Consider the following 257,526-nt stretch of genomic DNA (forward strand, 5'->3'; position numbering starts at 1 on the left):
TACGCGGTGCACATGTCACATCCCTTCACTCTTGGCACGATACGATACTGTTGCTGATGATGGTGATGATTATTATTGGCACCCCCTTTGATTCAGGACGGTGACAAATGGTCACCTAGACCTAGTTAGCCAGGTCCAGCTACATCCAACATGGAATGGCGACATGTAATTGCTACATTCAACTGGTGGAATACAACCTGGTGGAATATAGCGCAACTGCAATGCGAAGTTTGCACGCATTAACGCAACACGGCGCGCATGTCACATCACGTGACAAGTGGCATGATTCCATGCTGATTATGCTGCTGATGATGATGATTAATTGGCATCCACTTTGAAACGGGGCGGTGACAGTCACCTAGCCTGCTTGATCTAATCAGGTATGCTGTGCGTGTTTTTCATTCTAGCATTTTTGTATACATCTCCATAATCTTCATTTTCTTCTTCAAGACAATTCATCAATTTATTGGCCAATCACTCGTAGTGGGTAGGATCCACATGCTTGATATGAAACAAATGTGGCGTGCCACCTGGTGTAATAATATGAAATTGGAATGCGAAGTGCGCACGTATCGACGCTGCGCGGCGTGCATCTCACATCACGTCACAAGCAGCACAATACGTTGCTCATGATGATGATTATTATGATGATTTGCTGGCATCGCCCTTGAAACGGGGCGGTGACAAACAGTCACCTAGCCTGCTTGATTTAATCAGGTATGCCATACATGTTTTTCATTGCAGCTTTTTTTGTACATATCCTTATTCGTCTTCTTCTTAATCTTAAGCTTCTCCTTAATCTCAGCACGTTAAAGAACCCCAGGCGGTCCAAATTTCCGGAGTCTCCCACTACGGCGTGCCTCATAATCAGATCGTGGTTTCGGCACCTAAAACCCCATAATTTTCTCCTTAATCTTAATATTCTTCTCCGAAAGCTGCGACGGACACAGGCGGCGGCGGATAACATCGGCAACCGAAACGGCTATATATTGGAATCAGCCCATAGCAGCTTACGCTGGAAAATTGGCATCAGGAAAGGACAAGATGCTCCACTAAAAACGGCGGAGAAGCGGGGTAATAAAATAGCCGTGATCCCGTACAAGCCCATACTATTCCACCGGCTGAAATGGATCGGACAGCGAGCTGGCGTTTGGGTGGCGTTGCCTGCATCTTTCAAATCAGGGAGCGTTGCGAAACTAACTAGTCCCATGAAAATACATTCCGCCGTATGTAATGAGAAACACCGGGAAATATGTGTGCATGTGCGCGAGGTGTTTTTTACAGGATATCTGTATCAAGGCTGTTTCACATGCTGCAACTCGAGCGATAAAAATCGGTGCCGTCGCATGCGTCGCAATGCTATTTTTTAGAGACCTCATTTCACATGATTTCGATTTCAACAATGCGGCTGGAGTGACTCCCAGTGTTGCATGCTGCCACGTTTTGTGGCATACGCTGCCTAATTTTTCAAATGTAATGAAAAAAAACCTGCGCTTTATAATCTTACTGATTTGTCTTTAATAGAAGCAAGAATAAGCGTGTTTTGTAACTTCAAAACGTCCTAAATTTGATTTGGAGTGCGCCACAGTGGTTCCTGAAGTTCAGTACGAGGAGACGTGGTAGCCGAAGCAGCTGTCCGCAGCTGTTTCAACGCTGTGTGTTGCCTCATGTGCGTCCTTGTCGTTCTGTCGGCGCTACAAGAAGGTGGACCTATCAGCCAGCCCATACAGCTCTCCTCACCGCACATACAGTACTCGGAATTCGGCTGCAACGATGTCGTCGTGCCCGTCGCGGTGGTTTAGCAGCGACGGTGTAGCGCTGCTAAGCACGAGGTCTCGGGATCAAATCCCGGCCGTGGCGGCCGCATTTCGATGGGGGCGAAATGCAAGAAATCCCGTGTCCCGTGCATTGGGGCCACTTTAAAGATCCGCTGGTGGTCAAACTTATTCTGGAGTCCCCTGCTACGGCATGCCTCATAATCTGATCGGGGTTTTGCACGTAAAACACCAGAATTCGATTAAATTACATTCAAAGCAGTCAAGTCAGCGTATTGAGACCCTCGCGCCACCCGTGCTTAGCGTCAGCTTCTGAAGAAATTATGTATGTATGTATCGCCCGTCATTTCCCACAAGTGGTTCCTGATCCTTGCCATATTCTTCCACAAGATGGTGACGGCACCACCAACCCGAAAGTTCACGTTTGCTCCTGAAGGAAGCCGCAAATTACCGGTGTGTGATTGCAGAACGTGCGATGGAACTTGTGCGGTGAACTTCAAACCTTAGCGCTAGCCCAGTTCGTCCATCGCGGCGCGCGTTTGCTGTCATTATTCATGGAAGTCCTCTCTGAATATTTAGAAAGCCGTAAAAGCCGACACCACAAATTTTTATGGAACTGAAGTCACTTGCGTATCATATATAGCATTCAAACAGACATGGGCGTCGTCTACTTTCTCATCCTGTGTCTCGCGTTGTTACTATATCCGTGAATGTGTGCCGCGAAGCTTAAGTTTATATGCTGCAGTACGTAGTGCGGTGGCGTAGCCCCACGGCGAACATGACATACGTTGTTAGGAGTATATACGTTTGTTTAAGAAGCCGGCAGATCCCACGCCCTGTGGAAATCGATGTAATGCGAAGCAGTGCGTGGGGAGCCTAACAAGTTAATGAAACGATCATGAGGACACCAAGACGTAGGCGGCTCTTTGATGACCTACATGACACGCATGTCACGATATCCATGTCATGAGTCCTCAGGAGTGTCCCTTTAGATATACCTAGGAGACCTAAGGCGAAAGCCTTAGTCATGCTCATGACTATGACTGCGACCATCAACCTTTAGCCTTTTCCTTCACTTAGTACCCACGTCCCAACCCACCTCAGTGGCTTTTGAGAGTTAATGTTTTTTCGCTGAGTTATTGCCATTTTGGCTCAGTCATGGTCATGACTATGACTTCTACCTCATCCTTTAGTGTTTCCTTCAGTTAGTACCCCCGTCAGAATCAATTTAGGTGCCTTTTGAATGTTACTCTTTTTCACTGAGTCATTGTCATTTTTGTTGAGTCATGCTCATGACAATAATTTCTACCATCATCAGTTAGTGTTCCCTTCACTTAGTGCCCACGTCTAAACCCATTCCAGTGATTTTTGAGCGTTAATCTTTTTTCGCTGAGTCATTGTCATTTTTGCTGAGTCATGCTGATGACTCTGGCTTATACCAGCATTCTTTAGTGTTTCCTTCACTTAGCACCCACGTCCGAGCCCATTTTGATGGCTTTTCAGTGTTAAATCTTTTTCGATTGGTCATTGTCATGACATACATGACACGCATGTCACGACATGTATGTCATTGCCTACGACTTATGTTCGTCATACACTCCTGTCATACTATGCCAATTTTGCTGCCTACCAAGTTAACGAAACGATCATGAGAGCACCAAGACGTCGGCGGCTGTTTCATGACCTACATGACACGCATGTCAAGACATTCATGTCATGACATATCATTTATGTTTGTGATATGGGCGTCTTGCGCTGGAGTTTGAGGTATAGTAGCGGCGCCCGGTGGCGGCGAGAGAAGTTATATCTGGGTAGTACCAGCTTGGGTAGTATTGAGCCCTGGCTGTGGCGAAGAACGCTTCTAGCCCCAGTTTTGCGTTGATTCGCACTTGTTTCGGCCCTGTTGCGAGTGCGAAAGGACTCGTCACTTCTCAGAGACCACGCCGACCATGCTGAGAGCTGGCCGCAGCCTAGTTTAACGAAAACGGACTCTCCGTGTGTCGTGGGACGTAATGCTGGAAGCAGAAGGAATCGGCGACGCTGATCCAGAGAGACCTAGCTTAGCCGCGAAAAACCGTCACCGTCGTTACTGCTGCGTCGTGAGCTGCCACGAGCATGAAGGCCTGAATCCCAACATCAGATTCTACCGTTTTCCTTCAAGGTCTCACGAAGCAGAGTGTCGGGCGCGCTGGATTAATTCATTACCCCACTATCAGCAGCACAGGTTTGAGAGTTAAATGTGTTCATCCTTGACCTTAAGCCAGCACGTTGAGGCAGCGCAGAAAGGCAGTATATATTTATTACAGCACATCGATGTTCGAACACTGTCATTAAAAGCTACATCAAGCGAGCAGTGCACGAGCTCGCGCTGCAGCGCGGTTCGCACGTAGTAGGTTACTGCGAGCTCATATGCATTGCATCAGTTATTTATCAGTTGCTAAAGGGACAGATGGCCGCTACTACAGCGCAGGCGTGACTACTTGTTTAGCGGCACGCAGTCAACAAATAGTGCAGGAGGGCCCGCCGTTTTGCGGCATGCTGAAGGAGCGCTGCCGTCACGGCGTGTACCGTCGTGCGCTCGAGCAGTTCCGTACACATGATGTCTGCTTATCGCTGCTGTGTTTTCATTTATAGCAAGCATTTCCTCGCGTTTGTGCGCCTGAATCTAGCAGAATGCAAACTTTACCTGAAGTTCAACTTCGCACGTGCGTGACTCGCTTCACTTGCGATTGACACTGCGCTAAAACTTCGCCGCTTATTTCTTGAACGGCGTACACGTATTCGGCGTTGCATAATTTCTTGCCTTTACGCAGCGTGCCACCCATGGAAAAATCTTCGGCGCCCGATATTCGCTGCAAGCCGTGGTACAACACAACCGAAAATGGCGGGTCCATATTGTAAACGTGCTTTCCGAAGCAGACGACCGAGCTTGGCACTACCCAGTTTCGGATTGAGGGCGCATTTTAGTACCATTTTGTCAGCGCCCCCTGGGCAACGCAGAAGCCCCATACTCTTGTCATAGTGTACCAATTTTGGTACATACCCAGTTAACGAAACGACCATTAGAGCACAAAGACGTAGGTGGCTATATATATATATATATATATATATATATATATATATATATATATATATATATATATACCGTCTAAATAGCAAATATTCGCCAAGAAATGCTTCGCATTTAATAACAAAACAGACCGCTAGAATGTGGTATTCGTATTGGCAAGCGTAAAGTCGGAAGCTATAGGAAGTATCGGCCAATCTCGCTGACATGCGTGTGCTTCTACCTGCTTCAGCACATTATCTTTAAGTGGAGTTGAAAACGCCAGATTACCAAAAATCTATGCAATTGATCTTATGGTTCCTTCATAGGAAATAAAAGCCAGCATCCCAATCTGTTTAGCTAGTCATATACTTAACCAGCATAACGTCAATCTTAGAGCATGCTAGGAGTCATTTCAAACTACACTAATCGACCAAAATAAGAAAGTGCAAGGAAATTCTCAAAGTACAATCTAATCTGGTATGCCCAAACGGATTGTTTTAGCAAAATTTTATGCCTGCTTGAATTGCCTGGATGAATCGAGCGGCCAAGACAGGGGAGTCCGATTCGTTTTCTTGCTGTTGAAAAGCTGCTCGAATGTCATTAGCATACTACAGATCAGGTCCGTAGCCTGATCTGGGCCCCCACCCCCCGCTATATTGATAGGCTGGGGGGGGGGGGGGGGGGGGGTTGTTCTCCAGCAGAGCTCCCGACACCCCGCTGCACAAAGACACTTGTCAACAGCTGCTCACCATGTGCAAGACTGAGTAGATCTTTCTGTGCCCATGTCGTACGGCGTTGAGTACATCGGCCGAACGTCTTTTTATTTGTGGTTCTGAGTACCGCTGTTTTATTTTTATTAATGAAATCTATTGAGACGAATCGTCCGTTTAAAAATATAGTATTAGGAAGATTCATTGCAAAAATAAAAATGTTACACTATGTGCAATATCGTATTTAAGAAGTCACATAATTGACATACTGCGATTTTCACCGACAAGAAGTACTGAAAAATAGGTGTTTTCCTCGAATAGCAAGTGCTGACCTTCAGCAAGTGCCCCCCCCCCCCCCCCGGAAAAAAGTTCCTGGCTACGGGCCTGATACATATGGTTCTGTGGGAATGTGTGAAGCATTGAACATTTCTCTAAGGTTTTATATGAGCTTTCGTCATGAAGCCGAGGTTTCGACGGAAGCCCGTCTGGTTGGGAGGCATCCTGACGAAGATAAAAAGAAGGACACCAACCACTGAAAGAATACAAGAAAGGCGTTGCGGCGCTCCCCACGGGAGCCTTGTTCACATTGAAATCAAGGACGTGAGATACAATGTTCATATGGCTTTAAAATATAACGTAAGCAGCGCGTGTAGATGAAGGGGGGGGGGGGGTCCGTCATTCCGGTTGAGGGTGCTATCTGTCGTTTGGATTAGGAGGGATTCCAAGTGGTGTCTTCAAGTCAAATTTCTTTCTTTTGTTAATATATTAGCCTTACATCGATCAATCCTGTGGCCCAAGTGACCTGCATGTTCTGACGAAGCTGTTTTGATGCGCTTTTTTGTTCTTTACATCGTTGATATGCTGCTCCAACCTCTGTTCCAAATTGCCGGCCTCGCCTTTATCTAAGCGCCGATTGTTCTAGGAAAGAACGAATAGCGGGTCATTTTTTAAAAATTGTGGCACTAGCCATTTGGGTCATGCTCACCGCGTGTTGTTCGTTCTGTGCTGAGCTGAAGGTATACATCACTGTTCATTCTGGTTAGGCTGTGTGGCCGCCAGTTCGTTCGGGCTCTTCGTTTACGCAGCCATCGTCTCTGGTTACAGCATAACTTTCTTTCGCATACAGTTTGCCATTAAAATTTCTAGAGGGAACTTTGCCGCTGTGATCGTTAAGCTAACGTGCATTTGATAGGCAGTTCATTGATTTAGCTAATCTTCGGGCTTATGGCTTCAGATTATATTGTTGCTTTATCTATTACGCTTTATTTGCTTTTCTTAGTGTCAATTTTCAAACAAGACATTTATATAAACGCACTAAGGCAACCTAACTCTGCCTACATGCATAATCATTGGGAATTGTTGCATACATAAAACATTGTATTGCAGAATATAACGAATTATCAAACCGTAAAGTCGTTTAGGGACGTATTTTAGGAAAACTGACGGGCTAACTTTCATTCCCTTGCTGACTGAACCACCGTGTCTGCAGTTCCTGCCAGTATTATATCGCCTAACACCACTGCAATTATTTTTGCGGGAAACTATGGTTTGACGTCGATATCTTCTCGTGTACATCGCGGCGTTAACGTGTTGCTTGCAGCGTTGGTGTAGGTACAATGCGGCGCGATCTTCCTTCGCGGGCGCTGCATGCGAAACGACGAAAAAGTGAAATGAAAAAAAGAATTGAAAGAAACGCGAAGGCACTCCATGGCACTTCGTGGTAGACTTGCATCCCAGCCTTGACTTGCACGTCGTGCTTTGATTTTAACGACGGTGCGGTCAAGGCACATCAATTGCTGCAGAAAACTGCACATATTTTTCTTTGTTTGTTTGGCTGTCTGATTGTTTCTTCATTCATTCGTTCGTTTGTTTGTTTGCTTGTTTCTTTCTTTTCTTTCTTTCTTTCTTTCTTTCTTTCTTTGTGCTCTTAGCGTTGCCCAGGAGTAGCCAGGTGTTCTTCATGTAGCATTGGAGTTCTCTCAGTTTTCCACTATTGTCGGAGCATTGTTCTAAAAACCTAAATAGTAAAGTCATGAAGAAGAAAGGGTAACGCTTGCTGCACAAAAAAAAGAACAAAGCATTTACTCTTTTCGAGCTCTGTTAGTGATGGCGGAGTAAAAGATAGCAGAATCCGCAGCGGCCGCGTTTTGAGGGACGCGAAATGCAAGAACGCTTGTTGCAAAAACACAAATGAAGTTAGGAAATTTGCAGGTGCAAGTTGGAATCATCTAGCGCAAGACAGGGGTAATTGGAGATCGCAGGGGGAGGCATTCGTCCTGCAGTGTACATAAATATAGGCTGATGATGATGATGATACCCGCTGGGGTGGCTCAGTCAGCTAAGGCGTTGCGCTGCTGAGCACGAGGTCGCGGGATCGAATCCCGGCCCCGGCGGCCGAATTTCGATGGAGGCGAAATGCAAAAACGCCCTTGTGCTTGCGTTGTAGTGCACGTTAAAGAACCCAAGGTGGTCAAAATTAATCCGGAGCCCTCCACTACGGCGTGCCTCATAATCAGAACTGGTTTTGGCACGTAAAACCCCAGAAAGAAGAAGACGAAGAAGATGAGGATGATGATATGCTGAATGCCAATGGCAGATCTGGAGAGCTTCCGGATCAGTAGTTTCTGCTCTTAATGGAGCAACTCTGTTCCAGTGGCAGATCGGCAGCACGGATTGTTTGTTCCCGTGGCAGATCGAGAGCGGGTGCCGATGCGAGATCGCCCCGGGGAGCAGTCTAGACCATTTCGCCGAAATCGGCGGATTCGACCAGAAGCCGGCGTGACGTATTTCATCCAACAACCATTGGCTGGATAGTCTGTGTAGCGGACGGCGTAAAGACGGCAGAGCAGACGATGCCAGACAGCACGAGCCGCTTAGATAGGAAACCCAGCGTGGATGCTTAGTGGTTTTGTTGTTGCGCTGCTAAGCCCGACGACGCGGGACCAAATCCCGGTCGCGGCGGCCGCATTTAGATTTGGGCGAAATGCAAAACCGCTCGTGTACCGTGCATTCGGTGCACGAACCACAGGTGGTCAAAATTATTCCGGAGTCTCCCACTACGGCGTGCCCCATTCTCCATACAAACGACTGCAACTTGGCTTTGGCACGTGAACTCCAGGATTTAATTTTTAATAGCTTTTAGGTAATCGCAGATTTTCTCAGAGTTTATGCAGCGAAATAATTGAAGTTCCGCACGCAAACGTGCAACATAAGTGGTGCAGAAACCTTTGTCGTTCGTAAATACAGGAAAGTGTCACTTCGGTGCGAGCAATGCCAGTACTCCCGCATGTGGCTGACTGTGCCCCGCTTCCTCTGGTTGTAGCGGGAATGTTCTAAACACGTATTGTGAGCGCGTGCTCTCCGTGGGAGGAAGGCGCTCTGTGGCGTCACTCACAATCAGATCATCCTTTCGGCACGTCAAACCACATAGTTTATTTTCTTATTCTTGATTATAGCAGAGCAGCTGCTTCATCGCGTGCGCAAATGCACTCCCCATCAAGTGCATTGGCTTCACAATCCTGTCAGAGTAAACATGCTCTGCAGGGAAACCACCCGAAACGCGATTGATTCCATCAGTTAAACAGTGCACGATATTGAACGCCTTCTTTGATTTTCTCGTGTTTCGGCTACGCCATTCTTGGGTGACGGGGCGTGCGCCACTAGGTATGTGCTCATTCTGGGCTAGGCTCCCAGAATAGGGGAATGAGGACGCCTCTCCAAAGCTGCATTTACATATTAAAGATGTTTATTCTCTCTCTCCCAGAATAGACACGTGTTACTGCTGCACAAGGGCCCTATATGATGTGTTTACATAAGAACAACATCTTCTTGGGCGAGTTGGTGTTTGCTTAGCATGATCTTTGCAGCGCAAAAACTCAAAAAAAAGATAACATGGACAAGAGGACAAGATGTAGAGCTCTTGTCCTTCTAACTGTTATGTTTTCTTTTTTCGATTTTTTGCGCTGCAAAGATCATGCTAAGCAAATGTGTCTACATATATTTGTCGTGCCTCCCTCTGTACGTTCTGCCGTCCTCGCCATTCCCACCTCGACAAACGTCGCTGCGTATACGCCTCACAGAGTGCATTGGCAGGGACTGCTGATGGCACTTCGGCATAGATTGTGAACGGTGTAAAAAAGCATTCATCATCATCATCATCAGCCTATATTTAAGTCCACTGCAGGACGAAGGCCTCTCCCTTCGATCTTCAATTACCCCTGTCTTGCGCTAGCGTATTACAACTTGCGCCTGCAAAGTTCCTAACATCATCGTCCCATCTGGTTTTCTGCCGACCTCGACTGCGCTTCCCTTCTCTTGGTATCCATTCTGTAACCCTAATGGTCCACCGGTTATCCATCCTACGCATTACATGGCCTGCCCAGCTCCATTTGTTCCGCTAAATGTCAACTAGAAAATCGGCTATCCCCGTTTGTTCTCTGATCCACACCGCTCTCTTCCTGTCTCTTAACGTTACTCTAAGATTTTTCGTTCCATCGTTCTTTGTGCAGTCCTTAACTTGTTCTCGAGCTTCTTTGTTAACCTCCAAGTTTCTGCCCCATATGAAGAGCCTTGCATTACGTTAAAGTTGAGACCTGTGTGGTGTCACACTGCATGACATTGCACATTGTGTAAAACAAACATAAATACAATTGTACGCGTCGAATTTAGTAAGTTCAGTAGCATTATTTAATCGTTTCATGCGCGTTCTATCTGCAGACTTGTTTTGTAAAGCGAAACTGAATTTAGGCAAACAATCTTGCCATATGGTTGGTAGCGCGAGATGTTTTAGTGCTGACGCAGCCACCACGAGGAGCATGAACTCGGATCAGGTAAGGCACTGCCCCTTAACGACTTCACTATCAAAGCATAGTAAATTCGCAGGTCGCGTCAATGTCTCAAAAGTTAGGCGAAATGCATTGATTGCCTTGAGACATTTTTGTCGCCTCAGTGAACGGTGGGCCGCCTTTACGACGTGCTCAGAAGTTCCGCAGTAAGGAAGGGCGCACGGGGAGTCGACGTGGCCATAAGGAGGTCTTCGTCGTGATGGCCTCGACTTCGGCGCTGGCCCAATTTAGCTGTTGACTTACCCAGCCACTAGGGCAGCCCGTGGCGGGGTCAAAATATTGACGTCTTTCTCTCTCCGGGACCACCCGTGACGTGCGTCCCGGGAAAAGCCCCCCGCTTAGATCGCGCTCCGATACAAGAGCAGACGGTGGCGCAACCGCACGGGTGGGCGCTCCCCACTCGGCCGTTGCCGCAACGCACACTTCTGCAAGTGTGATCGAGAGAAAGAGAGGGACAATGTGCGTACGTCTGCGACGCCCTACATCTCTTCTTGTCAAAACGTTGGCTTTGCGTTGAAGCAACCCTTGTCCGTCCAATGTTAATCCATGTTCTCATTCGTATCTGTGGCTTCTTCGTGATGTTTAGAGGTGTGAGCGCGTGCGGAAGCTTGTGCTTCCCCTGGCTCGGTCTCGGCCGGATAACCTACGACAAGCCGCGAACGTTCACTACCACTACCAGTATGTTTACTGGTGCCGGTCGGTAACAGTCAAAACAAGTGCCTATGTTTTCTCATTGACAATTAAGCGTTGGTCATTCGGCTGTGTCATGGCAAGCCAGAAGAGCGCACATCGCGCGCGCCGGTTACCTGGCTGGAAAGCGCATGTCCGGTGCACGCTATGGGCGGAATCGAGGACGCATGCCCCATAGGAAACCACGCAAAATTGCCGGGCGACGGGCCGCTCGAGGCACTTTGCGTGTATTCGCGGGCTTCTTTCATGCTCGGAAAAACACTTTTATGCAGCACGTATTGAGCAGCAGAAATCCGTATCGGGAGTTTTTCATGTTGCTCTGCAATTCTCTCACTGACACTTTTCATCTAATTACGTTTGAAAAGTTGAATGTAAAAAATAATCCCAGTATCTCCAAGCGACGGCAACAACATTACATTGGTTCTGTCCCGCTACGTGGTATTTGCATATTTTTAAATTTTCACTAAAGTTATGTGGGACACCTTGTACACCTCATATAAGTGGTGCGAGCAGGCAACATGTAATCAAAGTTTTCAGGCGTGTTTTCCTCACACTACCCGCCGTGGTGGCTTAGCGGCTATTTTGTTGCGCTGCTAAGCAAAAGTTCGCGGGATGAAATCCCTGCCGCGGCGGCCGCATTTGCACGGGGGCGAAATGCAATAGGGCCCATGGCCCGTGAATTGGGGACCTGTTAAAGGTCTCCTGGTGGTCAAAATTCTTCCGGAGTCTCCCACTATGGCGTGCCTCATAATCGAATCGTGGTTTTGGCACGTAAAACGACAGAATTCGATTGCCACACACCACACCACTTATTTCGCCGGCTGGTTGCAACAATGCACAATAATTTGTAAGGGTACACTGCAGACCCCTAGGATACATGAGCACACCTATGTTTTAACGCGATAGCGTTCAGGGCCCCTGTCGCAGAAAATCCGGCGTCGCGTCGGTGTCGGCGTGTGCTCGCCGGCGTCGGTGGCGGAAATAATCATCCCGAACCACACCGACCGGGCATGCCCTTCGCAATGCATTAGGGAACAAAATTTAATTTCTCAAAGTAATATCCGTAAAAAAAATCGTAAATTACGACTTAACCACAACCTACAGACGTGATAGCGCCGGATTGTAATTTGAATATACGAAAAAAAAAAGCCTGATAAGCAGCCAGGGATCTTTGGATGCTATCGCGTTCCACTCTCAAAGGCGATTTTATGCCAGAAATCAGCCTAAACCATCCCAATTTTATTCTAATGATGATCCTGATTGTAATAGCAGATTGGAGCCCATGCACAAAGCATTTGTTTTCTAATTAGATTAGCTTAGTGCCTGCAAGCACCATCACCAACCAATATACTGCTGCTAGTCCGCTCAAACGGCGCGCTGTTATCGCCTTTGTCTCCTCTATACTCGCGGACAACTTTCTGTGACAATGACAGGAAATCTACGGGCGCGTGGCTGCTGCTCATGTGTTACCGCGCCAAGTAGTCCGGCAGCGTTTGACAGTGCTTTTGGTTGCTCGGAACAGACGCTGAATCGACGCAGCTTTCGTGCGACGGTTTCACGTTTGCTCGGACGCGGAAGGGAAAAGCCGCAAAATAAGCAAACTTTTACACTCAGTTGTGTGTTCTGTCTTATTTTCCTGTTGCTAATACGGTGTTTCTGTTTTCTCTTCCCATGGCTAAACAAACCTGTATTTAAGCGAAGGACTCTTTTCAGAAGCGCTCTCACTTGTGCGCGCTTTGCCTCCGTAGCTTTCCCTTCATTGCCACAGAAAGTTGTCCGCGAGTAATTATAGTAGAACTGAGGTACGTAACTTCAGCGATACTTCTTTCACTTTTGGAAATAGGTTGATCACATGCCTTTACTGGCTGCAGTCGCAACATAATATTTCATAATATTTTGTCATAATAGTTGTCATAATTAGTCATAATGTTTTGGTAGCTAAAAGTTCTGGGCACGTTCGTTTAAAAGACGGGGGTGAGGAAAGGCATGCTGCACGCGCGCTGACTACGTCACGCAAAGACGTTCGCACAGGCCGATCACCCTCAGGAACTGCAAAAGTGGCACGCTGCCTTGTCAAGCGGGCGACTATCTACAAGAACTGTATCGGAAAACTCTATAGGTGAAACACCAGCCTCTCCTCCCCAACAAAGCAACACAGCAGCTTTCGTGGTCGAGGGAATGGAATTCATACAGCTGCAAACAAAAAAGCAAACAGAAAAGTGGACAATACGTAACACAATGTCGGGATCTCCTTTCGTGATCGTCTGTAGTTTTTCACTAGTTAAAAAAAATTATGGGGTTTTACGTGCCAAAACCACGATCTGAATATGAGACACGCCGTAGCGGGGGACTCCGAAAATTTGGACCTCCTGGGGTTCTTTAGGTGCACGTTAAAGCTCATAATCAGATCGTGGTTTTGGCACGTAAAACCCCATAATTTTTAAATACGCTAGAACGTTTTAGGATATTTCCAAAACTCCCGCACAAATGCTTGCTTTGTTCATGTTCCTTTTTTCCACCTTTAATCTTCCCGCAAGTTATACATTTCTATTAAACGGTGACGAACATTCTTTCCGTGACTAAGTCACCGCAGCGTCATACTTGGACGTTGTGCAATGTGACGCAAAGCCTTTTTGCTGAGCTGCTGCCAGGAGTAAATGGAGCAAGTGATGAAAATCCAAATAGCGGGAAAATCTGACTATCTTGAGGTATCGGCTTGTCTTACTAAACCTGATATGCAATGCAACACACGTAAACAAGATATCAGGCACATTCCTGCCTCGCGAACGCAGTACGGTGACCAAATTACCCGCTACAGATTGCCATTTCATTAATCCAGTATTGTATTTTTAGAGCGCAGCGCCTGTTCCTGCGGCGAGCGTCGGCGTAACCGAGCGAACGAGCACAGCGAAAGATGAAAGCGAACGCGGAGCGCAGCGGGGGATGAAAGACGCGAGAAGGAAAGTGGAGGAGGAGGGTATGGCGAAAGGGTGACGAGACGAAAAGCGTAGGGAGGCGACGAGGGCTACGAGATGGCGCCACGGTAGCGCACGTCGTCTGGGAGGTCTGTCGGCGGCGGCGGCGGCTGTGAATCGTGCCCACGCGTCACCCACGCGCTGGCTCTCGTGATCTCCAGATTAGCGGGGCAGTCGCGCCACACCTCGCTCCGTTCGCAACGTGCCGCACGAGACAGCCTGTCAACCCCAGCCATTATATCGCGAAATGAAAAACACGTATAGAGCTGCGCTCAAATTTCGCATTAGGGAGTAGATCGTAATCGTCGGTGAATTTTTTTTGCTTGTCCTTTTTTCTGAAATGACACACATGCTTTGTGCTGCTCGGTCATTGTAAAAATGCTATCACCATGTCGCTAATCTGAATATTTTTTTTCTTCAGGAGGTATGGGCCCCGTCAAGCCTATTTTGTGTTTTTTTTTTGTTTGTACTCCTGCAAACTGTATCTTTATGTTACTGTTTCCAAATAAACTTTTTCAGTTTGTTGTTGTCGACGTCGATAAATGTAGAGCCCCTGCACGCGTTTGTTCCATCCCGAAGAAAGCTACTGTCGTGAGCATCATGAAAGACAGCAAGCAAGCGCATGGTGGACGAGAGTGGCGATGCGACCTCGTTGGCTGTTCGTCTTGAAACAACAGAGTTGTAGCTAGCTTGGACAGGGAACGAAGACGCCACGAGACGGAACATAAATAATACGCACGCAGCGCTACTATCAACACCAGTCTGTATTTTCCCCGCTAGATCTGGCTCGTTTCAGGCCTGGTGGACAACCTCAATATTTATGAATGGCGACGTGCTGTGGCTAAAACGCTAAAATGGATACTAGGGGAGAGAGCGGTGCTGGCTGCCGGCAACTACTGCAGTCTAGTCGTTCTATTGAGCGTGGAGATTAATTTTACGCTATCTTGCCATTCATGGATCAAAAATGCACTGTGACGTTCCCCGCAGCCAAGTAAAGTGATTCGTTCAACGAAAGCTTACATCGCTATTCCCCGCGAGATCCGTAGCTTCGGTTGCCATCTAATGAGCTCATAGATGGCATACTGAAGTGGCATTTGTACTCCACTCAAACAAAAATTGGAGAATAAACTGAACAGAGTGTTTCTGGGCATGGGATACTTAAAAGTCCCTTCCATCCACGCGCCACCTCCGCTAGGTTAAAGTTCGGCGAAAACATGTATGGAGGGGCTTTACGGGCGCTAAGATACGAGAGTGCGACGCTATTCTCCCAGTTTACTTCCACTTTTTGGTGATTGTGCATTGTGTGCACCGCGCGAGGCTATCTGCTACACAAGCGCGTGTTTTACTTCGTAAACAATTAACATCACAAATGAAGCCAAGTGACTCATGAACGTGATGGCCTGCGTACGTCTGTGCCAAAAACGAGATATTTTATACAGATCTTAGCGTCGTTTACTGAGGTGTTTTCGATATCTATTCACACCTAGGGGGCTCCATACAAAGATAGCTAACTTTACACTCTTTATCAAGGCCGTCCGTAAGGTAGATAGGTGTAATTGATGCCGATATCTGCCTCCTACCATATCATGCTATAGCACGTGACCCGCAAAGACACACTGAACGTTCATTTTTTCGCCACTCACGAACTTTGCATCGCAATCTTAGATGGCCTAAAGTTCGTGAGCCTTTCGCACTGTGCCTAAATATGTCATGTGATACGATTGACTTTGGTACGCATGCATCAGCATCGATATAACCAAGTATTGCATAATCGTTCGCTACACTCCTTCACGACGCTTTCATTCATCATTGCGAATATACATGGTGTCCCTGCTAACTTTAGCCAAGGTTTAAAATTAAATTATGGGGTTTTACGTCCCAAAACCACGATCTGATTATAAGGTACGCCGTAGTGGGGGACTCCGGAAATTTGTACCACCTGGGGTTCTTTAACGTGCACCTAAATCCAAGTACACGGGTGTTTTCGCATTTCGCCCCTATCGAAATGCGGCCGCCGTGGCCGGGATTCGATCCCGCGACCTCTTGCTCAGCAGCCCAACACCATAGCCACTGAGCAACCACGGCGGGTTAGCCAAGGTTTAAAAATATGCCCAAGCACGGTAGGGGGACGCGACTGTTGGTGATTGTATGGAACAAGTTGAGATATTTTTGTATTCTGCCTAATTGCATAATTAGTCAAGATTATCTAGGCAAATTCGCAAGTATGAACTTAAAAAAAATCAATGAGAAAGTTGCTTTTGTAAACATGTAATTCAGCAGCTTGTAACTTCATACTTCCTACGTAATCTTTTTTCTGCGTCCTAAAGAAAGCCCGCGAAATATGAGAAAAAAAGCACGTGAGTTCTAGCGCACCGCTATCACAGTGCTCTCAAGAATTCTGCGCATAAACGATGAGTGCATTTAGCCTGGTTTACACTCTAAACATTTTTACACCTTTATGGGTGTATCAAGGGTGTTCTGTTGTCCCATGGCTAACGCCCTCACGTTTAAGGGGAAAGATCAAATTGTTGGTGGGAACCAATAATGGGATCTTGCTTGCCGATCGTTTCTTGCAAGTAAAAATGATGACAGTTGTGACAGGCGAAATAACAAGTGCATTAAATAAAGTTTCAAACCATGCCTGATGACTTAGTCATTTATAAAAAACAGAAGTATGCTGACCAAAAAATTGAGACGCGCACGAATAGACTACAATCTTTCTTTTCTAAACGTTGAACATGACATGCGTGATTTGCTGTGGTCTCGACTAAGCACGCTCTTACACCGCCGCAAGTTTCACGCCGCACCCTCTAAACTACAAGACAATGGCCAAGAATTATCTGGAAACGATTTAGCTGATGCATTTAACACTTTCTTTTGTAAGACTAGCACAAGCAGTGGCTTACATGATGCCTTAGAATACATGAATACACCGAACAGTGACGCGATATTTCTGCAACCCGCAACAGCTCAGGAAAGAATATCTGTGATAGAGAGCCTAAAAAACAGTACATGCCATGATATCGATGACCTCCAGGTGCAGCCTGTGAAACACGTCGCTGGTATGATAGCGTCAGGTCTTGCCAACATTTTTAATACGTGCATAACGACAGCAGTTTTTCCGACGAAAATGCAGATAGCAAAGGTAACTGTAATATATAAAAAAGGCAACCGAAACGATTTGGTCAACTATAGGCCGGTGTCAATACTACATGTGATCTCGAAAGCTTTCTAAAAACTTTTGTACTTGCGTTTATCCAAGTTCATTGAAAAGTACCAACTGCTTACTTCACAACAATTTGACTTCCATAAAAACAAATCAGCTGAACTGGCACTTCTTGCACAGAGAGAACTTTTACTTGAACATTTTGAAAAAAAGTCTATAGCACTTGGTGTATTTGTCGATTTTTCAAAGGCTTTTGACTTAGTGGATCACGGGATTTTGTTGCAAAAATTACATCACTATGGGATTCGCGGAAAGACTTAACCATTGATACGGTCGTATTTATCACAGAGAAAGCAAGTGGTTACAGCTAGTTAATACATGTTCTGCAGTTAAATCTATCCCAACTGGTGTACCACAAGGTAGCATACTTGGACCTCTCCTCTTTAATCTGTACCTTAATGATATTATAAATACAAACCCTGAAGTAAAATTTATTATTTATGCAGATGATGCTACTATCTTCTTCTCAGGGAAAAATATTTCGGAAATAATATCCGCATGTAACGAAACCTTGAATGCGCTGGGAAAATGGCCAGCATCAAACTCCATGCGTATAAATGAAAAGAAAACTAAGGCAATAATTTTTCGGCCAATAAACAAAATAATTCCACCACACCAACCCATAGTACTGACCTCCCGTAATATAGATATTGTAGAGAGTTTCCAATGTCTTGGCGTAGTTTTTTCTTGTCATATGTCTTGGGACGATCATATAAACTATCTAACCACGAAGTTAGCTCCAATCACTGGCATAGTGGGCCGATAAAGATATCAACTATGAGCACGAACTAAATTGCTTCTTTATAACACGCTTTTTTATTCTCACCTCAACTACTGCCAACTAGTATGGGGAACCTCAGCTCCCTCTAGCTTGCAACGCATTCATCTTTGACAGAAAAAATACATTCGTCATATTTATAACGAACCATACCGATCCCACGCAGTTCAACTTTTTCTCAATCAGTATGCACAACATGTATAAATACAGACTGAGCGTGAAGTTCAAAACTGAGATAAGAGAAAACCGCAGAAGTCTACAAATTCTTGCACATTTGTAAAATAAATTGCCATGCTACCCAACTAGATATGCAGAAAGCTGGTTAGTTCATACTCCTCGTCTTAATACCGGACAACAGCGTTTATCTCACACATTACCCTGTCTTTTGAACGCCTACAAATTAGATGGACTTGATTTATTTTCTGCTTCTTATTGGAATCTCGGCAGTATGTACAGTGCTTAATTTTGCACACTTCCTTTCGCTGTGATTTCGTGTTGTTCCGTGGTTTTTATTGTTAATAGAATCTGTTTTTGTTCAAGACACCATCATTGCCCTGTTTGTTACATTTCACTTACTGTGCCAATTTTGTGTATGCTTTTATGAGTTGATATACTGCTTCTGCCAAAATAAACAAATCAGGGGCTGTGGGCTGGTCAAGCTGCACGTGAGCAGCTTTTTTCCCTCCGTCCTCCCATCTAATATGTATGATGGCAAATAAACCTATTATTAATTATTAATTATCTCAGTCAAATTCTCCTGTCGGATATTTCTGTGCGCCCAAGGCTGTCAGAATGATTACACAGTTTTCAACTACGTCTTTTGTGATCGCACGTCCAGTTAGGGTTCCGTTGTTGTCCTCTATAAATGTTTAAGGCCCTAATGGTAGGGGTGTTAAACATGGGACAAGCAAACACCCTTAAGGGTGTAAATATTTTTAGAGTGTACTGATTGGTCTGATTATTGTTATTATCCACATCAGTTGCTTAAGAAGAGAGGGAAAAGTTTAATGATACGAAATGCAGAGACGTCGACCTGAGGTACATTCCTCTAGCCACTGGCTTAAATCGCACGTACTGACTGCGTAGCTGCCTGCGTGCTTTTTAAGCGGCAGTACACCAGGCTAAATGCGTTGTTCGTTTATACGCCGCACATTTGAGAGCCCTGGAATCGTGGCACGCAAGCGACCATGTCACGTGCTTTTTTTTTCACCAGGATTTGTTTAGGCCGCAAAAAAAAATATTACGTAACAAGTAGGTAGAAGCTCCTGAACTAGATGTTCACTAGAGCGCTCTACAACTTCTAACTAGGAAGTTTTTCCCTAAGGGAATTTGAATAAACTTGCGAATTTGAATAATCAATTTGACTAATTATACAGTTAAACGGAACACAAAAATAGTGCGACCTGCTCTTACAACTGCCAACAACGTGCAGTTAGTTGCGTCCTTCTAGAGTTTATTCGCATATTTTTACGCTTTGGCTAAACTTAGCTGGACAGTGCTCTCGCAAACCTATAGGGATATCTGATGCTACGGTATACTTTTGCAGAAAAAAAGGTAAAATAAAGTGATATGCGGAGCATTCTGAAGAGCGAGTGCCCTTGTAGCAGGAGGGGAATAAGGTGGCGAAAGATTCCAAAAAGGGGCCGCCCCCACACGTTCGTCCTTGCGCTGCGCTAACCTTCCAGTTTACCGCCGATCTTATCTGCTGTGCTACCCGAAGGTGGCCTCCGATCCTGCACGAGGCGCGATATTCCCGTGCTGCGCGAAGGCCGTTGTCACGAAACTGAGCGACACCGACGACTCTGCCTTTAAGCACCGCCAGAACACCGGGGCCCGCGCGTCAGACCAGAGCTCGAGCAGCGAGGCGTCCGCTGTCTTCCCGGACGTCCTCCGGCTCCAGAGGCGCCTGCGCTGAAAGGAAGCCCCGAAGGCCGTGCGCCCCGTAGCCGAGGGAGGGAGCGGACACCGCGCCGCAACTCAGGAGCCGGGCTTCGCCGAGACGAAAGAAACAAAGCAAAAAAAGAGAACTGCGCTTCAGGAAGCAAGCTCCCTCGCCGCCGCTCAGCCCGGAGGGGCCCGGCCAGTCCGAAAGGGAGCCCAGGGTACCGTTCCGATCCTCCGGCCATTTTTAGCGCCGTGCCGCTTTCTTCTCGACTCCCTCGCCTTACCCCCCACGCCGCCGCCTCTCCAGCAGCCAAACTCACGGGCGACCCTCGGTTTCGCGCGTTCGGGGCAGCGTGTGCAAAAAGTCAGCTGACGGCGCCCGCCCGTGGCTCGAGCCCCGCGCCCGGCTCGCCGCCGCGGGGTCCGTCAGTCGTCGACCCTGCCTGGGAACCGCGAGCGAACTCCGCTCGACCCTCCGCTTGTGCGCCCGCTACCTCCTCGGCCAGACGAGGGCCGCCCTCTCCCGAGAAACACGGAGAGCTGCTCGCGGGACGGACCAGTGCCGCAGCCGAAGGTACACGTCGAAGAACGACGCCGCAGCGGAGTCGTCTTACAAACGTTGCATCCTAGTTTCGCCACGACGCCTCCCGCCTCGTCTCACCTGTAGCGCCTCGGAGGTCTGGCTCAGCGGAGCCCACGCATGCGGTGCTTGTCTGCCGCTATGCTGGCAGACGGCTCAGCGCACCACTGCGCACGAAGGCGTTCCCCCGAAGAGCGGACCGAGATCTTTCGCTAACCCTCACAGGGTGACTTCGCCACGGCCGAGTCGTTTTGTGGTTACCCATCGCACGTCGTTGTGCGAATGTGTCACTCGCCAAATCGTTTCCGTAAGGTGGACGTCGAGTCGAGGAATTGTTGTCAACAAGCAGTGTGATTTCCATGGGAAGCGTCGTTTCATTGACAATCCCTTTATTCGACTCGCAGGGAAATCTTCATCCAGTGTTGTCAGATCACGAAGTACAAGCCAAAACCCAGTGTTTGCAAAGTTAAGCCCCTTGGCTATTGGATCATCCTGAAACGAGCTCCTCACTGCGCAGCACAACAAAGTCACTTGCGGGTTACATTTGACGCGGAAAAAAGCGCGCACGTCTTGATCGCCTTAAACTCCACGTGGCCTCCTGTCACATCCAGGACGTTGTAGGAGCTGTGTGCCCGTCCTCGTCCAAGAAACCGGTGTTCTTCTGGGTCGATCAAGTTGCTCGAGCAAAGAAAGTGATTCCACGGAGCGCGTCGACGCCATCTGGCCAAGTGCGTTCGTTATCCGGCCTCGTGGCTACTCCGTGTGTGGCTACTCCGTGGGTGCGGCGCCGCCAGTGCCCAGCCCTGCCCGTGCGGCCGTCGGAGGCGCCCTGGCGCTCCAGGCATGCCCAGTGCCTGAGCCCGGGCCAACAGCAGGATTTGCCCGCCGCATCACAGACGCAGGACAGAATGAAGCTGTAAGTGACAGCGTCGTCTTTTTTCTTTTTTCCTCGATATACTACCGTGTAGATGCGGTTCGTATTGTGGGGAGTTACCTATCGTGTCATTGAGTACAGCGCCCTTTGAAGTGCTTAACGTAAAAGACATGGCATTCCGGCTCGAGCAAATTGAGCCCGTGCCTGTGAAATATTCTAGCCGTCAGCCCGACCACCCCCTCAGTTCCCCAATTGTGGTCGCCACCTTGAGCTGAGTTCTTTTCCTTTCCTCACTTGCTGTATTCATCTCGGCGAGCTCGCAGGCAGAGCTCCAAACAAGCTTACCTACCAACCATGCTTAATAAGCTGCTGCCATGGAACGAATCATACCTAGCACACGATTTCAGGCGTGACTGATGTCAATATCTTCTTTCCAGTAGCGCACCCAGGATATCTGCCAGGGGGGGGGGGGGGGGGGGGGGGGTTGACAGTTTGCCAATACCATCTAAACAGCACTAATTTCGATTTCTTTACGGGAAATTGTCAAAAAAATGCGCTTTTGAGTGTGCAGACGATTGCGCATCTGACATCTCAGTTGCAGTACTCAAATGTGTAAGGAAAGAAAAGGGGCTAAACAAAAGGGGAGGTTAAATCAGCCTCAGGGGGGGTTTACAACCCCCGAATCTCCCCCCCCCCCCCCCCCCCCGTCGGTGCCGCCACTGCTTCTTTCTTTCTCCAAATTTAAATATGCGCTGCGCACAGTGCTCTCGCCCGGATTATGAACTGTCCGTATTGTGAAGAATATTTTGCAGGGTTCAAGCTTCACAGATGCGATTCACTCACCCGACTCCAGTCGCAACATATTATTACGTAGCAAGATACTGCCATGATGCAAAAAAAAAACCTAACAGCCTACTTAGGGCATGCAGTTTCCTACTAAAGTTACTAGAGTGAACTCTGGCGCCGCGATCATCCAGCTTCCTTGAAAATGCTGGTTATTACATGGGTTTGTCTGATCTTCGTACTTGTGACTTCAGACGATCTTGTGACTTTATTTACTACGCTTTTCCTTCCTTTATTGGCCTAAATTTCGCAACAGTTCTATTTTTTTTAAACGCAGTCGACAAACTGACCATCCGCACATGCACAATTACAGTGAATCGTGGCGTTTATAGACCAATATCTTGTTTTAAAAAGTGTGCAAGGTCACAAAGCCGTTTAAATCCAGAAGGAGGAAGCTTAGGCAAATTCATGTACTAACCATCATCTCATGCTAACTGAGCGGCCACGATTGTAGCCAGTACGAGAGTTCCCTCTCGATAATTTTCTAGGAAACACTATGGTACGGCAGCCATAAATTGCGGTTTGTAGAAATCTGTGCCTGTTTTTTTCCATCGTCGCATCGGCTTTGCCTAAACTATCGAGACCCAGCTGCAGGTGGTGTTTTATTTGAACGCTCGAATCGCATTCATAATTCGGAATTCCTCAGCGCTGTATTTCCATGCCAATGTAGGGATACAATCTTCACACATTGGTGTGCGTAGCGAATAGCTTTACCGAAGCTCCTTTCAGTGTTATTCGAGATAAATACACACAGAGGATTTTGTTATTATTTCGAATAATATTAAAGTCAACTCCGGACTAATCCTGTGACGGTAAAACTCACGAGGGTAGATGAACCATCAACGCCATGTCGAAACTACGAGATATTCTGTCTTGAGTCACAGGGTTATTCTAAAATTACTAGATGGAAAGTAGCGCATACGCCAACAGAGAAACAGCTCGAAAACAAGCTTGGCATCGTCTACTGACAGTCACGTTGCCCCAGTCTACGCAATTTGATGCCTCTATTTGCGCCATTTCACGTTCTTTTGACGTGCTTGACGGTGTCATATAACAATGTAGCCCTTTAGAAGAACTGCACACATTGCGGGCGTTTTTCTGGTAGTTTATTCTTTGATAACGAGCGCAGCAATACACGGAAAACATCATCATCATCATAGATCTAACCCTTAAAGACCCCTGTCGACGTATATAAGCGAGGAGGGGGGGGGGGGGGGGGTACAACATCAGTAAACACTATGGTCACAAACGTACAACGAGAAAGAAATAACCAAACAACTTGGTAGATATGTCTGAAATCTTTGAGCGAAGTGACAAGTGACAACTCAAATTTACACAAGAAAAGCTATACATCGAGTTATAGCAATGCGGTTATCTATAATAATTTATCGTGAACTGTACGGACGGCACTGTTGAGTGTTAGACAAGTTGGAATTAGAATGGGTGATCCTTTGTTTTGTTGTTAGCTGTCTCTCTCACCTATTAGTGCATTCTTTTGCACCAATTTGCAAAGCTAATAATGATTTTTGCATCTCGAAAAATGAGAGACAGCTGATTTTATTAGTTAATATTTAATAAAGTAATAATGGAAGTACAAAATACATTGCGAAAGCAATTTCCGCAACGCTGCGTGGCTTTCCAACGCCCAGCGTTGCTCCCAAGTCATTGTAAATAAACACTCACAGAGCTCAACAAAGCTCGATTCATGTTGTCACTCCTTTGAACTGAAGTATATAAGCAACCTGTTCCCTAAAATTCGTCAAGGAAGATTTGCGAACAAAATCAGTGGGCTGCATAGAAGCGCTTGGTGAGCAGGTCCCTCTGTTTGTTCAAGCTCGGTAGGGGGCCTCGATTGCAGGTCCCGCTCTCAGCGCTGTTGCTTCCTCCGCTCTTCCTGCAGGCGACGATGCGAAAACATACCAGAGGCGAATTTCCGTAAAGCAGGTTACACACACTGTGTAGTGATGAAATAACGCCTGCCGCAAGAAGTGTAGCACCGTTAAGCCTGCAAACTCTAGCAGACTTATACCGCGGCGGGAGGAATGTGTAGCTTTGTCTGTCTCAAAGCTTCGTGGGATGCCGTGGGCAGCACTAGGCGACCCAGTACTAACTATGCGAGCACTATTTCGATAGTCGCTTTGCTTGACATCCACTCTTGACAAGTCGACTACTGAACAAGATATGTTTTGAGAAGGATGAATAGATTGGAAATTTGAGTAGAGTGCTATACGTTCATACTGGACACGAAAGAGTGCTAACAAAGACAAAGAGGAAGAAATTAAAATAGGTTCACACACGGTGTGTGAACACACCTTAATTTCTTCGTCCTTGTCAGTGTTAGCGCTGTTTCTGTCAAGTATGAGTGAGAACGATGAAATTTATGATGCATATAGGATGGGGTTAATCAGGTGATATCATCGAGAGATATTGAGTAAGTACGCGTAGATTTGGGGAGACGCATAGACCATATTGTTAAAGTAGTAAAATAGATGCTAAGGTAAGCGCTGTTTATGGTGGAAGAGGTGTCATTTAGCGTGGCAGGTCGTGTGACGACATCACTAGGTTAGCGGTTCTATATACACGATAAACTTGGCTGACGCCAATAAGCGAGACGAATGAGAAGATCCGAGGGAGATGATTTTACGCTAGCGCTTGACAACAATAAGAAAAACAAGTCGGTGAACCCATAAAAAAAGCGTAGGGGAAACTGATTATGTTTGACTGACATGTAGGAATAAATATTGTGCAGAAACCGCCGCGCATGAGGTCAGTGTAAAGCGAACAGCCCGAAGGAACGAACAAACGTGTGAAAGCACGAAAGAACGAACTAACGAAAGCACAAACCGAATAACGGATGAGTGAGCGAACGTTTTCCTTTCTGATTCCGACCACTAACCATCGACCACCGATCAATCACGAAAGAGGCAAAGGAAGCTATTCGCTTTACTGACCGGGAAATAAAAGTGGCCGAAAAGACAACCTGCCGCACACTGGGAGCCGAACTCACACCTCCCGCTTTAAGCGCGCTTTTTTTTTTAAGTAAGCAACCGCGGCGGCCCTCCTACGTCCACTTTCTTGAGTATTTGTGTGTTACAAGAATAGTCTTTGAAGTGTTAGTGAGCGCCGCTCAAGGTCATGACGACGGATGTGGAACATTCTTTTAACTGCAGAAGGGTATGCATTTGGGCTGGTTGTCCATGATTACGAGCAGAAGACAGCGCTAAACGCCAAGACTAAGAGAAGGACAAAGACAACAGCACTGTGTGTGCAGGCGTCACACATAGTACGCGAGCTTAGGAGCAGGAAAGAGGCTAATAAACCTTCGCGTGCTACCTCGTGGCCTCAAGACTGCCAAAGCCGAGGCTCTCGCTATGATTTATCTGGCCTCATTCTCTATTTTCTTTATATAGGCGCTAAGAGAGAGAGACAAACTTTATTCAGCACAGCCCTACTTGTCCATGGTTCCTCTGGGGTCATGAGGGGTTTTAAAATCAAGCAGCTAAAGCTTGACTCGTAATCCACTGCTGCGCACTCCAGCGCACTGCGGGTTCTTCGATGCAGCTACGACATTACACAACGATTACTTCAACACAACGTTATTGTTGGTGGCGTCAGTGAGCGGCTGAATGAGCCTGAACGTAGTAAACAAATAAACGAAGCCGCCTCCATTCACGAAGCAACGACACTTGCATGATTTCTCCTTATCGCTTACTGTCCTTTTCTATTTGGTAGGGAAGCTCACTCCGCAGTGTCATGAAATGAAATCAGAAATACGCGATTAACTAAATATTTGGAGTTACCTAAATAAGCTGAGTAACTAAAAACGTGATATCATAAGAAGCCAACAAAAATGACACCTACTTACTAATTCAATTAATGAAAATGATAAATTAACAGAAATTAAACTGGAGGAAAAACAAATGTCCGCAGGTGGGGAACGAACCCACGTCTTCGCATTACGCGTGCGATGCTCTCACCATTGAGCTACCGCGGAGCCGTTTTCCCATCCACTCTCTGGGGTATATATGTTTTACAACTGGAACTCACCCTGGGAAGGTTAGCCAGCGCCACCACTCACAAACCTAGGGGCGGATGTGGAACATCCTGCGGCAGAAATTTTAGCTTCGCAGTGAATTTCTATTGTATGCCGGGGTAGTTTGCCGTCAAACTACTTTTCCGTTCGCTCTTTTTTTTTTTTTTTTGAAGCTGTTCGTACTAGCAGTGTAAACCGCCCCTAAAATATTTTGCTCTTGTTCGTAAAGGTACTACTGTTTGTGTACAGTGCTAGTAAGTGAAATAACCACTCCCTAGAAACGGATTTGCATTGCCTGTTTTGAAGGGTCGGGGAGGGTACCAGGGGGGATAGCAAATAAAATGCGTCACAACAGAGTCTGCATTGTTGCTTCATGGCGAGAAATCTAAGTCTGTGTTCATTCTCGCGAGGGCTTGGGACGTTGCGTGTCCGTGGACGTTTCGAGGCTCATTTGCGTTGTAATGGATTTTGTGAGCTATGGCCAAGTCTTGCCGCGCCCAGCACCAGAGAGCCTATAGATGCAGTGGATGCCCGTCAATTTTGTTGGGGTGGGGAGCGGGGTTCAACGAAGGAAGCACAGCACAGCAGTGCCTTTCACTGATTACTCTCTTCGCTGCAGTGGTATTTGCGCCCATTGACGTAGCTTGCAGTGTGTGTGTGTGTGTGTGGGGGGGGGGGGGGGGTTCGTTCGTTCGTGCGTTCGTGTGTGCGTGTGTGCATGCGTGTGTGTGTGTGGGGGGGGGGGTGTTCGTTCGTTCGTTCCTTCCTTCGTGCGTGCATGCGTGCGTGCGTGCGTGCGTGCGTGTGTGTGTGTGTGTGTGTGTGTGTGTGTGTGTGTGTGTGTGTGTGTGTGTGTGTGTGTGTGTGTGTGTGTGTGTGTGTGTGTGTGTGTGTGTGTGTGTGTGTGTGTGTGTGTGTGTGTGTGTGTGTGTGTGTGTGTGTGTGTGTGTGTGTGTGTGTGTGTGTGTGTGTGTGTGTGTGTGTGTGTGTGTGTGTGTGTGTGTGTGTGTTTAGTTCACGCTTCCTTAGTCGTCCCAAATTGCCACCCTGCTGAAAAAACTATATTCCTGCAAGCCAGCAAAAAACAAAAAAGAGAGTGTATCTTCGAGGAAAACAATCACTTGTTCCAAGAAGAACAAGAACAGCTTCAAGAACGTACCTGTACAGTCCGTGTTACGACACACGGAGCAATCACGCTGCGGGAGCGCATCTCGGCCGGACAGGGCCGCAGCAGCAAACAGTTAGAGTTCGCGTGTTGTTTTTCACCGGAAGAAAGGCTGGTCGGTGACCCGGTGCTTTGTTTGCCAGCCCGTCTGAGCATTTTGTCGGCAACACCTTACTCACGCTTTCAGGTTCGAAGGAGGTGCTCCGAGAAGAGAGAGAATCCAGATTTACCCTATGTTTACGCTTCGGTCGCAGCCCGCCTTTTCACGGGACAAACATTTTCAAGTTCTAATATTGTTTTTATACAATTTCAGCAGAGGAATGTTAACAAAAATTGTTTTGCTCGCTTTTTTATTTTCCCTCTTGAAAATATAACTTGACAATGCTTTTAAATTGTGTGATGAGAAATCCTGGGTGCCGACCGAATGTCGCAAGTAGGCAGTTGTTTCAAGTACGGTATCAATTATTCGCTTATAACCTTGCGGCAGCCGGAAAGGTACCGTTAAACTCTTCCATTCATGTGTTCTGTCTGTAATGATGCTCTCATTGCAGGTCATGTAGTTACTCATTAAAAATACTAATAGAAGACGATGAATGAGGATGAAGGCGTGCTTGCCACTAATGGCATCCCTGTTTCACTTGTCAAACTTTCGGCGCACGAGGAGTCTGTTGCCTTCCGTGCGTGCAACAGCTAAATTTCAATTTAGTGTTCAACCCAACGAGCGGGGGCAGGATTAAGCAAACCAAAGAAGTAACCAGCCAGAAGCAACAAGACTGCACAAAAAGGCGGCGAGTACAAGCAACAGATAGGTAATCTGTCAGAAATTACGTCGATGCAACTGCAAGAGAATGTACGGCTTTTCTACGCACCCTACGCGTTCCATCGCATGCAACACCGGAATCGAGAACAAAACTCGATTAGAGAATGCAATTCGGGCCATTCTACAACAATGTGCAAGAGATAAAAATAATGTGTCAGGGATGCAAACTTGTCGCACTTGCACGCCAGAGTAAATGTTTCTTGCCGCGAAAAGTGGCAACATTTTGCGTAGACTTGTGGAAATGTCGATACTGTACTGTACAATGCATTAAAACGAAAACCAAACAGGTGCAACGCGTAGAAATAACCAGAAACTTCGTATTTATAAGGGCGTGCTTTTGTAAATAACTGTCGCGGTTTCTCCACTTACCAAGTCGGAGCGCCTAAATCGAAGCAGGAACCTTAAGCGAGCTAAATCCTGATTTTTTTACGTCTTGTCTGGTCATCCAGCAATATTCCTCAGCGTGTCGCCATCTCCGACTCGGAAAACAGCGCTTTTTGCATGGTGCTTCGCTCGAGGGGGAACACTCCAAAAAATTCGTGTTCCTTGCATGGCTCACATTCAGGCTCACTAATTGAACTCGCTGTCTGTGCAGCACTCACTGGTATATAGATTGCCGTGGGATACGAGACGGTTCACGCCAGTAACCTACGCGATAGTAAAGGTGAGCTCCAACATAAAGACACTGTCGGTGTCACGTCGTCACAGTCATTCATTGCTCATCCGGGTATAGTGTAGACCAGTAATGAATATAGTGCAGCGTGATGAGGGTTGGGGAGGCAGGTAATCTACGCAAACGTAGACTTGAACGCCAGCACAAACACCGTTTAGTCGTTACGTCGTCGCAGTCATGCTGTTAACACATCGCACAACATTCCGGTGATCTTACTGCAGGAAATATAGATACTAGGACTAGTGCAACCAGAAATGTAAGATTCTTCAAAGAGCTTGTACACCTAATGATTATCATTAAGAGATAAAGTCATCCTTGTATTCAGTTCATGCACGCGACGGCTGAAGATTTATTGCGTCCTGTTCATCGCGACCTTTCCCAACAGACGGGTCCTTGACCTGAAACTGACCTTGCTGTACAACATGCATTCTTCTTGGTTTTGAATACGTATACACGTGTGCAACATGTAATAACATGGTTTGCCTAATTTATCTTATACCTCATTCAGTGATGTAAAAGAAGACAAAGTAGTATTTATTGTGTCAAGTACCGCTAATTTTAACACTATTATTCCTTTTTTTTTTACTTAGGCACTTCCGTTGTGTTGTTCGGCCTCCTTCGCTGATCTCACATTAGCACTACGTGCTTAGGTGTGGCAGTGAATGTGTATTGCCTTTGAAGAGCAATAAAAATATTATTGGTATTAGTATTTAATTATTATTATTATTATTATTATTATTATTAGTAGTAGTAGTAGTAGTAGTAGTAGTAGTAGTAGTAGTAGTAGTAGTAGTAGTAGTAGTAAATATCGTACCTATATTGAAAAATATTTACCTGGACACTGCAACTCGCCCTCTTAAGGTGCAAAGTTATGTTGGTTTTATAGAGCGTATAAATCTGCTATTGTTCTTATGTCTGTGCATTTTTAGAGAGCACTGCAATATGTACGATGCTTAGAGAATGTACCCGAGCGTATATCACTGTGTTCATGGATCAAGATGCTTGTACGCAAGAACTTCTGCTGCATAGCATATGGTTACGTAATGAACATTCATCTTTAAACAGCTGAGACTGAACGCTGGACTTATCGGTGGACGTGTTTGTCCCTCCTTCCAGTCGTCCTGCTGAACATCTCTCTTACATTCCGGCGTTCCAAAATCACTGCGCGTTATGGCCGCCATTACCTGTTCTCGCGGGCAGCAGCGGTGAGCTGAACCGTACTTGCGCACGTTCGGCCAGGCGCTTGCCAAAGACTGCCGTTTCCCAACAATTCGTGAAAAAGCAAGCGAAAGTGTTCTCGTCGGGGCATTCTTAGGGCTTACCATGTTTTGAGAGCGACAACGCAAGAAGGAGGCGGAGGAAAGACGTGATCTTGCGAAGCGTGAATGACGACGCCGGCGTCCAGCCATGCAGGTGTCGACAGAGGCTCCCCCGTCGCTCATTTGACAGAAACAAATGGCGGCAGTCGCTTTTTAGCATGGGCCCTGCAACGCTTCTAAAAGCCCGAGTGTTCGTTCACCTTTCTAAGAGGGCGCGTCGTCGTGTTCGTTTCTTTTTTGCACTTTCGGCCTTCTCTGCTTTCTGCGCCGATTCTGGGCCGCTAAACATAGGCGCCTGCGGAGGCATCCGAGGTTCTGCTCTTCGTTTCCGATATAAGAATTCCGGAGACAAACTTGGAACGGCAAGCATGGCCAAGCGGCAACCGTTCTCTTGTAGTGCGAAAATTCTGCAGTCGTGTGTGGCCAGACGGCGTGCCTCGACTTCAACGAATTAAAAGGAAACGTTGCGAAGAAGCCAACTTCGATTTCTCTATGAAATGCACGTGACAAAAAATCCTGTCACTTGACAAGCGTTTAACCTATTTGAATGAAATTTGCTGCATTCAGTACACAACGCGAAATTGTGCCAAACGCTTGATGCAGAAGGTTGACTTAATGGCTGAAAGCTTTTTGTAGAAATTGTAGCCATTCTGCCCATCGAAAGAAAATTCTGGCACGAAGCTTACAACTACCTAACTCTTCTTATACAGCTGTCTGGTTTCTGTAAACTGAGTAATGGCGCTTTATGAATTCCTTTACAGCTCTCCTGAGGTACAACATTCCGAAATCAGCCGCGTTCTTTTAACAGTAATGGTAGATACACTTCCTATCGGCACATGCTTTTTTAGCCCTTCCTACCTGCATTCATCGCGTCACCTTCGTCATAATCGTGTTCTCCAAGAAACTGTGTGATGTCGAAATTCGTCATATTCGGCGCACAACAGGCACCAGGCAGAAGACAGACACGACAGCAATGATTGTCCCAAATTGTCTCGTCGCTTGACCGGCGCCAATGTGCACGAGAATTCGCAAACCAGTGGAAGCGAAACAACAAGGCATAAAACATGATGGCATGCCTTCTTTTACATGCAGCGCACATCAACCTCTTTTTTACATAGAATTCTGCAGACGTATCACTAATGCACCTGTTTTCTATTTTCTTGATGAAGTATGCCTCTAATTCTTCTCCTCCCACGAAATTCCTGCTTGCTTAGTATTGTGAAATGTCTTAGCCTTGTCTCATACATCTGCAAGATTCAGTGCTGTTGGGGGACATTCAAGTATGGCCGAGTAAACTGTTCACGTTGACAAATGCAGCTCAGTCCGTAATACTGCATGCTTGTCCATTCTTCATGGCAATCCGAAACGCCCTCCTTAAGCAAACCAACAAATTTGCAAAAGACTACTGCCAGGCCAATAACGAAATGCTCTTAGATCTCCTTTGGTTTCTGTGTGATGAGCTCCCGGATGATTCCGTTTCTGTCTGGAAAAAGTTTAAGGCTTGTGTTCATTACTGTATTCATAGTTAGGAACCCAAAAGCGCTTTCGAACTAACAAAAGCAATCCGTGGATGACTAGAGATATCATTCACCTCCATCGCAGATTAAAACGTGCAAAAAGGTAAGGTTCCCAATGGTAGTCTAGCGGCTTTAAAAACAAAACTCGCGTCAAAATTGCCCGATGCTAAGGCTACCTATTTTTCACATTCTCTGTCAAATTTTTTATAGAATAACGCTGATAAATTCTGGCGCTACCTAAATGATCTTGACAAAAAGTTGAGCAGAATTCGGTTAATGGCCACGTATTAGCCGACGGAATCGCAATGGCAAGCCAGTTTAATTTCTACTGTCACTCCATCTTTTCACCAGATCAGCATACCATCTGCATACCACATTCAGCTCTTGTTTTCCAACTCTTTCTGGAGTTTTTATAAGCTACGAAACCGTACTTAATAGGATGCTTAACCTGAAAAGTAAAAAGTTTAGTTGGTCCAGATGAAATTTCAAATGTATTTCGGCGCTGCTATGCTGAACCAATAGCACATATCCTAAAGCACCTGTTCAGATTATCGTTTACTGAAGGCTTTATTCCAAATGATTGGCTGCTATCTCATGTAGTTCCCATGTTTAAAAATGTGATCGACTGAATGCTTCTAAGTACCGGCCAATTTCATTATCATCTGTCTCCAAGCTTATGGAACATTTGGTTTCTAATTACATTGTATCACTTCTAAAAGTAAAGTTATTTCGCACTTCCAACACGGCTTTAGAAAACGTTTCTCTACCACCGCCCAACTAGTTGCAACCATTCATGAATTGGCATTTTATAAAGCCGAACAAATTAATGTCGCATTTTTAGATTTCAGTAAAGCATTTGATGGTGTTTTCACAGCAAACTTGTACTCAAACTGCAGAATATTGGCCTTCCTCTAACTCTTGTCGAATGGATTCATTCTTACCTCTCAAGCCGATTTCAGTTTGCTCAAGTGTAGGGCTGCTCATCTGGGCTCCTCGAGGTACTGTTCCTCATCTATATCGGTGATATTATCACAACAATCGGCTCATCATCAGTAGGCATCAGGTTATTTGAGACGACTGCATTCTCTTTAAAACTGTCACTTCCCTGAGAGATCAAGAATGCTTACAGACTAGACTTAACGCTGTTCTAGAGTGGTGCCAGGTCTGGTCGATGAAATTAAACGACATAAAATCTGTTTTTCTGGAGGTGGCTAGAAAGAAAATACTCTCATTTGATTAGAAACATAACGAGCGCTTACTAAACCAAGTTAGTGGGTATAAATGTTTAGGGTTTACTGACACTAACAATCTATCATGATCCAGTCACACTAATTAAATTTGTGCGTCCGCTTCGAGAAAACTTAGGTTTCCTAAGTTTTCCTAATACTTCCACAAACGTCGCAGACATAACTTGAAAACAACGAAAGTTGTGCAATATATCAGTCTACGTGCTATGCACCACGATTCACAGCACGTGCTCAGAGATCTCTAGGGCTCGGGCCCGGCACCGCATTTACAACATATACAGCCTGTATCTCGTATAATCAAAGTTTGTGCAGATGACCCCCACATCCATTTCATGAAGCCGAAGCATCGTAGCGCCTGCCCTAAACAACATCATACGCTTTTTTAAGTATTGCCAACCTGAACAAGAAAGTCCATTTGAAATCGTTAACATAAAAATGCACATGCAGGAGTAGGAGACAAGTTGTGTTAGGCGTGGGCTCGAACCACCATACGAGTGGGACACAATTCCGCCATGCCACGGATGCGAACACGCGGCGGTGACGTGCGGAGACGCTCAGATGTCTTTCTGGTGTGGTCGCGTGACTGAGTTCAGTTGTTCCTCCAAAGTCGTGTACCGTTTGCGATATTCGGGCCTCAAATAACGTGGTGCATGAGCCAGTAAAATCCATTTTGCAGTAGTCTGCTGATGCAGTGCTCGCATGAATATCGTTTGTCAACACGCGGCTCCAGCAGTTGAACTGCGTTTGGCACGGTTGAGTCTATTCTCTTTCTCGATGTCGCGCAATGGTCGCTTCAACGCACTTTTTGTATCCCTGTGCAATATATTAAGCATGGTTTTGCATCTTCTCTGCCTTTTGGTTTGAAGCCTGTAATGCCCAACACATGTAAGGTGCTCTCTGTCAGCAGTAAACGCACTCGTAACATTAACTTCTCTTACCATGATAACTAGTACTGCTGCCACCAGTGCTTTTATGGTTAAACAGGCCATGTACCACCCCTCGGGCTTGGTGAAAAAACAGTCCGCAGATAGCATACGCTGCTGTCAACATCTCAGCATATTTTTGCAGTCGTGCGCGCCTCGTGGAGCTTGCAAGCGGAGCGCGAAGTCACCTTTCTCTTAACCGCTCTCTTTTCAACAGAAGCCGGCTCCTCACTCTTTTCTGGACGCTTTACTTCGTAGTATAGCAGATTCCCATATGCGGCTACTATTGGCCAATAGCTGACATCAATCAAGGAGTGTGTTTGGACCAGTGCGTTTCTTCCTACTGTTACTGTGAATATGTAATGACGAAATTTAATAAACAGGCTGAAGTAAGCTAAAATCTGTTTCTGAATTTTGATAATAATTATGTACTTCCGGAAGAAGCCGACTATCGTCTGCTCACGCTCGGCCGCGTCCGCCCGCGTAGAAATTAAACTTTGGCCACCCTGATTATCGGTGTCGAAGCCGTCGGGTCTCGCTAATTTCGACTAGTTTTGAACACTCAACTATACTTGAACCACGCGAAACTTAAGGTCAGACCACACGCACGCTTGCCAGCGCGCGCCGACTCCTGGCCGCTCCTGGTTAGAGGCCTCATTGGCAGACTTCGCTTCGTATTGAGGTATTGACAGCGCTTCAAAATGCTTGGGTTGAATGTGGCTGCTATCCGTCGGTCAAGCTGGTGCAGGACAAAGCCGGTCCGCAACACGTAGCACGGCCAGATTAGAGCGTATGAGTGCGAGCGCGCACTCAAGCCCTGTCATGCACAAAGCAAACGCTGCGCATGCGCACTACAATTGCATGCAGCTGCGGTCTGCTACATAGTGTGGATACCGCGGGCGTCGACGGTGCCGCGACGAGTCCGCTGACTGAGCGCACTGCGGCTCGCCGAGGACAACCGCGTTTGGTGTGTCGTAGGCACCAAAATCGAAAGTAGTGGTGTCTACTTGAGCACCCAAGAAATTTGAACGGCGCGCCACGGTGATGTTTAATAGGTGGTCCGCCTATTAGCAGGCCCGCTCCGCCGTAGCTTTCGCAGTCCATGTCATTGAAAAAGGAGCAGAAGCACCGCGGAGGGGACGTTTGATTGCCAATAACTCCGCTTCTGCTGAAGGCACTGGAGTACTTTTTGCGGCAAACGAGGAATAAGGATTATAAACAGGGATAAGGTGCCTCAGAAAGGCTGGCCAACGTTTCGATAGGAGGACCTATCTTCGTCAAAGGCGGCCTCGTCATCCTCGGCAAACAACCTTCCAGGCAAACGGCTACCTCACGCCAACAAAAGGGAGCTCGAATCTACAAATAGCAGACGTGGCTGAAGGCTCCCCAAAATTAAATCAGTCTAATGTTGTAGATATTTCAAAAACATTAAGTAGGGAAGAAATAGACGTACTTAGCAAGGGCCTAAACTTTTGTCCCACGAACAACACAATAAATGAATTTGAGCTTCACAAGGATCTTTCGGAATTTTCCCGACGAATGCGGATAAGACATTTTTTCGCCGACAACAACGCACCAGACACCGGGACGACCCCACTTAGAGCCCAATCTACTTGGACTCCTGAACCAGAACAAGCCATAGAACTCGACCTATACCTCAAAACTGTTACTAAAGAAATTATAAGCCAATCCAAGACAGCTAAGCGACCTAAAAACATAACTTCATCAGAGAATCGTATCATTTCAAATCTTAGTTGCCGGAACGACATTGTCATTAAGGAAGCAGATAAGGGTGGAAGTATAGTTATTTGGCCGATAGATAAGTACAAGCACGAGGCTTACAGACAGCTAAACAACCCTGAACATTACCGTAAGCTAGACAATGATCCGACGTTACCATACACACTGAAAATTACCAACAGGCTGAAATCACTTTTGGATGATGAATTGATAACGCCGTCAGAATTCAAATTTCTTAAACCAAGCAACAAAGCTGCAGGACGCTTCTACCTCCTTCCGAAAATTCATAAAATTCCACCCACTGAACTTCACACCGCTAATATCCCAGGGCGTCCGATAGTATCGAACAACAACACCCCGACAGAAAGCCTCTCCACATTTCTTAACCACTTCCTTGGTGACTTTCCGAAAACACTTGCGTCATTTGTACAAGATACCCCCCATCTACTCAGAATTATAGAGGACATTAATACAAAAGGCACACTACCGCAAAACATAATTCTCGCAACACTAGACGTCACGGCCCTGTACACCAACATTCCAATCCCTGATGGTTTAAACTCGATAAAAGAAACGCTGTCCAAACACAATGCACAACACTCTATTGAAGTATACTTGTCTCTTCTTGAACTAGTTCTGACATATAATTACTTCGAATTTGAGGAAAATTACTATCTACAAATACATGGGACAAGTATGGGCACACCTTTTGCACCAACCTACGCCAACATATTTATGGGTACTCTAGAAATGGATTTCCTATCTCGTTGCACGCACAAGCCCCACACATACCTACGATACATAGACGATATATTCATAATATGGGAACATGGTCAGGAAAGTTTAGATAAATTTGTAACTTTCCTAAATTCTTTTCACACAACAATAAAATTCACATCGGAATCTTCAAATGAGCGCATAAACTTTCTGGACACAACAATATATATTGATAATGGGACACTAAAGACAACGCTGTATAGAAAACCTTTTGATAAACAACAGTACCTAGACTATACAAGCCACCATCCCAGACATTGCAAACAAGGTATCTTTAAAGGCCAAGCCACACGACTTCGTCGCATTTGCGTTGAAAACCATGACTACATAGACAGACTCGATCACCTTAAGGAAACCCTATCAAGCAGGAACTACCCGAACACTGCCCTTCAGAAAGCCTACACCGCTGCAACCAAGCTTGATCGAGCCAAGGTCCTCAAACCCCGCCCTAAGATCACAAGGACAACAACGCCTCTTCTTACTACTAAATTCTCAAACGCACTCCCCAACGTGAACAATATCCTCAGGAAATACCACCCAATTCTCACCAGCAACCAGAAACTTAATAAGATCTTTCCCGACCCGCCCAGAGTAGCCTACAGACGGAACAGTAATTTCAAGGACATTCTTGTACACGCCAAACTAAGGACAAAGACGAAGCCAACATCCGGTCCCTGTGGCCGCTCCAGGTGTTCCACATGCAAACATATTCAGTCTACTACTACAGTAAAAAGTACAGCGTCAGATTACATTCACAAGGTAACTGCGAATTTCACCTGCACGTCAAGCAACGTAGTCTACTGTCTAGAATGTGCCACTTGTAACAAGCAATACATAGGTGAGACTGGACAAGAAATGCACACGAGACTCAACGGCCATCGCGCAGATACAAAACACAATTTACCTAAAGCAGTAGCCAGCCACTTCAATGAGCATGGCCATATATTTGATGAAGCAAGACTCTATATACTACAAACAAATTTTCGTTCACCTCGCGAGAGAAAATATACAGAATCATACCTCATACACAAGTTTAAATGCCTGCACCCCACGGGGATGAATTTATCGCGTGGCAACTTAGAATCGCTAAAAGCAGTAACATAAACCTTAAATTGTTATACCATTAACAAAGGCGCAAAACAAGTTAAACCTCCAGCTAATCTCGATGCTCAACCTCACCTATTCTTCCATTTCCAGTTCTTCACTGCATTTCCCCTACCACTCAATTTATTATCCTCCTCCATGCTTTTACTCATTGATAAACCATACGAACGCTTTTCCAGGTACACCTGTCCCCTCAGTGTTCATGTTTCAAGTTATATTTCTTCCGCTGTCACTCACCTGTGCCGTTTTTTTTTTCCCTCAACCTCACCTATTCTTCCATTTCCAGTTCTTCCCTGCATCTCCCCTACCACTCAATTGATTATCGTCCTCCATGCTTTTACGCATTGATCAACCATACGAGCGCTTTTCCAGGTACACCTGTCTCCCCCCCAGGTTTAAATTTCTAATTATATTTTTGCTACACTGTCACCCTCCTGCGCCGGCTTTTTTTTTTTTCCTCAAACGCGCGTTTTCTTTTTTTTCTTTTTTTTTCTTCTCCACACGAGATCCACGCCGAGACAGTCCAAAATCCCAGACGCCAGGATACCTTTTTCGGCGCCTTGACCACACTAGGTCTCGCCAATTCTGTATACCGCCGCGACGACGCCTAGGGCGAACTAGTGAGGCTAACGTCCTTTGACGGGCCAAGCTGCTCCCTGTCAACCACAAAATTACCCGATGCCTTGATGCTACGCTACTCAAGTCATGCTTTCAACTCGTATTGTGACCTGCACACTGACCGGCTCTTCAGGGACCCCAAACGCACGCCGACCACGACTCCTCCGAACGCTCACTCGCCTCTCGCTCCCCCAACCCCCTCTGACGGTTTTTTTTTTTTTTTATATATAATTTTTTTGCCACTTTCTCGCTCTCCCGCTCTTGTCCCCTCGTCTTAGAAACCGCGCCTAGCCAGTCAAGCGCCGGCGCTCATTTTCTTTTCAGTCTCTCCCTTTACAGACAGTCACAGCGGACATCGACGTGACGTCACTCCACTAACCCTTTAAAACTAACCCGCCGAGGATGACGAGGCCACCTTTGACGAAGATAGGTCCTCCTATCGAAACGTTGGCCAGCCTTTCTGAGGCACCTTATCCCTGTTTATAATCCTTATTCCTCGTGTGCTACTCCATTAGTCAGCCATCTTTTTTTGGTTTTTGCGGCAAAGTATTTCTGCAGTAGTCTATTTTCACTTCAAATGCATTTCTAGATGTTGGTAAAAAGTGGTTCAGGGCGCCTTGGACTGCAGCGCGCACAATATACGCAGAACAGAGGAGGCAATCGCACTGACACTAAGGACGAGGAAGAGACGAAATAGGAGACAACCGCACTTCGTGCCTTTTGGTCTCGTTCCTCTGCAACTTTGACATTTCGTCTGTCCATCTTTCTTAATGTTTGTGTGATTTACAACATGCCAGAGCAAACCGCTCTGCCTTAAAAAACTGAAGACAAAACGGCAAGAACGCGACAAGCTTCTCTCACTCTATATGGCTGACGATTGCTTACTCTTAGTGTTTCGCAGCCAAGTAGGAAAGTTTAGTGAAACTCAGCATTCAACAGTTTTAACACTTTGGATGTATTCCTACACCGCGAATCGAAGCAGCGCGGAAGAGGAATTTGTGACTAACCACAATAAGAACGATTTGACAGGAAGTGCCAGCAACTTAACGGCTTGGCAGTTATGTTCTCTATGTATTGCATTCTGCAACTTTTAAGCAACCTCTAAGTATACCTCCATAAGTAAACACATCATTATTTCACTTCATCGAGGCACATCGGTGGAGGTCTGCGGAGTTGTTTTACCCTACATAATATTTTTCCCATTCGTCCATACCTATGCACAACTGTGCACACCAACTACCGCGATATGAATTCCAAGACAACACAGTTTCTTTTTCGCATATATGCAGGGCCTCATAGAATTATAAGATGCAGATATCTAATTCGCGCACATGTTTGTTTGATTTCCTGCTGCCAATTCTAACACCAAAGGCTGCCTTCTATTTTGTGTGTGTGTCGGACGACGGCCAGCAAAGTGTTAGGCCGTATAGATGGGAACAGCCGGACCTGGCTGTTTTTTTTTTTAAGGGAGCTTTTCAATCTATCTGCAGATAGAATAGTTTATAAGATATCCTAAATGATCAACGGTTGTAAGTGTCAACATGTAGGGTCAGTTTTGTGACCCGCTATGAGCACCATAGATTCTTCTCAGACTGCAAAGAAAAAAAAAGAAAATAAAAAGAAAGATCTCACCGTACATGACATTAGGTGCTATGAAAATAAAGCGTCCGGATCATTCTTGATTTCTGAGTGTAAGGGCGCATTTCACTTAACGACCTTGCGAATCTTTTTTGATCGACTGAAAAAAAATGTTCAGAAAAATTCCTTTTCATTTCATCTGACAATTGTAACATCAGCACTAGGGCTCCAATGCAGCGGCTGTTAATACGTGATTGTGAAGCGAAGTGGAAGACAAAATTTATGGACAACGCTACAAGATGGGGCGCTGTCCACTAGGGCACGAGCTCTACTGCGCTACGTGTGCTGCGATGTAATACTGCACCATGATACATATTACAGGCCGATGTACCAAACTCTTTAAAGCGCGTTAAGACTTAAACTTTAAGTGGAAAGAAAATTGTGCAGCAATCATCGACGATGATCGACAATGTCTAAGCGAATAGCTGAACTTTTCAAGAAAGTTAATTGCTTCTTTAAAGGAAGGGGGCGCTTGACGACATGCGTACACACCGGGTGTTCAAAATTAACCTTCACTGAATTGTAAAATATTGCCTGTGGCAGGTAGCATAATTCTTATCGTTGAGCTGGGTTATCGAAGAGGCGGCCATCAGTAGCACGAGAAATCGATACACATATTCAACTAATTAACCAAAACTAACTGATGAACTTCTAATGAATTAATTTAAGACACTTATTGCAATTGATGAATTGCATTCTGATAAATATTGTTTCGTCTGTGCACATATACATACAAGGACATGAAGGAAATATGGAGGGAGCAGTCTGACAACTCAAGTCCAGCAATCTGGGACATCGACTACTGCGGTGAAGCCGACCCTGGGGCGATGCGGTTGGCGTAACTCTATGGGCAGCATTTTTTAAAAATCGATTGCTGAGCAATGGCTCGTTTTTTGCGATTTGCACTTTAGGCACTCAATCCCGACAACGTTCTCACGCTATATGTCGAGTGTAGTTAAATTCCGCCGGCTAGATTTTTTTCCTGGGGCACTTTTGTCGACCCATTTAAAATGCATGGGGTGATTTTTAAAACGTCAATTGCAGCACAGTAAAAACTAATCCGCTAATTGCACTCTAGTGGCACATACTGTAGGTCTCGCTATATGTGTAGGTTAAGTTTGGTTTTATTCCGCTGGCTGAATTTTTTTCCTGGGGCGCTTTTGTTTGGCTACTATGCGGCAAAGCATCTCTACAGGGGCAAAAGATTCGTCCGCCGTTGAATTGATGAGAAAGAGCTTGTGGACCGTGCTAAAAATGGACACGAATGTGCAGCTGTGATGCATATTTGCGCCCTGGCGTATTAGGAAAGATGATGGTGTCAGATTCTGCCAGAAGGAGCGGGTTAAATGGCTTTATGGAGTGCCATCGAAGCACTAAGAACGGCTGCCCATGCCCCTTTTTCTCAAGTTTCGGCGCATGGTAAAGTGTTTCATTTCGTATTTAGAAAGATAAGGTATTTAGAAAGATTTACTATTGGGCAAATTTTTGACACAAAAGGACATCGCCAAATAGAGCACTTCTTACTTGTGTTTACTTGTGTTTACTTGACAGTGCAATGTGCCGACAATTCGAGGGCTTGAATATTATCAGTGTAAAAAAAATTGAAAGGGAAAACTTATGATCTATAGAACGCGTGACGGAACGAAATAAAGAGGGAGAGAGAGTCCCCGTGTTACAGAGAAAATCAGCAGCTTCGTCTCGTTTATTAAACGATGCCATTTTAGTTTTAAATGCATAAGCATTTCTATGCCTACCAAATGAGAAATTTGTCCGTACGTCACATAAGACGAATGCAATGGCTCATAACCACGTAAGGCAGAGGCTACCAGCGCTCCGCGAAGTGAAGCAAACAGCGCATACATTCATTGAGGTCACCCATACAATACACAGAACAGCACATGTTTCAATAAAGAACAAGTTCAAAACAAGCATCCGAACAATGAATAAAACATTGCATGCCCCCCTCAGCAATTGTAGTGGTAGTTTTGCAAGAGCTTCGCTGGACATCCAGGTTGATAAGGACCGATAATAGTTGACAACGGTCTGATCGTGTTCGATAAGGTTGATAACGACCGATGAGGGTTGATAAGGGATTATGCTGGTCGAATCAAGTTTCATGACATTTATAATGACACCGGGCTGTGTGGCGATTAGCAAGTGGCACAATGCTTCCGCATACTTACTCAACTCCCAGGGGAGTTTCCGCGTGGTTTCTTTTTTTCAGTTCGGAAGTATAACTAAAATCATGCGTGCCTGTTAAGTGTACGCTAATCTGGCACGTTATACGCCAAGGTAAGGTTGTGAAGGTTTGAGAAAGTGAAGCCAAAACCGCTGAACTACACCGGGTCAATTGTTGTAGGGCCTGCTGTGAGCCACACGATTGCTTAGCTGCGCAAATAGGTAATCGCTTGACAATACTTCACGGAGCCCCGCCTTGTCGGGAATATTTACTCTCGTAAGGTGACTCTTACAATGTCCTCGTAGCGCAAGAAAACACTGGTCTGACAGTCGTTCGGACATGACTAACCTGATTCCGAGCTTTTAAATGCTGACGCACCAAATCGCTTGGAAATACGAAGAAAACATACAATGGGTTTGTTTCTCCACAAACTCGGTCGTACTGTGGGGAAACAAGCTTCAGGTTTATGGCAGCGGTATTTCCGTACACAACTTTTTTTTATTATTATTGTGAAAACAATTAGATGTACACTCCAGGCGCATTTACGCCGACGTCATCCCCGTCACCTTCGCCGTCGCCGCGATGTTCCGTGTGAAGTCCGAGATGCCGTATGTTGCCGGTGCGAATGGAAGCGTGCCAGATTTATCTGAGAAGCCTGGTGGCTTAACCTCGAAGGTTATGAAAAACGGCGCACAACAATGCCTCAAGCAAGCACGTCTCGCTGTGTATTGCGCGTATTACATGGACAAACAGTTGCACGCAGGGTAACGTTTAACATCACCTCACCACTCTCGCATTGCACTAAATGCTGAAGAAATTAAACATTCACTGTTAACATCACCGCGTACTATCGTCAGTCAAAGCAAACAGCAGAGAAAGCTTCGCTTACTCTGCTTCCCACACTGAGTCGGATCCATATAATTTTATTGCGATTGCAAATATATGGACACTCCAGGCACATTTCCGCCGTCATCGTCGACGTGATGTTTCGTATAAAGTCCAAGTGCGATAACATCGTGGCCGCGCGTCGTATGGTGTGGGTAAAGTGAAAGGGTGAGAGGGTGAGCAGAAAATGGTTGCTCAGTCTCGCGTGCGCAAGGGAGGAAGGCGGGGAAAAAGCGCTCCGCCTTCCATCGCGCACAAGGCCGCAGGGAAAGTGGGGGACGCTTTGCTCCCGGGGCGGCTACGTATGACGCGGCTGAGCGCGGCCACGCGGCCCCGATCGAGAAAGCGATCTGCGCTGGGTACAAAGTCTAGGCGGGCCGATGGCTGGGACCCTATAACGTAAAGCTATTCCAATCTGTTTTCCTTCCAATCTCCTGATATCCAATTTACGTACCGCAACGCAAGCATCGGGCGGTGACTCGCAGCGTTGTTTGAGAAGGCTATTGAAACGCTCTCCTATTTTATAGGAGTTCACTGTTGTTTGCTTTCAAAAGGAATAGCATTGCCTAACTTGACATATATTTCTTGCCTGATTTGCTGACCAAGGGCGAGGAGCACGCCGAAGTGGAGGCGGTAAGGTGGGGCCGGGCTAGCGCAGTGAAAGTAGATAACCTGATGAGGAGGATGTTGCCGGCGTCTGCGTTTGTCCTGCTTCTTCGTACTTAGCTTTCGGTGTCTGCTAGAAAATCACGCAGGCGTGCAATGGAAACGTGCCAATGCAGCTAAAACGAATCTTCAGTGAAGAAAATTTGACATAGCGATGTCGTTTACGTACGGAAAGGGCTCGACAACCATATAATGTCACACAAAATTTTTAATATAGGCAAATAAATCCATTCTCCACGGCAGCTCCGACTAGCCAGTGCCAGAGCGATCGGCGGGTACCCACCTTCTATTCATGTCGGAACGCCCGGGGCAGTGTCCGGCTATTAAAAAAAATTAAGTTTTGATCGGCGTAATAATGCATCTTTAATGCGTACACGCCACTTTGACGCAGTGATTTTTCACGGTTTTTGGACGTCAGGTGACAGACAGGCGAAGTGGGCGCAGCCCGAAAACCTTTGACCAATTGCGGATGGCTGATGGTAAAAAGGTATCGAATCGAAAAATAACATTTTTTCTGTTGTTCGTTCTCACATGCATAATTAGTGTGCACACGTCATATAAGAGTGAGTAGCTCTCGCGGTTTTATAACAGCGGAGCGGTTTAAGCCGAGCGTTAGTCCGTAACCTGCGAACAGAAATTGTGGGCCGATCATGGCGGTAGTGCAGAAAGGGTACAAGCGCAATGACACATACCTCTGTGAACTGGCGAAGCTGAGCCTGGTTAAGTCTAGCTAAGCATGGTTGGGACTACTTAAGCTTAGTCTGTCATCGATAGACAATTGATAGTCAGCCAGTAGCTAATCGATAATCGATAAATGATCAATAAATTCCGGAAAATGCTGGGGATGACTTGGTAGTGCTTAGCCTAGCCCAAAAGCCAGGCCAAGCATGGTGCCCATCAGCTCCGCTTTCTCTGTAACATTGCGCCTCCCGTGCAAGCTACGCTAATGTTTTTCCTTTACGTTGCGTGAAAGACAAGTAAAGTTGGGCAATCATGGAGGCCTGATTGCAAAAATAGAATAGAAGCAGTTTGGAATAGCTTTTCGTTAAAGCACCCCTGATGCCTCCGTGTGCGATGTATTCTCGGCGCAATGAGTTCGCGTTGAAGCTAGAAGTAGCACGATGGACAATTCGCTCGCTGTTGCTGCCGCTCTCCCCCACGCCATCGTTTTGACAGCGAGTGTCCGCGCTTATCGAGAGAGATGTGTTCGTGTGTGATTGTGCGCGCGTGACAACGTGCAGGTTAATTTAGTTAGTAAGCGAATGTTTACAGCAGTTTATGCAGCTGATAAAAGGACTAACCTCAGTTTGCACAGCTGTCTAATAAATTTCTGTCGCAATCAGTGATTCGCCTGTCGGGCGAAATTGACCTTATTGTTGATATTATTGTAGTAAATATTATTATTACTTATTACGCTCAAGTCAGGCGCAATACACATACAAGTTTTGAATACAGGCGCAGTTTTGTCTTATTGCGACTGAGTGCCGATATCTTTTTTCGAGCAAATGGGGCACTGCGTGTCGTTTACGAAAAGCAGCTTGGTGTCTGTCACTGCGTCTACGGTGGCATAGAGATGTTGTAAATCCGATTTTTTATTGGATGGCGCAGATCAGCACGCAGAACGAGAATTTCGGGTGGTGGGTCGATTCCTTGTTGGAAAAATGGATATATTCTCTCGCGCAAGCCGTAGCTTTAAAAGTGAATCCAAAGTACAAGTGCCCAAAAATGGTGGTATTAGGTAGTGTGCGCTCTTTCCTGTCTCTTGTTGTTTTCTTCCTGTTTGTTTTGGGCAGCGTCTCAATACATTAAAATAACGTCACTGTCTCGTTCGACGGAAACACCTAAACATTCTTGCAGTAGGTAGAGTCACCTGCGTTCGGCGTTCATAGAAGTAGTCCCCGTCCGAGGTGATCAAAAAGCACAGTGCTACTTCATCTTTCTTTTCCTTTTATTAAACGTGCGACATTTAACGGTAGTGCGCGCAGGCGAGTATTACAAGCTTTGGCGCTGTAGTTGTTTTTTGTTGAAAGTTGCACACGTGGCTCCACCCTCGTGCGGCCGACACATGGACTGTCAGGGTATGGTCATTTATCGGACAATGCCAGGGCTTCTACTTTGATTTCTCGCCAAAGAACTATCCCACCCCCCCCTAGTCAAGTCAGTCAAATACCAGTTACAACCTTACCACAAACAAGACAAATTGGCTTTGTGCTTTTGAAAGCGGATAGTGACAGTCTATCAACTCTCTGTCTTTGGATCTTAGCACTTGGTTTCTTTCTAGCCCATGCTATGCTAGAAAAAAGTCGGCAGAAAATGTTTTTTTTTCTGGTTACAATAAGCATTCTCAATATGAAGTTGTTAAAATTTTCGACAATATTCGTCTTTTTCCGCAATGCGACGTGTGTGGCGGCGCTGTGTAGAGCTTCGGGAAAAAAACGGTCAAATACGATATTCAGCAGCTGATTGATGCACTCTAGTTAAATGCTAAAAGCTTTTTGAGTGGCATGACACCATTTACACATCCTTACGTTGTCATTATCTTGACGCATGAAGAATTTGTGCTCTCCAAATCAATTTTCAATGGTGTAAGTGCTGCATTGATTTGCTTCTTTTATTTAATCTACTAAGCTAGAAAATGCCGCTAGTCAGGCATAATAGAGCACAAAGAAAAGACACAACTGCACGCGGCATGGTCTTATCCTTACAATAAATGCGCTAACGAGACAGATCATGAATCCAACTACAAAATGATATCTCGCACCAAAGGAATGAGGGAAAACTACTAGGACACACTAAGTTCGACAATCGTATTGTTAACAGGTGATTCAAGGGTGACGCAAGGCGACAACTGTTGCATATGACGGCGTGCATACGACTAGACCATAAATAGAATAACATGACTTTAGTGAACTAACAACCAATACGCAGGCCATGCGGTAAGACTTTATTATAGGAACACATTTTCAGCATTGTTCGTACAACTCAACGCTTGAAGCCTGTGTATATTTGTGGCGGTACGTATATGTTTTATTGCTGCTTGGCCCACTTGGTTATTAGGCTGCGTAACACCGTGACTAAATTTCGCCTCATCGCACGCACATTTAAGCCTCCTTGAAAACAGAACTAGGACGATTCAGTCACTGGAACAGCCTTTCATTCATTTATCACACAGTCCCATATTCGCTCGAGGAGGATTATAGCGGGGAGGACGCATACACGCATTAAAACTTTTTTCAAGGTAACATTATAAGAAGTGATACCCAAACCTAACAAGATCTAAAACAGAGAAACAAAGCAGCAGGGGCCGAATTCAGAAAGCTTTTCGATCGTAAGTGCTGCACCACGATTGGCTGACACCTGCTTCTGCGAACAGTTAGCGTGAGAATGTTTTTGTGAATTCGGCCCCAGTATGTAGCATACAGTAGTTACAATGAGCCTAAAAGAAACAGATATTGAAATTAAAGGCGTGTAAAATTGTTATACATTACCAGAAATTTGGGACATCGGCGAACAGCGCTTCTAGCGGCCGCCTCTGAAAACATACGCATTTTCTATGGGAGAGCGTCGTTTTTTTTCAGATAACTAATCATAGAAGCCATCTTTTAAAATATTCCCGTGGAAATAGGCTCTAGGCGCTTAGCCCGAAATCTCATGCAAGTGGTACCATTACTTTAGGCAGAAAACCCGTTCCAAATTGCCGGCGAAGTTTCCGGGTATGGGAGTCTACTTAAAAGCCAAAATTGTGGAGGCCTTTTTGGCCAGTAAAAAGCAATTTGGGATGAACCTATTGCATCGATTGACGCATTCCTGGGGATTTATCAACTTCAATGAATCAGCTTTCAGCTAGTTGCAGCAGCATCTCTTGAAATGACAAAGAAGTCGTTCCAAAATCGCAGTTTTCATAACAAGGTCGCGGAATTTAGTGTGGTTCATACATAAACCTAGTTTTCGCCAACAGCAGCGCTTCGAAGCGGTAACCGATAAAGGGACTTTAGTAGCGGAGCGTGTTGAGCGACCACAGATCAAGATCACTGATACCACGATCGTGAGTTCGCAGGTTCGAAGCCAGCTGCGCCACGCTTCTTCTTATCACTTTGTCGCTGCTTAGTTTGGCGGTTTTCCACCAGATGGCATATTCCGAAATGCAGGTCGTTTGGTTACGGTTCTTTGTTTGGTTTATTTCTACTGTACCAACGTCTTCCTAAAAAAAATAGCTGGCTGGTTTCGAGAACATGCGAACGTGCTTCCAAACATGTTTTGCACTTTAGGTATATTGTATTTTGCAGAATAAACCCAGGTAACGTGTTTTGAAAGTTCATTTCTTTCTTAAGGCGAATATTTATGAAGACATTAATAAGAAGTATTTTGCCTTTTCAGCTATGTCTTGGGAAAGGCGTGTTTGTGCGACTCTTGTGCGGTTTGAAACGTACCACAAAAATAAATAGCGTCCAGTGTGTGCGATTAAAAGACACAGAAGTAGAAAAGTTGGCTGCAGCCCCAGACGTAGCATTTTTACAAAGGAATACAGTTGAAGCTATTTGAATGAGTATATTTGCATTATATCAAAGCAGAATTTTTGCGCATACCTGATCTTCGATGCAAATGAAGGCTGTCCGAATTATTGCACAGGCTTGTTTGCTTCGTACAAACCAGTACCTCGAAACAAACATTCTACCCTCAATATGCAGCGCACGTGTCTTATCATTTGAACCATTCCCATATACTTTCACAAAATTCCAGAAATACTAAAGGTCTTCATATCCTTTTACCCTTTTACCACAACTTACGCAGAGGAGTATTGGAAATTATGCGAAAAGACTCTGGGACGTGTAATGTAGCCTGTCGCGTAAATATAGAGAATGATTTCAATCACAAACCACACCCTTTTTGAGTTATGCCCACAAAGTTGTGCAAGAAGACACTGTTTTCGGCTACAATTACCGAAGTTGCCATATAGCATTCTGCTGTTCTGTTCTTGACTAACTCTATTGCTGAATCAGGTCACAGCACCATGATATAATTACTGGTGCAATTCGTTAGTAATTCTGTGAGAATATTCTCCTACCCTAAATTTAACATGTTTGAGCAATTGAAGAAACTCGAGAAAGGACCGTGAGAGTTTGCAGAAATGTTCCTTTATTAGAATCGTTTATGACCCATATCGGTACGGTCGTTTTGTCATGATCACGCCCGCGTGCACTTAGCACGCTGGCGTGATCATTTTGTCTACTGCCTATAAATAAAATACAAAAGTGTCGTTCTTTGTGCGTGAGTAGCACAATGGCAGCTGAACCTTTCATATGGTCCCACTAAGCCAAACCTTCCATTTTCTGCCATGGTGCCACAGGACATGTCAATTTCAAACTTGATTTTTGCCCTTTCAGTTTCCTAGAAAGCCTAGGGAGGTACACAAGACGAACAGGCGAAGTTTTGAAGTAGTCCTGAGATTTGAGTAAAATTTCATAGGCAATGTTATTATTCTTTATTTGTTTACAAATTATTACACATCGTTGGTGATAATAATGACGTACTACATAGTAGTCTAGTTCTTATACATAATACATCATGTCTGAGATGGCTGTCCTGAAAATTAACCAGGTGTAAGCATTGCATGACGTTGGCTGGAAGGCCATTCATTAAAAAAAGTTGTGCGCAGAATAAAGAAAATACAGGTGTTCAATGGCACAGTCACCATCAAAAGTTTACGCGGCCGAGATTCTGCAAATAAGTTCATTTTCAACGCTGCTACGCCCACAGCCAGTTTTTGCAACACTTTTCTTTACCCTAGACCAGCATACGCTGCAAATCCGAATACCACGATGCGTGCCTCAGGTGTAGAAATATAATATTTTTTCAGCTTCAGGCGTGCGAAAGCTTTGGACGCTTACTATACGTTCTGAAGGCCAGACTGCTTTTTAGCTTATACGTGATGACAAGCGCCGAGCTCTTGATGATGGAATATTGGAGCGTAGAATTGTAGAACTTGTGCAAGGTCAGGTGGCTTCACGACGCAAACCTACCGATAGAAGCTCAGCATGCTTTTTGTTTATTAACACAGATCATAAATCAATAGTCAGAGTAAATTAATGTTACTGTCTGTTTCTGGACAGACTCGAATGTAATGCATACGTAACAACTTGATGAGGGCTAGTTGGTTCATAGTTGAGCGAAGGTATGAAGTAACAGCGCGTAATGAACAAGGACGAGAAAGGAACGAAGACCACAGGACAAGCGCTGACTGCCAACTGAATGTTTATTGATGCATACGTTCTAATGCATACGTTCTATATCTCTGAAGGTTCCATGCTAATTCCATACAGGGCATTCATATTCGAATTTTTGGCCTGTCTTACGCCTACCGAATCTTTAGCAATGACAAGAGGTAGGCAATTGCTTCTTGGGATGTAGCCGAGGCCATGATAGATGTGATTAGCAATGCGGTGTATGTGAGTAGGCTGACTGGGATTATTACATGAAGTACGCCAACAAACCTAGGTTAAGTCACGGTGGAAAAGAGAGCCCTTTATTGTATATATGTTGAAGTCGTGTGAGAGTGTCTCTGCTAAACAGTTATAAGTTTAATAATATCAGGACTGAATAGCCTTCTGTTAAGCTGTTGGTAAAAATACTGTGTACGAAGTTCTATCGTGGTTTAAACTGCAACGTTATCAGCGCTTCCAAAAGAAAGTGACTACAAGTCCATCTTTCTCGGGCGTTTATTTCACCTAGGTACCACCACATGACTCGTGACCTTTATATTTAAAATCTGCCCCGGTGAAGTAAGTTACGTTGCGGAAAAAACTTAATACCCTTTCTAAAGAATGAACCATCACAGCTTCCCGACAAAGCGCGGTACGTTGGCGCAAGTCGTCATGTGTGATCACGATAAGAACGACAGCCCGTCGTTAAAAATGACTTGTCACTCCCCGGTTTTATTTTTTTTTGTCAAGGACGCGACTAACCCGTAGAAGGGTAATCCCGACCTTGGCATGATGCTTGCGACTTTTCTGATTCCGGACGAGCGCGTTCTTTGTGTGTAATTCAGGCGCCTGGCATCGAAAGGCTTACACCTTTAAACAACGAAAGGCTTTCAGTAACTTCGGTAGCTCCACGGATAGCGCGGACAATCAGTCCAATTTCACCAAAAGCGCTCTGAACCAAGACACATATTTGCGATAAAGGCGCTCCTATATTACCCAAAGCGAGAAATGTATCCACAAATTACACCTCATTATCCCGATGTGTTTATGAGCCGCACTCTGCTGACTGTATTCCGTAGTATGACAAAAATATAGTTTGTGCAGTGTCAGTAGCCCAAACGTAAAACAGGAAATTGAATTCATCACAAAGACTGTCACATATCATAAATTGCAAGAAAAAAAATGAAACTGTACTTCATAATACTCGCAATGCAAACTTCGGTGCATGTGATTCATTTCAATTTCCTATCTGTTCCAACCCGCCGTGGTTGCTGAGTGGCTATGGTGTTGGGTTGCTGAGCACGAGGTCGCGGGGTCGAATCCCGGCCCCGGCGGCCGCATTTCGATGGGGGCGAAATGCGAAAACACCCGTGTACTTAGATTTAGGTGCACGGTAAAGAACCCCAGGTGGTCCAAATTATTCCGGAGTCCCTAACTACGGCGTGCCTCCTAATGAGATCGTGGTTTTCGCACGTAAAAGTCAATAACTTAATTTAATTTTTAAAACCTAGATGTTGCTAATCCTAGTGGTTAAGGGGAAATAAGCGTGCACTCTTAGGGCGCGCAGAAACTACGCCGGTTTCTATTGAGGGGAACTTCGCGCCGTGATGCAGCAGACCCCTTCAAGCATTGACAGTGCAGCATGCTGCCGGCCGAAGTATACGGGTGGTGGGGTGCAACTCGGATGTGGCGGGGGCTGCCGTTGCAACGCGAGGATAATTGGATGTGACGGACGTTCGCGCCGAAGATTAACAAGATTGTTGATATTAAAGCGATAGCTGTGCACTATGACGTAGCCAAACATGGCGGGTTTTAACGGTGAATCATGAACGCTATCACAGGGAAGGTTTACTGCAAAGAGTTATATGGCGGGTAGAGGCGCGGTGGGGTTTAAAGAGATAGCTCTGTGGCGGCCATGCGCAAAAAAATTGTACCTTAAGTATCCTTAGGTGATTTGGATGCAAAAGCATTATGACTTCTCTTAGTCATTACCAATAAAGACTTCTTAAGTATTACAACCTGTGTGCGATCCTTCCTTCGCTTTCTTTTCTCCTGCGTTCATTAATCACCAGACCACAACCATTCAGAACTCATCGCCAAGTAGCTACGAGTTGATATGGTGATCCACTTGAATCCACCTTAACTAAATTTAATTAATTTTAATTTAGTTTACTTCACGTTAATTCACTTGAAACCACCTTAAGTCACCCTACTCTAACTTGTAACTTTAATTCACTTCAATGTAATTCACCTTAATTCACAATACCTGCCCATAATTACTACTAATTAACGTTGTCGTACCATTTACTATGTTCTCTATTACTACTGATTTCATTCAAGACGCTGATGACGTCAGATTGACTTTTGATACCACTCGTTGTGGACGACGCCGGCTTTTCTGCCTCATGGCTCATGTAATGCGTTCGCATTAATGACTACTGTAGACGACAACGGTCCGTCTGCACGGCACAGAGTAAACAGCTTTCCCACTTTCATTGCGATTTGCGCAGCCCCGGTGCGCGGCGTCCCGTCATGCTCAGAGATGCTGCAGATAGTTCTTGCGCGGCGATGAGGGCGAGCGTGTATACTGATCGAGTGCACGCGATAGGAGTGAGACCGCTGCTCCGGCCTAAGCGGCCAGAAGTGCTTCCTGACGCCGTGATGGGAACGCGCCTTTGCCGATACGGATGGCACAAGAGCTGAAGCAAGTGGTATACCGGCGTTGTTTCTTCCATGTTCTCTGCTCTGTGCCGAGTAGAACGACTTATATCACTTGTCACGGCGTGACGACGCTCGGCCAACGGCGGTGCCGGTGGCGCGAGGAAAAGAGAGGCCCTGCGTATACAGGGGCACTATCCCTCACCAGTACATGGGAGCCCAAGCCCAGAGTCCACTAAAGTTTGCTTAAGAGATTTAATGGTGGAGATGTGGTTTATGGTAAATGAAAAAAAAATAATAATCACGATAAGTAAGCCCGAGAATGTTGATTCCACTGTCAATCTGTATCAAATCGACAGATTTAACACATGACAACGTTTCTACAATCGCAATGGAACATTCGCATCACTTATGCTAAAACACTGCGTTGGATCTCATGTAAAGCTTTAATTGTTGTTGTACTTCCTCTATATTAATTAATTAATAATAATGCAATAGTAGTAGCAGTAGGGGTAGTAGTAACTGTAGTAGAAGTAGTAATTTTTATCGTTATCTTTGTTTTTACAAGCTCGTGGAAATGGTCAGTGGTTGTTGCTCAGCAAAAACGACAGGCAAGAGTTTACATGGAAGTAGAAGAAACGAAACGGACGCAAGTTTGAAATGGAGACACTGGAGCACCTAAATCAATAAATAGCTATGATTACTTCGCTGTTTCTTGATCGGCTGCTATGGCGCCACGGCTTCTTTTAGCGATGACTGGCCGAAAAGTAATGCAGTTCTGGGAGTGCAACGCTTTAGCGTTAAAAATGTTTATGCTACCTCAATTTTCAACAGATGGAACACGGAATTAAAGGGCGGCAGCACAGGTTGTAGAAGTCATATAAATGTAACGCTCAACAAGCGTGCCAACGACCCCTTACTCCTACCGTTAAGAGTATCAGATGCGTTTTATGAACTCGAAAAGCGAATTCGCCGTCACATGTTGGAAAAAATGAAAACTCGGAAAGCGCCGGTGCGACATGGTCAGCAACATTAGCCACACCCGTATTAAGTACCTAATCATGCTGTGGATTCCCCAGGCTGTGAGACGGCTAAAAAAAAAACATCTTCTTCTTTCTGGGGTTTTACGTGCCAAAACCAGTTCTCATTATAAGGCACGCCGTGGTGGAGGGCTCCGGATTAATTTTGACCACCTGGGGTTCTTTAACGTGCACTACAACGCAAGCAGACGGGCGTTTGCGCATTTCGCCTCCATCTAAATGCGGCCGCCGCAGACACCACGAGAAACAATTGCTTGACTTGTTTGCCCAGCGTAAAATACCGGTAGTTTTCGCTGACTGATTTTAACGACCCGAATCTGAACAGGGGGCAATGGGGGATGCCGTAGTCAAGAGTACGGAATAATCTTGACACACGAAAATACTAAATATGAACATGACTGCCAGTTGGCAGCTGATAGTTTTCTCCAAACATTTTCAGGAAGGGCGCCCGATGTGATCAATCAGCTGGACCAGGGCAGGCAAAGTAAAATACGAGAAAACAGAAGAAAGTTAACAACCTATTATTGAGGCGGTTCTTTTTTGCGGACGACAAGGTCTGGCTCTCCATGGCCATAGGGACAGTGGTCCTATGGATTTAAGCAAGTCCCCCCTGAAAATATTGGTATTTTCAGAGCGCTTCTTCATCTGCGAGCTGATTGTGGAGATACATATCTGAAGAACCATTTGGATGTTGCTCCAGTAATACGTCGCATTTAAGCCCGGATGTACAAAACCAAATTATAGAAATTTGTGGTGAAATTATCAAAGAAAGCCTAGATGCAAAAGTAAATGGTGCAGGCTGCTTCTCCATATTTGCTGACGAAACAACAGATATTGCCGGTATCCAACAGTTTACTGTTTGTGCAAGGTACCTAAACAAGGATCTCGCATTGCGACTGCAGGTTCTATGTAAATGTGTAGAAACGGCTTCAGATTCTAGTCACCCTTCCAGTGACCACTTCAAGCGCAGATAACATATATGTAACCTGAGATTACTAAAAAACTACTTGCGCTCTACGATGTCTGAGGAACACAAGTTAGGCAGGCGCTTATATACGTCCAGAGAGACGTCGGCATGAACGTGTCCGAAGTCACTGACCGCTTCACTAAACTTCCCCGCCGAGTGAAGTTTGTCCTTTAGATAGCGAAGCGGCAAAAATCAATGCAAGTAAAAGTTCTGTTCCTTCAGGTTCATAAACTCGTAATTATGAAAACGTATGACTGTTCATTAGCTTCTAAAACGGCAGAAATTTTCGCCGTTTATTCAAGCAGTTAGCATCATGATCAAAATTATCGTGTGAGAACGAAAATTACGAGGACATCAATAACCAATTTTTACCGACCTTGTTTATTGAAAGCGCGGCCCTCGCGGCGTTTCCCAATAAACACACTCGGATATTGTGTAGTTTAACTTGCCGCATCATCTGTGGCTTTCGTTTGGTCTTTTTCCTTTTTAGCTACCCGCTTTTAGTTCTTTTCTTGAACCGAAGCAATACCCTTCCTTAATTTTGGGTGCAGAAAATTTGTCGCCGCTCTGCAGGCAGTTAAATTACACATTTTAGTACTGACTTCTGCATTATTCCTCTATTATCTACCCATATGGTGCTGTCGCGACCGCCGCATGGCCCAAGTACATATCACGAGTTACTTTCATATATAGCGCAAAAAAGTACGCACAGCACACACGAAGACACGACAGACGCGGACGAGAGCTGCTACCAACAGTTTATTTCAGTCAACAAACCCTCCGATTTATAAGGTGAACAACGTACACCAGTGTCACGCCCCTTTCCCATGTGAGGTGATAAAAGGAAATCTAAAAAAGTTAACAGTACTATCTGCCTCAGGCAACAGAGTTCAAATAGTTCAGTTCCGCAAGGTGCAAAAGAATTGACGCTTCGCTTATACAAATATCTGAGTTCTTGTGGGTGTACAATGCTTCTAGAGCCAATCGAGCCGTGTAGTTTGTTGATTAGCCTAAGTTAGTGGTCTCATAAAATCGTGCCTCGCAACCACACGTAATGATGTGGGCAACCAAATGTGCATACCTGTCCTCTCTTTTCTTAACTTTTAGCGCATGCTCCCTGAGCCGGTCGTTTATGCACCGTTCGGTTTGGCCGATGTACACCTTCCCGCACAACAAGGGGACGGAGTATACCACTCTTGTCGCACACCCCACGAAGCGGCTATCATGGCTGGTTTGGCAACCTCCTTTCCTGTCACCGCAAATTCGAGGGCAGAGCCTGGATAGCTTATTAGGAGTAGTGAAGACCACAGGAATACGATGTCTGTTCGCGACCTTCTTAGGTTGTGCGAGACCTGATGCATATATGGCATGGCTACGGGTCTCGCCATCCATCGCTGGGTCTCAGCCCTTTCCGCTCCAGCTCTGTTCTTTACCCTCTGCAGGATAGACTTGGCCACCGCAACAACAAGCAACTCAGGGAATCTCGCTGCCAATAGGCGACCAATCTGACTCTCAAAGCTATGCTGCATTGAATGCGGGCATGACTTACGGAGCGCAGCATCCAGACATTGTAATGCGATGCCCCTTTTTACTACTTTAGAGTGGACAGAGTCAAAAGGCAGGAGACACTTCTTAAACCGTGGGTGGTAGTCTCAGCAAACCTGGCCTACACTAAATTTTAGCCTGAGATCCAGGAATTGTAACCCCTCAGTTCCAAGCAATTCATGAGTGAAACTCAAACCCTGTCCAGCTTGAATAAAACATCTAAAATACTCCCAGTGGCAGTGAAACCGTCCTCTTTGTTTAAAACAATTAAAAAGTCATCGACGTACCAAAACACTTTGAATACCTTCCCTCCATTAAAGGTCAAATCAAGCGCACTGTCAATATCAGCTAAAAATATGTCGCATAAAATCGAAGCCACGCAAGACCCAATACACACTCCTCTACGTTGCAGAAAAGGCTGCTCGTTAAAAACAATAAATGTTACACCAAGATAAAATTCTAAAAGCGTTAAATTATGAACCGACAAGCAAGCGGAGTTTTGGAAATCGCATTCGCCACTCTGTTCAATGCACTTCCTAACAGCAACTAACAGCTTATCTTGAGGTACTGAATAAAACAAGTCCTCAACGTCGACAGACAAGCCATAATCTATACTCTCGTGTTTCACATATTCAGTGACTTCTTCAGATTTCCTCACGCGGAAAGGATCAACAACCGTGAGTCGCTTAAGGCTCTTCAGTAAAAACTGACTAACATTCTTTTGCCAAGCCCCCCCCCCCCCTTCGCTAACAATGGTTCTGAAAGGGACATCTACCTTATGCGTTTTGGTAGAAAAGAAAACCTTCAGACTGTTCCCCTTACTATTTCTAATAGCACTAGCAAGAGCATTCAATTCCAAGTCCTTAAAAAATTTGATGAACTTCGTCTTAACCCTCACTGCACTTTTTTAAACAGCTGCAAAGTTCTTGTCCACTGCCGCTTGGGATTTTTCATTGAACATGCCTTTGGGCATAACAACAAATCCACCTTCCTTGTCAGCTTCTAGGAGAACCAAACTGTTCTGCCAAACTGAGAGTAACTATGTTAGACCAGCTAGCCCAGCAGGCGGTCCTTCCGGAACATATCACGATTTCTGCGATCATAGTTTTGCTCTTGCCTGGATCGTCTGTCTTTCTATGCGTATACAGCTACTATGTGTGACTGCACAACATGTCTATTTGTCTTGTTTGACGCATTACATACGGTGACGTATGCTTAAATACGTAGATTTATTGGAAACTTATACATATATTTAAACATCTTGTTGCGAGGCTGTGTGCATGCAAACAGTGCATTTTGTTTCCAGTGACACCTTTGTGCCCTTTATAAACTTGTATCTTCGCATTTGTATATTCCATTCTATTTTCGCATTTCTAATATACATCTTGCAGAACTCCTCCTCCTTATATGTACTCACTGTTGCAACTATATTATCGGTGTAATTACAATACACGACCGGTAACAACTGCTCATGCGCAATCTATTTCAACGAAGGACAGGGTCATCGAGGTTTTTTTGCATATGTACAGTCACGAGCAAAAGTTTGTGGACCAAAGGTATGGTATGATGGTGTAGCGCCCACCGACGCCGCAGCGCGGGGCGCTTCGTTCGGCGCTCTCAGCTGGTGCCTTGGCGCCGGCTGTCGAAGGACAAAATAAAAGAAGCGCAGCGCGTGCTCGAGGCGCAAGCTCGGCACGCGCAGTGTCGTTCCAAAAGCCAGCCACGCTGGTCGTCGCAGCCGTTGCTCGGCTCGCCGCCTTCGCCCATCTGATCAGGGACGACGGCACGGCTCGTACGGCCGCCGTCACGTCCCTCCTTCATTGGCGACCCGGGAGAGCGCGCCTTTTCCCGAGCGACACGCTGCCATGGCTCACTGGCCGGAGCACCAGTTCGACCCGCCACTGCCGCCATTCTCGTCCAGCTACGTCGGCGTCAGGTTCGCCCAATTCGAGGCTGCTCTGGAGCTTAACCACATCTAGATTCAGGACTTCAAGTACGCAGTACTCCTTGACGTCCTGCCACTTGCTCTCCAGCTCCACCTCGGCGTTCCATCGCCTGGCCCGCGCCCGTACGACGAAGTGCGGCAGCGCGTGCTCGACTTCTTCGGTGCTGTCTGCCACCCTCTTCCAGAGGTAGACCGCGCGGTGCGCGAGTCATCTCTGCCGGCGCCCTCACCGCCAGCACCAGACACGTCTGCTCCTGCGCCCGTTAGCCACCATCAGGCAAGCCTTCCTCCCTCGACTTGCCCCGATACTATCTCGGCGACCACCCGATGCGCTACCGCACAGTCCCCGGCCTCCGGCTCTCTCCGGGGGTCTCTTTCGTGCGAGTACGCGCACAATGTTGTCGCCGAGGGTATCGTCACGACCATGACACCGGCCACGTCATCGCCTTTCTCGCCCCCAACGATGGCAGGCGATAGTGGAGACATCGCCGACCCAACGCCGGCTACCGTGCCGCACGCCATTGGGTCTGTCTCCAACGCCATCGCTCCTGCAACAACGGCACCCGACCCTTCCACGCGGTCTGCTGAGCCGGTCTTCGAGGCGGCGCACGAGCTCGGTACCGCGCCGATCCCACTGCCTCCGACTCTGCCGGCTACCACCACCGCGGACATGGGTCACGACCTTCAGCGGCCCTCACTGCATCCCACGTCAGGCGTCCTCAACGAACCACTGGACGCTCCTGCAGGCCTTGACCCCCCTTTGCCCGGCCAGCTCGTGGCTCACTCGCGACGTATTCCGTCGCTATGTACCCCGCCAGGCTGCGCCGCGTCCACCTGCACTGCTCGCGTCGTGGTCCGCCCAGCACTTCAACTCCATCGGTCGTGCGCGCACCCTACGCGCCACGTAACGGTGCGGCACGTAATACGCCGCCGACACCGCTCGCGCGGGTACCGCCGGCGTATCATTCGCCTCACAGGCCTCCCCGTTCCTCCTTCAAGACGCATGGGCCGATCACTATATCGTCGGTTGGACGCACCCCTCCCAACAGCGTCCGTTCAGCGAGTCCCTCGACCCTTGCGGAGCTCCCAGTGCCGCCCGCCTGAGTAGTCGCGGCGACCTGATGCCTTCATGTTGACGACCCGGACTGGCCACGGACACTTTTCAACCACGATTCAACTGCCTCGCCATTTCGACGTTCCGTCTGGGCGGGGGGCCCTGTAGCGCCCACCGACGCCGCAGCGCGGGGCGCTTCGTTCGGCGCTCTCAGCTGGTGCCTTGGCGCCGGCTGTCGAAGGACAAAAAAATTGTCACAGTTTCGCCCTAAGAGCGAAGCAATGAATGCGATAGCAACACAGCAATGTCATACGAAGTAAGGTGAGCGGCTTTGGTAGCAATATGAATTGTAGTAAACATGAGCTGATTAAGTAAGCAGGTGTGCTGCGGCGTAAGTAGACCGACATGAAGAGAGACTCGATGACCACGAGGAGGCGCGTGTGAAACGGTGGTGGTGAAACGTGGGCAGCGCGTGCGAAGGGACACACCTGTAGCGCTGCACTGCCGACCCGGGCAGCATTGCATGTGTAGCATGCGTTGGAAAATGTGGCCCGACTATTACTAACTGATTGAACAAGCGTGGCGTGAGCGCGCACAAACAAACATGAATAGATCACACTGAATGACTGCAGACAACGACTGTCAAAACGCTGGCAGCAAGCGCATATATACGCCGCAGCAGCGGGCGAAGGTACGTGCGGTCTATCGCTTCAACGGAAACTGAGCGGCGAATGCACGGCGCATAAAGGTCAGAGCCGTGTGGAGATAAGAGACGGTGCGGACGAGCGACGAGCGCGGTTGTTGGCAGCGTAGAAGTGCGCCCCCCCCCCCCCCCCGCGCTCCCTCCGGCGCTGGCTTCCCGCTTCCTTGCTTGCGCGTGGGTGATTGAGTGCGTTCGCTCTCCGTGATAGCGCGCGTCCCCGCACGCTTCCGCTCGGGCATACGGCGCGCGGCGAAGATTTTATCTATAGGGAACCTCACGGCGACGGCAACGGGGACCGCGATGGCAGAAATCCGGTAGAAGTGTCCATATATAATTGCTATCGCAATAATAAAAGAAGCGCAGCGCGTGCTCGAGGCGCAAGCTCGGAACGCGCAGTGTCGCTCCAAAAGCCAGCCACGCTGGTCGTCGCAGCCGTTGCTCGGCTCGCCGCCTTCGCCCTTCTGATCAGGGACGACGGCACGGCTCGTACAACGGTATGATAAAACTTTATTACGGTCCCTCGGAACGCGCGTCAGCACGTAGCGGGCCGCTCCCACGTCGGTACAGAAAGGCTGAGCCTCTCTGCTGCCACGATTTTATTTTTTTTTCCTATCGCAGCCTGGGCATTCTGGCAGAAATCAAGAGCGCAAGCCTAGGTGCGCGTGTTGGATAAATACAACGTATTAAGCCAATTCGGGGCCGCGTAGCTGCGCTTTAATATATTTAAATTTTTTGCTGATGCCATGGTCTTCCCTATACCACATTACGTGGGAGTGCACGCTACACAACATAGAACACCATGACACGAACACCACGAGGGAGCAATGGGAGGCACTGCTGTCCAGCTCGGCCCTCGACGACCAGCTCAAGCTGATCCAGAGAGCAGAGAAGATGGCAAGAGCCAGCGGAGCCCTGGACTAGGGGCCCCGACCATTAGCGATGCCCCATTGGGGCAAGACAAAACTATATTTGAAATAAAGTTTATCTATCTATCTATCTATCTATCCAAACTTCTGCTCGCGACTCTACGAAAAAGTAAACAAGGTTCGTGAATGACAAAGATTTATCAAAATATTTGTGCTCAACTTGTTCGTTTCATGGCCTTTACGTTTTTCACACCAGCCGTATGCACTGCTTTGCTGGTTTGGAACTGATATAGTTCTAAAGTTCGTGTGATATTTTCATTCCTTATTAAATAGACAAAAAATGCGAAAGCATTGATATCAGTTATTTCTGCCACAATTTTTGGGACATACGAATATATATTCTCTTATGAAAAAATACATATTTTACTTGACAGTGGGTAGCATTCGGTAGTTTGTTTGCAGCCTCTAATATACCATGACATTGGCAATGACAATGCAGTTATTATTGGTGTATTTGATCCCTCGACAAATTCTATAAGGAGGAGGCCGCGCTGCAACGTGAGCCCCCCTCTCCGAACAAAATTTCTGGCTATGCCATTGTGCAGTGAAGCAGGCCTTTGAACACTGACCAGTTACAGATGATTTTCTGCATTTACACCCGTCGCTTACCAAGAGCTTAGCAAAGGTGTTCGGCTGAAATGTACCAAATTTTCTTTACAAAGCCACTAATTTACTTTGTTCACAGGAACCTCCCTGAGAAAACTGACGTCAATCCGAGCATTTGTTGACGTGATTTTACTCTTTGCGGCGTCGGCCATTTTCGTTACGGCGCGGTTTCACCAAGGTCACCGCCAATGGCACCGAAAATATAGCCATGCACCTAAGGCTTTCGCCTTCGAAAAACGGAAATTCCGTGGCAGTGAACATAACTCAGCCAGGCACCTGCACGCAAATGCGCAAATGAACTCGTAAACTGAGGCCAACCAAGATTAAGGGCGTCAATCATGCGACTGCATATCCTGAAACATGCGCCCATCGCCACCATTTAGCACGCTTACATTATTATTTTAGAATCAGCTTTCGGAAATGAAGCGCCAAAATGGCATTTTTGCTTTTTTGATTTGATCGGACAAAAAGTTGGACGAGGAAAAGATGGACGGAAAAGGGCGGCGGGGGTGGGGGGGGGGGGGGGGCGGAGGCCGCTCTTTCAAGATTCTGCATCCACTTTCTCGAAGCAGGGCTGAGCCTCTGAACGCCTATCAATAGCAGCAAAACTGCTGATTCACAGTAGACTAGCTGGCCGCTCGTCTTATACGCACGGCGGTTATCAGATCAGCCATTCCTGATTCGCGCTCGTCCATGCTGACGGTGTCAGCGGTCCTTTTTTTTCTTTGTTTTATTGTTAAAACGTGTGCTCTGTTATCGTCCAGTACACTTCGTGCGTCATCGCGCGAATTTCGAATCTTAAAGGTCCGTACGCCACGTGGTGTAAAAGCTGTGAACTAAAGGCGATGTCCGGAATTGCTGGGGTTGTCCACCGAGAGGGGCACAACGCCTGCCTACTCTTTCAGGAGTAGGGAATAGAGGAAATGAAAATAGGAGGAAATAAAAGAGGAAATTAAGAAATGGCGGAGACAAAGAGAGAACAAAACAAAAACACAAATAATGTCTATAAACGGGAGGCCAAGTCAGTATCCTTCAGAAATGTTAACAGGGCTGGATGGGCCTGGTCACGTCGAGCACTTCGTCGTGGCATTCGTGCTGCATTAAAGCAGTGTTTTGGTCAGAGATGAGCGGTGAAGGCACACGACAGGGGCAAATCATTTTGCAACCTCGCTGCATTGACCCTAAAAAGAGGCGCCAAATTTATACCGTAAAGCGCTTTATTACAGCTGGCGTTAGAACGGTAATGGCAGAGCGTCTGTATGCACGCACTGTTTTTTAGAGGCAAAAGGGAGAGAGACAGTGTGAAGGTATTGAGCGTGCGCACGCATGCTTTTGTGCGTGCGTGTGTCTACGTATCTCTATTTGCGTGCGCGCGAGTGTGTGTATACATGTGTGAGCATACGCGCGCGTGTCTGGTGCATTTAAGACAAACGCGCTGTACAGACGCCGCAAGCAAATCAACAGCACCAAAATGAACGTGGTCGTGGGCAGTAAGTAGAAGAGCAAGCGGGAGGGGGGCTCTATTTCGCAAAAGTTTCGCTCTGGCTTACGCTAAAAATTACAATAGTCTTAGAGTCGTTTCCTGTATTGCTAGAACTACGATTCTGGAAGCGCGTTCTGAAGAAGGTTACATCCACGCGAAAACGGGCAGAGAGTGAGGAGCATGGCGCGGTTCCAACACATCGATCATAGCGACACCAGCCGCGGGGAACTCAAAGGTCGGCGGCACATAATCCGAAAAGAGGAAGCAGTTCTACATGTTTTGGTTGCGAAACACTTCTGCTACATGGTAAGGAAAGGTCTTGGACGGGCGCCACACCAATAAGTTCGTTCCTGCTCGCAAGCGAACGGAAATTTCCAGTTAGATTATTTGCAACTCCCGAATCCGCTACTTGTGCGTGCAACACTGTCCAAATAAACGAAGATGGTATCCATGCAGGTTCACGGCGGCTCTTTCGCTTGGTGCTGTGGTCCCGCTTCTGTTTTGTGGCGTCGAATCGAGGTGTTTCGCGGAAGCCCAAAGGCTCCTTGCTGCCGACCACCTTATTTAGATCAGTTTCAAGTATTTCTGCGACGAAATCGCGCAAATAGTTGCGCTGTGCGAGCAAACGTCTCGCCTGTCCAGCGAGCCGTATCAGACTTTTTAAAAGACAGATAGCATTTCAAGCGAGCCGGAGGTGGGAAAAAAAAGAACTTCTTGTGCGTCGCGAGCTTCTCCGAAAGGCGAAGGCACTTGTTTCACTTGCAAGCATCGTTGCTCCACCGCTACAGTGTCGGCGTATGGCAAGGAACTGCCTAGGTGACGCGAGCGAGTGCGCGAGGCAAGCGCTAGGTGACGGCACGGCCGCCGATTTATTGTTCTGCGGCGATAATATGTTACAACCTGATTCGTTATGCACTGGGTTGTTCACGAAAGTAGTTCACAGGGTAAGCTGAGACAAACCCTGAATGTGATGCAATGTCGCCTCCAAAGCGCCAACTTCCACAGGGAAGAATGTGAAAAACTCGTGCTCTCTTGCACGAGTGCTATGCGATGGGGTGCACGTACGAACCGTCTCAATGTGGGAAGGTGCACGACAAGTGTTTATCATCTCGTGCATTGCATGACCCTGTGGCGTATAATGAGTAGAACAATGAGTGTTTGCGTGGGAGATCCTGCATCAAAGACCCCCATCGGACACGCAATTTTTTTAGTTGCCGAGTAGACGGACGACTCCGTCTACTCGGCAAGTGAATGCACCCTAACGACGTATGGCGTAGAACGCACTTGATGATGATGATGATGATGATGATGATGATGATGATGATTTATTACCATCCCCTTTGAAACGGGGCGGCGACAAATAGTCACCTAGCCTGCTTGATTTAATCAGTATAGGTATACTATACATGTGCTTAATGTAGCATTTTTGTATGCCTGTCATTATTCTTTTTCTTTTTCAAAAATTTACCTTGTACCACTACCTATGATTTTAAGCGATCAGGTCGTATCCGTCTTTTCCCTGCTGTTTTTTTTTTTTCCACCAGTACTCTAATCGTCTCTTGCTGATCTCTACGGCTGATGTGTTGATGTTTCCTTCCACTTTAAACCCAAGCGCTTCTGGGAGTTGCACGTTACCTACGGTTCTCGCTGGGTGGATCCCGTCGCTTTCTATTAGAACGTGCTGAGTGGTCTCTGGATCTTTACTGCGCGTACACATGCCTCAACTAGTTCCGAATATTTGCTCCGGTATGTGAGCTCTGAGCTACACGCGCCATCCGGCGCACGCGAAAGGAGAACACTTATGGCGTCGCGGCAAGACACCTGCTTACAGCACAACTGGCGGCGGCGTGGAGGCTACCCTAACGCCGACAAAAAAAGAAAGAAAGAAATCATGTGGATGTACCTACCTAATGTTTTGCATTAATAACGAGCTAGAGGGAACAAACATGTTATTTCACCATCGTAGGGTGTTGTGTTTGACAGCACCCTCTAGGAGCGAAAGTTCTTGGCTTTTAGAAAGTCATCGAGGCCTGTTTTTGACATACGGCACACAGAGAAGCTTTGAGCCGCGACTAAATATCACGTTAAATACTGAGACTCTGAAGTTACGGCTGGTTCTAAAACTTCAATTCGCTCAGTACGACAAATCGAAACCAATTTACACCCGTAGATTGTACGTCAAGCGACCGTCACTGTCGTAGTAATGAAATTATTTTGTCCTTAATTGCGCAGACGATCGACAGGTATTTCATGTGACAGTTGTTCGCTTTCATCGAAATCAGCTGGTTCACCGGTCTGCACTACTCAAACAGCTAGGCTACCGCAAGTATGCGGTGGGTTAAGACTTATGATTTGGCGCGCACCCTGTAACTATTCTGCAAGCGCAAAATATCTGAAAAAAATGGCTGTGGCTCAACTCAGTTATGCCTGGGTGTGCGTACCGAGAGGTAAGGTTATGCCAAAGTCTTTTGCAAACGTCACACGCAAATCCAAACGGAATGTCTGTAAAGTCCGTTTGGAACATGCGCGTCACGCTTGAACTTTCAGCCAGCCGAATCCAGTGGTCTGTCGCACGGCGAGCCTTCACGTCCTCCAACTGCGTTGTATCGGTGGCTATAGGCGCGGCGCTCTCCGAGCTGCATCACTCTGCCGTCTCTGTTCGATACGCCGAGCACGTTCTTCTTCTGTCCCCGCAGCTCGTTGCCTCCTCCTGGTTTCATTCCGTCGTTGATCCGCCGCCCTGGCACGAGATGCCGAACTAGACGACGAAACATCCACATCTGAATGCCACTCGCCTGGCCGCTTCGTGCTTACGACGCTTCTCGAGGCATGCGGCTCGTTCTTCCTCCGTCTCCTCGGCTCGCTGCCTCCTCGTGGGTTCGTTCAGACGACGAACCCTGGCTCCTTTCAGTCTCTCCGACTCACTTTCCATATTTGCCGACGAATCCCACCGAGCCGCCCCTTCTACATATATGATGCAACGCCGGCTCCTCTGGGGATGCAACGCCAATGCAACACCGGTGGTTGCTAGGCAACGGCTCAGCTCGTGGTTTCACAGGCTCTTCCTCCGACGTCATGCCAGGTGGCGCGGCGAGCGGCGCTGCCAGCTGCGTCGGTTACTTGGCAACGGTTCAACTCGCGGTGCGGCCGCCGACCACAGCAAAACGGCGAGAATACGGCCAATGTAGCTCTCACTACAAAATGACGAGTCGGATTTAGCGCACATCAGATGAGCACTGCTCCCCGTTAGGCTCCGGCGTCCTACGTGATTCTACGCAGAGAGCCTGTGGTGGATTTGGCATTGATCCAGCGTAGCAGTTGTGCAAGAACTCACAAATTCACCAAAAACTACGTGGCTGCATTACGAAACATAGCGCGCGCCGCCTGAACACGACACCATACCTCCATTTCCGGATATTTCCGAGAGGCGGCGCCATGGTACGCAGTTGAGTCCGATTACGAAGCAAGGACAAAGGTTCCACATATCGTGCTCACGTTCGGCCCCTCGATACATTATTGCAAACCGTTGTCAGGGGCTTAGTAGGAGAGAGGTCTTACTTTTGCCTATTTGAAGACCCCATGCTTTGAAAACGTGTAACCATTTTCGTGATTTCGCTACCTTAAAGGTCATGCTAAATTCATGTAACACGCTTAAAGGCATGTTAAATGGTGTGAAAGCCCTTGTCAAGCCTTGATGGCTTTTTGCTTTCAACCCACAGCATCACTGTTGTGACTGTTTTACTGTTTCCTCTGGTGTAGAAATAAACTGATTTGATTTGATTTGATTCTTAGTATTAGTGAACCGGTAAGGATGAGTGATTCTTTCCCAGTCAGTATGACCTCCGTTTGAATGACATGTAAAAAATATATAATGTGTGCCAGTGCACATAGAACACTTTCAGTCGGGACAAGCTAACTTGTATGGCAAACATTGCATCGCAAACACATAGCTCCAGCTGTTGTTGGCCCTCCTCAGCAAGCTAGCTAGTGAGCTGTGAGACCATAGTACAGCGCGAAATGAAATGTGGCGCTTCGCAGCTTTTTGCAATAACTTGGAGGACGCTTAAGCATTCTTTGCCTTTAAGAGTAGAACGCGACAGCGCTATCGGGACCCGTTCGCATCGCGTCGTTCGCATACGGCAAGTAGGCTGCAACACTGAACGTGGGAAAGCCAGCTTACAAAGACTAAGCTTACACCGATCCCCTTAAAATCGGCTTCACTTTTAAACTCAAATGCACTGCTGGAAAGGCGTTTTTCCAGGGGCAATATAAGTGGTCTTATATTAAAATGTGAATGCCCTAGCACTTTTTTATTATTTCAATAATTGTTTGCTATTGCCCCAACACGCGCAGGTCTGGTAGAAATGTTTGAGTTTCCTCGTAGCAGAATTAGGTTTTCTCGTACATTCAAATTACATTCCGACGCCGATTGGTAAACAATCCTACGGCGAATCCGACGGCGAATGGTAAAGTCGTACTTTACCATTTTTCTGACGGATTTCACTGTGAGAAATTCATTTTTCTTCACCAAAACCTTGCACCACTTGGAGGGCCTGCGCGGTGGATGTGGTTGGATGATTCTCTCCACCACCCGCGATCACACGCCGGTGGCCGACGCCGGACTTTCTGCGACACGGTGTCCTAACCGCTATCGCGTTAAAACCAAGTTCCACGCCATGGCTGTCCCTGGAAAGAATAGAAGTGGCCGAGAGAATCTACGCGCCTTTTCTTTAACTTTCTGTCGGAAGTCATATATAATTAAGCCATTCGTGATGCAAGATGGCCTCGGAGATATAACTGGTCCGTGATAACATGCTCTTATTCACTCTTTGCCAGCTAACTTCAGCTACTTTCCAAGATTGATTGATTCAAACATTTAATAGAGAGGATGGCCCGTGGCCTAAGATGGGGCCTTCCTTTCACCTGATCCATTACTTTCAAAGACCGGGTGGTTCAGTGTGGATTTCCAGCCTCCTACTTCGTACCAGCGCTCTGGAAACTTCTGCACTTGAAGTCTTGTTTGCGATGCATTCATTGCAGCGGAGACTTCCAATAAATCAATATTTTGAACAAACTGGTTTTGAATAAAGTGAAATTTTCAAGCGAAGCTTGTTATAAGGTACATATTTCGGTGGCGTCTGTGTACGCAAAAACTATCATCATCAGCACTGGCTCGAGCGTAGTGGTCTTCTTCCACAGCTGGCTCGTTGGCACCCTTCGGTTTACGCTCATGCTTGTGCTCGGCCCGCGCTTGTTGTTGTTGTTGCCTCAAAACATGTGTCACTGCTCCCGCGTTCGTCGCCGTCGTCTTCTTCCACAGTTGGCTGCGTTGCCGATCATCATTCCAGCATATAATTTCACTTCTCTTCTGTCATCGTAATGGGGAGGCCGCATTTACGGCGTATGAGCCATTGCTTAAGGGGGTATGAGCCATTCATTGTCTTACGTAACGGAGAGATTTAATTTTGAAGCAATTTAATTTCGAAGAATTGCAAGCGGCAATGGCGCACGAATGCTGCTAACCACGCCGCCGACCAAACTCGAGACATCGAACGCAAGCGAAAACGCCGGACTTCGGGCATGCCGTCAGTGACGTCGTTCTCTTCATCGCAGCCGTCAGAACATGGTTAGTTTAGGTTCACCCAGGACAAGCTTCGCTTACCCCCATGTTCCGGTAAGGGAAGGGTTGTTTTTAGGGGCGAAGCTCCTTAGGGTGTGGGTCTGTCCCTCCTCTGTAGTAGTAGTAGTAGTAGTTGTCGTCGTAGTAGCTAGTCACGTCTACTTTTATGACGAAAAAAAATTCCGAAAGTTGTTTCTGTAGCGCGGAATCGAACCAGGGACCCCTCGCTTCCGAACACGCGGCGCTAACCACTACGCCACGAAGCGCACATGGACACACGCACCACGATGACAATAAATGCCCAACATTAACGAAAGATTGCGCGTTTCTAACGCGTTTGTGCTAGCGCGTTACGGCCCGTGTAAGAAGCTGGTGTAAGACGCTGTGGCCTCTCCGCCTTACCCCCGTATTCATAAACGCTGATGGCGTCGGCAAACGCGGTGCACGTTCCGGCATGTGTAAACGGCTGCGTAAGACGCTGTGGCCTCTCCCCCTTACTAGAGAGTACTGCACGTTTCTAACGCGTTTGTACTAGCGTCCCCTTAAGCGGGAGATGATGCAATTATAATGAAGGGCGCTGTTATAAAATAGGAATGACGTCACATATGGCGCGTGTCATTGGTGGAAGTCAATCGTTCGATTTAGTGCGGCGAGACTGGGCGAATTACACGGAAGATTCACGGTTTACCGATGATTCCCTCCGGAGCTTTGCCCACTCATCATCATTCACCCCGTGGATATGCGTTTTTTTAACACGAAAGTGTTTTATGCCGGGGTCCACCAAGACTTCACTGACGTATTTCCGTCACGGAAATACGTCATACGGAAATACGGAATGACGTTCTTACAATGTATACGAACATAATACAAAGAAAGAAACCAGAAGAAAAAGTTCCACAAACATGCAAAATTTGGAAATCGAACCCTTGACCTCTCGGTCCGCGACGATAGATCGCCGAGCGTTTAACCCATTGCGCCACAAACGCATTTGCAGAGAGCTACACAGACGCGCCTTATATATCTAACACTCCTCCGTGTACCCGCGCTCTTGCTCGGGGCGGTGCCGCCGCCTACGAGCAGAAAAGAGAAGTACTGCATTATGACACTAACGCGCACCGACAGTGAACGCTTCGGTGGTCTCAGCACTATGACGCCTCGATGCCAGCATTCGAAGGGACGCTGGCATCAAGAAGCACTACCAACGCCACCTAGGTGGCGTTCACCGTACTCAGCACAGCGGAGCGTGGCCTCCGCAATTAGCTCTGAAAATGTTTCTGAAGTTGATCGCGGAGGCTGCAATTACGACGCGCTGTACGCGCTGATTTGACTCGGTGACGATTCAGTTACGTGCTTTGTCTTGCGCGTTGTATTAGTGTGTCAGTTACGTGCTTCGTCTTTCGCGTTGTGCTAGCGTGTGCAGCGTAGTGCAGCTTCCATATGCACGACGGTTGCTCATGGTCATCGACGTTGGTAGTCGTGATGGAGGAGACGTGCCACCAGGCGTCAGCGTGGGTGCATCAACGCCTAAGGGCGCTTTAGCCACGAAACACCAATAGACATTATATATCAATGTGCAATAAACATTACACTACTTCTGTGAAGACACGTTTCACTTTCGTGTTCTATACCGATTCCTATATAAGAGGGATCAACCACATTTTATTTTAATAGCGAAGCTGTTTCAGCCAGCCGTAATTTGTGGTTCGTACCGAGAAACTGCCGCGCCGTAGCCATAGCAACCAGAAGAAAGAGGAGGAGACCGCGTGCATGCGCACGCGGTCTCCTCCTCGCCAGCTCCCTCTCTTCCCGACCCCCGCCTCTCTTCTCTCCGCGGCGCGCTGAGCCAGGAGAAAAAAAAACACGATTTAGTGCGGCGAGACTGGGCGAATTACACGGAAGATTCACGGCTTACCGATGATTCCCTCCGGAGCTTCACCCACTCATCATCATTCACCCCGTGGATATGCGGTGTTTTTTTTTTCATAAAAGTAGACGTGGCTACCTACTACGACGACGACGACTACGACTACTACTACTACTACTACTACCACTACTACATACTACAGAGGAGGGACAGACCCACACCCTAAGGAGCTTCGCCCCTAAAAAAAGCTGGCCAATTGATATCGAGCGGCTAGCCTCCAATGCGTTTGGCGTCGGCAAGCAACAGCGTTGTTGGCACTGTGCCAACCCTGGTTAGCCTGCCTGCGTTTGTGGCATGCCAGGAACGCTGTCGCTCTTAGGCGCCGACGCGTCCAGCGCTAGTCACGCGAAATGTCGCCAAAGGGAAGGTACCTCCGAAAATGAGCGCTCGAGAATACCTTCCAAAATGCGTAGTTAAGTTAAACTAAGTTAAGACCTAGCAGCAACCAAGTGAATACCTAGCAGTAGCAGCAAGTAAGACTTGAGGATCAACAGTTTCCCTGTGCCTAAGCTTTGCACGACCGAATGCAAACTTGCCCGTTTTTTTATCAAGATTTCTTCAGTGAAGGGTACCAGACCGGATTTTTCATATGGGCCATTCTCTCTACTTCTCTCCTTTCTTTCTCTCTCTTTCTATTTGAATGTTTTTGGTGTTTTTAATTGCCCTAGTGCTCGTTCGTTATAAAAAGTCGCAGTTTCACCTGAAAGGCGAAGCATCAATTGCGATAGCAAATTTGTAGAGAGCTATACGGAGTAATGATAGTAGCTTTATCAGCTGTATAAACTTGGACATGCAGCAGCACCGGCAACACGCAGAACTGTTGTCGACGCCGTCGGCGTTTTGCCCGCGTTCGCACAAAATGCGTGCGGCGTTGGTGACTGTTGCCGCAGCCTCTGATATAAATAGGCACTTTGTGCTGCAGCTAAACGTCGCCTCCCTTCCCCCCCCCCCCCCCTCACAGCCTTTCGTGCGTCAGAAGAAGGCGCGTTTGCTCTACATATATGGTGATTGTAAAGGAGGAAACAGACGCCTACTTCTGCAGCCCTTAAGGGAGCACGGCACAGAACGCGAGTTTGTTCTCCGCCGTGCGTTCACTCCCCGTGAAAGCGCGCGTCCCTCGCGCCCTTTCACTCGCACATACAGCGTTCGGCGGCGCGCGGCGACGATTTCATCTCCATTGACGTCATACGGAACCTCACGGCGACGGCGATGGCGACGGCGACGGCGACGGCGACGGCGACGCCGACGGCAGAAATCTGCTTTCGAGTGTCCATATAATTGCTATCGCAATAATATTCTTTGAGAAAATAATCTACTTCTTGCAACCATCCCCTTGACCATAGTTAGGTAGACTACGTATGTATGTATGTATGTATATATATATATATATATATATATATATATATATATATAAGTCAAGGAAAGAATAACAGGAGCCGGCACAGAAGTAGATCAAAAAATTGAAGCACGTAGGAAAAATAAATGTTCTGTCCTGTTATGTTTTTCCTACGTGCTTCTATTTTTTGAACTACATATATATATGTGTGTGCGTGCGTGCGTGCGTGCGTGCGTGCGTGCGTGCGTGCGTGCGTGCGTGTGCGTGTGCGTGTGTGTGTATCAGAGATGAAGCTAGCGACCGAGCACGACATATGGAAGGGATATGAATGACGCAAATGGGTGCTTTATAAGTGGAAACCAGATAGCAGCATTTTCATAATACTCAAGAAATAAGCGCCGTCCGAGCGGCGGGGCCAATTTCGTCTCAAGCTAGAACGGTATCATCGCCCTGCCATCAATCGTCGCTTTATTTTCGCGTGAATTTAGCCCATGTTTATAGTGTGAGCAGGTGTCTCACGGCGGCAATGGAAAAGGCAAACAAGCCTGCCGGGCTCTGTAAAGGATGCCCTCTGCTATGCCCAAGGTAAACCATCTCCCAACAGTCCCCGCAGCTAGGAATACCGTAATGCAGAGCCGAAAATAAAATGCTAGTCACAATAAAAGAGGACTTGGAAAGCGCAGACATTTCTCTGCGCACTGCGCGACGCTGTTTACATCGTCTTCCAACGCTTTCAACAACAGCGCACCGAACGCTCGAGTGCTCCGTCACAGGCTTGCCCTGCTGGCGCGCCTGAGTTCGCGCTGTCTTTTTCGTTTCTTTCTTTCTTTCTTTTTTGTCTTTTATTTATTTAACGCACGTCCTTCCTCCAGAGCCAAACATCTCCTGTTTTGTTCCGCATCTTTATTTAAGTGCGGCGATCGTTGGGGAAAATGGATTGGCACCCATCTCAACGCGCCGTGCATTTCAGTTAGTCATTCTTGTTGTAGAATCTTCTCGAGTGTTTTGTAAACACCGCGTTCCCTTAGCTCGCGTTCTCAGAGCTGCCGTACGTGCAACACGGCTGCACATACAGTCAGTTACCTTCACTTCGCTCCAGCAACGGACTACGCAGCAAGAGATGAAGAAAAAAAAAAGTAGCTTTTGTTGGCGATTTCAGCCTTGCACAGCTATAGCATGGAAATTTGGACGAGTTTGTACTTGGTACAACTGCACTTTATAAGAACAGCGCAAACACACAACACAAACACGAAGAAAGCCACGGGACAAGTTTTATCCAACTTAGCATTGGAAAGCATGATGTCGTGAATCGCGACTGCATGCGCCTTTCTTTTGACAGAATGTTTCCTCTTAGCTATATCGGCGCCAATAGTAATGCCCTGCCTATTGCTGCTTTCTTCACTTTCTGCGAAGTATTCTTGCCCGACTCAACCTAATTTTAAGCCGAAAGCCTTAAATCTCTATGTTTCAGGGTCGCTGTGAGGTACAGAAAAACAAATTTAAGACCCTTCCGGGAACAGCGGGGCACGCGAAGCTTGTCGTACCCTCAAAATTGGGTGTCGCGTTCCCTGGCCTCGGGGTTCGCACAAGCGATGTACGTCACGCACGCATGCGCGTGTGTGGAAATGCAGCATGCATCCTCATTCTCCTAGGTCCTCCGCCAATCGCAAGTGCGTTATTGAACTAATTCAATTCCTCAAAGTAAATTGCGTGAGAAAATTCGTAAAGTACGACTTACACACAAGCTGCTGACATGATAGCTTCGGATTCTAAGAATAATGGCAGCGTCACGTGACGAGATCGCCTGATGACGTAATATGATGACATCATCAGGTCAAAAGTGACGTCACACGATGACGTCTTGTGCACGGTGCCTCTTGCAGAAACAGCAGCCTGTGCGCTTCCCGCTTCTGATCACTGTCACCGGGATCGGCCCACATCTCATCGTCAGCGGGAACCGCGCACGCGCACACGATCAATCCCGATTTAACTAGAGGCTATAGCTTTAAATCTACAAAGAATTGCGCCTATGATTTCCTTGGTGTCGTTTTCTGTCGGCTTATGATTGTGACTATATATATATATATATTATATATATATATATTATTATTTATTTATTTATTTATTTATTTATTTATTTATTTATTTATTCATACTGTCAGCACAAGCCAAGACAGGAGTTGCGGTTACATTGGTGTCATCTACAAACTAGACATAGTGCATGTTTAAATAATTCGATAGAAAGCAATCAAGAAAGGATAGGAAGGCACAGTATAGAAACAAATATGAAGCAATAACAACATTAGTCACAATTAACAAGTTACACCACTATATGGTCTAAGAAGAAGTAATCCACCAAACAACTGCAACCGACAAACAGCTAACAATAAAACGTGTTCTCAACCGTTTACAAATAATTGGTAACAGCCTTAACAAAAGATTGTAAATCAGTACACTCTACTATATCTTGTGGCAAGTTGTTCCAATCGTCTATGCTTCGAACCAAGAACGAATTTTTGAATGATTCGGTTCTATAATTAAGTGGCTTAATATGTTTCGAATGCTTTGTTCTGGGGTTAGGTCTCTCTAATGTGATGTGTTTTTCTAAGTCTACTTTATAGTCTCCGCTTAATACGTGAAAGAAGAATGTTAGCCTGTTAAGCTGCATTTTCTGCTTGACAGTCATGAAGCCAGCTCGAACAGATTTCTAAGTTCGGTGACGGACTGGGTTCTAGAGTATGTGTTAAAAATAAACCTCAAGGCCTTGTTTTGTACGCGCTAAGATTTTAGTGTGTTTTTTTGAGTGTACGGCTCCCTAACATGACTTGCATAAGTCAGTACAGGAAGTACAGTCATTATGTAGGCCATTGTTCTTACCTCTGGGGTGGCGTCGTGAAGTTTTCGTCGTAATGACCAAAGTTTACGCATGGCCTTATCGCAGATGTTGTCGACATGTGACGACCAGTTCAAGTCATGTGTGAGATGAATGCCTAGGCATTTAAATTCCTTAATCTCAGCTAATTCGGCTCCGTTAATGCTGTAGGGCAAAAATTAAAGGATCTTTTTTACGCGTCATACGCATACAAACAGTTTTTGATGTATTCAGCTCCATTTGCCACTCGTCACACCAGAGAGTGACTTTTTGTAAATGGTTACTAAGCTCCTGTTGATCATTAGGAGTGCATATTTTAGCATATACAATGGTGTCATCTGCATAATATATACAGGGGTGATTTTTTCTGCTGGCGGGGGGCGAGCAAGCACTTTGCATAATATGCAATTTCTTTGCTTTAGCCAGAGGAATCCAACAGCAAATAAAATGCCTAATAAATATAATAATAATGACACCAAGGATTATGACAATGTTTATTTCTTCAGCGTTTTACTCAAAATAATTTTGGAGTGAATGAATAAGTACAAGACAGTGATAGAGTGTTTTTGTTATTCAATCAAATTCGACCGCAAGCCACCTCCTGAATTGTAATGACAATGTGAACAGAGCACTGAAGGTACACGTTGGACTGGTGGGGCTGGACGCGTGTTGGGGGGGGGGGGGGTATCTTGGCCTGAGGGGAGGGGGGGTTACAACACCCGAAACTACCCCCCCCCCCCTTTCGGTGCGCCACTGGCTCCCAGTCAGGATTTGGCAATTCCTGCCGTAGGCACTCCAACCCAATTTTATTCTTCTGTAAATTTCCTTCCCATGATCAGGGTCCCCTGCGAGTAATTGACCTAGATAAACGTACTCCTCTACAGACTCTAGAGGCTGAATGGCGATCCTGAATTCTTGTTCTCTTGTCAGGCTATTTAACATTATATTTGTCTTCTGCATATTAATCTCCAACCCCACTTTCACACCTTCTCGGTTAAGGTCCTCAATCATTTGGTGTAATTCGTCCCCATTGTTGCTAAATATGACAATGCAATCTGTAAACCTATGACTAATAAAAAGCAGACCCTCGGTTTCCTTTCTTATCGTTCATATCTGTATATGTTGACCCATAGTATAGACGTGGTAATAACACTAACCGTTCGCTGCAGAATACTCATGATTCATAACATCCATTCTATACGAAACCAGGCAAGCTTCGCATTACGTACAAGTCACCTGTAGTGAAGTCTGCCTAATTTTTCCTTTTTTTTTTCTGCTACATGGTACATGACTCAGGGTGCCATAGCCACTAAGTGGCGGCGAGGATAGGGTAACTTTTTTCTGTATATCATTAAAATAAAAAACTGTCCAGCTCGTCAACGTTCACTGTTGAACGGCAGCACTACATAGACGAACATAGAAGGCGTGGAAAACGGCACACGCGCTGACTCTCAACTACTTGTTCTGTTGGAGATACGCGTGCACATACAGAATAACAAAAACAAACGCACAAGGAATGCGACCACGCATTACAACGGTCGCGTACTGCAAATGCTCTCAAAATATTTGCAATACAAGTGGTGGGTGTAGCCCTATCTTTAGTGAATGTGTCTTTTTGCGTCGTCATGACCAGCTGCTAGCTATCGAGGTCATTGGAGCCTTCCATATCACGAGGAAATTAGATAATTGTGTCAGTCAAGCCTTGACTGGTCTCGATGACAAAACATTTGGATGTGTCTGCGGCTCTACTGGACTACCACACGATGCGCCCAATCCTCGTGAGGCACGCAGTCGCCTTCCTGGTGCTGCGTCGCCTTTTTCGTACACATGTTAGTCTATATACTTGCACGTGTCCGATAAAGTGGTTGGGTTAGAGTCAGTGCATTTTCTCTCTCATGTTCCGAAGGCCGCACCTTGGCCGCACTGCCTGCGCAGCCTCCGCTGCGTTGCCCCGTATCTGTGAGACGGAGTATAAGCGTCGCGGTCACGTGGCTGAAACGAGTGACCCTTGCCGTGGAAAGATTTGTTCAAGAGCGGCATCTTCGCAGTCGGCAAGTCCGGACGCTCCTCGACTGCCGCGCTCATCGCCAGAGTGGCAGAAAATAGCAACAGCTGGTGACGCACCCACCCCTGGCGGTGTTTGCGCGGCTGCCTTCACGCTCCGTTTAATGAATGCCTCCCGAGATATATGGCCGCAATGAAAAGCCCCCCGGATACCTTCGAAATTTCTACACTGATGATAGTGTTTTGTTGACTCGGCTTCGTATGATGGATTTATGAGAGAGAGCGAATTGGTTTTTTTTTTCTTTTTTTTCTATTTCGTTAGAGTCTACGAAACCCCGTGAGCAACGAGCTGTGACAGAGAAAGCACGAGGGAAGAAGTCTCGCGGTCGGGGAGGGCTGTGTGCAAGGGTGGATTGTTCAACTTGCCAGGAAAGTTTCTTCGGAGGCTAGGTGTGAATAATTAGCTGCTGCCTGGTTTGGCAGCTTTACCGAACACCATGGAGCTTGTGCGACAGCTCGTCGCGATGACACCACTCCAGGTGGTTTCCGCACACTCGCGACGTGAACAGAAAGAAAAAATGTCGAAAATGTGAACTGTCAATAAATCTAGGAAGTGTAAATTCATCAGTGTCAGCGATTACGCAGTCGACTTTATCTGCAGGTTCGTGATCTCTGCCTCACGGAAACAGGGTGTCCCAGTAGGCGCCAAGAAGTTCTAATAGCAACCAGTACTCCGTCCCTATACTTGTCACCTTACTCGTGCAAAGCTCATTTTGCAATTTGCTATACGCATGGCCAGCTTGCACAAGCTGTGCCAAGTGCATCCATAATGAGTAGCTTGTGTGACTGATAATCTGCGGTATGTCCTCCACACAAATATAAATTACATGGTTTTCAGAATTCTCGAGATTTCGTTTTTAAACTAGTACTGATCATAAGTTTCCACGTAGGCGTTATAGAGAAAATATGAATGGACAACACAACATGAGAAGCGAGAACGCTAAGTGGGATAATTATGTTCAAACACAGGGCAATGTGATTAAAGACGGGCTAACACGCTATAGTAAAGCACTTGAAACATTAAAACAGAACAGCAAGGAAACAGCACGCACAAGTGCAATGCAGCAAGTGTAGTGCTTTCAATAAAAATATCGCACTTTCGCCCGCAAGGCGAAGCAAATTACTAGGCAACTATACGAACTAAGTATATTAGTTTTATCGACCGTATAACTTGTAAACATTCGCTTACTAACTAAATTACCAAGTACAGTCTCACGCGGGCACATGTAAACATGAACACATCTCGCTCGATGACCGTGGAAACTCGCTGTCAAAACGCTGGAGTGACGAGGCGCGGCACAAGCAGCGAGAGAATTGACCTTCGTGCCGTCTCTCGCTTCAACGCAAACTAAACGTCGAAAGCACAGCGCATACGAAACTACCGCCACTATTTGCACTTTGTACACATCGCAGATCGCTTTGAAGATGAGGCCCACGCGGGCGTGCACTTTTTACACATTGCAGATCGCTTTCAAGATATGGCGGCTGCGCAGCCGCGCCGTAAGCAGCCCGCCGCCGAAGTCTCTCTTTTTCGGCCACCTTATCTTCGCGGCGATGTGCTTGGTGTGGAGACGGCGGGGCTTTTGTGTCGCCGCGGCGGCGACGCGAAGGTATATATCCCGTGGGTCGGCGCAGTGATGTCACGGCTTAGCTACCCCTCTAGGAGTGGTTGCCGCGGCAACCACTCCGCATGGCGCGGTGACGTCATGGCTCGGCAAAACTAAAGCGAAGTGATGCGGCGCGCGCGATCACGTCACGGCTCACGCAGCTGGGGCGAAGCGTTGCTAGGCGATGAATGGTGACGTCGTCGCCAGGCGGAGGTTTTGGGGCGTACACTCGACGGACCATCCTCGAGCTTAAACAGCTTCGCTAGTTCACAGAGGTATGTGCCATTGCCCTTGGACCCTTTTGCGCTACCTGCAGGATCGGCCCACATTTCGGGCGTACACCACCGAACTACCTCCTGGACCCTTTCTGCACTACCTGCAGGATCGGCCCGCATTTCGGGCGTACACCACCCAACTACCTCCAGCTTAAACAGCTTCGCTGTTAAAACGCCCTAGAAGTATCCTGCGCAGAAAACTGCCTGAGAGACATGCATGCACCAACAGCTCCAAGCTAACACCGCCGATCGTGCTGCGGTACGGTTTCGGGAGTGTCAGCGTACTGTAAGCGCTTTTGATGCAAAATAACTCGAGAAGGGCGAATTGCATACTGTAAGTCGTTTTCTAGGTTGAGAAAACGATACCTTAGAACGATAGTTCTGGGTTTCAGTGAAATACAATCTACGATCGAGTGAAGAAGCTATAAACGCCGTCGGAATTCAAGTAAGCGATCACCATGTTCCATTTCTGCATATTCCATGCGCAAATAGAGGCAGTTTCTTCGTAGGCAGAGTGACGTTGATTTCCTTGGAACCACTTATGGTGTCCACGGCGCCGAAATTGAAGGCGCGTCCACGAAGCGACACGGCAACTCGCCGCGCGCCGTAAGCAGTTCGCGGACCGCCGGCCAACGGAGGTCTTGCTGGAATACGATGAGGTGTCCCGCAGAGGATCTCTTTGCTAGATATCCCTGCGGCACAGTGGCCTGGTCATTCAGCGACAGAGGAGTGGTCGCGGCTGCGCTATGGCATCGCCGGCAGCCTCGTCGCCGCTGATCGCTCGCCACCGATGTCGTCGATATAGGCCTTTTACTTCGAAACTGTAGCAGACGGCGCTTCAGAACGAACCACCGACGCTCCCAAGCAGCAATCTTTTGTATACCGTTGTTGCCGCCTTTAGCCTCTCCTCGCAATAGTTTCACACGAAGGAAAGATGCTGATATATGCAATGCGAGCACAGCCGAGCCGGTTCGCAGTGCACCGTCGGTATAGCCATGCACTGCAGCTGAACTTGACTTGTATCGGAACTCTCGATTAAACGTTTGATCATGGGGCCGTATTCTGAAACGTTCCACTAGGCGAAATTTCTTTTTTCGCTTTCAGGCGCGCGCTGATTGGCTGTTTTAGCACAATTCGATGAGCTGATTGGGTGGTTGAGCCCGACGTCATTCAGTTTTGCTCAACCAGCTAATCAGCGCGCGCCTGAAAGCGAAGAAAGAAATTTCGCCTAGTAGGAACGTTTCAGAATACGGCACATGGACATTGTTTTTTTTAGGTTTCTCTCAGCGTGAATATTGAAAACGCTGAAGAGGCTCCCACACTAGCCAGCCGTAATTTGTGGTTCGTGGTTCGTATCAAGAAACTCTGAAAAAATAAACTTTCTTGCCGAGGCGGGACTTGAACCTGCATACCCCGGTCCCAGGGCGAGCGTCGTAACCACTACGCTGTATAGCCTCACTTGCAGAGCATGCATTTATGATTTGATTGCGTTCGAGCGTCGTCGTCTTCGTCCACAGCTGGCGCGTTCTCACGCTCGTGTTCTGCGAGGTGAAGAGGTTTTGCGCGTTATGAGAGCGAGAGAGAGACGCATTCACGGAGCGGGTCTCCTGGAACTCGGTGTCGGCATTGGAACGCGGTGTCGGTGTTGCAAGCTGCACTATGCAACGCGCAGTGACGGCCGTAAGTCGGAGACGCGCGAAAAGAAATTATCATAATCATGAGTAATAAGATAAAAAGTTCGAGCGCATTTCCGGAAAATGCTGGACTACGATCGCCCAGCTTCGCGGTTTCAAGCGTTGCGTGGCTGAGTGCAAGGTTAAGTGTTTTTTTTTTTTCAAATAAAATTAGTAATATGAATGCACACGTCACTTTACTCAAGCGGACATCATTTTGCCTTGAATAGAAGCTGCATAGCCAATGTTTGTGTCGCCGGTAGCGGTGTGGCGCCGGTGCAGCGTCGATGCGCTGTGTTTCTGCAGTAAACACGCAGGGTTCACCGTATATGTTCGCTGTGAGAGTGTATCCTTAGCATTATCGTTTTCTGCCTTTTCATTTTGTCACAAAGATAATTTACACGCTGGCTGACAGTAATATTACTATTAGCACCCCCGAAAGAAATGCCGGCTGCGTATATGCGATCTTGTACATTTGTATACATTTTTTTGCTAGAAGCATTGCCATTGTCACTTTCAATAAAATCGAATGTACACGGATATTATGCCGGAGAAGCTGTAGAAATAGTTGTATTTTAAACGGCATGCGATCGCGCCTGCATGAATCCAACGTCGCCGTCACTCATAATCGTAGTTTTCACGAAAAATAATAGCATGATAGGGCTATATTACGGTTTTTCTAGTTGTGGCAATTAACCACGCAGGAATAACGACGGCCTTCAAACTTTTTTTTTCACGTGTAGTGCACGTCGCCCCCCACATGCCGCTGCTAGAGATTATCTTCTGTTTGTGTGACTGAACAATGCGCCCGATGTCCGCAAGGAGCGCTGTGTATCAACTCGAAACTTTAGAGTGGAAGGAAACATCAACCGATCAGACGTAGAGATAAGCAAGAGACGATTAGGGTATACTGGCGGAAAAAAAGCAAGGAAGAGGTTGATACGACATGATCTCTTAAAATCATAGGTAGCGGTACAAGGTAAATTTTGTGGAAAGAAAAGAAAAAGATTAATGGAGAGGTATACCAAAATGCTAGATAAAGAACATCCTGATTAAATCAAGCAGGCTAGGTGACTATTTGTCGCCGCCCCGTTTCAAAGGGGATGCCAATAAATCATCATCATCATCATCATCATCAAACTCTAGCGCTGGTCAGCATTGAGCCGCGATCGCTGGCTGACCCTCGCAATCTTTCACTCGCGCATACAGCTAACGGCGCGCGACGACGATGTTATTGTGTTTGGACTACACTAAACCTTGCAGCGACGTCCACGGCGTCGGCAGAGCGTCCGGTGTCCGGCAGAGTGTCCGGTGTTATACGGGTGTCCGTATATTTGCTATCGCAATAAAACTATACTGCAAACAAGGATGGCAGGGCACAGGTCAGTGAGGCAGGCGTTAGCTGCGAGATTTAATGCAGTGATGGTAATCGCCGGCGGTGCACAAGCTGCCCTGTGGCTTTGTAAGCGGCAGCACACCAAGTTAAATGCGCTGTTATTTCATGCGTGGCATGTGTCAGAGCACTGAAATCGCGGCGAGCGAACGGGAATGTCGAATGCTTTTTTTTTTTTCGCGGACGTAATTAGGACGCAGAAAAAGTCATTGCATAACAAGTCGTAACTTAAGAGCTGCTGCATTATGTTTTGTTGAACGTCCTACAACTTTTTATTGGAAGTTCTGTCTTAAAGTTAATACTTACAAGAGAGAGAGAAAAGAATTATTTACAGAAAGGCAGAGAGGTCAGCCTGCGCTGTAACTTGCTCTGGCCTGCTACTCTATAATACTTGCAAGGTTGGTACATAACCGCGACTAATTATGTAATCAGGCAGATTACAAAAAGTAGTGTGACTTGCTACTTACAATAGCCGACGACATGCATTTGGTCGCGTTCTGCTAGAGCGTTTCGGCACAGTTTTAAACCTTTGCAAAATTTTGCTGCAACACTATTTAAGCAATGCTGGCAAAGTTGTTAGGTTGGTAGCTCTCTAATGTTCTTAGTAACAGCTATTAAATAGCACCTTAGCAGATGACGCGTGCTGGTTAGTGGGTGTGACGCTAATCCAAGAGGGGTGAACCGTCATGTTTGCGCGTAGAAACTTCTCACGACTACTCAGCGTGCTCATAAATCACTGATCCGTTCAAAAAGCGCCGCGTCTCACAGTAGGCGGTCACCAGTCGCGGACTGCTGCTATGAATAATTCCGCAATAGCGGGGGTCGGCAGCAGTTCTATATACATCTGCAGCGCGGAACAGATGGTACATCGAAGCTGTTTGGTTAGAAGGCTTGCTACTGCATTACCAAAATCGTTTCTGCCTGACATGGGCGCTATGGAACGTGGATGTGTGGGCTGCTTTCCAAGGGAATTGCTTTGAGCCAGGAACTCAAGTGAGAGCTGCGGAAGGAAAGTCCTCTACTTTTAGGCCACTCACACATCAGAGTGCGGTGTCACAGAAAACTTGGCTAGCTCCGTGCAATTCACTCTCGAATAAAAAAATGTTTCGGTGTTTGCTCGTCAGGCAATTTCATTTCTGGCGTTTGTTGTTCATCTTCTGTTTTGCTAGGTGTCCGTCTACCGTCACTTCGGCACGTGTTGGCCGCGCTGTATGTACAGCCGACGGTATTCCGGTATCCCTGCGCCAGAGAGGTACGGACACGACACTTCGAAGAACAACCAGGCGTGGGTGGCAGCGGTGTTAAGAAAACATCTCGAGCGCTCGGCAGCTGGAACCGCTCTGTCAAAGGGAGGAGTGCTCACGACCGTGTGCCCCACGTGAGCGTCTACCGGGAACGTGGAATGATTCCGCAATCGAAGTCAACGGAATCCCCTTGTGGCATCTGCCGTTCGCGCTCGTTCCAGAACGGAGCGTGCGCAGAGAGGTGCGTGCTAGCGACGCACCGTTCGGTCCGAGACGACACCGCGGCTTCGCTTGCCCCGTCTGCGTGATTGCCATTCGGACTGTCTGCCTTCGTAACATCCTTGTTTACCGCCGGCTACGTGGCGCGGCAGCGCGATGTAGAGCGAGGAAGAGCGATCGAGGTGGTAAACAAGCGATGCACCCTCGTCGCCGGCCGGTGTCGCAAGCGGGCACGCCGCGTGAGTCACAGCTTGGCGCGCCCGTCGTGGCTGCCTCCGCTGCCAGCGACTGCTGTCACCGCCGACTGATGACAATCAGAAGCCCACGGGACAGTTCCCTGCCTGCGTGTGTTCAGCGCCCGGATTGCTACCGAAGTCATTCGTCTCGACGCCGCGTCTCGGCAAAGCGCTTTGTCGCTCATGGCATCGCGTTGCTCTATCCCCATCTGTAAGCTTACCAGCCGCTGTGTAGGGTGTCAGCGGCGGTGCTGGCATCGAGGCACCCTAAGCCGCTGCTCTCTGCAGCACTCTCTGCTGGCCATTTGTTTCACCGTTTGCTGCTGCAGCTAGCTGTTGGCCACCTGGCAGCGGACAGCGCGAGATTTCTGCCTGTTGAAGCACGGCCTCCAAGACTGCCTGTGAGGCACAGATAAACACTCACAGAGAAAACATCTCGTTCATAGGTTATAGGTCATAGGTTTATAGGTTATAGGTTATAGGTTCATAGGTTAGCCGTGTTGGTTCATTGATTGGCGGTGACGTAGCCAGAATTTTTAGGGTGGCTACGCTCCTGTTTATTAGTTAAACAACAGTGGGGCTAAGTGTTACATGAAACATCACTTTGTTAGGAAAACCTCAAAGAAACTATCAGCTACAGCCACTGGCACTTTAAGCCAATACTGTCCTCCCTCCGACTCTTAACATTTAGTATCCCCCATTTCTTTTTCTTTTTATTGCGATACAATTATATGGACACTTCAAGCGGATTTCTGCCGTCGGCGTCCTGGTCGCCGTCGCCGTGAGGTTCCGTATAAAATCCAAGGGCGATAAAACCATCGCCGCGCGCCGTATGCGCGAGTGAAAGCGCGCGGGGTACGCGCGCAATCACTGGTACGCGGTCATTCAGTGTGATCTCAGTGTGATCACGGGTACGCGGTCATTCAGTGTGATCTATTCATATTTGCTTATGTGCGCTGACACCACGATTGTTAATTCATTTAGTAAGCGAATGTGTCCAAGTTTATGCAGCCGATAAAACTACTATCCCTACTCCGAATAGCTCTCTACTAATTTGCTATCGCAATCGATGCTTCGCCTTTCGGGCGAAACTGCGACATTTTTTTCTTTTCCTTGCCCTCAGCTTCTTCTCAGCCCAGTAGATTGGTACTCGAACAAGCGGGGGACTGTGTGTCTGTCTTCAAGGGTACCGGCACAGGCGTATCATATGTACCAATCGCGAACCACGTAAAGTCGTATACAGTCGAGTGCCTTTATAACAAAGTGCTTGGGGTTTAAACAGGTGACTTCGTTGTAAAGTTTCGGACCGCACCGCACACAATAGAACTGGGAGAGAAATATTCCTTCGTTATACAGGTCCTTCAGTGGTAAGGGAGTTCGCTGTTCAGCCGCTCGGCTGCACGCCGTTTTGGTCTTTCACACGAGCAAAATTTCGCATGTCTAGGACAGCAGTCCGCTTCCTAGGACTTTTTTTATGGTCTTGTCTGCTGTACAAGCATGTCAACAATGCACTGCGTATACAAACTTGGAGTCTTTCTGCGGCTCTAACTCAACCAGGGTTCCGGTTTTTAACCGGTGATTTATTTAAATAATTTATATATAAGGAAGTCTGGACCGGGTTAGTGTAGCGATTCCATTCGAATGCTATTCCTCTTCGCGGTTCATAGGTTATCCGAGCGACACTCCACCCACGTTATCATATCGATCGGCAAGCCGGTGAATGAAAAGAATCATCATCGGCGTATTTTTATTTCCACTGCAGTATGAAGGCCCTTCATAGCGATCTCCAATAACCCCTGCCTTGCCCTAGCTCATTCCACGTTGCGCCTGCAAATTTCCTAACCTCATTACACCACCTAATTCTCTGCCGTCCTCTACTGCAATTCCCTTCTCTTGGCACCCATTCTGTAACTTTAATGGTCCACCGGTTATCTACCCTACGCAGTACATGACCAGTCAAGCTCCATTTCTTCCTCCTAATGTCAACTAGAATATCAGCTATCTCCGTTTGCCCTCTGCCGCTCTCTTGCTGCCTTTTAAAAAACGTCACGCCTAGCATTTTTCGTTCCATCGCTCGTTGCGGCGTCCTTAACGTCTTCTCAAGCTTCCTTGCTAAGAAAGAACGAGAGCGGCAACAACAACAACAAAGAACGTCGCCCAATCAGGGGTTGGCATGAAATTAGGGTATGAGGCCGGCTGAGAGAAGAGATCGCTCGGACACAGGGGGCTCGAAGATCGCTGGTGTCGAGGTCGGTGTCGTCGGGGTCCAGATCCGTACCCGAGACCCTCGACAGAACCAGGACGAGCCCGGCTGTGCCTGGAGAGATCCGCCCGGCTTGGCCATTCCGGCTGCACCTGCTGCTGTTGGGGTTTCTGCTCCGGGTCCTGAGCGGAAACACCAATTGAGTCCTCGACCATTAAGTAACCCACCACCAGCAGAAGTTTCTTTTTATGCAAAACAATTGCGCTAGATGCCGTGCGACGCATAAGGGCCCTCGTCCACGATTCCCTGCGCGTCGTCTTGGAAACGCAAGGAGAGCGACCGAGGCCGCCGAGGGTGTCGACAACGCCACCTTCGTTGGATCGCGGCCAATGACTTCCGTTTTCCGGTCCCTGGTCGCAGGCGCGAAGGTCGCTAGCGAGCGCGGCGGTGCGAGACTGCCAGGTGCCGTCGAATGCGAGGCAACCTCGGGCTCGTCGTCGTCACCTGCGTATCGCAGTCGCGAGGACGACGTGACCGGCTCCTCTCTGTTCCCGGAGGTTGCGCTCGCGTTTCGGCGCCAGAGGCGGGCCTGCCATTTTCATCCGTCGTGTGGGACGCGGCTTGGTGCGCTGACTCAGCGCAAGTTCAGAACACAAGCCGCGCTCAGTAATCGCTGCGCTGATTCACGGTGGCGGCTGCGGGAGGCTCGGAAGTGTTTTCCTGAGCAAAGGGTGGCGACGAGGAAGGAAACCATCGCTTTACGTGACGAAGGTGGAAAATCTAGTCTTCCCCTTATAGAGGGACAGGAAAGAGAAACGCTGAATCAGGGGACGTTTTCTGCGACGATCACTTACGGCGATAGTACCGCCTCGACGACAGTGTCGCCGTCAAGCGCGTGCTGATTGGTTGACTGAGCAAAATCGGATGAGCTGAGTTGCTGGTTGAGCACTACGTCACGCGAAGGCGATCGTCGCAGAATACGTCCCCAATTTAGTCGATTCTTGAAAGAACTAGTTTCGTTGATTTCGCAGTAAGAGGTTGATTATTAAGAGAGAAACTCACCGTCAAAGGTTTAGTTTTAAATTTAAGCGTCAGTGTTACCTTGCGGATGACAGTATGTTTTTTTTTCTTGTTCGTTTTTGTGTTTTGGTCGTTGTGGTTTAGTAAAAGTTCGTGAAAGTTCCTAAATTCTCTCTTTGAGTCTTTTAGAATACAACGTGATTCATTTTTACCGATCAGAATTTAACTAGGCCGGAAGTGACCAATCGAAATCCATGACGTCACAACAAGCTGCTGCGGAAAATTCAAGGCGGCGTCGCCACCATTTTTGCGCCTTCTCGTGACATCTCTGGTATGGCAGAAGGGTAAATTACTGACGTAGATCAAATCATTTTTCTATGCAGTGTCCCATAAATCCACGTAAAACAGAGTTTGTTTCTGTTGTATGGAACGGTGTTAACTTGACCAACGCGGCAAAAAAAAAAAAAAATCTGTTCATACACTTTTCGTTCGAATCTTGCATGATCGATTTCTCGGAAGACGTGTTACTATAATTATGAACGCGTATTGTGCATGTTTACCATTAGGTTGCTAGAAGAAGAAGAACGTGAACTTCATTATCAAAGCAATCAGATTTGAGTCCGGCGTCTATTTAGTGGGTCTGGGCACCCGCCGCGGGCGCGGTTCCGAGACCTTGTCTCGAAGCGGCTTCCTCGATCGATTCTGCTGCGCAGGTTCCTAGAAATGAGGCGAATTTAGTGTGATAACCTATTTTTGTATAAATTAGTCCACACCAACTTCTCCTGTCCGCGGTTACCATCGGCTGTAGCGTTGTCTGCGCCACGCCCAAACTTGCGTAATCCCAATGTTTCCTAAGTTAGATCGACTTCTAATTATAATGCTGTAGCATGTGTTTTAACCCAACAAAATGTTTTGCCCGTTGCTATTGGCGATTTCAACTCCCATGTGTGCTCTTTGTTGGCTTTTGTATCATCTTGTGCCGCCGTTTGTGCACGTTTCCTGCTTTGTTTCCTTTTTTCCTTTGTGAATTCACAAATACACCTCAAGCATCATAGGTTTCATGGGCACTTCAAAATAAATTAATTGTATAGCGGGATTGAATTGCCTGTGTGTAAAGGTGAGTTACGTACCTTTGCAAGGAACACCAGTTATTAACTGGATCAGAACTCTTCTCAACCGCAAAGTGTTCTGTGTAACAGGAATTTCGCAATGTAACGCACAATCTCTAGCAAACAATCGTATTGTCGGTGCGCTCTGAAAATGAAACTTCGCGATTTGCACCGACCTCCAAGAATACAATTTTTTCTCTCCCATGTTGGTGCACTGACTCCCAACACACTATGCTCGAATGCTTCCAAAACTATGGTAGTACTGTACATGAGGAAATCGCTTCGTTTGCAATATTTATATGCTTTTCGAAATGTTTCATTGCCCAAAGCTGATGACTTTAAAGACATTGACGTGGTATTTCGACAAAACGGTATGTTTCTCTCTGCACATTAGACATGGGAAAAAATGTACGAGCCGTCCACGCTCTTGGTGTCAAGTATCCGATGGCTACCTCTCCCTTCAGCGGTTTCGACGCAGTACGCTACTAGTATGTGTTTTCTGTTGCTAGAGCATGGCTCTATCCACGGTTTCGAAGTTGCGCTGCATAATTCTCACGAAACACACAAAAAGAAAACACGATCGCGCACACAAGATGACATGCGTCATCATAGGTAGGTGATTGTGTTTTATTAATCTGTGTTTCGTCGGTACTATGCAGCGCAATGCTCAAGACCGAACTAGCTTACACACTGAGCTATTTATGTCCCTGTAGTGTGAGTGAGAACGTGCAAATCTAATTCCGACGTCATCGAGGCCGTCCAGGACAAATCTATATTTTTCAACAACTGCTCTTGCCTTTCTGTCGTGCGCAGTTCAGTCCTTTCAGATGTACTTCAACTGGGAACTCTTATGTAAACACGCATTCACACCTTTTCTTCTGCTTTAAGGTGGTCGTTGCCAATACAAACTCTCTAGAGCTTCCTAATTATTATATGCACAAAGTTGTGTACCGCAATTATTTGCCTGGCAACGTATCGCGTTTTCTGGGTGGCCATGTTGCAGTAGTCACTCTCCTATGGCTAGACGCGAAAAAAAGACATGATGTACGTATTCTTCCTATAATAACACATAGGTAAGGCTCAATCACACCGGAGAATTGAGGTGGTCGCGCGACCATTTGCGGCTGGCGACCAAAAAGCGACTGATGGCGACCGACGCTCACATGCCCGGCAGAACGCGACCTGCAAGTCGCAATCCCAGAGATTATCGTTCTCAGCGCAGTTTGCGCGCACTTCGCTAGCACTATGTTCGCTGGTTTCGGCGTTCCGGCAACAGCCATGGATTTTGATTCGAGCGAAGAGGAAGACGCCGTCCATCCATGTTCTGCCATGGTGTCAGCCGTGGTAGCGCGGAAGCCTCCGAAGAAAATGCAACGCTGGTGGGTGCGCTCGCGAGAAGTGTCCGGCCACGCAAGCTGCCTCCTGCCCGAACTTCGCGCGCGTGACGAGGGGTATTGTCGAGAGCAAGTTGTAATTTCTAGTTCCCGGTGAGTGGGAATCGGTGCATAATATTAAAGCGAAGCTGTTCACCCGCTGTTCACCTGGCGTGCTCATCCAAAGAACGGCAGTTGGAAAAAGGGGGTTTGTGTTTGTTGTGCTTTCTTTTGCTGCGGTTTAGCTTCGAGCGAATGCCACCGCGTACATTCGACACGTTGCTGCAACTGCTGCGTCCCAACATATTACAAGGCAAGACACCAATTACCGGCCTGCATGGTGGCTTGGACATTGAATTTGGCGTGGACGACGCCGGATGAAAACACAAAACATCACTTTCGGCGCTGCTCTGATTGGTTGAGCAGCTTTCTGACCATGGTCGCGCGACTGAAAAATCCAGCAGCGAGCGGCTGGCCCTAAATAGTCGCTTTTTGATAAAAGCGATCATTTGCGACCATTTGCGACTCGTCGCTTTGCGATCAACTTGGTCGCGCGGCCGCAGTCGGTCGCCTTTGTGAATTACCCTTTATTCTCACGTTCATAAGATACTCTTGTTTCATGATTAGCTGACTTTCATGCTCGCCACCGCTTTTTTTGTCTCAACCTCGTATGGCGTTGCCTCCCACAGTTGCCTTCACTGTGTATGTGATTGTGTGCTGCCCAGTTTTCAAGCACACCAGTGCAAAGACTTCATAGATAAGTATTTCTGGGGGCTGTAATTAATTTTAATATTATTATTGTAATTTATAACATTACATTAGAAGTATTATGCAGCGCGAATGCTTCATAACAATATTGTATTTTAAGATAATCGGTGACCATAAATATTTGCCTTACCAATTAAAGTAATAAAAGCGAAGATTTTATTTCTAAACATACCGATTCTCCCTCGCACTATTTTCCCTACTTCCGTACAAAGGAAGGAAAATGTCACTAATGCTTACAAAATATGACGGACATTCAAGTCATGTTTATGTAAGAGAACCACATGTTAATACCGCTTACAGGAGGTCGTTCGGCTGAAGCCCGCAAAGCGGATGAAGGTTCGTGAGAAGATCAAATTTTCATCCTAAAGTCGTGTGGATGACAATTTTCCCTTTCTATGAGCCTCGCTCCAGGTTCCGAGCTTCCGCAGAACTCATTTACCACATTGAGTGTCCCAGTGGAAGGTGTACGTATTAGCGCGACATGGAAACAAACGCTTAGTAGGACGGAGCAACCGGCTTTGTTTCCACGTCGCGTCACCAGCCACCAACGTATTCTACTCAGTGTCCCAGTGCTTTGGGTAATCTGTCGTTTCGGCCTCGCTCTGCAATCACTTAACTTACCGTCTAGACTGGATGGTAGAGTGACCACCACGGAAATCTGGTGGTCCCAGTTTGTACCCCCGGATAAGGACGCGTTATTCTGCAACGACCTTAACGGAGCAAGTGTAAGAGTGGGGTTGAAGATTAATATGCAGAAGACAAAGGTAATGTTCAATAGCCTGACAAGGGAACAAGAATTCAGGATCACCAGTCTGCCTCTAGAGTCTCTAAAGGAGTACGTTTATCTAGGTCATTTACTCACAGGGGACCCTGATCACGAGAAAGAAATTTACAGAAGAATAAAATTGGGTTGGAGTGTATACGGCAGGCATTGCCAAATCCTGACTGGGAGCTTACCACTGTCGTTGAAAGGAAAAGTGTACAATCATTGCATTCTACCGGTGCTAACATATGAGGTAGAAACTTGGAGGTTAACAAGGAATTTCGAGAACAAGTTAAGGACCGCACAAAGAGCGATGGAACGAAAAATGTTAGGCCTAACGTTAAGAGACAGGAACAGAGCGGTGTAGATCAGAGAGCAAACGGGAATAGCCGTTATTCTAGTTGACTTTAACAGGAAAAAATGGAGCTGGGCAGGCCATGTGATGCGTAGGGTGGATAACCGGTGGACCATTAGAGTTACAGAACGGATACCAAGAGAAGGGAAGCGCAGTCGAGGACGGCAGAAAACTATGGGGTGATGAAGTTAGGAAATTTGCAGGCGCAAATTGGAATCAGCTAGCGCAAGACAGGGGTAATTTGAGATCGCAGGGAGAGGCCTTCGTCCTGCAGTGGACATAAATATAGGCTGATGATGATGATGAGAATGATGATTCTGCAACGGCAAAGCTTTTTGAGAAACCCGTATTCGTTTCCTTTGTGGCTTCGAGCTGCATTCGTGTGCATTTGACAATTCTTCATTTTCAGGAAGTCATTTTAAATGCTTTTATTTTCATTTTAGTCGTGGTTTGCACTCGACAGAGAAATCAGTGACATTTGACATGCGGGTTTTCTTTTCTTCTTATAAAAAATCTGGTAGCATACGTTTGACAAAACTAAACGCTGGAAAAGTCTTAATTAGGCAGTAAACTACAGATGATGTCTTTAATTAAAATTGCTCATAATATGTTTTGTGACATACAGGGGCATCTAGTAGGAAGCTAACCATAAAGTATCGCGATCTTAGCATATTGCCCTCATTTTTTCAAATAAGAGCGCCAAGAACTTGACAGCTTTACTCCCACGCTGTGCGTAAGCTCGAACTTCGCGCATGGCCTCCAAGATTTGCGCTCGCGGTCTAATTTTGCAAGTTCAGTCAGCGCGCTGAAATCTCGGAGGCCATGCTTTGCGTCAGATAGATTGAGCAGTGTCCGCCAGATGACGCTGAATGTCTTCTCTGGCGCTTATGCGATCACGATTAAAATTCTCAATACCGCAACATTGACGTTCAAATTTCAGCGCGGAAATTGGGCAAATGCGGAAGGATGGGCACGCTACACGGGCGCAGACTAGCACCTGAATCGTTAGTTTCGAAAACGGGTACAGGAAGGTATCAGATAAACAAACACTAAATGCTCACTAGTATTATGCTCAAACTTCTGCTCTGAAACTTCAACTATAATACGCACGAAGTCGTTCAGTTTACCCTTTTTCTAAGCACATCTTTCACATTTTTTTTTCTTTATTTCACGGTAGACAAGAACAACGGTCGCAGATTGTATTTCTGCAAGGGCTATTGAAGCTATAGCTTTCTTTTTTTTTTCGCTCCTTCGCCTCTCTTCGTGATGATCGGCTGCCGGGCTTTATCTGCCGATTGAAAGGTTTGTACAGATGCAAAGCAGGCGTGCTTTCTCGCAGGCAATTTTTTATACTTGTTCTTCCTACTTGTCTGTCTTTTCTTTCTTTTTTTTTGCGCTTCCATCACGATCAATTGACTGCCTCTTACGTGCAAGAAAGCTCCGTACTGATGCGTGAACATTTGTTTTGCGTTCAACGCTTTTCATTTCTCGGACGATGAAACAAACAAATAAATAAATAACGGTAAAAAGAAAGTCTACTCGCCATTGGCTTCACAGCGATCAGTTTTGGTTTCAAGGAGACATTTTTTTTCCTCCAAATCGGACGAAGTTGTTTCTTAGGCTTCTTGTCTTCTTTATTTCTTTATTAATTAATTTATTTATTTATTTATTTATTTATTTATTTATTTATTTATTTATTTATTTATTTATTTATTTATGTATTTATTTATTTGGGGAATTACGCTAATGCATGGCAGTCTTGGTATATCTGTTAGGTAGGGTTGCCTAATTTTACAATGATGTCTGAGGTGATAGCTGAAAAGAAATTACTAGAGCACACTAAGCGCTGAACAGCGGGCAACAAGATTGCACACTGTCAAATTCTGGGTGTATTGGGATGACGTACCCTTGTATAAATAACCGTACGAAACGAAAAAGAAAGAAATATATAGAAATATAGCAACTGTTATTTCCATAATAAATATAACTTCGAAATGCAATGTTCAGAAGTTCAAAAGGATGTGCTTGCTGCCTCTGTTGTATAGACTGGGTTTTTCACTTCCTGTGGCTCATCCTTCGAAACAATGAGAAGCTCAGATTGATGGTGAACTCTGACATTGTGTTCCAAGATAAGTTTCATGCACACTGTCTAAATTTTTATCATGGGCCGCACGTGATTAGTTGTGTTAGTTCTCCCAGAACGTGTCTGTCTTTCAGCTGTACTCTCATTGCTCACGAGTAAAAGGGGCAGAGGACTCCTCGAGGCGTTGATGAGCTTATTTTTTCTCATCATCCTGTCACATAGTGCTACGACGAACCGATAAAACAATCAATTAAATATTTAAAGTTATACTTTATGTAGCTTTTCAGTGGCATTGAAATTTATAATAATCTCTGTAATCTTCATAATTCCTCTTCCTATAGTGGTGGGCTGTAAGGTGCCCAAGATGGGACAGCATGTCGCGGCGCAAGGCTTCCATAGCGCTGCAGATTCGGCTCGTACTTCTGGAGGTGTCTTTCAAAAAATTCAACAGTAACGTAAGACTTATATTAAGCATTCGCATACCACGCATCGACAACGCCGCGGTTAACCAATTTTGAGTTGTTTCAAAGCAGACTACGTGCTTGTGTCTGTAGCCGAATGGCTGTTGAAAACCTGGTCAGGTACACAATCACTACAACTATGCGTAGTTAATTTATATTCACTAATTTCTTTTGCAATACAGAGTAAATGATACCAATGACATTTTGCATAAACTGAGGGGGGGGGCGAATTGAAACTTGTTTTCTTACCTTAGTTCCAACAAGACGCAAGTCCAGAACAAGAAGCACATAGGACACGGCGCTAGTGTCATTTCTAGTACATTTGGCCCTGTTCTTTTCTCTTATTTATCCTCCACTAACTAATGTCAACCTCACTGTTGTTTATACGTGTTGTGCCTGGGTTCATTCTTTCCTGCTAAACAACCATTGCGTGTGTTAAGCGTTGCCTACAAATGTATCAATGCTGGATTACTCTCCAACTGTCTTCTCTAATAATGGGAGCAAACGAACAGCTGTTTCCTTGCTCTTCAAAGAAACTGCGAGGACGTTACAAAGCTGCCATGGGGACCAGCAACTAGCATTGCTCGGTGCAGCCTCGCCTCCTAAGCCGAGGTCAGCCCTCAAGATGAAAATGGCCCGTAAAAATGGCCGAGTGGCTCTTGATAGCACACGCCGATTTCCTTTATCAGAGAAGTCAATCTAGATTCCCTGATGGGATGCGGGGAGTGCGGTACATACTCATATTCCCCGAGGCCGTCCCTGCTTTAATAAATATGACCGCACTACTACTACTACTACTACTACTACTACTACTACTACTACTACTACTACTACTACTACTACTACTACTACTACTACTACTACTACTACTACTACTACTACTACTACTACTACTACTACTACTACTACTACTACTACTACTACTACTACTACTACTACTACTACTACTAACTCAAGCAACGGCTTCAGTCGGGTCATACGCTTGGTACTAATTGCATGCGCGCCCTAATACTTGTGGCGGAGTATTTGGTACTGAAGCGCCTTCTGCTAATTTTTTTCTTATTTCCCATGTTTACCTGTCTGTAATCGTAAACCACCGTCCAACACGTCTTCTCCTGTTGACAGGTTTGTTTTCAGGTCTTGGAGCTCTTTTAAAGTCGTAATGGGCGATGACGCCGTTCATTTCGCAGTCACATTGGTTAAGTTTAACAGCGCTATTTAATGACGGCGTTAAAATTATGCGGAATTCAATAACTCTCACACCGCATGCCCGTTGTATCCACGCACAGTTCCGTACAAGAAAGCGACCCACCGTTGCGCAAGGCTCGTCTAAAGCGTGCGCGTCAAACCAGGTCTTCACGCGTGCGAGACGCAAAACGGCAATGTCACTTCCCCCGGAGCGCGATAGCTGTGCGGCGAAGCACCGCTCCCGCCGCCCCGCACTCGTATGACGCACGCGGAACGACGGGGAGCAGGCAACAGCAAAAAGCGGAATGCGCTCATCCGCGCCGCCGCGGCTGCGGCGGCAGCAGCCGCCAGGGGCCGCGCCTTCGTTGCGAGGGCATGTGTCTGCTTACAGCGGGCGATTGCAACCGTCACCTATGAACAAGTCCACACGCATACAAATGCGCTTGCGCTCTTCACCATTTTGACAGCGCCACCTAGTCCTTAGTGCAGAAGTATAGCTTGAGCCACTTAACAAAAGCAAGAGGAAAGCAAGGCGATAAGACAAAAGTTTTTTTCCGCGACGAGAGGTGGCGCGACAATAGCGGTTGCCCATGTTGCGCCGCGACGGTTGAGCACGGCTTCTCTGCGTGCCGTACTACGTGCGTTCCGCTCCGACACACCGGTGTAGGAAGGGGAATCGGCGGCTGCGACCGGGGGCCGCGACGTGAGCGCGCGAGGCATCTCGGGATCGGCGCGTTCAAGATGGCAGCCCCACTGGGATCCCGTCGTGTGAGACGAAAAACGGCACGGGTGAGCTGATTTCCCCGTTTTCGGTGTGCGCGCGGACGCGTCGGCGAGCTGGCGCATTTCCGCGCGCGGTCGGGGCCAGATCGTGTCGGTGGGAGCGTGTACGGCGTCCAGCGGCCCGGCGCCTCTTCCTCCCGTCCAGGTTGGGGGGTTGCTCCCTCGGATGCGCGCTCGGCAGTGGAGCCGACAGCAGAGCGGTCGAGCGCGTCGCTGCCTCGTTGGGGCACGGTCCGAACTCGCTGGCACGACGCCGAACTGGCGAGGCGTGTAGAAAGCGTTGCGGCAGTGATCGAAAACTTCCCTCGTGTTAGCAGTTGGTTCCATTCCGCGTAGCCCTAATGGAAAACACGCACAGCTGTGGAGCGACCTCGATCGTCTCTCGCGTTACGGGCCGTGTTCGCCGCGAGGTGTACTTTATTGCTGTCACTAATGCCTTTGTAGAGGAACGGCTGTTGCCAGGAGGGTCATTGGCGAGCCGGTGTGGGGATTAGCGTTTCCCGATAAGGAAGCTACCGCGAAAGCGACTTCCGGTTCCAAGTGAAATGTCAGTAGCGTTCTCTGTGACGAGCACCAGGAGACACGATGTAGCAGCGTTTCGTGAAACCAACGTCAGTGGTACTTCGAACCACGCTTCCGGAGCGTTTGGTCAGACAGAGCTCGAAGGACATAGGCTATGTGCGGTGTTGCGCACCATAAAGGAAATAGTGCTAATGAGCGTTTTGGTGCGGAATTCACCCACGCATTAATGCTTCAGTTAGACACAACATGTTCTGGAACGTGTGTTATATTCGCACCCTGTATCTCATTTTGCCGTCAAACGAACTTAGTCACAAAATAACTGTGGTTCTGTACCTGGTATGCATTAGACGTTGTCGTGGCAGGGACGGCGGTGCTGTAAGGTGACTCATTCTTTTTCTCTAAAACATGCATACGAGTATATTTTACTTCATACTTTGCGGAAACTACAAACCTTACAAACGCTTCGTATATCGTGTATAAATTGCGCGTGACTGCGTCACACTCAAACTAGCACCAAAGAACTTGAAGTCATTGCGAACTGTGCGCTGCTCGGTGTTCGAGAATTTACTCCTACGGCGATTTCGCTGTTTCAACAATCTCGCCGTCCTTAAAGGGACATAAAATTTATCCAGTTTGGAAGTTTATGCTCGCAATCTCTATACGGAACTCATATGTGGATTTACTCCTGAGAAATAGATCCTTTCACTTATACTTGTATGAAATGGGGTAGCAGAACTCTCATTGCGTATAAGAGAGCCAACTTCGTACATGTTACCTTTTATGCAGTGTTCATGGCCAGTCATTGTTTCGTTTTTTTTTTTTTTTTGTATTCACCGTCGTCTAGTACTCGAACACGTAGGCCAGTCACTATTTCTTAATTTTTCTGCGAGAAATACTCTTCAAAGGTGTTGGTGTGCCCTGTGCCACCGTCACTCAGTCGTTCATTCATTCATTCGTCTCTTCGTGCGTTCATTCATTCAATCATTCATGCATTCAAGATAAAGCGCTCTTTGGCCATATCTAACCCTTGCGCCAGTAAAATTCATAAATTATCATCATCATGAAGGCAATTTACCAAGGCAATAAATCAAGCGACGCAGCATTGACATCCCGATTGGGCCCTTCTGATGAAGATCGCTTCAGCTATTTCGTGCAGCGTATTTTCTTTGCGGCAATCGCCAAAGTAACCCGTCAGGAGGCGCAGCAGATGCGTTTCATGCTGCGAAGGCGCCTACTGTGTTCTCATCATCCTCAGCATCAGCCTATCTTGTACATTCACTACTGGCCGACAACATCTTCCCTCTCTCCCAGCGATCTCCAATTACACCTCTCTCACGTCAGCTTTTTTTTTTTTTTTTTCAATCTGCGTCCCAAAACTTCCCTGGTTGTCCCGCCGTCCTCGCCAGAGTTTCACTTCCCTTGACGCCCACGGTGTTACTCTAACGGACCACCGGCGAGAGAGAGAGCTCTTTGACAGAAAAGCAGTATTCGCCTGTGACCACCGGCTCAACATATTACGTGACCTGTAGAGCTGCACTTGGGCGTGGGAGGCGCCTTCGTGTACCCTTCTCGTGACGTCAGGCCCATCATTGTTCTTCCCATTGTTCTTGCGTGGACCTTGATTTCTCAAGTTGCTATCTTCATAGTTTAAGCCCCACAACTTAGCAATTTGCTTTTGAAGCACACCGTTATAAGTTGACCTTGGCGGGTATCGAATGCTTTCTGTATGCGCTCGTAAGTAACAACACTACACAGTCAAACTATATTCCGCGGAGTGTGCCTTTGCATACGTTGCGAGATGGAGCGTTTGTCGCCTAACCTTAACTCAGGTAGCGTCAGAAGTGGAAGGCATGGGGCCATGCTAACAACAAATCAACAAGGTCAATATAGCTTGTCTTCCCTGACTAATATAGAAACAGTGCTTCTTCTTTTTTTCTCTCTCTGTTAACGCTCGCAATATAAAGACTCAAGGCATCGGGATTTCGCTATTATTTGTCCGTTTGTTACAGAAGACTGCCGTACTTTTTTGGATCAGTATGATTGGCCAGTTCAAGTTCATTACAAGAACATTTGAATTAACCAGCTTTAAGATGTGCCGTGAAATGCGTCGATCGAAAGTTTGTTCTTTAATCATACAACTTTGCTAACATACGTACATATAAAGAGCATTGTTCAAGCTGGGACTCATTTTATGATTAAAGAGCAGGCGTAATTTCAGGCTCATCACCAACAAATGACAAACAACATAAAGGTAGTAGATAATGCCAACGATTCCTTCCACTGTGCTAAAATCAAAATGCGCTGTTCGTCTATTCCGTCTTTCGCTTGCGACTAAATAAACCTAATGTTTATTGTATGGGATGAAACGAATTCAGCACAAGTGATTATGAAATTTATGACATCTTCACGCATCTAATTTTTAACGTTATCCTTTGACATGATATTCTCAGTTTAGTATAGCGGACGGTTGTCTCTTCAATGCGGTGAATAGTACTGCATTGCCTTTCCAATTGGCTCGCAGCCACCGCTGAATTGATTTGCGCTGTTGCCAAGGGTTTTTGAAGCGCTTGTTAAGCGCATCGTAGAAGGGTAAAATGCAGTGACCATAGGTTAGTGAGCTCTAGGATTTCTCTCAATTTGAAGAGAGAAAGAATAAAATTAGCCAAGAAGAAACGGGCCAACCTAGACGCAGTAAAGGTAAAAGCACACCAGTTCAAGCTGGTGCTTACAAACAATTATACCAATATACAAAAATAGATAATTTACAGAATGGGTGCCGAGAGAAGGTAAGCACAGTCGAGGATTGCAGAAAACTAGCTGGGGTGGTGAAATTAGGAAATTTTCAGGTGGAAATTGGAATCGGGTAGCGCAATACAGGGATAATTGGAGATCGCAGGGACAGGCTTTCGTCCTGCAGTGGACATAAAAATAGGTTGATGATGATGATGAGAAGAGACTATGAAAGGGTTTTTCCGCCAACTGTTTCCGGTGACGGACACCATGGCCTAGGTACTCATGGATAATGAAGGTTGAATGGATTGCTTACCTATATATTGCTAAAACCCTTTAACAGGGTACGGTAGGGTAAATTTCATCTTGAAGTTCTGCACAATGATTGCCGACGCCCTCTAGCTTAATTTTCTGCAGATTATTATTTTTTATTTGATTTGATTTATTTCTTCTCGCGGGACACTTTATTAGTGCCTGCAATTAGGTATCGAGTTGCAGTCTGAGGTCCAGATTTGAATTTATTTATTCAACATATCTTACAGGCCCGAAGAATGGGCATTCGGTCAGGGGAGCTTCAAATTTTACATAGTATAAGGAGCATACACTTGTAATCTATGTTTTCTCAGGAATCCAATAACAATATAGCCATTTAAATTGACAGATATATGGAAATTGCAACTCTTCAATGGGAACCTAATAACATAAATACAACTCACACTTGGTGTAAAGAGTTCAGAATTTGATGTTTTTGCCAGTGTGGTATAAATACTTTCTTGCCAGTTTAAGTTCAGGCTGATGACAATACAATATAATGCAATGCATTATAAGCTGGAAGACTTTCATTAAAATTCAGTGAGTAATTTCTTTAGTAAATTTGCAAAAAAGTATTTAAAAGACTCCAGCAGAATACTCACCATTTCTTGCTTTCTTTCCTATCATCCCGAAAACTTTTCGTGCGGTTTCTATCACTTTCCCGTCCTCCTCTGCTTTATCAACTCTTTACTAAGGCAAGCTCACGCAATCCACGTGGTTTAGTGACCAGCGTACTCGGAACAGTACTTCGTCCTGCATTTTTAATGGGGCCCATTTCGCATTCATTTCTCAAATTTTGGGCCGCAACGACGTAGAGAAAAAAAAAACCAACGAGGCAGCCGCGCTGGATGCAGTGATATACAGTAACGCTCGTTGTAAGAAAATTTGCTGATAACTAACGAACAAGAGGTAAATTGAATTTTGCATATCAATTATTCATATTCAATAACGCGAAGAAATACACTGACATACCCACAGCGCTAACGCCATCTAAACACAAACCTCGTCTTTTTGAAAACAAGGTCTTTGGTCTTTGGCGTACGTAGGATCTGGTCATCTAACTGGTCGAACAGTGTCCATTTCGCGCCTCCAGGGCGTCGGAGCGAGTCGCAAAACGCACCTAAATGCAGGTCTCAGCGATACAAAAAGCGAGATTTAGTCGCGGATTTACTCGCAAAACGACACGGACTTAATAAGCGCCAATACAGACGAAAAATCACCACATTGCACCATGGACAGTGCACTCTACGGAATCAGCCCATTTGGCCGCTCGGTAAAAAAAATGTCGATGCGAAGGAATACACCGGCAACTTATAAGCATACACACACAAAAAAAAAAATAATTGCAGAGCGATGCTTTAATAAAAGTAATAGAGGGTCCGGAAGAAAATTTAAGGTCTGACAATGAAACGAAAAGAAAATAATGCAATTTATGCGAAAAATATTATGCAGCATTGCATAATATTTAATCTCCCAATTTCAGTACATACAAATATGTATACTACGTAAGTCGACCTTCTCATTTCTCGCGTCGGCTGTCGTTGACAGGCGTTTGTTTGTTTCAAATATCTAGATTGCCTGACCCACCTGATCCACCTGATTACCATTGACTGTTATTAAACAAAACATTTATGGGCGGCACTATAAACACGAAACTGAAGCAAATCGATACGAACAGTGCACCAATTTAACTTAAATTTGGTGACTTCGTCCTGGGGTTTTACGTGCCAAAAGCAGTTCTGATTATGAGGCACGCCGTAGTGGAGGACTCCGGATTAATTTTGACCACCTGGGGTTCTTTAACGTGCACTGCAACGCAAGTACACGGGCGTTTCTGGATTTCGCCTCCATCGAAATGGGGCCGCCGGGGCCGGGATTCGATCCCCTGACCTCGTGCTCAGCAGCGCACCGCCTTAGCTGACTGAGCCACCCCGGCGGGTGCCTAGCACTGCCATTAAGAAGTGCGTGCTCCATGTATGCGCCGAAATATATTTATGGCCGAGTGAGTATTTTTTATGACTGCAAAAATAGTGCTTAGCCCACCACGAGTATCGGGACAATCCTCGGGGTCGGCGTGCAGTCTTCTGACCCTCTCTTGCTTTTCGCGCCGCGCTTCCTCTTACTCGGGAGTGCCGATCATCTTCTACCGTCACAAATTCAAGGCGATGTTCTCGGCGCGGTGGTTCGAGGCGTACTGTGGCCTCGCCGCGGCGACACGGAGCTTTTATCCTGTGCAGTGATGTCATATCCGCAGCTGTGACGCGGCTGTTGCGGCGCGCGCATGTGGCGAGGGTGGTGCGGCCGCTGGGAGGCTGCGCAATGCTTGGCTGTGGCGTGGGTAACCTGGGAGGTGGTGGTAACCTCGCCGAGCGATGACGTCACGTGCGTAGCCTCCCAACGTCTCGCACCAGCTGTGCGAGGTGTTGCTAGGCGACGCACGTGACGTCATCGCTCGGCGAGGTTTTCGAGCGTACAACTGACGGCAAACGCCCAGGTTAAACAGCTTCGCTGTTAAAAGGCAATGCGTCACAATGCGAAGCCATGACTCGACTCCGTTGGAGACATGGCGCCGAAACATCGTTTGTTTCGTGCGTGTCAGCGATAGCCGGGGCTGCTTGTCGCGCGAGTGCGTCTAGATGCGAGTGCGGCGGGAGCGTTCGGGACACTCCTCGCCTGCCGCCGCCCTCTCCTCCTGTGGCATCGGTCTGGAGAGGACTTTTAATGGTTCATGGCCCTGTTCTCCACGGAATGAAACTACAAACGCTACCTTAAATGTCCTAATCGCACCAAATATGTACCGTCGAGTACAGATTCATTTTTAAAGACTGAATGGCTTTCTATAAGTGTTCGGCTAATCGCTTGCATGCATAGACAAACATCGTCGATGGTTTCCCCAAATTATTTTTACAACGAAGCTGTTAAGGGCTAGGTTCCCCAGGGCCGTGTCCGCGTGTAGAAAAAAACTATCATCGTCAGCAGTTGCTTTGGCTCCATGTGCGTGGTGGTCTCCCTCCAGTTGTGCCTGAGCACGGGTGTCAAAACGGACGATGGTTGGTCCATTGTTGTACCCCTCGCCACCGACGATGCCTCTTTCACCAGTGTCGGGATACTCGGCGGCGGCACGTCCGACCAATCGTTGTGCCGTTGTCTCGTGACGTAGAGATCGCGCTAGCTCTGTTATCAGCATTTGCCCTTTGGACTCGCTATGGGACGGACGCTAGTTTAGCCACATCTTCCAGGATTCTGACGTCAGGATCCTGATGATGCCGTGCAGTGTGCCGCGGCTATGAGCGCTGTGGCTCATAGGCTAGCCTATGACGAAGGGGCAGACTTGGCGCAGCACACGCACTTCTTGACCATCGCGCGGGGCGAAAACAAGACGCCGGTGCCCTTGCTCTTTGACGAACGTGCCGAAGACGCTCAATATAGTCAATAATGATAATACATAAATTCACTAGAGCAATGTCCACTATAGCAGACCCACCGTAGTCACAGCTTCGCTGGCTTCCATTTTCACAGTAGGGGAAGGGCTCTGAATTTTTTTCTTTTGCGTTCTTCACGCATTTCCCCGCAGGCGACATACATCATTTGTTCAAAACAAAAAGAAAGATTTAGGAAAAAAGAACAAAAAAAAAACGAAGCGGCTAGGCGTACAAATATTGCTTAGCCATCGCTGCGTTATTTCGTGAGAGTGGAACGCCTCGTGCTAAAAAGCTGTCGAAGCCGAGGGCAAAAGCTCAAATCCTCTTCCCACTCTTGCATCTAGCCATGCAGATACAAGAGAATGCGTACGTTTGTAATTTATTGTCGTTCTTGCTTTGACAAAAGGCGCAGATACAAAAGTTCCATATCAGATCCGTATGAGTTCGCGTCTCAGCAACATCTCCACACATGCAGACCGGTGCTCAGTTTATGATGCCACTCGCATTACAGAAAGAAGTTTGCTGTTCCTTGGTCAGTACTGATCTTGTGGTGTTTTAAATACGGCGCGACCACTACATCGACCACAAAGAGTTGAAAAGGGAACCGGACAAGTGGTTTTATCGGGGCCCGTTTTTACCATCCGCATTTGTTCTGGTGTCGTGCTGTATTCGTGTCACCAGGTAACCGCTGTTCAGGTCGCCGCTGTGTACTAGCGACCTTATTTACTAGCACGGTTCGCAGTATCGTTGACTGCCCTAAGGTTGGCAGAACTTGTTCAGCGTTTAGGTCGGGAAATGCAAATTCGCCGAGAACACTACAAAATATGAAGGTTGCCAAGAGGATGCCGGCGTTTGAAATTGGGAATGATATACGTGTGAGCCACACGTACATGTGAGCACGCACGCAAGCACTCAGTTCACGCACCCGCCAGCAAGGGACGCACCCGCAGTGAACAAATTTCCCCTACAACACGCGTGTCGCATCGGGTCCAGGCCGTCCGTGTCGTTCTAGCACTTCAGCAAACACGTCGCGGAGTCGCAACTCGACGGGCGCAATTTCGCGTCGCGGGCGGTTCCGGTGGCGGGTGTCAATTAGATGCCGCGCCCTCTGAAGGCTGCGCTCTCTCTCCGCCCTCCGTCTGCCCCCAGAGCGCCGTGACTCACGGGACTGGCGACCGCGATGTTCGCTTCGCGCGTACTTTAACGAAACCCCGCGCTTATGACGCCTTCCGTTTGTCGCTTGCCGTATATCCACTGAGTGAGTGAGTGAGTGAGTGAGTGAGTGAGTGAGTGAGTGAGTGAGTGAGTGAGTGAGTGAGTGAGTGAGTGAGTGAGTGAGTGAGTGAGTGAGTGAGTGAGTGAGTGAGTGAGTGAGTGAGTGAGTGAGTGAGTGAGTGAGTGAGTGAGTGAGTGAGTGAGTGAGTGAGTGAGTGAGTGAGTGAGTGAGTGAGTGAGTGAGTGAGTGAGTGAGTGAGTGAGTGAGTGAGTGAGTGAGTGAGTGAGTGAGTGAGTGAGTGAGCAAAGTTGACTACTAAGCCTATGTAAATGAGGTTTGTGCAGATAAAAAATTCATGGCCCTTATGAATTTTAAGGATCTGGTGCATTGAAAATTCATTGCAAGGATGACCAATTACAACGTTCGACGGGGGCCTTGTATTTGTAATAATTTCTTTCCGGCAATTGGAAACTATTGTCAGGTCTCACTTCTAACGAGGCAAATTGTGATATCATCGCAGTTTCTTTTTCTAACTCGTTTCACAATTGCCCAAAGCCAAGCTTTGCTTATTTCCTGCTTTCTGGAAAACTTGAGCACACCGGAATAACGAGAACTGCTTATAGGTGACGAATCTTTTGTACGTTTTTCACCTCCATTTTTAATGTAACAGCCAGCACACCCCACCCCACCGCTATGATAAATAATTCCTCCTTTTGAACATTATCACTTATCTCACCTTCACCTTACTTTTTAGAAATATCCATGCTTCGCACCACTGCGGCGAGATTGATTTATATAAGCACTGCCAAGCAAAGTAATTGCTGTCATGACAAAGATAAGACGTCAGGTCTACCTGTGAGCTGTCTGTTCTCGTTTCAATACACATTCCCGTATTCCATGCGCAATGGTTAACCCTGTGGCAGCCATTGATTTCTTCTTGATACAGCACATAAAACAATTTCAGCCCGGCCACAATCCCATTTAGTCGCCCTGCCTGGTGCCACTGCAGCAACACACGTTCGTAATAATCACCGTTATGCAGCGTAAAGCACCTTAACTGAACTGTCGCGGTGGTGTTGAAATTGGCAGGGGGGGGGGGGGGGGGGGGTGGCTCTGAACGCACGCGCTCGGTGGTTGCCACTGAAGGCTTCGTTCGCGAAAGGGTCCGTTACCCCCGTCGGCAATTTATTTGCATCTGCGCAACAGCAGCCGCTGCCGTCTTCATTCAGTGCGTCGTGAATATGCTAATGGCGCGCGGAAGCCGCAGACGACATTACGCGCTGCTTCCTGCATGCAATGAGCAGACGAGCCGCGTGACGTCACCTCTTCTCCGCTGACCGCCGCTGCCCGTCTCGGCTGCCTGCTGTCCTATTCGACTCGCGTTTTCTTTTTTGATGTTTCGCGCGTTTACTTTTACTATGGCCAAAGTGCGATAGACCGGGAGGATGGTTTCAGTGCTAACGGCTGGCGTGTAGGCGCGGGCTTCCGTTGCTTGGTCCTCTGCTTCGTCGTCTGCTGCTATCACCCACTATGGAGCTCGGAGAGCCTCTGTTTATCTCATTAAGAGTAGTGCCCAACCGTGGATATATATATATTTTCTTACGAGGGATTATTCTCGTTCGTCTCCTGAACGAGAGCCTGTGTGCAGCAGCTTTGTGGGGCCCTAGAGAGCGACAGCGAGGTGGTTTCGTGACGCGTACAGGGCAAAGTGAGATGAATGGGTGAAATTCACGCGACGCAGCGAAGGCAAACGCGAATAACTACATAGGTACGAGCGTGCATGTCGAGATAAAGTGTCAAATCAAGGTAATTAATGAAAATGTTCGCACTCAAGGCGTGCACATTGGGACACTTCTTATTTCACTAAAACTAGAGCGAGCAAATAGTTTATTCTGATGACATTGGAAATGTTGCCCACAGTTGTGTCGCCGGATTCTCCACAAACAATACATTGCCTATTATTATCATTTCATTTGAAAACATATATACACGCGACAGGAAAGGGAAAGCGAGAAGAAAGCTAATTAACAAAAGATGATAATGCGAGGTGATATGAAAAACAAACTAACAAATAGTCCGGCAATAGAGCGCATTTCGTAAACAAGCTTGAACAAGAACAGTCAATATGGAAAGGAAAACAGCACACTAATCAATCTATAACCGACACAGAATGCTGCGACATAACAGTAACTCCCAAGGACACGAAAGTTGTTAGTAAGCATAGATAAAATGCCACTTAAGTGAAAAAGGTTGCTAAATGTGGCAGTGCATGCTCGCTTGCGTTATGCATGCTTGGACCAAAAAGCTTTTATATGTTTAAACGACGATTATCGAAAACTAGAACATTTGTTTATTCATTTCGGATACCATCATGCCCGAAGCATTACAAAGGGGAGTGGTAAACAATAATACACAATAAAAAAAGCGATCATGGATATTACAAAAACAGCATGCACATGCCTGACTAACAAGGAAAAAGCAGGAATAAAAGTAAATCCTATTTATTCTATGTTAGCCGTGACATCCTATAAGCAAACAGAATAGAGTATACCCAGTTTGGCTTGTTGGTTGTACATCGTAGATGGCTACAGCGCGGAACCGACGAAGACAGGAGAGGCACACAAAAAAACACAGACACAGCGCTGACTTTCAACAATAATGTTTATTTTGCCGGTGCACAACTAGTGTTATAGTGAACACCTGACAAAAAAAAAGAAGAAGATCACACATGCGCACAGAACCTGCTCATAACGCTGTCGTACCCTGGCATTTGAATCTAGGAAGGTCAGCTCTTTTTTACGCAATGCTATCAGCTGACGCACTTATTTCCCGCACGTGCAATTGCGGCGTCCTCCATAATTTCTCTAGTAAGCTGGATTTGCTTCTACATATAATTTTACATTTTTTTGAAGACAGGTCTGCACCCACAGTCGCGACAGTGCACATTAAGATGACCTTGAATTGTGTTGTAAACATTGTTGCGGTGTTCTCTTAGCCGATCTTTAAGGCATCGGCCGGTTTGCCCGATGTAGACTTTACCGCATGAGATAGGTATCTCAAATACGACGCACTGGGCACATTGTGCGCCTCCTCTTGGAAGACCGCGCAAGTTTGCTTACTTAGTGACATTAGCTTTCTAGGTGCGGAAAAAACAACATTAACATTTGCACACCGGCCAACCTTCTTAAGGTTGTGTGAAATTCCGTGAAAATACGGGATAACTGCCTTCTTTGCCTTATCAAGACTTTGCCCTGCTGGAAGCTGTGTGCTTGTACAACGTGTTGAACGTGTACTTGACGTCTACCTATGCAACTTGGAACAAACGAACTTACCTACAGAAGGAGGACATCTGTGTTGGTTCCTAGATAGCGCCGGTACTCAGCCACCTATATTTGGCCAAATGTGATAGCAATCTTAACACCCAGCTGCGTGGTTTAAATGTTGTTGGTATTTTTAGATACGTCGATGATTTTTTAGCTCTTCTTGACGTTCCAAATAACAACGGTAATTTTTTTGTAGCAATAGAAAGTGTGCTTAATGGTTTTAAAGATGCCTTAAATCCACTAACTGTTACGGCATGAGCTTTCTGAAGAAAATAACATTCGGTTTTTAGACCTGCGCCTTCAGTTTTTGAGACAACACGTGTGCTGGATGTTTGAGCCTAGGGAGAATAAGCCTTTACTTCCATTTGGGTCGGCACACTCAAATGTCGTGAAGAGAAGTACCGTTGTTTGTTTATTTTATTTATTTATTTACAGATACTGCTGTCTCGATACACGAGACATAGCAGGAGTGGATACATCAGACACAAGATCAAAACAACATACAATGAAGACGTAATTAGAAGCTGTAGTTAGACAATTCTTTCAAAAACTCTTCATTAGATTTTTCCCGCAAGGAACCAGCTAGGTTGTTCCAAATTTCAACAACGCTTGGAAAAAAAGAATACTTAAAACAATTTACAAAATACTGGAAAGGAACAATATTAAGTGGGTGGGAACGCCCACTTAATATTGCCTCACAAATGCCTTGAAAAAGTCCTGTGTCCACAAGGCGGAAGAAACCTTTCGGTCGCAGGTCTCCCGCCTCAGTGTAGCTGGATATGGCTTATGTTTGCAGGTCAGTGTAGCGGGAGGCACGAGGCACACTAAAGAAAGTGAAAACACCTGGAGTTCTGTTATGTTTTTCCTACGTGCTTCTATTTTTTGAACAACTTCTGTACCGGCTCGTGTGATTCTTTGCTTCACTGATATATATATATATATATATATATATATATATATATATATATTATTCGTTATCTTTTATAAAACATCTGTGAACTAGTGATCTCAGTACTAACACGTTTCATTGGGCTATGCATGGTAGGCCATTGGAAACACGCACAGCGCGAGCAAGCGACGGTGGCTCTGCGAGACTGTGACCTCGTTACGTTTGAAGTTTCGTTTCAGCCGTGTTTCGTACCAGATGGAAATCGCTCTTTCTTTACAGTAGCCCGAATAGCGACGCTAAACTGGCGCAGGATTGCTGACGGGCTCCTATATCTCGGTTCAGCTCTAAGGTCTTCGGATGTCACTCGCTCCTTTCGAGGTCCTGCCCCCAGAGGAGAGGCACAAAGGATGAAGCAGGTCGACCAGAACCACACTACCGCTCAAAATGAGCTGCCGCACGATGCCCGTATTCGAAGGGGAACAACCAGCACGGCGGCACTGACATATGAAGCAGTGGAAATCTAGATACCGTTCCTATTACTGGTATTTGGTAAACCAATTACTTGCACGTACGCGGCACCGTGCAATCTTGGGGCCCCTTTTACCACGGGCACCGTGTTGCAGCTCATTTTGAACGCGACTGTACATATAGTTTGCTACTGTGTATATATACGGTGATCATGAGAAGGATATTTACAGAAGAATACAAGTAGGTTGGAGTGCATACGACAGGAACTACCAAATACTGACTGTGAGCTTACCACTGTCATTGAAAAGAAAAGTGTACAATCATTGCATTCTACCGGTGCTAACATATGGGGCAGAAACTTGGAGGTTAACAAAGAAGCTCGAGAACAAGTTCAGGACAGTACAAAGAGCGATTTAACGAAAAATGTTACACGTAACGTTAAGAGACAGGAAGAGAGTGGTGTGGATCAGAGAGCAAACGGGCATAGCGGATATTCTAATGGACATTAAGAGAAAAAAAATGGAGCTGGGCAGGTCATGTAATGCCTAGGGTAGATAAGCGGTGAGTTGCACAATGGGCGCCAAGGGAAAGGAAGCGCAGTCGAGGACGGCAGAGGATTAGGCGAGGAAATTCGCAGGCGCAAGTTCGAATCGGGTAGCGCAAGACGGCGGTAATTGGACATCGCCGGGAGAGGCCTTCGTCCTGCGGTGGACATAAATGTAGGCTGATGATGATACGCACGGTGAATTGCGTTAAGGGATAAGAAGAAAGAAGAGACAATTTTGAAGGGTGCCGCTTCGCTCTGAAGTGTACATCTGAGCTACGCATGCAATCGCTCACTGAGCCCTGTCGACTTCGGAACTGCAGTAATGCGCGCATTGCTTTCTGGGCTTGTGGGGACATGTGGCCATGGTTCAAATGCTTTTGTCCCCGAGAATGATGTTGCATCCGAGTGATCTAACGGTAGAAGGCGCTGGTCGTCACAGCGGGTACAGAGGCATAGATGCGGCCAACGTCGTTGCTCTATAGCTCGCTGCGTCGTTCGCAGACAGAGACAAGCGCTGTTCGGCCACCGCGCTGTCGCCGCTGTCTTCGACAAAGTCGCGCCGTCGCGGTGGCCCCGTTTCGTCGCCCCCCGGACACCTCGGGCGAGGAGAGGCCGGGGCACGCGACGCTCGGACCGCAGGGCTCGGTTAACGATCGCCGCTGCCGAGCCGACGGCCTTGCGGCGAGGCCCACTCGCGTGTCCTGCGTTGGGTCGCTGTGTGCGCAGGCCGGCCTGTCTGGCTTTTTTTTTTTTGTCGTTTTATTTATTTCCCTTAAGGCCTTCATAGGGGCGAGGGGGCCAATGGATGTTTCATTGAATGTCGTTGTAAGGGAAGACAGAAGTGAGAAACGATTTCCTGAGCCCCGTTTTCTAAATAATAATAATAATTCATAATTTCTTCATCGTGCCCAGGAACAACACTGAGGTCTGTATGCTGGTACACAGAGACACAAAAACTAGAAAGGAAGAAATGTAACCCAGCCATGACCAAAAGTTAAGGAATAAGAAATAAACTGGAAAAAAGAAAAGCTGGATAAACGAGAACATAATGAGCAACAATACAGCAATAGGACACACATGAGAGACGGAGCGCACATAAGGAAGAAGAGAGAAACTGTGAGATGTCAGGAGGGGAGTGGAGCTAGAAAGAAGGCTCACAATAAATTGCGAAGCTCGGAACAGAAATAAGACAACACATTTTCGAACACTTGTAAACACTATGGAGAGGCGAGTCTGCTGAGAGAGGCCGGACCATGGAAGGGCCTATGCTCCCTGGAAGTCTTCTATGGAACCCCCAGTGAAATATAAACTAGCAGATGCAAACATGTCAGCGTCTTTTCAACTTGTACATAAAGGACGTAGTGCACATTTCTTTCGTTCCCAAATATGCAACGTGTGCTGACGACACCAGCATCTTTCTCGCATCTTCGCCTCCATACGAGGCTTTTGCAAAGGCAAAAAAGGTTATGAAAGAACTAGACTCGTGTACGGAAATAAACGAGCTAAATATTGCTACGAGTAAAACCGAAGCATTCGTGTTTGGAGCGCGAACTTGAAAAATACATTTACACAGAAATAAACAAGTAGACTGGACGAGGGCTCGTCCAGTCTGCTTGTTTTCTTCTATGTAAGTGTTCTTTTTTTATTTATTTTTTTAATCCGCGCTGCAAACATGAATGCGAGATCCAGCGAGCAACTACTCCGCCTCACCGCTTTAAACACCAATGCAGTCGTTGTTACAGTTAAAAACAGCAGAATTCCAGAATAATACAACATCACTTTTCGTTATTCAAAAATTGAGATCGCTAAATCTGTAATGATTCTTGTTGTTTACTTTCTTACTGTGGGAAGAACATGCGAATTACATAATACAAAAATTAAGCCATATTACTGGCATATTAAACAGAAATCGGTACTTGCCACCACAATCCGGGAAATTATTACCGTACAAATCTCTCGTTCTTTCCTATTTAAATTATTCTAATTTAGTACGGGGCACGACCACACTGACACAAGGTATGAGGCTCACAATAGCTCGAAAAATAATTTCACGGATAATTGAAAACATCGCTTATGGCGAGCATACGCCGCTCTTGTTCAAGTTTAGTGATCAGTACCTGCATAGGCATGTTCTTTCAGCGTTAAGCAAAGAAACTTCTGGTTGGTTGGTACATGGTTTCACTATAGGTTATATACAGGCTGGTATAATGTGTATATAATATATACATATTATACCTTCCTGTCGCTTTGTCTATGGCTGCCTCTCTATTTTTCCGTTTTCAAGTTTGCTGGCATTCTCGTAGTAGAAGAAACTTGTTGTTTACTGGAATTGGCAGTTTAGAAAGCGGTACTTCCAACGATGCGACACGGCGGACCGAACTTTGGAAAGTTCCGTCTTGCCGTTCTGCATATGGCTTACAATCACTCAACAGTAATTTGCCACGATTATTACATTATTTCATATTGGGTAATGATATTTCACTATGTAAACTATCTGATTTGGCTGCATCATTTATTAGGTAATGCGTTTACTTATTAGGTAGTTCATTTTCTTATGTGATAGCGCCGAGTGTAATGCTTGCGGTGTCGATGAAACTATCGAACACCTACTGTGCTACTGTCCATCTTTTGAAAACGCTCTAAATCAGCTGGATGAAAAACCGTTGGGACCTGGCCTCACATATCGCACCTACAAATAGCTACAAAAGCGCTGCTGCGATTTTTAACAACTACAGGATTGAGTGACCGTCTGTGATCCGGACTGAGTCACTGTCAGTGATATAGAGCAGAAAAATTTTACCACGTCAACGATACCCACAGTGGACTTTCTCTTCTTCTCCTTATCTTTCCCTCCCCTTATCCGGTCCCCTAGTGTAGGGTAGCAAACCGGGCTCAGTCCTGGTTAAACTTTCTGTCTTCATTTATCATTTTCTCTCTCTTCTCTATTTACTTACGTTTATAGTAATTATTTTTAGGGCATTATTAAGATAGTTTATGTGATATCATGTGTTTTTTTTTTCTTTAAAGAATTAAAGCACTGCCAAACTTGTAACCTGATGTTGTTATTGCCATTAATTGGATCTCGTCGATAAACTTACACTGCATATCTTATAAATTTACGCATTTCTGAATGTATGTGTGTCTGCGGTGTTTATCGTATGTCATTTCACATGCTGCTCCCTATTTACGCCTGTATCGTCTTTTCTTTTTATAATTATTATTATTATAATTTTTATTGCATGTGCATGTCTTTCTGCCCTGTCCCGCTGTCATCTGTTGTCGGGAGGTTTAGGGTCTCAAGCCGTCTGTTTGCGGCTTTTTTCCAAGCCCTCCTCCATTTTTCAATGGGAAATAAAGCTTCATTCATAATAATTCCACGAATAATACTGCGTAACATAGGACATCGGTATGAATGCGTCTTCAGTGAAATTACAGAATTGAAGGATAATTATTCAAACTCGAGAAGTTGGTGAGCCAGGTCATAAAGCGATGTTTATGCATGAAGTTTTTCTGCACGCGCTGAATGAATATGACGTTTGAATTGCTTGCGTCATTCCACATCGCTGAGGTACATTCGAGTAATGGGGACATATGGATGTGAACAATTTGAGAAAGAGAAATGGCGAGCGGATATTTCTTCAGCAGACGGAACCTATCGTGCGCAGGCCTCGTGATGCTACGCGCTTAGAGTATGCGGATAAGCTTAATCTACTGTCAAAAACATCGCTTATTTCAGCAACCGTGGTGAACGTGGCACGATCCACAAAATAAGGGAAGACAGTATGGTTTTGTGCAAATTTTACAAAATTCTGGCTTTCGATGAATTTGGAGCCAGCCCATTAGTTGCCATCATTCGGAGAATGCGGATACGTCGGACAGCAGAGTGCGGCAGTCCTCAATACTTTTTATCTCCTTAAATATTTTTCAAGTAGTCAGCATAAAGTACAAACGAAGACTTGTGAATTTCTGAGGACAGGTGATTATGAAAGCTAAGAAGGGAAGCGGATCTAACACGGAACCGTGGGGCACACCACTAGATACCAATAATAATAATAATAATAATAATAATAATAATAATAATAATAATAATAATAATAATAATAATAATAATAATAATAATAATAATATTTATTTATGCACACCAAGAACAAATACATAGTAGGCGGGCCTGTCGAAGCCTGAATGGCTTGTGTGACTAGGCCCGGCAGCGCCGGCAACAGCGATGAGATCAGCGTATATACATACAGACGTTACCTTAATGCCGACAAAAAATTGTGCAAAGAAAAAAAATTAGATACATGTTATTCCAATGTAGCGTGAACATATTTTCACGCTTACATAGGCAACAAAAATTAAATACATGTTATTCCAACGTAGTGAACATTTTTTTCACGCATGTATAGACCAAAAAACAAAAATTAAAAACATGTAAAGACAAAGTAGTGAACATTTTTTCACAGATATATATATATACGTACAGGTTAAGGCAACCAAATTACATCCAATAAACATATACCCATACAAAACAGAAAAACTCAAATGGAAGATGACATGTTCTTTAAAGCCCTTTTTGACTAATAATATAATAATAATAATAATAATAATAATAATAATAATAATAATAATAATTGTGAAGAAGCCATGCTCTGAGGTTCCGCAAAGCGACACCAGGTGGACCAACGGGTCTCTGTGAATGGAAAAGCCGTGCGTGTCTGGCAACAACGTTAAAGGCAATCATAATTTCTACGCCGGCCGTCTGACGCGAGCTTACGGCTTGGTCATTGTTGGTTGTTACATAAGTAGTGGGTGAGCGTAGTCGAGACAAACACGGATTGTGGCGTCATCGGCGACTATGTGTTATGCACTCGTACGTGCCTATGGGTATGTCATATGGTGTATGTTAAAACGACGATGGCATCTGTACTACGGCGAAGAAATGGTAAAGCACGATTAACATGTTTGATTATGAAGTCGCCACAACGTCGCGAAACGCAGCGCGCTACGAGCAAAGTACTTAGAGAACGTGGGCCAGACCCGGCGAGAGTCTAACACGGTGCCACAGAGTGCCAGCTGTCGCAAGGAACGAAGGCGAGGAAGTGGGTGCACGCGCGCCGAGCGTTTCAGAGAGAGCGGGCTGGCTTTGAAGCGAAACAACTGGCAGTCTGGTGCTCGATTCCACTGTTCGTCACACGTTGTTTTAATGCGTAAGCATTCTTTGGCGAGTTCCTTGTATCTGCCCAAAAATGCGTATTTTGCGAAGTTAAGACATTTAATCACTACAACATTGTACTGGTAGCGTCATAAGCGTTAAGCAGCGATTGAAACCAAAAAAAAAAAAAAAAAAGACATCAGCGTGAGAACTGTTCTGGTCAGGCCGCCTTGAAAGCTTACTTTTCCGCATTACGGGTGTGTGTGCAGACAAGCCTGCTATGGGGCTACTGAGTATAAAAATGAGAATAACTGAGTGGTGGTAATACTTTAATAATAATAATAAATGATTGGTGGTTTTAAAAAACATATTGGTGGCGTCGCCGCGTCAAGGTAGCCACAGAAAGTAAAAACAGAAAATTAAAATTAAACAAAACGGAAGAACAGTTGTGGTGAAACCGGTTGTGACGGCGTTCCGGCTCATTTGATACGATCGCTTTGAAGCGGCCATGCAGCTTCCTGGCAACACATCTCCACACCGTTCAGCACACGAATTTCATTTCTTTGGCACCAGAAAAGAGATGAGCCTAAGCTTCGAAAAAAAGTACATTAGTAGACATTTCTCAGAATTTCGGTAGCATTTTCCTTATAATGCGATTAGCATTCTTTTCCTACTTGAGGCGTTTTGAGACTATACCTATCTATGCATCTACCTATGTAGCCTCTAACGCCGACCCAATCACCCCAGTTGTCCACCAGCTTGAGCCAATTGTTCGGGGTCGTTCCATCATCGTCATTTACCATCCATTTACCCTGGCTGTCGTCAAGCCGTCGTAGTCATGCCTTCTACGCGAGCCCACTGGCCGGATTGGCCCGCTAGACTTACGCTCGCGGTCGTGATGCCGTCGTGGTGACTTCTTTGTCGTGATTCCACCTTTGTCATCCAACTCTCGTCGCGCGGTCGTCGTCATACAGTCATCATGCATTATTTGTCATGTCATCGTCGTGATCGGGGAGCAGCAGCGGTAACTTCGGGGGCGATTTCTACTCAGCAAAGTGATACGTTGGCGCGAAAAAAACGATGCTAGACTTTCAGATGATCGATCTAGCTCGACTCAATATTTTTTCTTCGGCATCCGTTTAACAATATTTCTGCGAATTCAGTTCGTATAGCCGTAGTGTTCCCCCTGTCTGCATCTTTTCCCGCTCGTCTTATCGTCTGCGCTGTCGTCCACGAGGATCCGGCTTCGAGCGCTCAAACTTCCGCGTGCGCTCATTTACGCAGCCTCGCTACCCTGGCTTGCGACACTGTCTCGTGCAGTGTAAACAACTGCGGACGGCTCCAGGTGTACGGCGAGCGAGTAGTGTGTGCGGGGCGCGACCTTGAACTGCCAGCGGCGTATCGCGGCGACGACGACCCGCCGCCGGGCGTGGATCGATCGCGGCGACTCCGGAGCAGGCGTCGTCCTGAGGGGGCAGCGACTGTGGCGCCCGGGGACACGACAGGAAAATACCGCACACACTCGTGTAAGAGCCGTACTCGTATGTTTCGTGATTTCGCTTCCCTCCACTTTATTACCGTAAAGAACCCTCTACGGGGTATTACATAAGGGGTGTTTATTATACACGTAAGTACAGGAAATTACAAACATATACGTGGCAGGGTGTGGCACCATACAACGTGTAGGCCATCTGCAATTCAATTTTCAATTACCATACCCAAAATAAATTTCAAGAACTTCACTTCTGACATTATAACGGCAGGCTACTTGGCGTCTGCCTCCGGATGAGCTTGCTGACACGAAATCACACGACGAGGCCAGCATATCGCTCGTTCAGTGGTCGAGCGTGACGTGACTCAATGTCGCTGAATTACGGCCTGCGTAAGACAGCAAGAGTCTAGGCTCCATATTCTATAACGTTCTCCACTCCGATCTCTACCTCGACTCAAGAAAGTGGATAGCAGCGCCGCTTCCCGACAGCAGTGTCACTGCGCTTCATTGACACTCCACGGCAATTCCTGAGAAGCACGGTGTCTTCTTCTGTCGAGGGGCATCGCTGTGCTCAACTGGATGGAGCTTCGGAGGCGAGGATCGTTCGAGAATACGGGGTTAAGTGCTCTTGCCACGATTAGCTGCAGCTCATCCACGTAATTTGTGTCCGCGGAGTGAATCAGCTGATCGTCCCAACGTGTGAACCTATAGCTTTCGCTGGCTTCATCCGCATAGCTGTCGGCGCTGCCTCGTGGCACGCCGGCGCCTTCAAAAAGGCAGTCGTCCTCAGTGCCATCCATGCATTAGTAACGCATGTAGCTTGAAGATTTTACTGATAATGCGCTAAGCAGGCATCAAAGTGACTAGCACAAAAACTAAAAAATGGAAGATAAAAAGACAGGAGGGAAGGGATGCGCACAACACCACGCCGCGCGCTAAAGAACACCGGTCACCTATTGCCATCTGGTAGCTGCGCCGATTGCCAAGATCCTGGCGCCGTATACGTTAAACTCAACTGTTTGGCACTTTAGTATTTATTTATTTATTTATTTATTTATTTATTTATTTATTTATTTATTTATTTATTTATTTATTTATTTATTTATTTATTTATTTTAATCATAAGCACTCTTGTCGAGTGTATAGACTGGTTTTTCCTGTGGGATTTCTGACCGTTTTCGTGGGCCGATCCCAAAGGCAGTATAAGGCCTCATTCACACAGCCGTCAAACGTTCCGTCGCGTCACCGTCGCGTCAAAAAAAAAAAAAAATTGCAGCAGGCGCGACGGAGAGGTGTACGATTAGGCGACGGTGGTGGTGACGTCGACAGCAGCACGCTTCTGACTGACCAGTCCCATGTTCGCCTCAACCTAGAGAAATATAATCTACATTATGCATTGAATCTGTTAAGTAACTTGATGTTGGTGTAAGGTTGCATAAACTAAGAATAAAATGTTTGATAGTACATTACCAGCACAATATCGATATCATTGTAAACGACTAGCCGGTACCTGCTTCTGTTGCCAGCTTCAGCTTTGTAGAATGACTGTATTTAGCGACAGCTTCTTAATTTCTCATTGGTCCATTTTGTCGGGGCGGGGATCCGTCACCGTGCTGGCGACGAAAGCGTAGAGCACCGCTCTACGTCGCCGGCGACCCGTTTTTGAGGAGAAAACGACTCGGAAACCCTCTCCCCTGATGACGAAAACCGGTACCGTGATGGTGACACGACGGAGCGTTTGACGGCTGTGCGCACAACTGTTTTCAAGCGCCCAGGTAGGGCTCAATGGGACCTTCAGACCCGGTAGAGCGCCGATAAAACAATGTACAATCACTTATCACTTGACACATCCGCTCTCGGATTCTAGGCATAGCACGCCTGTGTTTTTGCACACGTGTGCATTGACACCAGCAACGACGCTAAGTGATCAGCCCTAAGCAGTGAATGCACCATTGAAACCACCAGTGATGTCACCGAGTGAACCGGTGGACGTCGAGTAATTATGTCAAGTGACGTACACATGTATAATTCTGCATACTCTCACAATTGTCAAATTGTAAAGTTGTACGTAATCATGTGCATCACCTCCAACCAATGGAGTTTAGTATAAACCTTTCATCATCGCAACCTGGGGTGGTGACCTCGTCGGAGCGTCAGTTACGGTTCTACGCTTTTCTATTCATATTTCGACCCAAAAGACACATGCTGCTACAACCTGCGGTGTGCGTTTCGTTCCAGAAATTTACCACCGTTAGCGAGTGCCCTTCTACTACCAACCAACAACGCTTAGCATTGCGTAGCGCCCATCTGGAGTTGCGGCTGCCATTTGTTTTAACTTTGGGCCGCTACGTTAGGGGGTGCGGCCCTAACTCGGGTATATACGGGAATACAAGGAGTGCGAGGGAGGCCGTGGGCGAGGGCGCGCCTTGGGCGCGATAGGCCGGCTCGTTGCTCGTGAAGTAACGGACTTTTACTGGCGACGGCGGCCTTTTCTGGAAGAGGCCGTGCCGGGTCGTCCGTCCTGATTGCCGTAGGCCATGCCCGAGTGGTCTTGCGAGCGAGAATTCAGTGCTTTGCCAGCCGGGCAACCGATTGTTCTCGACAGGGAAGAGCCAATAACTTAGCCTGGGCTTTGGCTTTTACGCGCAAAGTGCGAGCGTAGGCGAAATGACAAAACATGGACGAACTGCAAGGACTCTATGGGCGTACATGTACGACGCCACGTTGCTTCCAAGGGGGGCTTCGGGATTGGACTACTTTCACGCTTGCGCATGCAATACGTGCGACACTTGTTTTATGGTGTTGGTGAAATATTAGAAAAAAAAAACAGAGCGTCGAGCTGTAAGTTCTCCGTTCGACATTTCCTTGACTCTCGCGACGTGAAACTGCTTGTGCATGGCACTAACTCCCAGTCGAGTCTCAGGTTGCGGCTTCAAATATAGTAGACATTTCTGTATAGATATTTCTCTATAGATATTCTAGAAATGTTCAGACAAACCTAATGGTAGTCTTTAAGTGCGTAAATTCAAAATGGGACCAAACCAGTTATGTACGTGTACTTCTACATGTGCTATTTGTGCACGCGTTCAGACATTTTTAAAACGAAACACAAAGACGAAATACAGAGGAACGACAATACAACTTTGTCTTTCTGTCTACCAGACACCGTCGAACTGCCTTTCGCATTTTGAATGTCAACCAGCCTGAACACCTCGGGCTTTTCGGTATAGCTCAACTATTACAAGGACGCAGAGAAGAACAAGGCACACATACAGCGCTAACTTGCAACAATGATTTCATTCCGGGATATAGCGACACTTACACATCGCGCAATCACGTCACAAACATGTTTTCATCCGCAGAGAGAAGAAATGAGCTCTAATAGTTACAACATGGCAAAAGAAAAATAAACAGTCATTGCTATCGCTAATGCATGAATAGAAAATCTATTTCCTATTTAGACACTGAAAATGCTTCGCCATATGCCTTAATCTGGGCGTTTTCGATGATCAGGCGGGTCAGTTCACATTTATTTTTCCAAGGATAACAGTATCTTAAAAATGAGGAACACAACCACACTTGTGACAACGAAGGACAAGAAAACCTTCCGGCAACAATCTGTTCACCTTTCCACGTAGGCCTATCTTCAAATTATGCCACAGGCGATGGACGTACGGGATAACAGTCGAGGATACGGCTGGTCCTTACTGTGCTTCCCTGAGCAATCCTTGAGCAACTGACACCATCACATTTCTAGGGAGCCCTGCCTGGCTCATTCGTGATATTTGTTGCTTAAAACGATTGGACATTAAATGAGGACGATACTTTTTTGTAGTGCCTTGCTAAGACATACTTTTGTTGTGTCCTTTTAACAAGTTTGACTAGGCTGAATGATATGACAGAAGTGGTTTATTAGCTCGAAGATAATAATATCCACACGTGGGGTCGTCGTAATGCGCATCATTGTTTAGTGATACATTGGCAAATCAGCGTCCTCGATTCATGAGACTCATTTGAAATCGCATGAATTCCTTAATGAAGCACTAAGGCGGTGATTTCGGTTAATTCTTGGTTAGTACCCGAACCCTTCTGTTTTAAACAACCGCGACGTAACATGCAAGACACTTTCCGCACTTTCCTTGTGCTTATGGCACTAGTGAACAATTATTACTCACACTCGCATGATTCCATCGCATATTCATGCGCTGATGAGGCGGTCAATCACTGCTGGGTTGCACCCTCACCTTAACCGAGTCATGGAGACCTAGGCGAAGCGTATAGAAAAAACAAAAATGCTAGCACAAGTGTGGCGTACATCGAGTTATCGAGCACATTTTTCAGCTAGTCCTTCGTACAGCTCTCAAAACTGAACCACGCGCCGCGGTGACTTCAGTGGCTTTGGTGGTCTAGGCACTGAGCACGTTGTCGGGAGTTCCACTTTTGGCAGCGGCGACCGCGTTCACGTACAATGACGGAACGCGAAACTGCCCGTGTACCATGCATCGGCGCACCTAAGACAGTAAAAATATTCCGGCACTCTTGCTACCCTTGGTCCCCAGTGTCACTTTTGGAACGCGAACTCCAGTCACAATGGTTAGTGCCCTTCATGTTCCAGGAGTGACGTGAAGAAGTTCCCGTAATCTGTTCTTGTCCTTATTCCCGCAGATTGGGCGTCCAAACGGTCAAACTGCTTCTCGATCATTGCTAGATGTTGCACGTCGACTGTACTTGCCCCTCAATATAACTGTGACAGCAGCTTCTATAAGTGGGTTCGCCGTGCTTGTCTGTCTATCACTGCGCGATCGTCAGGCTGCCTACTCTTCTCACCACCTGCTCATTTCATGCTTTTTTCTTACCGTGTGCGGAAAGAAAATGAAGCATTACTTTCTGCCGCCAGGAGGGGTCGGAGTCGTGCCTATGCGTGAATATGCCATTGGGAGCCGGGTGCGCTAACCACTGAGCTACCGCACACTTTTCGCACCGGAAGTTTGTTCCGCGTTTTCTTTATATGGCATAGCGAGAAGTTTGAGGCGGTCTTCGCTGTCTTGCATGTCAGTCAGCGGAGTGTCGTCTTCATATCACCGTAATTGACACGATGTCATTGAACAGGCTTTGAACAAGATTGCGGCAGTGTTGCGCGGAGTTGGGAGCGTCGGTAGGAGTCGGGCAGCAACGGCTGTCGAAGTAAGCTCAACGCCGTAGGAATCCCTGAAGCCTGCTTAAGTTTTCACCTAGTTTTCTAATTATTTTAATCTTCTCGCATTATTCCTTATTATCTTATCATATTTATAAATTATCTAACCATTATTTCGTCAAGATGACTTTCCCATAGGCGACACTTGGCGCAGTGTGCGGGGTCCATTGCCACCCGCGAGATAAACTCTAATTATAAGGAACAATAAGCCACTGCAGCCATCGCCATGCTACTCGGCGACTTATACCTGTCACACGAGCGCGCAAAAACTCTTTTACGCAAGCGGTCTTTTACCAAGTTGAAAGACTTTTTAATGAAGAGGTGTAGCGCAGCAGACACACGACGCCGACGATCTCTTTTTAGCGTTTCCTTAAGGACACGCCACCGAAAGTGTGGCGCTAGCGTTCGAAACAATATCGGCCAAAAAAAAAAAACTTATGTATCTCGAAATATAAAGTGAAAACTTATTGTTTACACGTTTTTCAAATAAATATAACATAAGAAACGTTAATATGAAGATTTATTGTAGTAGTTTAAAGAGCGTCATCACGTGACATCCCCAGCCCGTTCGACCTGCTTACGAGAGTAGAGAAGAAAATGAGCATTACTGGGTTTACTACACCTTCTGCGAGGCATAAAATTATTTTTATTACAAGCATAGGCGACAGAAAATTACGCATTCGATTATTTTCTTTAATACATGAGAATTGCTGGTGCCCACTGATTTCGAGGCTACTCCTTTCCGGCCGTAAAGGACATCGGCGAACTCCTCTTCCAGAAAAGACCGCTTCTGAAAAAGAGATCTCTCCCTGTCGTGTGTCTGCGGGCGAAACTCTTTTTCAGGAGAAGTCTTTTTCCTCAAAAGACTTTCGAGTGTCCGTGTGACAGGGGTATCACTTTGCGTTACGCGAATCAGTCATCGTGGCGAACTTCTCGCCCTATGGTGTCGCGCATTTCTTGCCGCACGGTTCCTGAGACAAACCACAGTTTCGACTTGCGGGGATCCCAAGTTGCGTTTATCGATTTCAATGCCCATTCCAAGCAGAACGGGGCGGTATTGTCTGAAGGCCCGCTAGGGAGCGCGCCGAGCAGCTGGGCCGACGAACGGGCGCAGTGGTGCGTGTCCCGCCGGCTGGCGGCACCAGGTGGCGCGCTCAGATATGCACCGACACACTTCCGATGCATGCTGCAGCGCTGCGTCGGAGTGTCGGGGCACTATGTGTGTAATGCGCATACCGGAAGCAATGAAAAGCCTGTCGCTGCCTCGGTCTGTGCAAAGACCGTCGATTTAATGACTTGTTTATTGCTGATTTATTTATCAATACTGTGATTTCCGTTAGGGACCATGGCGAAAATGGCAAGTTTAGGATATATATTGTTAAATATGAAAGGCGGGGAGGTTAACCCGATTAATCGTCCAGTGGGCTACTCTGCATTCAGGTTAGCTAGAACATGAAAGACGGGGAGAAAAAAAGACAAGACATGAATCTGTCCGCATAAAAACAAGGAAGGCAACCAACATCGACTGTAGTTTGAAGGCATCTGAAGAGGCTAGCCTAGTGACAGGCTTGACATGTGGTCAGGTGGTGACGGATGAAAGAAAGGGAGCGAGGGAAAGAAAAACCACCCACTAACGCGCGCGCGAAGTGCGCTAACGTGCGAATTATTTGCTGCCTCTTGGAGGCGTTCATCCTACGGAAATGCCGTAATCGTCTTAGCGGTGCGCATTTCAGAACCAGGTCGCTGTCATGGTCCAAGGACGTTCTGCATCCATAAACGGGAAGAGGAATACAACTTATTCGGAAATCTGCAGCGTGGACGCGGTTTCATGAAAAGGAGCATATTCCGATTCGTTTGGCCGGGCCGTGGGGATCTGCCAGCCTCCTGGTTAGCTCAGATGGTAGAGTGGCTTTGCCGAAAAGCCACTGGTCCCAACCTCGATCCCTGCACAAGGACTATGATAGCGAAGCTGCATGTGGCTAGCCAATTCGTCCGTCTGTCGCCTGTACGCAGAAACTATCGTCATCAGCAATGGCTCGAGCGTCGTCTTCGACAGCTGGCTCCGTTGCCGCTCATCGTTTCAACGTAGAATTTAACTTCTATTCTGTCATCGTTTACGGGGGTGGGAGCAATTGCTTAAGGGGGTATGAACCATTAATTTTCTTACGTGACGGACAGATATAATTTTCAAGAATCGCAAGCGGCAATGCGACATTGGCGGACTGCGGCCATGCAAGTCAGTGAGGTCATTTTCTCCGTCGCAGCCGAACGTCTTTGTAACCTCATTAAGAAATGCGTAGACGTAAATAATAATTGAGAAATACTTTAATGAACCCTCGGGATTAACCCAGTGATAAACACCGAGGCCACACGTTCTTCTTCGCTGGTTAACCATCTTCATGGAGCGCTTGGGCGGCGATTTTTATTTTTATTCAACTGCGAAAGCTTTCTTTCTGAGAAGTATATGGGTTTCCTTTGCAGCTTAGTGTTAGAAAGCAAACTACGGTAGCGTAAAAAAAATTCGCTTTCAAGAGGTCGCAAAATATACAGCATATAACTTTATAAGATATAATTTCTCATTTTTCTCTTTAGGGCGCTCCACTTTGTGCACTGTTAATGCAGCTTTATGGCGTATTTTACTGACAATCGCTTATTTTTCTACTTGCAACTGTATCGCTATTGTTTCGCTTTATTGACCCTTTTCGCGGCGATCCCATGGGCGCTGCCATGTTTGATCACCTGGTGACGCGTCCATTGCTTGCCTCAGCTGCCTCTGATGCCCCCGTGTTTACAATGAATGCACATGACGCCCGGTGCGGCTCAGGAAACCTCTGTTTCAGGAGACATCGTAGCCGCTGACTGGGTGGTCATCACAAAGCTTTGGCCACACCTAGAGGACATGTAAAAGCGCTTTCGAAGCTCATTAAGCTTTGTCCAAACGGCGCGAGCAGCGCATATGGTGCTTGTTCTAAAAACGAGGCTAAAAATGTAGTCCAAGCTATCCGCTTAGGAATTGAATCAGGATCAGTCTGATTTGCTCTTCGTTCTTTACATGGCAAATACTTAAAAGCAGCGGCTTCTCACGTTTCTGACTGAGTGAAGTTCGTCGCTGCGGTCACTATCTGATTATTTTCAGCCTAATCGCTCGCGAGTGTGTTCAGTTGCAATAGATTTGTTCTTGCTGCGCACAAGACTTGGAACGTAGCTGTTCTGTTATTTGTAATAGCTTGTAGCAAATATATAGTATCGCTAGTAACTCGCTTACTCCTGTAAACCATCACGAAACATTCAACTTCAACCATTCGTGTGATGTCGGTGTAGTCGCTGTTACCCATGCTTTGGCGCATTGATTCAAGTGTGCGCCAATTCACATATTCTTAATACATTGGCGATAGAGTGTGCGTAGTTTGAGTGCGAGTTGGGGTGATGTGTGTAGATAATGTGCGCGAACATAGTATGCCAGGAAGCGGCGCTACTCCCTTTGTCATTGTTTCACGAGGGGTACTCACTCTTGCCGATGTTCCGGGGTTGAAGTCTTTTCTTTGGAGGTTAGCGATACAACGCTGAGATGAATTTTTGTGAAAAGTGATTTTTCTTTATCCACGAGGAAATTCGTACATAGAGAAGGGCCGGCAACTGTCCGTATGTAGCAACGGTCCGTGAACTTGATAAAACATATTCATTCCATTCCTTAATATGCCAGTCACCATTTTTTCAGCCAACTACTGTAGACGTCTCCAATCCACCGCTCCACAATTTGCAGCAAATGAAGCACAGTGTGTGAGCGAAAACCCAGTTGCATTTCCGACAGTTGATCGCACGGAAACAGAGCAGACGCGGTAATGGTTTCGTATTCGTGCGCTTTCACTGAGGCAACGTATGACGCGCCTCCGAAAGGGCCATCTTGTTTCTCTAGAACAAACTGCTCCACGAAAAGGGTCAATATGCTTGCTACTAATGTAGGCCTCGTTTTTTTTTTTTGTAAATTATGTACTGCCTGTGCATTTCACAATTATTTGCGATGTGGTCCATATTCACCGAGAACTACGTCGTCTGGCGGGCGTGCAACGTGTTTGCCAAAAAAGCGCAGTTGTAACCACTCTGCCTTGCATGGTGTTAGAGTCGCCGTGATGTCTCGTGTTGACTGCGATGTATAGAGTAAATGCGAGAGAAAATACACTCTGCAGTAACGCTTGGCTGCACGGACGTAGAGAACATTACATTAAACGAAAGCAATCAGTAGGAAGAAGCGTTAGTACTAAAGAAAACATACAAATATACAAATACAGAACAAAATGCAACATCGGCGACAATGCCTCTTGAAGATGAGTTTCAGTTTATGTAGCATTATTTTTCATACGAAGTACCTCTGTTAATAGCACTATATAAAGTTCAAACAAACCTTATATAAAAAAATTAAAAGCACGAAAAGGCTACAAGGGCAGCTGCTGTAATAGTGGCCACACGGCATTCCTGCCCAGTCACAATGTTGAAGCGCGTATATGTGGTTCTCACCTAGTCTCAACACATTTTCTAGTCTCGCGCTGCCACTAATCACATCGTCCGAGTAGTCCATTCTCTGGGGGGTACAGTAAAAAGAATACTTGAAGCAGCCGGCGCGGAATGTGAATTAATTTAACGCTTGGGAGTGTTTGTAGCATGATAGTTTTTTTTTCTTTTATCACCGCCATCTGCACACCGCAGGGCGGAATGCGTGAGATGAACAACGTTTAATTAAAACTGAGAGCGATGTGGTGCTACTGCGAGCCGCGCGCTATGCGAGCGGCAGGGAGGGACGGTGCACAGAATTGCGCCACTTGAGCGCCGATGCAACGAAAACTTGCAAGAGACGTCGACGTAAAAAGAAACTTCAGTAGCGGCAGACAATGAGGCCGAGATGCTCTAAATGTCAAATAAACAAACGGAACATGTACAAATTGTCTGAAAGAACGGCACTGAATTTCACACACGCAAAAAGAATTTGTAACATCCTCATTATGTTTAGTGCTCTGCTACAACGCTGTGCTCCGCAAATATGTTTTAATTGTTTCACCACCACGTCTGCACTTTTCGTAGCTCTTCCCCCTTGCCTGTATTATCTGTCTTGCACTGTTTTATTTAATCTGTTCGTTGTGTTTGCATCTTATTTATTTTCATTGTAATAGTTACCGCATTTCATTGCTTTCTCCTGTTTTTGGCCCACAAGGTTATGCTTGTGATCCACTCCTGTATGAGCCTGCAAAGGCTTACAGTTTATAAATAATAAACATTATCATGGCAAAATTCATTACGCAGATCACTAATGGTGGTCGCTAAGATTTACCCACAGTTTTGGGTCTAAAAACAATCATAGTCCCTCTTGAGGCTCGGACACATAACTAGCTGGTTGGGAGCCAGGCGTTCGAACAATTACCCTGCGGCATTTAATTTTAACGCCTTTGTCACATCTCATAGGCAGGTTGGATACATGTTATTGAATAATGTGAAACTGCTAGCCCATCATCGTTTCGCGTCGGTCTGTTGTCGATCGATCCATCAGTCGGTATACCGCATGCTATGACAATGCAAACCTGCGTATATGGCACGGAATGGTCCCACAATATATCAACATAGTGCCTGTCTACTGCGTAAGAGAGCCATATCACAACATAAGATTAGATGCAACTACGACATATTAAATGGCAAATATGCAAAATGGAATTCTCTTCACCTAGCGGGTTTCCGCTGAACTATTACGTCAACTACGACATACGTAGTTGAGCGCCTGTGTATGTCCTTTTTCATGCGTGCGTGAACCTGCCTACTTCGCGTGCGCTGCTTCATCAAAAATATCTGTACATATATTGTCGTGTAGTAGTAACCTCTAATGCACACAGATCGGTTAATCGAAGGGCGCATGGTGAATGAATGAATTCTGGGGTTTTACATGCCGAAACCACGATTTGATTGTGAGGCACTCCGTAGCCCTGGGGGACTCCGGATTAATTTTGACCACCAGGGGATCTTTAACGTGACCCAACGCACGGGACACGGGCGTTTTTTGCATTTCGCCCTTGTCGAAATGCGGCCGCTGCGGCCGGGATTCAATCCCGCGGCCTGGAGCTAAGCAGCGCAACATCAAGCCACTAAGCCACCGCTGGGATTGAAGGGCGCGTGGTATATTCAACGGCTTCCTTCATTTTTTTTCTTTCTTTTTTCAGCGAAGCTGTATATGGCTAGGTTCTGACCAAAAGTGCGCGCGTCGACAGGGTGCGTAGAAAAAAGTCGCGTCGACAAAACCGAATCCACAGTAACCTATGTATGTAGGTTCCTTGACATACGTGTTGAAATCAGTGATGGATGACCATTGCGTCAGAGTCTACCCACCAATCCACCAATTAAGTGGATGAAGGAGGATTAGGGTGTATTAAGATGGATTAACTCTGATTAAGGACGGTTAAGGTGCATTAAGGTTGATTAGGTCTGATTAAGGTGGATTAGGGTTGCCTAAGGTGGATTAGAGCTGATTAAGGTGGATTAGGGTGCATTAAAGTGGATTCAGGTCGACTAAGATGGCGATCACAGGGAGAGGCCTTCGTCCTGCAGTAGACATAAGTATAGGCTGATGATGATGAAGGTGGATTAGAGTGCATTAAGGTGGATTATGGTCGACTAAGGAGGGCTAGGGCGGAATAGGGTCGATTAAGGTGGATGAAGGACGATTAGCGCTGTTAAGGTGGATTTAGGAGTAGGGTGGATTAATGTAGATGGAGGTGGATTAAGATGGATTAAGGTCGATTAAGGCGGAAATAGGGTGTGTTTTCTTGATGCTTTAATTGCATATATATATATATATATATATATATATATATATATATATATATATATATAGTAGTAACTGGATTTTTCAATGGGCCAAGCGTATTTAGGGAAATCAGAAGCACAACTTCGCGGTTATCTAGGGTTTATTATTTTCCCAACAGTTTCGGTCGGTGGACCGACCTTTTTCAAGGGATACAGGAAAATCTCCTGTATCCAGATTTTCCTGTATCCCTTGAAAAAGGTCGGTCCACCGACCGAAACTGTTGGGAAAATAATAAACCCTAGATAACCGCGAAGTTGTGCTTCTGATTTCCCTATATATATATATATATATATATATATATATATATATATATATATATAATTTCGTCATTTTAGAACACATAACAGCTTTGCTGGTCGTCCTTCACAGAATGGAAGAGCACTAAGTTTTTTTTTCTTTTTTGCATTTGGGCTACCCGTTAATTGGCAACTGGGTATGTGCCAAAGAAATCATTCAGCCTGTATAGCGTGGTATTTTAAGCGGCAACTAGCATCAGTGGACGCATCCGTGCTCAGTGTAATAAAGCACATTATCACTACGTAAAAGCTGAACATATAGTGTCAGCTCATAGTAATACTGGAAGGACACAAACCTCCTATAGGAATACCGCATATTTAATGGGTTTCTTTGATTCTATCAAACATTTAGTAGGGCTATCCCACTTTTGTGCCAGTGAGTAGTACATAGGCCCATGCATGTGCCACTATGACTGATGGGGTGTAAAATCCTTAAATGCGTAGGTTTTTCTTCTTACAAGTCTATCTGGACAAACATGAAACATCGCCATTGTCCTCGCGACATTGTGTCGACGTCTCGCAGATGTGCGTCCGCCTGATTTTGTACTTATATTTTGCATATTTCGGCATAGCTTTTGACTGGTGTAGTGCATAAGCATAAATACTGCATGCGGTTTCATGCTTTTTGGAATGGAAATAAGCACAACTGTATGCATCGCGTTTAGTTGCATGGGATTTGACTAACCACTTCGATAAGGTATCACTTCACGTAGATTCCAACATGTGCGTTTGATCTGCATAATTTTCTATTATTGCGATAGCAATTATATGGACACTTAAACTGGATTTCTGCCGTTGCCGTCGCCGTGAGGTTCCGTATAGATAACATCATCGCCACGCGCCGTATGCCTGAGCGGTAGCGTGCGGGGGACGCGCGGGGGATGCGCGCTATCACGGAGAGCGAACGCACGGCGGAAAGCAAACGCGACCGTCGCGCGTGGGGGTTTGGGAGGGAGGGAGGGAGGGAGGCAGGCGGGGTGACGCTGCGCTCCGGCACCATAGGCCTATCTTGCAACCGGGCGCAAGGGGAACTTCCCACTCAATCTCCCACGCGCAAGCAAGGAAGCGGGATGGCAGCGCCGGAGTGAGCGGGGGGGGGCACTTCTACTCTGCCAACAACCGCGCTCGTCCCTCGCCGGCCGCACTGTCTCTTATCTCCACACGGCTCTGACCTTTTCTATGCGCTGTGCATTCGCCGCTCAGTTTCCGTTGAAGCGATAGACCGCACGTACCTTCGCCCGCTGCGACGTATATGCGCTTGCTGCCAGCGTTTTGACAGTCGTTGTCTGCAGTCATCAGTGTGATCTTTATGTTTGCTTGTGCGCGCTCAATCACGCTGTTCTTAAGTTAGTAATAGTCGGGCCAACTTTTCCAACGCACGCTCACATGCAAGCGGCCGGATCGGCAGTGCAGCGCCTACAGGGTGTCCATCCAGGTGTGGCCCACGGGAAGCGCTTCTCATCAACACCACCGTTTCACACGCACTTCTCGTGGTCATCGAGTCTCTTCATGTCGGTCTACTTACGCCGCAGCACACTGCTTACTTAATCAGCTCATGTTTACTACAATTCATTGCTACAAAGCCGCACCTTGACTTCGTGTAACATTGCTGTGTGCTATCGCATTCATTGCTTCGCCCTTAGGGCGAAACTGTGACTTTTTTTATCACCTTTTTGTCCATTATTACATGAACCTAATCTACAGGACATGACCAGAGTCTGACGTTACACGCAATTCAACCCTATGCGCGATAGAGCAAACGCATTTTGGTGTGCCTAATAATAATACAACCCACGGTAGAAGAATATGAGAGGTGTGTGAACTGGCCCCAGAGCGAGAGAGAAGACTCGTTAATGGTTCGCGCTTTCTGGGACAGATGGCGCGGGAGATTGGGCACCGACATTCGGGGTCCCGCCCGCTTGGCATATGTGCATTAGGAAAGCACGCCCAAGTACATTACGTAATAAAACCCGCTCCGAAGCTTATTTTTGTCCATTTTATTTCTTTTGGAGTGCCGGTTATGGACTGCTTACGCTGAGAGAGACGTTGAAGCGAATGTAAGTGCGTATAAATGGGCATGAAACAGGGGGAGGAGGAAAAGAAGGAAGGAAAGGTAAGGGTGTCGACCAGACGTACGTCCCGTTTGCTACCCTACGCTGCGGAAAGGGGGTTAGGGGATTAAAAGAAAGGACAGGGAGGGAGGAAGGTACACTCAGTGGGAACACGTGCGGTTGTCCATCACTTCGCGCCTGCAATCTGTCACTGAAGCCAGTTGATTTCATGAATCTCAGCAATGCCCGCGTCACTTTGCAAGCCTGCGACGCGTGGGATCATGGCCAAGAATCTTTGTCTCTGAAAATGGTCTGCTGTCTAATCGATTTAACACACTCCGAAGAACGTCCCACATAGATGTCCAGGCGGCCGCTCCTCTTTGCGGTTTGTAGCACGTTAAGTGACCTCCTGATGCAATGAGGCGACCGCGAAATGAAGCTGGAAAAACTAATTTCTTTACCAAAACAAAAAAAAAATACCTTAGTCACATGATAGTGCCGGGAAATCGTTAGAAGGATACATATCAGTGTAACACTCAGATGCCACACGTACGCCGTCTCTGCCGTCATTTCGTGCTGCTGCAAGACGAAGTAAAGGGCGCTTTTGCAATCGTTCATGCGAAGACCTCTTTTTTTAGGGATTATAACAGCTAAATCTATGTCACTTTCACTTGATCGGTATTTATTGATATAATACTTTGTAATAATAATACTTAATACTTTATAATATTTATTGGTATAAATACCTGGTCGATATTTATTGATTTTCAGTATTATGCCTGTAGTCTATCCTTTTTGATGCGTCGATCTGAACACCTGCATGCTGGGAATCCTGAACGCTCTGTTGTACGAGGCATCAATTGGCTCATATGTTTATTAAGTTATGAATAATGAAGCGCCCGCCATCAACCAAGGTGGTAACTTTTATTTTCGCTAGCCGCGTTCACGTCACACCTTTTTTTAATCATGCAAGGCTACTCACGCAGTTTCCAGGAGGGTGAGCCCGTCGTAACGAAGTTGTGCTCACGCAGTTATCAAATTAACCCGTTCAGACAGTTTCCTTATACATGCCGAAAAGTTTGTTCACAACAACGGAAGCTACTATCAATGATGTTTGAATTGAACCGATGTGATTCGATGCGACGACCTAAAACCGCTATTTTTATGGGGGCACCTGTGAGAGTACAGGAGTTTACTGAACAGAGACAACATGCGTGTTTGCGTATGCACCCAGTAGGCGGACACTACAAAGAGCGCTGCACAACAGGCACAATAAAATATTTTATTGCGATAGCAATTATATGGACACTCCAAAGCAGATTTCTGCCGTCGGCGTCGCCGTCGCCGTCGCCGTGAGGTTCCGTATGACGTCAATAGAGATGAAATCATCGGCGCGCGCCACCGAACGCTGTATGTGCGAGTGTAAGGGCGCGAGGGACGCGCGCTTTCACGGGGAGTGAAACCACGGCGAACAAACGCGCGTTCTGCGCCGTGCTCCCTTAAGGGCTTCAGAAGTAGGCGTCTCTTTCCTCCTTTACAATCACCATATATGTAGAGCAAACGCGCCTTCTTCCGACGCAGGAAAGGCCATGAGGGGGGGGGGGGGAGGGGGAGGGAGGGAAGAGAAGCGACGTTTAGCTGCGGCACCAAGTGCCTATTTAAATCAGAGGCTCCGGCAACAGTCACCAACGCCGCACGCATTTTGTGCGAACGCGGGCAAAACGCCGACGGCGTCGACAACAGTTCTGCGTGTTGCCGGTGCTGCTGCATGTCCAAGGTTATACAGCTGATGAAGCTACTATCATTACTCCGTATAGCTCCCTACAAATTTGCTATCGCAATTGATGCTTCGCCTTTCAGGTGAAACTGCGACAACTTTTTTTTTCCTTCTTTTCTTTTTTTTCTATTTCGGGCGGGGAAACATAGGAAAGTACCTTTACGCGTTGTAACATTATAAGTAGGCCGGTAGTGCTGCGCTGTCCGTTCATTGCACGCGGCCTGCTGCTCGAATTGTTTTTCGCAGACAAATTCTGTCGGCTGAAGGAATCGATCCTCCCTCGGGATTGCACGCACTGTTCAGACGATCGCATTCTTTTGGCGAAGAATACAGGAAGTCTTTCTTACCAACGTGTACTCCGTATTACAACGCGGGACAAAGCATTTTTTTTTTTCATTGCGCGCTAAAAAGCTCGACACATTGCTGGAAAAGCGCGCGTGAAACGACCATGCGATGTCGTTTTCCCTTTAGCTCAGTATAAACGACGGGCCCTCCGCGGGCCCCAAACTATCTATCGGCTGAGCACCAGAAACTATATATAGCGAGTTGCGGAGATGCTCTCTCCACGGCGCTGCCACGCAGTTCATACACCTCTCATATCCTTGCACCGTCAAACAACCCGAACATTTCACGTGGATTCAAGTAGCACGAGAATTTTAAGGGCATACGAGGACTATATTCCCCAATGGTCGAACAAACGTCTCAGGCTGAAGCCTTCGACAAGAGACATAACGCGCTTCGGGTCTATCGGTAGGCTACAGTGGTTACTATCATTTGCAGCGAAGTTTCATATGTGCGCGAAACTGTGCTCTCACTATTTCCTTTCTCTCTCGTTTCATCCCTATACCCCCTTTCCCCAGTGCAGGGTAGCAACCGGACGTGCGGTCTGGTTAACCTCCCTGCCTTTCCTCTCTTCTATTTCTCTCTCTCTCTCTCTCGCAGCGGTTACTGCCACCATTTTCCTGGCTCTAACGCACACGTTAAAATAAGAACCGCGTGATATACTGGGACAAACGAAGGACACGCACAGCACTGACTTCCAACAACTCTGCTGATCGAGTCCATCTTCGTTTGTCACTGTCTCTCGCGCTGTTCTTCTTTTAACATGAACTATGCCCAAGTCTCCACCTTTCGTATCTAAAGCACGTGATTGCTATGGAAATGTTAGTCAGCATCACCTGCTGACGAGCATGTGAATGAGAAACATCCGTTAAGTGCAGGCGCAATAAATGATATGTTTTTACTGGTAACGTCATGTGCAACACACCGGGTATTAAGGCTTATCAAGGCCTGTATAAAAATAGAATGTCACATATCTGTCAAAAACAATCAATGTGGATTGATTGGTTGATTGATTGATTGATTGATTGATTGATTGATTGATTGATTGATTGATTGATTGATTGATTGATTGAAGTTGAGGCCCACAGTGCGGTGAGCGAGAAAAATGAGAAGAATCGAGATTCTCGAAATGTGAAACCAGGTTGTGAATCCCGCAGTTATGCTTTTGCTCCATTTCTCGTGGGAAAAAAGTGAGCAAATACATCCGGTCGTAGTATGTATACATGTCAATTCACTGCGTTTCCTTAGATGCGCCATTGCAACTGAGTCAAACGAGGAAAACAAATTTGGTCTTCTTCGGTTCCTCAAGTAGTGTCAGTGTAAAGAAAATTGGCCTATCCGAGATGTGTTGAGGTAAAACGAACAAAGAAAAGGCCCTCAATAAAATCGCAGGTGTCCGAGTCATCCAACGGCAATTAGTATGACGCGTTCGTGCGTGTCCTTTAACGAAATTAAGAAAACACAAAAAATGGAACAGTGTGCTACGGATTCACCTCCGCGCTGCATCCTATCACCTGAGCTATCCCGCGTGTTTCCTTTGCGGCTTTCAGCGGGGATAATAGGCCACAGGGGATGGACAATGGGGGTTAGATAGGCGCTCGAGGAGAGTTCTCTTTGTCAAAAGACCTCCCCCCCCTCTTCACCCCACACGCAAACTGCACCGAGGCGCCATTCTTTGTGGTCCGAACGAGGAGCGATTTGAGGCCATAAATCAGCGTCCCCTTTTGATCGCCGGCTGAACACCAACGTGGCTTGTCAGTTTGTGGGGAACACATTTCTTTCACAAAAGCGAACGGCTCGTCGAAAGAAAAACACTCGAGAAAGAGCTCGACGCAGCACGATACGAGTACTGGCAAAGAGGGAGTTTCGTCTATAAAATAAAAATGACGTTATATGGCACGTGACTACCACTGGAGTGGCGTTGACGAAAGAATGAAAAAAAAATAGTGCAACTGATTGTCCCGGTCTTTCGCTAGTTACGACCATATGAAGCAAGCAGACTGAGATGTCAGAAATGACGGACGACGAAATTAACTTTTATTTAAGTATAAGGAATAGTAAGGAGTAAATGAAAGCGGACGCTGGTGGGAGCCAAACCCTCACCTTCCGTAATACCCCTGCTTTACCTGCCATCCCTTCGTAAACTTCCTTGGATAGTTGTGCATGTGTGTAAGATGGCAGTGTTAGCCAGCGCCACTTGAAACTACGGCCATCACAACCTGGCTTATTCATTGTGCTTGCTGTTTTAAATAGTTGACGAAAGGGGCATGATGTGCGAGCTTTATCTCACAAGTATTTAATGAAGGTATTCTCATACCCGCCGTGGTTGCTCAGTGGCTATGGTGTTGGACTGCTGAGCACGAGGTCGCGGGATCGAATCCCGGCCACGGCGGCCACATTTCCATGGGGACGAAATGCGAAAACACCCGTGTACTTAGATTTAGGTGCACGTTAAAGAACCCCAGATGGCCCAAATTTCCGGAGTCCCACACTACGGCGTGCCTCATAATCAGATCGTAGTTTTGGCACGTAAAACCCCATAATTTCTTATGAAGGTATTCTCATCTCCTCCTGATCCGCCAGCGAAATAGAATCCCTAGCATATTCATCATCATCAGCCTATATTTATGTACACTGCAGGACGAAGGCCTCTCCCTGCGATCTTCAATTACCCCTGTCTTGCGCTAGCTGATTCCAACTTGCGCCTGTATATTTCCTAACTTCATCCCCCCACCTAGTTTTCTGCCTAGTTTCTAATGGTCCACCGGTTATCCATCCTACGCATTACATGGCCTGCCCAGCCCCATTTTTCCCTCTTAATGTCAACTAGAATATCGGTTATACCTATTTGCTCTCTGATCCACACCGCTCTCTTCCAGGTGTCTCTTAACGTTAGGCCTAACATTTTTCGTTCCATCGCTGTTTGTGTGGTCCTTAACTTGTTCTCGAGCTTCTTTGTTAACCTCCAAGTTTCTTCCCCATATCCATAGCATAATACAGGGGCATAAAAAAAACATCATTATAAATACTACTAGTTTGTCACCAAGTGGACAAAATTCATTATATGTGTTACAGATATCGAGCATTGTAGTGAGAGTACAATCTTACAAAAATAAAACTTAGCGCTCATTCAACAAATTCGCCCGAAGACTGGTGTACTTCTGTCAGGAATAAATCGGCCTCTTTATATCCTTCTAGAAAAATTGTGGCTGGACGTCAAAGCATTCGTTTGATCATCTGTCCAGCTTTACTTTTGAATTGAATAGTCAAGATAAAAAAGCAATTGCTTGTGCCAACATAAAGATTGCGGTACAAGGAAACGAAACTAAGGCCGAGGAAACCGCGCGCTTAAATGTACCGATCTAGGGAATATCGAAACGTTTTCTTCTGTACTTCAGTGATCTTACCTATCACAAAAAGTCCTCTACTTCTCGGCTATGATAATCACTGGCATTGCCTCACAATCGTATGATGGTCTTCTAAGACCTATGCTCCTTACGTTTGTATCACAAAAGACAGATACAGCCATAACTACTCGTTTATTGCGTGAAACGCCCTGCTTAAACCACTTTTTTTTTTTGCACTCGATCACACGCAACGTCCATGAAGCAGTTCTTGCCAACATGCGTACACAGTCAATTTAATATATAAAGAACAAATAACACAGCTCCGCAGTATTTTTTCTTTTCTTTTTTTGGCGCTTGTGCGCCGGAAGAGAAGAACTCGTAATGTGGGCTCCACCTCTCGTCGCGGCTGCTAACGGTTCGAGACTCGTGGGGAAAGTTTGTTGAAAAGGAAGGGGCGACTGCAGAGCGGGGAGGCGCCTGTTGAGCGCGCAATCAGATGCTGGTGGCGAGAGGGCAGTGCGCCGCCGCAGCCGCCGAGGGAGAAAGGGAAACGGGCAACGCACGCAGGGCGCCGTCGGGGCGTGATCGGGGCGCACGCGAATGGGGTGCCGTCCCGAGCCGGGTAGCCGAGCGAGGTCCCGTATCTTTGGAGCTTACAGTCCGCTAGGCGTACTCAACTCTACCGGGACGGTTTGGCTGCAGGGGCTCACACGCGACAGAGCGCCCAGCGACAATGGACTTTCATTTCACGTCGTCCTCGAATAATAGTGCAGTCATTTCCCTTGGCTTTACTGTGGTCGCTACAAAGGTCGTTTATTGATTGATTGATTGATTCATTGATTCATTCATTTCATTTTATTTATTTGGCGTTCATACACGACTGTTTACTAAAAATCGTTGAGTCGGTAAAGAAAGACGGTAAGCTAGCGTACTAAATCTGTTTTGTTTGTCTACTTGAGTGTGCATGGTGGCGGGAAGTAGTTCTCGTATTGCGGGTGACAAGGCATCATGCCTAAATTCCTGTCTGTGCGGGAGAGCGACAGTGGGAGAGGAGTTTGGGAAAGACAGACCGCAGCCACCGAATTCGCGGTACGCCTGGTGCTGTTCGCTTTCGTCAGTACATGAAGCGACGTGTGGTCGAGAGACTCCAGCACGAGTATCCGAGTGATGAACGAAGACACAGTGTGTGCGTGAAACCCAGAAAACTGGGCGTATACATACGTTGGCCAGTTGCATATGCATGTTCTTTGTTTTGTGCATCTTTTTTTTTTTTCTGGAGTTTTACCTGCCAAAACCACTACATGATCGTGAGGCACGCCGCTGTGGGGGAGACTAGACCACTCCGGGTCAATCTCGACCACCTTAACGTGCACCCAGTGCATGGTACACGGGCGTTTTTGCATTTCGCCTCTATCTAAATGCGGCCGCCACGGCCGGAATTTGCTCACGCGACTTCGGGCTAAGCAGCGCAATGCCAATATCACTACGCCACCACAGCCGGTGTTTATTTTGTATATTTCTTTTTTTGGTAATTTTATCAACAGAGAAGTTGTGGTCGCCGTTTGCTGGCGATGGCTACCCACGTTTCATCATTTTGATGTATAACAGTGCACGAAAACCAGTATGGATAGGAAGAACGGCACCAGGTACTGTGGAAGTTGGCGCGGTGCCGGAGATGCTGCAGTCTAACACGGCGCCTCCAAGCGCGAACTTTTACAAAGGAAGAAGACCGGAAAGTGGCACGGGGCGCATACGCCGAATGTTTCAAACAGCTGTGCTGGCTTTGGAATGAAACACGTACGCGTGCGATCTTCCACAATGGTGGTGGTTGTGTAGGTTATTGTTTATGTTGCTGAATAGGCAGTACAGAAAAAATAAGAAAATCGATCGTGGCCTAATACTTAGAGCACCCGGCTGCCGTGCTCGACGGCAGAGGTTTTGATTCCACTATTGGTCACATATTATTGTTCTTGTATTAAAGTCTGGTGAGGCAGGAACCTATCGTTATAACGCCTACGTACCCAGCTTCCGCAAAGTTGCAAAAATGATTTGCATTAAAACGAAAGTGCTACGCAGAAGCGTTGTGGCTAGCCCATATATCTACGATGTATACTGCATTCCCGACAACTTTCAGAAAGTCACCACTGCCCCAACGGATGTCGCCATATTAGTATTTGTTAGAGGACAGAAGAGCTACTACGTTTCGTAACACGTATACATTTTTGCGTTTTATCGCCCAACCCTCCCATTTTCTTTACCAAGGCCGATCAAACTCAAATCTACAACATGAATACGCGGAAATGTGATGCTAAATATTCTATATATTTGAGCCGGTATTAGAAAGACGCATACCTAAGAAATTGGGCGCGTGAAGTTAAGGCGCTCGAGCGCGCTCTAGCCAACAGAGCGCACTCTTTTAAACTTAACGGCTAAAAAGCGACTTCCGGTGCGTGATTACGGAGCGCGCTCTACGCGCTCCACCCTGGAGACGGTGCGCGAGAGCGCGCGCCTGCTACGACTTCCGGAAAAATGACGTATTTCCGACTCTTTCCACTTATGCAAGTCCGTGCTCCTTGCCCACTCGTTCCTGCCGCCGCTGCGCAGCCGGGCGTCTGCTCAGACATGATCGGGAACTTCGCGTGTTGGCGCGGTTTGAGCTTATCACGAACCGAAAATGACGGCCCGATCATTACTTGCCAGACGCTCAGGCACGTAACCGAACAGTCGCAGTTTGGCGCCTTCTCGTCGCTACGTTCATGAGTATGGCTTCTTCAGGTCCTCATGTTATCATGGAAGAAGTTGGGGCACTGCTCTTTGCATTGTGTGTCCGTGTATCTGGGCACAAGGTTGATCACATAATCCTGGATAACTCGGATCATAAGGCTTTCTGTCCTCTTGCGATCGGCAATGAGTCATCAGTCAGCATACCGCGGAGCAGAAATAAATCCTCTGATAGGGTACCTCTGAGAACAGCACGAACAGCTTGCATCGCATACATAAGCCGTTGCTGCTGCGTCCGTCGCCGCGCGTCAAGTTATTCTAGCTCTTCGTCGTCTATCAAGAACTGCAGGAGGGTGCTTATCGGCGGCGCCATCTTCAAAAAGCGCGCGCAATGCGATGGCGGTCGCGGAAGCAACATAACATTCGCCAGACGGCGCGTTCGTGCGCCTGAAAGCAGTCGGCGAAAATCGCCGTTAAGTTAAGCTCCGAAGGCGTCGCACTCGAGCGCACTCGAGCGTGCTCCTTTGGAGCTCGGAGCGCGCTAACTTAACGCGCCCATTGTAAAGCGCACAATGCTACTAGCGTCAATATTCTTCTGAACGTTTCTTTTTTTGTCATTCTTTTTCTCTCTGTCACCTATCACATCCGTTTACCCCTCGCCCGGTACAGGGTAGTCAACGGTAGATAATTTTTGGTTACCCTCCCTTTCTTTCATTTGCCTTTCTCTTTCTCTCTCTCTCTGTCCTTGAGCTCAAGCACAGCGGAAAAGCGGTGAGGGCTGTTGGGATCGTGGCGCTATATATATATATATAGGCGCTCATAGCGTGGTGAGACCTGCCTCTTGAACATTATGAGTTAAAGATTCTGACGAAGGTTTCATTTATCATTACAAGGTTAAGTTGAACGGCATGGACAACATAAAGTTCGTCACAGTCTATGCACTCAGGCCGAGAAATGAGCAATGTTCAAGCTGTGTACACTCGCAAAAGCAGTTACACCCAATTGACATATGTTCGTAAAGAACACTTAACCAGCTCACAGATAACTATCACGCTTGTAGTCACATCTGCATACCGTGTGTCCCAGCTAACGTTAGCCAAGCTGTTGAACGCAAAACAGATTTTTAAATCACATGGTGCAAGATGCAATTATAAGACCTACGATGTTCGGTCGTCAGCGTTCTGACAACCGAACAGCTTTGGTGTTAAAATCGTATCTTGCGCCGTGTTTTTATTTAATCATATTTTCCATTGAACAAATTGGCTAACGTTACATGTGGCACACGGGAAACATTTAAATCGTTGTACTGCACGTGCGAAAGTGGCACATTCTGAGGGATCAACCAAGAATGGGCCCAATGGCATATATACTTAGGGTCCACCGTTCTAGGGTTTTGTACTTCTTGAAATATGAATTGGGCGTTCTTTTTAAAAGGAAAACTGGGGAGAAATCGAGGGTTTTATTGTCCAGGAGTCCAAAGTTGAGAATTTTTCTGGTAACGTCAACAGAAGACTACCGCAAGCAATGGTCTCCATTTTGACACTAAAAGTTCTGTTTAAATAAGTGAAATCACTCACAGGAACGTGGAATGGGAAAAACAGTTGCTCGCAAATCGTGTGACGAACTCATCTTTAGAAATGCTCGTTGTCAAGCATTATTGCTACATTTAAAAGAAACCGTTTAAAATCGTGTGGTATTGCATGTCTGTGTGATTCAGACATATAGCTAGTGCCGACAGGTTTTATGTCATGAGATATATTGTTTTATTATGCAGAAAAGAGGAGCGCGTCGCTACACTGTAGCTGGACATTCATTGGATATATATATATATATATATATATATATATATATATATATATATATATATATATCATCAGCCTATTTTTATGTCCCCTGCGGGACGAAGCTTTCTCCCAGCGATCTCCACTTATCCCTGGCTTGTGCTAGCTGATTCCAAGTTGCGCCTGGAGATTGCCTGATTTCGTCACCCCCCCCCCCTAATTTTCTGCCGTCCCCCACTGCGCTTCCCTTCCCTTGGCACCAAATCTGTGATTGTAGTAGTCCGCCTGTTATGTGCCGTATGCATGACATGCCTGCCCAGCCCCCCCCCCCCCCTTTTTTTTTTTTTGTCTTAACGGCAACTATAGAATATCGGATATCTCGGTTTGCTGTCAGATCAACACGGCTTTCTTCCTATCTCTTAAAGTTGCGCCTAACATGCTTCGTTACATCACTCTTTGCGCGGTCCTTAACTATTCTCGAGCTTCTTTGTTAACCTGCTAATTTCTGTCCCATATGTTAGCACCGGTAGAATGCAATGATTGTACACTTTTCTTTTCAGCGGCAATGGTAAGCTCCCAGTCAGAATTTGGCGATGCCTGCCGTATGCATTCCAACCCATTTTTATCCTGCAAATATCTTCGTCATTATCAGGGTCGCCTGTCGGTAATTGGTCTAGATAAACGTACACTTTCATATATATATATATATATATATATATATATATTCATTTATTTATTTCACATACCCTCAAGCGCCAAGGCATTAAGAGGGGAGTGGGGTACATGCGAATAACAATAACAATGATAACTACGGATTCATATAATGCAAGCGACATGTGCAGTGAACGGAATCATTAAGAAATCAAATAACAAGAATACTATGATATTCAAATTATAAAAATCTAGCGACATATGGACTGAACAAAAGAAATAATACGGCGCGACAGCGCTTGTGCAAATACAGCGCATGTGGCCATGTGCATGGTCACAGTTGAAAAAAAGCAAACAAGGTTCGGCGAAAAAGTGCGCTGTCTTCGATTGACACGATAGCATCAGGAAGGTGGTTCCAGTCGTTCGTTGTATGGGGAATAAATGAATATAAAAACCCGTTTGTGGGACAAAAAGTGTCTCTTACTTGATGACGGGGATCAACTCGAGATGACAGATAAGTGGGTGCTAGAATGAGCTCATTGCTAAGAATATGATGATGAAATACTTTATGAAAAAGGCATAAGTGAAAAGCCTTTCTGCGCAGTTATAAAGATGGTAGACGCAAGTTGCTTTTCATAAGAGTTATGCTAGAAGTACGATCGTAGTTTGAGTGAATGAAACGAGTGGAATTATTCTGAACCATTTCAAGAGAATTAACAAGAGTAGCATTGTAAGAGTCCTCCCAAATGGCAGCAGCGTATTCCAGCTTAGATCGAACTAGTGTGTTATACAATAAAAGTTTCATTGATGAAGGGGATTTGCTAAAGTTTCGCCGCAAGTAGCCTAACATACGATTTGCGTTATTGATAATGGAGTCGATGTGACATTTCCAGAATAAGTCAGATGATATAATTACACCTAAATAACGGTAGGATGAAACATATTCTAGCTGGACGTGGTTAAGCATATATGCAGGCACACAGACGTCGCGTCTTGTAACAGTCATCAGCTTGCACTTCTTGGGGTTTAGTTCCATGTGCCAGTTTTTACACCAAGCGGCGATGTTATTTAGATCAGTCTGTAGAATTTCCTGGTCTTTATCATCACGAATTTCCCGATACAGTACACAGTCATCGGCGTATAAGTGAACTGAAGATGACACACAATCGGGCAAGTCGTTAACGTATATTAGAAAAAGTAATGGACCTACAACAGGGGTCTATACAGGGATATATAAAATATATATTGCACCGGCCTGAAGCTGTGCACGTAGTACGTATGAAACCGTACGTCAGGAAGTGACTGTGCCAGGGACTTCCCTCCAGTGTCTTCCTTAGCATCGGGACGACGCTTCTTTTTCGAGGGAGGCAAATGCCGCGTCTCTTCTATGTCGACGACGAAGACAACGATGGGAGCTTTAGTGGGCTTGGTCGCTTGCGTCGGCCTAGCGGAGATTAGAAGACGTCTCTGCGCTCGACTACTATGACAACGCTGTTTTCGTTATACGTGTCCTCGTCTCTTATCTTCGTTACACCGCGACAATATAAAGAGATCACGGTCCTTTCAGAAAATGCGTTACTCGACGTTTCGGTCGGGGTACCGGCTTTTAGCGAGAGCCCGGATCCCCGGCTGAAACGTCGAGTAAAGAATCGTGTCATAGGACCATGCTTTCTTTCTTTAAAGTTCTGAGGCAAGCAATCACCCGTTGACTTAATGAACATATATATATATATACACGATGGTATACCGACCGTCCGCAACGCAGACATGAAAACGTCGGGTGTAACAAAGAAAGCTTCGCTTTCAGACATCCCGCAAGGCGACCTTAGACACACAGAAATGGATCGCACGACAGCTAGCATCGTTCACCTGCGCACCAGATAAGCACGTGGAGACGGTCAGGTGAGATCATCACGTGCGGCGGGGTCCAACGATCGATTGCGGTCATTTTTCAGGTGCTACAACAGGCGGCTCCGCTACAACGTGGGTGGCAGCACCGAAAAACAGAATAGAATCAAACGCAGCTGCGTGTGACGTGCAGCGCCGGGCGCGCTTCCGTGACGCGTCGGGGACCCGCCTTCTCTGGCGCTTCCCCCTCCCGGCTGTTCAAAGGGACGCTTGGGCACAGAAAGGGAAAGAACGCAGAATCGGATTAGACGAACGTGCGAGACGCATGGTCGTATGTCACGCCGTCTACAGTGGAGTGTTCTTTTCTTTTTTTTTTTGGTTATGTTTCCTCGGCTTCACTTGCGCCTAGATGCGCGTGTGAGACAAAGGAAGCGAGTGAGGCCGTGCCTGGTGCAGCTCTATTTCACTGCGTCGGCGAACATTTAGATTCGCGTGTAAAGCATTACTCGGCTCGGGTACGTGTGCGGCGTAGTTCTTTTCTGAAAATGACCGCTTTCTTTTTTATCATTATTAGCTGCACCTATCAGGAGAGAGGTGCAGTTAATAATGATAAAAAACACAGCGGCCATTTTCACTAGAAAGAGAGCGACACAAGAAAAGCGGAAAGGCAGGGAGCTTAACCAGAGGAGGAAGGTCCGGTTTGCTAACCTACGCTGGGGAGAGAGGTCAGGGGGAGGCAGAGTGACAGGAAAGTAGAGATACAAAAAGAAAGGGAGCACAGATGCACAATCACAGTCGGTCACTATCACAGCATACAATCACTGCACAGTACAGTAGCACTTGTAGCACTGTAAACATCAGTCCAGGCTACAGCCGCTTGTGCAATTCTGTAGTCTTTAAAAACTGCAACAGAGCTTTCGTCGCCCTCCGCTGCGATGTCTTGTGATGGCGGCATTCCAAAATGGTTTCCTCTGTTAAAGGTCTTTGATCCAAGCGCGCTATCGCGATTGCGAGCGATCGACTCTGTAAATCGCAGCGAGAACAGTCACAGAGAAGGTGTTGAAGAGTCTCCTCGCTAAGTCATCACGTGAGGTGTCGTCGACCCATTCGATTCGGAAAGCAAAAGAGTTCGTAAAGACTACTCCTAGACATATTCGATAAAGCAGGGTAGTTTCGCGTGGGCAGAGACCAGCTGGGATGCGAAGGCGAAGAGAAGGGTGGTGCAGTCGGTTGCATTGAAAACTTCGTGTGTTCCACCCTGAGAACGTTATATTACGGATGAGCATTCGAAGTTTTCTAGCGGCATCTGTCCTTGATAACGGTATCGACTCTTCTTTGTCACCTTGAAGAGCCGACCGAGCAGCGTTATCGGCGTGCTCGTTGCCAATGACGCCGCAGTGACTTGGAAGCCACTGAAATGTCACGCGGTGTCCTTGCTCAGCCAAGGTATGGATTAGCGCTCTAATCTCGAATACCAGTCGTTCATGTGGACCGCGCCGCAGGGCTGATAGTAAAGAGTGCAGTGCTGCCTTCGAGTCACTGAATATGGACCATCTTCGAGGTTGTTCTTGGCTGACGAGACGAAGTGCAGCACGAAGAGCTGCAAGTTCTCCAGCCGTCGATGTCGTTGGGTGACACGTCTTTAAACTGATGGTGGTGACTCTCTCAGGGAAAACCACTGCTCCAGAAGAACACTGGAGAATTGCCGATTCATCTGTATAAACATGTACGTGGGCGGCGTACCTCTCGTGCAAAAGGAGCAGCGTTAGCTGTTTAAGAGCAGGCGACGACAGCTCAGACTTTTTTCTGATTCCTGGTACGATGAGGTGCACTGCAGGACGAGCCAAACACCATGGAAGAATTGATGGCTTAGTTGCGGGGGTGAAGCCTGATGGAAGGCGGGTGTAATAATCCGAAATCGTAGTACAAAATGAGGCCTGCGGCCTTTGTGACGGTATATAGTGTTACAAGATGATGAGAACGGGCGCGGACAAAGTGCCGAATGGGCACTCTCAGCACTTCCACCGCAATGTGTGTTTGTATGCGCTGGTCTTGAGCAATTGCTATAGTCGCCACGGTTTATGCGAACTTAGGCAAACCAAGGCAAACTCTTCTTCTTCTTTCTGGAGTTTTACGTGCCAAAACCAGTTCTGATTATGAGGCACGCCGTAGTGGAGGGCTCCGCATTAATTTTGACCACCTGGGGTTCTTTAAAGTGCACTACAACGCAAGCACACGGGCGTTCTTGCATTTGGCCTTCATCGAAGTGCGGCCACCCCGGCCGGCATTCGATCCCACGATCTCGTGCTCAGCAGCGCAACGCCTTAGTTGACTGAGCCACCGCGACGGGTAAACCAAGGCAAACTTTAAGAACCCGAGCTTGAATAGCCTGTAGAGCACGAAGATTTGTCCTGCAGGTGTTGGTCAGTACGGGCAAACTGTATCTCAGAAAGCCCAGAAAAAGAGCCCTGTACAATTTTACAGGGCCATTTTCACTAAAGAACGATTATTATCTGCACCTACCAGGAGATACGTGAAGTTGGCAGAGCAGTATGTAAATTTTCGAGCGGCGCACAAAAAGAGGATCGCATAAACGCGTTCTGTTGTCGTGGTCAGTTTGTCCGCTGCTCAGGAATGCACAGTTTCCAACTTGCTCTCTTTCACTCGCTTCTGCAGGATGTAGAAATAAAAAGGGTGAAATGAATACTATAGGTTGATGAAATGTGTGCCGCTGATGATCGTCGTTCTGATATAGCAGCAGGATGAAATGAAATGTGTGGAGGCCGAATGTTGTAACAAAATTAGGAATTTGCCGGCATAAAAATGGAGTCGGCTGACGCAAGTCCAGTTGGAGATTGCTGCAAAGACATTCATCCTGCAGCGCACTTATTGTCATGATGAACCTGGTTGGTCAATATATTACATATCAATTGAATCTTCACCACCGCTGAATCGTTTTTTCAGCACGTTGAAGCACGTAGTCCACTAGGACAGATTACCTCGAGAGGTCCGCACCGTCTTGTAGATAGTTTCCTGAGAAATGTGCGCATGAGCATTCGCATAGCGCGAAGACTAAACAGGACAGAACACTAGGCTCATATTCACGTGCTTATCTACGTAAGGACGCCAGCCGATCGATCCAATTTAAAACAGCGTACGCAAGCGAATGCAAAGGCCTTACCTGCCTCGAGAAATAGCGTTTACTTCACTGTGCACGCCGAGTCGTTATTGTGTGTCGTCTCTTTCCTATTTGGGCACATAATGCAGAGTTTTCTTCCCAGTGTGGGTTTCCTAGCGTACGCTACTTTAGCGGCACTCAACTTATGTGTGACGTGAGCGACGACTTTATGAGGAGTGTCTGAAATTGCCGATAACGATCGCTGTGGCGCTATCAGATAACTCAACAGAGAGTTCGTGGTCATCGTAGAACCTGATACCAAGTATGCGGATCCAGGCATCAGTAAGTCAGGCCAGCACGAGAAAGTTGCACATGGTGCAAGCGATCAAAGGATTTAATAGTTGGGCCACAAGACCAACCTAAAATTGTGTAAATCGCAATTTCACTACATATGTCCCGCTTCCACAAATACGTTAGTCTGAATATGTAGCGTCCGTGATGTCCATTCTTGTTAACAGTGTGTTCGTTTTATTTGCGCTACAATAGCTTCAACCTGCTAATCTGAGTTGAAGAAGTGTAGGCTATTATAAGTTGTACTAACTATAAAGTGAGCGCCGTGATACGCAGACTTGATACATAATTAAATAGCGCAAAAAAAAGACTTGGGACGAGATCAAGAAGCACACTGGGCCCGATCTCGTCCCGCGTACTTCTAGAGCTATTGAACCATGTCTCACGCATGCCATATGCACCAACTAGCCTAACTTTCTCCTTCCTTGTCCCGTGATCATGATACAAGTCGTAGACTTCCCTCTCCACACTTCGCTCCCTCCCACATCGTCTGCTCGACGACACGTGCCGTGAAGCACGAACCTCAGAAAGCGGTGGCTCTCATAAAAAAAAAAAAAAAAAAAAACGCGAAGGTCGGCGACGAGCGAGGAGGATCGCGTGCCCACCTTCGTGCCGGCGTCAGTGTCGTCCCATGAAACGTGTGGGCAGGCTGCGGCCCGATTAGCCCCAGCCGGTGTGGTTCGGTGGCCGCCGTCGAGTGTGGTCACTCCGAGGCGAACCCTGGTGCCGGCCGCACAGTCGCAGCGGTCAGGTCCACCATGGGTCGCGTACGCGTACGCGCGCTTGGCACTCTGGACAATGTGCACTTTTTCTGGATCGACTACAGCTACAGGTGAGCTGTCATGCTGCCATAGTGATAGGAAGCGCACACAGAGCAAGCGAAAATGAATAAGACACCCCTTTCTTAAAATGTCTTAGACATCGGTTCAAATTTCCCAGTTAACTCTCTCAAGGTCGTGCCCTTTAGCCTCGTTTTATTCTCCTAAGCTACTTCAGTAAAATAGCAGCAATTTCTTAGCTCTTTCTAATTTCGGTTGGTCAGGTATGTCGGAAAAGTAGACCTCGTCGCCTAATCCTATGCACGGAAATCCTTTTCAGTATACAGGCGCGTGAACCTAGCCATCTTCTGACAAGCGTGTCCTTTATTTAATGGGATTAACAATGTCTGAAAACAGGCTGTAAGCCACAGAGGACGTGAAATTACGTATACGGTGTACGCGCTTCGACAATATATCCTTACGTTACGCTCTAGTTAAAAAAGAGTCGTGTTTGGTAGGAAAAGGACAAGAACGAAGTCGACCAAGCTTCCGCTGGAAGAAAAGCGTCCGCACTGGGAAAAAAAAACTTGAGGAATGCTGCATGATTTCCATGAGATAAGAGATGCACTAGTATTTATTTTCGGTTGCCTTGCACTTTATCGATCTGAGGATGTGTGACATTTACGGGAGCATTTCCGTATTCCGCACTCGAAACTGAACTCATTCGCTGCTTGTTGACGTAATCTAGAGTCGCGATGTTTTGTAAATTACGTGCATCGAAAATACGAGGCCGTCACGACCGACCACAAAGTCGGATTTGTCTGAACCTCGCGTTATTTAACTGTGAAACGGCGAAAGACGGAAACACATGAATAAAACTAGCACGCAGGACCATGCGTTTGTGTGATATGTGTGAGCTGGAGCTGCTGGAAGGCGCTACCCAATCATCGACACTTTTTGCCTTCGTTTAAGAGCCTGAAGCTGTTAGAGCCAACCACAAAGTTACGACTCTGAAACTGTCATCTCCCGCCACAATGGAGTGTTACTCATGCGTCCTAATGGTTGGGTCATAACGTGCACAATTCGAGACCTCGGAGTTGGGCAAGGAAACTCCTTTCTGCCACTATGATACGTGCGCGCTGGTAATGCGCGCGTGAAGAGGCCCCTCGGATGTTTTCTGTTGTCAGCTCGTTGTGTAACCCTTTCTCGCTTCCGTGCCCGGCACAGGCGCCGTGTAGCTGTGGGCGGCGCGCAGTCTATTTCGGCCCTTGCCGCTTCTGGTACAGAGCCGCACCGAAATAGCAACCGCCGGTCCCGCTTTTAGGAACGCTCGGAATCTCGCACGGAAAAGCGCCTCCTTTTGTCTCGGGCCATCCCCACGAGAGGCGACAGGTCGCAGCGGCCGTTTTACGCGATTCCGGCCACATGCCCGAACTTGGTCGTCAGCCGAGGCAGCCGACAGACAAAGAAGCGACACGGACGATGCCGTCTTCTCTGCGGTCTGCCTCAGCCGATGACCCCACGACGAGCCATATATCTCCACCTCGGCTGTGATTACCGGTGCTGTCTTGCCCTGCGGAAAACGCATTCCGTACAACAAGTGTGCATGCCATAATGCTGCTGCTCATTGCGAGCAAGAGACATGGTGGGGAATCGGAAGGGCTTAAGAGTTACTTTAAGATATTGTTTATCGCCACAAGCTGGAAGAAAAGGAAGACTCCAGTGTGTCTATGGTTCCGAAAGCTCTTTGAAGCATGATGGCTGCAACAGATAGCCACAATTTTACAGCGAAGCTGCTAGCCTCTAGTTGGTCGGAATTTCTCGCCGCGTCGTCCTCACTGAAAAAAAAAACCTTCAGCGAAAGAACTTCTTCTTGGGCAAGTTGGTGCTGATATTTCCTAGGTGAACTTGTCTGTGGCGCGAAATGCATTTTGTGAAAAGGGGACAGAAGAGAAGAGACAGTGAAGCGCCAAACTACCAACTGTTTAATGACAGCGTCAGAGCATACAGAAACAAAGTTAACTTCCGCGCGTGCGCAGAGAGCCAAGGTATGACATGGAACTACATGGTCATGATAACATTTTGTCAAGAAAGCACATTTCTGCAGAATACAATGTGATGGATCCATCACATTGTGATGGATCCATCACTTTGTGATGGATCCACAAAGTTAACTTTGTTTCTGTATGCTCTGACGCTGTCATTAAACAGTTGGTAGTTTGGCGCTTCACTGTCTCTTCTCTTCTGTCCCCTTTTCACAAAATGCATTTCGCGCCACAGACAAGTTCACCTAGGAAACCTTCAGCGATTGAAGCGAGAAGTACATACATTCTTTGGTATCACGCATACAACATACAGCAGAGCATTCGTTTCAATAAAGAACAAGCACAAAACGAGCATCCGGACCATATAACTTGTGATAAGACACTCCGGCTAACAATGCGAAGCATGGTACGTTTCCCGTTGTATACGTTCCGGAACGCATATTACGTTTAGCATACGTTTCCCGGTAAACATTACTTTTGCGCAAGCTGCCGTGGTGACGGCAGCTTGCGACGTGGGGAGTGACTTCACTAGCCTTTTAAATCTAAAAGAAGCAGCCTAGCAACTGATTTCATTGTTGTTGCAGCACCGCTATGGGTAGTCAATGCATAGTTAGCGTGAATACGAGTAGCAGCAAAGGGAGCAGAAACGGCAATGCGACCAGCGCCAGCACGCCGCCGCTGGTCGCATTGCCGTGGAATTCCAACACAGCGGAAGTCCGCACGTCCACGTTCTCCTGTGTCTGAATAATGCGCCGGAAATGAGCAACAAAGCATTGTACACCCCCCTCAGCAGTTGTAGTGGTGGTTTTCAGCAGCATCGCTGGACGTCCGCTTTAGCAGAGCTGGGATGTCGAGTCAATTTTTTAATAACTGTTTACCACTGCTCCACGGCAGTGCAGCTCCATTGCCATAGGTATCAACTACTTACAACAAAAAAAAACATTATACCATTGATTCTAGCCAGCGGTAACTCTCGCTCTGTTTCAACAGCTGTTGTAAGAACATTAGGTTAGCACTTCCGCAACAGCCATAAAGACTTCCGTGCCCTTTAATGCCAGGATAGGTGAAAGATGCTAAAAGCAGTGAACTTCATATCAGTCTCTCCAACAAATATGGCAGAACAATTGTCTGCCTATTCATTCGTGTGTTTCTTTCTTTTGTATCTTGATAATTATCATTTTGCTCAATAACATTCAGTTCCCTCATATCAAATTCCGTGCCTCAATCAACTGTCGTCACGAGCTCCCGACTCAGAGCTACGTTAAGACTCAATGCAATCTTAAGAATAGAGAGGAACAATGGGTTTTACAGACGATCAAGTGCCGATTCATTTGGCGAACCCAATACGCTGAACAATCTCATTCCTGACTCGGGAACTTCATCCACGATGCATGGGAATAGGCGCTCCTGTACGAATTCCTGACGCACGAGTACGCGTGCCTAGATTGAAGATGTGTGAGGGCCTGACCAGGAACATCTGCATTCCTGACGCGGTCTAACGCTTGGCCATTAAGTGATCAGAGTTCTTTGTCGAGCAGTAAAACAGCGAGATGCCGCTAGAAGCCCCTGAAGGTTCAATCGCCACTAATTTACTTTAGCAGGTTGTTCTAAAATGCCGCACGTGCTCGACAAGAGTTGCGTGTTAGTTATTTCATGCGTGCTTTCTACCATATCATAGTTTAACCTAGCACATGTTGCAATGTCCCTGTAACAAGCCATGCGGCAAATCATTCCGCGGGTGGCTGTAATCACAGCATTTAACAGCAAGCTTTCGCATCCCTGGTCTGGTTTTGCACCAGTTTCTTTAGCAACACACACATATTGGCTTGCACTTATCCTGCTTTAGTGAAGAAAGACAATTCATATAATCTGCAATGTCTTACTATTTAGCTAAGTGAGGCTGGATCAGTTGCCGTTTATACGTACGGCACATTCGCATTAAATTCACCGTCAGTCTTCGGTCCGTAAACGGAGTGTCCGACTTGACCTCGGCAGCCCACGAGTCTCCGGGGAATGAACGGCACTCGGGGCTGTCAAACGTGCAGCCCTGCACCGGCTTGGCGGAGACCCACTGCTTACACAACCTGCCTGCTGTCTCCGCCCGTTCCCTGCGTGTTCTGTTGCCACACCGAGTCGCCTGTCGCCCGCAACTGAGGGAGGGAATGCCGGATGCTTTCACGTGTACCATTCGGAGCGGACTGGGCAGTGTCGTCATAAGAATGGTCGCTGAGTTAACGCCGTACGACGCGCGTGCCGTTCGCCATCAACGCTAGCAGATCTGGCTCACCTAAGTTTAAACAGCAAAGATGTGCTCTGAAGATTATAATGATGGTCCTGTCAGCATAGAAAAGTTGCTTTCACCATGGGATAACGCCTCACTACGGCGATCAGCTATGAAAGCATTAGTAACGTTTACTGAAAGTGACATAGTATCTCTGTACTACCATTAGCATGTCATGAATGTGTTTTGTAATAGTATTCGGTTGAATTCGTTGACTGATCCGTGTTTATTTGCAAAAAGTGCAGAATGTGCCGTTCGCTAGCTGTTTGTTTCTATATTGACTGATTAAATATGCGCTTTATTGCCGGAAAATTTTGCCGGAAAACCTGATGTCGTCATCCTTTGATCATTGAACGAGCTGTTGCTTGTGGAGAAGATGGCGGCACAATGGTTGCCAAGGTTTCAAATCTCATCCAAATAAATCAGTCGCAGTCACTGCTGTAGAGTTCACTTTTGCCATGTAAAGGCCGATTACCTTGCTCTCATATACCAAGAACTGTGACGTCACCGATACTGTCGAGTCTGGCGCTTCATAGCGTTTCATACGAAAAACTCTAAAAAGTTATATCAAGCTAACACGGACGCGCACATTAAGCACAACGCTTCAATTAGCATCGTAGGGATGGGAATTGCACGGATTTCTCTAAACATGGCCCGTTGTCACTTAAAACAGTACTCTGGCTTTCCCGTTTTAAATGTTTACTTAGTCTGTCATAGCAACTTCCTTGTATAGCAATGATCAGCCTCACTTACGCTGTAATACTTGTTATCCTAAAAAAAAAGTTTAACACGTCGAAAACAATTAGTCACAGTGAGTGAGCACTGCCGAAATGTTGTTGTCATTTGTGCCTTAAAAAGGAATAGAATGGATCCAATTTCAGAATTTAATTTTTATTTCAATGTTCCGTAGTTAAAATCGCGATGTTATCAGTGTGCAGTGGTATTATTGCTCCATTCAAGCTTATTCGCTAGATACGGTGAGCTTATTACTCTACATTTTTTATGCCCATAGTAAGCAAAAGTAGCGTTCAGTGTTGATTATTTGAATCTGATGAGTACACTTCTTATTTCTCCAGTGTCATACGATGGCTCTGTGGTGGCCCTGACCTTTTTTTTTTCTTTTTTTTATCTGCAGGTACAGTTATAATGGCGGCGGCACTGCGTCGTGCGACGAAGAGGAGGACGACAACAACAACCTGTCCAGCTACAGGATCACTATGACCAGCGAAGACCTCCTTCAGCCGGGACATGTCGTCAAAGAGCGGTGGAAAGTGGTCAGTGGCACAAACAGCAGAAGCGTTTTATTACCAGTGTGGCGTCAAACGGCTGCGAGCGGCTGCCCCGAGCGGCAGTCCTGGAAAAGCGGTGGTCCCGAGTTCGAGTCCCGGACCAGGACAAATTTTTCTTCAACTGCGAGGCTTTTCTTTCGAGGAAACCGTATGGTTTTCCTTTGTAGCAATTGCTACGATTGTGTGGATGTCGCATTTTTCCCCTTTAATTACTTCTCTCCGCCTAGCGGGTTGCCGCTGAACTATATTATGTCAAACCTCCCTGAATGGTCAGTAAATAGAAATGATAGTGCCCTAAAAAGAATAATTACAAAAATTAATTAGCTAACCTAAAGTAAACAACATTACTCTGTGATTTGTAGTGCAAGCTATGTCCACCTCTTTAGATAATCCACCTAAGCAGGGAGAACTGCGGTATATATACTTCAGGCGATTCTTAAAAAGATCTGCTTGAATAAAAAAAAATGTCGCATTTTCGCTCGACGAGCGAAGCACTGACAGCGATAGCAAAGTTTGAAGACGCGCTACTTGAAACAAATGAAAGCAGATGCTTTAACTGCACACATTCGCTGGTAAATCGTAATTGAATTCATTCTTGGTTTGAAAAACAATTATTTACATCCAACATTTGAAGGCTTCGATGAGCTCTCATAGAACATTGCAATCGTCCTGATAGGAAATACAGCCGCGGAAAACAGCAAAGTTGTGGTTAGGAGTGTAGACTACATTTTCTTGAAGGAAATTTACTCCGTTGACTGTGTAGCCGAATATTAACTAAACAAAGCGTTTTTATTTTATTTTTTTATATAGAAAGTACAGGTACACCAAAAAGGAGCTGGCTAGTGCCGCCACCGCGTTTCAAAGGGGATGCTCACATTGTCGTCATTATCACTAATTATTTCCGCTCATGCAGCGCTCACGCCGTCCCGACTTCTTCCTGTCTGTTCTTCTTGCGCAGTAAATCATGAATCTGTTCCAATTCCCCCATTACTCCATGCTTGTTTATTGCACTTAGACATTGAATCGTATATTTATAATAAGGTACTAGTCGTTCTCCGATGCTAAACACCGGCCTACTACCCGTCATCTGCACGCGTTACGGATACATATACCCGTTATCACGTCGTATGTTCATTGTATGTTCTTATATTATGGTGTATGGCATATTCTGGTGGTGTCTGTGTTTCCCTTCTATTTTAAGCTCTTCTTTCCACGCAGGCTGCATTGGGCTTGTGTTCTAGCTTGTAAACTTGAATTGTGAACATGTAGCTTTTTGTGTCACGTCTTGTGAACTACTCATGGGAATTCGTTCTTGGGTGCCTTTGCATTTGCTATGGCTTTGTTCTTCCCAGACTGTTCCTCTTTTTGTCGCACGTCGGAGCAGAGGAGGAGCCAACAGCTCTTTACATACACTTATATGTAAGGATGTACGAAAAGTAGAAGTCGTAATTATTCTTCAATGCCGACTAGCCCAATTCACCGTTCTCCTAAAAAGTCATATACAAGAATAAATACTACTACTACTACTACTACTACTGCTACTACTACTACTACTGCTACTACTACTACTACTGCTACTACTACTACTACTACTACTACTACTACTACTACTACTACTACTACTACTACTACTACTACTACTACTGCTACTACTACTACTGATAATAATAAGAATCAATCATTTATTCAAGCACTCATTTACTTACCCTGCTCAGGAACAACCCTAAGGTCGGAGTGCTGACGCATGGACAAAATAAAAACACAGAAAGCTAAAAATTGCACGGAAGTATAAGTTAGAACACGCAATGAATAAAAAGAGCAATTGTGAAAAGAAGAGTGCACATACAACAAAGCGCAGCGTAAATACAAAAATAATTTACCAGATCCAACGAGTTGGAATCTATATACAGCAAAGCTTTGTGTGAGTACATAAAGAGTCGAAACGCGAATGCGCGCAAGCACGCACACGCATGCACAACACACGCGCGCACACAAATTATACCGAGCCCTGTGTTAAGCGGAGTTGATTACTATACTGGAGAGTACGACGGACGCCTTGAACGCATCGGGGTTTCAGAGGCAGCCTGCGCATACGTACGTAGCGCAATTGGAATCCATTCAATCCACAAGAAACGTTTACTTCCTTCCTCATTACCGTGCAGCCGCGGATGCGCGAAGGTGAGCTTTCTGTTTTTTTTCCCGCACGGCCGGCGCCGCCGCTGCTGCGGTGAAGATGGCGATGATTTGTTGGCATCCCCTTTGAAACGGGGCGGCGACAAATAGTCACCTAGCCTGCTTGATTTACTCAGGTATACTATACATGTGCTTTATCTAGCATTTTTGTGTACCTCTCATTATTATTTTTCCTTTTCAAAAGTTTACCTTGTGCCGCAGCCTATGATTTTAAGAGATCAGGTCGTATCCATCTTTTCCCTGCTTTTTTTCCACCACTACTCTAATCGTCTCTTGCTGATCTCTACGGCTGATCTGTTTATGTTTCCTTCCACTTTGAACCCAAGCGCTTCTGGGAGTTGCACGTTACCTACGGTTCTCGCTGGGTGGATCCCGTCGCATTCCATCAGGATGTGCTGAGTGGTTTCTGGATCTTTACTGCAGCATACACATGTCTCATCTAGTTCCGAATATTTGTTCCGATATGTTTTCGTCCTTAGGCAACCGGCTCGAGCCTCAAATAGCAAGGCACTGCCCTTTGTGTTATCGTACAGATTTTCCCTTCTAATTTCTTTCTTCTGATTCTTGTAAATCTCCATTGTCCTTTTTGTTTCCATTCTTTGCATCCAATTCACGGTCTCTATTTCTCTCACTTTCTTTCTAATGACTCCTGGTTGTCTATTTGCAGTTTCGATTATCCTGTACTTGGTTGTCAACTTCCTTGACCTCTTCCTCCATTCTGTGTCCACACATTTCATGCAGAGATACTTGTGCACTTTAGCCGCTCATTTATTTTCATCCATGTTCCTGAGCCTTTCTTCAAAACTAATTTTGCTCTGTGCTTCTCTGACTTCAAAAGAGGCCCAACCCATGTCACCCTGCACTGCCTCATTTGTGGTATTACCGTGGGCTCCCAAAGCCAACCGGCCTACTGATCTTTGGTTAACTTCCAACCCTGACAATATATCCCACTTTAAGCATATAATGGCATTTGCGAATGTTAGCGCTGGCACCATTACTCCTTTTCAGCTTTCACGCACCACCTAGCTCATACTTATTGTGGCCCCACAGTGGTCTGTGTTTCATTATTGCTGCATTCCGCTTACCCTTTATTTTCAGATTACCTTGGTGGTTGCTTGAGTAATTGATATTTTAAACTAAGTCGCCAGCAGGAGAGGGGAGAAATATTCCGGGCCTTTAAGCGCTTCGTCATGTCGGAAGAGGTTGTTTCCGGACTCAACTTAGAAATAAAAATAGCCTTAGGTCGTTGCAGCCGTTGAGCTATCGATAACATCGAAGCCTTCAGGGCTCCAACTTAGGCCGGTCTCTTGCTTATTTTTTGTTTAGTCTTAGAGTTTTTCCAACGGAGCAAGCGAAAGTAGACGGGCAAATGGTAGTCTGTTGTTCAGCAGTGGATTGGAGCACATCAGATCGCGCCTAGGAAGAAGTAGAAGACGTTCCGGAGTTGACAGGCGTCTTCCAATAATTTAATAATAATAATAATAATAATAATAATAATAATAATAATAATAATAATAATAATAATAATAATAATAATAATAATAATAATATTCGGCATTCTTCATTCCTTCTATATGCCGATGACAAAAATTTTAAGGCAATTCACACTGTTGCTGACTATCGCATCCCGCAGTCTGACCTGCTTTCATTTCTAAATGGTGCATAGATAATAACCTAACCTTGAATGCTGTTAAGACCAAAGTCATGACTTTCACCCGCAACACAGCAAGCATTTCTTTTTCTTATTCGCTAGATTCTGTACCATTGTGTAGGGTCCGTGAGATCAAAGATGTGGGTGTACTTTTTGATACAACCTTACACTTTTTAGCTCACACTAAACGCGTTGCGATGCGGGGTATGCGCACTCTTGGTTCTGTTTGCAGATGTGATGACAGGTTCTTTTTCTTTAAAGGTTCAGACGATTCAGACGAACCCAATTGAGGACAAAGCCGTTTGTTGGAAAACGCACACAAACATTTAATAAAACAAGAACGAGGAAAAAAAACATAAAATAAGCACTCAAAAAGACATTACGGCAGGAAACACACTTAGGGCTAGGATGGCGTTAATACCAGGCAAGTTCGGGCAGGCAACGGGTGTGAATGCGCACTACAGTCTCGACGCGGCGAAACGGAGACGAGGCGACGAGAGAAGCGGTGTCGGTCTCACCAAAAGTCGCTGTGTTGGACCGGCTACCAGAGCGCAGCAACTCTGGCTTGGAGAGAGAAGGCAGGTGGCTTGGCGACACGGGCAGACGGCGGCGGCGTTCTGGCCAGGCAGCTGGGCGTGGAACTCGGGCCCGTAGCCCGACTGCTCACGTTGTGCCCACGGGCGCTGAAGCTCGCCGGCCTCGGGCAGCAGTGGACGATCGGACAGGGCGGCGACTCCCAGGAACGGGTTGGCAGGAGGCCCCGGTCGGGTGAAGTCCTGGTGGCTCGGGTCCGGAACCCGACGGCCCATCTTCAACCCCCGGTCCGGTGGCCGACCTTCTCCTAGTGCCGCGTCTGGAACTCTCCCCCTCTTCTACCAGCGCGGCTCGCTTTTCTGCCGCTCTGGCCGATTCGTCGTTTTCTCATTGGCCACTTGAAGCTGCGTGTTCTCTTGCGATTGGATGTCTTTCTTTTGTTATTTTTCTTCTTGCGCCGCGTGTTCACGTGCAGTTCTTCAACGTTGTCGTCTTTCAATCCAGCACGAAATTCGCCTCGGCGCGCGCACTACATGTCGTCTGCTTCTTGTCTCCAACCACCGCACCGCGTCACGCACCACGCATATCACAGTCTCAATCCACCGCACCGTGTCGCGCACTCCACACACCACAGCAGATTATCGAGAGAATTCAATTCTCCTACGCCGTTCCGCAAGTGGTACACAACAATCTGTCTTCCTCAACTCGAATACGCGTCGGTCGTCTGGAACGGCATCTCTAGATCCAACAGTGACATTATAGATCGGGTCCATAAAAAATTTGTAAGCATATATCATCACCGCTTTGCTAGCACGGACGCTGAACCTTGTTCTAGCACTAGTGGATTATTGCCATTTCCGAAATTTCACTCACTCATTGCCGACATAATGGTGCTGACCTGTTTCTTTTGAAACTCCTTCACGGTATCGTCGTGTGCCCCGAACTCCTAAGTTGTATCATGTTTCGTATTCCGCGCAAGGTCACCAGAGAACATCGACCTTTCCATGTTCCTGCGTCTAATCACCAACACTCAACCGTCCACAGAATACAGAGTCTTTATAACGCCCACTTTCATGACCTTGATATTTTTCACAACTCGGTGTCATTGTTCTGTTCCGAGCCTTGCAGTGTTGTGTCATAGCTTCACATATTCTTCAACTGCCCTTCGCCTCTTTTTTCATATGTATTCATTTTGCACCTTGTTGTATGTACACTCGATCTTCTTTTCAAGATTGTTATTTTCATTGTTTTGTTTTACTTATATTCCCCTCCTGCTTTTTTTATGTATGCGTGCGCCAGCACTTAGACCTCATGGTTGTTTCTGGGAACGATAAATAAATGATTGATTGATGAATGATTAACTGATTGATTGATTAACGTGCCCAGGAACACCCTAGTGGTCTTGGTAGTGGCGCACGTGAGAAATGGTAGAACACACATCGCAGGTATATATACATAAACCAACAGGAATAAGAACTGCACATTCTGTACAATTGCCGTTTACAATAAATAACATACATAATATAAACATCGCGTAACACAACATAACACAACATAGCTTACCATAACAAAGCATAACATATGAAATAAAAAATACATTGGTTGAGATTTCGGGAAGTCTGGACGCCAAGCACACGGCACCGTTCACAAGGCTGGCACATGCATGCCAACAAACAAGAATAAAGAGCACACATGTCATACACCAACGGTCCACCACATGTCATACAAAAAGGACATTTCTGGAAATAGGTCATGAAATGGATTCCAGTACTGCTCGGAAAGTAGGCAAATGTCCGTGGATCATGTCAATTTCTTGTGAATGTCCGTTGCAGAATTCTGGTCAAGGGGTCCTATGAGGCATACATGAAAAGGTGAAGACACCTTAGTTAATAATAAGAATCAATCAGTCAAACGTTTATTCGTAATAATAATAATGCAAATGTTCCCTGCCATGCATAAGGTACACGGAATGCAAAGCATTCTGTTCACCGCGTTAGGTTGTGTGTATCGGCCACAAGGGCGCTCTCCTGCTGTGCACAAGGCTCCACTGCCGACAGTGGTGGCCGCGTTCCCTTGCTGACATATATACTGCCTTGCGATGAGCTTTCCATGCGCAGGAAAAACGCCTCTATATATGGAGCCATACGTTAATTATTGCTTAACGTTAAAAACGAGCAATTTATTCACGCAGGTGAAGAAGATCGGTGGCGGTGGTTTCGGTGAGATCTACGAGGGCCTGGACTTGGTGTCGAAAGAACTGGTGGCACTCAAGCTCGAATCCGCAAAGCAAGCCAAGCAGGTCCTCAAGATGGAGGTTGCAGTGCTCAAGAAGTTACAAGGTTGTCGTATGCTTTGCCTTAATTATAATTACAGGCACGAGATCGCGGGATCGAATCCCGGCCGCGGCGGCCGCATTTCGATGGAGGCGAAATGCAAAAACGCCCGTGTGCTTGCGTTGTAGTGCACGTTAAAGAACCCCAGCTGGTCAAAATTAATCCGGAGCTCTCCACTACGGCGTGCCTCATAATCAGAACTGGTTTTGGCACGTAAAACCCCAGTAAGAAGAAGAAGAATTATAATTAGAGACTGAAGCTTTAAGCGAAATGCCTATTTTTTCCCTAACGTCCTTGTCGTGCCTATTTAACACATGAGGAGGAACTGTGGGTCTAGAAACATTTTAGTTACACCTTTACTGGGTCCATAAATACCTATTTTGATGTTGGAGCCCATATTAGATTTTCAGAGCCTAACGATGCCACTATCTGTATTTTTTGTCCTAGCCTCATTTTGTTTATAGTGTTGTAACACACTGGAGAACTGGGCTGAAGGAAGCCGATTATTACCAGAAACACTTGGCCGGTGTAAAGACTGTTTAAATTTTGTGCTTGTGTTTTATTTCGGGTGATTTGTGTTATCTCCTTCCACGTTGTGGCCAATTTCGGTTTTCGTATGAACGTTATCAGAGCAACTATCGAAAGTAATCAGGACGCAAAATGTCTCAGCAACTTACTTCTTCTGTAAGAAACTTCCATAATATCACTTTGACAGAGGCAAAGAAACATATAAACTGTAGGACAGCTTGCTTTTCTGCCTCTGCCCATATGTTTTTGCCCAACTAGTTTAGTTTCGTAGAAGTGTTGTTGTTAGAACGTTTATTAAAATAATCATAAGAAGTTTCCGCCTCCAGGAAGTGGATCCATCAGGGCGGGGGGAGGCATAAAGGAGGAGGTTAGTTCAAATATTATTCATCGTTTTTCACTGTTGTAGAAATTGAAGTAATGACAGGAATATGAGGCGCCGTCTCTCGGGGGGACCAATGGGAAGGCGCCAGGCGTCCAAATCCTGAGGCCTCAGAGTAGGGGGCGGGGTGGCTATCGCTCTTCTCCGGTGCTCGGCGAGCAGCCCCAGAGTACATGATGCTGATCCAGCAGCTGGTTCTCTGGACAGGAGCGGCAAGTGGCTGATTGCCAGGCCTGGAGGCGCATCATGGCGCGGCGGGCTGGTGTCACTGCTGTCTCCGTGACCATGCATCGCAGGCGTGTGGTCGCGGAGCCTAATAACCTAATTTTTTTAGGGTTTTCCCGTTTATTTATTCGATGTGTTTAGACCAAGAAAGAAGTTCTATTAGAATGACTCCTAAGTATTTATATTGAAACACTCTTTAAGTGGATGCCATCCAGAGAATAATGAAATGAGAGGGGGCTCTGTCTATTCGAAAATGACATCACGACTGTTTTACTACAGTTGATGTTCATTTGCTACGTTTTACACCAAGTGCAGAAATACATAAGGGATTGTGCAAGACGATGATGGTCATGAATAGAGTTAATAGATTCGTATAATACACAGTCATCCACATAAAGTCTGATTTTAGTTGAGGTACTACGAGGCAAAATCATTAATATTTATGAGAAATAATAGAGGGCCTAATACGGATCCCTGAGGAACGCCTGATGTGACGTCAACAGGAGTTGATTGCACTGAGTTAAAAGAAACATATTGAGAGCGACAATGAAGAAAACTGGGTATCCAAGAAACAAGACGAGGATTATTGAATATGGCTTTTATTTTTACCGGCAGTTTAGAATGAATCACAGAATCAAAAGCTTTAGAGAAGTCAATAAAGATGACATCCGCTTATTTACCTACGTCTATGTTAGAAGAGACATCATTAACAAAATCGACTAATTACGTTGCAGTGCTATACCCACGACGGAAACAATGCTGAGCAGACGTTAGAACGTCATTAGAGTCAAGAAATTCGATTATGTGTTTGTGAATAATGTTCTCCAACATTTTGCACGACTAGAGTGTGAGAGATATCAGCCTGTAATTGAAGGGAAGTTGTTTATCACCTGATTTATACAAAGGCAGGACTTTGGCTGTTTTCCATTTAGTTGGTACTTCACCAGAGTCTAAGGATTTTTGGAAGATTACGGCAACGTACTGAGTTGTCCATAGGGAGTATCCTACAAGAAAAGAAATTCCTTGTAAATCAGCAAGGCGTGCTTCAGCACGGGTAAACTTCCCCGGCAGAGGCGTAGGATTTTTCGGGAGGATGTTTCCTAGAGATAAACTATTATTTGTCTTCTTCGTTTAGACTTATCTACAGAGACAATTGGCGTGCCTTCAAAAATTTGACACATCCGCAGCTTGAACGATGGGACGACAGATGAGTGGGGGCTAGGGGCTCATTTTATATTGGTAGTGTGCGGATATTTATATTCGACTCGAGGATTTGCTATCGCAAATTTGCAGACATTTCTGTCCGAGCTAGTATGAGCCATAACATCATTTATTTGGCCTACAAGGGAGAAAGACAAATACAAGCGCAGGCTGTTCCGGATGATTCTGCTGTATAGGAGAACAGCGGTCACCACGCAGACACACCAGCTCTTAAGCGAAAGCACAGGGCAGGTTACTTCAGCTCATTGATTTCCGGTCGTGTGAGTAGATCAAGGGCTCCTTCACCAAACGTTCTAGACTGTAAAGTGTATCCCGGATTTGTTTAGCGGCGTGGACATGAGTTATATGTTGGTTGCAGCAACCGCTTATCACTATTATCAACATTTTTGTTCTCGGGAGTGAATTCATAAAAAAGAAAGACGGGGGAGCTGCCGACGGAAGTAATAACTCAAAATCCTAGCGGCAAGCCATTTATAGTCACAACAAAAGGAAACGGAGATTACAACTTGTCGGGATCACCGAGGTGCCTTGAAGGTCTGATCGGAATTGTGAATCAGTAGCCGCCGCCGCCGCCTCGTGACCATTCTGCATTGATGATGGTGCCAGACTCGTCACGCGATGTTCTGCGCGCCCTGGCTTAAGCAAGTCTTAGCGCCAGCCAGGATCAAGGGGGGTGATTGCTGTGAGGCATCGCTGCAAGCGCGTGTGCGTGAGGTGTGCGTCCGATCAGGGAAAAGTTAACCAGCCAGCCGCTGACTGCAGGTGGCACGGGCAAGTTCATTATGTATAGTGCTGAATTAGTTTGTTTTGCCGCTCAGTCCGTGCCGGTTTGTAAAGCTCATTTATTAAGTAGCGTTTTCTTCACGCCAATGCCTCCTGATGCCGCCTTTTTTCATGGTGTTAGCTGCCCTGAAAAGAAGCCAAGTCGCTTCAATCTACGCTCATTCATCACTATAGAACATGCCGTCTCATTGCGTTGCTCTCCTTGCGCGTTTCAGGTCGCGAGCACGTGTGCCGCTTCATCGGGTGCGGCCGCAACGACCGCTTCAACTACGTGGTCATGCAGCTGCAGGGCAAAAACCTGGCCGAGCTGCGCCGGTCGCAGCCACGGGGCGCATTCTCGCTCAGCACCACGCTGCGGCTGGGACTGCAGATACTGCGAGCCATACAGAGCATCCACGAAGTCGGTTTCCTGCACCGAGACGTCAAGCCGGTAAGTGCTGTTCACTCAGCGCTGGTTTCGGTGGCGCCTCAACGTGAAGGCAAAGAAGTAGACAGTACATGCGCTGTTCTCACAATTGAATTCTTATTGAAGCATTATTATCATAGTATGAACATGTGCCAAAAAAGCGGCAATGGAATTGTCGCGTATCACGCAGAAGCTGGCATATCAGGCTCACTTACCTAATCAGCAGAGCAATTTCTAAGCGATCGCCTTTCTTTTGTAGGCGGAGCTATTTGTGACTGGCTGATCGCCCATCTCTGTCTTCTTGCAATGTTTTCTGGCAGGAAAAGGTTGATTACTACAAAAAAGGCCACATTTCTCTTTGAGAAGGTGGGCAAACAAGTTTTTACTTTAGGTAGCGCGACATCAATTCTGAACTTCACATGGGAAACAAACGCGTTTTTTTTACAGTTCGCAATATACCAGTGTTGCTACACAGGTGCAAGTGAGCTGCCTCATGAGTCCCATATTCCAGAACAGAGGTTCCATCTTTTTTTATATATATAATCATCAGTGCACGAACATGGGTAGCCTCAGTCTGGAACCAACGTTTCGGTGGAACAATTGTCTTCGTCAACTCAAGACAAGTACCGTCGCCGAAACGTTGATCCCTATAGCTAAGGTCTCCCTTGTTCATTTGCTATTCGTCAGTTCAAATCTTCATATTCACGTGACTCGTTTGTGCTACCTGCGGTCATTTTTATTAAGCCGTTACGCTATTTAAAAGCAGCTGTCAAATATGGGTCCAGATAAGACAGACTAAGCATGAAGATATGGGGACACGTGCGAGTGAGACGAAAAGGACAGCACAGTTGCAGGTCATCCGCTGGAGCGGTCGCACTGCGGCGGCGGATAGTAAAACGTAACGAAACCAACGTGCTTTTTTTTTTCATTAACCACTTCGAGCACGTGCACCGTTTCTAGTACGGTTTGTTATCCACGTCAGGCCAGCATGTGCCTGGCTTGTCGCAGACGCACAAGGTCTGCACCCAGAAAAAACGTGTTTCATGTGGAAGTAAACTGCCCAACCCAGCTTCGCAGACAACTGACCAATAGCAACAAATCAGAAGGCACCTGTGTCGACCGCCAACTGGCACTAATCTCACGCACCGCGAAGCGCAATAAAAAGAAGGTAGCAAACGCTATAAGAATTGGCCATAGACCACGCGAACAAAGAGTGCGATTAGGAAGGAAGTAAGTAAACCGACCAGCGGGGAAGTCCTTTATTTTCATTTGTGCTGTACCGCGCGCAATTCTATTTGATTGCCTAAATTTCAGGTGATGCAAACCCAGTGCAAAGAAACCACCAATTCATGGTCAGCGTTTATTTATTTATTCACTTTACCCTAAAAAAAAGCACCTCTCATGCAGTTGATAAAAACATCTCCAGATAAACCAAAAATAATTATGCTGCAGGAAACCTTGGCGGATGAGATCAGCCTATCCGGATACAAAGCGACATGCAGGGGCAAAGAGCCGGGTAGGGGGCTAGCCACGCTCGTAGATAAGAAAATACCATTCATAGAACATGATTTGCGCCTTGGACTAAACAAATTAGAATACTTTGAAATAATTTTGAAAAGGAATAGAGGCAAACCGCAAAGCCTCTTTTGTCTCAATGTTTACAGCAGCCCTAGCGACATGAAACAAAGTTTCAGGGCACTTCTTAATAAGACTATGGCTGTTACTAAGCACGCTCCACTCATTATTGGAGGGGATTTCAACGCCCCACATCAAACCTGGGGATATCGCTGGAATACTAAGAAAGGGGATGGACTCTGGCACCTAGCTACAGATCTTAATCTCTCCCTCATCACTGACCCAGCTTATCCCACTAGGTGTGGTACATCTACGTGCAGGGACTACACCCCAGACGTTACTTTTGTATCAAATTTAGCGAACGCTAGCTGGAATAATTCCAATATTGACCTGGGTAGTGATCATCACATATTACAAATAGTATTGGAAACAGCAAGTAATGAGATAAAGCACTTTAACTACATTGACTGGGATCTTTTTCGGAAAGCAAGGAAAAGCAGAGCTGAGACAGGACAAAAGAAAACACTCCAAACTTGGACCACTCAGCTCAGGGAAGATGTAAAGGCGGCGACGAAGGATATTACTACTGAGGAGGATATCGAAATCATGGACAGTAGGCTGGCCCACTTGATTGAAGCCAAACAATCTATGTTAAAAAGATGGAAAACGCAACGGCTGAACAGGAGACTCAGGAAGCGTATAGCATTGTTGAATAGGGAGATTGAGGAATACTCCAGATATTTACAGCAACAACAATGGGATGAGCTTTGTAATTCCATAGATGGTTGAATTAAACGAGATGGAAATTGGAACTTACTTAGACATTTGCTTCATGAGAACGACACGAAATCTAATAGGAGAATAACAGTAGCACGACTCGTCCATCGTGAGAGGCAGGACACAACGGAGGAGGTCATTCTGGATCGGCTCGCAGCTAAGTATTTACCACTTAAGGATAGCAATGAGAGTACAGACCAGCCTGAATATACAGGGAAGACTGTGAGCTTAGGGATCAAGACTTCACAGAAAGCGAAGTTCGCGCAGCCCTGTACGACCTCAACAGTAGATCCGCTGCCGGTCCAAATGGCATTTCCAATAGGCTTTTGACAAATCTGGACGATGATTCTATAACGTATTTAACTGAGTATTTCAATGAACTCTGGAAAAACGGTGATTATCCGAAGGAATGGCGAATTGCTAACACAATTCTTATTCCCAAACCAGGCAAGCAACTCAATCTAGATAACCTAAGACCCATATCGTTAACATCATGTCTGGGCAAAACCATGGAGCATGTCATACTTAATAGACTGACTAAGTATGTAGAGAACAGAAATGTTCTTCCGCATAACCTGATCGGTTTCCATCCTGGACTTTCGACTCAGGATGCAATGCTTTTAATCAAACATCACCTTATTCTTGCTAGCCCGCTACATACGAGAGCTCTCCTAGGCCTAGATGTAGAAAAAGCCTTTGATCGCATCAAACACAAGGCCATATTGGATATCCTCTCGGAGATGGGATTGGGTAAGCGATTGCACAATATAGTCAAAGCCTTTCTCGGTTGCCGTTCTGCTTGTCTCAGGTTAGGCGAACTCCAATCGACAACCCTGGAACTTGGGAATCGTGGGACACCACAAGGGTCTGTCCTATCTCCCATGTTATTTAATTTGGCAATGTCAAAAGTGGCTCGAGGTCTAGCGCAGATTGAAGGTATCCACTTTGCAATATATGCAGATGATGTTACAATCTGGAGTGCTGAAGGTAATATGGGACAAACAGAGACCAAACTACAGGAAAGCATTTATGTGGTGGAAACCATACTTGAGGGTATGGGACTGAACTGCTCTGCTAAAAAATCAGAACTATTGGTACTACGGAGCAGTAAGCGTGGGCGCAAGCCGAACGGATATATCCCAGGGGAAGAACCCCGCATTGACATATACGCCAAGAATGGAGAGCCAATCAGGCAGGTGGAGACTATTAGGGTGCTAGGAAGCGAATGGATCTAATCGCAGGATGATACAACATATCTCTAACAAGTCAGAAGAAGTCATTAGACTTCTGCATAGAATTACAAATAAGCATAAGGGGTTAGGAGAAGACAGTGCCATAAGATTGGTACATGCATTCGCATTTTGCCACTTCTCGTACGTGGCAGGCATGCTACAATGGACACAGGCTGATAAGAACAAGCTAAACGCTTTAATCAGACGACTTATAAAGGCTACACTAGGACTTCCCATCGGCACTGCCTGTGATAGATTATTGCGCCTTGGGCTGCATAACACACTAGAAGAGATAGCTGAGGCTCAGCAGGTGGCCCACCAAGAGAGACTAATGAGGACACGACCTGGAAGGGCGCTACTTGAAGAAATTGGCGTAGAAAGTAACAACCAAACCAACAAAGGAGAATTATTAACAGAATTGCAAGCGGGACTGCGAGAAAAAATTAAGACGACCCCGTTCCCTAGGAACATGCACCCGACACATAACCTCGAGAGACGGAAGTCAAGGGCCAAGGCACTCCTTCAAGACATAGATCAACATAAGCAGCAGGCGGTGTTCGTTGACGCAGCCTGGGTTAAAAATAAGGATGCGTATACCTCCGTTGTTGTAGACACTCAAGGTAACTAACATACGGGATGCCATCACCGTCTATACAAAGGACCCAACAGTAGCAGAACAAGTAGCCATCGCCTTAGCCATCCGGGCAAATCGGTGGACACATATTTACAGCGACTCTAGAACAGCCATACGCAACTTTACTAACGGATATGTGACACGGATAGCAACCAAGTTACTAGACAAGGTCAACAGTGAGAGGATCGAAATTCGCTGGTTTCCTGCACATCTGGGGGTGGTGGACGGAACTCGGAGAAACCTCAATGAGGTGGCAAATGAAGCAGCACGAGGACTTTCTAGCCGTGCTCTTCAAGACCGAGCAGCTTACACTTCACATGGGGAACACAGGGATCGATTAATAACATATAACGAAATCACGAAACATTATTATTTAAGCAGACGGGAATACCCATTGCCACACGGTAAGCTTTGCAGAGCCCTAGCGGTCACATTACGTTTGCTACAGATAAGGACATACCCAAGTCCAGATTTTATTAACAGGATCTATCCGGAGAGCTAAATTCAAACCAATTGTAATAAGTGCAATGGCATCATTACTCTCGGTCACATGCTTTGGCAGTGCCCCGCGGTCTTCGCAGACTGTGACAAGGAACACGAATGGTGGCGGCAAATGCTACGAAGTGAATCACTCTCTGACCAATTACGGGCAGTCCAGAAGGCCCGCGATGTGGCTGAAGGGTTCGGTCTGACAGTCCCAACGTGGGAGCGGCCCGCGTCAACCCAGGGTTGACCTTCAGGACTCAATAAAGTTCTCCATACCATACCATACCATTTACCCTCGGCTTCGCAGATCTTTACTGAGGAGAGTGGAGTACAGAAATATATACAGGACAAGCACGACAAAAATGACAAGTGACTTTACGCGCCCAGGCACGTATGAGCCTGCAATTTTCAAAGCTCACACAAATAATCAAGTGAAACGCGATGCGAAGTACGATCTACAAACAAACAGGAAAACTTACATTTACGTCATCCATCATTACTAACGTATCAGCGGATCGAGGAGCAAAACAAGTTATGCTCTGAAATAGGAACGTACCTGACGGAAGGTGGTTCCACTCCTTGGACGGGCGCGGAATAAAGGACTTCTACTTGGGTTTCTACTTAGGTTTGTTGGTTTTCCATTAAGAACGCGTAACATTGCGCGTAAAAAAACATAGACAAAAGAAGGAACACGGTTTACACACACCAAGTGCTTCGCGTGTGTAAACCGTGTTCCTTCTTTTGTCCATATTTTTACGCGCAATGCTACGCGTTCTTAATGGAATAAATGAATAGAGAAAAGCGTTAGTGCTAAAAATAGTGACGTTTGACTTATGGTGGTGATCTAAGCGGGCCGAACGATAAGACGGGGTTCCGACGAACTTCATGTTGATCAGATGTTGATGCGCGCTGGAACGCAGACCAGAACACAGACGGTACACAGTTGTCCTAACGAACTCGTCTTTCAAAACTGGAAAATGGTAGATGTTGTGAAAAGGCGTAAGACGAAATGCATTGCGGCGTGTTTCAAGTGACAGCAAGGAAAGGGTACGTCTCAATGATGTGATACTGCTAGTGCGATTGTAGTTATACGAAATAAAATGTGCTGCGTTATTCTGTATCATTTATAGAGAGGGTGCTAAGTGCGATTGAAAATGATCCCAGATGGAGCGTGCTTATTCTAGTTTTGGACGCGCTAATGTTATTTTAAACATTGTTAGTTTCACAGCTACAGTGGCACGCCTAATTGACGGCAGAGAGAACCTAAGGCACGGTTAGGGGTGTTAATAACGTGTTTACGATGGCATGTTTCCAACTCAAATTGAGAACCCAATAAATAACTTGACACATATTTTTAAGACAAAGAATTGGTGTCAAAACTATAGTGTCGAGAACACTATGATGTGTAAAAGTCTGACCAGATAACAATACGTCATGATTGGTGCCTCCTGAAAACGTGTTCTATGACCGTGCGCTGGGCATATTTTTGCACAATTTTTTTTTCAACTGCGGTTTTCCCTTACGCGTGAGAATATATTACAATATTTGTTCTATTACATTTTTTGCATTTATTGGCTATCGTGTATTTTCGTACTTTTTGGCGCCCCGCTATTGTAAATATTTTAGTGTGTGTACTAATCACAGTTGTATACAGATGACGAACGACATTTTATTCTCCCCATTCCTTTACCCCTTCGGTATTTCCACCAGCAGTTGGCTTTACGGTTAATGTTGAGGATTGAGCCAGCTGGTTGCCAATAGATAGCGCAGTAATCAACACAACACAGAAAAAGAGGAATATACAGAGAGCGCCTTGTGTCTGTATATGCCCCTTTTCCGTTGCGCGCCTACAGCGCTACCTGTTGGCAAGTATGCCTTTAAGGCAATAATAAACGATATTAATGACTACGTTTATTACATCAATTAAGTTGTCGCAGTATACATTGATGATAAAATGGAATCGGCAGAATAGTACAAATGACTTCGTAGACACGTTGAGGTCAAAAACGGTACCTTGCCGTTATCTCTAAAAGGATTATGCTATATAATCGCTTTACTCGCGCATTGTGAACCAACATAGCCGAAAATTGGGGGATAAGATAGGAATTTAAAAAATCCGCCCCATTCCACCGTGCGAAAGTGGACGTAAAGCGAAGCTGGTGCGGACATGCAGCACCACCACGAGCGACTTACGTCATGCGCGCACGCACGTGTGCGAAAGGGCACCACGCATCATCATTCTCCTAGACCCTCCACCAAGCGCAAGTGTGTTACATTGAACTAACTGAATTCCTTAAAGTAAATTGCGTCGGAAAGTTTATAAAGTGCGGCTTACACACAAGCTGCAGACACGATAGGTTCGGATTGTAATTCAAATATACGAGAATAACGGCAGCGTCACATGACGATATCGCCTGATGCCGTAATCTGATGACGTCATCGCGTCAAACGTGACGTCACGTCATCGCGCCTTCGTTAAGTGATGATGTCACCTGATGACGTCATGTGATACATTTTGGAGAAGCAGCACACTGTGTGCTTCCGGCTTCTTTGCACAGTCTCCGCGATCGGCCCACATCTTTGCGTGAGCGAGAGCCGCGCAGACGGACACGAAAAATTCCGACCAACTAGAGGCTAACAGCTTCGCTGTAAAAGAAGGTAAGGCTGACGGGTGATGGAAGTTATATCTATAGATATGTGCGAAACTAGGACCTATAGCGACAGATGTATTATTTTGGTAATGATCTGACGCTAGTACACAGAGATTTTGCTATTGAGATTAGCAAAATGAACAAATGGCGCTGTGCCGCTTGTGTAGTGCGCAGAAGAGAGAGAGAGAGAGCTGTCACGCCGTGCGAACAAGCTTTTCACATAGGCACGCAAGCATTGATTAGTTGGTGAGCGTTCATACTTTACCAAACTACTGTCCGTCAGCGCTCACGTGTGCCCTTTCTGTGTCCTGTTTTAGTGCTCGCTTGTCAATTGTGAGCATTTGACATAAAGTGGCGCTCTTGCTTCAGCAACCGACTTCCTCGCCGTTTCGCAGTCCAACTTCGCCATGGGGCGGACGCACCACTCGTCGCGCAAGGTGTACATGCTGGACTTCGGCCTGGCGCGCCAGTATGTCACCACCACGGGTGAAGTGCGGCCACCACGAGCGGCGGCCGGATTCCGAGGAACTGTGCGCTACGCTTCCGTGAACGCGCACAAGAACAAGGCGAGTGGGCTTTCGTCGCTACCGGCTGCATACCCATCGCATAGCCATATCCTACCGAATCATCAGCGAACCAATGGAAGCGTGAACATCATTTCATCGTTGGAACGCGGGGTTGTCTCAAGCATACTGTGTGCATTTCTTGTGCTCGCTGCTGACAAAAAGAAAGCATGGGCATCATAAAAAGAGTGGTGGCGACGAGTGAAGCATAAATTCTTTGCTTACAGTTGCTTTTCAAAGTTCAATCAACTGCTGCGTCTGCTACCGCCGTATGACTACCGCCACACACGAACACTATTGCTTATATAGAGCACAGACAGCTTTAGCCCTCCGCCGCCAATGGTGCACGATAGGGCGATGGCAATGTTGGTTGTTACCCTACGCAAAATATAATGACTCTCACCCTACGTAAGTGGCGCCTCCATAGAAGCATAGAACACGGCATTGTTTTGCTGATCCCGCAGGCACATAGGTGGCTCTAAAATGGCGTATGTCATCTCAAGACTTGGAATTAACAGCGCATGAAGAGGAGACAGAAATGAAAAGGCAAAGCAAGCGTCAGCGCACGAGTTCGTACCTAGCTTGAAGATGTGTCAAGGTCTGGCCAGGAACTTCTGGATTCCTGACGTAGTGTACTTATTGGCCATTGAATGGTCAGCGTTCTTTGTCGAGCAGTAAAACAGCGAGATGCCGTTAGGAGCCACTGAAGGTTCAGTCGCCACGCATTTACTCTTTTAGGTTGTTCTAAAATGCCGGACATCCTCGACAAGAGTTTCGTGTTTGCTATTTCATGCATGTTTTCTACGATATCATAGTTTAACCTAGCACATGTTGCAATGTTCCTGTAAGAAGCCATGCGGCAAATCATTCCGCGGGTGGCTGTCAATTCACAGAATTTAACAGCAAGCTTCCGCATGCTTGGTATGGTTTTGCACCACTTTCCTTATCAACTGGCACATGCGGGTATCCTGCTTTAGTGAAGAAACACGATTCAAATACACTGTAATGCTTTTATATTAAGCTAACTGACGCTGGATCAGTTAGCTTTTATAAGTACGGCACAAGTCGTCCAAGTAATTGCGATTTTTGAACCGTTTACCACAGTTCAGTCTTCATCGCCGCCATATTGGTTCTTTTAGCATCTCACTTTAGTTGCTACAGTCGTGCGAGTACTTACGATTTCAATAGTATGCACTGTCAACCCAAACTGCTGACTCTCATTTCAGTAAACACATAATAACTCTTGATTTAAACACTGGCAAAGCAGCACTACTGCAGAACTTCAGAAGGTATTTTATGCGAACAGTGCAGGAACAGGAGGGCGAGATAAACACAGACAACAGTCAGATGAAAACAAACATACAATGAGCAAATTCTCTCAGAACCCATCTCAAGATGACTATCGACGTTAATGCGATTAGCATGTAAGCAATCTAGAGATAACATCTTATTGCCACCGCCGGAATACGTCATATACTAGCTGTGTACTGCAGCAGTGCTACTCTCTCGAGCTTCGATGATGATGATGACGATTTAATGGCATCTCCTTTGAAACGGGGTGGTGACAAATAGTAACCTAGCCTGCTTGATTTAATCAGGTATGCTATATAAGTTTTTTATCTAGCTTTTTTGTATACACTTCATTTATCTTTTTTTTTCTCAAAACCTACCTTGTACCACTACCTATGATTTTAAGAGATGAGGTCGTATCCATCTTTTCGCTGCTTTTTTTCCACCAGTACTCTAATCGTCTCTTGCTTATCTCTACGGCTGATCGGTTGATGTTTCCTTCCACTTTGAAACCCAAGCGCTTCTGGGAGTTGCACGTTACCTGCGGTTCTCGCTGGGTGGATCCCGTCGCATTCCATTAGGACGTGCTCAGTGGTCTCTTGCTGCAACATACACGTGCCTGATTGTGCCTCGTAGCATTGTGCCTCATAGGGCATTGTGTTGTCGTCTCCCTCCTGTCCTTGTGCGCTGGCGTTAAATATGCTTTCAGTTTACCAACACGCCCAGCATATGGCAATGCCTCATTAAAGTTCCGAATATTTGGACACGCGGCGCCAACTAGCAGCACGACCGTAAGATGTCCCTCCTTTTGCGTGTCCTCCGAGTTCGCCGTAAAGCATCGCAATGCTAAGGCGTCGCGCTGCTGCGTTTGAGGAACCCGGCAGACGCGTGTTCTAATTTGCCCAGCACTGGCCAAATTTTAAAGGACCTTTTTTTTAGATTGAAGGGGCGAGGGGGGAGCAGGGGGTTAGCGTAAAGAGGATAGATAGATAGATAGATAGATAGATAGATAGATAGATAGATAGATAGATAGATAGATAGATAGATAGATAGATAGATAGATAGATAGATAGATAGATAGATAGATAGATAGATAGATAGATAGATAGATAGATAGATAGATAGATAGATAGATAGATAGATAGATAGATAGATAGATAGATAGATAGATAGATAGATAGATAGATAGATAGATAGATAGATAGATAGATAGATAGATAGATAGATAGATAGATAGATAGATAGATAGATAGATAGATAGATAGATAGATAGATAGATAGATAGATAGATAGATAGATCAACACGAAGTTTCTGAAGTAGACTAAGATTGCTAATCGGATTAGGAGCCGAGGCGTGCAGCAGGCTTCCTGAGAGGACTGTGCATACAAGGCTGATGATGCGTTCATTTGATAGCCTTATCTGACGATGTCCGCGTCGTTCCTGCAGGAAATGGGGAGGCACGACGACCTGTGGTCCCTCTTCTACATGCTGGTGGAGTTTGTCAACGGCCAGCTACCCTGGCGGAAGATCAAGGACAAGGAGCAGGTATCATTCTTTTGTATTCGCAATATGCCAAAACGAAGCACCGCCCAAGGCATGTTAATTTATCTCTGTGTAATCTATAAGTTAAAACATCCAGCCATATCGAGGCTTGGGACCCCCTGGTACGATGCAGTCCATATGCATCTAAGAGCACCTCTAACACGGGTTGAGTTTCAGCCTTGTTGGTACATCTTTTCTAGTGCTTAGCGCTCAGACTTGGTACAAAGCGGACGAAAGTCTTCACTTCTGTCCGGCTTCTGCCCGTTCGGTCTCACGTTTCTGCGCTATAAGTCCTAGAAAATCTACAGCAATTTTGCAGGGGTGTGCAGATCCGGACTATGTTCCCATGGTACCTTCTCCTGACCACTTTGATCACCATAGTTGCAGGGGTCAGCGCTTAAGGACAGAATAGACAAAGAACAATGCAGACAAACAGAGCCTTTATGTGTCTGTTTGCTTGTGCCGTCTTTTAGCGTTGTCCCCTATGCGTAGGATCCTTATTGCAATAAGCGATAACTAACCTATTATTGTGAAAATGGCAATAGAAAATTTTGGCAGTGTGTTCATTGGCATTATTCAAACAACGAACTCGTTTTATTTCTTTGCTTCCTCGCAGAAGTCTCAATGGGCAAAGCTAACGCGCCGCCTTTCTCTGCACATACATGTCTTCTTCGCTTTTTTTCGCTATGCGTCTCAACCAAGCAGCCCAAATAAGCACCTCACTCTCTTTTTCACGAGCGATTAGCTATAGTGAACAGTAGAGACTGTCAAAATTCATGAACAAGTAGTCACTCTCTGTCTGAGCTGCGTACAAAAAGTGTCCCCAAGTGTAAATTGATATCCCCTACATTCACGCATGTTGGATGCCAACTCGATCTCTGCCGAGGTTTCCTTTTTGTCTGTATCACGTGAATGTTATTATTTTTTTTATTTATTGTACAGTTTATATTTCTTTTTTATTGTTTAAAATAAGTGTATGTGCTCCTCAAGTTATTATTTTGCGTAATGTCGGTTACTCGTCTGATTTGTTGCAAATCATATGTGCGTATTATGTATGTCGCAATATGTGTTAGAGTTGAATATTTCAGTACATATTTTCATCCATTTTCATTGCATTGTGCACTCGAAGTAGGCCCACCTGCTACGCTCTCAATCGAAAGTGGAAGTATCGTAAATAAATTAAATAAATACAACATACCATAACCAGATTTTTGCATTTGTGTTTTCCGGCTCTTCAAGCCTCAGATAATTGTACAATTGAGCTGATTCTGAAAATCTCGATGCTAGCTTAGCTTGAAGGTGCACTAAAAGTCGAGTGAGATTGCAAGATTAATCTTATGTAGTAACAAATTCGTCTTTTGTAGCGTGAACAGAGGATTTGTAAGTGAGAAAGTGACGAAAATTGAAAATTGGAATGACGCCGCCTATTGCGAACAACGTACCTCTCATGCGACGTCGGCACAATTGACTCAGAGAGAGCGGCATATAGAGTTCCGGTGGCAATTTTCTACACAACAGAGCCATATAATTAAATTAAATACTTGGGTTTTACGCGCCGCAACCACGATATGATTACGAGGCGTGCCGTAGCGAGTAACTCCGGATTAATTTTGATCATCTGGGATTCATCATTTGGTGTTCCTTTATTGCTATTCGTTTCGTTATCCTCTTCAATATCGAGCGCGCATGTGCAGGTCGGCCTGATGAAGGAGAAGTACGACCACCGGCTCCTGCTGAAGCACCTGCCGTCGGACTTCCGCCAGTTCCTGGAGCACATCTCGTCGCTGGACTACTACGACCGGCCGGACTACCCCGTGCTGGCGGGCCTGTTCGAGCACTGCATGAAGCGCCGCGGAGTGCGCGACTCCGACCCGTACGACTGGGAGAAGCCGTGCGCGCCGCTCGGCGCCACGGACAACGCCGCGGCGCCGCCGCTCGGAGCCACCATCACCACCGCGCCGCTCATCTCCAAGGGGGCTCAGCAAGGGTACGGCATGCGCGCACGTCACCGATCACGTCTCGTGTTGCGTTGCACACTTTCTTCGAATGGGTAGGGTTCGGTATAATACAAGTAACGTCTTTTCACAAACTTTGCCTCGGTAGAAATACTGTGTAGCTGGCGCTCGCTTCCTGAACTATAGGCTACACGATTGCTTGATGGGCTCACGACAACACTGGTCGCGCATGCTCAAAGCCAACCGAAGCAGAATGTCTCGAATCGTCTGCATTCTCGGTAGATGGCGCTGACGAGCAAAGCCGATTAGGGTGCCTCGATGTCCTCCGAGGAGGAGGATATCGAGGTGCCCTAGAACTGGGCACACCGTTCCCGCTCTCTTGGCTGGCTGTAGTTTCGCATGAGTTAGTTTAACCATGTGCATCTGGAAAAGAAGCACCACCACATGCGCATATATTAAAAATAAATGTATTTTTGCATGCTTAATTCCAGCGGAAATTTGCATCACGAAGAAAAGTAAGACATACACTTTGCCGACGTTAAAAAAGTATTTTGGCGGTGAATGGGATCAATCTAGAGATCGTGCAGTTGAAGCCGAATGTTGCAACCTGTGACGCCTTGGTAGCGCGGTGACCAATTTTTGCGTAGGCGCCGTTTCTCACTTCAGAAAAGTTGTCTCGGCGAGTCGACTATGGTGTAACTTGAAATACCTTACTTCGTTTTTCCTTAAGTGAACAATAAATTACCTGTACACGGAATAAGAATATACATAGCGCAAACTCGGATGAAACACCAGCGCGCGTCGTACTCGGGGTTCCCTGCATTACTCATGACAGCATGGTGTTGCCCGTGACTGCGTTTAACTGAGCAGTTGCGACATCCAGAAATTCACCCCTGTGGCTAATACGCAAAGTTCTGTGCGTTTCTTTTTCTTTATTTTCGAAAAACCGCGAGTGCTCGGTGCGCTCTATTATGCAGCGTAACCGACGATGAAGGTCTTGGTAGCGCTTTAGTCGGAGAACTGCAAAACCTAATGATTCTCGTAGCTTGATTTTGTAAATAAAGTGAATTACTGGAGACGCCTATACTGCCCGCATGAATTGATCGGTCGCTGTCGTGCTGCTATGCCTGAAACACCTACGCCGCAGGAGTGCCCTGCTTCCCGGTGGCACGGAGCACCTGCTGGACGACAACATCATGGCCAGTTACGACGAACGAGGCGACAACATGGCCCCGGAGCCGCTGTACGACGGTGCCATATCTCCGGTACGCTTTCCTCCTCCTGTCTTTCCTGTGAGGCCGCTCACAAAAAGCTTCGGACCTTCGTTTTATGCGAACAGTGGTGCGGGGCTTCGGTGCACTTTGGTGGCTGCACACGCTTCAAGCCTGTACACCCTTACGGTTGTAATTCTGTCCCACAACAATTACCTTCAACAGTCTTAGCGTGTTTTTCACAGTTTCTGTTTATTGCAGCCTTCCCTTTCGTTCGCGAATATACTGCAGAGCCTATTCAACTTACACTGGGCGGTTAAGAGGTTGGTGCCTTCGGTTAACCTTTTGAGGTTGGGCGAAATGGGGGGCAGAAACTTGAAGGTTAACAAAGAAGGTGGAGATTAAGTCTAGGACTGCGCAACGGCCGATGGAACGAAATATTACAGGCGCAGCTTGCGATTGCCAGTAGGCATACTTACTTCAGGGACAAAGTGCGAGGCGAGTCGCTTCATCTCGCGGCATGACGACTTGCACAAAGCGAAAATCGGCTTCACCTCGTGGACGGAGAGAAGCGCGAGGGCAGCTCCATTTTACGCCAGGGTGGTCGGACATTAAGCCGCGCTTTACGAGGCCGCGTGCGTAATCTGATCACTTGAAGGAGTGATTACATCCACCTGCATGGCCAGCTTGAAATATTCCAACACAGAAATGGACCTTTATGATGATTTCGTTCAGCTTTTCAGTTTATACTGAAAGCTGAACGAAATCATCATAAAGGTAGTCGGAAAGGTTGTAATTAAATGGTAAATTGATGCAAGTACCTGAACTAGGGAATTGATTTCTTTAGTTTTGCTTGCGAGTGATGTCCGCCTGGGCAGGTAATACTTATCCAGTGAAGTGATTCTCTCGCATATTGTAGTTTTGTTTTTTTAAGTGTTCGATGTAAAAAAAAAAAGATCTCTATTATTCAAGGAGGTTATACTAAGCACTTTTTTTAAAACCTCCTCGTTATTATTCCCTTTTCAAGTAAACCGCTTTAGTGAAGCTAGCGCTTTTGTGCGGCCCCTCGCTCCAACCGTCTATACCGGTCGAACATTCTTCGATATGTTCAGTAAGCGACTTTCGCCCGATGTAAATGACTGCCTTATATAGGCCTGTGATGTGACCTCTCCTTTATCGTCTCGTTAGATGCCTTAAATGTTATTTCTTCCTGGGCTGTCTACTATACTTGAGCTTCTTTCTCATTTAAATTCTTCGTAGCATATTTTACCTGGTTCACAAAATTTGGGCAGATTGCAGTGACTTTTTATATCTGTTAGCCAAATCATTGCAATCAAAATAAATAACCGTACTGATCATGGTCTAATTGCCCGCTCACGTCTCTCTGTAGGACAGCGACCGGTTGTGCTTGTACAGTCGAACGTCGTCGTAAAGAAGTCGCATTCGACACTAAAACGCATCAGCCTTTCCAATATATTTCGTTGTATCTGTGTTCGTTACAACGGTGTTATATTATCAGAACTCTTTTTTTTTCTTAGAAATAACTGCTTCATTTTCAAGCCGCAGCACTTACCAGCAGCCGATCTTACGAAATATTTTGTGCACCGACCTGTTTGCACGTGCAGGCCCTGTTCCACATAACGGCTAGTCATCCGATGATGAAATGAGAACCCCGGCAATGGGCAGACATAAATGATGCTAGTGTAAGAGGTATTTTCCTGGCTGAAGTCGCCTCTCTGTCGCCTATTATACTAACATATGAGACCACACCTTCGAGCATGCATGCCCATTTCAAGTCAGGCTTCCCCAACAGTAATATTGTCCGGCCTGCCTTCAGCTTATTTTACTGATCGCGCGGACTTTCTGTACACTATAGCCGTGCAGCATCATGGCACACGTCAGTGAGCAAGGATTAAGCAGCGTGCACTCCTTGTCGTAACTATCGAACTCGTGGCCGGCGGACCGCGGGCCCTGCACCGCACTCACGGCTCCGAAAGCTCCAGAAACTGAAAAGCACAGTGGGCTTCGCTTTCCTGACCAGCTTAAGGTGTCGCGTGCTACGTGATCCCTGGGCGTTATTTTGTCACTTTTGACTGGCACTGCACTTTATACTTGTACTCGCGTCACGTGCTTGACGACTCGATCAAAACACTTTGCGAACAAGGGAAACAAAGATAACGTTCATACAATCCCACTAGCCTTTTGTCAAGGTGTCACTCGAACGCTGACGTTCCGCGAACGCAGGCGCTGCTGTCCAAGGAGCCGCGTCCCGCTTCGACGACACTGCGAAGTCACCAGGGGCCGCACATCCTCCCCCAGTGGGAGGCGGCCAAGAGGGAGGTCGACAGCGTCAACCAAATGCCTCGGGAAGTGCCCGCACACCAGATGGCGCTCACAGAGAACAACAATAGGAACAACAACAACCCGTCCCGGGAGTGTCAGCACTTGGCGCCGGCCGCTAACAACGAGGTAAGCTATAGGGTGTATGCACTTGACGGCATCCGCGAGAAGCGCTACCGTCGTCCGCGGTTGCCACCATGTTGGAGGTCGCCGTCCTTAGGCGGCCTAGACCTAAGCGCTGGCAGTATAGCGCAACAGACGATTCAGCGGAAGGTTGCACTTCAGTATTTATAGTCAATTGGTGTGATTCGGTGACTATTATGCACTTACGCACATACGCACGCGGTTTAGATAAACCTGAGCGATTGCGCTACGAAGAAAAAGTGTGCTTGTGCAGCTGCGTCGACCCTACTCTTCAGCGCGATGTCGGGCTGCTGCCTCGCGTGGATTTCACCGAAATCAAGGACTGTCTTGTGCACGGAACAAGTTTTGTGTCGCGCGAGCAACTAAAATCATACAAATTCATGGAAGGCCATAATTATTTGACGAGCGGCTGGGTGCAGCAGCCGTTCGTCAACTTGTTGTTGTTGTGGGAAAGGTGAGCGAGCTTCCGTCGTTTATTTTTGTTCGCGCTTTTTTCTTTTTTTTTTCATGAAATGGTTCTGGTTGTTTTCAAATGGTTTTTTTAGACCTCCACAACCGCTGTGTGCCGTCCATGTGTTTGTTTAGTGCTGGTTAGAGACTCGCAGCTTTCAAAGAAACAAGTATGATGTATTTGTAACTTCCTTCCTCTTTAATGACCGTCAGCATTTACGCAGTCCCTTAATTAAAATTAACTGCCATTCATTGACGTCGTACAAATTAGCGTGAACGTTGTTTTATTTTGAAAAGTAGTAAGTGCTCCAACTCGGTCTGCAGCTACCACAATAAATTGAATTACAAATTTTAGATCTCAACAATTAAGCTGTCTGTACTCGCAGCTTCGTCATTCACAGTCATTCAATGAAAAGCCGCTCGCACCGTGGCTTCTCATAAAAGACGACGGTGACACCGCGCAGTTCACCATTCGCCAATGCCGCTGCTGCATTGGCGTACAATCGCGGACGTATAGTCTCTCCGTGCACGCATATACACTAATGCAAGTACTTTCTACGTAATAACACGCACTCACGGCTCCGCGCACAAAACACTGCTGTGTGCGAACTCCCCACGACGGCTCGGACGATAGCGATTTCCAATACTTCCGCGACGCACGGACGAACCGACGACCGTAAACATGGCGCGGCTGCCCGGCGATGCTGTCGCCGCCTCGCGGATCAAGGTTCAGTGCATACCCCCTATAGAGTTGGCGTACTATAACCACTGCACCGATTCGACTTCCGGGGATTGTCGCTAAAATAATATTTATTTATTTATTTATTCATATTACCCCACAGGCTCCAGTGGAGCATTGCGTAGGGGGGGTTACAGAAAAAAGGCAATAAATACGGCATATGTTTCGACGGGAATTCAGGGCGCAGGCTCCTTTCCCAAGCGTATCACCCCTGAAGGAAGCCGAACGCCAGGCCGGGGTACGCTTGTACCCTTTTGAGCCAGTGGGTGCCCGGCGGCGGTGAGAATCGAACCCACAGCCTCCCGCAGCCGAGGCGGGCGTTCTACCACTAGGCCACGGCATACGAATAGGTCATGTCCTCCCAGACCGCATGCCTCATAATGATATCGTGGATTTGGCAATTAAAACCCTGCAATTTAATTAAACTTTGGCTAACGCAAGGCATTGGCAATGGGAGCTTGCTAGGAGACGCCTCTTTTTCTATACAGTGACATGCATAAAACAGTCCGAGTATGATAGCAGCAAGTATTTGACGGCGAAAAAAACACACCCGCTCGAACGCACCAACACACCGCTTGCGTGACCGGTGTCATAAATTTAAAAAAACAACATGCAAAGTCTGCATTTTAGCTACAAATATTTACGGACGATTTCTCCACTGCTTCTATGATGCGTTTCCCACCTGCTTTTCCTATGCCAAATTTTATCTACACCATCTTTCGGCGTCACCCTCGTAAAATCACAGAGGCCGCCAAAGTGACTATGGACGTTGCATAAAATAGTTTTTAGGGCACACCACAAGGGCGATGTCGCTAAAGTGACAATAAGTACCCATTAGGCGACTAACTTTACTAATGAACGAAAAGAAGGAGAACCGAGGGAACGGGCTTTGTAACTAAATACTTTTGTGATCTTTTAAAGCACATTGTTCATCACAATATATAAAATAGAAATGCAGGACGAAAGAAGAGAGCAATTTGTTCATAGAATACACAGAGGTCGGTCTGGGGTACAGTAACGTTGGCCTGGGCTGCTACATTTTTGTAAATTTTTGTAAGGACAATGAAACGGTAACGCCGGGACATAAACAGGCAAGCTAGTACCGTCACCAGTTATATACACGCTAACTGAGCCCAGACAACAAAGGCAGCGACATGAATTGGCGGTCTTTTCGCTAAACACGTTCCTTACGAGTTGCCTTTTACGTTATCTTGTTTTAATTTGTAAAATTAGTCACTGCTTTTTTTTAATACACGCAATATGATTTGAATTTCCCAATAATCCTACATTACGTGTAGTTTTGCGTCACCGTGGCATCTTTCTTGTCGCAGAAGCTGGCCAAAGACAAGAAGGCAGATTTGTCCTCGGGCGCCGAGAACGGCCACGGCAACGGCCTAGACGAAAGACCTCAACCAGCGCCGCGCATCATAGTAGACGCCGGCACCGCCTCGGCGCGGGACAGCCCGTCGCGCGAAGAACGTTCCCCCAAGAGGCCGCAGCTGCCTCGTCTGCACATCGGGCCGGCCGCAATATTTCCGGAGAGGGTAGCGACCGCGGGTCTCGAAGAAGCCACGGCGCAGCCAGACACTGCCGACTTGTCTAAAGGACCTTCGCCCCTCGACGAAGTGCTGCAGATGGCGGCTGCGGCGTCCGCCGGAGGAGACGTTGTCGTCGGCTCGAAGCAACAGACACCTCAGCCGGTGAGCACGCCTCCGACGGACCCGAAAGCCGCCAACCTGGAACAGCGTCAGCAGCACCGGAGGCTGCACCGAAGGCCGTACCATCCGCGATGTCTCGCTGACGCAGTTCGCGGTGGCAGACGACGACAACATATCCGCGATGCAGCAGGTCACCAAGGGAGCCGCGGCGGCCATGACGCTCGCCTCCAAGTGGCAGGCGTCGTTCGACGACAGCGAGGAGACGGACCACGACGAGATGGACGAGAACGCGCCCCTGGCCTCACCCGACCACCGAGTGATCAAGAGGGACCCGTCCAGTTACGCCCTGGACAAGATGGCGGGGAGACCTGCCGGCAAGGCTGCCCACGCGAACGGCGACGACGAGAGGAGAAAGAGGCTCGAAGAAGGGCGCATGGTGATACAGGAGGAAGTGGACGCCAAGATGCCCGTGCGTCGCACCGTCTCCCAGCCGGCCGACTACCACATCACTCTGGCGGGCTTTCCCCTCCAGGGTCCCGTGCCTCTGGGGTTGCCGCGCGTCTGGAGCTGCCCGTCGATGGGCCAGCACATCCGGTCTCACCTGCAGCCGCCGCTGAGACAGCAGGCTTCGTTCGACGACAACGTCTACGAGGTGGACGTGGCTCGGAACGTGGCCGCCAGGTGCAGCGAGGAGACCGAGGAGCGCAGAGCGTCTCTGCCCTCCATCCACCTGCGGACGCCCGAAGAAGAGACGACGCCCAAGAAGGAAACCGTGGACGTGAGGAACAGGGAGGAATCGGTCACCGAGAGTCGGTCCGTGCAGCGGTCGGCGAGCGCCACCGGCGTGCCCGCGCCCAAGGGAATCCTCAAGAAGCCCAGCATGGAGAGATCGCCCTCGCTGGGAAGTCGCCGGGACGACTTCTCGACGCCCGGGGGAGGGCAGCCTCAGACGCCGGCGGACCAAGCGTCGCGCACCTGGGGAAACCACGTGCTGACGCGAATGCACTCGGACGAACCTTCCATCTACTTCGACGCTCCGGCGGCGCCGCCGGCACCGACGTCGCGCGAAGACCGATGGTCTCTGGGCAACATCGAGGAGACCAACCTGTGGCGGGCGTACGCGTGCAGGCGGTCGGGCACGGACGCCGACGACGAGAACTCGAAGGACGAGTACGAGACGCCGCCTCGAGACGACCAGCAGCACGTGTCGGTGATTAGCCTGTGCGAGCTGCCCGAGGCTTTCCGGCTCATGGGGCTGCACGACGCGCCTCCCGCGTACCCGAGGCGAGAGTCCACGCCCGACGAGCGGCTGCATAGGCCGGCTTCGGTGAGTTGAATGGTTGTTTTCACGATAATTGATTGATTGACTGACTGATTGATTGAAAGCAAACGGCTTCCTGGTGAAAAAAAGCCTAGGCACCATTTGCCCAGTGGCCATAATCCTGTATGATTGTATGGATTCATTTATAGAAAGTTTCAATTTCGACCGAAGGCCGAAGAATCAATATTGCGATATGAAATTAGTAGACAGCTGTACGAAGTAAGGGTAGTAGTTTTATCGGCCGTATAAACTTGTAAACTTTCGCTTACTAACTAAATGAACAGGCATGGTGCCACGCGCGCCGAGGCATAAAAAAACACCTCACTCGATGAGCGCGGACACTCACTGCCAAACGCTCGCGTGATGGAGAGAGACAGCAGCAGTGCGCGTATTGATCTTCGTGCGGTCTCTCGCTTCAACGCGAACTAAGCGGCAAGACCAAAGCACACACGAAGCTATGAGTCATCGGCGCACCTAGGCTCAGTACTTATCGCAGATCGCTTTCGAGATAGGGCTTATCTTTTAGACAGCGTCATACGCAGCCGCCGCCGGAGTAGAACTGCTCATCATCGTCATCATCATCATATATTTATGTCCACTGCAGGACGAAGGCCTCTTCCTGCTATCTCATTACACCAATTGGAATCGCTAGCCGATTCCAATTAGAACTGCTCATGCCCATGTAAAGGCTACTGGCGCTCAGCAAAGTGAAGTGAACAGGGCATGCGTTCATCGTAATCACCCATACAACACACAGAGCAGCATACGTTTCAATAAAGAACAAGCCCAAAACAAGCATCCGAACCATCAATGAAGCATTGCATTCTCTTCTCAACAAATGTAGTGCTGGTCTTGCAACAGTTTCGCTGGACATCCAGGTTGATAAGGACCGATAAGAGTTGATAAGGGTCGGATCAAGTTACATAGCATTGATGACACCGTAGTCCGTGGAGATGAGCAAGTGGCACAATGCTTATGCATACTTAGACAACTCCCAGAAGAGTTTCTGCGTGATTTTTTTTCCCACTGTTGATGTACGAAAGTTTCGATGCGAAAGCACCCAATGGACCTTTGAGCGGAAAAGTCGATCGGCCTCTGTAGCAGCGAAACGGCACCTAAATTCCCATTGGCTACGACGCCACGTCACTTGCGCGCCTCGACGGAGCAGAGTGGGCGAAAGTGAAGACCTGCTGCAGTGCCAGGTGTTGCTGAGGGGAGAGGGCATCGCCGCGTTACCCTCGGAAGCCTGTGTTATCCGCGCGCTCCTAGTCCGCGCAAGCTCTCGGCTGCGTTATAACCTTTCCTCGGTAATCGCGGTAGATGTATTAAAGTATAAATAACCGAATAAATTCGAAAGGAAGAACGTTGACGGTACTGAGCTTCGAACTTACGACTCCACGCTCAGACGCCAAGTGTCGTACCCACGGCGCTAAACCAGCGCCTCATATATAGAAGGTCTGTGCACTCTAGAGTGTTTAATGACATCTTGCTACTTGGACCGAAATTTTCGTTGCCAAGCCCGGCGGGACAAAAGCGGTGACGTCAAAATCACCGCGGCTTACTCGGTAGCGTCCCCATTAGATTCTACGGTAGTCGGGCAAGGCAGCATGACGTCACGGTTCGAAGTGCACCGGCCTTGTGCTATCTAGGAGGCGTTGGCCAACCGTCTCAACGCACCCGCTTGCCTGCGAGGAGTTCATAACTCGAGCGACCGCTCAGCGGCGTTCAAGGAGAGATTAATGCTTTCGCATTCACCACTCGGTAAGAAGTGCTTAGGTGTCCTCGGACTTTTTTTATTCATCAGGGCCGTCTTCTGTAGAACCTCGATACGCAGCCTAGGCATGAAACTGCATTGCGCTGAAATAGTGCCGCTATCGCGCGGTTGTTCTCGTATTTCACGGGCTTTCTTTAAAGGCAATTACAAGAAGCTCCATCAACGGCACTTAGTTGCAAACACTTCAGTCGGCCATTTTTAAATGTTATCTATAACTTTCGTATTAGCACTTTCTTGGTGAAGCCAATGTTTAAGAAGTTAGGCAATCAGTTTATACTAATTAACTGACTTTGCAAAACGAAAAAAAAATATCGCAGACTAGGACACGCGATCCTCAACACCACTGAGTTGGTTATAGCCTCCTAGCACATTGCGTCGTTTTAAAAACATTGGCTACCTTTTGCTGGGACAGCCTGCATATACACAACAAGCGCTTACGTTGATACATGCATACTCCAACGAACACGTATGTTGACAGTCAGAGCTCTGTCGCGTTGTGCCGTTTGTGCGCTATGCCTCCGACAAGGCATTCCTAAAGCAGCGAGCGTCTCTGCGCAGGTGGGCAGCGGCGACGAGATTCCCTCGCGCATTCCGGTGGCTAGGCGGAGCATACTGGCGCGGCGCCGGCCAAAGTCCATGATCGAGCAGGGCTCCCTGGATGCCTCGCACGAGGTGCAACGGAGCAACTCGGCTGGCCTGGTGGTCAACGGCCGCGCCAGGCACCCCGGCGAGCGGTGGGGTGGAATCCTGCACGTGCCCGTGGTCGTCCAGGTGAGCGCTCGCAAGGTGGCGCTACGTCACGACGCGAACTGCGTGGAGGGTGGAACTAAGGGGGTGCATAACGTGACAAAATTCCGCGCGGACCGTCTGCGGACGAGAGGGCTGAGCGCGAGCGCTGGTGCGCAGGTGAAGCCCACCATCGGCGTGGACGACGGCGACGACAGCGGCCGCAGTGGCTGCACGGCCGAGTCTCGCATCCCGCGGCCCCGCGTGAGGCAGCGCACCCCCGAGAGGCTCGGGCCGCGCCTCTCGGTGGCGCCCCTCAGCCACTCGGCGTCGGCGCCCATGGTGCCCGAAGGACACTGGAGGCCACACGAGGAGCCGCCGCAGCCGCCGCCCGGGAACCCGCCGCCCAACCACTGCGTGCCGGCCAGGTGATAGTGGCTTCTTTTCTTCTTTTTTGCCTTGGAAGTTGCCTCATTCTACTTCATACTGAAGAATGTATCGGATCATCGCACTATATACCCAGTGCTCACTTACTGTAAGCAACGCGCATACGGACGACTACTCTCTTATATCGCCCCACTTAGGTCTCAGCTACGCGTGGAAAATGTTTGCAAATATTTTCCACTTACTATAACGGAACGGCGTTCCACATAAAGTCACGAAATGTATGAAGTAGCGTTCGATATAAATTAACACACCAATGAATATGTGTAACTATTTTCCAGTGAAATAGCCAGCGTTTACCCAGAACAGCATTTCACATACCTGTACCTATTATTCGGAACTTTCTTCCATACACCTGTCACTGGAGTCTAAAGGGCCCCTCATCACTAAGCCCCATTGCAACCTTTAGTTATACACTGGAAATTGTAAAATGCCGTCTAGGGATCGTTTTACCGAGATAATTTTTCAAATCGGCCTATTATTGGATGAGGTAGAATAAATTGCATACCCTGTTAGCATACCGCCAGGAGGCGAGCGCGACCGCCAACGGAGACACTCTCTCCCTCTGCCTCCAATCGCAAGGGACCATCCTTCCCCTCGTTCTCCCATACTGTAGCCGAGGGACCGCCTAGGGTTTACGCGACGAGTCGTCTCTCATTAGACAGTTTTAGTTTAGCGTTAGTGTAATAGCGGGGTTACGGGAAATAGCGTTATCATTCCACAAACGAACTTTGCAGAAAGGGAGTTTTAGTATAGCGTGATAGCGTAGTTTACGTGCGGGACGCTATTCCATTACGCTTTGAATTTCGCATACATTGGGTACATAAGTCTATGTGTGTGTGCGTCCGGAAAGTGCGATAAGCAGCGCAATGGAAGCCAGGAGCGCGTTCTATTTTTACTTCACATGTCCGTCGATCTGCAACGAAACAGACAAGCAGTACAAGCTGTCTACCATAGCCTCCGAAATCCTCCCATCTCAGAGGCCATATGCCGTCGTCGCGCCTATGTCCCGACTTTATCGACAGGTTGCGCTCGCGTCTCGGAGAAAATTTCTTTCGTTAGGCTTAGGCGCGTTCGAAACGAGAAACGATCTCGAAAACTCCGCTAAATTATCCATAAAAACATATTGTCGATCCTGCCTGAAGGTAAGCGAAAGCCATTTACGCAATCATTTCCTACCAACGAAGTGAATTATTCAACAGCAACTCCAAATTCAGTTCGAAGCGGGCGGCCGGGACCGCCGCCATGTTTTACGTACACTACGTAAACACGCTAACACGGTAACGTTAGAGAGGTTTACGCAGGCGGACCGGGCGTTGGGGCGTGTTGGCGGAACCGTAAACGTGAGCGGCCTGTATGGTGCTGCCACCTTGTGTATTTTACTTCGCTGCTGGCGTAAGTTTTTGGCAGCAACACGATTACGCCACTGCCGAAAATTTACACCAGCAGCGAAGTAGAAAGAAATCATTTGGTTACTGCAATATTATCTGTTTTTGTCTGTTTGAGCTCTGCGCCACCAGGTGGCAGCACCATACAGGCCGATCACGTTTACGGTTCCGCCAACACGCCCCAACGCCCGGTCCGCCCGCGTTTACCCGATTACCGGACAAGCTAAACCTCTCTGTTAACTCTGAGAAATAGCGTGCGCACGGTAAACGGTATGGCTCGTTTAGCGTTCTGCGCATGCGCATTTCGATCCCGCTATTCCGGTACGCCCGCTATTCTGGTAACCACGCTAAAATAAAACTTTCTATTATTTTCTTGCTTTTTACTGCGGGACGCATTTCAGGCAGCGGCGTTCCGCTGGACGATCATACCGAAGTAACGTGTGATGGTGACTGTAGTCGGGAGGCATGGGGTACCGCGGTAGTTCTTTCCAGACACGGTGGGCAGCGCGTGAAGTATGCGCTGCGCTTGTCTGTTTAAAATGGCCAAACCTGGTGAGGGGCTCTAAGCATGTGAGACATCGTCCCACTCGCTCACGTTCACACTCACGGCCTACGTCACTCACTCACGCTCATCTTCGCGACTGTGATATGAGTGAGCACGCCGACCTACGATTCGTCCAACCGTGTATGGTTCCTTATAATATACAACCGCTTCCCATATTAGTCTGCCCACTCATAGAAAGCGCTCTTTCATGTGTACTCTTAACTACTCACGCGGGCTCTTATTCTCGCTAATGCTATCACCCTGTTTCTGAGACCATATATTCTCACAGGCATGTTACACGATTAGATATGATAGTACCGCCAGCTGGCTGTTGGCGACAGTACGTAAAGACTTCAGGTAAATTGATGACAAATCTACAAAGATCAAATTAGGCCGTCGCTGCTTAAGATGAAGACAAAGCTAAAACTGGATTGATCTAGGCTCGCCTTAAGCGCTCGGCGAATGAAGCTAGTCGCAAGCTGAGATTAGTTTTATTTGCGCTCTTTCATCACCAGGTACCAGCGTGTCCACGAATGCGCATTGCTCTCGGAGTACTGTTACGTTAAACGTTACGGAATGTGCAAGCAATGATTCAGTGGAAACCAACGTTGTTCGATGGTACTTGCAAGACGGCGCTTCTGATGAGGTTTTTTTTTTTTTTTTTTTCCTTCTCTGTCTTCTTTCTATCGTGCCATGACACCAGGAGGCGCCGGTACCGGCCGCTGTCACCGAGCGACCTACAGATGACCGGCAGTGAGTCGTCGCGCGGCAACTCCCCGGACTGACGTCATCAGCCAGTGCGTGCCTGCTGTTGCGTGTGTGCGTGCGCCGCCTTCCGGTGGGACCGCCTCGGTCGTCGCCGCAGTCGTCGCCTTGTGGCGCGTTGAGTGCGAACCCTGGTGGCAGCCGACTGTGTTTCCCCGTTTGCGCCACGACCCCGAAGAAACCATTTCGGGTTCACTACTTCTCTAGTCAGCCGTGAACGTGGACGCATCGCGTGCCGTGCGTCGGCCCGAACGAAAGCCTCGTGCCAGGGGAAACGTCGCGAATGGGGCAACGACGCGGGACTGCGGACGACCATCGATGACAGCAGCCCGTCACTCTGCCGGTTGGCCGTGCTTCTGTCGCCGACGTACCACAAAGTTGCTTCATCTCGAGACACGTGCCCGCCGTCTAGGAAATTTTAGGTTTTCTTCGGAATACATGCCAAACCAAAGCACTGCAGCGTCTCTGTTGCTGTCACCGCTCTTAGCAGAAACGACAGGCCGATTCATTATTTTTTTTTTTCGTTTTCGAAATGCCTTCGGGGATCCTGGTTCTCGAGTGAGCATTGTAGCAACGTCAACTCAACGTCTTGTCTTTCTTCAATGGCAAATCAGTGGCAGCGCTGTTAAGGACTAAGCACACACTTGCGTTACTGAGAAATGTTGCAGTAGCGCTAGAGGTGCGCCGATTCAAAACACTGTAGCATTCGAAAGCCCGCAAACGTTGGCGTTGTTCAACGTCAAGAACTGCTTGCGGCCATTATGGTCATCATAGCCGACAAGCGAAGCGTACACTTCTTTCTGCGTTGCTATATGCCAGCACAGCTGAAAAGTCGCTACTATATCAAACTATACGACCCAATTTCCCTTCTTTTTTTCTATTCAAGTCTTGATTTAACCACGAAAGGAGCACCACACACATTTATAAAAACGCCAGTTGTAGACAGATCAAAATGCCCATATCTGGTTTAACCCAGAACTACAGCGGTTACATTTCGACAGGACAAGGCTGCCATTGGAGTCAAGGTTCCACATAATGATGCTACGCGCCAAATGCTCGAAAAATCTATTCATAGACATGTCCCAGCAACCACGTGTGAGCCTGCCTTGCGATAAACAAAACCCAGTTATTCCAAATTTCGGTCACAATTCGCTCTCTTTCAATGTAGCTTCACAGTTCCGACTCTATGCAAAAGCAAACGCAAAGGTTTCGCAAATTGTCTGCTGTTTGTTTGCTGAAATCTCATATGTCTAGACATTAGGGCATTCGGCTGACAATAAAACGTGCAAAATTGTCATAGTATGGGTCCTATGCAACTCAGTTACACTAAATTTCCACAACAGAAAAGATATTAACGAAATCACGAGTAGCCGTTTTGCCATCTGCGCTTTGCGGCGCTCCAAACAAAAAGGCTTCCGTTGCGCTCTTATGCCGGTGATGAGCCCTTGCGATGGCATGCTGTTTAACCTGATTGGCCATTGACTAAAAAAGAAAAAGGGTGGCTGCTTGGGCTGGTCGGTGAGGCACCAGTTCAAACAAGAAAAAGTCCTTTTTCGCAATGCGCAAAACATGCAAGGAAGCAAGAAGCTCTGTCCTGTCGCCTTCTTCGTTCCAGGTTTTGTGCGCTATAAAGGATTTCTTTTTTTCTACTTCTGAAGTAATAAAAAGAAAGTTAATGTGAGCAGGAAGGGGGGGGGGGGGTATTTTTGTTCCATTTCACAAATTCCATAAGTGCTGTCGCAATTACAGCACGCACCCTTTGAGAGAGATACATTTATTATGACAGAAAGGTGGAGAAGTCGGCCTGGGGCCGTATTCTGAAACGTTCCACTTCGGCGATAGTTCGCCTTTCGCCTTCAGGCGCGAGCTGATTGGCTGGTTGAGCAAAATTGAATGACGGCGGGCTCAACCAGCCAATCAGCTCATCCAATTTTGCTAAAACAGCCAATCAGCGCGCACCTGAAGGCGAAAGGCTATCGCCGACATGGAACGTTTCAGAATACGGCCGCTGAATGAAAGTTTTGTCCTGCAACTCAGCTTTGCGGAAGAAAAATCAACAGTAAGAGAGAAAAGAGTTGATGGCGAGGACGAAAATAGTGGTTAGCGAACTTCAACTGCACGAACTTGAAAGACCCTTCGAAGTCTCAAATCCAGACCACCATTTTGCAAGAATTTGATGAGAGCCTTTCGAATATCACGCCGAACACCAAATCCTCTTGACCAGCATTCAGATAAGGGCCTCGGAGTATTCCTCTTTCAACACAGCGTAAAATTATTACTGTCTACAATTGTTCTAATGTACCCCTTCAGGCACCAGCTAAATGTCGAAAATTTAGTTTTAACGCGTCTTGCACCTTCAACGTCGTTGAAAGCAAACAGCAGCAGAACTGTCAATGAGAATTGGGGCCGTTCGCACATACTTTGGTGAAGACACGGCGCCTCTGAGCTGGACGAGTGCTCAGTCAGCGCTCGAGTAAATACTGAAGGAGCGGCAGACAAAAACAGTTTATTTCACGTATATCGTGCACGAAAAACAGCTGGCAGCTTGCAATTTTTTGCCGAGTGATGACCGTCACTGTCGGAAACAACGAATGAATACGAGAACACGCTGCATGACGAGCTATTGGCGTCGCAGTGTGCCTTTTCAAAAACAAAACTGTTGCATAAAGGAACTCTTGCAGCACTAGCTAGGTCCAAGCCTGAAGTGTCTCGGGAGATATCTGGCGCACTTTGCACATTGCGACTTTCGTTTGGGATGTTGTATATTGAACACGCTGCACTCGACGGGTATTTGGCTTTTGGTCATTCTCAGAAAACAGGAACGACATGATTGATAATAATCGGGCAGCAAAATCAATAGGATGGCGACAATACCGCGACTTGTTTGAAAGATCTGAGCCACAAGATCCGGATGCATGTGCGCGCTTTGGCCAGTGGATTGGCTTGGCTGGGCTCTCTGTGAGCGGACACTCAGACGCTTTTGCTGGCCCTCAGCGCCTTGCAGTGGTGGTATACTGTACGGTATCAGCACAGCAGACCCAATTGACAATATATGATATGCGACGTCGGTCTGTACGCTTATAATGAATACCCAATATAAGAAGACCTTTTAATCCCACAGATACGAATTCGCTATCGTTCGACTTTATTTTACATACCTCAAAGTAAAGCACGATAGAGGGGCGTTACAAAATTATAGCAGGTTAACTTTAAGTGTGCAACATGAAGGAGATAATTGCCAATCATACATTTACTTCAATAATAGCGAATACAACAAAACAATTATTCGCCACTTCACTGTTCGACTAAGCTACATACTGCAGATGTAAACAAAGGTTTCGCAGGAGTTGGTACAACGAAAAAGTTGGCAAAGTCTCATTAGGTATGATATTGAGTCCAATAGCACAAGGAAGACACACAAACGCTCCTGTTTAGGCAGTTAGCGCCACGCACATTGATGGCGAAGGAAGTGTGGTTCCGATCATTTGAAGGGCACAGACAGTGGGAACATTTATTAGTGCTTTTATGTTTGTGCGACAATAGAATAACTTTGTGCACGTGATCTAAGCGCGATGGAAAATAAAACGCCGGTGAGAGAAGTTTATGCCGGCGATGTTGAGAAGCAGAGACGCTTGCTTAGGCCAGGTAATACGGTTTAGATTAGCAGCCTCCTGTACCACGGCGAGTCACATGTACAGACAGTATTCCAGCCGAACGGGCATCACCCGAATTATGGAAATTTCAGTTTCACTCGCGTGACGGAAACAATTCAGATCCTGGATTGCCACGTCAGAGCTGTTTGCTGTTTCAGACCATGACGAAGCATTGCTGCACTGGTTGCTCCATAGTTTATTCGCCCGAGGGCTTCGTGGCTTCGGGAGTTCATACTCTCTTACGCAGTATTTGTAATGTCTCAAGTGATGGTTAATGTTTTGTATTAATGTTCTCAGCTTTACATCAATGTTAGGCCTCTTAGCGTTAATTTCTAATATTTTAACGGGTGGCCCGAAGGGGGATCTTATGCATTTCTTTACCTTGCCAAAGCGTTGTTTTGTGCAGATCTCTTAGACAACCACCAGAAGCCATTATGTATTTAGCCATGCGACGATTATTCAAATGATCTCGGAAGCAAATCAATGTATTTCTGCGATGTATTTTCAGAGTTGCTATTGATCACGCGTGCTGCTTTTCGCACCATACAGTCAGAAAATGTAATTAAATGTTCAGGTACAGGAAGGGCACTACAAACCTATTCAACCTGAAGGCCATCCATTAGGTTTAGCCCAACTTGAAGGTCCTCAATTTGAAGGCCACAATTCTTTCAAGAAATCTACCAGAATAGTTTCCGCATTACACTATAGGCTGCGGTGTTATTATAAGCTGTTACTGCAGCTCATATTACCACTTTTTTGGCCGTCGTAGATTATGTTTCTTTGACACTCATCAATGTTAAATTTTAAGGCCCCATACAATACAGCAATGCAGCTCACTTTATAGGCAGACGTCACCAATATGTCGCGGATTCAGTCATGTGGCATTGCCAGTTGAAATGCTATACTGCAGGCAGTGCTGCCAAGACGCCTTTGAATAGAATGCGCAACAGTGGAGCAGTTTTGGAGTGCAAGTAGACGGTACCAAGAGCAACGACTTAGTATCACGCTCCCAAGATAATTTCTAGACATGGGTTACTATGAGTGATTACTTTTTCCAACACATAGTACGCCTTCTACGTCATATTTATGGTGCGGGTAGGGTAGGGTGCGGGTACAGATGAATTTATCGATGCAGAGAATAGAAAAATGTTTTCTCTAAGCTTTGCTAGACCTGGCTGACATCGTGGCGCCAAATAAATACAAAAAATGCCTGTATTACGCGCAGGAATGGAAAGAGCGTTATGACTTACTGAGGCCCTACACCAACGGACTCGTACTCCCGCTATAACCCTCGCTTAAATGTATGACAAAGTCACAATCTTATCATTTGAATACTCGACCCGAATTTCACGCGCATTTGCATGTGCCACGCGAATAAGATACTGAAGTGAGCGTGCTAAGAAACCACAAAGACATAGTTTTAAAAGACTGCGTTTATTAGCGAGAAAATGTACCCTTGTAATTTAACGATCCTCAATTCCTCGAATTTAAAAAACCTTCTCACTGGCGTTATTATACCTATGATGATTAAATAGGCGCTGTTTTGAACAGGCAAGTTAAAGCCCGCATTGTACAGTATGACAGTGTGTTATCATACACAAGTGTTATTATAGACAAGGCAAACTTGTGTGTTATTAAGCTCACTTGAGTACAGCTTTCGGTTTCATTGTGTTATCGGGAGGTCATAGCCTAAGATCATACCGACATCTTGCACCACAGATGCTCAATAATCCTGATCGTAGTTTTTCTTGTTCTCCTTTTGTTTCTTTTCTCTTTCTTTTTCTCTTTTTTTGTCAAAATACAGCACACTGGAATTTCAGCTTTATTTCAGTACATAAAAATAAGCAAGGTAATTGCGCAGGAATTCGAAGCGTCAGCTTTCGTCATAAGGTGCTCCGGGCTCTTTAAGATTCTTGTAAATACGCTGCGAATAACTGTACAAGTTTACTGAAGCCCTGCTAGCAAATCGTAGGTTTGTTATGGCGCTAACGAAGAGATCTGGGGTCCCATAAGCTGCGAGGATATTTTTCCTGATCATTTACGCTACGTGACCAGCCCTAGTCCGTGGGCCCCTGCGCAGAAATGCAAAGAGTTATCGAGTAACTTGACAGGTTATCATTCTACAAAGGTGCCAAGGTAGATAACTAGGAAGGTATTACATATTTCTATGCGAATGCCCTCCCTAACGTCATTGACTTGGTGGACACTGTCCGCACAAGTCACATGCTGGAGCTGTCACTACAACCTTTTTCAAGACCACCACGCTCTAGTTCGGTCATCCTGAGCATTTTGCTCGAAGGTTTTCGCTGTTCATACTTAATGATGCCCTAGAACACTTTCCGAAAGCAAAGGCTTTTATGAGCGATACTATAGTACTGCATTAGTGGCAAACAGTATGCATATTTTCCTATCTGTAAAATAAGCTCAATTTCAAACTCATCAACAAAATTTGTCTATGCAGTAAACGACATTGAAGCAAACATTGAAGTTGAATGACCGACACATCACAAATAGACTACGCACCGCAATTGCTCGGGTGCTGAAAACATTTTTCATACGCCTGGAGCGGCTCGCGTGCATCATATTTCCTTTCGTGCACCGAAAAAAAATAAGTATTGTATTTCCTTCACATCTGAAGAATTGTCGCGCCAATTGCAGGAGGAACTGCTCAGCCGTATATTGAAAGTAATAGCGATACCTATATATCTATGAGAATAATTGACTTCATTACGGGAAGAATATGTTCTCGGGTTAAGTTGATGTGTTTCCATAAATACCACATAATGTATCCACTTAATCGGGCCCGTGGTGCAGATTTATGCGCATCGAGTGAGTGTCATCAGAATTAGCTGATTTTGTAGCGTTTTCGACCGTGCTCGTGGCTGCTGCAGGCATCGAGAAACTGCGGGACTAGCCGCTACCGTCAGGTTGTGAACAGATTCTCATTATTTTAGTATCGACGACGCAATGAGAAATTGTGCTCTCTTAATTTTATTTTTTTGGCGAATGCATTTTTTATATATTGCAGAGGAAAAAATTGTCCATGCAGACAAAACTTCTTATTTGGACGCACTCTGTAGCCTACTGTTCCTGGAAGAGTGTAATTAATTACAATAATGCGTCGTTTGATGAAACCCTGACTGACTAAAAATATTGCTGGGTCAGTTGGTCGGCCGTTGTCACTCTAAACGGAGCGCACTTGTTGACGAACAGTAAATCGCACAAACACGAGCGCTGAATTTCGTGCTAGTTTCGTGTTTATGTGATTTGGGCTTTGTTTCAATAACCACCGTAGATTGCTAAATAGACAGCTAAGCGGACAGCGGCCACTGTAAGGTTTCGTTCCAATTCTCACGCAGCCGGTGACGGAGATGACTTCGCAGAAACATCATCGGAGTCGAAAACGATGCAGGCTACTTCGCTGTCCAAACAAGATGGCGGCTGAGCAAGGAACTCGACGAGAAGATCTTCTGCTTGCAGTAAAACGTAGTCACACTTTTGTGCGCGCTTGGTGTAAGCGACGTTGTGTTTTTCATAGGTTCACACAAACAAAGTGTTAGAATAGAGTGATAATATGTCATTTCCTTAACTTTTTTTTGTCAACGCGAGGTGGCGTCACGTTATAGTGATATCTTTCGGACGGTTCCAGATCCGTTCTGTCACTTGGGCTCGAAGCTGTCTTAGCTGTCTCCAATGCTTGCCAGAATCGAAACACGTCTATGTCTCAACAAGTGGGCTGACTTTAGAATGATAATGAAACTGGGACGCAGTAAACATATTCTGATGCATAATTGGGCAAGAAAACCCGTAAAAAGAAGGCACGTGCAAGAAATAAGACATGAGCAGGAACGGCGCTTACAAATATACGTATCATGAATCTCAAAAGGTTGGTTTCAGAAAAAAATCCAATGTTACATTTTTTACCTTCGCCGAACTTCTTTCAACGTAAATTTCTACCCGAACAGCTTCTGTTGCTGGATTCCTGAAAATGAGGACGCCATTATAGGAGCCTTCTCAGTGACCTGCTCGTTTTGTAGTGCAATAGAAGTCATTGCACGTAGCGAAATTTGAAGTGTAACAAGATTGTCGTGTCCCGAGTGTATTCAAACTGAGTTGGGCAATTTTGAAAAAGTAAGTGTCCAAGAGAAACTATGTAAAAACTATGTTACGACATTTAAAAAATATATAAACAAGTGTATGTAGATGAATATTTGGATGTCACAGGAAATTATTGACTATGGTGGCTGCCTTTTCCGCAAGATATGGTTGTTATAAGAGGCCGAATAGGTAGAGACGATCAGTTAGAAAAGCCACACAATTCTAAATCGTGCCCTGAATTAAAGCCTCGAGTTGTGAACATATCTGAATGTCGTAACCTAAATTCTCGTTAGGATTAGAAGGAAAGTTTTCAGATGAATATGAATGGTTCCTAATGCTTTTATGCCCTTTTTGGGGGGGCCAACGGTATCATCAAAGGTGCACTGCGTAGCCGCTCTCGGCATCTCCGCCGTCTTATCTCTTAGCGACACTCGTTTTACGTGAGAAATCAATATGATGCAACCAGCGTGTCTGCATAAACCGCAATGACAACTTGCGAATTACGACAGTTTGTCAGCTGACTACACAAGAAATTACTGCCCTGTCAAACTTAAGTAACGATGCTGCAAGAAGAACATACAACTCGCACTTTGCTTCCGTCGTAGGCACCGCTCGAAGTTTGGGCTGAGTGGTCAGCCCCGCCAGTATTATTCAAATGAAAACCCAGAGTTAGTCCCGTCAACGTATTTCCTAAGTTCCTAGTGATATGCCGTCTCCGCTGGCCTCACTAGATGATCAAGTTCCCAAACTGCCATCTCACTTCACACAGTACATTCTCAGGATCTCGATAAAATTAGCCACGATTCGAGTGAGTAGTTTTAGTATTCGCCTTCTAGCCTAATTTCAATGTCAGAGTCATTCCAACACATGTGCTTTCTGTATAACTTCTGGCGGAGTAAGTCAAGCTATGCAGTCGTTTCTTTTGTGTCATCTGCATTTAAAAGCTGCGAAAAAGTAGTGACAAATAAACACAAATAGCAGCGGCACCCATTAGAGCGCACTGCGTCATAATTGTAAACCCGCGCTGCATTTAAATAGAATTCTTTCACTTTGTCCGCATCAGGTCTGCTTACTTATTCTTAGAAGTTTTTAGGCAACGATTCCCAAACGGCTTTGTCATGTATATAAATGTAATATAAGATGTTATTATTAGTTTACTGCGATCTTCGCTAATTATAGCGCAACTTAACCTGTAGATAATCATAGGTATACAACTTCTCTAGAACACAGATTGAAAATATTTCTTCGTTTTATTATTTCCTTTCCTAGCACAACAAAAACTAATTACTACGTAATGCACGTTATCAAACAGTGAAGATGCAATCGGCCAGTGACAATGTAGGCTCTGCGACATCGGTGAAGCCTGGTGACTACTGAGAGGCGCTCCGTCGTGATTTGTTTTGATGCAATGTAGTTGTCCTGTTTAGCCTATCATTTGCTGTATATTGTAATGCTTGCGTTTCGTCAACGTTGATTCAGCCTCTTAGATAGCGAGAACTGGAAAAAAAAAGTTCGTATTGTTTTAACTGTTTTGCGTGAGATCACGTCACGTAAACATACCGGGCGCCCAGAAATACAATTTTACATTATTATTTCTTTTTTGGCGAAGAGCGCTATGGGGCAGGCATTTTTAAGGGGCTGTATGCGTCGAGTGCCCAATGTTTTTGCAAAAGAAACACCACTGTAATAGACCGAAGAAAATAAATGATGTTTTGACATTATGCTTTCGGCAGTTTCTTGGACGAGAATGGGCCTAGCGGCAACCGCGGTTGCAACACATAAAACTGCCACAAGAGCCCTCCGTGTCTCCATATTGTCGATAACTGTTCGAAGCTGTGAGCCATGCTTTTCGTGATAATGACTTTTGACCTCTTGAAAGTCTGCACTCAGCGCCGAATTTGCACTCCGTTGTATTGAGTGCTCTGATGTCCCATTTCCAGCTGCGCACAAGAAGCGCAGAATTAAAAGTTACATTATATGAGGTTGTACGAGCCAAAACCACGATATGATTATGAGGCACGCCGTAGTTGGGGTCTGCGGAAAATTGGAGACACCTGGGATTATTTAACGTGACCCATATGGATGTTTTCGCATTTCGCCCCCATCGAAAAGCGGCCGCCGTGGCCGGGATTCGATCCCGCGACCTCGTGCGTAGCAGCCCAACACCATAGCTACTAAGCAACCTTGCACGGCGGGTAAGAAGCATGACGGAAAGACACGGGGCCCGGTTCTATCATGTGTTTGAAAGACACGCCAAGTGCACATATGTGGCCACGTGAGCAAGATAGCTAGCGGGTTAAAATTTTGGGGGTAGGCGACATTCCACTACACAAGGGGTGCACAAATATGAATCAATGAATCAACTTTGATTTACCTTTTTAATAAAAGGGAGGGACCGGGGAGGGGGGGGGGGGAGCTCTATGTGCTCCAGTCCCACCACCTTATGTGGCTAGACGTCCGCCTACCAGTCGTGGTAGGCCTTCGCTGCCGCCTCAGCCCACCTCAGGGCTCGGTCCTGTGGGGTGGGATCGCAGCTGCGCAGGGAAGTCTCCCACAGCTCCTCGCTACTAATAATTGGTATGAGTGCGCGGGGGGGGGGGGGGGGGGGAGGGGGAGAGAGATTTTATGGGGCATTTCCACATGATATGGGAGAGATCTGCTCTCTGGACACGGCAGAAGCGACACGGGTGTCGGGTATGTGACGGGAAAGCATAAGTGCAAAGTGCGGGGGCTAAGAAAAGTGCGAGTTTGTAGTTGGTGCCACAATATTTCTCTCTGGCGCATGCTAGGCACAGAGAGAGGTGAATACGTTAGACGTTGGTGTTTGTACTGTATGCAAATTTCATGGAACGTGATGAGTGTATCTTTATTCGTGTGTTCTTGGGAGTCATTGGGTTCTAAAGTAAGGCCCACATTTGCGGCCTCAAGCAGCGGCATGAGCCATTGAATGCCTGGTAGTCCTTGATGTGCTGGAGTCCAGATGAGAGTGATGTAGTCTTCTGGTGGGTGAGCGACTAGTAGAGAGTGCACGAGGTTTGTAATGTAGCCGCAACTGAAGTTCCGAATAGCAGTCTTCGAGTCACTGATGATGACATTGCAATCAGGTAGCCCCGATGCGAGTGAAATGGCGGCCTCTTCCGCGTCGCCCGCCTAGGTGGTCTTGACTGACGCTCAATGAACAGAGTTACCCTGGTTATCTACGACCGCTAGAGCATAACGATGCTTAGTGGTGTAGGCTTCGGCGTCCACATATTAGACTCCTTCTGTCTGTCCATAGCTGCGTTGTAGCGTCTTGGCTCGAAGTTTCCGGCGTTTGACGCGAAATTCGGGGTGCATGTTTCTGGGTAGAGGTTGGATGTGGTATTGGCGGTGTATGTTCGGAGGAAGCTGATGTCGCTTGTTCTCGTTGAATGGTGGAGCATAATGAAGCTGTGTCAGGATCTCACGCCCAGCTTCAGTGGTGGTGAGTCGTATTGCGATGATAGATGTGCTTCGGTTAGTTCTTGAAGGGTATTGTGGCTGGGGCCACCACCTTTTGTGTGAATTCTCTAATCGGAACACCAAGAGCGACTTTGTGTATCTTGCGGATCAAGCAATTTAAAGTATCCGCTTCCTTCCTATAGAGTGAGAGATATGGTAGGGCGAAGGTGATTTTTCTTGAGACAAAAGCCTGGATGAGCTGAATTAGCTCCTTCTCTCGAAGCCCTCCGTGTCCATTGGAGATCCTTCCTATGAGACGTAGCGTATTATCTACTGTTGTTTGTAGTGCTTGCAAGGTACGCTGATTTGATCGGTTGCGTTGAAGGTGTAGTTCTAGCACCCTTATCCTGTCTACCTAGGCTATGGAGTGCCCTTCAACCGTGAGCTGTATATTCGGGGGTGACGTCCTGAAGCGTGTCGTGGGGGGCAGCTCTGAGTTGGTGGGAGAGCACCTAAGATTCAAGTCATGACCCACTTGTTCGATCTGGTCAATGGCTGCTTGGAGGGTGTCTTGGATGTTCCCGTCAGAACCTCCGGTCATCCACAGCGTAATATCGTCCGCGTACAGTGTGAATCGGTGGTTAGGAATCTTCTTGATAGTGAAATCTAAAGGTCGCATAGCCAAATTGAAGAGGAGAGGAGAGAGTACTACCCCTTGGGGCATGCCAGTGCTCCCTAAACTTATTTGACGAGATTGGTCACTGCCTAATTGGAGCGTAGCAGTGCGCTTCGTGAGGAAGCTGCATATATAGCGGTAGATTCGCTTTCCCCAGTTTATACACATTATTGAAGGCCCCCTTGAGGTCGAGGCCAAGCAACGCTTTTGTGTTACGCGCGTCGCTCGGTTCGATGATGTCTAGTTTCAGCCTTAGCAGGACATCCTGACAAGAAAGAGACGTGCGAAAGCCAGTCATTTCCGAGGGGAACAAGTGATTATGTTCGTTGTATTTTGAGAGGCGTAGGTGGATTACTTCCTCCAAGACCTTCATTATGCATGAGGTGAGAGAGATGGGTCGGAATTTGTCAATGTGAATTGGTTTATTCAGCTTGGGAATGAAGATCACCTTGGCTGCTTTCCATTGTTGGGGTATCTCGCCCTCTTCGAGATAGTGGTTGTAATACTCGATGAGTTTGCGTATGGATAGCTCATCGGGGTTGCGAAGCGTCTTATTGGTCACAGAGCCTGGGCCTGGTGCCGTGATGGTTCGCACTTGGTTGAGGGCATGTCGAACCTCCGCTTCTGTGATGGGGCTACAAAGTTCCTCATTGGTTTCACCAGCATAGTCGGGCATGGGGATTTGCGTAGGAGGGGGAAGCCAGGTTACTGAACATTGTCGGCAGGTCCGCTGCATGCTCATGTAGCAGTTTGTCGATCTGGTGGTTATTATGCGTCCCTAAACGCGGTGGGGTCGAGCAGGTGCCGGAGGGATTGCCAGGTTTTTTTTACTGCTAAGATGACCATGCGCTCCTTCGCAAACCTGAGTCCATTGCTGTGCCGTCAATTTGATAGTGTATTGTTCAATCTGATAGTCCAATTTGGCGATTCCGATTCGGAGTTTGTGTTTGTAACGGGCTGTTAGCCATTTCCTGAGTAAGGCTTGCTTCGCTTCCCACATGTGTAAGAGCTTTGAATCAATTGTTGCCAAGGGTGTATCTAACGGGAGAGGGGTGGTATGGGCCTCAACGTTTGCTTGTAAGGTGTTCGCCCATTGCTCTATGTCGGTAATGTCTTCGTTGGTGTTAGAGCAAGATTTTCTGGTCCTTCCAATTGGTAAGCCTTAGTGGTTTCGTGGCCAGCGATATGTGCTTGAAATCTAAGCGGAGTTCGAGGGTGTAATGCTCGCTTCCTAAGTTGTTTTGGAGGTTTTGGCACGTCGCCTGAGTGATGCGGTGAGTCAGGGTGAGGTCGGGGGATGTATCCCTACTGACGCTATTTCCTAGCCGGGTAGAAAGAGTAAAGTCATGGAGGATGGTGAAACCTTGATTCTGTATGTGCTGCCACAGAGCTCTTCCCTTAGGGGTGGATGTTGAGTGGCCCCACATTTGATGGGGGACATTAAAGTCGCCCATTACAACTAGCAGCTCTTTAATGGCGTTAGCTTTCGCTTGAGCAAGCATGTGCTCAAAGCGGTGTTGTCCAGCATTGGGAGGGCTGTAAACATTCAACATGTATAGGCTGGGTTGTTTGAGGCTTTTAGGTAGAATTCTGATGAAATCGTGGTGATGTCAGTACTGCTTAATGTGTCCCATTTAACAGAAAGTCTTACAAGTATGGTAATTTTTTACAAGTATGGTATGGTTATTTTAGAGTGCAGCTCTTAGGCGCTCGTTCCTGCGGCGAGCGTCGACGTGGTCCCTCGTAACCGAGCGAACAAACACAGCGAAGGATGAAAGCGCAGCGGCAGATGAAAGACGGCGATAGCGAAGAGAGCGCAGGAGGAGCGTGCAGCGGAACCATGAAGCGGAACGCGAAGGGTGAGGGTATGGCGAAAGCGTGAGAAGCAAGGGATAGTGCTGCGCAAGACCGCACTTGCGGTGAGGATGGCAACGAGATGGCGCCAGAATAGCGCGCGTCGCCTGTATGTAAATAAAGCGCTGCATGAGCGGAGGTCTATCTGCGGCGGCTGCTGTGAATCGCGCCCACGCGTCACCCACGCGCCGCCTCTCGCGATTTCCCGATTAGAGAGGCGTTTGCGCCACACTTCACTCCGTTTGGAACGTGCCGCACGAGACAGATTATCCGCGCCAGCCAATGTATCGCGAAATGAAAACACGAATAGAGCTGAGCTCAAATAGTATCGTAATCGTGAGTTAATTTTTTTCGTTCGTTTACTTATTTCCGCGCTCTGGCACAATAAAGCTTTATCGGAAGTTAGCGCTTGTCGTCGTCTGTCACATTGCGTACTCGTCCTTCGCTTAGCGCTATAGCTGTCGCTACTTATGGCATACCAACTAGCCCAAACCACTACCATTTTAACTAGGAGTGTTCGAACAGTAAAATTTTCGAATGGAATCCAATACAAATATTCGGGAACGACGACCACCGAATATCAGATTGAATATCGCATATTTTCCCATTTTTAAGTGAACGTGAAACATGAAGTTTTATCGAAGTTAAAGATGTCCGACGATTACGATACTCCCTAATGCGAAATTTGAGCGCAGCTGTATACATGTTTTCAGTTCACGATATATTGATGCAAAGAACTTGAGACCAAAATCACCGCTCCCACTGGCAGTGGGCCAGTGCCGTCAGCGCCTTCCCAGAGGGACGGGCAGTATGGTAATGCGGGAATGATGAGCGGCATCGCAGCTAGCTGTGGAAGAAGACGACGAACGCATGAGCAGTGGCACGAGCGCGAGGGGCAGTATGGGAACGCTGGCATGATGAGCAGAATCGGAGTCAGCTGTGGAACAAGACGAACGCGCGAGCAGTGGCAGGACGGCGACGCTCAACCCAGGAACGGACGCGCTCTAATAGTCAGTGGCGATTCAGAGGTAAATGGGAGAGAAGTGTGTTAGGCATTAAACCGCACCTCTTTCAGGTCCCGTATCCATAATTGAAACCGCATTCACCACTTTGCAAGGTGTTGCTCAGGAGCTCACTCGACACACGTGCTGCCTCATCGAGAAGTGAAGCGCAAACAGTGCAAGTGACGGTGCAGATTCAGGCTACGGCGCCGCGGTGCTTCCGCGCCGCCACTCTTTCCCTCTCTCGAGCACTCGATCGCAGCTGCTCTCTCTCCCTCCTTCGCAGCTCAGACTGGCTTCTACTGACCCTTTTCGCGGAGCAGTTTGTTCTACAGAAACGAGATGGCGCTTAAGCCGCGGCGCGCTATACGTCTCCTCAGCGACCGCGCACGAATACGAAACCATTACCACTTCTACATTGCTTCTGTGCGATCAGCTGTCGGAAATGCAACCGAGTTTTCGCTAACGCACTCTACTCCATTCATGCTGGATTGAAGACGTGTGCAGTAGTCGGCTGCAAAAATAGTGACTGGCATATTAAGGCATGTAATCAATATGTGGGGACAAGTTCGCGGACTGCTGCTACAACTGTCCGTACGTCTTTCCGGCACTTCGAGATGTACTGCTTTCCTCGAGGATGCAGAAATTTGCTCATCCGCCAGCGTTGTATTGCTAACCTTCAAAGAAAGGGCTTCAGTCCCGGTACGTCGGCAAGAGTAAGTACCGTTCGTTACAACAGTTATAACGGGAGTAGCGCCGCTTCCTCTCATATTAGGTTTCGAGCACAGTATCTACACACATCTACTCGAACCAGCACAGAAACTTACACCCACTCTTTCGCCAACATGTCAAGAATAGCAGCTAAGGCCACTGGACTCCTGCACTCAGGGGACCACCCACTGCAGAGCGGATGAACTATCTACGCTCGCGTGCTCTTTTGATTAAAGTTTATTCTCTCTCTCTCTCTCTCTCTCTCAAGAATAAGTGAATGGGCGCACACTTGAATATATGCGCACTATATATGCACAATAAGTGACGGTACTACGCCGATAGCGCACGAATAGTCGAAGTTGAATGTTTCCTGACGGTCCACAAGAGTAAGCGAGTTACTAGCGATAATACGCATTTGCTACAAGGTATTACAATGTGCAGAACAGCTCCGTTTCAAGCCTTGTGCGCAGCAAGAACAAATCTAACAGAGCTGAGCACACCAACGAGCGATTAGGCAGAAAATGATCATATAGTGAGCGCACCGAGGAACCTTACTGAGTCAGAAACGTGACAAGCCGCTGCTTCAAAATATTTGCCCAAATACAGAATGAAGACCAAAACATCATAATGCTGATTCAATTGATGAGCCGCAAGTTTAGATAGCTTCGAATACAAATTTAGCCCCGCTTTTAGAGCAAGTACAATATACGCTGCTCGCACCGTTTGGACATAGCTTAATAAGCTCCGAAAGCGATTTTGCATGTTCTCTGAAGCTGCGGCCAAAGCTTCGTGTCGTCCACCCAGTCACAGTCTACGATATCTCCCGAAACAGAGGTTTGCTAAGCCGCACCAGCGTCATACACATCCATTGTAAACACGGAGGCAACGGAGGCAGTTGAGGCAAGCAATGGACGCGTCACCACGTGATCAAACATGGCAGCGCCCACGGGATCGCCGCGAAAAGGGTCAATAGTCTACTGCGCGCATAATGTTACCTTCTCGGCGGTAGAAGCCATCCTGTGCCCCTCGGGCTGCACCTCGTCTCACGGGAAGCTTTTGCGCGCTCCCTTGGCCTTCGCGGATGGCGTCGGCCTTGCTGATCGCCGCTAATCCCGCTTCCTTCGCCCCCGCCTGCGGCGTTCCGGCCTTCCCCTTTCTCACCTTTCCATCCCTCGCTCCCCCTTGTGCAGCACGTTTGAGGGCGTCCTCTAGTGAGAGACAGTTGGCGAGCCGCACTTCAACACTCGCCTTCCCTCAAACAAGAATCTCTTTATATACAGGCCACGCTCTTGTAAGCTCTCCCATTCCCTATCTACCTCTACTACGTGATCGGCTTCACATACCACACAAATACACTTTTTGCCACTTTGCATCAAAAAATTGAAAACAGGCTTATCTACAATCGGAGATGCATATAATACCATTAGGACAATGACACGCCCAGACATATCACGAGCTTCATTGTAAATGATTTAAAAAACTGCTTTCAAGTGCCTGGAGGACCGTGGCTACGACAGTAATGAAACAAAGGAAAATGTTGCCTCGAAGCTACGTAGTGTTCGCTGAAAGAGAAAAGAGCATTGCGAAACTGGCCAAATAATAAATCGGAAAAAATTTGTGTATACATGCTCTTTAAAATCGAGGCATTCTCATTCGATAACTGTAAATCACTGAGCAGAAGTGACCTGGTCCGTGCGCTCGCTCATACTGGTGCCCTTCGCAGTGTACTCGCACACCCCTAAATTTAACATAATTACGAAGGTTTTTGGCGGTCGCCGAATACAACGTGCAATATCAAGTCAAGTTTATTTACAACATGTACAGAGTGCAGCGTAAGGAACTGTATACATAGTAAAATTTAAGAAACACGGAAAAGACTTAACACAAGCGCTCACTAACAACTGACGCCCCCCAGGAAAAGGTGAAATGAGAATTCAAGATCTGCACATGTCCACGGCAAACATCACACGGGCGCTTAAAAGGAAAAATTTCCGCCAGTCCTTTGTCAGACGTAAAGACCTCGTCACCTCAACGTTTCCAGCAACCTCGCTTCTCCCTTCATCAAGCTAGCAGATGCGTCACTGAAGCATTCGCCACCCTTCTGCTCGATAAAGACAGCCTTCAGAAGCTCACGTGCCACAGTGTCCCTGCTTCCACCTAATATATTTTTGTCGCCAAACAATGACACTCACTTGCAGCTATCGCAGTGCGCGGACAGATGCGCATTTCCCTTGTTCTTTAGTGATGCGGCGTTCCCTCGGGCCCGGTCGTTCACGCACCTACCCGTCTAACCTACTTAACACCTCCCATCTCCTACACCACCACCGGTGATTGCGCACTCCACAAAACTGTCGTGCTTCTTTCCGCAGCCTTGCGTGATTTTTTTTTCCTGAAATGCATGCGCGTATATATACAGTCTATAGTTGAGAAAGTTTACATGGTGCGGAGAACACGACCGTCACATTGTGACTGTTCTAAGCGGCTATGGTGTTGCGCTGGTAAGCACGATGGTCGCGGGATAAAATCCCGGCCACGGCAGCCGCGTTTCTATGGGGGCGAAATGCAAAATATGCCCGCGTCCTGTGCAGTGGGGGAACGTTAAAGATCCCCTGGTGGTCAAAATTGATCCGGAGTCCCCCACTACGGCGTGCCTCATAATCAAATCCTCGTTTTGGCACGTAAAAAGCCAGAATTCGATTCAGGTCTGTTCCTGCGTTCTGGTTCATGCTTTCTTTTGCCATGTTGTCTTCCTTTCAATTTCTGGAGGAAAGTTTCGGCTACTGCCACCAAAGTAAATTCAGGGTGCCCAGCTTTTCGCAGATTTTGCGAATGACTGCTAAAACTAGTTTCTGCCCAATGGTCCCATGACTTGCGGAGCGCTAATTCCTTCCTCTTACAGTGAGATAATCGAGCAATTAAAGACTACAAACAATCAGGGCCACAATGGGTTCCTTTGTTCCCTATGGGCTCGTAAACGCTACATCTTATAAATGCATAAAGGCGCCAAGTTGTAAAAGAAAGGCAATGCCAAAACGCGAGGCGGCCCGAAGCAGCGTGATCTACCCAAGTGCAAACGTGAACTCCAATACAAACATGCCTTCTTCGTAATTTGGTCGCCGTCATATCATCGCCTTCACTCGTCCTCATTCCATCGTCGCCATGCCTTCGTCATTATATGCCGCCGTCACTTCACAGTGTAAACATTTTGGCAACATCCGAATCATGTCCCACTATCCTTATACAGTTTCGGAGGCAAGTCGTCTGCCGGAGGTCCAATATCAGGTGTCCTACCATCGACGTCCTAAGAATATTGTATATATGGACCTATTTTGGCCCACAGTTGATTAGTTGTCCTCCCAGAGGCTTTGTCTTGTTAGTTATGATTTTTTGCGTATGTGTTATAATCACAAGCTATCCTGCCTGCGCAGCGCATGTGTACATCTTGCTCTGCTTCTTTCCTGAAGCAATTTACTTTGAAAACTTGAGTTAGTTGAATGTTCCACGTAATTATACTTGGCAGAAGGCCTAGAAGAATGATGACACTGCACTTCCGAAGCATGCACGCGCGTGTATACATACGAGCACACGCGATATCTTGCTGCCCCCGATCCATCTGTCACACAGCATCTGCTGCGAACTTAATATTCATGATAGCAAATACTTCAAAAGGTCCGGACAATTCCGTACCATGTACTCAGCATGTCCCTATGATGTGCCTAATTACGCATATGCAAGAGATGTCCACAGGACGCGAAAAGTACGGCCACACGACCGTGTGAGGGACGTACGCTGGACAAGTTCACTACATCCCAGCAATGTCCATATCGGCGAGGTGGATGTCGTTGCGGTAATTGGGTTAGTCGTCATCCCTCCATCGTGGTTCGACAAAATGACGTCGTCATTCTGATTCGGTTCTACAGTCTGCTCGTAATTATCAAGTTCTGCGCCATCTATGTTTTGGCCACAAAGCAGGACTCAAGCAGTCTGCATGACCTCCTGTCCATCTTGTGTTCCCACCGCTGAATGACACCTTCAAATGACGTCTACTCGAAGGCGCGGCTGCGTGGGCTCCTCTGTCCCAGAGTTTCGGTTTCACGCGCACGGAGAGCCCCAATAGGTGGTGTCCAAAACCCGATGTCCATGACATGTTTCCGGCTCCCAAAATCGCTCCCGCTGCATTCAACCAGCAAAAACATATCGTTTAGCATCAGCATTAAAAATTCAGAGGGCGCCACCCTATGAGGCATTACAGAGACTAGCGAATATGTGTGGCAACACAGCGACTAACCTCGGCCTTAAGTTTAGCACAGAGAAATAGGGAATCATGATCTTTAATGAAGAGACCAGTAATTACGTGGTGTCAATTCAACAGCTAGTCATCAAGCAATATGAATACCTCGTCGCATACACAAACAAATGAAATACTTACTCAAGCACCCACTAGGAAATCTAAAAATAAAGGGGAAGCGGAATGCCGCAATAATGAAACACAGAGCACTGTCGGGTCACAATAAATATGAGGTGGTGCATGGAATCTGGAAAGGAGTTATGGTACCAGCGCTAATGTTCACAACTGACGTTCCATGCTAAAATCGGATATATTGTCGAGGTTGGAAGTTAGCCAGAGATAGGTCGGCCGGTTGGCTTCGGGATTCCACGGTAAAACCACAAATGAGGCAGTGCAGGGTGACATGGGTTGGTCTTCTTTTGAAGTAAGAGAAGCGAAGAGCAAAATTAGTTTTGAAGAAAGACTCAGGAACCTGGATGAAAATAAATGGGCGGCTAAAGTGCACTAGTATCCGTACACGAAAAGCGTGGACATAGAATGGAGGAAGATGTCATGGAAGTTGGCAACCAAGTACCGGATAATAGAAGCGGTAAATAGACAACCAGGAGTCATCAGAAAGAGACAAACAGAGACCGTGAATTAGATGCAAATAATGGAAACAAGCGAGCGGTGTGGATCAGAGAGCAAAGGGGGATAGCCGATATTCTAGTTGAGATTAAGAGGAAACAATGGAGCTGGGCAGGCCATGTAATGGGTAGGATGGATAACCGGTGGACCATTAGAGTTACAGAATGGATGCCAAGAGAAGGGAAGCGCAGTCGAGGACGGCAGAAAACTAGGTGGGTTGATTAAGTTAGGAAATTTGCAGACGCAACTTGGAATCAGCTAGCGCAAAACAGGGGTTATTGAGATCACAGAGAGAGGCCTTCATCCTGCAGAGGACATAAATAAAAGCTGATGATGAATGGAAACAAAAAATACAATGGAGAATTATAACAATGGGAAGAAATAAATTAGAAGGGAAAGTCTGTACGATAACACAGAGGGATGTGCATTGCTATGTGAGACTCGAGGTGGTTGTATAAGGACGAAAACAGACCGGAGCAAATATTCGCAACAAGATGAGGCATGCGTATTCTGCAACGAAAATCGGGAGACCACTCTGCACATCCTAATGGAATGCGAAGGGATTCGCCCAGTGGGACCCGTAGGTAACGTACATCTACCGGGGGGGGGGGGGGGGGGGGTATTATGTAAGAGTCCACCTAGTGGACTGTCCAGTTCGGTTGTCACCATTGGCTGCCGCTTCACGAGCGCGAAAGAGACTGGCTGGGACCTTCGCGCTCGTGAAGCGGCAGCCAATGGCGGCAGCCGAAGTGGACAGTCCACTAGGTGGACTCTTACAGAATACTCCCCCCCCCCCCCCCCCCCAGAACCGCTTGGATTTACAGTGGACGAAAGTATCAACCGGTCAGCAGTCGAGATAAGAAACGTTTAGAGTATTGGTGAAAAAAGAATATGCAGATTCCACGCACTGTGCGAATCGGTGTAAGCGAAGCTTTCTGTGCTGTTTACGTACATTGACGGAATTTGGCGGTGATGTTGACGGCATACGACAGTCGTGATGTGATGTTAAATGTCATCTTGCCTGCACCACTTGTGTTTGTCCATGTAGTATACAGACCACAGAGCGACGTGTCATTCATTCACTCATTCCTTTACTGAAGAGAGCCCAAATGAGCAATGAGCAATCAGAGGACGCATTTTCTTTCTCGAATGTCGTGTTAGGTGAACTGCCACGAGCGCAGAGGTTAATCAAGCTTTTCCTGCCTCCTCTGTCTCTGCTCCCTCTCTAACACTTTCTCTACCTCCTTCCTGGACTGTCGTTGCTGTTGCGCGTGAGCACGGAGGCTAGCGCGGGAGCTCCTGCAATGCTTTTGCGGCGGCACGCCCAATCACGGCGTCCAGAGGGCATTGTGTCCCCGCTCTACCGAAACGTCGTCGACGCCGCCTGTCTCGTTCCCGCATCCCTGCCGCACCCCCGACGGGGCGTGCAAGGCAGCAGCAGCAGTAGAAAAGTCGAAGGAAGAGGCAAAGAAAGCTTGGCTTTAAAAGCAGGGAACAGACGACGACCGGATCCGTTGCAGGCATGCGTACCGGTACAAGGTAGATAGAGAAAAACGAGGTTAAGGAGATGTATACAAAAAGTGTTAGAATAAAAAAGTATGTATAGCATACTCGAATAAATCAAGCAGGCTTAGGTGACTATTTGTCACCGCCCCGTTTTAAGATAGATGCCAATAGATCATCATCATCATCGGACTTTTACACCACCCATTCAAACTCGGATATGGCTTATGACCGACATGACCGACATATGACCGACAGCTTATGCTTCAATCTTCCAATTGCGATAAGCCATATAATAGTTTAAAAGGTAATTAGGCAATTTTATTTGACGAGCTATGTCTAACCTGTCCTATAGACGTTTTCACGAGGGCACTTCCGACGGTCTGGAGTGGAGAGTATGTGTCAGTGTTGCCTGTTCGGTCTGGACTGTGAGCTTGCCTTGCGCTTGCATTGCGGAGAGGTAGTTTCCTTCGATGTTTCCGTTTATTTTTGTCACGAATTACTTACGCTCGTAAATAGAGAGAGAGAAGAGAGAGAGAGAAAATGTAAAGGAAAGACAGGGAGGTTAACCAGAGGTTATCTCCGGTTGGCTACCCTGTACCGGGGGAGGGGTAAAGGGATGCGAAAGGAGAGAGAGAGAAAAATAAGTGAAAAGAAAGAATAAACAAAAAAGGAAGGAAAGAAAAGAGAATCACACACGCACACAAAGCAGAACTGTTTCTGTGGGCACTGTCATGAAGTCCGCGAAGGCGTTCTCGTGTTGCATAGTGTGAACGTTCCGTCCTACGTAACACAATGCAGAGTCACAATTTGACACTGAGTCCGGTGTCACTGAGCAGTGCATTCAGGGCGGCTCGCGCCGTTGTTTGTGTAGACCAGTTTACAAGGATGTTCTTTTCTGTTATTGGGCGTTTCTCCAGTTGATCTATCGTCGCTCGTAAATAATGGCATATATACTCATCAAAAGGCTACAGGCCAGCACTGTGCAGTTTATGGGTGCACAAACAACCAGCGGAAAATAACGATTTTGTGGACTAAGTGTGTCCACAACACAGCACTCCGCGAGACCACTGCCGCGATGTGGTATGTTCACGCTTCGCCGGTTTCCTCCATCACCTGAGAGCTTGGCATTTCAGTCTAATATGAACCAATGCACACATCAGTAAAATAACGCATTTTGGTAAACTCTTTCCGGCACATTTCCCAATAGGTTGCGAAAATTGTCTGCTCTTCGATGCAATATTTTCTCGTATGTAGTGGCAGAGGCTACATTTGTTATTCTTTCAAACACGACTTCATTCCAGTGCCTAATACGGGGGTCACACGGCGCACTGATCGAGCCCGATATGGGTCGAATTTCTTGGTCACGATTGGCTTCTCTGCTCAATCTGTGGAAGGGAGCCAATCGCGGTCGAACATTCCGATCCAGATCGGTCTCGATCGCTATCAGAAGTGGCCGCGTTTGGAGCACTCTGCGAGAGAACTAGTTGGTAAATAAACTTTGCAACGATCTGGAAAAATCGTGTCCTATGGAAGATGTATGCAGAACCTGTGTCCACCAAAACATTGTCTCTGCGTTCACACGCACCCTGCGCGGCCCTGCCCATAAAGGTAATTAACTTCAACAGTGTGGTGCTGCATGGAGCTCACCCATCTTTGAGCGTTGTCTGTGTGCTTGGGCAGCAACAGAATGCAAAAACGAACGTGTCAACCTCATCAGCGTGGCCTAGCACCAGTGCTAGAGTTCGGGAACCGTAATGCGCTAACTGTACGTGGTGTTGAAACGCGCTAAATGAGCCCGCGCAAGTAAGAACGTAAAAAACGGTATTCGCATGGGTACGCGGACAATAGCACCATGCTTGCAAGAATAACAGTCACGAAAAAAAAATTATTCGCACGGTCGATCAAGTGAAATACTTACGTGCGTGCAGTGACCGCTTCGCTGACCACTAAGCGCTTTTCACTCACGGTCAGCAGTGGTTTACCGTCATAGGCATATGTATTTATTCGACAATTGTTAAGACTCGACATTATTATGAACATAGCACAGTGAGACGGTGTAATGGAAACAAGAGAAAGAGCAGAGATGGCCCTAATGCTGCAATATTATTGGCTTATTTCGCTTCAGAGATAGCGCACACGAACAATTCTTGCCGTACGCGATATCTTCAATACAAACTTCGCGCAGGATCTACGTTAAGGTCCACCGTGAGCGAAGCTTGTTCCAAATTCAGACATTCGAAAGAAAAGCCATTCCAAGTAAACAAACGTAAAAAATAGGCAAACAAATATATCTTTATAACAAGTCCTGTTATAATCCCTATTGGGATTGACAGTATGTATAAATAAATACTAAATACTAAAAATAAAAATCTAGCACCTGGGCTGTATCAGTTGCGCTGACATCTGTGATCACTGTCGCGCTTCGGTTTCTCTGCAGGTACCACGCTGCTCGATCGCCACGCTTATGCTTTGACATTTGGTTATAAGCACCCTGCACCGCACCAGATCCAATAAATTTTGCATGATTGAGCTGTTCAGTTGCGTCGGAAGCGTATAGAGTAACCACCGCATATCTACCAACCACTGACACGCGTTGTCGGGCCGCCGGGGTCTGGTTCTAAGCATTGCCCGACAGCTACGTACGCGCCTGCTTTCGCTAAATGAGGCAACCCTCAACCGCGAAACGTAATGGTGATCAGATTCAATCGACCATACGGTCACATGTGCCCAGCAATAACAATGAAATATACCGCTGATTAGCACGCCAGGTCTCGACGAAGCAGACGCGGCTGCCGCCGCTACCGACGACGACACACCACATCCACTGGCTGGGCTTGCTGTTGCCATGGCACACTACACTGAGCGCTCACGCGAGCATGTGAAACATGTAACAAGTCAAGCGGCACAAGACAAGCGAAGCGGAAGAAAACAATCGAAATAATGCGCGGCGAAGATCACACAACCGAAGTGCGGCCGGCCTGCTCTCGCAAGGCGCACAGTCCAAAATGGCGGCATAACATGTTCTGACGCTAGACGTCACCCGTGTCGGCCAATGGCGCTGCTCAAACGTCGGTTTGTGAAGAGGTCTATAGTGGCGCCGCCTGCCGGCAGCACCTGAATAACGCGTAACGGATCATGGCCTCCGAGACAGTCTCCCCACGATGCGCGGCCGGGCTAGGGGGAGATGCATGCGTGCGTCTCACCTCTAGCCCGGCCGTGCGTTTCTCGGCATTCGCACGCACTGGCGTGGCTGCTATAAGACGCCATGCGCAGGCTTCGCGGTGCCTTCTATAGACAGCGCCGAGTGTTCTTAGAGAAGAGCGATGGAAGAGTCCCGCTGCAGTACAAGTCTCATACATAAATCACTTCTACGATGGCAATACGCTGTGTCGCTAGATTGATTAAATGCTAGATGCTTTTAACGACGACAGTCATCGTGAAATGGGTTCTGACGATTTTATTTGGCACCAGTAGCGTTGCGCACGCTCACTTCGTTGATTTTGTCAGGCATTATTCACACTGTCAGGCTGTTTCTTACTCTTCATCCTCGACAAATATATGCAGTGTTCTGCGAGAGTTTCCATTCGTTCATCAATTACGCCTCGAACCTCGTTCGTTTGGCATGAACCCCACAGAAAAAGAATTTACTTTTCAGCCCGCTCCAGGCGGCTGTGGACGCATCAGTGTCGTCCGTTCAGCCACAATTTCTGTCGTCGCAGGTGCTAGCAATAGTCTGCCGTTAGATTTGTCATCGTACCGCCCATCGCTCTGGCCAGTTCCATTGGGAAAATAATGGAAAGAATGGTTTTGACGCGCCTGGAGTGGTACCTGGAGATTTAAAACTTGTACCCAGATGCTATGGCTGGCTTCCGGCGTGGCGTTCATCCATGGATAATGTCATCGATTTGATCACGTTTGTGCAACATCAAAAACGACTGAAACGACTCGCTGTGGCATTATTATTTGACATAAAAGGCGCCTACGATAACGTAGCACATCATGCCATTATAGAGGCTCTGATTGAAGCCGGAATCGGTGGCCGCACTTATCAGTGGCTATGCAGCTATTTGACCGACAGACAAATCTTCGTGATGGCCAAGGATGGCGCCACGACTCACCACCAAACATTCCGTTGAGTACTGCAAGGTGGGGTGTTGAGCCCGACACTATTCAACTCAGTGCTCATTGGCCTAGTCAGATGCTTGCCAAACACCGTTGGAGTATCAATCTATGCTGACGACATCTGCATCTGGGCGTCTTATAGAACATGACTCCAGGTACGAACAAGGCTACAAAAAGCAGCTACGTTAACATCATTGTACTTGCTAAAACAGAATCTAGAACTGTCTTCGGAAAAATACTGCCTTGTTACATTCACTCGGAAGGCAATGAGGCCTTACTCTGAAGTGTCAATGGCCAAGCAATTGCAAACGCACGGAAACACCGCTTTTAATGGGTAATTATCGACCGCGACCTACCATGGAGCCCGCACGTTTCATACCTAAAGAAGAGGTTAACGACAATAACGCACCTCCTCAAATTTCTCGGCGGAAAGTCATGGGGCACATCGGTCAAACTTTATAATGTCTTGTTCCTTGGTTTCGCAAGATACAGCCTCCCTGTGCTAGGCAACACCTGCAAAACAAACCTGCGTGTACTCCAGGGACTACAAGTTCAAGCCCTAAGGACGTGGCTCGGTCTTCGAGGTGTGCATCTATGGCGGCAACAATTCTGATAGTGCGAGACCACCCAATATCAACGTGGTTATCCGCCAACGCTCTCAGGGCACATATTCGGCACGTTGCCCGACTACCTTCTGACCATCTTGCTTCTTTACCTACAGAAAGGCCACGCACAACTTTCAGTCGTATAATTGCTGCCAATCGTACCTCGTTGCCATCCAACGACATTGCCTGCACCAAGACCATCCTCACCTTTATGGTGCCTACAAACCTTAAATACCCCTCATCATCCCAGGAACCACGAAGAAAGTTCACATGCAGTCATTTGCCCTGAAATAAGCCACTTTAGGACTTTTAAAGACGATAGTCTTTCTTGAACTACTTAAACGCGAAAACCTTTGTCTGTCTGTCACTCGATACAACAGCCCGGCCAAAACCAAGCATGAGGAGAGGAGGACCAGAGATAAAGAAGGACAGACAGAGAGCGAGAGTACTACATAAATAAAATGAACTTTCTTGGCGAGGCGGGATTCGAGCCCGGGTACACACGGTCCGAACGCGAGCGTCATAACCACTAGGCTATACATCCACGCTTGTAAAACATGCATTTATGAGAACCATATGATTGCGTTGTACCCAGTGTTCCCACGTTTGGCTATATATAGCCAAATTCGGCTACAGGAAATAAAATTTGGCGCCGACTTGGACTAGTTGGCTATGTGGCTATATTTGGGCTACTGAAAATCTGCGACTTGACTTTGTTTGGGCTATAATTGGCCCTAATCCACGCTCCAGAGGTGGCTCTGACCGGGTAGAAGCAAATCTCGAAAGCTATGTTTTAGCTGGCTGAGGCGGCCGCGTGACTGTGCGTGTGGGCATGCACGAAATGACCCCCCCCCTCCTCCCCTTCCAATCAATCAATCAATCAATCAATCAATTTTATTTTGCATTCATTACAGCATCTGCACATAACAAATGCGAGGACAAGAACAAAAAGCTGCTAAGTAGCAGCTTGACAAGGTTCTTGCCCCTATTCTTGGCAGCCAAAAACAGAAACACATATAAATACATCACATAAGTACACAAGTTTTCGTTTGTATGTATACCAATTTGGTATAACTAAAGTAAATACAAGACCAGAATATTAGAGTGCAAAGAAAAAATATACATAAAACAATTATGTCAGTTACGAAATACGCACATAGTGGTAACAAAAGGCATTCCCTCGCAACAAATAGAAACAACGTAATAATTTTGCACGAAGAAAGCAGCAAAAATACAAAATTTACTATAATAAAAAATACATCAACTCTTTTTATAATTAAGTGCAGGTTTGATATGCATTACAAGGATTGTCGTATACGTAGTAAAGGGTGATTTTATTATATGCAAACCTCATAACTACGCAAGATTACAAAAATGTAAAGAAGAAAACTCAAAAGGTTCAAGAACAAGCACACCACAGGCAATCAGTCATGCTACCAAAAAACACATGTTATTGTTTCGAAAGCAGGTGTTCCATAACATATTGCATTATTGCACTCCTTGAAGTTTTTTCTATGTCAATGCCATCTCTATGAATTTTATTGAGCAAGCTTGGTACGCAATGTGATAATCTACTGAACCCATATGTGGTACGTGAAAAAGGCAACGGCCATTTTGCTTTTTCTCTAATGTTGTACGAGATAACTATGGGCGCAGTAAGATTACATAACTGCAAAAATGTACGATTGTTACATCGGAAATATTTTTGGCATTTTAGAGCAAGGTTAAGATTGTAAAAATGTTTCAAGGGGCAAATTTTAAGGGTGGTAAACAGCTCTCGAGTATGGGCATCATACTGGACATTTGCTATATGGCGAACTGCTCTCTTCTGGAGCACAGTTAACTTCTGTAGATTGGCTTTTGTAGTATTACCCCATACTAAGTGACAATAGGTTAAGTGAGGGGAAAATAGGGTATTATAAATCATTTGTTTTACGTTGCGCGGTAAAATATATCGTAGTCTACAGAGCACTCCGCAAGCTTTAGCTAAACGTGTAGCGATAAGGTCTACGTGATCATTCCAAGTCAGATGATCACTAAAAACAACTCCCAAGGTTTTAACATTTGACGCGAGTTCTATACTATCAGTTCCAAGCTGTATTCTAAACTCTTCATTGATATGCCGTTGTGGCGGGGTGAAAAGGATAGCTTTAGTCTTTGTAGTATTCAGTTTTAGCGAGTTAACTGTGCTCCATTCAGCTAATTGTTTTAGGTATGCATTGCAAATGACTGAGAGGTTGCTTATATCGCGTGATCTGAAAAAAATGCTTGTGTCATCTGCGTAAACTATGAAGTGGGCATCTTTAGAAATATTTATTATATCATTGATGTAGATATTGAACAGTATTGGCCCTAGTATGCTACCTTGTGGTACTCCCTGAGCTATTTCTCTTTCATCAGATTGTTCTGACGTGATGGCAACGCATTGTTTTCTGTGCTTTAGGTACGAAATTAATAAATCAAGAGGCGCACCTCGAAATCCGTAATGTTCTAGTTTTGTAAATAAATTTCGGTGATTAAGTCTATCGAACGCTTTAGAATAGTCAATAAAGACACCTAATATAAATTCCTTGTTTTCAAAACTGTTCAATATTAGCTCCTTTTGTGCTAGTAAAGCCAACTCCGTTGACATTCCCTCCCTGCCATTCATTCCCTCCCTGACATTCCCTCCCTTCCCTCTCTGCGCCGTTGCCTGAGCCGGTGGCTTGTACCTTTGATGCACTTAAACTTACACCCCGCTTGACTGTTATGCATCCGATTTCCGGGCATCGGGATGAACCTGGGAGTAGTGGGTTTTTCACAGTACACTATACTAACATGGCTATGCTCAGGAAGGAAGAGCAATAACATAGGGTCGGGGCCGTCGGGCGATCTTGGCGCCGACATGAAAGAAGGGAAGCACGGGTGGATGACAAGCCCTGTGTATTCATGGCCATGTCTTAATTCTGGGTGAAGTATCGCGCAGGGCACAGCTTTCGACCTACTCCACGTATCTCGCGCAAAGCTTTACTGCCATTTTCCTTCTCCTGCTAGATGAATTTTTGTTCGTGCTTACATTCGAGATTCATTTCGGTAGGTTAGACGTAATATCGGATCCTCCTCAGAGAGGATAATCCAAGCATGGGGAAGTGGGCCAAGTATGCGAGAACGCATAAAAAAGAATGGGAGCAAGACCCCGAGCCAAAGGTGGGCTCTGGTGTCTTTATTTCTAGATGGTTTGCCCGTAACTTCACGGATGCAGATACTCATTCTGCTAATATCGAAACATGTTTGCCACCATGACATCAGTGCACCACGTCACATGAACTTCACCCACCGTGTTACCTTAGCTTGTGATGCGTCGCGCTGCTGGCTCAAGGACGCCTGTTTAATTCCCGGCCACGGCAGCCGCATTTCGATCAAGGCGAAATGCAGGAACACCCGTCTACTTAGATTTAGATTTACGTTAAAGAACCTGAGGTGGCCAAAATTAATCCTGAATCCCCCACTGCGCCATGCCTCCCACTCATATCGTGGTTTTGGCACGTAAAATCCCATCTATTATTAGAGTTGTAGAATAGGGGCCTCAAACGTTTTGGGGCCCCAAGGAAATAGCGTCGAAGCCACTGCGCATGCGCAAGACGCAAAGCATTTTGCGTCGGGCACGCTATTTCATCGATTTTGCGGGAGCCTCAAAAGCTGCCCCAAAGCTTTCGTCAACAAACATGGCGGCGCCCATCGAAGCGACGGCTATAACTTAGCACCAAACTGGACTCGATTCGTGGTAACTGTAACCATGCGCGTTGTCGCATTATGATGTACACGTGCGCACTTGATGCTCCTAGTGCGCAGGTCATGTTTTGTATCGGCCCTTATTTAAGCAGGGCCTTGTCTCAGAATAAAGACACTTTGTTCCCTGCATCACGCCCGTCTACATGGTGTCAGAAGTGGTAGCACCACTACTCGGGTTAGGCGATGCATTTTACTAGCCCAATTCACCTATGTCAGCCCCAGCAGCCTCAACCGCCACGGCGTCAGTAGAGCGTGCAAAGCAAACAAGTATGGCATCAACGCTTCTTCCCCCGCCAAAGCCACTGGACACTACGGGTGACATTTTCTATAACTGGATCACCTGGAAAAGTGAGTTCACTCTGTTTTCTACGGCGACAGGATTGAAACAGCAGCCTAAGGAAGTTCAGGCCGCGACATTTCTTGTGATAATTGAAGAAGCAAGGCGGGCGTTCTATACATTTACCTTTGAAGATGAGGCAGTGAAGCAAGATGCGGAAAAGCTCATGAAAAAAGTTCAAGGCTCACTACAAGCCAGCGACGAACTTAACATTCAACGAATTTCGTTTTGGCTCCCGAGACCAGCGCGAGGGCGAGTCTTTCAACGAGTGGTTGACCGACCTTAGAATTCTAGCTCACCAGTGCGAATTTGGAGCACTAGAGGACAGACTATTGCGTAGTCTCATAATCCTGGGAATCAGAGATAAAGACTTTCAGCGAAGACTTCTGTCGGAAAATCCGTCCTATGCCAAAACAGTGGAACTGTGCAGAGCTAGAGAAGAAGGTAAAATCCGTTTTCACGAAATCCAGGAGGCAGCAGTGAATACAGCATATGAGGCCAGCACACGTGCTGTGACGAAGAAAGATGATCTCGGCAGTTGCCGAAACTGTGGTTTCCTAGAACGCGGAAAAGCGACGTGCCCTGCTCAAGGCAAACGCTGTAACAAGTGTGGCTGCCAAAATCACTTCGCGAGGGTGTGTCGCAAACAACTAGTGAAACCGAGGGGCCAAGTACCCAACATACAGCAGGTCGAGATAGCAGAGGACGAGCATTATTTCCTTCAAATGCTGCAAGTCAATGCTATTGATGAGCATTGCCCCTGGTCGGCAACTATTCACGTGGTAGGGACCCCGATTTCGTGCAAGATTGATACGGGCGCCAACTGCTGCGTCATGCCCGAAGCTACGCTCAGAAGCATAACTACACAGCCAGCGCAAGATTGCTGCTCTACGCTGCGGTCATTTTTTGGACATAAGGAAACGGCACTAAAAAAATAAGCTTCAGATTCTTAGTTCAGCGAAATCTACGACGGCATTATTCTTTATCGTGAAACAAGCTGTTCCTGTTACAATAAGTGGCAAAGTCGCTGAACGCTTAGGCCTGATTTGCCGCATAAACACCGTGGACACCTTGAAGGCTGATGAACTAATACAAGGATTTGAAGACGCTTTCCAGGGCCTGGGAGAAATCAAAGACGTCTCTTACCACATGGAACTGAAACCTGAAGCCCGAGGCACGGTCAAACCGGCAAGACGAATTGCCATTGCCATTCAAGAACGCGTTAGAACCGAGCTAGGCAAGATGGAGCGTGATGGAGTCATCGAAAAGGTAACAGAGCACACCTCCTGGTCTAGCCACATGGTTGTCTATAGTAGTAAAGAAAGAAAAAGTACGCATATGTCTAGACCTATCAGACTTAAACAAGGCGCTTCTCAGAGAGAACTATCATATGCCGACGTTGGAGGATATTCTACCGCGACTGCATTGAGCGAAATTTTTTTCTACCCTTGTTGCATCGTCAGGGTTCTGGCAGATGAAGCTAGACAAGCCGAGCTCGCTACTGTGTACTATGAGCACGCCCTATGGTCGATACAGATTCCTGCGCATGCCTTTCGGCATCGCGTCCGCGCCGGAAGTTTTCCAGCGAGTGATGCACCAAGTACTAGACGGCTTGAGAGGCGTTGCTGTAGTAATGGACGACATCCTGGTGTGGGGAGAGTCGCGAGAGAAACACGCGACAGCAATTTGCTAGCCTTGCTTGCACGATGTAGAGACCACAATTTGAACCTCAATAAGAAAAAGTGAAATTTTCTGCAGCCTCGAGTCCGCTATATGGGCCACGTTCTAACTCCAGAAGGCCTGTCTCTGGACACCGGCAGAGTGGAAGACATCATGCAGGTGAAGCCACCTCAAAACCGTTAGGAACTTGAAGTTTTTCTCGGCATGATCAACTTCGCGGCGCGTTTTGTCCCCAACATGTCCACCTTGTCAGCGCCTCTTCGCGATCTGTTGAAAAAGCACAACGCCTGGGTCTGGACAGACCGGCAAGATGAAAGCTTTCGCCAGCTTCGGACAACCCTCACACAGGCACCAGTACTAGCCTACTTTAACCAACAAAAACCGTCCACTTTGTCAGTAGACGCTAGCCAGCATGGAGTAGGAGCCGTTCTTCTGCAGGAAGGGCCACCGATAGCTTACTCATCGCGTTCGCTAACATAAGCACATCAGCGACACGCGCAGATCGAAAAAGAAACACTAGCAATTGTTCATGGGTGCACGAAATTTCAAGATTACATCTTCGGGAAGCGTGAGGTTATCGTCGAGTCGGATCACAGACCTCTAGAATCGATATTCAGAAATCCACTATGTGAATGTCCAATACGCCTGCAGCGCATGAGGCTGGTCTTGCAAAGATTTCATATCAAAGTAACGTACAAACCAGGCAAGGAGCTGTTTTTAGCGGACGCGCTTTCTCGATTTCCAAGTTATACTAAACTAAGCGCTGAGACAGAAGAATTTCAAATAAACGTTATTTCTTCGCTTCCTGTGTCAAACCAGCAGCTCGAGAGTATTCGGAACGAAACCAACAAAGACACTGTCATGGCCGAACTACGCACCTACTCGAGCACAGAATGGCCGGAAACAAAGAACGAAGTGTCGCACGCCCTGCGTCCTTATTGGCACTACCGCGACAAGCTACACGTCGAGGAAGGACTGCTACTCAGGAGCAACAAAATCGTCATCCCTCCAGCCAAGAGGCCACAGGTTCTCCGCTTGCTACACGCCGCACATGGGGGAGAAGAAAAAATGAAGATGCGAGCCAGAGAGGTAATGTTTTGGCCCGGCATGAAAGCCGACATCTCAGTTCTATATATAGCTAAGTCATGTGCAGCTTGCGAAAAGTACAAGCACAGAAACGGTAGACTGCCCATGCTGAGCCACGAGATACCAAATCTGCCATGGCAAGTCGTTGGGCTTGATATTTTCTACCACGATGGCCAGTCGTAACCTAATCCTCGTGGATTTCTACTCGTTTTTTTTTTTTTTTCGAGATTCAAAAGCTGCGTCAATTAACAGCGGCATCAGCAAAAAAACGCGTGCGTGCCCGTCTACGCGACTGATGGAATTCCTGCAAAGCTGTGCACGGATAATGGCTCACCGTTCAACAGTGCATGCTTCCGATCTTTTAATGCACAGCTCGGAACCACCCACGTAACCTCAAGCCCGTACTATCCGCGCAGCAACGGCATGGCAGAGCGCGCCGTGCAGGAGGCGAAAAAGTTGCTAACAAAGTGTCCTTTTGGAACTTTTGAATTTTACACCGCTTTGATGGAGTGGCTAAATATGCCAAGGGACGAACAACTGAAGTCACCCGCTCAGAGGTTGATGGGCCGCCAAACAAGAACGCAACTGCCAGTTCTCTCCAGCCACCTGGAACCTCGGACTGTGTCGCCTCAATCTGTTTGTAATCGTCTCAGTGAAGTAAGAGAGAAGCAACGAATCTTCTACAACAGGACGGCAAAACATCTACCCCAGCTTCGCAGTGGTTCCCCAGTATCAGTGTACCACACCAAACGCCGACACTGTCTCCAGCTGTGGTCGTAGGTCCAGCAGGCCAACCACGGTCTGACACCTTAACTACAGACAGCGGACAACAGCTGCGACGCACCAGAGAACATCTGAGTTCCAGAGCAGTGCAACCTGCGTCCTCCCCTGGAACGACTGCTTCCGCAGAACCAGCATTACAGCCTCGCCAGGAGACGGAACGGCCACCTCAGGACGTCCTTCGTAGAAGTAACCGCTCGCGCAGAGCGCCACAACGGTATCGCCTGCCAGAGAAACCAGTATGATAGTTCCCTGTCATAGAAATTGTTTCATGTCTGTTTTCTGTATTTCCAAAAGAAGCAAGATGTAACCATGCGCATTGTCGCATTATCATGTACACGTGCGCACTTGATGCTCCTAGTGCACATGTAATCTTTTGTATTGGCCCTTATTTAAGCAGGGCCTTGCCTCAGAATAAACACACTTTGTTCGCTGCATCACGCCCGCCTACAGTAATGCGTGAGGTTAGTGAGCTAGGAGAAGTGATTGCAGTTATCACTTTCTCTGAACTAACATGTGTAATGAAGATTGATTCATTAGACGCCGCTGATTCCGAATTTATGGCTCGTAGGCGTAACACGGATTGACTTGGCTGGGTGAAGGTATACGTAAAGTTGGTTACTCAAAACTAAACGCAACAAGTTGCTTGCTGCTAATAGAATAAGTTCTAAATTGTAATTAAACACGAAAATCTAAATTCCTTTTCTTATCATAAAATTATATATTTTATTTTAATATTTATGCCCAACGCTAACACCCGCAATGCTCTTTGGGACCCCAAACTTTGGGGGCCCCTATTCTAAAACTTTAGTAGCACATCAACGGGGTTTGCTTTTTTGACAGTAACCGGTTTTCACAGCATAACCACTGTTATCAATTTGTTCACCTTTGCTCTTTGTGCGCCGTCGCGGCTTTTACTATTTCGAGCCAGTTACGTTCGGGACGTGCGCGTCGCCGAAAACGACTGCGCGCTTCTTACACTGGTGTGGCGTTTTCCGCAGTAGTCTTTTAAAGCTTCGCTTACACCGATTCAGACAGTGAGTGGCATCTGTTGTCTGACACTTTATTTTAACGCATGTTCTTGCCGTGCTAGAGACCTAAGATGGCGGCCAGGTTGATGTAAATGGACAGCATATAGAGCATGTAGCAGCTAACCCGGACCAAGCTAATTGAAAAAAAGACGAGAAAACAAGATAGGAGGATGATACAAATAACACGAGATATCATAGCGCGAAACACTTGTTTTAGCTCATAAAAAAAAGAAGTCGTGAGCACGTCGCAGATCGCTGGACAGCTGAACTTCTACGCCGTAGGCAGAGATGACGTGAGAGATCGATGATGCTAAACATTATTTTGTGTTCACGACAGCTAGAAAGCAAAGTTTGTAGTTAATATTACTGTAAATAACTAAAATAATAACTTAGTACTATCTGTCATAACATAAAAGCCCTGATTTCGCCCTCTGCAGCGATTCGCTGGAACTTAAGAGCTTCCGGGCCCAACAGAAAAGTTCAAGCATGATGTCGCTGTTGTTGACGTCAAGGGCCGACCGTCACGGCGGCACGGACATTTTGTTACGACGGGTTGTGCAGAAAAAGAATTGCCGAAGTCGAATGTGAAAATGTGTACACAAATAAAACTTCAAATAAAAATGGCTATATTTGGCTACGAAATGTTTTGCACTTTTTTTTGCCACAAACGCATTTGCAGAGAGCTACACAGACGCGCCTTATATATCTAACACTCCTGCGTGTACCCGCGCTCTTGCTCGGGGCGGTGCCGCCGCCTACGAGCAGAAAAGAGAAGTACTGCATTATGACACTAACGCGCACCGACAGTGAACGCTTCGGTGGTCTCAGCACTACGACGCCTCGATGCCAGCATTCGAAGGGACGCTGGCATCAAGAAGCACTACCAACGCCACCTAGGTGGCGTTCACCGTACTCAGCACAGCGGAGCGTGGCCTCCGCAATTAGCTCTGAAAATGTTTCTGAAGTTGATCGCGGAGGCTGCAATTACGACGCGCTGTACGCGCTGATTTGACTCGGTGACGATTCAGTTACGTGCTTTGTCTTGCGCGTTGTATTAGTGTGTCAGTTACGTGCTTCGTCTTTCGCGTTGTGCTAGCGTGTGCAGCGTAGTGCAGCTTCCATATGCACGACGGTTGCTCATGGTCATCGACGTTGGTAGTCGTGATGGAGGAGACGTGCCACCAGGCGTCAGCGTGGGTGCATCAACGCCTAAGGGCGCTTCTGTTTGGCTACATTTGGGCTACAACTTCTCTAGCTTTTGGCTACGCCACCTCGTCGGGCCTGGCAACATTGGTTGTACCAATGATTGTAACAGAACTTGCTATGCGCGAGAGAAAGAGGAAATGAGTGCGAGAGAGAGAGGCATTTAAAGAGAGAGAAACACAGATAGAGAAAAAGAGAGAGACAGAAAGAAAGAGGGAGAGTGAGGCGGGATTTGAGCCCGGGTACGTATACTCACGCAGGGGCGGATCCAGGTTTTTCTGAAGGGAAGGGAAGGGGGGGGGGGGGGGGGCTGTCGATGATGATGATGATATTAGTAGCCTTTCTTATTTACCGAAATTCCCTGTTTCTGCTCACAGTAAACCCGCCTCGGTTTACTGTGGCTTGTGCAACACCTGCAGCGAAGCCAGGTATCGGTTTCTCCGAACTTATAGGAAAAGGACGTTGCCCAACACAGCACTGTGCTTGGCTGCTGTGTCTGATAATATCTATCTAATATATTTATTCTTGAAAACAAGTGGTACACGGTTCCAAGGCATTAGGAAAAAAGTTGCTACAAACAGCAACTTGACTAGTTCTAATAACCAGAGGGTCCAAAAGGCTTATATAAGTCGGTATTGTTTCTGATAATAAAATTTGGGATGATCTGTTGCAGATTCGTTATAGGTGAGCAAGCACAGGTCAGTCTTTGGAATTCTGTTGGGACACCTTTGATTTCCATAAGAAGCTTCTTTGTGTTCGTCTGCGACACCTTCGTTTGTTTTGGAGGACTAACGCTTGCGCTCCAACACGCCAACCACTACGCTGGTTGTTTACGATATGCGAATCACCGCATATGAAGACTCACGACGCCACCTACAACAAGAAAGACGTGGCGTAGTAGCCGAGAGCGCGAGCCAGCGTCGTTTCCTTCATGTTTTTGTTTCCCACGCGACGTCATCCTTTTACACAAGGTGCGCATCTGCTCCCGTTTCGTTTACCCGGTGACGCCATCCTAGGCCCGCGCGCTGGCGTTGGCCACTGACGTCACACTCCCCCACTGCGCAAGCATGGCTCGAGGCTTCGCCCGCTCCGCGAGAACGCCCACTCAGACAAACAGATCCAGTGGGTTTGAGCCTCCTATGCCTATATGCTCCTATGCCTCCTATGACAATGAAACAGTGCGAATGTATAATGCAAAACTTGTAGCGTACGAACGGCATTGTGCTTGTACTGGATATTGTCAACGTGTAACTGTTATCACAATGAGCGTTACAGTTATAAAAGTTGCCTATGCGTAGTTCTTAGTTCAGTCATTAGTTGTTATTATTAATATATGAACACTTCACCAAGATACCTTTTTCATTTAGCAGGTTGGTAGCGGAACCACCTTATTAAATGTGAAACTGAAAGCTGCATACTCCTCCCGAAGAACAGATGAGTTATAAAAAGAGGGGGGGGGGGGGGGGATTTACTTCTTTGAATAAGTCTGACACGACGCTCAATTCTTCAAAATAAGCAGCGCGCAGCTTCACAGTCTAATATTTTCTTACGGTTTATCACGAATAATCAGAACAACGTATGAAAAACTTACTGCTGCATTTGTGCACTGTTTGCTCCCAGACAATCCCCGAGTTCCCTGACAATCCACGCAGGGCAACAGCGAGAGGTGATGAGTGGAACTAACTTTGTTTATATTTGACAAAGGCTCGTCATACGTTTGAGATACGGACTGGGTAGTTGTTTGATTTTTGTAGAAACACACGAGACAATTTATATGTCACATACAGATTGCGCAACAACATGGTATGAAGTTTTTTATGTAAAACTGGCTAGAACCCGTCTGAAGCAAAAACTTCATGAGCCATTCCACTCTGTGAAAGTGGATGACGAGTGAAGCTGTTTGGCACAAGGCACAGAGGCCTCCCCATTACTACGACAGAAGAGAGGTGAAATTCAAAATGGAGAACGGCAACTTGAATTTTTGGTTTTTTGTATACATTCAAGGGGACTTAATTAAGCAAAACCAAACCCGTAAAACAAAGAGCATAGTTATACGTTTTTCTTGGTACGCATATTTACCATTGCTGTCTTCAGTGTCTTGAAACGAATGCTTGGACAAAGGAGAAAAAAATACGGGGGATGCTTAGAACTTTCTAAGAATGTGAAGGCGAAAGCCTAGTTGGACCCATAGCAATGTGGAATGAAGCTCTGAGCCCACGCGGTGCCGTATACAAGGCGCGCGAGCGCGCTGCTAGCATGCTGCCGCCGTTTCCAGAACGTTCTACGGGCGCCGCCGCTAGCATTTCCATCCTCCTCCCAGTGCCACCACCGCGCTTGCCCTCAACAGGAGGGAAATGTCAGCAGCAGCGAAGTAGGGGCTACTTCGCTGCTGCTGACATTTCCCTCCTCCTCCCGAGCGCCGCTGTTGCTCTTTCCCTCAGCGCGAGGGGCAGTATGGGAATGCTGGCCTGATGAGCGGCGTCGGAGCAAGCTGTTGAAGACGACGATGAACGTGCGAGTAGTGGCACGAGCGTAAGGCAGACACGAGGTGAACTCGCTCACTTTTTTTTTACCTTACAGCGACCTTGAAACATAGAGATTTAAGGCTTTCGCCTTAAAAGTGTCGATATCATTTTCTGTGACATTGTAGCTCCAAATTCCGCACAGTCGCTACGCGGCATTGAAGGGCAGACAGACGAACTCCGAAGGATAAGGGTACATATCAAGTTGATCTATTTACTGTTTAACTTGATCAAGACTAGATGGTACACTGCGGTACTCTGAGAAGAGACAGCATAAAACATAAAACAAAGAAATACGGCGTCATCTCAGCTTGGTCCGGCCCTGCGCGCCTCTGCTTGGTCCGGCTACAGTGTACCAGAAGATTTTGTAGTCGGCTCAGAGGAGGGCGCCGGCTGATGTGTTGCATTGCCACCGAGAGGAGGCGCGGGAAGACGTTCCTCCTTAAAGCCCCTTGATAATTATCAAGGGGCTTTATTGCTCCTGGAGTTTCTCCGGCGCGAGCGATTGCAGACGGTGACGTTCTTCCTCGGACTCATGGTCCTTCGACGCATTTTCCGCTTTTGCACGGCCCGCTTTCGATATCTGTGGTCACGTTGGCTGTATTCACGCTGCTGCTATCGACGCCTCTCCGCTTTGTTAGCTTTCCTCTCCGACGTGAACGCGCTACGCCGCACGCCTGGCGTTTCAAGGTAACGGTAAGAGGCAACCGATGACTCTCCAAGGGGGAACTAAGTTAATCAGGCGCGAAGGTGCTCGCGCGGACATCGGCGTGCTTCATAAAAGGGACCTCCCCTCGTTCGCTCGACGCCGCCGATGGGACGAGTAAGGCACGGCCGGAGCCAGGAGGTCCCAGGTGTTTATGAGAAAAAATAACTACGTCAACTTCGCGACACCACACCCCTACGGAAAACAGCTAAGCTTGTGAGCGAGCTAGCTTTACTTCTACGTGGCCGCTACCACTGCTGCTCGCGAAAAATACTTTTGAAGAAAGCTGAAGGCCATATTTTTTTTGCGACAGGGCCATCACTCTGTCAGCGAGGGGCGATGCAGAAATCTGAGGGGGGCATCTGGACATCCCCCCTGGATCCGCGCTCACGGTCCGAAGGCGAGCGTTATTCCCACCACGCTATACACCCACGCTTGCAGAGCTCTGCTGTTTTATCAGATTTCACAAGCCTGGAACTAGTTTAATTTTTAAAGACGATATTTAAAGGCGATAGTCTTTCTTGGGCTACCTAAACGCGAAAAACTTTGTATGTCTGTCTGTCACTCGATTCAACCGCCCGGCCAAAACCAAGCGAGCTACTAGCACTGGTGGCACGGGGTCATACAGGTCCACATTATACAGCGCAAAGGAAAGCTCAGACAAAATATATGCACATAACCGTGATCCGTACCGTTCATTCAATTAGGAATACACATTGGACTGGTTTTTACGTTAGTAAATTAAAAAGCAACGTGTTAGAAATGGCGTCGAATAGACGCTACGCGTTAAAAACAAGCCGACTGAAGCTGCGGCTCTAGCTGTAGCGCCTTTAAGAGAACAGTAATAAAATGTCCCAACAGATGGCGCGAGAGCAGGGCGAAAGCGCTTTTGTGCGTGACGGGATACATTTTAGTGAAAGTGTAGCAACACCGGTCGGAAGTCGATTCGCGGCACGAGCTGTAGCTTTTTTAGGCGGGCCCCAGGCAATCAGGAAGCAGGATTGAGTATTGAACATAGCGAAACACCAGTAAAGGGCAGAATTAGGCGACCAGGAGTCAGGAAAAGACGCAGAAAGGATAAGAATAGAGAAGGTAAAATTTGCTACATTAACATGCAGGGTGGTCGTAAGCAGGAAAAATGGCTGGAAATTCAAACGCAACTGAATGATGAAGCGATTAGCGTGTACGCCTTGACCGAAACGCATCTACGAGATTTGGAGCAGCCGCCTGTTATTGACAACTTTGTATGGGAAGGGTGCAACAGAATGACCGGGTCAAGGAAAGGCGGAGGCGTAGGCGTACTAATTAGGCGAGGTCTGAAGTGGCGAAGGGTAAACGAGACATGTAAAGAGCATTTATGGATTAGTGGTACATGGCAAGGTAAAAAGACGTGGCTGGGAGTAGCTTACCTATGGACAGGTAGTGATAGCAGGGCAAATAATAAGGAATTGGTCGATTGCATTAGAAGCGATATTAATGAGTTCAGTAACTCGGGCCAGGTGATATTAGTAGGAGATATGAACGCGCACATGGACGATTTAGACGGATATACTGATTACAACGGCTCTCTAGTGCTGGATTTGTGTGATGAACAGAACCTTATAGTAGTTAACAGGGAAAATAAGTGTCATGGACAGGTAACGTGGCAATGCGGAAACAGGCAGTCATGTATCGACTACGCCTTAGTCTCAGAAATGGTCTACGAACAACTGGAACAAATGATAATAGACGAAAATGGAAAAAATGTGGTTGATCCCTCTTATATAGGAATCGGTATAGAACACGAAAGTGAAACGTGTCTTCACAGAAGTAGTGTAATGTTTATTGCACATTGATATATAATGTCTATTGGTGTTTTGTGGCTAAAGCGCCCTTAGGCGTTGATGCACCCACGCTGACGCCTGGTGGCACGTCTCCTCCATCACGACTACCAACGTCGATGACCATGAGCAACCGTCGTGCATATGGAAGCTGCACTACGCTGCACACGCTAGCACAACGCGAAAGACGAAGCACGTAACTGACACACTAATACAACGCGCAAGACAAAGCACGTAACTGAATCGTCACCGAGTCAAATCAGCGCGTACAGCGCGTCGTAATTGCAGCCTCCGCGATCAACTTCAGAAACATTTTCAGAGCTAATTGCGGAGGCCACGCTCCGCTGTGCTGAGTACGGTGAACGCCACCTAGGTGGCGTTGGTAGTGCTTCTTGATGCCAGCGTCCCTTCGAATGCTGGCATCGAGGCGTCGTAGTGCTGAGACCACCGAAGCGTTCACTGTCGGTGCGCGTTAGTGTCATAATGCAGTACTTCTCTTTTCTGCTCGTAGGCGGCGGCACCGCCCCGAGCAAGAGCGCGGGTACACGCAGGAGTGTTAGATATATAAGGCGCGTCTGTGTAGCTCTCTGCAAATGCGTTTGTGGCGCAATGGGTTAAACGCTCGGCGATCTATCGTCGCGGACCGAGAGGTCGTGGGTTCGATTTCCAAATTTTGCATGTTTGTGGAACTTTTTCTTCTGGTTTCTTTCTTTGTATTATGTTCGTGTACATTGTAAGAACGTCATATCCGTGACGGAAATACGTCAGTGAAGTCTTGGTGGACCCCGGCATAAAACACTTTCGTGTTAAAAATAGCCTGGAAAGCGATCATAGACGTTTAGCATTAAAGTTTGGGAGAGATACCAGCGCAGAACATGAACCAATAGCCTCAGAGTTCTTAAAAATGAATGACGAGCAAATAACAGAGATCGCAAACAACATAGAGAAGAAATTTGAGGCTTTTCCTACAGCAGTCTGGGAATATAAGGAACTGGTGGAGGTTATGCAGCATGAAATAAGGCGGACACGGCAATACAATTGTTGGATTGGAAAGAGGAAACCACGTAAGTGGTGGAACAAGGAAATTAAACAAGCTATAGAAGAGCGTAAAGAGGCATCTAGGGTTCATCGAGAAGCCAAAAAGTTGGGATTACAAGAAGAAGAGGTGCTCCTTAGATGGAATACATACAGAGAAAAGAAAAGGGTTGCGAGTGAGCTCGTGCAAGAGAAAATTAAATGCGCAAGTGAACGGTGGGTGCATAACATTCACAAAAGAGACAAAGGCGCCCCAAAAAGATTCCGGAACCATATAAAAGCACTCGGAGCTCCAACTAGAAACTCGCAAACGGCTATAAGGGATGAAGACGGTAACATCTATGAAGGCGATGATGCGCTGCGGTACATCACAGACGTTATCAGGCATAACTTCGGTACGAGAAAAAGTGTAGTTCAGACAACAGATCCAGCAACAACAGAGAGGCTTGAGAGATCAAAATTCAGCATAGAAAGCTTCTATTGGAAAAAAGGCAGCAGAAAATGTCCCTAACAACACGGCAGCAGGACCCGATGAAATCCCAATACAGCTAATCAAAAACCTCGGTCCAAAAAGCAAGGCACTGCTGACTAATGCCATAGAGCAAGTGATTAGAACAAAGAATATTCCCGTTGGATGGCGTGAAAGCAAGATGAATCTCATCTACAAAGGCAAAGGAGATAAGGATAAGACGAGCTCGTACAGGCCAGTTACAGTAACGTCGGTGATATATAGAATGGCAATGCAAGCCATAAAATTAGAACTGTCGAAGTGGGTGGAGGAAAACGGTGTATTGGGGGAACTACAGAATGGGTTCAGGCCAGGCAGACGCTTAGAAGACAATATGTTTGTACTAACTCAGTGCATAGAGATTTCAGTAGCTCAGAAAAGACCTTTATGGGTAGCATTTCTAGATATTAAAGGAGCTTATGACAACGTAGACAGGGAATTGTTGTGGGATATTCTTCAATACGAAGGCATAGATGACGATTTCGTGGAGCTGCTGAGGGAGATATATCGAGACAACCAAGTACAAGTGGCATGGGAAGGTCGAAAAGGAAATGAAATGGTGGGAATTCACCAAGGATTGAAGCAAGGATGCCCTCTGTCACCATTGTTGTTCACGCTTTACGTCAAGGGCATAGAAAGACGACTGGAAAACAGCGAATTAGGTTTTGATTTATCCTACATGCGTAATGGACAAATGGTGCAACAAAAGGTCCCTGGATTGATGTACGCAGACGACATTGTGCTACTAGCGGACAATAAAAAAGATTTACAGATACTTGCGAATATCTGTGGGAACGCAGCGACAAATCTAGGCCTTAAGTTTAGCACAGAGAAATCAGGGATTATGATCTTTAATGAACACACGAGTAACTTCGTGGTGTCAATTCAACAGCAAGTAATACCCATAGTGAAGCAATATAAGTACCTCGGCGTACACATAAACGAAGGAAAGAATTACTCAAGCAACCACCAAGATAATCTGAAAATAAAGGGGAAGCGGAATGCAGCATTAATGAAACACAGAGCACTGTGGGGCCACAATAAGTATGAGGTGGTGCGTGGAATCTGGAAAGGAGTAATGGTGCCAGCGCTAACATTCGCAAATGCCATTATATGCTTAAAATCGGATATATTGGCGGGTTTAGAAGTTAACCAAAGATCAGTAGGCCGGTTGGCTTTGGGAGCACACGGTAATACGACAAATGAGGCAGTGCATGGAGACATGGGTTGGGCCTCTTTTGAAGTCAGAGAAGCACAAAGCAAAATTAGTTTTGAAGAAAGGCTCAGGAACATGGATGAAAATAAATGGGCGGCTAAAGTGCACAAGTATCTCTACATGAAAAGCGTGGACACAGAATGGAGGAAGAGGTCAAGGAAGTTGGCAACCAAGTACAGGATAATCGAAACTGTAAATAGACAACCAGGGGTCATCAGAAAGAAAGTGAGAGAAATAGAGACCGTGAATTGGATGCAAAGAATGGAAACAAAAAGGACAATGGAGATTTACAAGAATGAGAAGAAAGAAATTAGAAGGGAAAATCTGTACGATAACACAAAGGGCAGTGCCTTGCTATTTGAGGCTCGAGCCGGTTGCCTAAGGACGAAAACATATCGGAACAAATATTCGGAACTAGATGAGACATGTGTATGCTGCAGTAAAGATCCAGAGACCACTCAGCACATCCTAATGGAATGCGACGGGATCCACCCAGCGAGAACCGTAGGTAACGTGCAACTCCCAGAAGCGCTTGGGTTTAAAGTGGAAGGAAACATAAACAGATCAGCCGTAGAGATCAGCAAGAGACGATTAGAGTACTGGTGGAAAAAAAGCAGGGAAAAGATCGATACGACCTGATCTCTTAAAATCATAGGCAGCGGTACAAGCTAAATTTTTGAAAAAGGTATACAAAATGCGAGATAAAGAACATGTGTAGTATACCTGATTAAATCAAGCAGGCTAGGTGACTATTTGTCGCCACCCCGTTTCAAAGGGGATGCCAATAAATCATCATCATCATCATCATCAGCGGGAAATTGGAATTGAATTCAGCAAAACCTCCATTGCATCCATCATGGGAGGAGTGAGAGGGGAGGGGTGAGCGTGAGGGGTGGGAGGGGTGAGAAGAGAGGGAGTAGCCAGGTACATGTTTACGTCGACGGCTCAGTCAAATCAAGTCGATTTGTTCTCCAGTTTACATGTTATACGGTCATTTTGTGCTAAAAGCTACATATGCATCTTGACGTGACCCAAAAGCTGAACACAACTACAAGTTCAGCTGCCGCGGTGGTGATTCCAGCAATATCCGTCAAAATGCAGCTAAAGACGTCACATGTTTCATCAACGACAGCTGCTGAACTAGTAGCCCTCCGTGCGGTTCTTCATTTCATTCTGGAGGAACCACCCCATCCATGGTCAATCTTCTGTGACTCCAAGGCAGCCCTCCAGAGTTTACTCTCAGTACTGCTCCATGGATCACATGAGCAGCTCGTCGCAGAGATCAGACAAGTGCACCATCGCATAGTTGACGAAGGACACGATATAATATATCAGTGGTTGCCTGGTCACTGTGGCATACATGGCAATGATCGAGCGGACGCAGCTGCCTGATCTGCCCATGACGGCGTGTGTGTGTGTGTGTGTGGGGGGGGGGGGGGGGGGGTTCTTTGTGGTTTTGTTTTTCTTTTTTATTATTCTTTTTTTCTATCTCAATTATCACAACATCCCTTTACCCCTCCCCGGTACAGGGTAGCCAGCCGGAGATAATCTCTGGCTAAACTCCCTGTCTTTCCTTTGCCTTTCTCTCTCTCTGCTTCCATTGCGTTTCAGCAGAACGTGTCTGCAACGTACCCTCCACAGCAAGGCAGGATAACCTGCCGGAGCGTCTGCTACTGTGCCGCGTGCTTCGGTTTTCGTCGCACTACGGCAAAATTTTGTGGCAGTTTTTCGCATAATAGGTGCAATGTTTTAATTTGTCGGGGGGCTTGAGGCCCCACTAGCGTCCCCGACCACACACACCAACAGGCAGGCACACACGCACGCACACAATTTTGTGTGACCACGAAGAATTGCTCACTGAAGTGACGGCCTTATATGAGTATTTACAAGACATCATAGTAGGAGGCAGTTCAATTTCACAGCATCAGTCCCCTCGCACCACCAAGAGACTGGCGTCCTTCGGATGAGCCATGCGACAAGCGGATTCAGTTAAACACGTACGTTAGGGAGATATGTGTTTTGTGCGTATTAAGTTGCACAAATGCACATCAATGAAAAATCCATGTAACGCCTTGTGAATGCTTTAATGCACAAAGATACAATAAACAAATCTTTTCCTGAGGAAAGGTCAGTTCAGAAGATAAGACACAACGCATATAAAAATTGCACAATATATAACAATTTCTGAACAGAACGTATGACTAGAATTATTAACCTAAAGCAATGTGACTCCTAAACGCAATAGTTTAATTACTTGTCAAAGCGTGCCTTATGTCATTTTCCGGCGGCGGAATAAAGGATTATAGAGTAATAGGCTCGTGAACAAGCACTTGACAACTACGGAATCGATTCTAGGAAAACTAGAGGAAAGATGTTGGTAGAATTCGCCTGAAGGAATAGGCTCCGAATAATGAATACCTTCTTCAGGAAGCGTAGCAACAGGAAGCGTAGCGTAGCAACGAACAATCTGGCCAAAACAAGAACAAAATTCATCCTTAGCTGAATTAATTGATTGATTCTGGGGTTTTGCGTGCCAAAACCAGTTCTGATTATGAGGCACGCCGTAGTGCAAGGCTCCGGATTAATTTTGACCACCTGGGGTTGCAGTGCACAGAAGGGAGGCAGTGGGCTTACTCAGCCGCTCCTCTGACGTAGTTAGCGTCGCATCCAACAGGCAACTTCAATGGAAGCTTTGATCCCTTTGCTTGCAGAAGCTGTCATTTTCCTTGAGTTTCTGTTAATTTTAATTCGAAGCAGTTAACAGTCTTATTTGTTTTTAATTTTGGCACACTTTCGATTCTCCACATATGTTTAGCAAGCACTATATTTGTTGACGCCACATGGTATTTTCCACAATAGTACCTTGTGGAAAAGGACGACGGCAACACTTGGGCGATGTGCTGCCTATCCTAACCGCAAGACTTTTTATGCAAATAAGTCGTCACCGACGGATTTTGCTTGAGTGAAAGGGGCCTGAAAATTTGCCGAATTATCGGGCAATCGTAAAACATTTAATTATATATTGAAGGAATGAAGACGATGACATCCTGGGCTAAGCGAACATCATCACGAGATCGGCGTTCGAACGCCACCATCTTGTTTTGAGGCAAAAACAACAACAACGACCATCTTGTTCTCCCTGAATACTTATCCGAGCTACCACCTGTTTGTTCGACTCGTCCAATAGACCTCTTTACATTTGGTGGAGCGTGCTGGGTACGCACATCGCCGGCAACCTGAAACACCAATCCCGCACTATAGTAAGTATATTCTAGGCACTATACCCACACCTTGCACCATGCAAGCTGACGCAGCCCAACCGACGCCATCTCTCGCGGCCGCCGTGTGCCCCGGCCCGGTTCGCCAACGAGAACCCCCGGTATTTTCGGGTACGGGAGACCAGGATGTCGACGGCTGGCTGTCGTCTTACGAAAAAGTTAGTGGACCCAACAAGTGTGTTGACGCTACTAAGCTTAGTACCGTGAACTTTTACCTGGCTGGCGTGGCGAAGCTGTGGTATACGAACCACGAATCGGAATTTGAGAACTGGTCCGCTTTCAAGGAGGCAACATCCGCCGTTTTCGGTCGCCCTGCCGTACAGAAGTTACGCGCCGAACAACGGCTGCGCACACGGGCACAGGAACCCAATAAAACTTTTACCGCCTATATCGAGGTCATAATCGATCTCTGCAGGCGCGTTTGATTTGATTTGTTTATTTGTTTACATCAGGATGATGCGGGATGACCCAGGCAAAAAGCGAAAAATTCGCTTGAAGAAAACCTGAGCCTTGTACCTTGTACATGGCATACAGTAAGTGCAAACGCTCAAATATTTCTAGACAACAACAAAGAAATCGGTACTGAACTATGATAAGCATACAAAAGAAGTTGTACAAAAAAATTCATTCTTACGGAGAAGCTGCTCAGCCTGGGCATCCACAATACTTGGGAAGAACTAGCAGAGGCCCACACGATGAGCCAGATAGAGCGACTCAAGCTCACCAGCACGGGCAGGGACACCCTAATAAGACTGGGCTACCCAGTCGAATATGAGTCCAGAAAACAGCGGGTTCCTCTACCTCTGAGGGAGAAGATCACGGTGGCCAGCATCCCGAGAAACATGCACCCTGAATACAACGGAGAAAGGAGGCGAGCGAGAGTGCAAGCTCTACGTAAGGCCTACGAAGGACCAAAACAAGAAGTCAGATACACCGACGCGGCAAAGTACCAGAACAGAGCGGCCCACGCTATCAGCGTGATCAACGGCCAAGGACAAGAAGTAGCCGCGGCCTCGGTAAGCACTCCAGACATCGACTGCGCGGAAGAAACGGCGATAGCCCTGGCGGCCACTACGGGCAAGCGAGAGGAAGATCACATAACATTGATCACGGACTCACAAACAGCATGTAGAAATTACCAAAAGGGTCGCATTTCCAAACAAGCCCTGAGCATCCTCGAAAAACTAGACAATTTTCAAGAACTGTACATTGTCTGGGCCCCAGGACACGAGTCCCTGGCGGGTAATGTAGCGGCTAACGCCGCTGCCCGAGATCACATTCTCCGGGCTATCCCACCGGCTTCACGACCACCGGTGGACCAACATGATAGCGTCCCGAAAAGATACGCCGATATCCTGAATCATTACAGACTGGGTAGGAGGATCTACCCACCCCCGCATCCCAAGCTGACAAGAGAAGAGGCGGTGATCTTCCGCAAACTTCAGACAGGCACATTCCCGCACGGCACCCTGCTACACGCCATGTATCCTACGAGCTATACTCACAAATGCGCCTGCTGCTCTGCGCCCAATACCCTCTACCACATGGTATGGGAATGTCGACAAAACCCATCGACACCACCCATCACCGGACCAACCGTCGAGCAGTGGGAGGCCCAGCTGACAAGCCCGAGCCCTGAAGACCAGCATCGCCTGGTGAGCAGGGCCAAGCTATCGGCTCAGGCCCACGGCATCCTGGACTAGGGACGCCACCCACCTCGGACGATCTTACCGTCTGCTCATCTCTAAATAAAGTGTATTCCTCCTCCTTACAGCACTGATCCTACAGACTTCATCAATAGGTCACTGCATATACCATATCAAATAACCTTAAAGATATCAACACATATATCCACACATACACACACACATACACGCATATATATATATATATATATATATATATATATATACTATACTACATACCCATATACTGCGCACTGAAGTTCGAAAATTACAGAAATAAAATATGGCGTTTAATATCTGGTATAGTGCAATTTTCCACAACAACATTGGTTGATGCCTCAATGAGCGAAAGTGCCAAAATACAGCATATCATGAAAGGTGTCTGTAGTGTACGGCAGTACCACTAGATGGCAGCACTGCATCCTCGGCTATATAAGGGTTCAATAAACGCTGTTGGGCACTTGCCCGCCCGGAGAGTTGGATGCGGTGTCACTCGCCCGCTCGACAGTGTCGACGACGATGTTTTTCAAATGCTTCTTGCGCAGTCCCCTGGCACTGTATCTCAAGTCCCAGTCAAAAAAAAAAAAAACATTGGAAATTTCCTAATGCGTTTTCGCCACCATTTGGAACTGCACCGATTGTAAATTCATACCAATTGGTTTTCCGAACCAACTGGTATGCTTTCTCAAATGGTGGGGGAAATCCAATCGGAATGGTTCAAATTGTTTTGCAACCCAATTAGTTCATGCAACCCAATTGGTTTAAATGGGTCCGTGTGCGAATTGGTGCCCACAACTACAGTTCAAAGAATTTGTTATTGTAAAATTATTTTTATTATTGAAAAAAACTCCAACAAATGACTTGTCACTGTGAAGTTGCATCCAAATTCCCATTTGGTAGAAGAAACCCGAAAAGAAAAGGTGAAGTATTAGCAGTCTGATTGTAGTACCTGAGAGAAGCACTCACCTGTAGAATGATGCCTACGCCATGGTATTTTCATAACAGTACTGCAAATCAAGGCAAAAAAGGTTAACGTCGTCGGCTGAGCGATAGTTGTGAATACTCACCAACCCGGGGAATGTGTTGTTTTTCATCGGTTTCCACCCCCTTGGTTACAATTATGCAGTCGGAACTCAGTGTCTCCGTGGAACGACCGCTGGGTGCGTCTCAAGCTAACTGCAACAAATAAAAAAGTTGTCGCAGTTTCACCTGAAAGGCGAAGCATCAATTGCGATAGCAAACTTGTAGAGAGCTATACGGAGTAATGATATTAGCTTTATCAGCTGTATAAACTTGGACATGCAGCAGCATCGGCAACACGCAGAACTGTTGTCGACGCCATCGGCGTTTTGCCCGCGTTAGCTCAAAATGCGTGCGGCGTTGGTGACTGTTGCCGGAGCCTCTGATATAAATAGGCACTTGATGATGATAAGTGGTTCTTGAGGGAAAGTGAAAGGTTGACGCTATCTTCTGCAGCCCTTGAGGGAGCACGGCTCAGCGCCAACGGGGAGGGGTAAGTGGGAGCGAAAGAAGGGATAGAGTGGAGTCGCCATGGCTGGGCGAAGCAAAACCGGCAGGCATAGGCGGCACGTATCAGGCCGAGATGGAAGGCCTTGGTGTGCTGCAGAGTCTGCAGGGGTGTTGTGCCAGGCCGGTCAGGCCCGGGGTGGGGTGGGAGGCCGTGAGGCCTTCCCGCTTGTAGAAATGTCCTTAGAGGCGTGCGGAGAGCCCTGACGAGTCAAGGAACTCCACGACGCCTCGAAGTGCAGAAAGGTGGTGTCGGCCGGGGAAGAGGAGATCTTCCTCCTTGCCAGAGGGGAGGCCCAGGCGGCGGAACTCCTGCAGGAGTGGGCCCCGCTGCTGGAGGTACGCCGGGCAGGCCAGCAGGAGATGTTCGATCGTGTCCGGCTCCCCGCAGGAGCTGCAGGCCGGGGACGTCGCTCGTCCCAGTCGGTAGCTGCGTGCTGCCGTCCAGCTGCAGCCGATGCGGAGCCGGAGAAGGAGCGAGGTCTCCCTGCGAGCCAGGCCTCGCTGGGGGAGTGGTCGTGGGGGGCATCCCAGTGCCACCCGTTTGTCTGGGTGGTGGGTCGCCAGGTGTCGCCGCAGCCTCAGTCCTGTGAAGTCGCCCTCCGTCACGGCCCGACTGAGGGGCACAGTGGTGTGGTGGGCGTCCTTCGCCAGGGTGTCGGCTGCCTCGTTGCCCGGGATCCCTACGTGGGCGGGGATCCAGTGCAGGGACACCGGGTGGCCTGCGTCCTGCAGCGCTGTCAGCCGGGTAGACAGCAGTGCGACTCCAAGGCTGGCGCTTTCTGGCCTCTGCAGGCCGAGGAGGGCTGCCTTGGAGTCGCAGAGGATGGCCGCTGGTACCCCAGGAAGCTCCTCGGAGAGTAGGTCGACGGCCAGGTGGAGGCCTGCCACCTCCGCTGCAGTCGAGCTGGCGTGTCTGGGCAGTCGACACTGCCTGCTCTTCTGCAGGGCTGGTGCCGTGCAGGCCGCCGTGGCAGAGCCGGTGTCCGGTACCACCGAACCGTCGACGTACACCAGGAGGTGGTCTCCGAGGGTCTCGTCCAGGAGGCAGGCGGCCGTCTGCTGCAGGGCGCAAGCGGGCGAGCGCCTCTTCATAATCCCGGGCAGCTCCGTGGCGATGGGGACAGGAGGCCTCTGCGGTGGGGGCAGCTGTACCGCATTCGGCGGTGGGTTGCCAACCACCTCCTCGTAGAGGCGGCACAGCTGACCCATCCTTGAGGAAGGCCGGGACTGGAGGCGACGCAGCAGGCCTCTGCCATCAGGAGCATGGTGGAGGCGGTCGACGTGCCTCAGCCCCTGCTGCAGGAAGAGGAGCGACAGGGGCCATGCTCCAGCCTCCGCAAGGGTAGCGGCAATCTGGGAGCTCCGGGGGACGCCCAGGCAGGGTCGGATGGCCGCCCGGTGCTGCAGCTCCAACTTTTCGAGGCGGCGTGGCGGCAGCGCCACCAGCGGGAGGGCGTACCGCAGGTGTGATGTGGCCGCCGCCTCGTAGAGCCGCAGGGCCCACTTCACCGAGCAGCCCTCTCCATGGGCAAGGAGCTGCGACACGGCCTTGCGGACCCTGATGGTCTGGGTCTGCATGGCGCCGACTGCCGGTAGCCAGGTTAGCCGGTGGTCGATGCGCAGCCCAAGGTACGACACAGTCGTACTCCATGGGATGCGCACGCCTTCCAGCTGCAGCCGGGGAGCTGAGCGCCGTGCCGCTGCTCTCGGGTGGACGAGGAGGGCCACCGTCTTCCCCGTCGAAACCGAGAGTCCGATGCTTCCCAGGTAGGCAATAGGCACTTGGTGCCGCATATAGGCACTTGGTGCCGCAGCTAAACGTCGCCTCCCTTCCCTCCCCCTCCCCCACGGCCTCTCGCGCGTCTGAAGAAGGCACGTTTGCTCTACATATATGGTGATTGAAGAGACGCCTACTTCTGCAGCCCTTAAGCGAGCACGGCGCAGAACGCGCGTTTGTTCTCCGCCGTGCGTTCACTCCCCGTGAAAGACGCGCCCCTCGCGCCCTTTCACTCGCACATACAGCGTTCGGCGGCGACGATTTCATCTCCAAATGACGTCATACGGAACCTCACGGCGACGGCGACGCCGACGGCAGAAATCTGCTTTTGAGTGTCCATATAATTGCTATCGCAATAAAATAAGAATTAAATATGTGATCACCATGGAAATTAGCGCATGTCTCATGCTTCATTGTAATGTTTAAAACGCAACGGGTTCTCCGGATCGTGGACGTGTTTTTGTATGCATGCCACTTGATAATTCAATTTACCACACGATGACATATCACCGGTTCATTTTAGATGCGAAGTATCTTATGGTCGGGGCTATGTCCCTCCCTCCCACCCTCCGCCGTACGGCGTCCACACCCGCACTGCGCATGCGCATTCTCCTCCCCTCCTCTCCTTTCCTTGTCTCATCTCCTCTCCTCTCGGCATTCATGCGCATCCTCCTCCCCCTCCCCTCCTCTCCTTGTCTCATCTCCTCTCCTCTCGGCATTCCTCCTCTCCTGCCTGACGCTCCTCTCCTCTCCAGATTGCGCAACGAATGGCAACACCTGCGGCTCCGCGCGCGATAATGCGAAGCAGCTTAGGTTAGAGGCGCGACGGTAGGCGCCCCAGAGGCACCGGCAACAGTCACCAACGCCACGCGCGTTCGGTGTGAACGCGGGCAAAACACCGACGGCGTCGACAACAGTTCTGCGCGTTGCTGGTGCTGCTGCATGTCCAAGTTTATACAGCTGATAAAACTACCTTGAGTCGACCCCATGGCTGCTTCGCATACTACTCAGGGTTCCCCTACGGAAAGATGGTGTAGTGCTTTAGCTCAATCTAAGACTGTCACGAACTGCTTGTGGGAGTGTTCTGGGAAACAATTGCAATGCCACTGTATTTCGCTTATTTCGCTGCACATTTTAAGGATGTAAATTTCAATAGTGGTGTTAGTCGAGTATTTCTGCTGACTGGTAGACCACTACTTTTCGGTTTCAATTTCACGGTTTCAATGCATGTCTTAAAGTGAAAACGTTCGAAGTTAACTATTGAATAGTTTTGATTTACTACCTGGACACTGGTATTTCTCATGAAAATAATGTCCGCCACTTCAAGTAATCTGCCTGAACAAGCAGAATAGCACTGTATGTCCGTGAGATTTCTTGAAGATCTGTCCGAACTGAAGAAAGAAAACGATATATTGTAACGACGACCAACAAATACACTTTATCAGTCGCCAAGAAAACCAACAACGTCTTCTTCGTCTCCACACTTAACCTAAAAGCCCGCGCTATTTCAACCTTGTCCCCACTGGCACATACCCGCAGCAATATAGTTGTTCCATTGGCTCCCCCCATAGAAAAAAAAATCATCGTCCCGATGACGATCATTTTTTTTTCTATGGGGGGAGCCAACGGAACAACTATACCACACGTCCTATACCACACGTCCCTAGTATCCGGGTCCTCGGTTTCACCATCTCTACCAACGGCTCCAATGCCTTGGCTCTCAACAAGATCTGCGCCCAATCTCAAAACACCCTACGGCTTCTTAAACGCATCTCCAACCGACGAGGGGGACTCAAAGAAGAAAGCCTTCTCCGCCTCGTGCAGTCCTTTGTCATATGCCACATCACCTATGTTGCTGCGTACCTCAATTGGTACCGGGCTGAACAAAACAAGCTCGACACCCTCATACGAGGGGTCTACAAGCAAGCACTTGGCCTCCCGCATTACACCAGTACTGAACTCTTCAACCAACTAGGAGATCACAACACCCTTGCCGAACTCATTGAAGCACAACAACGCTCTCAGCTTGAACGGCTCACCCTTACTGAAACGGGACGCTTTATTCTATCTACGCTTGGCTTTACTTACCATCAGCAGCAGGGCCCCAAACAATCGATCCCGACTGACATCCGTAGCTGGATCCACGCAGACCCTATTCCTAGAAATATGCACCCTGAATATAACAGGGCCCGGCGCCAAGCTCGGGCCGGAGCAATCATAAAAGCCTTTTTTCGTGTACCTGCGGTTACATTTGTTGATGCAGCCCAATATTCCCATGGCACACGATTTGTGGCCGTCGCCACACGCGATGGAGTCCTACACCACGCCTCCAGCGTCACTACCCCCACTGCCGAAACGGCTGAAGAAGTGGCCATTGCCCTGGCCACTCTAGATCCCACCTGTCACGCCATCGTGTGTGACTCTCGCTCAGCCGTCACTAACTTCAGGAAAGGCCGTATTTCTCCTCAAGCTCTTCGTATCCTCCGCCAGGCACCACACTCTAAAGAAAGCATGATCTCCCTGACATGGATCCCGGCCCACGCGGGCACTGTCCACCCACACCTCCCCAACCTCAACGAGGTCACCCACTCCATTGCGCGAGGACTAGTCAACCGCGCCGGAGACACTGGAGACGAGTTGGACACCAGGGACAGTCTGACTACTTACAACGATCTCGTTAAGGCATTTTACCTTAGTCGCCGAACCTTCCCCCCACCTCACCCCAAGTTCAGCCGGGCACAGGCTACCACCCTGCGTCTGCTACAAACAAATACGTACCCTTCACCCGCCCGCCTCCACCTTATATTCCCTGAAGTTTACAATACCCCCAACTGCCGGTGCTGTGGCACTCACCCGGCTACGCTTCCGCATATGCTGTGGGAGTGCCCAGCACAGTACACACACATTAACACCACGACCCTCTCGTCGAGGTTGCGTGAGGCTCTGCGGAGCTCCGCCCTCGACGACCAAACCTGGGCGACCCAGCACGCCCGTGAGCGGGCGGCGAGGCAAGCTTCGACGTCCCCTCATGGGAGGCTTAGGCCCGGCCATCTTAAAGTGCTGGTTCCGCAATAAATGTTTATTCCTCCTCCTCCCGATGACAGAGGCTTGGCAAACTGCGATAAGGAAAACAGCTGTGTAGTCTTGTCAGTCTTCAAAGTACGGCTTCATACGAAGCACGTGAACGACCTCGGGTAAATGCCGTCGGCGCTTTGAACAGTGAGAGCCATCCGGAACGACTTCGTTGGTGACGTCACTGATGCGTCGAAGAACTATGTAGGGCCCGAAGTATCTGCGCAGGAGCTTTTCAGAGAGCCCACGCCGACGAATAGGCGGCCAGACCCACACTTTGTCGCCGATGTTGTATGTTACGGGTCTGTGCCGAAGATTGTAGCGTCTGGCGTCACATTCCTGTTGTTCGTGGATTCGCCAACGCGCAAGCTGCCTAGCTGCTTCTGCTCGCTGTGTGATCTCTTCAGCACCCGTCTCGTTGTCGTCAAATTCATGAGGGAGCATTGCGTCTAATGTTGTCGTAACCTCACGGCCATACACGAGGCTGAAGGGTGTCTTGCGAGTGGTCTCCTGACGAGCCGTATTGTACGCGAAGGTGACATAGGGTAAAACCTCGTCCCAGTTCTTGTGCTCTACATCGACGTACATGCTTATCATGTCAGCCAGTGTCCTATTGAGTCGTTCCATCAGCCCGTTTGTTTGAGGGTGATAGGCCGTGGTCTTCCGGTGGGCGGTACCACTTAAACGTAGAACGATGTCCAGAAACTTGGCCATGAACGCAGTACATCTGTCCGTGATGACTACTGCCGGAGCGCCGTGTCTTAAAACGATGGATTCAAGAAAAAGCTCCGTCGCATGCCCCCGCGCGAGGGACACGTGTAAATGCAGAGCATAGTGGGGTTCCGTGGTGTTGGTGTTGTTGGTGTGGTGGTGGTGGTGATGGTGTGGTGGTGGTGGTCTGGGTTGAGAGAGAAGAGAGAATCGTAAGTAGGTAACGTAAAGTTGTTATTTTATTGGCATCACTGCGATTCTTATATTATATTATATTATTATTGCTTCTCTGTTGTTCTCTTCTTTTCTTTCTTCTTCTTCTCTTTCTCTTCAGAGGTTGCGTAGACGAGGGGGATGCCTCCGGTTACGTCCGTCCCTCTCTGTGGGGTGTCTGGGGAGCGTGGTCGTTGAGATGGTGTCGACGAGGGGGATGCCTCCGGTTACGTCCGTCCCTCTCTGCGGGGCCTCTGGGGAGCGTGGTCGTTGAGATGGTGAGTGGTGAGTGAGTGGCGAGTGTCGATTTAGCGCACGACGAGCACGACCGCCTTGTGGTCGCTAAAGTGAACGGTGAGAGGGTCCGTGAGTAGGGGCTGCACGCACAAGGATGAGGAGGAGGACGCAAAGACGAGGTCTATGCAGGACCCGTGGATGGTGGTCGGCTGCCTGCTGTTGACGGGGTTGTGGTCATACACGCAGTCGAGACCGTAACGGTCGCGCACCTGCCTGACGATCCAGTCGTCTTTGCGAACGTCGACGTTGAAGTCGCCGACGAGGACTATGGGTCGTCGTTGTCTTTGCGTTTCTGGTTGTTCTGGTTGTCGTCGTTGCTGGCGTCGATGGTCGTTCATGGCCAGTTCGAGGAACTCTGCAACGGCGTCTCGGTTGAGTTTCGGCGAGAGGTAGAAGGTGATTACGGTGATCTCGCCGTCGTCTTGGCCGTGGCCGTGACGGTAGGCGTCGTCGCACACGGCGGTGAAGCTGGCGTATTCGCCGCGCGTGTCGGCGAATACGCGACGACGCTCCTGCCGACGACGCTGGATGCCGACGACGTTCATGGCCAGTTCGAGGAACTCTGCAACGGCGTCTCGGTTGAATTTCGGCGAGAGGTAGGTGATTACGGTGATCTCGCCGTCGTGTTGTTGAGCGCGACTCAACTACGACGCTTCGCGCGCTGCACATGTGCTGCAAGCGTGATGCGGGAGAGGAGGAGTGGGGGAGAGGGCGCACCTGTGCTCGAGCTGTTGCGGACGGACGGCGCACGCTACATGTGAGTTAAAGAAATGCTCTGCATTTAAAAATTGCGCCGCTTCATCTGCTGTTCCCCGTCGCAGAGCACTTGTCTCGGCATATCTATTGAGATAATCCGTGGCGACGATTATCCACCTGTTGCCGGTAGCAGACGTTGGGAAGGGGCCCAGAAAAGCCATGCCTACTTGTGCAAATGGTGTGGCAGGTACTTGAACAGGGTGCAGAAGGCCGGCTGGCTTGACGGAAGGTGGTTTGCGGTGCTGGCAATCCAGACATGTCTGAACATAATGCTTAACGACCGCAGCAAGTCTCGGCCAGTAGTAATTCTGCCGAATCCGTGCCAATGTGCGAGTGTAGCCCAAGTGCCCAGCGGTCGGCTCGTTGTGGCAGGCGTGTAATATTTCACGTCGAAGCGATGAGGGAACAACGAGTAAGTAGTTGCTGCCGCTAGTGGAGAAGTTCTTCTTGTAGAGTACGTTCCGGCGCAAGCAGTATGACGCCAGCCCTCTTGCAAATAGCCTCGGCACGCTGTTGGTTCGTCCTTCCAGGTAATCAATCAGCGGCAGCAATTCAATGTCATCCCGTTGCTGGCGTGAAAGATCAGCAGTGTCCACGAGTCCCAGAAAGACCGTGTCGTCATCGTCTTGTGCTGCCGTCTCAACAGGAGACCGAGAAAGGCAGTCAGCGTCTGCGTGCCGTTTTCCTGACTTGTATGCGACAGTAAAGTCGAACTCTTGGAGTCGAAGACACCAACGTGCGAGCCGGCCGGAAGGATCTTTCAAATTAATGAGCTAGCAGAGCGAATGGTGATCGCTAATAACGGTGAAAGACCGACCGTACAAATACGGACGAAATTTCAGAACTGCCCATACCATTGCGAGGCATTCTTTTTCAGTGGTGGAGTAGTTTGCCTCCACTCGGGACAGTGTCCTGCTGGCGTAAGCGATCGCCTTTTCGCTGTCATCCTGCCATTGTACGAGCACCGCCCCTAGACCGACATTACTAGTGTGCAATATCGTCGGGGCGCCTTCATCGAAGTGTGCAAGCACGGGAGGCGCTTGCATGCGTTACCGGAGCTCGTGAAATGCCCGCTGCTGGTCTTCGCCCCAAGTGAAAGGGATATTTTCTCTGGTGAGCTGTGTTAACGGCCACGCGATGCGTGAGAAATTTGCAATAAATCACCGGTAATATGCACATAGTCCCAGAAAACGTCGCACGGCCTTTTTGTCTGGTGGGGTCGGGAAATTAGCGACGGCCGCAATTTTATCCGGATCAGGTCGGACTCCTTGGTTACTGACGACGTGACCGAGGAACTGGAGCTCTTGAAAACCAAAATGGCACTTTTCAGGCTTCAACGTGAGACCGGCAGATCGTATTGCTTCAAAAACAGTTTTCAGCCTTCGTAAGTGTTCGTCGAACGTTGCGGAAAAGACAATCACGTCATCCAGGTACACCAGGCATGTTTGCCATTTAAGTCCAGAGAGCACAGTGTCCATTAGGCGCTGAAATGTTGCTGGCGCGGAACACAAACCGAAGGGGAGTACCTGAAATTCGTAAAGTCCGTCAGGCGTCACAAAGGCGGTTTTCTCACGGTCTCTCTCACCCACTTCGATCTGCCAATAACCGCTTTTAAAGTCCATTGAGGAAAAGTAGCACGCGTTTCGCAACCTGTCCAAGGAATCATCAATACGTGGCAGTGGATAAACGTCCTTCTTTGTGACCTGATTGAGCTTCCGATAGTCTACGCAGAAGCGCAGGCTACCATCCTTCTTTTTCACTAAAACTACAGGTGACGCCCAAGGACTATTAGATTGTCGAATAACGCCATTTGTCTTTGGATTGCCTCGCGTTCCTTTGGGGCCACGCGATAAGGGTTTTGTCGAATAGGTCGGGCGTCGACATCAGTAATGATGCGATTTTTGGTAAGTGGCGTTTGACCAACTCTTGACGCAGATGAGAAACAGCCTTGGTACTGGTTGATGAGCTCAAGAAGACGGTCTCGCTCAACGGCCGTTAACGTCGAACTAACGTCGACAATAGGCGCAGCTGTGGGGATCGTAGATGTCGTCTCCTGCGCTAAGTGGCAGTCTTCTATCGGTATTACTTCGTCGAAATAAGCGACAGCAGTGCCCCTCACGATGGGTCGACGCTCCTTACTAAAATTCGTCAGCAAGAGTTCGGCGCTTCCGTCGATTACATTAATAAGTGCTCTGGCAATGGATGTGCCGCAATTAAGTGCTAGCGCATTGATGTGTTCAGCGAGGCTGTCACAGTGCACGGCAGTGGCGTAGCCAAGGGGGGGGGGGGGGTTCAACCCCCCCCCCCGAAATTTTTTGCACCCCCCCCCCCCCCACTAACCTACCCTTTTCTCTCGTCGCTTCGCGCTGCCATATTTCAAGAAACCGGTGCTACTTTCACACTTTCATTCCTGGGCGGTTCCGTTTGGGTTGGTAATTTACAGCAAATCATGTCTGCATATGGAAAAAAAACTGTCACGGTGTTTGTCAAGGCCTTGACACTCTGTGAGGTTTTGGGCGCGAATGTGGCGGCCGCATTCTGAAACAACAAATACGCAACAAATGCGCAACAAATGAAGCAACAAATGCGGCAGCCGCATTTTAGATGAAGGCGAAAATGCTCGAGGCCCGTTTACTTAGATTTAGGTGCACGTTAAAGTCCCCAGGTGGTCGAAATTTCCGGTATACATTTCCGCCGCTTCCCTTCAGGTGCCGGTTAGGCCGCGTTCGCGTAGGAACTTGGTCTCGAAGCTCTCGGAAGCGGCAAAATCTTGCAAAAATCCGCCCGCCTAGGCGGCAAAACAGGCAGAAAAACAGGCGGCGAGCTAAATTGGTCTCGGACCGATTTTTTCGCCATGGCGAAGCGGAAACGCGGCGGAAAGTCGTTCTGCTCGACCGGAAGCTACACTAGCATGTAAACTTCCGGTCGTAACATTGAACATGGCACCAAAAGTGTAGGCTGTAATGCTGATCGACGCGATCAAGAACCACCCCTTGCTCTACGACAAGAGTGGCACTCAAAAGTACTGTCAGCAATACTCGCGATAGTATTCAACGTCGCGCGACAGGAGATGCGGCAACGAAGCCTTGGCGTGACCCAACTTCTTACACTTTTGCAAAGCCAGGCGAACCCACCACTGCCGTTTCCGAGGTTTTCTTGTCTTCCGTTTATTCATTGTCCATTTCTAGAAAACAAGTAGGTAGTAGTATAAAAGCCATTTCTTCTTCCACTTCCATGGAAGACAATAGTTAGGCAGATTCCTCGTTGGCGCTCCATAATTCTCCTCGCACGTGCACGGTATGTTGCAGAAGTCGCGGGGTGCTTTTCTCGTCGCGACGATAGATTGGGAGCGTAGGTCTCACGTAGGACGCGCAGGCTTCGGCGAGCCTCAACACAAGGGCCAGCCCAGGTTTTAGCTTTGGTGTTCCCGTTGCCGCTTTCGTGCCCTAGAGGCGCCGAAAATAATACGAAATGATGAAAGGTTATTACAACTTGTAAATAAAAGCTATTAAAGAAATATAATCACGCCTATAGGCAGCAACCTGTGACACAGCGCTACCGCGCCCGTGTGAGGAGAATTACAGAACGCCAACGAGGAAGTTACCGAAGGTCGCAGATATGACACGCGAAATTGTGCAAGATGATCACTTTTGATGACGGGTGGGTCAGTGAATGAACATACCGCTCGAAATAATGCGATAATGAGCGCCACCACGCCGACAAACGTACGCAGACTAGATGGATGTGGACGAAAGCGGCAGCGCGGCCGCGGTGGTATAGCAAAACAAATTTGAACTTGGACATGCGCGGAAAAAATTTTCCGGCCGCTTTGGCCTCTCCACCCGCTTGCCGCTTCCCAAATGTGAACGTAGCCATAGTCTGCAGCGCAAAACGTCTCTCGTTTGCGATTGCGCCCCTACGGAAGGCTGGTAGTTACTGTTGTGTTGCTGAATCCCAAACCAGCAATTACGAAAGGCTGGTAGTTGCTGTTGTGTTGTGGAATCCCAAACCAGCAATGTACACACGAAAGGGTTGATGCCAGCAGTGAAATTCCACCGACTCGCAACAGAATGCACGAAACAGACATCCGACAAGCATGGATTACTGCTGTGCGCAGTACAGCGTAAGTAAACTCTTGTTGCAGGCGCTGACAGTTCTCGTCGGAGTTCACGCGTCCTGAGAAATTGATTATGTGCACTATGCACTGAACAAGACCGGAGTTCATTCCTGCATCACTAGTACACCAATCAGTCGAGATTCTGTGAGGTACAAGGCCACTTCCTGTTTGCACCGGCCTAAGGGAAGCAGAAATGACTCGCACGCACTACTTAAAATGCGTACACATGCCATAACTATGCAGTGCGGTGAAATATTCTGTACAATTCTGAATATGTTGACGTAAAGGCAAATTACGGCTGCACGCTCGCACACAGCGGAAGACACAGCGGCCCATGCACTTGCCGCAGGAAATGCAAGGCGACGAAAGCTTCGTAAAAAAAAAAAAAAAAAAAAAGCATTACTCGTTTTTGCGCGTATTTAAGTTTTCTAGCGCAAAGACGCAGCGAACAAGCTATTGCTATGGGAGTAGGTATAGCCTGGTAACACGTGCATTTTCACATGTATAGCCGTCCTTGACCTGTGAAACGCACTTCGCCCCGACGAGGACGACGCCATCTACGCTTAACGGAGATTAACAATTAATGATGTCTTCTCCGATCGGGCGGGTCGTCTCAATGATGCGTTTTCGAAGACTGGTCCATTCAGTGGCGCGATGAGAGACGGTTGCTCCAAACGCCCACTGTACCTGTCGTACTTACTGTATTTTACTGAGCTTACATTACTTTTTACTTAATTTCTTCACAAGCACGCAGTGCCACACACACGCGCGAGGGGGGGTCCCATGTCTTTGATATACATGCGTAGAGTGTGCTTAAACTACTGATACTTATTATCGATCACGTCACGTAGTGGAAAGCAGACGCTTGCCCCCTCCCCCCCCCCCCCCCCCCCCCCGGTTGGGCCGATGAACCCCCCCCCCCCCCCCCCGAAAAAAATTTCTGGCTACGCCCCTGGTGCACGGGTACGAGAAAGCAACTCCACGGCAAAAGTATCACGTCGTCTGCAGCTATACGTAAGCGACGTTGTGGGTGCTCATCATGCGTGACATTATCCGAGTTCGTGGCAAACGAGACGCTTCTGTCGCGGATCTTAATCACGGCACCGTACTCACGCAGGAAATCCATCCCCAATATAAGTTCCTTGCAACACTCAGAAAGAATGACGAGGGTGACGACGAAGGTTCAACCGGCGATTAAGAGTCGGGCTGTACATTTCCCGACAGGTGTCATCAACTGACCTCCGACGGTTCGTATGTTGGGTCCGTGCCATGGCGTCTTCACCTTCCTTAATTTGTCGGCGAGCTGTGCGCTTATTTTTGAAAAATGGGAGCCAGTGTCAACAAGAGCGGCTACTTGGTGGCCGTCAATGCGAACGATGAGGTCGGCGCTGACGACGTCAGTTACGTCTTTCGTAGTTGAGTCCGTCGTATTTGTCGTTGCATTCGCCGTCTTCGCCGTATTCGTCGTTGCATTCGTCGGAGTCTTTACATCGTTGTACGTCGATCATGGGGGATATGGCGAACTTCGAGTACTGGCAACCTCATCCCCGGAGGTCGCTACGTCCAGTTTCCCCGTCGCGGGCTAAGAGACCTGCCCCTAGTGACGTCGGCAAAACTGCGACGAGTCGGCGAATTGTAGCGCGCAGGTGATGGCAAAGGAGAACGTGATCGGGGAGTCGTCGTATTTCGCGGCTTCACAGGAGCGCCATAGGCGTAGTTGGCAGGAAAGCTTGGGTATTGGGCGGCGGGATAGTTGTTCTATTTGTGGCAAACTCGATAGACACGTCCAGCTTCGCCACAATGGTAGCACACTGGTCGGCGATCGACGGTGCGCCACAAATCGGTTTTCCTACGCTGATAGTTCGGTGGCAACTCTCCATGGAGCCAAGGATTGGCGTGCGTGTGTCGAAGATACGACATTGTTTGTGGTGGCGTGATCGGCGAGGTCGGTAGAGTCGATGGGGGTGACGATATCGGCTCTGTTTGTAGCGTAGGTGATGGTCTAGTTGTGGGTGTCAACGACGTCGAAGTGGCGTTGACTGGACGGCGAACAGCCTCCGCATAAGTAAGGCGCCGCGGCGCGTTACCACAGTCTGGCGATGAAAAAGCTTGCCGGACTTCTTCCCGGACCACATCAGCCACAAGAGATACCGTTGGCGCCGGTTCCGTACCCGTAGTCACAAATCCGAGCTGCCGAAGCTCTTCTCGCACAACCTCTCGGATAATTTCACGCAGAGGCTTGTCGTTACTTGCAGCCAGAACGGAAGTGTTCGCCGCCGAGTTACTTATGTCATGCTGGCGGTATCGTTGCTGCAGGGCCCGTTCAATGGCTGTGGCCTCTTTTGTGAACTCCGCCACTGTAGTCGGTGGATTTCTCACAAGGCCGGCAAACAGTTGTTCTTTCACTCCCCGCAAGAGACACCGTAGCTTTCGCTCCTCTGGCATGTCAGGGTCTGCTCTACGGAAAAGACGGGCCATATCTTCCGAGAACATAGCAACGCTCTCATTGGATTTTTGAATTCGGATTTCGAGGAGACGCTGCGCATTTTCCCTCCTGTCCATGCTTGTAAAAGTATCCAGCAGCTGTGTGCAGAAGTCGTCCCAGGTGGCAAAGCTTCTCTCCCGGTTGACGTATCGTTTTTTAGTCGCCAAGAAAACCAACGTCTTTTTCGTCTCCACGCTTAACCTAAAAGCCCGCGCTACTTCAACCTTGTCCCCACTGGCACATACCCGCGGCAATATAGTTGTTCCAATATGTTAGCCAATATTTTCGAGGAAATGAAAAGCACAGGGAACACACAAACTCACCGAAATTAAGTTACAAACATCTGAACAGTCCAATTCGTGTTTATGAACAATACCAAGGAAAAATGAAGATAGCATTGCCAGGGCCCAGCAGGGTTCCAACTTTGGGCAACAGCGCAAACAGACGACCACAAGAAGGGAGACACGTACAAACAAGCGCTGACTAACTACTGGTTTTATTGGCAAGGATAGCGCACCTTATATATGCCAGGTTGAAGCAAGGGAAAGGGGAAAAACATAACAAGGGTAAACTCGTGCCAACAACGCAAGCGCAAAGCAGCCAACCAAGCGCAACAAGACGCAAACAATTATTTTTATTTCCAATCTGAAACCCCGATAGCCGCATCGAGATCAAATTCAACATCAATGAGAGCAAGGGAAGGGGTGCACTTGCTACCGAACTTCCTAATGTGGTAGGCTTCTAAACTGATGCGCGCGGTCGTGTCACTGCTCTTTCCTAGAATCTTTGTCTCTTTTAACCGGGCCTCACAATACACATGCTAACGTGCGCAACTATTTGTGCGTATTTGTCATCTCGTTTTTAAAGTTTTTGAGCGTGTTCCCCTAAACGGTCATTGACGCAGCGACCAGTTTCGCCGACGTAAACCTTCCCACATGACATGGGAATGCAATAAACCACTCCAGTGGAACATTTGACGAATGGCGATTGGTGGTTCTTCTGGTATCCACATTTACTGGTGTTGCAGATACGTGGGCACAACTGTCCCAGCTTATTTGGGGCAGAAAAACAAATTGGCACGCCGTGCCTACTTGCCACCTTTTTTAAGATTGTGGGAAAGTTTATGGATGTAAGGGACCACCTCAGGTCTATGTGCCTTCCGGTGATCCTCCGCCGTTGTACTTCCCGTTCCACGCTTGAATTTTTGAAGGAGGGTTTCAGAAACGGCGGTCAAGACCGAGACGGGGAACCCTGCCGCCAAAAGACGGCTTACCTGATTATTAATACTGGGCGTCATCTGATGTGGGCACAATTTTTGGAGAGCCGATTCCATATACGTCACCGCTATTCCTCTCTTAATTGTCTTGGAATGTGCCGAGTCATAGGGCAGCAGTTCCTTCTTAGCCCGTGGGTAGTATCCCCAGCAAACGTGTTCTTCACAGAACGTGATTTTAAGGTCTAAAAACTGTAAAATAGAAGAATCCGGGAGCTCATGGGTGAAACGCAACCCTCGTCCATGTTTGCTAAAAGAAGATAAAACTTCACCTACAATAGAGGAGTAGGTGGAGGAGGACTGCTTTTTCAAAAGCACTAAAAGTTCGTCAACATACCTAAAGGTTTTATTGCGATAGCAATTATACGGACACTTCAACCGGATTTCTACCGTCGGCGTCGCCGTGAGGTTCCCTATAGATAAAATCTTCGCCGCGGGTCGTATGCCTGAGCGGAAGCGTGCGGGGACGCGCGCTATCACGGAGAGCGAGCGCACTCATCTCCCACGCGCAAGCAAGGAAGCAGGAAGCCAGCGCCGGAGGGAGCGGGGGGGGGGGGGGGGGGGGGCACTTCTACTCTGCCAACAACCGCGCTCGTCGCTCGTCCGCACCTCTCTTATCTCCACACGGCTCTGAGCTTTATGCGCCGTGCATTCGCCGCTCAGTTTCCGTTGAAGCGATAGACCGCACGTACCTTCGCCCGCTGCGGCGTATGCTTGCTGCCAGCGTTTTGACAGTCGTTGTCTGCAGTCATTCAGTGTGATCTATTCGTGTTTGTTTGTGCGCGCTCACACCACGCTTGTTCATTCAGTTTGTAATAGTCGGGCCACATTTTCCAACGCACGCTACACATGCAATGCTGCCCGGATCGGCAGTGCAGCGCTACAGGTGTGTCCCTTCGTACGCGCTGCCCACGGGAAGCGCTTCTCATCAACACCACCGTTTCACACGCGCCTTCTCGTGGTCATCGAGTCTCTCTTCATGTCGGTCTACTTACGCCGCAGCACACCTGCTTACTTAATCAGCTCATGTTTACTACAATTCATATTGCTACCAAAGCCGCTCACCTTACTTCGTATGACATTGCTGTGTTGCTATCGCATTCATTGCTTCGCCCTTAGGGCGAAACTGTGACATGATTTTATTCATTAAAGTTTCTCTCTCTCTCTCTAGAATAAACAGCACTTTTTGAAGGCGCCTCCCGCTCACTCGATCGTGGACTCAGTATATCAAAATCCTCGTCCCTCTAATGTGATATCTGTAAGTATACAATCATACTGCGAAAGGATGGATAGTTGGGCGCGTGCTTTCATTTCTGGAACGGCGTGGACACGAAGGCTCCAGTGCACGCATGTTGGCCCAAGTTCATAAGAGCATTAACCCCATAAAGTTCCAGAATTGAAAAACTAAAGCACGCCTTTGGAAATGTCAGTGCACCTTTGGCGTCAAAAGTTCATGAGAACTTTATACCAATAAAGTTTCGTAATTGAAATCCATGTGCTCCGTAGATTCCGCGGCCGCTACAAGATGCCGCAACGCGCCTGCTCGCTATCAAAAAGCCCTTGAAAGTTTGTGCTCGGATGTGCCCTTGCGTTACGTGACTCCAGGTGCAAGGGCGTTGCCACGAAAGCCAGCCCGAGTTCCCAATGTTCGTGCCGAAATGTCTTTTCGAGCGTGAAAAATACATTGTAGACAGAATCCACAATGATTCCTGGCGTCGGTGGTAGTTTTGGTTGGCGGGAGCATGCCGGCATGAAAGAATTTCGGGGGGGTTGAAGCCCCATCAGCCCCCCCCCCCCCCTCCCCCTGGCTACGCCCCTGTACGTTACCTACGGTTCTCGCTGGGTGAATCCCTTCGCATTCCATTAGGATGCGCTGTGTGGTCTCTGGATCTTTACTGCAGCATACACATGCCTCATCTAGTTCCGAATAGTAGCTCCGGTATGTTTTGGTCCTTAGGCAACCGGCTCGAGCCTCAAATAGCAAGGCACTGCCCTTTGTGTAATCGTACAGATTTTTGCTTCGAATTTATTTCTTCTCATTCTTGTACATCTCCATGGTCCTTTTTGTTTCCATTCTTTGCATCCAATTCACTGTCTCTATTTCTCTCACTTTCTTTCTGATCACTCCTGGTTGTCTATTTACAGTTTCGATTATCCTGTAATTGGTTGCCAACTTCCTTGACCTCTTCCTCCATTCTGTGTCCACGCTTTTCATGTACAGATACTTGTGCACTTTGGCCGCCCATTTATTTTCATCCATGTCCCTGAGCCTTTCTTCAAAACTAATTTTGCTCTGTGCTTCTCTGACTTCAAAAGAGGTCCAACCCATGTCACCCTGCACTGCCTCATTTGTGGTATTACCATGGGCTTCCAAAGCCAACCGGCCTACTTATCTTTGGTTAACTTCCAAACCCGATAAGATATCCGATTTTAAGCATAGAATGGCATTTGCGAATGTTAGCGCTGGCACCATTACTCCTTTCCAGATTCCACGCACCACCTCATACTTATTGTGGCCCCACAGTGCTCTGTTTCATTATTGCTGCATTCCGCTTCCCCTTTATATTCAGATTATCTTGGTGGTTGCCTGAGTAATTCTTTCCTTCGTTTATATGTACACCGAGGTACTTATATTGCTTCACTATGGGTATTACTTGCTGTTGAATTGATACCACGAAGTTACTCATCTCTTCATTAAAGATCATAATTCCCAATTTCTCTACATTTGTCGCTGCGTTCCCACAGATATTCGCAAGTATCTGTAAATCTTTTTTATTGTCCGCTAGTAGCACAATGTCATCTGCGTACATCAGTCCAGGGACCTTCTGTTGCACCATTTGTCCATTACGCATGTAGGATAAATCAAAACCTAATTCGCTGTTTTCCAGTCGTCTTTCTATACCCTTAACGTCAAGCGTGAACAACAATGGTGACAGAGGACATCCTTGCTTCAATCCTTGGTGAATTCCGACCATTTCATTACCTTTGCAACCTTCCCATACCACTTGTACTTGGTTGTCTCTATATATCTCCCTCAGCAGCTCCACGAAATCGTCATCTATGCCTTTGTGGTGAAGAATATCCCACAATTCCCTGTCTATGCTGTCATAAGCTCCTTTATTATCTAGAAATGCTATCCATAAAGGTCTTTTCTGAGCTACTGAAATCTCTATGCACTGAGTTAGTACAAACATATTGTCTTCTAATCTTCTAAGCGTCTGCCTGGCCTGAACCCATTCTGTAGTTCCCCCAATACATCGTTTTTCTCCACCCACTTCGACAGTTCAAATTTTATGGCTTGCATTGCCATATATATATATATATATATATATATATATATCACCGCTGTTACTGTCACTGGCCTGTACGAGCTCGTCTTATCCTTATCTCCTTTGCCTTTGTAGATGAGATTCATCGTGCTTTCACGCCACCCAACGAGAATTTTCTTTGTTCTAATCACTCCCTCTATGGCATTAGTCAGCAGTGCCTTGCTTTTTGGACCGAGGTTTTTGATTAGCTGTATTGGGACTTCATCGGGTGTTGCTGCCGTGTTATTAGGGACATTTTCTGCTGCCTTTTTCCAATAAAAGCTTTCTATGCAAAATTTTGATCTCTGTGGCC

General features: G+C 47.2%; 1 protein-coding gene across 1 annotated transcript; it reads left to right on the forward strand.

Moving 5' to 3' along the window:
* The first annotated feature begins 20,205 nt into the window (after positions 1-20,205).
* Positions 20,206-188,909, forward strand: LOC119458636 (tau-tubulin kinase homolog Asator-like). The gene is given in 14 exon segments (XM_037720480.2): positions 20,206-21,427; positions 151,839-151,977; positions 158,562-158,709; positions 162,055-162,269; positions 169,996-170,166; positions 172,901-172,999; positions 174,691-174,983; positions 176,099-176,216; positions 178,407-178,631; positions 181,167-181,616; positions 181,618-182,820; positions 185,147-185,359; positions 185,495-185,742; positions 188,394-188,909. Coding segments are annotated over 14 exon segments (3,612 nt in total). The 5' UTR covers positions 20,206-21,419; the 3' UTR covers positions 188,476-188,909.
* Positions 188,910-257,526: the final 68,617 nt, after the last annotated feature.

This window comes from Dermacentor silvarum, chromosome 7, assembly GCF_013339745.2.
Source record: "Dermacentor silvarum isolate Dsil-2018 chromosome 7, BIME_Dsil_1.4, whole genome shotgun sequence".
NCBI classification, from domain to species: Eukaryota; Metazoa; Arthropoda; class Arachnida; order Ixodida; family Ixodidae; genus Dermacentor; species Dermacentor silvarum.